The sequence below is a fragment of the Eumetopias jubatus genome, unplaced genomic scaffold (assembly GCF_037043125.1).
Source record: "Eumetopias jubatus isolate StellerSeaLion01/CBP00866 unplaced genomic scaffold, mEumJub1_p1.0 scaffold_9, whole genome shotgun sequence".
Classification (NCBI taxonomy): domain Eukaryota; kingdom Metazoa; phylum Chordata; class Mammalia; order Carnivora; family Otariidae; genus Eumetopias; species Eumetopias jubatus.
The window spans coordinates 8,667,623-8,955,980 of record NW_028274815.1 but is presented as its reverse complement, the minus strand read 5'-3'; the positions used below and the strand labels follow the sequence as shown (position 1 = coordinate 8,955,980).

Genomic DNA, 288,358 nt, shown 5'->3' with positions numbered 1-288,358 from the left:
CCTCTTCACCCACATGTTGGCATGGATTGTTGTCCCACCACCCAACTTTCTGATTGAACCGACCTTGACCAACTCTCTCAAAAAGTGTATACCCTACCGGTCATTCCAATCTTTTAGCCTGCTTTATTTTCCTTTATTGCACCACCTCCCCATGAAATCATATTATACATTTGCTCATGTGCTTGTTTATTATGTGTCTTACCCCCTGGTACTTAAGCCCCCTGAACATAGGACTTTAGTCTCTCTTGGTCTTTTCTTTTTCCAGGGTGCCTAAAACAAGATCTATCACGTATCAGTCACGTATCACAATGCCTACCACAATATTTGTTGAATGAATGAATGAATAAAAAACTAACATATAAAATTTGGGACAATCCAAAATTTTTTGAGAAACAATGTGTAGAATTCACACACCACGAGCATGCATGTCATTTCTTAGCACATGGTTCTTATGGAGGGAATTTTATCTGTAATAAATCTACCAAAAGGCCATGGTGCTTACAAAGGAGAGAGAGAATAGAGTATTAAGAAATTCATGTTGTGCAAGGAACCCACTAACCGGGCCCCGGAATTCCTGTTTGGCTCTGTGTTTTCCTGCGGCATTTTATGTACTTGTAAGATCAGACCTAGGTGCTTTCCCAGAACATGCATCTCCCAGCAGAAAGGTGGGTCGATTATCAGCAACTGAAGCGTGAGACCATCTGTGAGACCCGATGTGGATTCTTTCCAGAGTCCATTTTCATGGTGGACCTCCAGGAATTTCCTGGCAAGAAGGACTCAGACCTGTAGGGGGAGCTGATGGCACGTGTCCATTCTGGGAAGCCTTGAAAAACTGAGGTCCAGAAATTTAACTATTCCTTCAAGTGGAATGAATTAAAGAGGTCACTGAATTTTAGAAACACCCAAGATGTTCTGTTCCTGCCAGAGTCTAAGAAATTGAAAGATTCTTTAGACTCAAAATGTCAAGTGGTCAGATTGGGTTCATGCAGCCCATATAGTGGAGGATTTTATCTCAACCCTGGGACCGCTTCTTCTTCATGTATAGATTTGGATGTCCCCACAAAATGGCCAAGGTGGTGGCTCTAAAAGTGATGGCTAAGAATGCCCAAGAAACACACTATTGGAAATTCTGCCTGGAAAAGCCCAAAAAGCTAGCTCTCGTCATCACATGGTAACCGCTTTGGGTTTATGGAGAGAACCCCAGAACTTTGCTTCATGCAACTGGAGAGCAAAACAATGTGACCTTTCTGTTCAGAGATATAAAGTTACTGAACAAAATGGAAGTCATGCTATTAATAGTTTATTTATGACTGTACCACTAGGTCAGAACTAATTCTCAAATCTTGCGTCTAATTTCACAATGGAACCCCACTTTCATCAAGCTGGTTCTTCTTGAGATTCAAAAGACCCTGCGTACTTTCAGACTCCAGTCCCTCGGGCCAACCCCTGAAGGTGGAAATAAGTCATATTCCCCATCCAACCCATTCTAGTCAGAAAGAAAGGGGCAACAGCTCACCTTGGTCTCTGCTGTGTTGGGTCTTGGAAATGGTGCTCTCTCTCCCCCGCATCAAAGGGCAGGAGGAGATTTTTGCTCAAGAGTGATGGGAGTGTGCAGTCCTCCAAAAGCAAGTCTGTACAGTGGGGCTTCATCATTTTCTTTTCAGTTTTGTGATTTCCTAGACTTTCTACTCAGGATCTTAAAAACCAACAACACACTCGGTAGAAAAATGCATTGAAAAACTGTTCATCCCTCAGCCCCACGATACATATAATGTCACTCGATCTGACATGTCCTCAGTTCCAAGCAAGCTGTAGCCACAGACTAAGGACATACCTCAAAGGTAATGACTCAGCACCCCCACCTGCCCAAATTGCAGAAAACCCAAGCTCCTTCCCTTGACTCCTTCAAGTTCCATATTTCCCTAATATTTTCTTACATAATTTACAACCCTGAGAGGATGCACCTTGCAAGTAACGCCAAAAGTGAAAACACAATCGTTGGAATATCCGGGCCCAGGTGGTGGTTACTAGTGGCCTGACGGTCTCCACCTGCCTGTGTGCACGTTCAGTCCTTCCCGGGATGTATTTCCGTAGCCCGTCATCTGCAGCTGAGTTCTCTGTGTTGGCCCCATCTCACACCGCAGAGTCTTCAGTGTGGATCCCGAAGTCTCATCGAACATGTCTCTGGGGCAACAAACCATAAGAGACTCTTAATCACAGGAAACAAACTGAGGGTTGCTGCAGGGGAGGGGCTGGGGGGCTGGGGTCACTGGGGGATGGGCGTTAAGGAGGGCACGTGATGGGACGAGCAGTGGGCGTTATATAAGCCTGATGAGTCACTGACCTCTACCTCTGAAACTAATAACACACTATATGTTAATTAATTGAATTTAAATTTAAAAAAATGTCTTTGGAATGTTACACTGCCCTGCGGTGTGGAGACAGAAACTATTTATATGCCAAAGACTACCTGTCATATACCAATGCAGTAAAATGCAACCGAAATCACAGAAAATCTCTGGATGTATTGGATTTTTCTAAGTTGGTTTTTTTTTTTTTAGCTAACCTTGCTTAGCTTAAGAAGATAACTTCTTCTCAGATTCTAGAACAACCATCTACCATAAGCTTCTGACTGATCTCCAAGAAAATTGTTTTAATTCCAGTAATAGGTCATTCCATTGAGAGGAAAAGTTAAACTAGGAGTTTAACCTAAGAGGAAATGCAAGATGTATAATCTCGATACACTGGTCAGTCTGAAGGTTGTCATCAAGTTCAGGTTATGAAGGTCGTATGTCATCTGGGTGCTGTGAATCCCTGCCAACAGCAGTTCATAAAAATCTCCAGAGTCGGGATATGCTTAAATAAAAACTTTTACTGTACACAGAAAATAAGATGTTAACTCTACAATAAAAAAGGCAGTAGCATGTAATTAACTGGACAGAGAAATGTTTGCTACTATCCATTAAGTTTTCTTAAATTGTGGACATGAGCATATACTGGTTTGGGCCCCACAAAAGCTGTGATGAAATCAACGGTGCACGGGGCCTGGGTGGCTCCGTCAGTTGAGCACCCTGCTCTTGATTTCAGCTCAGGTCATGATCTTGGGTTCGTGGGATTGAGCCCCGAGTCATGGGGCCCCGGGCTCGGTGGGGAGTCTGCGTGAGATTCTCTCTCTCTCCCTCTCCTCTGACCCTCCCCACCCTTGTGCTCTCTTGCATGCGCTCGCTCTCTCTCTTTCAAATAAAAAATTAATCTTAAAAAAAAAAAAGTCGACAGTGCATTTTACCACCTCCACCACACGAGAATAGAAGAGCCATACCTCCTAGGCCCTGCCTTCTCCCCGAGGATCTCCGGCTTCCCAGACAGGTGAGCAGGGACACTCGGGTGCTGACCCTGAAGAGCATTGCCAACTGGACCCGACCCGTCCCTGCGACCGGGGGGCTTCCTGGCCTCTACTGACTGTCCCCAGTGCCCATCCTGGTGCCCCCATGTCCATAGCAAGCCAATGAGTTCCAGCCTTAACTGCTGAAATAGCAGGCCAGCTCTGGAGAATTCATTTGGAGAAAGGTATCCATAGCTAAAGTTTTTTAGAAAAGCCACTAGACTATTTTATCTCTAATGTCATTTTGCTTCGAACGTTTTCTGCTTCACCAACTCCATGCTGCTTTTCATTTGAATTGAAATGTCATTATTTCCTTTACTTCCCTTCAAGGAGCTGAATCAGAGGATAAAAGGCTCAACCAGGAAAAGGGTGAGCCTAGCTCTTGTCCAGTTGTTCGCCACTGAGGTTAAAAATAAAGAAAAAAAAAATGAGCTCTATCCGAGGCCTTTTACATCAGAATCTCTGGGGGAAAGCCAGGCATAGGTATTTTTTTAAAAAGCCCTCCGGTTGATTCTAATATGAATCCATGCTGAGAACCACTGATTTAGGGGGAAAAAACCATTTAGTGGGACTCGGGGACCCTGAGATTCTAGACTCTGCTGTGTTACTCTCCTAGGCAAGACACTTAGTTCTTTGGGCCCAATTTCCATTTCTGCAAAATACAGGGTATGGGCTGGAGACTCACTCATCCTTTGATCTGACGCTCATGCTGAGGGAAGTCTCTGTCGCTGCGTGTGTGGATATTTCAGTATATAATGCTGATTCAACTGCACTTTATTTATTTTTTTTAAAGATTTTATTTATTTATTTGAGAGAGAGAGAGAGAATGAGAGAGAAAGCACATGAGATGGGGGGAGGGTCAGAGGGAGAAGCAGACCCCCCGCCGAGCAGGGAGCCCGATGCGGGACTCGATCCCGGGACTCCAGGATCATGACCTGAGCCGAAGGCAGTCGCCCAACCAACTGAGCCACCCAGGCGCCCTCAACTGCACTTTAGACTAAAACTACCAAAGTAGATCACAACCAAAAAAAGTGGCCTCTTATTGCCGATTATATCGACCTTTCCCAGACATTCTTCTCTGCAGCTTTGATACTGTGGTCCCATCTTCTGGATCCCTCATCCCTAAAGGATCTAGGACATTGTATTCACTAGCAGGAACGAGCCAAGTTGGTTGTTTTGTTTTGTTTTAAAGATTTTATTTATTTATTTGGGGAGGGAGGCGGAGCAGAAGGAGAGGACTAAGCAGACTGTGCCAAGCGCAGAGCCCAACATAGGGCTTCATCCCACCACCCCGAGATCATGACCTGAGCCAAAATCCAGAGTCAACGCTTCACCAACTGAGCGCCCAGGCGCCCCAGGAACGAGCCCAGCTGTAGGTAAAGGATCAAAGGACCCGTGACCAGAGGTGAGGAACGGAAATGGACAGGGACAGAGGAGCGATCAGAGAGAAGAATGTCTGGCATAACCGGTGGTGGGAGGCAAGCGTGGGGCAGATTCTCAGCATCCCCCAGATCCTCAGCAGCGTCGCTGCATGTGTTGCCAACAGACAACATGGGCGTGTAAGGAGGACAGGCTGTCTTGGCTGTGGATGTGATACAGTTAGCGTTTGGGATCTGCTGAGTTTGAGGCATCAAAGTTTGCATAGCTGCATCCTGAAGGACATGACCCTGGAGGACCTCTGCGATTCTTTCAGACCTTCCGCTCGTGCCAAAAGCGAACTCTAGGATGTTCTATGCTGCTGTTTGATGACAAGGGAAAACTGGGGGTGCGCTTGGGGAGGGGTCTCTCAGGCTCATGGGATGTACTCTGTCACCGTCCTCTGGCTCTTTTGCCCTTCGTAGTTAATTCCTTCACACTCATCCGTTCTTTGTGTCTTCCTCCCCTCTCCTTCAGTTCCCAAAACCCTGTATCTGGAGTCTTGCTTGGCATTCATTTCCCACTTTGTATTTTGTCCCCAGTGGATGTTAATGAATGAATGGAATGAGGAAGTGCGAGGAAGGCGGCTGGGGACAAGCATCCTCAGCAGGGAGAGGTCTGGCAGGGAGTAAGTAATCAGATCACCTCGCTGCTGCAGGAAAACGGAAAAACAAACAAACAAACAAACAAACAAACAGAAACACAAAGCAGACAGAAAACTCAATGAAAACAACAGTCTTGGCGTAGTCGGCGTAAGGGGCGGTAAGAATAGCTGACTTTTTTTGTGCATCGCTGATAATGCTAATGATAGGAGCGCGTTCTATTTGTCAAGTATGCTCCTAAAAGCTCTTTGTATATTATGTATGTACACAATCTCATTTAATCCCCAGGAGGTGAGAACTATTACTTCCACCCTATGTAAGAGGAAAATGGCTGAGAGTTTAGGTCACTTCTATAAGATAGCACAGCTGGTGGGTGGCACAGCTGGGATTCAAAGCTGGGACAAGCCCGATTAAGAGATGAAACTGTCCGCTACGCTGTCCTGCTGCATCGCTGTACGTTGCAGAATGAGAAGTGACATTCCTACTAGTGACCCCGAGTTATCCTCTCATTGCCTTGTCTGAGAAGGTGCCAGGATGTGCGCTACCATTTGGGAAAGCGTCCTCCCCAAAGGGTGACAATTCAAATGTTTTCGTTCTCAACGGGTTAATCTTCAATTACCTGGAAAATTCATTCATATGGAGATTGTATCCCCTATCAGTTAAACAAATGAAGAATTACAATAGTTTTCTTGACATCAGACCACCAGAAATGCGCACAACGTCAGGTGCAAATGCACAGGAGAAGGACAATATATTTGGGTTTGTTTGCAAAACCCTAAGAAATCATGTCCCAGTTGGCTTAGCCTTTTGAGCCACAAAACCACTTTAGCCTATTGGATTCAGAGAACAGTCTATAATGACTCCATCCAAAGTCCCTCTCCTGAGTCCCTGCCAAAAGTTGAGTCGCTAATTTTTTTTATATTTAGAAATTGAATGAGGCCCCCCCCCAAAAAAAGTCTTTCCTGTTCACTGCCCCCACTACTGTTAGGCTATGGATCAGCCTAGAAACAAAATGTCCCGACAGCATCAGATCCATCTCCTGGGGGCTTGCGCCTCCCAGCACAATGCCACTAAATGTACTTGACGGTAAAAATTTGTCAATTCAGAGAGGGAGCTCAGGGTTTCAAATACCCTGCTCAGTGGCTTTCCCTTTCTCTCCCTTGACTGGACCATCAGGATAGCAAGGTAGTTCACTAAACTTTCCTGCCATCTTTTATTTTTGTCCTGAGCCAAGAAAGTAGTAAAAGAGGTTACAAACACGAGTTTGGAGTTAGAGGGAGTGTCCTTGCAGCCTGGCACTGTCCCTTCCCCACTGAGCAAGTCACTTTGCTTATTTGAGCCGCATCTGTACAGTGGGCTTATAAGGCCTTCCTGCCAAGCCCCTCCTTTGTTGTTATTTTCCTCACTCGTACTTGTTGTACTTGTCAAGTACCACCTTGCCCTGTCAGGAGCCAACAGGAGTACCTACACTCGAAGAGGAAGCTTTTAGTGTTGTAATCTTACATCGTGAGTTCTCAGTAAATTCTTCTAATTATGAAGGGGGCACACCTGGGCGGGCTCACAGGAGGCCTGAGGGTCCAGCGATGTGCACCATTGGCCCCAGCACAGCCATCAGGACGGGGACCCGTGGTTTAAGTGGCATAAATGATGGAGCATAAATTGGCTTCGGGTTTTGGTCAGTGTGGTGGGTTGAGTGGTGTCCCCCCCAATTCGTGCCAGCTGGACCCTCAGAATGAGACCTTGTTTGGAAATAGGGTCTTTATAGAGGTAATTAGTTAAATATCTCAAGATGAAATTATCCTGGATTTCGGGTGGGCTCTAAATCCAATGACTGGTGCCCTTAGAAGAAGAGGAGAGGACAGAGAGATGGCAGGAAGAAGGCCGTGTGAAGACAGAAGCAGAGACTGGAGTAAAACTGCCACAACAGGTGCTCTCCGGGCCACCGGAAGCTGGAGGAGGCAAGGAAGGGTCCTCCCCTAGAGCCTTCTGAGGGAGTGTGACGCTGTGCACATCTTGATTTTGGACTTCCAGCTTCTAGCCTGTGAGAGAATTCAACTGTTGTTGTTTTAAGCTTCCCAGTTTGTGATAATTTGTTATGACCGCCCTAGAAAACTAATACAGTCTTTGATTTTTCACTGGAACATTCTCTGTTTTGCCTTACATTTGCTATAAAATTTGACCCTCAGTCCTCCGACTGAGGAGGATAATATAATATATATAATATAATATAAGATAATTAATATAATATAATATAATATAATATAATATAATATAATATAATATAATGAACGAACTTCGGGTACCTGGGAAGGGTTACAGGGAACGACCTCCCATCGCACCCACACAAACACTGCCGACCACATTAAGAGGAAATTCCTTAGTGTGTCCTTCACTACTCATCATGACCTGAGCCAGCCCAATTTTCCAGGGTCAGCTTAGTTGGAACAGGGCTCATCCTTCAGCCACACGCAACATTTCAGCCGCTGGGAACATCCCTGTCCTCTCCCACCTCGCTGCTCCCAGTCCTACTCATCTCCCAGGTTTTAGGTTATTATGTGCCACCCCCTCACAAAGCACATCCTAATTCATCCTATATTAGTTAAGGATCTTTTAACTGGAAGTGCAAAACCACCCAGCTCCTCAAACTGACGTTAACAATGGGAGGAATTTATCGCCTCCTGTGACTAAACAATCAAGAATAAAAATGGTGTTAGGTAAACAATATTCTGGTGATTCAGGGACTAGTTTATTTTCGTCTCTTCCTTCACCTTCTGCAGTCAACCCCGTCTGAAGACTGACTCACCTCACGGGTACAAAACAGCTTTCAGCAGCACCTGGGAACTTCTTCGTACAAATCCAACAAGAAGAGGGGAGTCTTTCTAGTCGCTTTCCCAGCAAGTCTTGATCTTCACTCTGATCGGTCCAGCTTAGAGAGCACCCTCGCTCCCGAGCCAATCACTGTGCCCACGGGGATGGAGAACTCTGATTGGCCCAGCCAGGTCATGTGTGCCACATCGGCCATACTTGCCGGGAACCGTGTGTCTCCCTAAAGGGAGCAGAAGGAATGGTTGCTGGGAGACATCCACTGCTCATTACATTCACTCCCTCTTCTCTGTGCCCAGTATCTTTGTCCACGGTTCCGTGAAGGCACCAATCATCCTTTGAATGGATTTTATTTATTCCAGTATCTGTACCTCCGCAGAAAATTCCTTGGGACTAGAGACTGTGCCCTTCCTTATATGCAGGTCTCAAGTTAGCCGTTCGCATGGTTGGCGTGCAATCAAGTTTTGTGGAAGTCAATTATATTTTTAAAAGGGAAATAAAGCAAAAGTTGTTTTCATACTTTCAAATTCCCAAAGGATCCTGTTTCGTTGTTTTCTGCACATTGATTAATCCTTCCCCAGTAAGTAAGGCTAATCATAGGCCATGCCAAAAGTTCTCACGTGCTGTAATCTGATACATTTAGAGCATTTTAGTCATCTAGAAACGAAGTCAAATGTCCACTGCATTTTTTGTGTGTGAATGTGTGGATAGTTATAAATAGACATGGAAAAACACCCAGGCTGGGTGAACTCAGTTGGCGGGGCCCCTGGATTTGGACCCCCAAATATAGCCTGCTAACAATTTGCCACAGGCACTTTTTTTTTTTTTCCACACAGTTCATCATTTCAAACATTCTGAGCAACCATCCTGAATATTTGTTCAAGAGTACATTTTTTCCATTTTGCCTTTTAGCCAAATGTGTGGCTTTTTCTTTAAAAAGAGATGAGAACCTCAGGCACGGATAAATATATACCCTGGCACTTGGCTATAATACAATTCTCGATAGGCAATTCTGTCGCATGTCTGTGGGATTGGTTTAAATCTGGAAGCCTCCGGAAGGCCTCAGTCTCACACCCCCCTGCCCCCAGAGCTGCTTCTGAGGAGAAGGCCCAGGGAGTGGGCCACAGACAATGTTTTCCACCAAATAGAGCCAGAGAAAGGGATGCTCAGTGAGGAGTCTCTTGACAGACATGAGCTCGGGAAGCCTTCACTTCTGAGCTGTCTGGTGACAGGGACAGCATGTAGCCACGCGTGCTGCAGCCCCCGCCTTTGCCCAGTGTCGTCATACCGCGGTGCCGCCTACGTTTCTCTCCCTTCCTGTCCCTCTCCCACCCCACACCCTCCAGCTTTCCAAGCCCAGCCTCATTGCCGGATTTGACACATCTGATTACAGTTGACCCGGGCATTTCCCAGTGTAACTTTGGTCCATGTCCAACAGCTCAACTGGAGCACAGCGTTGGAGATCAGAACAGACTTTCTCATGGGCGCCGTGTAATTAATGACGCTTCGATTCCCAGGCTAGACCCTAGAAGCCCATGTAACCCACATGTGCTAGGGATGTCCTGGCTGAGAGTTTGGGGTCAAATTTTGAGAAGTAGACCAGATGGGATCTTCATTCAGCTCTTTGTCCTTGGCCCTGCCCTCATCTTTCTGTCTCAGATGCAAATGGGGTGGCTACCTGGAGGGGAGCTGCCATCAGAACACCAAATAATATATATATATATATATATTTTTTGAGAGCGAGAGAGCGCACAAGCAGAGGGGGAGGGGCAGAGGGAGAGGAAGAAGCAGACTCCCCAGTGAGCAGGAAGCCCGAGGCCCGGCTCTATCCTCGGACTCCAGGATCATGACCTGAGCCAAAGGCAGATGCTTAACCGACTGAGCCACCCAGGCACCCCAAGAATACCTTCTTGAGTAGCTGCAACAGTCCAGGGCTACCTGCCCCTAGATCTCTTTACAAGTAGAAAAAGCAGAAAGAAAAAATAAACCTCTTTGAATCAATCCACTCTCGGCAGGTTTCTGCTTAATGCAGCAGAACACAGTCCTAAACTGCTTCGCGATTGTTCTCTCTATAGCTCCAGAGTTCAGATTCTCAACTTCTGATTCTAAACAACTTGGGTCTGAGATCTCTTGATCACACAGAGGCCACCATCGGCCTTGTTGATCCTGGTGTCCCTGCCTGGTCAGGCTGGGTAAAGGGGATGAGCTCCGTAGAGAAGGACAGTGCAAACACCGGACGGAGAAGAGCCTGGAGGGAAGGGCGGGAGAAGCCAAAGAATATGCTCTTGTTTTGAAATGGGCACAGGACATGGAGAGTGTCCCCAGCAGGCCCGGCACTCAGCTCTGGGGCCCTTGCAGCCCGCCTGGTCGTGAAGACGCCGTCGGCAATTCTCTTTCTGACCGAGGGAGCGCGGAGCAGTCTGAATTCCCCCCGGCTCTCACTGCCTCCCGCCCGGCCCGCTCTGCTCCCACGGGAGGGACCCTGGTGCCCATGGGGCTTCAGCGAGGGGGGGCTGCTGGACCAGCTCCCAGCGAACACAGCCGGGGGAGGCGAGGGCAGGGGCCGGAGCTCAGAGGGGGCACAGAGCCCGGGGCCCACCGCGGTCATTCATCGACACGCGGTGGCAGTGGCTCTGAGAGTGGTGGCTGGATCTGGTCACAAAGTGTCACCTTTCCACAGGCACAGGACTTCACAACAAAGGACAGCCGCTTTGCCGGCACCCAAGACGGAATCACTGCTTTGCTGCTGGAGAGAAGAGACGGACCAGGGGAGAGCTACGGGCAGGAACCTTACTACTTCTATTGCTTTTTTTTATTAGTTTTTTAAAGATTTATTTTATTTATTGGAAAGAGAGAGAGGTGGGAGGGGCAGAGGGAGAGAATCTCAAGCAGACTCCCCGCTGAGCGTGGAGCCTGACTCGGGGCTCGATCCCACGACCCCTGAGATCATGACCTGAGCCCAAACCAAGAGTCGGACACTCCACCGACTGAGCCACCCAGGCGATCCCCTATTATCACTTTTAATCATTCTATTAATAGTTACTATCTTATCTTTCCCTGAGTATTTTCACCTATATTCTCATTTCTCACAATATCCTTGGAAGGAGGAAAGGCTGGGGTATTATATTCTTATTTAACAGATGAAGGAACCAAGGCTCAGAAAGGATTGCTCACTCCATCGGATCGCACGGGAGTACCGGACCTGATTCTCAAACTGAAAGTGATTCTAACAGGAGTTGCAGCATTCAGGGCTCCGGCAGGAAACAGCACTCTCCAAAGAGGTGGTTCACAGGAGCAGAAGGAAGGGACTGTTTACAAAGATGTACACAAGGTTGAAGGAAAGCAGAGTGGGAGAGTGAAGCATCCCAGGGCCAGCAAGAGTGGGGAAGCCCTTGCCACCCACAGGCCTGCAGGGGCGAAGATAGGGAGCACTTACTGGAACTTTGGTGAGAGCCGTGCCCCCGGGAGAGGGCCACCAGGCAGGAGCCCTTGCCAAAGCCGGGGAATGAATACCCCCATGTTCTTTCCTCCCATTTCCTGTTGGCGCCTCCCTTGGGCCAAACCCAACTGGAAGCCAGAGGGCAAATACGTCCCGTGTTGTGTTGCAGCCCATGAGGTCAGCTTCCCATAGCCGAGAGCCAGTGGAGAAGTGCAGAGCAAATCTGGGGGGCGGGGGGAGGGGAGCAGGAAACCTCCTGCCATGATCTGCTGTGCCCTGAGTATGTGGCAGAAACTGTACCAGGGGACGTCTATGACGGGCTCATGTCATCCTTGCTCTGATCCTGTGTGCTGGTTATGAAACCTCAGGTCGCCCACCCATGTGCATAAAAGTCAAAATTTTGTCTTTCTCTAATTCAGTTTCTATGTGGAGCTTCTGCTCTTCTGATGGGTGGCAGAAACCTTATCTCAGGCAGTTCGTGGTGTCTCCAGCCAGTTCGGGACCCCAGCACAGTCTAGCCCCTGAGACACCTTCCCCAGGGGCTCCGTGTCCATCCCCGTGACTCCCAGAGCACCCAGCCAATAGTTGCTGCCCTCGCTGCTTCCCTACGGACTTAGGCACCCTTGTTCCCATCCGGTCTCTTATAATTCGGTCAGATGCACAAGGCCCTGTCCCAACTATGAGATCTCTCTAGGTCCTATTCTCATTCACCCCTTCTGGAAAGAGCTTCTGGAAAGCTCTGAAACATTCGGCTGTTGTCCTGTGGTTCTGCTGGTGGTGGTGGTGGGGGGGGTGCCTAGGGGCTGTCAACGTCCTGCCAGCATGCAGCTTTCTCTATCCTACCTCTGTCACCTGGACCCGTGGAGAAACCCTCGGAGACTCACCACCTCAGGGCTCCTCTCTGGAAGCACGGCTACAGTCCTCTTTGGAGCCAAATCCCCAAATGGATCTGGAGTTTCTGTTGTGCCCCTTTCCCCTAGGGGTCTGGTCTAGGATCCTTTTCTTGGAATCACATGGCAGTATCTACCCAGCCCTCCTGCTTCTCCCTCTCTCCTCCCTTCGGCTGACATCCTCCCCCTCCCCCACTGGCTCCAGGCTGTGGCATTTTTAAGCAACAAATACTTCAAGGTGCTGGAAAATGGCTCTGTGTATCCAGGTATGTTTCTGTTTCCAACTATACAGGCATAAACTTTATCCTCTAAATCGTTCAAGGATTAGGACTTTAAAGCTCAAAAGCCGAGATTTTGGCCACCCCAAAGCCTTTTCTCTTAAAAAAAATTTTTTTTTCCCCCATCTCTACCATGGCCGTAATTAAAAACTCAAAACCAAGAATCGTCACATTGGTTGTCTGCCTTCACCTGTGGCATCTCTTCCCTGGGGCAGGAAGCCTCGGCTGCCATCTTGAAAAAGAAGAACCTCAGGTTACCAGGACTTTCCGGCATGGAAATGACAGTAGTTAAGGCAGGGATGGATTTACCATGAAGCTAATGAGGTTTACTCTTCAGGGTCCCTTGCTCTTAAGGACCCCTTCCAAGACTTTGGTAGGGACTCAAGCCATGATTTCATGGATTCATGTGTTTTTATAAAACATGCAAATTTTAAAATGTTTTAAAACTTCCATCGGTTAAGACCACTGTGTCCTTCCGCGCAGACTTCCTTTCCGCCACATTCCATCCACTTCGGGTGGTGCTCTCACAGCTGTGGATGCCTGGGAGCTTTAGCCAAGGAGAAGTTCCGCTGCATCCACACAGTGACATCCTTAGTCCAGGGCAAGAGCAGTGTAACCTGGCACTTTCGGGGGTCCCACTGGCTTCATTCCTACCCTAAGGGGAAGGAGTCCACGGGGCCAAAGAGACAAGTGCACCTGGAGCTTCAGCCTCTTCTAGACTCCACTCCAGGTGTGGCAACCATGGAGGTCGCCTCTCAGAAGCCCCTTCATGAAGAGCATGCCAGTCCACTGCGGGGAGTCCAGTTACTGAGATCCCCTCACCATTGAGCCTTCAGAATCTGCTCTTGTTTGAGCCAAGGCCATGCTCCTCCTGGGCAGCCTTCAGCTAATGAAGAAGCGTACCAGGGTCTTAGCAGCTGGACACTGCCGCCCCAGTGGGGTCTTCTAATGGGCCATCCTTATGCCACAGCTTCCGATAGGGTCGGATAAGACTTCAGGTAGGCATTTCAATCTGTGTTTCTATCTGCCTATTCCCCTTTCCTGTGTCTTTCTGCAGGTTTCAGATTTGTACTGTGGGGTGGAGTCTTTCCCTGCCCATTCCTGCTTCCTCCCCTGGTAGTTTCAGCAGGTATTACCCTCAATAAACCTCCAGTACTCCCACCTCCACCCCAGCGACTGCTTACTCGAGGACCAACCTGACACGGTGGTACTGGGAGTGGCCCAGGAAAGCAGGCAAGAAGATGTGGTCTGGGGACCTGATCAGTGATCGATGCGGGGGGGTGGTGTTCCATCCCAGAGGGTACGTACATGGAGCACAGAGGGTCCCTACAGTAAGGGGGCGACCCAGTGGCTATAATTTTCACTGACGTTCACTTGGGAGAATGTTCTGATGTTGGGGAAGCCCAAGCTGCAATGCTTTGGGCTTTGAAACAGCAGTGGGGCATGCAGGTAGAGGGGTACAGAGCCTATGTATATAAAGACAATGGGATCCAGTGGTTGCCTTAGGTTGCATTGACCTTCTACAGAGAGAGAATGAAAAACCGAGTGCAATTAACAAATAATAGAAATCTAAACATGAAGGCCAGAGAGACACTTTGGTAGCTCCCAAAAGGCCACGTCTCCTGCAAAGGGAGAGGAGGAAAGTCGCAAAATGAAACTCAGAACTAAAAGGTGGAGTTGCCAAGCATCACTGATGATGGAGTACTCAACCACAGCGTGTTTGTTAAGGCCCTGATGCAGGCGATGGGGTCATGTGGGCGGGTGCCCCTGATGGTCTTGGTTCCTGAGACTCCTCTGAACACTCTGAACCACTTCTCTTACTGTGATATTGGGCTCTAGAATTACAAATATATTATTCGGGGGGCGCCTTGTTGGTTCAGTCAGTTGAGCAGCCGACTCTTGGTGTCAGTTCAGGTCATGATCTCAGGGTCATGAGATCGAGCCCCGTGTAGGGCTCTGCACTTACAGCAAATCTGCTTAAGATTCTCTCTCTCCCTCTCCCTGTGCCCCACCCCTCACTCTCTCTCTCTCTCTCTCAAATAAATATATAGTATATATATATAAAATTTGGTTTTTGTCCCAATTCTGGCACAGAGCTTCTTGGAATTTCCTAAGTGATGAGAGCAGTAAAGGTGTCTTTTGTTATGCAACCCAGGCATCATGGCAGAACATTGTAGAACTAAAAACCACGTTGTGAAATGAATGTGTTCTGGCTGCAAAAGTATGGGGCTGTGGAGGAGAAGCAAGTCAGAATAAGTCCATTGAAAATTCTTCACCATATTGCAACGTAAAATTGCAAACGGAGCATTTGTTTCTTTTTGACATCTACTCCAAACGACCAGTCATAAAACACAAGCTTTGATCAACCATGCTGGGGAAGAGACTGAAACAGCTTTATACTCTCTCTACAGAAAATGCTATTACAAAATCATTGTCACACGGAAAGTCTGTCAAAGTATACACAGCCCCCACCCCCCTGCAAAATGTAGAAACAAGTATTATAAAAGCATATAAGTTAATTAGTAAAAATGTGTTACTTTTCTGTTTTTTTTTTTTGTGGTGTTTATACTATTTGTCCAATTTTTTTAAATTGTAATTTAGTGTGACTTCTTTCTCCTAAGTAACTATTCCCTTTCATATTTCATTTGTCTTTGTAAGTTTCCGTTCTTCTTTAAAAGGCTCCTCCAAACTGAATAAGCCTCGGCCTCCACAAAACCCGGAGCCCCTCCGGAACGAATATTATTATCGTGAGCCCATGCGTTATTTCATCATTGCGGTAAGGTGAACAAGATTGCCCCTGTTTTTATAGAAAAGAAAAATGAAGGCCCAGAGATGAACTTGCTTACTCATTCTGGCCCCGAATGCTTTTTCCTCTAGGTTCTGGTATCTTCCTCCTTCTTCCTGCTTCTTGGCTCTCAGTCTGTGGATCCTCCTACTGCTTCTCCCACCCAAGTCCCAGTAGGGAGAGGCAGAGGGAGACTAAGTGGGAAGAAGAGGCCTCCCTAGATAAGCCTCTGCAGGAGGGCCCGAGCTGTCAGGCTCAGCGGTGGCCCTGGGTGGGGACACAGGGAGGGGGCGGGATGCCCGGGCACTTCCAGGCGCTGGGTCCATACGAGGACCCTGCAGCGACAGTGAATGCTGGTGTGGCTTAAGCCTGATGTCACAAACAGACACAGGGAGGGCGGGTGGCGAAGGATTGCACATCTGTGCTTCCTCATTGCCTGAAACCGCCCGGCCCAGCACAGAGAGGTCTGCTGTGTAGAGCCAGAATCTAACCCAGGCTCAGGATGGCCACTAAAGGCACCGGATTTTTCACTCCTCCTTGGCCGAGGGCCCCTGGACAGTCCTTTGGCTAATCAGGCTGTGAAGAATTACAAAAGCATTGCCTCTTAGGGCAGAGAGAACCTACGTATCACTGAATCCAGTAATTCTCAGGTCCACCCTGGAGGAATAGAGAATCAGTGAAGACGATGGAGTGACTTGTTCCAAAAGCCGATTGTATTCGATTTAAACCCTGTCATTTTGGCTTAGCTGGGGTCCTGTCATTTTTTTTTTTTTTAAACTTCATTTGGCATTCAAGTACCCCTTAGGAAATAATGGTGGTGCTGATAATATTTGCTAGTGCGTGTAGTGCGCTGCCGCGTGCTGGGCATTGTGCTGAAGACTTTGCATTTTGTCTCATTTCATCGACACAAGAAACTGACAAGGTGAATGCTCTTATTAATCCAATTTTACTTCCAAAGAAACTGAGACATCGAGATCCAGGAGGTAGATGTCCTGCCCGGACGGGTGGCAGACTCAAGACCTGAGTTCGGGCCCGCTGACTTCCCTGCACACACTCAGCCATCCCTCCGTCCTGCCTCTGGAGATTAAATGTGGTTGTATGTCGTTCTGTTAAAATGAAAGTCTGGCAAACTTGCTGGAGCCTCGTGCTTTCTTAAAGAGCAGACACTCGTCTAGAAATCTGGAATCCCAGGAGCAATTGAGATAGCCCATCCAGTGCATTCGACAGATACCCAGGAGGACGGATTGGGTTACGCAGTGTCACTGGGCAGGTTGGGAGCACAGTTAGACCAAGGAGAGACCAGGCCTGGCAGATTTTCAGCATTTGTGAGACATGAGCAGAGGGGATTTCCTTTGATCTGGACAATGGCTGACTAAAGGAAAGGCAGCTTCTAGAAATAAATTCAGACAACAATTCTTCTAACCTATGTTTCCCCGGGGACATCCTGGCTTTGCCATTGTATTTCAGGGGTAGCTCCAGGAATGTCTCCGCATTCCTCAACGGAGGGGGAATTTCCAGGCCTTGGGCTCCTACTGGATGTTGCCTCTCTAGCCACAAAGGAGAATCCGGAGGCCCCTTCTCTAACCCTCTCCCCTTGTGGTACCTCCGCCCACTCCGGGAGCGCTTCCCCCCCCCCCCCCCCGTTGGCTGTCTCCATGGTGAAGGTGAGAGAAAGAGAGAGTTCAGATGGTTTCCCTGGCAACAAGGGAGAGCTTGTTGCCTTGGTGATGGTGAGGAAAGGGAGGCAGTGAGTCTCAGAGTATCTGCCCCCCACCCACCCCAAGCTCCCACCCAGCACAGGTCCCGCCCTGGGCTTCCTGGGTTAGGGGCTCGCCAGGCAAGGATGACGGTCTCTATCCAGGCCACTGGACCAGAGTCTCTCGCTGGGTGCAGGTGCACTTGGTTTGGGGCATGGTAGTTCACCTTTTGGGTTCTCAGCTGCCTCGTCTGTAAAATGGGGCTAATATTAGGATCAACCTCTTATAGCCATAAGGAAAAGTAAACATACTTTCCACAAGGAAAGTAAGCCTACATGCCAGTAAATTTTACCCATTATTATTACACAGTAACTATTTTTTTTTAAGGATTTATTTATTTATTCTGGAGAGGGAGAGAGGGAGAGAGAGTATGAGTGCAGGGGGAGGGGCAGAAGGAGAGGGAAAGGGAGAATCCCAAGCTGACTCCACGCTGAGCGCAGAGCCCAATGTGAGGCTCGATCCCACGACCCTGAGATCATGAACTGGGCCGAAATCAAGAGTGGGACGCCCAACCAGCTGAGCCACCCAGGCGCCTCTATTACATAGTAACTATTATCACACACTAATAACCACTGTTTCTAAAATGCAGAGAGGGAGGAAGTGGGAGTTAATTTTAGAGAAGGAAGCTGGAGTCTAGGGACAGCGAGTGACTGCCTGAGTTCCAGCAGAGGTAAGCTCTACTACAGTGGGAAGCCAGATATCTAGACTCGAAATCCAGGGTTGTTTTCACCACCCCTTCCCCTCTTGCACGGTAGACACGCCGACTGCTGGCGGGGGCTGCCCTTGTCCTCCCCCATCAATCAGTGATGCCAGAAGCAAGGCGTCTAGTCCCTCCCCTCCCCATGTCTCCCACGGTTTGCACCGTAAGCCTGGACTGAGTCAACAAGAGGATCTGGATGGTTGTCAGAACAATTAATAAGCACAAGATGGAAATAGTGAATTAATTTAGCCAAGTCTTCCCATCTCATAAATTACTGAAATCATTCCAGACGCAAGTCTGATGGAATGCTTCACTGTTTCATTGAACGGTTTTGGCACCACAGAGCCTCTAATGGCATTCCTGAATCATACAACTTATGAATTATTAAGGTTTTACTTGTGTGATCTATTAGTTATTTAGAAAGCGATGCATCATTCTGGGAAGACTACTGGCTTTAGAACTGACCAGACTTGAAATCAAATCCTAAATCCCACTATATACTGGCAATGTGACTCTGGATGAGTGCGCTCACCAACCTGAGCATCAGTTTTCTGATCTGTAAAACAGGCGTATAATAATAAAGCCTCCTGGCAAACTTGTTGTGAAGTTTAGAGATAATATAAATAAAACACCTGGCACATAAAAGTCGTTCAACAACTGATTGCCTTTCTCATTAAACACAGGGGATCTTGTCACATTTCATAGCATGTTCTATCTCCACCACTCTTGTCAGTCCTCTTTGTGGGTGTGCCAGGAAGGAAAAACAGTGCCTTACACGGTTCTGCACCTGCTCCTGCGTAGGAGAACTCGGGAAAGGTTTACTGATGTCAGCAGAGGCTCTTGGTTGCTTTGCATGCAATGCTGGGGAGCAGAGGGGCTTGATGATTCTAGCCTGCAGCCAGCCATCTCCATCCAGGTCAGATAGCACAGGGAGGTGCTTAGCTAAAACCTAGCGCAGTGTGCTCTGCAAGGCTGGCTGGGAGCACCCACTTTGGGGGCTGTTGGTCACATTGATAGGGCTGGGTCCTGGCAGCAGGTTTGGACTGCATGGTTCCCCTTGGCAGGCATTCATGCCTAATTGCCTCAGAAGTTAATATTGGTCCGAAGCCCACCAATAAAATCGTATCTCCCAAGAATTTAGGATTGGGTCCAAGAAAGGGTTCAGTTAGTTTCTTGATATTGTTAAAGTACTTTTATAGGGCCCCTGGGTGGTTCAGTTGGTTAAGCGTCTGCCTTAGGCTCAGGTTGGGATCGAGCCCCGCCTCGCATCTCGCTTCCCGCTCAGGGGGGTCTGCTTCCCCCTCTCCCTCTGCCCCTCCATGCAGCTTGTGCTCTTGCTCTCGCTCCCTCTCTATCTTAAATAAATAAATAAAACCTTTAAAAAAATGCTTTTATAGAAAGCCTGGAATGGATGATTAGCCATTTGCCACCATGAGGCACTTGATCTGGGGAAAGGCAGACACGCACATGCACATGCATGAAGAAGCATGCATGCACAGGCACACACGTGTACACATGTGCACACACATGCACACACATGCACACACTCACACCACTGGGCAGATGCAGCATTCAGGCACAGAGGTCCCAGATCATGGACCTGATCCTTTTCTGGGTCCTGGCAGCATTTCTGAACTTAGGCTTGGTGAAACACCTTAAAATAAAACCCCCTCTGGCTCTGCTGTCGTTGTTACAGGTCAAGTTTATTTCTGTTACTTACAACCCAAGAATCTGAGTCATGCACTCCCCTACAGCAGGGAGGCACAGTATGGAGCGCAGGGAGAATCCTCGGATGCCCTTGAAGGAATTCAGTTCACCAAAGGTTCTACTCCTCAGACTTTTATTAATAATAACGTAACTCCCAACGCTGAGCAAAAAGGTCCTGAACTTTTTGCATCTCAGATTCTCCTCAATATCCTCCTTGGTCCGATATTAACTGAAGACCCAGCAGGGGTAGGCACTCACCACTGTTTTAGGAGCCTCAGCTACTGCATTTCCTTACTGATTTTCACAGATGCCTGATAAGCTCCCTCCCTTCTGGGGACAGGAGGGACTTGGAAAGTTCATGACCAAATGCAGCCAGGTGCTGCCTGCGTGGTTAGGTTTTCTGACTAAATTAGTTCCTGTGGAAGTAAATGCTTCCCTCTGTGCTGGGAGCCAGCTGGTGACAGCACCACAGTCAATGAGAAGGTCCCAGGGTCTCGGGTTTGCTTCCCGAAAACCAGCCATCCCCTGGCCCACGGGACTGTGAGTTCAGAAGCACCTGCGAGACCCCCAAGATGGCGGCGTGCCCAGACGCCAGAGCCAGGCCAAAGGTTGTGTGGTCATGTAGCTCAGAGAAGAGCCCCCGGGTGCAGGCTGCTCGGCCAGTCTCTGGAGGGCTGTCATGAGGAAGAAGGGGGAGGTGAGTGCTGGTACAGGATGGGCCTCCCAGGAAGCAGACTCTGAGAAGAGTTTAGGGACAAGATGTTGGTTGCGGAGGGTCCCTGGAACCATCCCCTGAGCGGGGGAGAGGAAGGAAACAGGACAGGGCAGAGGAAAAAGGGAGGCCCAATGATAGACCCCACGGGAAGCACAGGAACCACAGTGACCTTCACGGTTGCCTCCCTTCGGACTGAGCTGAGCCAGCCTTTACACCTTCCCCAGTGGATGCAGCACTTCATACCCACGGGAAGGGTATGACCTTGGGCCACCCAGCTCTCTGCCACTGAGGCCAACCCTGAAGAAGATGGCAGCTGAGCATGTCTGCTGGCAGCATTCCCAGCAGCTGGAGAGGCAAGTCCTCCAGGGAAAGGGGCGTCTGGTGGCACAGCCCAGTGTCCACCAAAGCTACCTCCCCAGCAGAAGGCGGAATAGAAACCCAAGCCTGTAAGCCAGCAATTAGAACACAGAAGCAGTATCTTCCCGTGTGAGAGGCATCAGCCCACAGAGGTGTAGGAGTTCAGGGTTTCACAGAGACCTACCATTTTAACAAGAAGAACTGTCACCAAAACTGGCTAGCTAACATTGAAGAAAGAAAAGAAAAAAGCATGCTGGTCTAGGAATCAGAAAACCTGGATTTGAACCGGGGTCTGCAGGCTCTTTGAGCTTGGTAAAGTCTCTAAGCCTCTCTGAGATGAATCTGAAAATGGCCATCATAATACCTAGTTCATAGGGTTGATTTGAGATTAAAAAGCTAACACATGTGGCTGGCACCACCCATGACGCGCAGCAGGAATGCGGAGAAAGTTACATGCTTTCTCTGATAACCACCATGGATATTGTAAAAATTATTGACTCCAACCAGAAGGGCCATAAACTCTGTTTTTTTATGGCCCAATGAAGCCAGATGCCAGGCAGGGAACCACAAAACTGACATTCATTCCTGAAACCTTTGGAACACACCAGTTGTTGGGCATCTGATGATCTCCATTACCCTTGGGCTGGGGAGAGGAAAGATTTACCTATGTAATTTGGGGCTCACATCCAAATCTGGACAAAATCTCTGGGACTTGGTCATCCTGAGTGACACTGGCCAGGCAACACCCTTGTGAGGTTGGATGGGCAGTTACTACAAGAAGTCCCAGTACCACACACACTGCACACATGCAAACACACACACACACACACACACACACACAGAGTCTTAGGATAGACAGATTTTCACAGATAACCATCTGTAAAACCAGCAGAGGCTCAGATAAAAACAAAACAAAACAAAAAACCCCACAACTCCTTTTGAGGATGAGAACAGAACCATCCACGGCTCAGATAATTAGGAGAATTGAAATCATATTTGCCACTCCAGTTTGCAGAGAGTAGGAGGCAGCAGAATATTTTTATTCCTGGTGACCTAAAATGCTATGTCATAAACAGAACAGTTGGAGGGTCCCAAGCCTAGAAGCCTTCTTTTAGCCCCAATTGTTTTTTTATTGTGGTAAAATCCATACACCATAAAATTTACCATAAAATAACCATTTGTGAGTGTACAGCTCAGTGATGTTAAATGCTTTCATAATGTATAACTATCACCACCCTCCAACCCCTTGAACTCTTTCATCTTGTAAAACTAAAACTCTCCACCCCTTAGACAATAACTCTCTGTTCTCCCCTTCCCCCCAACCCCTGGCAACCACTGTCTAACACCCTTATTTACAGCTGAGGGAACAGCCCAGGGAGGGCCAGCCACTTGTCACAGACACACAGGCCATCTGTGGCTGGTTGAAGACCCAAGCCAGGTCCTGGGGGTCCTGGTCCATTGTGTTGTTCTGACTTATCTCTTAATCGTGGGGCCAGAAGTACGGGGTGTCGTTGGCCAGGCTCCCGAGCAACACCAGTCCTGACTGGACCCGCAGGTAATAACTCACCATCCTATGTCACTTCTGGCTTTGCAGGCAGTGAACAGCGATAGGCGTGGGGAACCAGAAGCGAAAAGCAGAATGGACGCTACCTTAGTTTCCTAGAAGCTACCGTGACAAAGTACCACAGACTGGGGGTCTTACACAACAGAAACATATTCTCTCACGGTTCTGGAGGCTGGAAGTCCAAAATCAGGATATTGGCGGGGCTGGCTCCTTCCGAGGGTTGTGAGGGAGAGTCTGTTTCCAGGTCTTTCTCCTGGGCTTGTAGATGGCCATCCTCATGTTCACACGGTGTCCTCCCTGTGTGTGTGTCTGTGTGTGTGTGTCCAAATATTCCCCTTTTAGAAGGACACCAGGCGTATTGATCCGTGGCCCACTTTGCCCCCAGGCTGACCTCATCTTAATTAATTACATCTGCGATGACCCTATTTCCAAATAAGGTCACATTCTGAGGTAGTGAGGGGTTAGGATTTCAGCAGATGAATTTGGTGGTGGGGGGCAAACAATTCAGCTTACAGCAGAGGCCCTCTCCTTTATTCACTGGTCCAAAGAGACAGAGGGACCCACCCACAAGCTGGTGAACTCAGGCCCTCTCACGTATGTTTGGCAACGTGACACATAACATCGTGAGTCAACAAGAAGAGGGTGGTCTAGTCAATAAACAACCCAAATAGCTCAGCAATTCCACTCCAAGGCATGTACACTGAGCTCCAGTCCATAGATGCGACAAGCTTTGTATGAGGATTTTCGCCGAAACATTGTTTATAATACCAGGAAGTCTATCCACAGGAGGAGTGTGTAGATGGTTGTTGTGGGCTGTGTGTCCCCCAAATTCATATGCTGACGTCCTAACACCCAGTACCTCAGAGCGTGACTGTATTTGGAGATAGAGTCTCTAAAGAGGTGATGAAAGTAGGATGAGGTCATGAGGGTGGGTCCTGGTATCTTTAGAAGAAGAGGAGATTTGGACAAAGACAAACACAGGAAGAAGACCATTGATCTGACCGATGTCCTTATAAGAAGGGGAAATTTGGACAAACAAAGAGACACCAGGGGTGGTCATGCCCAGAGAAAAGAGGACACGGGGAGAAAGACAGTCACCTACAAACCAAGGAGAGAGCCTTCGACGGATACCAACCTTGCCGACATCCTGATCTCAAAAGTTCGGCCTCCAGACCTGTAAGAGAGTACGTTTGTGTTGTTCAAGCCACCCAGTCTGTGGTACTTTGTTGTTGCAGCTTTAGCAAACTAATGTAGCAGCGTAAGTTTAAAAACACGTAGGGGCGCCTGGGTAGCACAGTCGGTTAAGTGTCCAACTCTGGACCTCCACTCAGGTCTTGATCTCAGGGTTGTGAGTTCAAGCCCCGGGTAGGGCTCCCTGCTGGGCATCAAGCCTACTTAAAAAAACAAAAACCAACATGTATAGAAGTGGGGTGCCTGGCTGGCTCGGTCGGTCATGAGTTCGAGCCCTACATTGGGCATAGAGAGTTCTTTAAACAAATTAGTTAAAAAAAACCAAACATGTATAGTAGTAATAAGCACCGAATTCAGGACGGTGAGTACCTCTATGAGGAAGGAAGTGGGATGTGACCAAGAAGGGATACTCAGAAGGCTTGGTCTATATTATTAAAATATTGCAATATTTTACTTTATTATTATTATTATTATTATTATTTTTTAGAGAGAGTGTGTGAGAGCATGACCAAGGGGAAAGAGGGGCAAAGGGAGAGAGAGAACCTTAAGCAGGCTCCACGCCCGCCACGGAGCCTGACCCAGGGCTTGATCTCATGACTCTGAGATCATGACTTGAGCCGAAATCAAGAGTGGGACGCTTAACCGACTGAGCCACCCAGGCTCCCCAAGCAGTATTTTACTTTAAAGCTATGTGGTTGGTACCTGGATGTTTGTTATATTATACCCTCTATTTTTTATTTAAACCCAGAATAAGTGAGCGTGACTGCTGGCTGAGTATTCCCACATTTCAAGGCAGCCTAGCACACAAGGCCTTTAACCATAACTCACTGTGTGATCCTTGGCTAGTCATTTCTCCTCGTTGGCCTCAGTTTCTCTAGCTGTAAAAACAGAAGAATGAACTAATTCAATACTTTCCAATATGCACTCCTCAGGACACTGATTCTGTGAGACTTTGAACATATACTATTCTACATCCGGAAAGGGTTACCTGGTCAAATAACTTTTAGATATGCTGGATTACCAAAGATATAATCACGTTTTTTCACTGCAGAAATTTCAAAGGCTTTTTCATCATGAAAAGCCAGCAGGGGGCTACGGCATGCGCACAACAGAGCGCTCTTTTCAAAGAATAGCTATCAACTTCTTTTCCTGTTCACTCAAATAAAAGCTCATGTCCCTGATGGTTCTAAAGGAGCATCAGTAACTTTTTGCATGGGGTGCTTTGTGTAAATAAACACGTTTTAAAAGTTTAGATGCTTAGAAAGGCAAACCCTATAGCTGCCCTTGTATGCAGCAGACTTTACTGAGTATGGCGTGGGGTCTCCTAAGAAACAAGAGGAAAGACTTTACTGAAAATAATTTTGTTCTAATGATTAGAAAGATCAGTTATTTTATTGTTAAAACACTAAGCTAAAAAATAAGTTAAATAAAAACTAAACCGTCATGAAATAACCGTGAGCTAAAATAATCTGTACCTTTTTAAGAAATCCACCCAGGTTTCCTTTTTAAATTTTTATTGTGAAGTATAACATACACACAGAAAAGGGCACAGAGTAGGGGCGCCTGGGTGGTTCAGTCTGTTAAGCATCTGCCTTTGGCTCAGGTCATGATCCCGGGGTCCCTGCTCATGGGGAGTCTGCTTCTCCCTCTGCCCCTCCCCCTGCCGGTTTGGGTTCTCTCTCTCTCTCTCCCCCTCTTTCTCTCTCTCTCATCCTCAAATAAATAAATAGATAAAATCTTAAAGAAAAGAAAAGAGCACAGAGTAACTGTCTAGCTTGGTCACTACCCATTGCCCAGGTTAAGAAATGGCGCATTGCCAGACCCCAAGATGGCCCTCACGGCCTCCTTCCCAGTCACGACGGCCTTCCTCCTCCCCAAAGATAAACACTTACTCCATCATTCATTCCCTCTTAGTTGTGTCTGTGATTGTAAACCTTTTCATCAATAGAATGCAAAGTATGTGGGGGTTTTTGTGTCTACTTTCTTCTGCCACACATAGTGTTTGTAAGAATCCATTTGCTGTTGATTAGCGGTGGCCCTTCTGTTGTCCTAGCTGCATAGTATTTCACTGCTGGGCATCGCATTTCTCTTTTTACCCGTTCTATGGCTGTTGGAATTTGAGGTTGCTTCCAGTTTGGGAGTACTTATGAATAATGCTGCCATGAATATTCTGCACATGTCTCTTGGTGAGCACACATTTCTGGTGGAGAGATGCTTAAGGGTAAAATTATAGGATGTTGGGAATGCCCGTCTTCAATTTTGGTTGGTGAAGCCAAACTGTTCCCCAGAGCAGCATCTTTGGGGGTCATTAGTCTGTCTACCACACCTGGTAAACAAAGCAAACAACAAGATTTAAAAAAATCAAGATGTCACTTTTCACCTTTCAAGTTGAGATTTTTAAAAAAACAGTGGTGGGACCCACTGCTGGTGAAAACTATGACTTGTTGGGCTCTTTCACTACTCTTTAGTAAATTAATACAATCTCCTTGCAGGGCAATTTGTCAATATGTATTAAAGATCTTAAAAAGGTTTATTCCTTTTAACCCCCTGATTCCACTTCTAGGACATTAGAATAGTCACACATTCGTAAAGTATGCAGTCATTAAAAATCATACACTTGAAAGACATTTAATGGCTAACACTTATTACAAGATATAACATACGTTAGGTGCCATTTACCTAAGTACGTAGAACAGTAGTTCTATATAATGTCTGCAAGCAAAATGTTCCAGAGTTAAATATCACACCCATACCCTTGCTTTGGAAATGTATGATAATATTAAAACATCGAAGGCTCCAACAAGCCCTAGAAGAAGAAAAAAGTAACTGTTTAGCCCAACATTTCCCAGAGTGGACCATAATTCTCTCTCTTCACGGAATACTTACTACAATCCTGCAAAAACTACTATTGTACATAACGTGCTTAACAAAAATACTGTTAAATAAAAAATCTTGCGAGAGGAAAACAAGACCCAGAGAATGACGCTCGGGTCACATTCAGATTATATGTACAGATACATCACATGTACATGCGTGACTTGAGGCACACATCTCTTTCTGAATTGCTGTTACTGGCATTTTCTCTGTCTCGTGCTTTCCTGCATTTTAAATTTGTCTACAATGAACACTAGCACTATTTTTATAATCATAAAAAAATATAATGTATAAGTGCATGCATTCGTGTCTATTTACATGTTTGTTTTCTTAAAATAAAATGTCAGCCATCCACGGGCCTGAAATGGAGACACCAGGTCCTCGCAAGAAAGCCACGCTGAGGGCCTCTAAGCTGCAGGTGAAGTAATGTCATCAAGTTCTTCCTGTTCTTGTCCTTCGAGTGCAGGAACATCAAAGGCAGACATGCCTTCCTTGAGTGACGATGCTCCCTGTGACCTCTGCCTTTATGGAAATGCCCTAGAAGCATCATCTGGTTTTTTTTCATTTTTTAATTATCTTGAAGATTTTATTTCCTTTTAGGTAATCTCTGCACCCAATGTGGGGCCCAAACTCATAACCCTGAGATCAAGAGTTGCACGCTCCACTGACTGAGCCAGCCAGGCTCCCCAAGCATCATCTGTTTGAACAGTGTCTGTGGGTCTTGTGTAATACTGTGGTGGAAGCCGTAACCCAGGGTCTCTTTACAGGGACACTTAGAAGAAGTTTTGGCAAGAGCTGTATTCCAGGAAAATGTCCGGCTCTTGCAAATCAATTTGTATGCATTCTTTTGTCAGAAAAACTAAACTGTGTAACCCAGTATGTTCCTCCCTTCATTTTGGCTGCCAGGAGATTTAGACCCAAACTCAGGACCCCTTTAGAGTAATAAGGTTTTAGGATTGCTGGGCTCCAAAATGTCAGAACCAGAAGACCCCAAAGAACACGTGGTCTCATGCACACATATGGGGAAACTGAGGCCTCTAGTCTGTCCTAGGCTTCTCTCATGTGACCAATCACCCTGCTTTCTTGATATAGCTTCTTCTCAAGTGTGTCTTTTTGCATCATTCATATTGGAAAGCATCTTCGTATCCGGCTGAAAAGTATAGGGTTAACACAGATCAGGAGCACAGAGGAGGTCTCCCAGAACCCCAGGGTGTAGCTGAGCCTTGGCGGGAAGGCAACTAAGGTTAACTTCCACTAACTAAAGAGATGGAGTCTAGGGGGGTATTGGACACATTTAAAGAGATGAGCCCTGATTTAGGGAGGGACTTGGGTGTCAGAGGGGAGGATCTGGCCTTGCCTCTTGATCCTTTGAATCAAGGACCTGGTTTAGCTCAGGGAGATGGTTTGACAGAGAAATAAGGCGTATTTCAACAAGTTTAGTTGCTAGGGCTTTCATTTTGTGTCAACCCTGAAGCTTGCAAGCCATTATCTAGTCAGACTCTACCCTTTATTTTCTGAAATGATGGTGCTGAAAATTGTTTTATTGCTCTTTCAGGGCAAAACAAAATGTCAACCTCATGTCAGACCCTCCAGTTTCTCTTTTAAAAATCATTTTTGGTGATTTTTAAATCACAAGTGGGGCGCCTGGTGGCTCAGTCTGACTCTTGATTTCAGCTCAGGTCGTGATCTCAGGGTCATGAGATCGAGCCGCACGTCAGGCTCTGCACTGGGCATGGAGCCTGCTTAAGATTCTCTCTCTCCCCCTTTCCCTCTGCCTCACTCTAGCTCTCACTCTCGCTCTAAAACGACAACAACAAAAACCCCACAAGCCTGTGTGCCCGTGTTCTCCTGGACCCTGACCATTTCCACGGCCAGCATGCACCCAGAGAGGGAAGCCAGGTGCCCCCGGAGGTCCTTGTGTCTGAAGCAGCAAGTGAGCCACGTCTGGAGCGTGGCCCCAAGGCCCATTGCATTCGGCTCTTTCCCACTTCACCTTTCACTCTCCCCACTAAACTCCCCGTAGAAATCTCGCTACGTGGGATTACTGGCCATTCCTCAAACACTTACAGCTTTGGGACCCTCCATGCCTTTGAGACGGGGTTCTTCCTGCCCACAATCTCATTCTTCCTTCTGTCTCTGAGGCCCAGCTTGCCCACTTGGCAAGATGAAATGAGCTATAAATGTTTGCAAACCCCTGTACGGGGAACCCCGACCTCTTCTGGGGAGCTTAACCTCAAGGTTTTCCTCAGATGAAGCCTTTCCAGACGCTTCTGATGGATGCTCTCTTTCTCCAGCCCGTGGAATCTTGTATTCACATTGTACACGAATGTCACAGGGTAACACGTGTCTTTAAAGATCTGTGTGCTTGAGGGCAGGAACCATGTCTGACTGGTGTTGATATTCCCTGGGGCCTCACGGTCTATACCCATTTCATGGTTATGGAACAAAGGAGTGAGTGAGGAATGAGTGAGCGACTCAGTGGCCCAGCTCCGGAAGTAGGCACAGGGCAGTACATGGGACCGGTGGCCTACCTCCCTGAACCTTCAGCCCCACGTTTAGCCCTGAGAGCAGTGGAAGGCGGCCCTTGTGGGTGACAGGGGACTGGCTGTGGGAACGGCCCAGAGCCACATCTTTCCCTGCCTGGGCAAGGAGGCCAGTAATGATTATCACGGATGAAAGTTCTGATCAGAGCCAAGCACCTTGTGTATATTACCTCATTTGTTCCTCACCTCAACCAAATAGAGTTAGAAACTGGGGGCTCAGAGAGGTGAGATGACTTGCCCAGGGTTGTATGGTTAATAAGTGGCTTTACAGGTGCTGTAGACTGAATATCTGCATCCCCCTGCCATTCATATATTGAAAATCTAGTTCCCAGTGTGATGATGTTGGGAAGTGGGGCCTTTACAAGGTGCTGAGGTCATGAGGGTGGAACCTTCACCAAGGGGATCAGTGTCCTCATAAAAGAGACCCCAGCGAGCCCCCTCACCCCTTCCACCATGGAAGACAGTGAGAGCATGGCCGTCTATGAACCAGCAAGGGGGTTCTCTCCACACCCCGAACCTGCCGGCACCTTGATCTCAGGCTTCCCTGCCTCCAGAAGTGTGAGAAATGAGTGTTTGTCGTGGAAGCCCTTCAGGCTATGGTATTTTGTTTATAGCAGCTCGGATGAACTAAGTCACAGGGCTCAGTGTGACTCTAAATCCTGTTCCCATTCCACTTTTAAGGAGAAGGAGCATGCCATGCTACCCAGGCCCAGGGCCCACAGGCCCGCCCCAGACTCTCCCTTGTCAGAGCAGAGAGCCAGGTTCCCTGCATCAAAGGCGTGGTGACCATTCGAGGGAAGGGACCCTTCATCGCATCTCACAGTGTCACCATGTGCTGCTACAACAAGTAGTTATTTCAGATGCCACAAGGCTTGCAAAAGCCAAGGGAGGAAGGGAAGCTTAGTTTAGCCTGTATTTATCTTTGTGACTAGGACAGCGAAGGCAATAGAGATACGGCGAGTTCAGAAAGGGAAATATTTGTGCTTTATCACTGGACCCAGAAACTCCGGCAGAGTGCTAATCTTTGATGGATTCTGTCTGCTTAAGAGGCAAACTAATGATAAAAACGAGGGGGGGGCGGGGAACGTTTCAACACGTGACACGTCAGAATCGGCCCCTGAGATGGTGCCCACGCCTGCATCAGCCCTCTCTGGGTGGCTTCGAATGCCGAACACGGTGAAGTGGGTCGTCAGTGTTTGGAGCCCAGCAGCAGAGGAGGGGAACATACTGTCCTCTGGGGAAGTTGGCGGCCAACCTTCCCCCCAGTCAGAATGTGAGCTTGGCTTTCAATAGACCAAGGTTTCGTGCCTTCCCAAATGTTCTCGTTTTCTTGAATGTTCTTTCTCTAACAACACTAAACTTGGGCAACAGTCGTGCATTTAATAAATATTACTGAGCTTCTGCCAGGGGAGTCCGGGGACGGAAGTCAACCTGGCAGGAGGGGAGGGGGTCGGTCAGAGGAGGCCTCTGGACGAGGCGACCCCCGAACTGGGGTCTGAAGGCCAGGAATTCCCCAAGATGCACGCCAGCCCTTGGTGTCTAGGGCCTCAGTGACTAGACCTTCATTTTTCTAAAGGTTGTTTTTTTTTTAATACTCTTTTAAAGCAAATATTCTGCAACATTTAGCTAGCTGTCACTGGCATTGCAAAGAAAAGCAAGATTAATGTACTTCTCCCCAAATGACCTGGTTGCCTAAAGGAAGTTGTGTGGAGATTAGAGGCAAGACGCAGGGCTCGGGGTGGGGGGGTCCGAGAGGCAGGGAGGCATTTCTGACGGCAGCTGTGAGAGTTGCTGTTCACTAGCATCCCCTGCTCTAGGCTCTCACTTGTTCCTTTGCAAGTCACTTCCCAGCCCCCGCACCCTCTGAGCTACGTACGTAGCTGCTCTGAAGAGAAACCATAAGACACCCGACAGGGATGAAGGCCTTCTGCACAGACGTCACCGGTCTTGGGAGAAAATTGGACCTAATTTGATTGAGGTTTATTGTTTCTCTTTCTCAACTTCTGCACCCTTAAAAAAATAATAATTTCATTGGGGTATAATTCACATACCATACATTGTACCCTTTTAAAGTGTATGACTTAGCAGCCTTTTGTCAGACTTGTGAAGCCGCCACCACCGACGAATCCCAGAGTACTTCCATGACCCCAGCAAGAAATGCCATGTCTGTTAGTAGTCCCTGCTCATCGCCTGTGCCCTGGACCATCTTGTCGAAGGAAGGAAACAGTTGATGCCTCCACAGGTCAGAATCAGCAGCGCCCTCTGTTTTATAAAGATGTACAGAGCCCTAAGGGGACAAGCACTTGGCTGGGGTCCTTTGAGAAGCTAGTGGCAGATGGGCCAGCACTGCAGGGATGGGAGGGCAGCGATCCTGAGCGGAGCTTCCTGAAGGAGTTAGGGAACCAGCTGAAATGAGACTCTGATTCTGTAGGTCTGGGGCAGGGGGCGATTCTCCATTTCTACCAAGTTCCCAGCAGATACCTTTACTGTGCCCCCTGTGAGAATGGGGGGCCCGAACCACTGAGCAGCTCTGACGGGCTTTCTGTGGAAGGCCACCAGAAAGGAGGGGGGTGCAGGGGGGAAGTCCTTGAATCTGAGTCCGTCAGACCTGGACATAGGTCCGGTACCCCCACCCCCATTGGTTGTGACTTGCGCAAGGTTCTTTTGATCACGGGGACAAAGTGCCACCCAAACTAGTTTAAGCAAGAAAGGTGACATTATGGGAAGCGGAACAGGGGTCCACTTCAGAGTTGAAAGCCAATTCTCGGACAGCCATGCTGACTGGATGAAGCCAGGGGGTTCCTCTTCTACGTCCAGATGACCCTGTGCGCCAGCAGCGTGGAGAGAGGGAGGCCGGAGGGACTGCAGAGCCCAGGCTCATGACCTTAACCCGGACGGAGAAGCTGGCTACTCAGAGGAACCCGGATGCTCTTAGCAATCAGGAGGGAAGCAGGCCAGCCTGCTCCGGCTCAGCCTCGCTGGCCTTCTCTGACACTTGCTTTCCCTGGGACATCTCCGATCACCTCAGAGGGCCCCATCTCCAAATATCAGGAAGAAGGAGCTTCCCCTTTGCCGAAATTTCCCACGTCACCCTACAACCTGATCCCGCCCTTCCGGGAGCTCTGCCGACCTTGTGGGGCTGGCCTGGCCACCTCGGAGCTCGCCTGCAGAAGTGAGGTTACTCAGGACCTGCCCCGTAGTGACCTTTTGTTTTTGTCTCTCCAGATAGCAGCTGGTAGATTTTTCCATTAAAAAAAAAAAATTTTTTTTTTTTTTAAATTCTAATAGATCATCGTGTTACATAAGTCTAAGCCCTGATAGAACATTCTGTTACAAAAAGATAGAGGGGTATTTCAGAAAACCAAAGGGCCTCGAGAGTGACTGGAACTACACACAGGGAAGCTGTCAGAACCGTCTCGTGGGGGCCTTGGGGTCACTGTGGGACAGTCTCATCATCCGCTCTGTGGCCGAGCTCCCATGGCGCCTGTTTGCACATGGCAGGCACGGCCACCCCGAGCCCGGCAGTACTGGCCCTTTCCCACTGAGGGGCCTAACAGGGGCCGAGAAGCATTTAATCTGGAATACCCGACTGACCTTGCTTGGGACATTTGACCATCTCTAGTGGAATTAACTAAAGTTGGCGCGACACAAGGTCACACTGCTTGAGCGTGGTGGTGGGCGGGGTCCTTTCTCAAATTACAGGGAGTATGATGGGAGGCAGGCACCCCAAGGCTTATCTAGAACAGTCTGAGAGCATCTACAAAACGGATGTGCCGGAGCTGGTGCTCTGTTTTAAAATATGGGTGGTAACACGTACCTCTCTGAGTTGCATGGACAAGCACCGTGTCAACTCTAAGCGGCTGTCCGGAGGCTGGTGACCATTCTCACTAGGGAAGTCACCCTTGCCAGCCTGCTGCTGACCCTGCAAAGTGGACTGTGGGCGCCTAGTGCCCTAAGTTGAGGGGAAGAGAAGGAGGGGGCCCTGTAGCACAGGGAGGCACCCCTGGCTGGAGGAGTCAAGTTCAAGGTGCTGCCAACTCCATACCCACTCCCTTGGAGAGGCGCCAGGCAATTCACAGGTTGTCTCTGAAACACTAACTGTCTCAAATACTCAGCATTGAGATGTGCTCCGCAGAAGCCCAGACCAGTATAAATAGGCCTCTTTATTTCTCTTCCTTCACGCTAAGGAGAAAGAACAGCAGAACTGGGGAAGAAGGACATTCCAGAAATGCCACAGAGAGACCTCAAAAGAACACTGCGCTGTGTCTGCTAAAGGAAGCGCTTCATGAGAAAGGAGCCACAGGAAGTGCCCGTGGGCTCCCGGGCCAGCCTCGAGGAGCACAGTGATCCCCCCGCCACCCCGGCTCATGGAGAGCCCTGGGAGCAAGGGCAGGGGGCCGCAGACCCATCCCAGGCCGGCTCGCTGCCCCCTGCGTCAGGTTCTGTCTCGCCGAAGGTGGTGGAATTTGGCCATCGTGTGTCACTCAAAGAGGATTCCCAAGATATCTGATGGCCCCGAGATCCTGGGGGGAGGGGTGGCTCGTATCCATTTTGCCCAGAACCATTCTCAAACAAAGAGAGTGGCTATTTGGTTATAGAAAGAATAACGTTCTGCTTCTAACTGTACACTTATTTACTCTATGGAAAACATAGCGCTTTTTCAGTCCTCCAGCCATGGAGGTGTGCTCTAGGGACACCAAGTTGTAATAGAGAAAAGAGGAGTCCCTCCTCCCACCCTCGAATGGGTCTCACCCTTGAGTGGGTGGCTGTCAGGTCCTCCCAAGTGACTGGCATCTCCATGTGATCTCTTCTGGTTTGAGAAAGTAAACGTGAAGCTTCTGCAGAGAATTTTTTCCCCAATATGGACAAACGAAACACACACACACACACACACACACACTACACAGGCCTGCCACTTACTAAGTCTTAATGAGTTGTACTTTTCCAGCTTGTTTCTCACTGAGCGGGCATGTGAATTTGCACCTGTTGGCATAATTTGGGTATGGGGTTTAGGTTGGGCACAGCTGTTCCCAGGGCCACCGCTTTGCTTTTTTTCAATCACAGAAAGCAGGGGCGGAAGTTTGGGGTTACTGTGATGAGGTCAAAGAAGGGGACCACAGCCTGTGTGGCCTGGTGTCGCCTATTTCCGGACTGGGACTTCTGAGTCACGACCTGAATTAGACACAGGTGTCCTCGGCAGCCCAGACAGCTGAGCGGTGTTGCTGAAGGCCCGTCCTGCCAGCTCTCCTGCTTGAGGGCCCAAGAGAGGAGAACTCGAGACAGTCAGGACTGGGAGAAGAAGCACACAGGTGCTCCTGGGATTGGATGCCTGAAGTGGCGTCCTGGTAAGGAGTAAGTTATGGTCATTCCTTGGCAAGGTCTGGTTTCAAATCTTAGTCCCAAAAGCTTTTACTCTCTGGCATATAGGGCAGCTGACTTATCTCAGCTTCACAGCCTGTCAAATGGTCCTAAGTCACAAATTGCAAGGTCATTACAAATGAAAGATGGTGCCTGTTATGTGCCCCCCACCCCCCCGCAGTAGGTGCTTAGCAAATGGAACGTACTAGTGCTGGTGTTCATTCTTGAATTTTCCTTTGTGTTCATTCTATCCTCCACCCCCACACCCTCAGGCTAAGCTCTTGGAGGACAAGGCCTGATTTATTCATCTTTGAAATCCCCCAAAGGACAGGAAGTTGTATAGATGGCCAGCAGCAAATCCTCGTGGAATCCTCGTGGATTCACCCACCAGTGGCTGGGACTCCCTCCGCCTCCCTAACCCTATCTTGGCTGGGACTCCCTCCGCCTCCCTAACCCTATCTTGGCATGCGCACCTGTGGACTATACTTCCAAATGCTCCCTCACACATCCTGATGTTGACCAGCAGAGCGAGAGACAGACAGGAAGCAAGAGGTAGAATGTGAGGAAAGCACAGCGAATTTCTGTTTGTGACAAAGGCATCAATGAAGAGGACAACCCCAGGGGCAGTAGGATTCCCAGGGAGGGGTCAAAGGTGAGCCTATGGAAGCTCTGATTCTGATGGGGGAAGACCCTGGTGCCAGGTCGGCGGGGGCTGTGGATTTCTGGTGCAATGTGGCTGAGGGTGTGGGAGGTAAGATCACTCTCATTCATTCATTAAGAGCTGTGAGGACCTACTCTGTGGGCTAGGCACTGCAGGTGCCATCAGAACGAGACATGGTCCAATGGGGAGGTAGAGAAAGGAGAGCAAATGACCAAAGTCTCTGGGGCACCAGGAGTAGGTGCAGAATACTCAGAGTGCACAGGAGGTAGGGAAGTGTGCTGGGGAAGGAATAACCCCTGCAGGGATCAGAAGGTCCTTTGGGATAGGACTGGCCAGAGGAGGAAGGGCATTCCCAACACAGAGAACAGCACTCAAAAGACGCTGAGATCCTGAGCTTGCAGGTGGGAGTGGCTGCTTACAGAAGCCTGTGGTCCCAGGGGTCAGCGTTGGGGCTGACCTGCCGGATCCAGCGGTGGGTACCTGGAGGGAGTCTCCTGGGAGCATCCTTCCTGGGGGTTACAGACACTCAGCCGGCAGCCAGGACCGGGACACAACTTCACCCATGACAGGTGTGGTGACAGCTGGATTTCTCCTCTTGTTCTGGTACTTTGGGCTAATGAAGGAGGAAGTTGAGCCTTTTCATTGGCTGTCCCCTTGGTAGACCTGGACAAAGACACCCCAGACAGCGGCAGATCAGATTACACTCCAAAGGTTAACTGCATTAGGACAGGGCTGGCCCTCTGTTCAGATCAGAGGACACTCAGATCGAGTCAGTCTCCAGCAGTGGCTGGAAACACCCCGATTCCTGTGACAAAAACACGGCCATCAAAGAGGCCGATGCCTCCACGGCCGAGCTCAGTGCCAGACCGAAGGCAACATTGCAGTAGGTGTTTGCACTTGAACATGAAAGAGGAACAGAGTCCAAGCACACACCCCTCCACTCATGTCCTCTCCCCAGGGCCCACTCCTGGCCAGCAGTGCAGCATGCCATGGTGGAAGGAGAGCTGGAGTGGCAGCGGGAGACCCAGGCCTGGGCCACCGCTCCTCTGTGTGACCCTGGGCACGTCACTGCCCGCCCCCCCCACCCCCGCCGGAGTCGTTTTTGTCCATGAGTAGCATGGTTAGGGATCTGCCTGGCTGGCTCACAGACTTACACGCGGTGGTCAGTGGAGAAACGACGGATGTGTACGTACTTTGTGGCTGGACCACAGTAAAGAGATGATTTCCGAATATCTGTCTCTAGTTCAGTATGACGGTTACCGCCACTTAGCATGGCCGAGTGGACAGAGCTGACAGTTTTCTTCCCAGGGAGAAGCAGAGCGTGCCCTTCCTGCTGACCCGGGGTGGGGGCACCGAGTCCGGAGCCCAGCGAGCCCAGCGAGCCCAGTGAGCATCATCACAAGGAAGTCACGGTCGGGGAGCCAGGAAGCTCCAGGCTCCTGGCTCTGGCTCTTCTCTGCTTGTGCAGGTAGCCAAAGAGGCCACAGCAGGCTTCTGCAGCAAGGGTGGGGCTCCCTGGGGTCAAAGTCAGAGAGAAACTCAGAGCCCTGGAGTGCAGGACTGGGGAGGACTTTGCACCAGATTCAGCAAACCTTTGTTTGGTGCCTCCAGGATGCACCAGGCACCGGGGAGGTGCCTTCTGTGCATTAAACAAGCTTCGTGACAAGCGGGGCTGAGACATCAGCATTGTCCCCATGCTGCAAGGTCAGATGGGCCACATCGCCTACCCCGGGGCCCATGGCTTGAACCCCACTCTGTCCACTCGGAACCTCCCACTGCTTAGGTGTCATTGAAATGTCACCTCCTCAGGGAGGCCTTCCATGTTCCTTCTCCCGCACAGCACAATTGGCGATTGCAGACATCTTTGTGTTGCCTTTTCTAATGTCCACCACCCCCGCTAGACTGTAAGCACAGGGACCTGGTCTGTCTTGTCGCCACCACCTTGCGGGTGTGTCAGGGGCATTCAAGAAAACACTGTTGAACACAGTGTGGGAGTAAATACAGGGATTAGGGACTTAAACACATACTGTCTGAGTTCCTTACTTTTGTCTGGGTCCTTGTCACCTCTCTCCATTCTAGATAATGACACGAGAAATGATGTTGTGGATGGGAATTTTCAGTACGACCCCAAAGTTCCCATAATCATTCCCATCTCTCTTTTTATAAGATTTATTTATTTATTTATTTATTTTTGGGAGGGAGAGAGAGAGAGAGCAAGCATGAGCAAGGTAGAGGGTCAGAGGGAGTAGCAGACTTCCCGCCAAACAGGGAGCCGGATACGGGTCCTGAGCTGAAGGCAGACGCTTAACCAACTGAGCCACCCAGGCGCCCTCCTTCCCATCTTGAAACCACCAAGCACCTGGCTGCGAAGTGAGGCAAAGGCCTCAGCAACTCCCAGGATCCCCAATCATCTCTCCCCATCACGTAACTTAAAACCATCCCCAAAGCCTTGCAGGTACTCCAAGAATTGGTCCTGGCTGTGGAGTAAGCCAGCTAAGCTTGCTTCTTACCTGCGTAACGCGTGCAGATAGTGGCTGCCCCTGCCCTCCAGAGAAGCCTGTCTGGTCTATACAAACATCCGACTTGAACGGCGTCGGCCAGAGCGCAGAGCACGCTGTTATTAACATCATTAATGTGCATCAGTGATAACTGTACCATTTCCCTGCTGGAAACCCAGTCCTGGGAGTTACCAGAGATAACCAGCCAAAGCTCTTACCCTACTGTGGGCACATAGTAGGTGCTTCATAATTACTACCTCCCTTCCTTGGCCCACGTCCTCCCCACGCAGGCCCCAGGTACGTCCCCTCCTCTGAATCCCACACCACTTACTCCTTCCCCCAGCAATTGGCCAGTGACTCCGCCAACTTGGGACAGGGATATTTCTCCTCTGAGCCAGTTGGACTGCAAAGCTAGTCTGTGAGCTCCTTGAAGACAGGGACTCAGCCTAACACATCATAGTCTCTCCGTTCTTGTCCCCCAACAGCACTGATTTCAGTCCTGGCCTTGCACACGGTAGATGCTCCATGAATAAGGACCAGGCCTCAGAGCATTTGAAGACCAAGGCATAATGGATGTAAAACAGGCTAGGAAAGCAAATTGGCATTAAGTGTGAGTCAGCTCTCCCTTCTTCCGGTTCTGAATTGGGTTCTGTGACCCTGTCGCTCTAATGTCCAATCCCCCTTCCCAGGCGCAGCCTAGCCTGTTCCTGGCAGGATGCATAGAGCGTTAGCACTGGACTTGGACTGCAGTGGGAAAATCTATAGCAGGCAGACAAAAGCTGAATGAGAAGGTGATGAGGATCCCACCAGAGGAGCACAGTTCCGTCTAATTTGGAGTCAAAACACATGTCCAAGCCAGAAAGCCAGAAGTCAGGCACTCACTGAGGTGTAGACCGGACAGACCAGGAGAGGCCAGCAGGAGCAGAGGCAGTGGCCGGAGAGACCAGTGAGCCTCCAGCACCTCATTCCTGGTGGGGCCCTGGGGCTTGGGGCTCAGCCCAGGTGGATGGCTCAGAATCTGAGGACACCCACACAGGCCTCGCTGGCTTCCCTTGGCTCACTGGTATCCAGACAAAAAGGGAACAAAGTAGTGGACGAACGAGGTTCCTGTTTCCCATTTCATTAAAACCGTGTGAGTGCCTTTTCACTCGCAGAATCCCTGTCACATTCTGGGCTCAGGCTGTGTCCAGGGCCCAGCCCCTGGCCCTTGGCCAACTTGCAAGATTCCGTTTCAGTTTGGAGGTTGAAATCTGCCATGCGTTGACATTTTGGCCCAATGGCTTCGGAGCGCCGCTGTCCTGAACCACCGAGCTTGCATTTTGTGCAACTGCCCTCCGCCCCGCCCCTCCCCCGCCTCCCTTCGCAAGGTGCAGCCTCTATTTTCATGGAGAATCTTCAAGCCAGAAATTGCCTGAATTCTCCGGGAGATCTTCTGCCCCGGGAGGGCAGGGTGAGGCTGCAGACACTGAAACTTATTCATTTACCTCAAAGGCTACAAGTTGGTTCTTTATTAGCAACAGGGAAAACCGCTTAATGAGCCCCCCTTTTTTTTTCAAATGAGATAGACAAGCTGACCACAATTTTAAAAAATATATTAAAGCAGGACTCACTCATTATGGAAGCACAGCCTTGAGCTTCAGAGTTCCTGGCTCACTGAGGAAGTGGATTGAAATGCAAGGAGGAAATGAGGAGGTCATGTCTATTTTAGATTTCCAGTGAGGTCTTATTTCCTTTTGATTTTGTATAAACAAAGAAGGGACAGTTGTTGGTTGGTTATTTCAGATAACCCATGTCTTTAAAGTAAACTGTAGTTGATCTAAATGGAGATCTAATAAATGACTAAGCTTTTCCAAAATTAAGTCCTCAGCTAATAATGAGAACAGGGCCAGATACCATACCATTTTATTGAGCAAGACCGTGTATTGGGCACTTTTTAAACAATTAGCATACATTAGAAATACTGTTGACTGGCTATAGCCACTTCACCCAGAAATTCCATTCCCGAAAATCTATCGCAAAGAAATAAAAACATCTGTGCAGCAAAGGGGTGTGTGTGTGCGTGCGTGCGTGCGTGCGTGTGTGTGTTGCAGCGTTGTTCACTGTCGCAAAACCAGATACGGGGTCAATATTGATAAATAGGGGAATAGATGAATAAAGAATGTTATTTCCAAATCATGAAATATGATGCCACCACTAAGGTCAGAGATTTCCCGAATGATCAGAATGGATTTCCAGAGCGTGTTGTTGAGTAAGTGAAGTAAAATGCATAAAATTGTGTGTAATAGGATCTCTTCTTCACAAAGAAAGATTACATACATTCACTGAAGTGTGTATATCGATAGGCTTTTGGTGCAGTAGTATCATGGAGGAAATTACCAATGGTAGGTTCTAGGGGGCCCCGGGGCTGTGTGGGATAGGGCAGTTGGCCTGGGTTTGGCAAGAACTGTGATATGAAGAGAGCAGCCTGGAGGGGAAAGGAGGAGTCCAACCAAGGAAAGGGGGTACAGGATTTCACCTTGAGGAAATCCACCAGGATATCTCATCTAATTGTGTTTATGTGTTTATGTAAAATCATCGATTGCCAGTTAAAAGTAATACAAATATTAGAAAAAATAAAAATAGCGTTGAATTTTTCTCAACCTTACGAAACATTATTTTTCCCATTTTAGAGAGGAAACAGGTGATCTGATCTGAAGGGCATCTGATTCCATTCCTAAATTCAGTTCCCAAAACAATGATGCATTGTGATTGTGAAAAAAAATTCAAATGCTAAAGTATAGTAAAGATTGTAAAAATCACCCGGAGACACGGCTACTGTAATGTGGGAAAACAGCCCTGCAGACATCTCTGTGTGCACACACACCTTCTCAGCATATCTCGACAAACGCGCAGACGTCAGTCCCTGTCGAGGTTATGGGGAGTCCCCGAAGGAAACTCATTCTGAAAAGCAGGTAATCCTGGCAGGAAGAGAGGCCGGTCTTAGGACTGAGAGGGGAGGGCACAGGGCCAGGACCTGCCTTGGAGGCCTCTGAGTGACTCCTGCAGGAGCATCAAGTGGCCCGGACTACCTGCAGGTAGCCAGCCCACCGAAGTAGGTGGTGAATGAGTGGTGTTTACAGCGACCTCTATCCTCCCAAAGATCTCTTCCCCCCTGGATAGCAGTGAAAGACATTAGGCATGGCCCTGGGACAGGAGGAAGATTGTGTCCCCACCCTGAGGTCAGACAAGACCGCTGGCTGGGCAGAGCATGCAGTTGACCTCAGAGCCGCTCCTGACACAGCCCCGCCATGTCTTTTGGTAAGTGGCCATCTGCTTATGTGCATAGAAGGGGCTGGTCCAGGGCGCCTGGGTGGCTCCATCGGTTAAGCAGCTGCCTTTGGCTCAGGTCATGATCCTGGGTCCTGGGATCGAGTCCTACCTGGGGCTCCCTTCTCTGCGGGGGAGCCTGCTTCTCCCTCTCCCTCTGCCTGATGCTCCCCCTGCTTGTGTTCTCTCTCCCTCTCTCCGAGATAAATAAATAAAATCTTAAAAAAAAAAAAAAAAGGAAGGGGCTGGTCCACAAGGGCTGGCACAGTTGTGGCATAGTTGCTATGGGAAGCCTCTTCTGAAAGTAACACGGGCTGGCGGGGCCTTTTTTTTTTTAACAAATGCTCAACCCGTGCCAAGACAGGATGAATCTTTATTATTATTTTTTAATTAAAGGATTTTTAAAAATTTATTTGACAGAGAGAGAGAGCACAAACAGGGTGAGCAGGAGAGGGAGAAGAAGACTTCCCACTGAGCAGCGACCCCAACGTGGGACTCGGTCCCAGGACCCTGGGATCATGATCTGAGCCGAAGGTAGATGCTTAACGACTGAGCCACCCAGGTGCCCCTGGCAGGTCCTTTCTTTCCACTGAGGTGAAGCAGTGGGCCAGCACGGGCCACCACACAGGCAGAGAGTAGGGTCCTAAAGAGAGGCTCCTGTGGCCACAGAAGGGACCCCGGGATTTCTTCTGACTGTCTGGGTGGTCACCACTCAAGGATGACGCAGAGACCCTGCAGTGAGGCTACCCTGGAGGATGCCGGCAGAAGCTGGTCATCCACAGATGGGGACAGCCTCAGAGGACACAGCCAAGTTCACACTCTCTGGAAGGTGGCAGCAAGGATATGCCTGTGAGGACAGATTGACAGGCATGTGTTTAGAAATGTTTGGGGAAGAGAATTTCAGAGATAGACTTTCTTCTAATCTGGGTGGGTAGGGGCTCCTGGCATTAAGATGTGACCCTTAAGGAAGGGTGACTTTATTTTGTATACCAAGCTGGTGAAGTGGGCAATGTCAATTACACGGAGAGTGATGCACACGTTCAAACTACAAATCTTATTGTGTCACTCCCCTGCTTAAAATCCACCTATGCTTCCTTTAGGGTGAAGCCCAAATGCTTTACATAGACCCTGGTGGATCTAGAGCGCCCAGCCACATCCCTCCTGGGGACCCAGCCGCAGCCACACTGACATCTTCGGGTCTCCAGACCTTGGCACTTGCTTCTGCTTCTGTTTGGAACACTTCCTGTTCCAGTCTTCTAGAAAATTCTTGTTCATCCTTCAGGATTCAGCTTGAAATGTCACCTCCCCTGGGAAGTCTTCCTTTGCCCATTCATTCTCCTAGATTAGATGAAGCCCTCCTGCCCAGGGCTTGGGCAATCCCATTGTTCATGCCCTTTAGGGATGTGCTCTTCTCAGGTAAGGATTCTGAGAAAGTTGGAACTCCATCCCCAGTGTCTTGTATGTAGTTAGCACATTGATGCGTATTGAACGTCTAGATGGTGAAGATACATAATTTACACAAAGGGATCATGTCTATACTCCTATTTGCATTCAATAATGCTGTGAGCATTGAGCATGACATTTAAGCACCTCACGGTCTAACCCTCATCAGCTCCATCCTATCTGCTTTCTAGCCCCTGATTATGCTTTCCTTTGCATTGAAGGTGCCTAACTCACAACAGGTATACCACAAGCGTTTATTAAACCGCCCAAGTGAAATGCCCCAAGGTCTTCTTTCCCTGCTTGATGGTATGCCTTTCTTCCACCCCTGCCTGGCTAATTCCCACCAACCCTCTAAGGTCCCTCTGACACATATCTCTTTACGAAGTGGTCTCCATCTCCCCCAGGCAGAGTAAGTCTGCCTCTCCGTGGAGGTCCCCCGCACGTTGCTCCTGTCTCCTCATGGCTCCTACTGTGTACAACTATGATGTGTTTACAAAGATGGCTCTATGACTCAGCTTGGATCGTTGAGGGTACTGGCACTGTGCTTCCTTCCATTTCTTGTCTCCAGCATCTAGCACAGCCTCTGCCACATAACTGTTGTTCAGCATGTATTTGTTGAAGGAAGGAATGAGTGAATAGATGCAAGAGTAATGCAGGAAGGAAGGAAGGAAGGAAGGACGGACGGAAGGGAGGAAGGAAGGAAGGAAGGAAGGAAGTTTGCAGTTTTGCTCATAGAGAACTACCTGGAAGGCTGTAAAATCGACTGGACACCATCCCGATTTACTGCTGCAGACCTCCAGACCCTGTCAGTTGCGATCAGAATCAGAGAAATCATCCCAGCATGCCGGAATGAGGTAGAATCCTTCTTTGTAGCCGATGGAATTGATGGCCTAAATGGGAAGGTTACACAGCAAATTACATAATAATGAAATTGGTCAAGATATCAAGATTGATACCCATGCATTGCAAGGACCATGAGTCATCAGGATCTGATGTCATCTCTGATTCAGGTGACATGTAATGCACTTTTCATTTCTTAACTAGATAATAATGATTCCTGATAATTGTAGAGCACGTCATTGTTTACAAAGTCCTGCACAAAACAACAGCAAACTTCTGAACTGAGTATCTGTGGTTAAGTAACTTGCCAAGATCATTCAGCTCTTAAACGATGGACCCAGGGCTAGCACTCAAGTTTTCTAGCTCTACAGTCAGGGCACTTTCCAGGATACAGTATCTGCCTCCAACATCACAATAAATGGTGGCTAAATATTGATTCTAAGCTCCCTCATGGGAATCGCTGGCATTTCTAATCGATATCATCATTTCCTACCTCTAAGAATTTTCTGAAGGAGACATAAACTAGACTTGTCAAACCTTAGCTGATAAGATCTAAGGTAAGTGGCAGGAAGAACCAGAAGTAAGTGTGTGTGTGTGTGTGTGTGTGTGTGTGTGTGTGTGTGTGTGTGTGTGTGAAACATGTCAATGACTCTACATGTGGAATACCTGGTGCTTTAGAACACTCAAAAGTGTGCATGTGAACAAAATAAGTAAACCCCCAATGCATAGTGTCTGCACAGAGTATGACCTTTATGAATTCTTACCAATGAATTAATGTGCCTTATGTTTAAAAAGTTCTCATATAGGTTTTCTGGATCTAGCCAGTATTTCTGTAAATTGACTTCATACTTTCATTCAATAAAGAATGAATGCCTATGGTGTCAGATGCATAGTTCCCCCACCATACAGCAGTGAACAAAGTGGACAGACAAACCCCTGACCTCGTGGAGTTGGGAGAGGAGAGAAGGGTAACTAAGTTATGTAGTCTATTAGATGATAACTGCCATGAAGAAAAATACGGTAAGAAAAGGAGCAAAGGGGGGGCGCCTGGGTGGCTCAGTTGGTTAAGCGACTGCCTTCGGCTCAGGTCATGATCCTGGAGTCCCGGGATCGAGTCCCACATCGGGCTCCCTGCTGAGCAGGGAGTCTGCTTCTCCCTCTGACTCTCCCCCCTCTCATGTGCTCTCTCTCTCTCTCTCATTCTCTCTCTTTCAAATAAATAAATAAATCTTTAAAAAAAAAAGAAAGAAAAAGAAAAGGAGCAAAGGGATGCCAGGGGTGAGTGGGGCTGCAGTTAGAATCAAGGTATTCGGGAAGGTGACATTTCCACAAGCCCCTGAGAGTAAGAAGCATGAACTGTGACGCTACCTTGGGAGAAATCTTCACCTTTGGAATGAATATTCATAATTTAAGAAATAAATTCATCCCTCCCCCCCAAAAAATAAAAATAAACTTTTCCCCAATAGCTTAAATACGCTTCGTTGCCTTCTGAGGGAGGGTGCGGCAGGTGCTGTGTTGGTCTCTTGGACATCCGGGCATCTCTGTGACTCTGGTGCTCTACTGAGTATAGTGTAGTGATGTGCGCCCAGGCTGAGACGGCGGAAGTTCAGGGGACTATTTGCCCTCCCCCACGCCACGGCCCCAGATCGGTCTTTGTTTCGTTGTTGAATCTGCCACGCAGTCAGCAACTGCAGGCTGCTGACTCAGGCAGCGTCTGTGTATTGCCACCCGGCACTTCTCATCTGCTGTGCCTAACGTGTCCTGGGTTTGGGAGGATTGGGTCCACGAGAAGACACGCCGAGCAAAAGCCTGAACTTGACTGCCGCCCGCACTAAGGCACCTGCTCTGCCCCCTCAGAGAAGACCGGTCATTCTTCTCCTTTCTGACTGGCTGAATGCCAAATAACTGAACCTCTGAATTTGGGAAATATTGCGAATGAATCCTTCATTTTTTTTTTTCCTTTCAGGGCTCAGACCCATTCTCTTTCTGATTTCAACAGATGATCTCAGTAGAGGCAAGTTACTGTCTAAGTCCCACCACGGTGGCCGAGACAGACTCCGATGGAGCAGTGTGTGGGGAGATTTCCAGCCTGTGATCCAAGAGCTCCAAGATGAGGAGGGGGACCCCAGGAACAGAGGTCAGGGACTGCTTTTATTTTTCTCAGCAGTACACCTCTGCCACACAACCCAGTACCAGCAAGGGGCACTATGATAGCTCTTATATGTTAACTGTCAGGGGGAGTGGATGAAAAGTACTCCTTTCTTTTTAAAGATTTATTTATTTGAGAGAGAGAGCGTGTGGGAGGGGGAGGGGGCAAAGGGAGAAGCAGAGAATCTCAAGCAGACTTCCCGCAGAGTACAGAGCCTGTCACAGGGGCTCCATCCCAGGACCCTGAGATCATGACCTGAGTTGAAATCAAGAGTCAGACGTTCAGCCGACTGAGCCCCCCAGGGACCCCAGCATGGAAAGATCTTTAACAGAAGTTCATGAAAAGTGCTGGGGAACACGTTCATAAATAATAAATTCTTAGAAATTTGGGGAAGTTCCGCAGAAGACATAGTGTTTGAGTAAAGCTTTGCGAGATGAATAGGCTCTTCATAGGTAAATAAAGGGCAAGCTTTTGCGGAAGCAGGGAACAACCTGAACAAAGGCCTGGGGGGGGGGTGCGTGAAATGCATAGTTTATTGACAAAAAAGTGAGAGAATAAGTAGTAGAACTTAACTTTTCAGCACCTTTGACCTGAAACCTAGGACCCTTTGGGTAATATTCTTGCCCAGGACCCTGCTTTTTTTTTCTTTTCTTTCTCCAAGTTTACATTTCTGCAACATTGGCACGCACAAAAATCATCAACTGTCAACTAATAATTCCATGGCCTTGGCCTTGCGGGTGTACAGAGGAGAAGCGAGGAGAGGGGCTGTGAGTTAGCAGGGGCCAGACAGAGGTGAGCCTTATCCAAACACCAGAAAGTTTCGATTTTCACCCACAGGGCAGTGTTTCCCAAAGCAGACTGTTTGCAGTTGCAGGTCTGAGGGCCATTGCTTGAAGTTACTAAAGAAAAGTCCATTGGTCAAATATATTTTAGAAATATGCTGGGCTTGATGAGCCTGCACAGGTCTCTTTTTTCTCTGGAATCTTAGGGCGCTGGGACTCTGCAAGGGGTGGGGAGCAAGGCATTCTCCAAACTCAAGTGACACAGCCTGGGTTTCTGCATCTCGCAGGATGGGAGCCGCCTGGGGACACGCTTCCGTAGCTCAACAAGGTGTCGTGCACATTTTTGAGCTGGAGAAGAACATCAGTAGCACAGGGGCATTTTGGAATGACCACTGTGTGAGCCCTGTGGGGTGTGGGCAAGTGGTCAGGGGGTCACCCCAGGGAGCATCCATTAGAGGCAAGGAGCTTTGCCCCTGGCAGGACGGTGAGGCTGGCTCATGTCTAGACGACCACCTCTCAGAGGCCCAGCTTGACTGCAGGCTGGTGCGGACACTCCTTTTCATGTCTGGCTAAAGCCACACAGCGTGCCAGAGCTGAGCGGCTGCCTCAGGTCTCTGGCTCCTGCGCTTGGAGAGGCCACGCCCTGGGCAGAGGTCAGGCAAGCTGAAACCAAAGTAGGGTAAGTTGTCTCGTGCCCTCTGAGGAATGCTGTTTTCACCAGAGTTGAAAGAGAGAGCAGTGGCGTGGGAGCTGTAGGCCCTAGCTGGCCAGGAGAGACTTCTAGAGCCCACCGTTGAGTCTGCGCCCTCTATATAACATATGGGGAAACTGAGGCCAGAGATGAAGGGACGTGCCTAAACTCACACAGCTAGCGACGTTATCAAATCACACTATGGAGTTATTAGCTCCACAACAGTTATGCATTATTATTCTTCATGTTCATTTTTATCATTTGTTTCAAGTGTTATGACTTTATGTCCAGGATCCTTCAGGGTGATATTCTTGTTTAAGCCCCATTAAAAAATTTTTTTTTCTGAATTTATATTTTCGCAACAGTTTTTAAAAATCACTTTTTTAAAAAAAGATTTTATTTATTTATTTGACAGAGAGAGACACTGCGAGAAGGGGAACACAAGCAGGGGGAGTGGGAGAGGGAGAAGCAGCCTTCCCGCGGAGCAGGGAGCTGAATGCGGGGCTCGATCCCAGGACCCTGGGACCATGACCTGAGCCAAAGGCAGACGCTTAATGACTGAGCCACCCAGGCGCCCCTAAAAATCACTTTCTTTTGATTATCTTGCCTTTGACTTTCCTTCGAACAAACAGATTTTAAAATGCAAGGAGGCTCATGACGGGAACGGGTCCCTTGCCAAGGTTTGAACAGTGCCAAAAAGATCCCTTATCAAATGATTTCCTCACGCAGTAAATTTTCCCTCATCCTTCATTTGACAAGTGACCTTCGGAGAAAGGACTCACAGAAGAGAGAAGGCAGCTGCCATCAGGAGAGGAAGACGGGGACCCTGGTGGCATTTGAGAGAGCTGAGCAGAGGAAACTCGAATCCGAGTTCTCCGTTGGCTTCCGGCACCTTGCGGAAGTCAGATTCCTTCCTTTTTGCAGTGTTGGTCCCTCAGCCTGATGCTCAAGGCCCCTTGAGTTCCCACAGGCAACTTCTGCGCTGGCCAGATGTTTATTCTTGGTCATCCCCATTGACCAACCTTTCCCCGCTTAATCCCCTCAAGTCTCTGCTCATCGGAGTGTCCTGCTGTTCTGGTTCTTACTATGCTCTTCAATGAAGTCCCTGTCTCTGCCCTGACTGCGTCCCCCACTTTTCCAATTCAAGCTGTTTCTCTGGAATGCTTAGCACTTGATAGGCTGTCCAAACTAGATGGCTCCTTTGGGGTTATAACTCTAATTTTTTTTGTTGTTGTTGTTCTAGAGGAGTGGAAATAGAGGCACAGAATGAGAAAATAATTTGCCTGAGATCACACAATTAACAAATGGAAATTTGTTTTCCTGATTCTTGACCAACGCCCATTTTTTGATATCAAGAGAGTTTATGCTATTACATTCACTTACCACTTAATAAGAACTATAATAACCAGTATTTTCATACCTAATGCATTAACATCTTGTCACTAAGCTTATAAGTATTCTTCCATCCAGCCATCCATCTGTCCATTCATTCATTTATTCAACCAATCAGTGTTTATTGAGGGCCCATGTTCAAGCATGGTGCTAGATACTAAGTATTATTATTTCCATTTCATTGTGGCAAAACTTGACACTCTGAGAAGTTCCATGACTTGCTCGAATTTACTGAATAAATGGGGTCTCAATAGGAAGCAGAATTGATTCACGTGATTTCCACGAAGGAGCTCTTCCTGGAGGTGTAGACAGGATTGAAGGAAGACAAGGTATATTGAGGCCCCAGACATCAGTAGTAGTGAGAAGCTAGGGCCACAAGGATGAGGACCCAGTGTTCCCGGAGCCCGGGGAGAATGGGATGCAACGAGTGGGGGCTGTAGCTGTTGGATCCTGAGCCGCTATTAGAGGATGGGCCAAGGTGGAGGGGAGGACACCCTGTCCCCACCCCCAATCTCTTTCCAGAGACCCCCTTTGTCTGAGCCCAGCCAGAAAACATACGGCACGGGAGCCCAGGGGAGGTGGTTCACAGAGGTCAGCCCCGGGGGGCACCGAGCAGGGTAGACAATGAATTTGGAACAAGCAGAAGTACCCAGCCTAATGCTGCGATGGAGAGTGGGGGAGCTGGAATGTCAGCTCTGCCTTCAGACGCCAAATCCTGTGCTTTCTTCTGACGCAGGGCTCGCTTGCATTTATGGCCTTACGTTCATTCAGTCAGTCAACTCCTCATTCAGGCAATAAATAGACTGAGCACTTACTCCCTTGCCACGGCCTGTGTCTACGACTCCTTTCCCTCCCCAGGGAATGAGGTCCGTGACCTTGTCTCACTTGTCTCTGAGTTCCTCAGTCCCAGTCCTTGGTGCCTGGTGGCATTCCAGCGGTTGTGATGATGAAGAGCTCACAAGGAGCGCTAGGAGCTTCGTCGGAGGAAGCCTCGAGAGCAAGCCCGGAGAGCCTGCTCCCCACCCTTCGAGGCACGAGGCACAGGGAGGAGCACTGGTGCCTCAGTCACCTTTGTCTTGTCTGGGAAGCAGAGTGTGCATTATATTTGAGGGCTGGGGCCTCAGAGGCTCTGAGAATTCGCACCACTTCCAACAACAGAGCGGTGTTGCCTGTGTCTCGCTTCTAGAACATCTCTGCTCCTCTGCGCTCTCCCTGATGCTCTCCGCTCTGGCTGCAAAGTCTCAGACCACTTCTGAGACTGGGGGCTCACGCCTTCCCTTCGTCATGGTGATGGAGTGATATATGTCAAGGTTTGGATGGTTTTATCCTACAGGTTCTACTGGGCGACAGCAAACAATGATTGTGTGTCAACCACACGGGCCTGTTCAAACACTATCAGTGAGAATGTCAACAAGAAATGGAAAGATTTGAAGACTGTGCTCATTGGCATTCAGCCTCTGGTGGTTGCCACAGTGTATTTCTTTATTTTTCTTTCTTCTGCCCAAACCCCCCCACCCCATGCGGAAAAGTGCAAAAGAATCACAAAGGACTATCCTATCACTTGCTTCTGTTTTTCTTTTTTTTTAACTCATTTTTTTAAATCTATGTTAAAATAAACTTACAGCATTTAGATGCAGTAGTTGATCTTTGTTACTTCACTGATGAGTCCTAGTGAAACCTGGAGGTCATGCTTGACATCTCCTTTCTGTCCTCTTCAAGACCCAGGATGCGAGCTGGGGACTACAGCAGGATTTAAGAGAAAGGACTCTGAGTGTGCCCCAGGAGTCCTATTTCTGTAGCCCCCTCACCTACGTGTCCTTGTTTTAACACTGAAATCAATTCTGCAGAGATTTCACAGATGGAGTAGTGGAGTTCAGCTAGGTTAAGTGACTCTCCCGAGGTCACACAGCCCATAAGTGGTGGCGCTGAAGCCCCCGTCTCATGTGTCCAACTTCTATTTCCCCCACTGGGTTTTGCTGCTTTAAATAAAGGAGAAAAATGGGCCCTCTCTCCAGTGGTGATCAGAACAAGGATCTATCTGACAGTGCTTCCAGAGACACCTGCTTCCAAGAATGACTACAGAAAGTACTTAGAGAAATGGCCACAAAGACTCCTGCAGATTCGAGGGGTTGGGGACAGGTAGGCTAAAACCTGACCAGGCTGAACTGTGGTGCTTTGGAAGAACAAGTGTTTTCTCTCTACTAGTCATGGCCCTGTCGTTTCCGTGGTATGGTGTCACTCTTAGCAAACCACATTCGCAAGTGGCCTATGAGCCTGTCTGTTATGAAATGCCCAGATTTGTTTAAAAAAAAAAAAAAAGGTTTTTTTTCCCTTGATCTAAGCCAGGCCTGCCTGCTTCTCCCTGGCCCCCAGGTTTTCTGCATCCTTTTAGACCTCTTCAGGATTATTACTTTCTCATGAACTTTCCCTGATCCCCATCTGGACGAGGCCCCCTGTGCTAATTCTCTTCGCATCTTGTAGTTTTCCCTTGTAGCTCTTATCACATCGCTAATGACTTATTTATTTGTATGATTATTTATGTCATAGTCGTCCCCCTCCATCATCTCAGAAGCCTAAAAAGGGTCCACAGAGATCGTTTCTCTGCTGTTTACTGCTGCGTGACCAGCACATAAATATCTTTGTTGACCCTCCAAATAAAGACATTGAATGAATAAATGAATAAATGAATAAATGAAAGAAACGATGCTTGGGATCCTGTCCGCTTCTGATGGGTGAAAAGGAACCAGCTTCTACGGACCACCTCTTCAACAGGTCGGACGCTGTATGAGACTTCTCTTAACTTGTTCTCACGAAAACCCTAAGAGAGGAACTGAAGCTCCGAGAGGGGAGCTGATCTGCACACAGCTCAGAAAGGACGGAGCTGGGTGGAATGGGGTTTTCTGTGACTCGATTGCAGGCACGCTCCCCTCAGCCTCACTGCCTGTCCAAAGATGTGGACCAGCCCGCGCTTGTGACCCCACAGCTCTGACTCCCAGCGGCCCAACTCCTCTGCCTTCACTTGACGAAGGCCCGACTTCATTTAGGGGTCCAAGCAGCAGCTGGAATATTACAAGAGCAGCCTTAGCAATCAAAGGGCCACTCTAAAGGCCAGGAAGTGAAAAGTGGTTTCTCATTTCACAATAAGCCAGGAAACTAAGTGTTATCCCTGTCTTCTAACGACCAACCACTTTACAGTCTTCTTCTTTGTATGCTTTGTAAGTTTTTAATTACTCACAATCATAAACCACCTAATTACAAACAGTCCTGTGGATTGCGAAAATGTCTTCCAAACTGGCCTCCTTCCACTTTGCTTCACCATACTGCTGCTGAGTCCCAAGTGCCACCCCCATCGTGCCCATAATTGCTGAGGAGTTCCCCAGTGCCCACTACAGGGGGTGACAGAATCGGAGGATGGTGGCCTCTGCCAGTATCTTCAATTACAGCGAGTCCCAGAGGACAGCACTGGCTTAGTGACGTCAGCCAGCCTGTTAGTACAGACTCTACGCCTTCCCTGTCCTGGCGTCAACTTACCTCCTCTGCGGTCCTCACCACGCATGGGCCTGCTCTCATCATTACTTATTTTTACTTTTAGTTACTTCATAGTTTCCCACACCTGTCCTTGTTTTGCTTGGAAGCCTGCTCTCTCTCTCTGTTTCCGAACCCTGCTGAATCCTAAGGCCCCGGGTCGCATGCCCCCTCCTTTTCCTGATCCCCTTTCTAGAAGCTATCGCTTGCTCCAGGATCCTTTGAGTTCTCTTAGCATATTATTTGTGAGTTTCCTCAGGCACTTACCTTCAGGCACTAACCTACTTATTTGTGGGGTTTTTTGGTATATACATTGATTCAACCATTTGGTCATTAAACAAACACTGAGTACCTATTCCATTACCATTTCTTCATTGCAAACTCTATGTAGGAAGAATCTATACACAGTTCCTTTCTGTATCTGCTGAAGAACCAGCACAATGCTCAAGCTGAATTTAGAAGAAAAGCAGGACATAGGGAACTGGATTGGAAGAAGTGTGACTTCCGAGGTGGTTGGTGCTGGGCGGACCGGGAGGGAGAGGTGGGTGGTGGGCGGTGGAATGGCACCAGCAGACCTCAGGGCGGTGGAATGGCACCAGCAAACCTCAGAGGTGGGGATGGCACCAGCAGACCTCAGGGAGGTGGAATGGCACCAGCAGACCTCAGAGGTGGGGATGGCATGGTTTTTCTGGGAACAGTGTATCCTATACGGATTCAAGTTTGTTGGACCAAAGTGTTTTGAAGAATGGAACGGTAGGAAAGGACACTTCACATGGTGGATGGTAAATGATGGGAACTCACTAATTTACTCTAGACACACAACAGACCCATTTGGGGGGATGTTAAGAACACCAAGAGAAAAATATATTGTTTTCTTCATGTAGGTGAGGCAAGCACCTCGCTAAATATTTTGTTAAAAGCTACAAGGGATCCAGAGCTCAGAAGAGTCAAGCCCTTCATTCAAGAACAGAAGGAGGATGGTTAGAAGCTTGGTGGGTGGAGAAGGGAAGATGGCATTCCACATGGATGGAAATTTGCTTAACCAAAGAGTGAAGAAGAGAAGAGCCAAGTGTGCTCAGTTTGAGAAAAAGTAAGGAGAAGCAGTGGAAGGAAAGCCTGGAAATGGAGGTCATGGACACCTTGTAGAAAGCCCCAGATTCCAGGCTGAGGATCCCATGCATAATCACAGAAAATCCAGTGAGATTTTTGAGCAGGGAAATCACATAAAGCATACCTGAGGCCATCTCTAGCTCACTCATGGGGAAAAGAAAATTGCCACATATGACATCAAGGTCTCTTGCCAAACTGGCAGGACCAGGGTCGAAGGTGAGCTTTCCAGGGAGCAGGTGAGCTTTCCATTTCTTGGGACGACTCTTCTCAAACATACATATGTAGATATTTTACCTTTTACCTCCAAGTATGCTTTTGAGCCGTGACCAGCTCTATTCTCCTCTATCTTCCATAGTATACTGGTGAATAATTTGTCTTGGACGCATCCAGTATCTTTCATCTGGAGATCTTAGGGAGACTTAATGACAACCAAGCTTCATTATTTCTGTTTTGTGTATGAGGAAACTGACTCACAGAGGGTCCAGCAATTTTCTCATTCATGCTGTGAGTTATTACCAGAACCATGAATGAAACTTAGGATGAAACCCTATTTCATAAACCATTAAACCTTGTATCCTTTATAGGAGTGGAGTTTACTATAATAATGACACCTTTGTGTTGAGAGTTCATTCCTTTATTCTGTGATTAAGTCTTGGCTTATGTGGGGCAGAAGCATCCCACTACAATGCGAGCTTGAGTTGTTCTGCAATGCAAAGCAAGATGGGAAAAGTTGTGTGTTTTGGTGATGCCCAGACCGTTCACAGCTTATTGTTTTCATCCATCCCTCCATTTATTAATTTATTCATTCCATTATCATATATCTGAGTCCCCATTTCATCATCTGGAAAATGGGCAGAGTAATATTACTATTAGCAAAAGGCTGTTTTGAGAAGGTAATTTCTATAATGCACATTGTCTAGCACATAGTAAGCCCTTATTCATAATAATTATTTTCATTAAACAAGCAATTCCAAGTGCCACATGGGAAGACAAAAAAAAAAATGGTTCTTTTATAGCCCTACTTAGGGGTGGAGAGGGCAAGGTTACTTCTGAAGGGTGGATTAATTCCTGGGGGAAGAGGTAGATCCCTCAGATTAAAAACTGGTACAGAGCAGATGGCTCTCAGGTAGACCAGAGAGGGGTTCTCCGACTTTGGACTATGAAGTATCAGGAGAGCTAGGAAGGTATTGCTGGGTAGTTGATATTAAATTGACACGAACCAGTTAGGAATGGGCTGGAGATGAAGAGACAGAGAAAAGAAACACAAACAAACTTCAGATGAAATGTGGTGCAGCTTCTAAGTCCTACACATCTATCTAGTTATGGCAGAATCAAGGCCTTCTACACTGAGAGGCCAGCCTGTTTAAATTCCTTATATTTACTTCCAGGTTACTCTTCCTTCATATTGAACACAATTTTTGTCCAAGTTCGCACCTGTCCCGTCAGCACTCAGGATACATCAGAGACAGTGTTAAAAAGGAAGCAGCCAACCTTGGATGGAGCCACAGAGCAGAAGGAATCCCTCCAAGAAGTGCAAACACAGGGAGACCCTCTTTCTATGGCTCACTGGGGATGAGATGAGTTTGATATTATTAGGAAACTCTCATTTCATAGAGCTGCTTGCAGTTTCAGTCCTCTGTGTGCCCTAAACACTGGGTTTAAAATCTTTCCCAATGCAGACACAAAATCCAGAAGCTGTTAAGGAAAATGTTGATAGATTGGTTTCATAAAAGGTGTAAAAACTTGGTGTGACAAAAACCACCAAAACCAAAACTGAATGACAAGAAACAGACTGGAAGAAAATATTTGCGAACAGCAACACATATCTTAACATTACATTATAAGAAGAAGGAATATCCATAATGCTTAAGGAGCTCCTCTAGGACAAATCCAGTGGACAAAAGATATAAACAGGTAATTTCAGAAGAAATAGAAGCACAAAATGCTCATCTTTAGTAGTAATGATGGTACTACAAATGAAAACAAGCTGCCATTTTGTTTGCCCATCAGATTTTGGCAAAAATCAAAAAGTCTTAGAATAGCGAATACTGGCAAATATAAAGGGATATTGGGAGTTTCTTCTGATCATGAGAATGTAAACTGTGTAGCCTTTTTAAAGGAGAGTTTGACAGTATCTATAAGTACTTATGGTATGCCTACCTATTCATACAACAATTTCATGTCTAGGAACCTATGCTATTTAAGTATGTCCACATGAGGGCAAAAATACAAGAATGTCAACTGCAACAATGTTTGAGACACTGAGAAAATACTACTAACATCTAACATTTATGAGGGCCAGCACTCTTCTAAGCACTTTATAACAGACGATATAAGGAAACTGAGATGCCCACAGCTAGGGTGCGGAAACGGCAGGACTTTAGCCCAATTTGTCTCCAGAGTCTGGTATGATGCTCTAAGAGAGAGAAAATGAGTCTGGTACATCCATACCATGGAATATAGTACAGCAGTTCAAAAGAATGAGGTAGATCTCTGTTTACAGACAGGGAGATCCAAGACATATTATTAAGGGAAAAAAAAAATCAAGTTGCAAAAGTCCATAAGGCCAGATGTGTGGGAAAAAGATACATTTGTGTATATATACAAATAGTATGTATGAGAATAAGGTAAAGGCCTTCACTGACAAGAGAAATGTGTGGTGTGTAGGGAGATTTGGGAGAGTAATTTTTGAGGCATGTTTTACACGTCTGGTTTCTTTTAACTTTTACAAGAATGCATTTGTGCATTACTTTGGTAAAAAAGAATTGTTCTGTTGACCAAAAAATACAAAAAACAACAACAAAAATAAAACGGTTTAACTCATATCAAGAGATCAGTCTTCTTTTCCATGTAGACAATGGTGCAGGTCTTGGTTAACAATCTTCTATGGTATGGCTTTTTCTAGCGTATGTAGAAGGTGCCCATTATCCATATCTTGCTGATCACTACCTATTCTTTTCAAATAAGGTTTTCATGTCCAGTTATTTGGGACCATGACTTCCTGTTAGCCATAAAAACATACAGCCAGTTATGGAAAAATTAATTTGGAACCTGAGAACCACATGGTGCTCCTTTTGCTTTGCGTTATTTTGTTGGCTTCAGGGAAAAGGATCCATGATCATGGATTATATCTTATTTTGCTCCAGTGCATAAGCACAAATCTTTGGCTCATTTTGTTTTCCTGGTGTGATTGCGGAGGTATGAATGAGTCACTCAACATACAGATTTAAAGGACTTACCTTTTGACCAGAAGTCAGTGTTATTATCTGGGAGGAAAAGGCTATACTGGATCGTTCAGGGCCTCCTCCTAAGTCCAAGTGATGGTGGCTTTGACACAAAGCAAAAGATGACGCTGCTGGAACATTTATTGATTAAATTGCTACGTTTACAAGGTTACTTGTACAGCTTTAGAACTCAGCTGCAGATCTTTGTGAGCTTATCTCTGACATGCCAGTGAGAAATGTTCTTAAGATTCTTATTACTTAATGGAGAGTAGATGATAGCTTTTTTTGGAGTGGTCCAGCTAAGAACAATTTTTCAATTCTTGAAATTTTAATGTTCTCTTAAGCATCTTTACAGAAAAACGAATTCCCATTCACTTAAAAACAACCATCTTCTCTTGTTCTTGCAGCTGCTCATTTTACATAGTTGTAAGTAGTGTATACAAACTATTTTGTATCTGTTGTTCATTTAACCTTATCTCCAATACATCTTTTCATGTACTTGCCAAAGTCTCATGCTTCTGACATAAATCCAACATACCTGCCAGGATTCTGTTACTGTGACAGAGTTTGCTTGGATTATTCCCCAACTGTTGGACAACTGGGGCCCTTCCCCGGTTTTGGTCATTATGAACATTCTGAATAGCCTTGCTATAAACATCTTTATGCAAGCCCCCCCCGCGCCCGGATTATTTCCTTAGACATGTACTTCCTTAAATGGGTTTACTGGATCAAAGGGGCTCAATGAACAGTTTTATAGCTCCTGGCACATATTTTTCAGATTGCGCCCTGGGTGGATCTGGCCAATGGCACGGGCCGCGAGAGGGCAGGAATGCGGAGGAGCGGCCCCTATAACCACCCTTCTTCCGTCCCCCAAAAGGCAAGGACCCGGAGAAGCCTGCGGCTGGAAGCCTTTTTCTATCGTTCTCTTATCCTCTTCCTGATTAGTGTTTAAGTCCAGGCTGGGAGAAGACCGCTGGGGGCCGGCACAAAGGTTTTCGGATTCCAGGACATCTGCCCTGGGGGCTGAAGCAACTCCTTCAGGCCCTCCATACCCGGACTAGGAGTCCAGTTTCCGACTCCCATTGCACACTCCCCCGGCCTTTCCACTAAAATCTTCCCGGCCCAGGCAGGCCCCTCGCCAGCGCAGAGCCCTGCAGGCGACGGCAGCGACTGGCGGTCGTTATTATTTTGGCGCGGGTGATGCAAGGCCCGCATAGCTGCGCGCTGAGTCAGTGGGGGCGGGCCGACCCATTCCCCGCCGCCCAACCTTCCCGACCACCCCCCCCACCCCTCCCCGGGCCCGGCGGCGGCGGGACCGGGCGGTGGGGGTGGGCGGCCGGCCTCTGAATCCGCGGGGTCGCCCTCCCGGGCAGGGTCAGGCGGGAGCTGGGGCCGCGGAAAGACCCCAGCCCCGGGCGCGCTCTCCCCTCCCCCAGCTGGAGCTCGGCGGGTCAAGCGAGGAGGTCACCGCGCGCCCGGCCGTTTACCCTGGGAGAACTCGAAGAGGGGGAGGAGGAAGCGGGGAAGGAAGGAGGATCCAAAAGGAGAAACACGAAGCGGGACCGACAGGAAGAAGCGAAAAATGGAGGCGAAGGGGCGACAGGAGGCGGAGGCCGGCGGGCGGGGGCGGCGGCGCGCGCGGGGCGGGGCGGAGCGAGCGGGGGCGCGCGCCGGCGGCCGCGGCCCGAGGGGCTTGTGGGTAGCGGCTGCGCGCGGCCGGAGACGGGATCCGCGCGGGAGTGTGTGAGGGGAGCGGGCTTGTGGGACCGAAGCTGCCCCGGCGAGCATGGGGGCGGGCTGGCGGCGGCCGTAGTTGTCTGAGCCCGGGCTTCAGCTTCCCGGAGCGCCAGAGGGCGGGGCGGCCCAGCCCGGCGGTGGCCGCGCCGCTTCCCCGCTCCCGCCCTCGGAGTCCTGAGGGAGCTCGCGGCGGGCGAGCGGACCGGGCGGCGCGAATCTGACTGAGGGGCGGGGACGCCGTCTGCTTTTCGCCGCTCCCGGCCGGGCCGGGCGGCCCCCTGGACAACCCGAGGCCCCGGACTCGGCGCTGAGAGCCGAAGCCGGAGCTAGAGGCGGGCGGTGGGCCCTGGCGGAGCCCCGCCCGGAGCCGGCGGTTCGGGGGCGGCGCTAGGCCCCGAGGCGCCCGGGCCAGAGCGCGGGGAGCGGGAGTGCGGGGCCGGGCGGCGGCGGCATGAGCCGGCCCCCGGCTACGGGGAAAATGCCCGGCGCCCCCGAGGCCGTGCCGGGGGACGGGGCGGGCGCGAGCCGCCAGAGGAAGCTGGAGGCGCTGATCCGAGACCCTCGCTCACCCATCAACGTGGAGAGCTTGCTGGTAGGTGGCCGGGGCCCGGGCGCCCTCCCCGCTCTAGTAGCGCCTTCCTCAGATCCCCCTCTGTGCCCACCCATCCGTGGGAGGGAGGTCTCGCCCCACCCCGCCCCGCTTCCGGCAGCCGGGCCCGGGTCGGAGGCCAGAGACTTCTGCGACCAGGTTCCAGCAGTAGAGACCCACGTTTGATTCTTCTTCCCCTTCTGCCTCCTGGAGCCGGTGTCGTCCCCGACTGCCTCTTTCTTGGAGCCCTGGGAGGAAACACCCCTCTTCTCCTTCCCGCCTCTCCTCTCGCTTTGGGGAGCTAGGGAGCAGGGTTTGCTGTCTTATGTTCATCAGGCTAGCCAGTTTGGAAGAGTGGCATGCTGCGTGGGGACGTGGGTCGGAGCAGGGAAACCTGATGCTCTCCCTGTTGGGAGTACCCACTTGGGGTAGATGACAAAGAGCCGGAGCCAAAGAATCAGTCCGAGTTGTCGAGTCGAATAAATCTCTCTTTTTCATTGTACCTCTTTCCTAAGGCAGTCTGCAGTACAAATTAATAACCACGGAAAGGCTGCTAGTTGGCTCTTGATTAAGAAGTATGTTTTACAAGTTAGAAATGCGCCGTAGAATGCTTGCTTATTTCTTATTTTTGTTAGGCGATTGTATTTCACAGTTTGATTAGTGTGTAGTAGAGAGGCATTTTATGGGAAAAGGGGGTGCGGATTTTTCCCCCGGGAGAAGAAGAAAGTGAAAAAGATGCTCTGGATATTAAATTAACTCGGGAGGACGAGAATTTGTGTGGGTGATCCTTGGACCCTTTAGATAGCAGAACTCCTGTTCAGTTCTACTCCCTGCTGGGAGAAACCTAGTGACTGTATGCTGAGAAAAACTGTGTTTCCTCCCTTTCCAGTGATTAACTGACTTTTCTTCAGAAATCATTGGTTATCCTTTGAGGTTTCTGGAATCATTTGCAGAGTGACTCAGTGCTGTTTGGCCAAAGTGCAGGAACCGACTGAAGAGTGTGTCTTCTGTACAGTGAGCAGAATGTGGTGATGTACTGTATTCTGTCAGATGTCTTTGACGTTGTCTTTCACTGATTTTCGCATTAGTGTGTTGTTTGTGTATTTTCATGGCATCGTGACACCCTGGTCCCTCTTTAGCGGTCTTCAGTTGGGTGTAGGACTGGTTGCATTAAGGGCATAACTTTTCCTAGGCCAGAGCAGAGACTCTGGGCTTCACTCCCAGCATTTTCACTTTGGTATTTTGCTAGCAAAACTTTGACCCAAGGCCAGAAAGTTCATTTAAAAATAGTACCGCAAGTATTCATCAGGTTCACATTCAAACCCAGATAGAAATTTTTTACTGCACTTTCATCTCTTGGGTCTTTACTGATGTTCATTACAATTCCGGTTATTCTATTCAGGATATCGGAATATCCTAAGCTAATTATACCTGTAATATGTTCATACATTCTGTTTTGTTATTTTCTAAATTTTTAAAATGAAGGCTGTTTTTAACAGTGAAACATTATACGTTTTAGTAAACAGTTTGGTCCATTCATTTATTGAGTGCTCAATACAGCCGAGACACCTTATGCTTTTGTTAAGGCGATGTATTGTTGGTATGAGAGTTGACATTAGATGCTGCTGACTGGACAGATTTTGCTGTTGCTGTTTTTAGTTGATTAAATATTATGATTCTGAGTTGAAGTCAATCTTACCAGGCCAAAAATTGTCCCTTACTCTTTTCTTTTCACCAAGGTTGCCGTGCTTCTCTTGCAAATTGATAAGCTGAAAAAAATTTTAGAACTGTGTTACCGTAAGTTAGTTTTAAACTATGTGTATTGTACTAAATAGTAGAATGAGTCTGCTTTTTTTGTGGTAACATTTATGTAAAGTTTACCATTTTAACCATGTTTTAAGTGTACAGTTCAGTGGCATTAATTACATTCATGTTGTTGTGTAACCATCACCACTGTCCATTTCCAGAAATTTTTTTATCTTTCCAAACAGAAACTCCATGAATTAGTCTTTACAAGAATATTATAAAAACATTTCCTGAAATACTAATGAAATAATGGCTGGTATCACCTTAAAGATTTGATTCCTTACGATTTAACCTGCACATCACAGTGATTGATTATTGTTTTATTGCATATGGCATTTTTGGTTTTACTATAGAAAATAATATTTTTTCGTTAACAGAGAAAACTTAATATAGTCAAATAAAAACACAGCCATGAGTCTTAGTTACTTCACTTAGGAGCTCAGAAAGTACCATTTAAAATTGTATACTAAAATGACAAAAGTATGAAGATGAAATATACCAGAAGTTACTGTATAATTATTAGAAGATAAAACTCTCTTTGTAGGAAAAAATGTTAGGTGAGATTACATGCAAAGGGCTTAGCTCAGTGCTTGGTACATAGTAGGGCTCATTACATTTAGCTCACTTCTGTGTACAGTTAGCATAGTTAATTGCTTTAAGTTTCCTTTGAAAAGGAAAATGATTTTATTAGCAACCATTTCTTGCTCTATAATTTTGAAATATGTAACATTATAATTTGAATTTGCCATCATAAAAGTGCTAGCAGTCATCAAGCATAGGTAAAGCTGGATTCTAAGACTGGGTTAGTGTTAAAACACTAAATTATCTTTTTTCCTGTGCAGATGCTCCCTGCTTCACATAGGTCCTTAAATTAATCTGGAGAGAGTGTATCCCTTTTGTGGTTACAGATTGTGGGCTGCTTGGTATTATTTAAAAATAGAGGTGTTTTTTTTTTTTTTTAAAGATTTATTAGAGAGAGAGAGAGAGAGCGTATGGTTGGAGCAGGGGGGAGCGGGTGGCAGGAGAGGGACAAAGGGAGAGGAGAGAGAATCTGAAGCCGACTCTCATGGAGCCCAGAGTCTGACTGGGACTCTATCTCGAGACCCTGAGATCACAACCCGAGCCAAAACCAAGAGCGGGATGCTTAATCGACTCTGCCACCCAGGCTCCCCAAAAATAGAGTTTTGAGGGAGGTTTGTTTCTGTAATACTTTTTTTTGGAGGGCAGGGACTTCAATAGTATGCTTTTGCAGTGCTTGAAACTTTTTGGTAAACACCCATGTTTTGTTGTCAAGACTCCACTTCTCATACTGCTTTCCCAAATAATATGGTAAAAAGAATTGTGCTGGAGAGATGTCTTTTTCTTTTTCTTTCTTTCTTTTTTTTTTTTAAGATTTTACTTTTTAAGTAATATCTACACCCAACATGGGGTTTGAACCCATAATCTCGGGATCAAGAGTTGCATGCTTTACTGACTGAATCAGCCAGGTGCCCCGAACCTTTCTAAGTATCTTTCTAAAGATGTGTGCTTTTGGGTTTTGATATGTTTTACTAAAAGAGTAAATGGTTATAATAACCTGGCATTCAGGCTTAGGTAAACTGTTATTTAAGACTGGTGTTGATGGGGAAAGGTGATTAAAATTTTATTTATGAATGTCAGTGACTTAGAATACAAAATGCTTCATTTGATTGATTTCATTATACCGGTAAACTGTATGAAAATATTTCTTATCACAGTGCTTAGATTTCAGCTTGGCACTGGTTATCTGCCTAATTAAAGTAAACTTTTATGTGTATTTTTTTCCCCACTGTGTAATAAGTGTGAATATTATAAAGATATAAAAATGAAATGGAATAAAAGTTGAAAAATTGTTTTCTACATGTTTTTCTTTTGTGAAATAAAAGTTGGGCATTTATGGTATAAGTGGGATTACTTTACTTTAAAACTTGCATTTTGATGATCATTAAAGACAATGAATTAGCTAGAGAGGTTTAAAAAAGTGTAATGTATGGAATTTACAGTTTAGGTGAAGCTGAACCTCTTTGAAAGTACAGGTCCACAGCCCCTAACCCACAATTTTGCTACGTAAAGAACTCAGAAAACCAAGTTTTTGGTAAAACTTACTTGATCGTAACATCTGACCTGATTTGATGTTAGAATATTTATAATCAATTTGTCCTTCCTGGTATAATTGGAATAGCTTTCCTTGGAGAAATATTAATGGGTTTGATTTCAGGGTGCTACAGCAGACTTGCAAGAAGGTTTTCAGGAATGTACTGTATATGGTGTATGTACTTTATTACCGTTCTAAAATCCAGAAAATTCTGAATTCGGAAACATCTTGTCCTAACGTAACACCAGTGTAGACTTACATACATCTCAAATGCTGTAGTTATAAAAAAAATAGTGAATGATTATCTTTTTTTTCTTTTTTTAATTTAATTTTATTATGTTATGTTAATCACCATACATTACATCATTAGTTTTTGATGTAGTGTTCCATGATTCATTGTTTGCATATAACACCCAGTGCTCCATTCAGTACGTGCCCTCTTTAATACCCATCACCAGGCTAACCCATCCCCCCACCCCCCTCATGTCTAGCACCCTCAGTTTGTTTCTCAGAGTCCATAGTCTCTCATGGTTCGTCTGTGAATAATTATCTTGAAACCTAAGTTGTTGTTTTGGTTGAGTCCTGATCCAGTAGTCTTCTTTTCTCATTTTGAATTCTGAAATATTCTAAACATTAAGAGAATATAGCATGCAAATATGAATTATGAAGCATAAAAAACATTCATGAAATCACTGCCCAGTTTAATGAACAGAACACTAGCCTGTTGAAGTTACTATGTGTTGCTGCTGCTTGATCAGTCTTAATGCATTTTCTCCTGTTACCCTGAAATTTTTTTTAGAGATTAATTTACTTTGAGAGAGAGTGAGCATGTGTGAGCAGGGGGAGGGGCGGAGGGAGAGGGAGAGAGAGTCCTCAAGCAGATTCCCTGCTGAGCACAGAGCCCAATGTGGGCCTTGATATCATGACCCTGAGATCATGATCCAAGCTGAAATCAAGATTCGGACACTCAACTGCCTGAGCCACCCTGGTGCACGCCCTGAAATTTTTTTTTTATTATTCCCTTGCTTTATTTTATAGATTACCACATTTGTATCCCTAAACAGTACTGTTTAGTTTTACTTACTTTTTTAACTTTAAAAAAAGGTTAAAATTTGTATTGTATACTATATTCTTTTGTGACTTGCTTTTTTCAGTCAAAGTTAAATTTCTAAGATGCACCTACATTGTGGTTTCGTTTTCACTGCTGCCATAAACGTAGTATATTGCTCCAATCTATTTAATGGATATTTAGATTGTTTTTCTTTTCTGCTATTATGGATAGAATTGCTGTGAACATTACTGGAGCCCATGTGAAGTATCTATAGGCTAGGGTATATATTTAGGAGTGGAATTGTTGGGTTTTAAGATAGCTGTGTTCAACTTAGCAAGGTAATGGTTAGAGTTTAAATTTCCCCCCAGCATTTTTTTTAAGATTTATTTATTTGAGAGAGCGTGAGAGCAAGCGATCAAGTGAGCAAGTGCAGGGGGGAGGGGCAGGGGGAGAGGGAGAAAGAATCTCAAGCAGACTCCCTGCTGAGCACAGGACCCTCAGCTGAAACCAAGAATTGGACGCTTAACCCACTGAGCCACCCAGGTGCCCCTTTCCCCAACATTTTATTATGGAAAATTTCAAAGTACAGTGAAGTTGAAAGAATTGATGCTGAACATCTGTATACTCACCATCTAATTAATAGTTTGCTGTATTTGCTTTATTACATTTATCCCTCCCTTTATCTATCTATCACTACATCTTTTTTTTTTTGATTCATTTAAAGTAAGTTGTAGCTATTGGTATGCTTTGCCTTTAAACACTTCATGCATTTCGTTAAGTAGAGTTCAGTATTTGTTTAGGCTTTTTATTTTATTTTATTTTTTTATTTAGGCTTTTTAAAGATTAAATTTACATATAATGAGATGCACAAATCTTAAGTGTACTATTGATGAGTTTTGACAAATGCACACAAACCTGTGTAATGCAAATCCTTATCAAGATACAGAACATTATTACTAACCCAGAAATCTTCCTTATATGTCTTTTCAGCTAATTCCACACCCCATTCCCTTAGATTCTGTCACTCTTCTGGTTTTTTTTTTTTTTTTTTTTGGTACTAAAGATTACTTTAGCTTCTTCTAGAACGTCATATAAATGAAATCCTATATAGTGTGTACTCTTTTATATCTGGCTTATTTAGCTCAGCATAGTTTTTGAGATTCATCCATGTTTTTGTGTGTATCAGCAGCTTGTTCCTTTCTTATGACTGAGCAGTATTCTGATATATGTGAAACCATAGTCTGTTAGCCATCTCCTGTTAATGGATACCTGGTCTGTTTTGAGTTTTTGGCTGTTATATATTACATACTTTGGCTTTTAATAAAGCTTGCTAAGAACAGTCTTGTATTAAGTCTTTGTGAGGACATGTTTTCATTTCTTTTTGGGAGTAGATGCCTAGTAGTGGAATTGCTAGGTCATAAGATAGAAGTATGTTTAATTTTTAAGAAACTGCCAGATTGGGGCACCTGGCTGACTCTCAGTGGAGCATGTGACTCTTGCTCTTGGGGTTGTGAGTTCAGGCCCCATGTTGGGTGTAGAGATTACTTAAAAATAAAATCTTAAGAGAGAGAGGGAGAGAGAGAGAGAGAGGCTACCAGATCTTTTTCCAAAGTGGTCATATAGTTTTACACTCCCACAGTGGTGAATGAGAGTTCCAGTTCCTCTTCAACACTGAGTCTTTTAAATTTTAGCCACTCTGTGGGTGGTAGTGGTATCTCGTTGTGAATTTAATTTGCGTTTTTTTGATAACCAATGATAATAACTTTTTCAGGCACTTACTGGCCATTTGTGTATCTTCTTTGTGAAACATTTGTTCACATTTTTGCTCATTTAAAAAAAATTGGGTTCTTTTTTGCTTTATTTTTATTATTGACTTACACAAGTTCTTTATCCTATATACAGTTTTTTGTCAAATATATGTTTTGCAAATGTCTTCCAGTCTGTGGCATGTTTTTTTTTTAATCAAAAATTTTTTATGGTTATTGCTTTTTCTGCCTAAGAGACTTGCCTTTCCCCATGTTACCAAGATAATTCTGTGCTTTTTTCTAGAAATTTTATGGTTTAACTTTTATGTTTAGGTCTAGGATAGATGTGAAGCCAGTTTTAGTGTGTGGTGTGAGTTAGGGGTCAAGGTTCATATCCCCACCCCCGTATTTCCCATATCCAGACTATCCACCATTTTTTTCCAGCTTTACACATAACTGACACATAACATTATATAAGTTTAAGGTATACAGTTGATACATGTATATATTGCCAGTTGCTTACCACAGTAACCATTAGTTAACACATCCTTCACCTCACATAATTACCGTGTGGTTTGTTGCTATTGTTCTTAGTGTGAGAATATTTAAGATTTACTCTTTTAGCAGCTTTCTATATACAGTACAGTATTGTTAACTATAATCACCAGCACCAATTTTTTAAAAATACTTTTCTTTTCTCATTGGATTGCTTTGGTGCCTTTGTTAAAAATGAATTTTCTGATAGGTGGATTTTTTATTTGTCTGTCTACCACCTAGTAACTACATTTAATTGTTAGTTATGGTTCTGTTGTTTAACCATGTTCTATTCAAAATTTATTGATTTATTTTATACTTTTATCTTTTTACCTGAAGGAAATGGGCAAGCAAGTATGGTTGAAAAACCTAGATTTCGTTTTTGAAGGGAAGAAAGCTATACATTTTTGTAATTATAAAAATAGTGTTCTTATTGTAGAAAACTTAGGAAATAAAGGTATAAATGCAAGTGACATACATAGTCTCCCTACGTTGAATTAAATTAACATTTTGGTATAAATATCTGTCTGAAAAATTAAAATAGAAAAAAGTAGAACTACATTGTACATGTGCTTTGTCATTTTCTTTTACACTTAATAATAGAAGCTTTTGTATAGTCATATTTATCAGCCTTCTTACTGTAGAGTGATTTCTGGCTTAGACGTCATGCTTAGGACATTGTCCATTACCAAAATTATGATATCATATACCTGAATTTTGTTTTAGTACTCTAATGTTTTTATTTTTAATGTTACCTTTAATGTTACTTTTATTCCATTTGGAATTCTGATGGAAACTATGAAGTAGAGGTACAAAGATTTTATCAGGAAGTTTGTCATAAATATTAGAGTACCCAAAATAATAATTGGAAGCCTTTGTTTATATCTCTGTATTCTTACAACTTCCTGTTTGGAGAGTGGTACTTGTGGGAGGAAAGAGGGTAATGATTATAGATTTGATCTTCATTTGGGTGTCTTGAGTTTTTTTTATGGAAATGCTATTCTACAACGATACAGCCCTTCTGAGGATGCCTGGGTCGCTCAATCAGTTAAGTGTTAAGGCTCTTGATCTCAGCTCAGGTCTTGATCTCAGGGTCATGAGTTCGAGCCTTGTGTTGGCTCCATGCTGGGTGTGTAGCCTACTTAAAAATAAAATCCTATTCTGTGCTAACATTCAAATACACACACACACACACACACACAAAGCCGTTAGTGATCAGGGTTACTGGTAAAGAGAATGTTGGTGACTCAGGGCAACTTACGGCTTTTGAGAAAAAAAAAGCAGTGATATTTTCTATTGGCAGCTTAGTCTATTATATAGAACTTAATATTTAAATTAATGTGAAATCATGGTAGTATTGGGGTCTCTACTAAAGCTGTCTCTTCTTTATCCTTGATTGTAGTTATTATTTACTCTCATCTGTACTTTTTTTCTTTAAAATATGATTGAATTATGGAGAGATATACTTGTAAATTCTGCAACTGGCAGTCCCAGATGACCCTCACTCATCTTTTTAGAAAGCATTTGGATCACAATAGTTAGCATTTCTTGCTTACTCTCTTGCACCCTTGCTCTGTTTCTTTCATTCCTTCTTATTCTCCCCCTCTTTCATTTTCTCTCTCGCTCTCCCCCTCCCTCCCTCCTTCTCTCTCTCTCCTCTGTGTGTATCTGTGAGTATGAGAAAAAGGAAATTTTGAGATTCATTTTTGGTTCATCTTTGATAATACTTTGGGGGAGTGTTTCTGTAATTCCAAGAATGATCTTATGGTTTGTTGCTTCATTTTGGTAAGGTATGAATTGTTTGTTGAGCTATGTAAAATGCTTTATAAATTTCTTTTGTTATAGTTAATTGATTACTGATTATTCAATATCTGATTTCACTTATTCTCTAAGAGTTTAGACTTTTTAGCTATAAAGCAACTGATAGCAATTTTCTTTTTTTCTTTTTTTAAAGGTTTATTTATTTGAGAGAGAGAGAGATGGAGACAGCATGTGGGGAGGGGCAGAAGGAGAGGTAGAGAAGCAGACTCTGCTAAGCACAGAGCCCAACATGGGGCTCGATCTCACGACCCTTAGATCATGACCTGAGCTGAAATGAAGAGTTGGATGCTCCACCGACTAAAACACCCAGGCGCCCCAAACTTTTCTTTATTTTCAAGAGATTATGGACTTGGAACTAATTTCTAACACTTTGTTATTAGGGTTTTATATGCCATGGAAATGAGTATCAGAACCTCCTCCAGTAATACTTTAGATGGAAACAGAGCAGAATAGGGTTGGCATTATCTTAATTACTTGTATGATTATGATGAGGAATGCTTAATACACTAAGTGTTGTCTTCTTATGTACTTCTTGGTTTTTGAGTTTATTTAATGAACAGAATATAAGCTCTTTTAGGACATGTGTCTTTTTTTGTCTTCTGTTGTGTCCTGTAAATATTTGTTGAATGAACTAACAAGTAATTCTTTCTTAAGTAACAGGAGTAATAACCTGTAGAAATATATCCCTGCTTAAAGAGATATTAAAGTATTCCCCAAATAAACATTTTGGTATATGTTCCTATCACTTATTTGTTTATAGGAAGGAAGATAAGTAAACATCTATATATGCAAAGAGGATAGGTTTGAGTGATAGAATTAATTGGAGGTCAAGTAGGAAAAGTGAGTAATGATTTGGACATTTTCTGGATTGTGGTGAAACAATTTGTTTTGGAAAGGATTTAAGCTTATTTTATTCAGTGTTTCAGGTGAAATAAAGACACTTTGTGTGGGCTGCACAGCCTTTATCATTTATTGAGTTTCATCTGTTCCCCTTACCCCCTAATTATTCTTCTGGTTAAATATAATCCAGTTCCTTCTTATATACCTAGGTGATGCCTGCGTTGAAACAGTGCTTCATGAATAAGGGCAGATGAAATGCTGGTGGGTGTGTTCACAGGGTGAAATTCTTTAAAACAGTATATTGGCTGTTATTAATAGTAAGGCAGTATTGCTTAACAAAATTAAAAGAAAGCCAAAGGGCATGAGAAATTTTGGTCAGGGATCAAAATGTTATTATAAATCACTGTGAATGACTGTTTTTGAAAAATTTTCAGATATTACCAAGTATTCTGATTATGAGCATTTTCATTTAGCTTTAAAATGTTTGTTTGTAATAATCTGTTCTTTCTCTAATAAACCCAAATACTTGATTTTTCTTGTTCCCTTTGCATTTTATTTAAAATAGCTATAGAAAGAAGAGAATTTAGAGTATGGTTTTTCTTCTGTATGTAATGGTGGCTGTCAGTTAGCAAAGGAGAACAATACACAGTATCTTGCTTGTAGTAAGTCCTTGATAATTGTTGGTTGAATGATAAATACAGGCTGCAGATGTAGTGCAGTTGAGAAGACAGTGTTGGTCTCTTATTTGCTCTTAGAATAAGCTCCGAAATAAAAGTCTGGCAGTTGAGAGTGGTCAGCAGGTGTTGAACATAGGTATCATTGTTTACTAGATTTATTAGTTCTCTTTATTATTTTTATTTTATTCTATAATTTCCATACCATAGGATTCACCCATTTGTAAGTATACAATGTACTGATTTTCAGTAAATTTACAGAGTTGTACAACCAACATTATCACAATCCATTTTCATTAATCCCCCAAAATTTCGTTGAGCATGTTTGCAGTCAGTCCTTACTCCCAGGGAAGCCAACCACTGTTATGTTTTCTGTGTAAGTTTTTCTGCTTTGGAAATTTCAGACATGTGGAATCATACAGTATTCAGTTATTTGTTCTGCCTTCTTCCACTTACCATAATTTTTTGAGGTTCACCTGTGTTGTAGCATATATCAGTATTTTGTTCTTTTTTATTGCTGACTAATACTCCATTGTACAGATATATCATATTATGTTTGTGAATTCACCGTGTGTATGGACATGTGTTTTTATTTCTTTTAGCTAGATTTTAAGGAGGTGGGTTGCTGAGTCATATGGTATGCTTCTGCTTAACTTTTTTTTTTCCTCTTATGCTTAACTTTTAAGAAACTGTTTTCCAAAATGTCTGTATCATTTTCCATTCCCACCAGCAATGTATGAGGGTTCCATTTTTTCCACGTTCAAAGAACACTTGACATTGTGTTTGTGATGATAACCATGATAGTACCTTTTACTAATGATAAATGATGCTGAGCACTGCTTCATGTGCTTAATTTTGTTTTTCAAATTTTTACTAAGGTACCATGAGTGTGGTCTAGTAAAAGGAGTTTCATTTTGTATACTACAAGCCAATTCCAATGTTTAAAAATAGAATTCAGATACATATAGATTAAAGCCCTTTATAGGTGAAATTATCCTACTGACTAGTGTCTCCACCTGAAAGGCCTAATTAATACTAAGCATTATTATTTTTTTAAACCTTGTTGTGGTACCTTTTGCTTCCAAGTAATGAATGCGCCTTGCTGAGCTGTGTAGGCCCTAGTAATGACAGTGAAGTCTCTACTAGTTGAGTTACTTCTAAGCTACAGATCAAGTTGAAGTACTTCTGACATAAATTATGGTCTTTGATTGTTTCTCCATTCTGTTTTGTGCTGATCTTTATTATTATTATTTTGAATATCTTGAGTAAACTTATAAACTGATTTCTCTCATCTTGACCAAACATTTATCTTTATAAAACTTTTCTGTTCTACATAAAAACTAAAAAAACAGTTCTTACTATTAATATTGTAACTTGGTTCCTGTGAGTGGGTAGCTACTGGTGTTTTAAAAGTGTGCTACACTTGCACACGTACACATATGTGGATGTGCTCATCCTTATCGTCCAGTGTGTTTTCTAAATGTTTGCCTATATAACCTGTACATACTTGTGTGGGGGGCTGACGGGAGTTGTGTGTGTGTTTTCACTGGGCCTGCTTTTCAGGCTCCTTGAAGATGCAAGGTATCGAGTTTTCTGTCATTGTATTGTTTCTTCTAAGACCGATTTGTTGCAGTTCTTTTAGTGTTCATTCTCATAAATAGTGAACTTGTATTAAAATAGGGCATTTTTTTCTAATAAAAAATCACTTGTTTTCTGTAAAAAAAAAGTGTGCTACACTTGGCTTTTGGCTTATACTTTGAGTACTCATCTGAATTTAATGTACAGATACAGATGTTACTTCTTGTTTATAGGTGGCATGGATATTGATTTGTGGGATTAAATTATGAGCAGAGTTTTGGAACTTAACCAGGACCATGTTCTTTTCAGATAAAAAAGTAGCTGCCCAATTTGTCCATTCTGTATCAATATGGTAATATCCCTATTGTTTTACCTTGTGTTTCAGTATGATTCTTTTAGAAGTCATACTAAAAGGGTGCCTGGGTGGCTCAGTTGGTTAAGCGACTGCCTTCGGCTCAGGTCATGATCCTGGAGTCCCGGGATCGAGTCCCGCTTCGGGCTCCCTGCTCAGCAGGGAGTCTGCTTCTCCCTCTGACCCTCCCCCCTCTCGTGTACTCTCTCTCTCTCTCTCATTCTCACTCTCTCAAAATAAATAATAAATAAATCTTAAAAAAAAAAAGTCATACTAAAAATATGCTTGTTGAAATTGAAGTTTTCTGTTTAGCTTTAGTTTATATTGTATTTTTTGAGTTTTTATTAAAGATAACCACAAATGGGACTTTTTTGAACAGAAAGGAACATTTAGGAAATAATTCTTTCAGTACTTAAGATGCTTTAATTAATTTATTAAGGGTGAATTTTAGAAATTTTGGTTGTAGTGATATTTATTCTTCTAAAAGGAAAGTGCACTAGGGGTGCCTGGGTGGCTCAGTTGGTTAAGCATCCGACTCTTGATTTTGGCTCAGGTCATGATCTCAGGGTTGTGAGATTGAGCTCCGTGTGGGGTTCCATGCTGGGTGTGGAGCCTGCTTAATATTCTCTCTCTCCCTCTCCCCCCTCCTCCTCGAAAAAAAAAAATAAAAGGAAAGTGCAATAGCCCAACTGCCATGAAGTTTGAGTCCTGCAAGATCTAGTGAAATGAGTTTTTGTATATTGAAACCCTTGCAAAAATATTTCAAGTACTAAATGTGTAAATGTTGGTATGATTTTGAAAAATGTTTTACCTTTTTGGGTTAACTTATAGAGTTATAGTTTGTGGTACTTGAGGCTTTTATTTAAATACATATGGCCATATTTTATTGTATTACATAGTGGAGAAAGTTCAAGTCGAAGTTGAATGGTTAAAAATGATGTGTTGTGTTTGACCAGTGTGCCTGTGTTGAAAGAAACAAAATTAAACATTTTTTTTTTCTGTATGAATCACTAGATTTCTCCAAGGGCCTCTAACAGGTCATATAATCAGCATCTTTTGTAATTAGTAAAGATTAGAGGAAAATATGTCAAAATTAATATTTTCTTTCAGAGAAGTTAGATATCAAGTCAGAATTGGAGAGTTAATGCAAAATTTAAACCATATTGTAAAATTTAACCAGATTGTAGCTATTCTAAATTCAGCAAAATTTCTCTGGAATTAACAGAATATTTGGATTTGCTTTTAAAAAATATCTAAAACATGAACTTTGAACTTTTGTATTGGCTTCTCAATGATTATATTTCTCAAAATTTAATCACTGAAATTAGTGTGCAAATGAAATGATGACCTTTTTCGAACTTTAGATGCAAGGCACAATCTTAGTTGTGTTCAATGTGAAGCAGTTTTTTTGTCTTACATTCTTTCAAAAAATGCCATCTTAAGGAAGCTTTAATAAATGAATTGACAAAAATTTTCCTACTGGATTAAAATAAAAAGTAAATGTATAGAGAAAGATATATCTGGAAATTTGAAAACTTAATACCGATATAGTTTATGTCCTGGCCCTTAGAGGCCATTGTATTTATTTATTTATTTACTTATTTATTTGTAAGATTTATTTATTTGAGAGAGAGTGGGAGTGAGTCAGCGGGAGCAGGGATGTATTGGGGCAGAGGGAGAGAAACACAGGCAGATTCTGTGCTGAGCAGGGATCCTGACTCTGGGCTTGATCCCACCACTCTGAGATCATGACCTGAGACGAAATCAAGATTCGAGGCTTGGGGCGCCTGGGTGGCTCAGTCGTTAAGTGTCTGCCTTTGGCTCAGGTCGTGATCCCAGGGTCCTGGGATCGAGCCCCGCATCGGGCTCCCTGCTCCGTGGGAACCCTGCTTCTCCCTCTCCCACTGTCCCTGCTTGTGTTCCTCTCTTGCTGTCTCTCTCTTTGTCAAATAAATAAAATCTTAAAAAAAAAAAAAAAAAAGATTCAGGGCTTAACTGATTGAGCTACCCAGGCTCCCCTTATAGGTCATTTTAAGTACAGATGTTCTAATCTGTATCTGCTAAATCCAATAGCTAAGACAGTGGTTTAAAAATCTTAGAGGTCTTTAGAAATACTGATGCCTGGCTTCCTTCCCCCAGACATTTAAGGTAATAGGTATGTGATGTGGCCTGGAGATCAGGAGTTTTAAAAGTTCCACAGGTGGTTCTCAAGTGCGGGAAAGTGTGGGAACCACTGAGCTGAGAGGTGCAATATTGTAATTTAAAGGTTGGCAGAGAGGACATTGGGTCGAAAATGTATCTGAGGAAAGGAGAGTACTTATTTTTTTTTCTTTATTTATTTTTTGTGGTTCACCAAGGCTTGGATGAAGCCAGAAAGTCAGAATTACCTGTTGGAAGCCAGAATCATACCCAGGGTACTTGGTAGAAATGATGTCAGATCCTCTGATTTAGATGTCTGTAGTGGGGGCAGTAATTTGCATTTAATCAAGCATCTCAGGTGATTCTGATGCAAGTTAACATGCAGATCAAAGTTTGAGAAATTTGTAGGTGTTGCTTCTTGTACTGACTGACAAAACTGAAACCAAATAGTCGAGATCTCCTTGGCACACAAAATTGTATATGTGGAAAAGGCTGGCGATTTTGGAGAAGTGCCAGATTTTCTGAAATATCAAGGGTCATCACATTTTCTTTTTTTAGAGCTCCATAGGAATTAGACCAAGGTTTTTCTTTTTCTTATTTTAGAAGGAAATTTAATTTGCTGAGCTTTTCTGAAGGAAGAATCAGACAAGATAGACCAAATTTCTGAAGTGAAAAACAATTTTTATCGTGATAAAATATACACAGTATAGAATTATGATATAGAAATGTTATTACATCTTACCCTTTCATAAGAAATGAAACTGGCCTGGAAGATACATAATTTTGATGTTTCACATTTAATAAGTGGTGACAGGGAAATAGTGACAGCCTGTTTAATCACTGACAATTTAATTCAGAAAGAAAAATTTCACTAGAAATGTGTGGTCCTTCAGAGCATAGCAGCTAACACAGCCCAGTGTATGTATATCTGTGAAAGTGCCTATGTTTAAAAAATAATAAAATCACTCAAAAATTATTTTGTGGTGTCTTTAAAAGCAAGCAAAAAATAAAATTATAAAATATTCAAAATCTTTATATTAAAGTATTTTGAAATTTTATTTTCAGAGCAGCCTTCAAGTTATTGGTTATATAACAGTCATCTTATTAATATGGTACTGTTTAGTTTTTTTTAAATGCACATTCCTTGCAGTTATGTCTCTGCACTTCATTGGAAATTAGAGAAAACCAGACAATATATACATAGTGGATAAGTTGTCCTTATTTTTCATTTTCTCAAGTATTTTTATATTAGACTTACTCTTGTGTGGCCATTTTAATTTTGGTGGTTAAGGGGTATGTAGGTATTTTAGAAATTTGAGAAAGTCTTCATTTATTGATTCTTGTGATAATAGTTACAGCTATTGGGGAATAGCAGTTGTGAGTTGTATCTTTTTTGGTTTTTTTTTAGTATTTGAAATCTTTAGCAACTCACTTTTTGTAGATTTTGTCTTGTGGTTAATAAAATTGGAAACACTTGTAACCAAGGCAATATATATATATATATATATATATATATATATATTTTAAAGATTTTATTTATTTATTTGACAGAGAGAGACACAGCAAGAGAGGGAACACAAGCAGGGGGAGTGGGAGAGGGAGAAGCAGGCTTCCCGCCTAGCAGAGAGCCCGATGCGGGGCCCTATCCCAGGACGGTGGGATCATGATCTGAGTGGAAGGCAGACGCTTAAACGACTGAGCCACCCAGGCGCCCCAAGCCAAGGCAATATTAATATTTGTGAGACTTCAGAGTGACACATAGTATCTTTAAAACCCTAAAGATTTGTCACAGTTTATCATTTAAAATGTACCCATTCTTCCCAAGTTATTGCTGAATAGATAACTAAAATGTGAAACAAATCCAAAACTGGGTGGTCCTTCTTTGACTGCTATACTTCTGCGGTTATCTTTAGAAATTTGTTACATCTGATATATTAACATTTCACTGGAAGTGTTTTTTCAAGTTAGAAACATTTTACATTCTGGTTATTAGGATCCCTATTCCGTAATACCTCAGCATTGCACAGGATGTTCCAACATTTCTAAATATTTACCAAAATGCACTTTAATTTGAGACTTCATCATTTGTATGTCCATGCTAAAGCAGCTCTGAGGCATTATTTCTGACTGTAACTTTGGGATATATAATTCATGATTGCAACATTTAAAATTAGAGTATGAATATGTTTTGTTTTGTTTTGTTTTTTTCTTAAAGATTTTATTTACTTGACGAGAGAGAGACAGCGAGAGCAGGAACACAAGCACGGAGAGTGGGAGAGGGAGAAGCAGGCTTCCCGCTGAGCTGGGAGCCCGACGCGGGGCTTGATCCCAGGACCCCGGGATCATGACCTGAGCCGAAGGCAGATGCCCAACGACTGAGCCACCCAGGCGCTAATGTTGTTATATTCTGGCTAAAGAAGAATTTAGTCATAAAAGCAAGATGTTACAGTGTAAGAAAGTGCAAAAGCCAACCTAAAGGATTTTGCTGGTAGTTCTGAGAGACAGTTTTCTGAAACAAAAACAAAAAACACAAAACAAAACTGTAAAAGCATATATTTTTGTAAAAAGGGGGAAGCTATAAAATTAAAATTTTGGAGGCATTACAGAAGACAGATTTGTTTTCCATATTTAAGACATTCCCAGAATAGGAGAACAACGGATGATACAAATAAAACTAAATTTAGAACTAATGAAAGGAAACTCTAGTAAAAATTGGCTTATGAAATTTCCTTCAGAGGGAAGTCATAAAGTAAAACACTGAATACATTTTTAAAGAAGTTAATTACTCAGTTTTTGGGGGAGAGTTGGTAAGAGGGGATTTTTATAAGTTTTAGGATAGGGAAGTTTATCTTTTAAGATAGTATGGAGAATGTAAGTCTCTGGCATAATATTTTATTGTGCTGCTTTTTATCCTCTTGTGAACAGAATTGTTCAGTTTAGTTCAAGTTACAACAAATCTGTGAAATGGAAGTGTAAGAATCTGGAAAATAGCATACTTATTCCAAATCATTCTCTGTAAGTAAAATTCCATTAAAATAAGTTCATAAAATGGATCTTGTTTAATCTCTATTAATATGTGAAAAAAACAAATGAATTTCCGTAAGAATTTTTTAGTTTTTGTTTAAGGTAGTAAAGGTGGAAAAAAATGAAGGACTTGATAATTTTTTTGGAAGATTTATCCATTTATTTGAGAGCGCGCGCACGTACACACACACACACACACACACACACACACACACACACACTCTCTCTCTCTCTCTCTCTCTCTCTCTCTCTCTCTCTCTCTCTCTCTCTCTCTCTCTCGAGTTGGGGGAGGGGCAGACGGAGAGGGAGAGAGATTCCCAGGCAGGCTCCCTGGTGAGTGCAGAGCATGGGGCTCAATCTGGTAAGCTGGAGATCACTCTCACGACCTGGATGGAGATCACGACCTGAGCTGAAACCAAGAATTGCATGCTTGACCAACTGAGCCACCAGGCATCCCATGACTTGATAATTTTCAAGTGTATTTTTAAAAGAGAAGCAGAGTAGTATAATGGCAAGAACACTGGATTTGGAGTCAGAAGAGCTATGACTGGTATTAGTTAGGATGTTTTATTAATTGTCTTCTTGACTATGATTTGTAAGACTGTATCTGTCTACCTCAAGGAGATGTGAAGATTAAATCTATTGGGAAGCTAACCCTATGTATTAGTGTTTTGTAAACTGTACAGAACTTAAACTTGTTTACAGACAGTTGAAGAACTATCTGTAAAATATCCTAAGTTATATATGTCTGTAAGTGTATTCAAAAAGGTATCTGCATACAGAATCAGTCTCCTGGTGTTAGCCTGTTTTTCCCAAAAATGGTAGCACATTATTTGGGACATATTAGGTTGTTTAAATTACTAAATCACTGAATAAAAAATTAGTTGGCATATTTATGTTTTAATTCACTGAGGATAATTAGTTTCATTCGGTAAATATTTGTTTTTATTCATTTTTGGGCTTGCTTAAATATTCCAGGCGTCAATTTTTCTCAGCTAAGGTATATTATTTTATTTATTTATTTTTTTAAGGTATATTTTTTTAGAGTTGGTATGGTATTGAACTATGAAAACAGAGTCTGATGTTCTTATGTGATGTTAAATTTCAGAAATCCTGATATATAACTATTAGGAAAACTCATGACAAAATTTTTAAGCCTTTGTGTTATTCACTTGCAAAAATGTTAATCATGCTTTATATAAAGTTTTAAAAGAGCATTTGGGTTTTACCAGCAGTTTTTATCTGTGGCTTCAATTTAGCAACTCTTGGCCTACTGTTAGTAACAAAAGTGAACTGAGGAACAACTTCAAAGAATGGTTTGGGAGATGTAAACTGCAGGTATTATGCTGTATTACCTCTGGTCTTTAGGCATACCAGGGTAATTATAATTTAATCATGTAGAAAAATATTTGAAAGTAATAGTATATGTTGTGATCATTCTATATTGATGACTACTGTAACCAGTAACTAATTTCCTTGGATCATGTAATTTCCAAATTTCCTGATTTAGGGGTTTAGGATCTGGCTAACAGAGTAGGCTAGTGTAAGTCTTGACAACTCTTTAACAACCTCATGGAATAAGATTTTGTATTTCTGTAGACCAGGAAAAACTGAATTAGTATTCAGGCATAATTAAAATGAATATGGGGAGAAGTTTGTATGGGAATAGCCACTGTTATGGTGATACATTATATTTTCCCTGTTGTGGCATTTATGAATTCGGAAATGAATTTTATCTACTTCTATTTTTTTTTTTAAATATCTCAGTGGTTTTTCTTAGGATAGAGAGACTTCAGCATACACTGTTTTCTATCCTGTGGTTGCTCTCTTGTGCTCAGGTGCCTATCCCTCTCTCTCAAAAAGAAAAGGAAGTAAAGGGAAGGGGTTTTTGAAGGGCCCTGTAATCAGGGGCCAATAGCAGGGAAAAGTCTTCTTTTAATTTTTTTTAAGTAATCTCTATACCTAGTGTGGGGCTCTATCTCACAACCCTGAGATCAAGAGTCACATGCTTCACTAGCCAGGACCACTAGCAGGAAAAAGTCTTGACAGGATATATGACTCACAGATGATGGGCTTTAGGGAAACAGACTTCAGAGAAGTGAAAAGGAGGAGAGTGAGCAGGACCAGGGATAGAGGCAATCATCCTTTCACCAATAACTGAATAAATATACCATATTCTTTTTTTTTTTAAAGATTTTATTTGAGAGAGCGAGAATGAGAGAGAGAGCACATGAGAGGGGGGAGGGTCAGAGGGAGAAGCACACTCCCTGCTGAGCAGCAGGGAGCCCGATGCGGGACTCGATCCCGGGCCTCCAGGATCATGACCTGAGCCGAAGGCAGTCGCTTAACCAACTGAGCCACCCAGGCGCCCTATACCATATTCTTTTATTTGTACTCTCTGTCTCTGTCTCTTAACGGGAACTCTCCCTCTTATTCTCTGCTTTGTCAACTTAAAAAAAACAAACAAAACAAACTTCATTTTGAAGATTACAAAAGTAATACATGCCTATTTAAAAAGTTAAAAATTACATAAGTGAATATAAAATAAAAGTTCTCTCTTAACCCTTTCTCCTTGATCTCAGTCTTCTGAAACAACCACTTTACAACACATCAGTGTATCACTTTCCTTGTGTGCATTAATAGTGTATACATACAACAATGGTGTATCATTTTCCTTTTTTCCTTGCACAAAGCACGAATGCTTACAGGGTTTTTTTTTTTTGATAACCAGAATGCATCTATATCATATCTATTGTTTTGTATTTGCTTTTTTAATTTATTTGGAGGCCATCCAGTCAGAATTTTTTTTTTTAAGATTTTATTTATTTGAGAAAGAGAATTAGATAGAGAGCATGAGAGGGGGAGGGTCCGAGGGAGAAGCAGACTCCCTACTGAGCAGCAGGGAGCCCGAGGCGGGACTCGATCCCGGGACTCCAGGATCATGACCTGAGCCGAAGGCAGTCGCTTAACCAACTGAGTCACCCAGGCGCCCCATCCATCTGGTTCTTTTAGGGAGTATTCCATTATCTGGATTGACCATAATTATTTTACTATTTCAGTATTGCTAGACATTTAGGTTGTTTTCTTCTGTTATAAACATTGCTGCAGTGAACATTACTAATTTTGTGCATATGTGTGAATATTTCTGTAGATTTCTAGAAATGGGATGGTTAAAGCATTGCACATTTAAAATTCCAAAATAACCCCAGTAGTGATGAGAATACACATATTCCCCTATTTTTGCTAGGTAAATATCATCAGCCTTTTACATTATTTACCATTCTCATAGGTGAAAAAAAGCCGGTATCTGATTCCTTTTGTTTTTTATATGCATTTCAATATTTGATTACTAATGAGATTGAGCACTTGTTGTTAGTCATAGTTTTAATTCTTTTTAAAGATCCACCTCAAATTTATTTTCTCCGTAATTCCTACTTTATCCTATTCCCTACCTCCAGGCAATGACTCTTTTCTCTGCTTTCATAGTACTCTCTGTTGTAAGTGATTAGAGTCATTATGTATTATGATTATTTACTTATTATATACCAGACCAGGAGCTCCCCTGTGGTTGTGACCATGTAGTAGTCATTATTTTTCTAACTTTTATATCATGGTTTATTGGAAATTTGGGAACTAAAACCTAGTTTTTAGGGTAATAGGGCATACATGCTTTAAAGATACTTCTTTTTTTTCTTTTAGTTTGAGATATAATTGATGTACAGCACTGTGTAAGTTTAAGGTATACAACATAATGGCTGGACTTAAGTAGATTGCAAAATAATTACCACAATAAGTTTAGTTAACATTCATCACCTCATATAGTTATGTAGTATTCGTTTTTATGTCTCTGCCCAGTGACTAGCACAGAGCCTTTTGCATTTAGTGTTTGTTCAGGAAGTTTTATCAAATGGTTAGTCTGATTCCCAGCTGTGTAAGGTTTGCTGCCTTCTTTTTTGGAGGAGGGGGAGGGTTGGCTCTTAATGGTAATGGTTCTAGTAGACCCCTTTATTTTACAAATGAAGAATTAAGTCTGAGGGAGGAATGTCTTACTTGGCTAATGAGATATTTTTATTCTTTATCATACGCTACTAGGTATTGTGAAACAGCGCAGCTCCAGACAGTTATGGTCAAGGATGAATATTGATTTCTCCTATCTAAGATAGATGGCGAGCTTTTCTCAGTTTTTACAGACCAAGCCTAACCAATGGGGCTTTTGCGTAATAGTCTTAGCATGTAGCCTTAAACCAATATAAATTATCCAAACTTCATTTGGCTCCTTCCAAAGAGTTACGACTCTTATGACACATTAGACGTAGACTTTTCTAATTGCAGGCACCGGCTAACTCCTGAGAGATGCGGTGTCTTTTCTTTTAGAGAACTCTTGAACCCTGTCCTCTTAACCATCTTCCCATGAAGTGAGTCCGCCAGATTTAATCACATGATTGCCTTTTCCTGCCCAAGATACAAGTCATTATACACATCTCTTTTCATTCTTGTTCCCTCACCTATTCTTCCCCTCCTTTTCAGACATTTTTTACCCTTGTTCTAAGGTTAAACGTAATCACTTGCATCTTCAAATTCTTTACTGAATGTTGCTTTTATCTTCAAGTAACACCACCTGTCTTCCTCCTAAGGGAAAGCCCTATCTAGTGGAACTTGTACCTTCCTTTATTCTCTACAGATCCCAGTTGTAGGAAAATATAGGAAGTGGTTTCCTTCTTACTTTGCACTACAGTGCTTATAAAAACCTTCCTGTTAAAATTCCCGTTGCTGAGTCTCACGTAGTTGGGGTATACATCTCTGCTTGCTCATTGAAGACATAGACTTCTGACTCATAGACTTCCTTTCCGTGCAAGGTTGTGCCATAGTTCTAGGTGAATTCAGTGTTTATATGAACAGAGTACCCAGGACCCTGGCTTCACAGTTTCCTCATCTCTAGTGGAGATCTTCACTTAACTCAATTACTTACTCCCATGAAACTACTTTGGACCTTACCATTACCTGAAATCAGCTTTACCTTTGAGATCATTTATTCAAACATCCTGTTCCTGAGCTCTTATCCTTTTATTAAACCTATTCGTTGATGCTTTTGAGATCTGCAGTTCCTTGACACCTCTCTTCACCAAATGCTTCTTGTATAAGCAGGCAAGAATCCATTGTCCATTCAGACCTCTTGCCAGAATTCTGTTTCCTTGCCCTATTGAATATCTATCCTGTGCATTTGCACCTAAATTTTGGATCAGTTTGTCTCTCTGGCCTATACAAAAGGTCTTCATTGAACACTGATGGAGAAAAAAATTACTACCCAGATTAGTGGTACTGTGAATTCCTGGTCTGTTTCTTGTAAGAGCTTTCAGGGTGGCAGAGCAAATCTGTCATTTTCCATAGGGTCTGTTTTAAACATTCTTTTCTTTCTTTGAGCAAAGTATGCTCCACAGATGGTCTTCTTACTTCATGAGAAAATAGAAGCCATCAAAAGGAGATCCCTTAAATTTCCTGTTACTTGACTCACCATTTTATCTCTTCTGTACCATTTGTTCTTTTCCTTCTGTTTCAGTGGATGAGGTGTCCATCATTCTGTCTCAGGCTGATTCTCCAGCTGTGCTTTGGATCTCATTTTCTCCTTCTGTTGGTTAATTCTTTTTGTCTTTCATCTTTCTCTTAATTTGCATTCTTTCTCATTTGGCTAAACTTGTTCAAATGTATCACCTAAAACAAATAACCAAATGACCCCTAGAAAGAAATCTCAGTTCTTTCTACCTTTTGCCCCTCCCCTCACCAGCAACACAAACTCTGCTGTCTCACTTTCTGTTCACTCCTCAGTACACTATAATCTCCCTCCCATCCTGTCCCATCACTGACATGCTTACTTCAAAATCATGCTGATTTCCTTGCTGGTAAAACTATCATTTTATCGAATGTTCAGAAGTACTTGACACTTCTCAAATTGCTCTCTTGGCTTCTATGACAGTACTCAGAGCATCTCTAGCTGTTTCTCTCAGGCTCCTTTGTTTTCTCTTTCTCTGCTAAATGGGATTCTTATTATTTTTATTCATTCTTTGCCTTCTTAAGCTTGTGTCTATTTCTAGGACTTTCTTTATCATCTGTATGTTGATGATTTCCATTTTTCCACCTGAAAGCTTGCCTCTGAGCCTTAGGCTCATACATCAGCTAGCTACGTACTAGGCATCTCCACTCAGATATACCACAGATACTTCAAGATCAGCATATTTACAACAACATTATTTTTTCCCCCTTTGCTTTCAGATCTCCTTCATTTCCCATGATTAATGATTCCGCTATCCATCTGGCTTGGATTGAGCCAGATACCTGGCTATTTGGGTATCTGTCATCTTTGACTTCACATTCAGTATCACTATATTCTGTCAGTGTTACCTCCAACATATGAATTTCTCTCTCATCTGACTGCTACTTTCCTGCTTCAAGTGACTATCACATTTTTCTTAGGTTCTTGCAGTATTCTCTTGCCCATTGTTCTTTCCTAGCCTCCTATCCATTTTCTACTCTCCAACCAAACTACTTATTATAAGATGCAGATCTAATCCTATTATTCCCAAACTTAAAGTATTCAAATGACTAATTTCCCATTTACTCAGGGAAAATTTCAAAATGATAATTTCTTACAAGATTGTTAATGACCTGACTTCTGACTTTTCCAGCTCTATCTCTTGTAACTTCTCTTCTTCCTCCCAAATTCTACCCATTTCTTCCCATTTCCAGGCCTTTTTTTTTTTTTTTTTTTACTTGTATGTTTCCCTGCCTGGAATGAAAATGCTAACTCCCCAAATATTACTAATATGCAGTATATGGAAATACTTTTGCCTCATTGTACTTAGTTTGGTTTGAGTTCAGATTTTGGATGGAGAAGACAAATATGTATTTACAGTGATGTTTTTTAGAAACTGACCTGGTTATGTATTTAATTATGATGGACGGATGGTTTATAGAACTCAAAAGAGGATTTCCTTAGAGGAGTGTTTCAAGGAGGGGTTGCCACTGTGAACTCATGCTTCCTGTGAGATTTCTGTTGTGAGAAGTGTGTATAAAATATGGTTAATGGAAAATGGTGATATAAATGCTGTATGTAAAACTTTAAACTGTAAAAGATATGTATATTTTTTTATAGATTTTATTTATTTATTTGACAGAGACACAGCGAAAGAGGGAACACAAGCAGGGGGAGTGGGAGAGGGAGAAGTAGGCTTCCTGCTGAGCAGGGAGCCCAATGCGGGGCTGGATCCCAGGACCCTGGGATCATGACCTGAGCCAAAGGCAGACGCTTAACGACTGAGCCACGCAGGCGCCCCGATATTTTAAATTCTTTTAAATTCTTAATGCTTAATTCTAAATGCTTAATGCTTAATGCGTACTTGAAGCTTAGCATATTGAATACAGTGTTTTTCTATATCATTAAAGTTAATTGTCAATAGCAATAATAGTAATATTGTTAGTAAGACATAGTTCTCGTGCTCGCTCCGGCAGCACGTGTACTAAAATTGGAACAATATAGAGATGATTTAGCATGGCCCCTGCTCAGGGATGACATGCAAATTTGTGAAGCACTCCGTATTTTTGTCACTATATTGTACACCTGAAACTAATGTAACACTGTATGTTAACTGTACTGGAATTAAAAAAAAAAAAGACATGTAGTAGTTCTTACTGTGTACCAGGCACTGTTCTGAAGTGCTTTATTAATTTGTTAGATTTTTGTTTCATTTTCTAGTCACATCAAAATGACATGTTCTTTAAAAATATTCTTTAGAAATACTTAGTTTCAAACATTTAAAAAATATTATGACCACTTCTAAGTAGAACAGTTAGTTGCCCATTTTTTGCATACATGATGAAAAATGTTACCTGTCTGTGTTAAAGTCATATTAAAGAAAAGTCTGAGAAGCCTGTATCTATCAGTAAAATCTAACAAATTCTTTCAGTAAAGGTTTTATTTTATAGTGAAAAGATTTAGTACCTTAGCATTTTTGTGTGTTTTCTCATATGATAGAGCGATCTGTAAAATATATGGGGTGGATATTCTTCTTAGTTTCCTGAATGAAGACACTGAGGTTTGGAAAGGTTAAATAATTTGCTCAAAGAAATGCAGCCAATAAATGGCAGAACTATAAAAGGATCTATACCTTTGGAGTCCTAAGGTAGTGTTCTTTTCTCATTTTTTTTTTTTTTTAAGTATGCCCCACACCCAGCACGGAGCTCAACGTGGGCTTGAACTCAAAACCTTGAGATCAAGACCTGAGCTGGGTCAAGAGTCAGATGCTTGACCGACTGAGCCATCCAGGCGCTCTCTTTTCTCATTATTATGCTTATTTCCTAAAGCAAAAACTGGAAGCTCTGTATAAGAAATTGGTAACCATTATTTTTGGACAAGCTGAATAGATAATTTAGAAAAGTAATTAATATGAAATGTTCTAAACATTAAAAGGATTTCAGATTTTAGAATATCTTTTAAATCTGATTTTTCAACTTATTCTCCCCAAAATCTTCTTAAGTTCAGGTTGAGCTTCTCCAAAAGAGAGTTGTGGGGTTTTAATCTTTCTTAATTTTTTTAAATGTCTCCAAGTGGAGAGAATAATTAACTATATGATCTACCCTTAGATAAATAAAATAAATAAATAAAATCTTAAAAAAATAAATTGTGGTATCTTCAGTTCTTCTCTCGTATGTCTGGGTGGATACAAAGGAAATTAGTAATTAAGTCTTTTAAAATAAAGGAGATGATGGAGGCTTCTATCTTTTATTTACATTGGGATAGCAGAATTAGGGCGAGGTTGGTGATGATTAAGAAATTACAGTATCTTTATTTGTAAATATTTTTTAAAGATTTTATTTATTTGTCAGAGAGAGAGAGAGCACAAACGGGGAGGGGTGGAGGGAGAAGCAGACTCCCTGCTGAGCAGGGAGCCCAATGTGGGGCTCAATCCCAGCACCCTGGGATCATGACCTGAGCCAAAGGCAGACACTTAACTGACTGAGCCACCCAGGTGTCCCTACAGTATCTTTATTTTTTAAAAATTTTTAAAGAAGATATTATTGAAGAAAGAGCATGTACGTGGGCGTGCACAGTGGGGAAGTGCCTAGGGAGAGAGAGAATCCTCAAGCAGACTCCTCACAGAGCTCAGAACCCAGGATGGGCCTCTATCTCACCATCCTGAGATCATGACCTGAGCCAAAATCAAGAGTTGGACATGCAGGTACCCCAAGAAAAGGTAGTATCTTTTTTTTTTATTATTTTATTTATTTATGAGAGAGCAAGAGAGAGCACGAGCTGGGGGCGGGGTTGGTGCAGAAGGAGAGGGAGAAGCAGACAGTCTGTTGAGCAGGGAGCCCAGTGTGGGGTTCGATCCCAGGACCCTGAGAGCATGACCTGAGCTGAAGGCAGATGCTTAACCATCTGAGCCACCCAAGTACCCCAAAAGTACAATATCTTTAAAGACCATTAGTGTTAGTGTAGATATTGTTTGCTGATCATTGGACTAAGCTAGGGAGGAAATGGAATGTATAACCCAGGAAAGGGGGAAAGAACTCCACAATTTTTGGTATCCCATAATGAGAAAACTGTCATTTTTTTTTAAACTTTCTACCATGTATAAGATAACGTTTGAAACATAGTTCAGGTACTTGTAAGGAGTCATAGTTTATTTGGGAAGATAAAGTTTACTGTCAAGTGGAAAGTTAAATGATGAATTGAAGAGCAATAAATACAGTAATATAAAAGAGTGCCTTACTTGCTATTTTTAGAGCAGTAGGTTGTGAATACCATGAATTAAGAAAAGGTAGAAGTCACAGGACTTTGGAAATAGTAGAAAAGCATTATGAAGGACCAGGGACTTGATTTGCATGTTGGAAGATGGTAATGATGACAACAAAGATGACAATAAGGATAGCAGCAAACATACCTGTTGTCTCTGGTGGTTGTATATATATTAATCCATCTGCTTCTTCCTAAAGCCCTTTGAGATAGCTACTGTTCTTTTCTTGATCTTACTGATGAGGAAACTGGGATTCTGCCTTATGTCTCCACATTCTTTGGGTAGGCTACACTGCATCTCATCAGTAGGGTTGTTAATAGATGGTGACGGATAGGGAGGATAGTTTTCTTTTGCCTTAATTGGTAGTGTGGAATTTGTGTAGGCCTTTAGAATGGCCTATTTCATTATATCTCTGAATGAAAAATAAGCTCTTATATCCACCTAATAGATTTTTTTAAATAAAAAAGAGAACACCTGTTTTAACCTTTTTGAGTAGAATTTTTTTTTTTAACCTGTGTCATTTTCATCATATTGTTTTAGGACATTTGAGTAAAACTGTCGAATGAGAAGAATGTATAACTGACTTTTGCATTTAACAATTTTTGGTACTGGGTGTAATTGTTTAGAAAATTAAATGGAAAATTTAAAGAAGGGATTGTTGAAAATTGTTAAAAACAGTGACATTGGGTTAAAACAAATAACCTTGTATATTTTATAGGACCACCAAAAAAAATACTCTAAATAGATGATTGTAAAGTATTGATGGTATGTGTTAATGGAGGTATTGTTGCAGAACAAACAGCATATAATGAAATACTTAAAATTGTTTGGAATATAAACATGGAATTGTTTCATTATATATGGAATCTTGAAAAGTACCATGCTCTATCGTCGAAACACATCAACTGCTTTAGCTGGGAAACTCGTCCCCCATATGTATTATGAACATTTTTTTTTTTTTTTTGGAAAAAAAAGATTTTATTTGTCAGCGAGCGAGAGAAATAGCATAAGCAGGGAGAGCTGCAGGCAGAGGGAGAAGCAGGCTCCCTGCTGAGCAAGGAGCCCAATGCAGGACTCCATCCCAGGACCCTGGGATCATGACTGGAGCTGAAGGCAGACACCTAACCAGCTGAGCCACCCAGGCATCCCTATGAATATTTCTTTTGATAACATTTCTTCCTTCATAAAAGTAATAACCATTTAACAAAGACAGTATAGAGACAATATAACAAGTTGTTTAAGGATGCAGGCTCTGGAGTCATATTTGCGTTTATTTTCTTGTCCTGTGTCACCTTAGGAGTTGCTTAACGTTTGAACCTATCAGTAAAATGGAGGATAATAATAATACTTCCTTTATAAAGTTGTTAAGTTTAAGTGACGTAATCTGAAGCACATAGTGACAGACATGTGAGCCTTCAACAAATGTCAGGTTTGTTTGTTATTGTGGTAAAAAAATGCATAATATATGATTTACCATCTTAACCAACTAAGCCACCCAGGCGCCCCTATATGATTTACCATCTTAACCTTTTCTGAGTGTACAGTTTAGTAGTGTTAAGCACATTACATTGTTTTACAACCAAGATCCAGAACTCTCTTCATGTTGTGAAACTCTAAACTCCATACCCATTATGGGGCACCTGGCTGGCTCAGTCGGTGGAGTATGGGACTCTTGATCTGAGGGTTGTGAGTTCGAGCCCCACATTGGGGATAGAGATTATTTAAAATCTCAAAAAAATAAAACTCCGTACCCATTAAAGAACAATTCTTCATTTCCTCTTCCCCCATCCCCTGGCAACCACCCTTCTACTTTCTGTCTCTATGAATTTGAGTACTCTAGGTACCTTATATATGTAGAATTGTATAGTATTTGTCTTATGGTATTTGTCAAAAGGCTTATTTCACTTAGCCTAATTCCCTCAAGGTTCATCCATCCATATTGCAGGATATGTTAGAATTTCCTTCTTTTTCAAGGCTAGGAAATATTCCATTGTGTTTATATATGAAATTTTGTTTATCCATTTATTTGTAGATGGACACGGGTTGCTTCCACCTTTTGGCTGTCATGAATGATGCTGCTATGAACACAAGTGTACAAATATTGGAGACCCTGCTTTCACTTATTTTCAGGGTATATCCAGAAGTAGAATTGCTGGATCATATGATAATTCTATTTTTAATATTTTGAGGAACTACTAGACTGTTTGCCATAGTGGCTGCACCATTTTACATTCCCATCAGCAGTGCACAGGATTTCAGTCTCCCTGCATCCTTGCCAGTACTTGTTATTTTAAGGTTTTATTATTTTTTTCATAGTGGCCATCGTAATAAGTATGAGGTTCTTCTCATTTTTATTTTTCTTCTGCTTATAGGCTTAAATTGTTATGCTTTCTCAGGTTTTTCCTCAGGAAGCTTAAATTATTGAATTTAGATTTTTTCCCCTAAGTTTGCATTTTTTTGTTACAAATTTCTCTTTACTGCTTTTGCTGCCACCCACAAATTTTGATAAATTGTAAATTCATTTTTATTTAGTGGCACCTTAATTTTTGAAAGGTATTTTTGCTGTATATAGTATTCTAGATTGATTTTGTTTTACTTTTGATACTTCAAATATGTTGCTTCACTATCTTCTGACTTGCATTATTCCTCTGTTCATAGTGTGTTTATTATTTTTTTTCCTGAGTTTCTTTCTCTGACTGGCTTTAATCAGTTTGATATGCCTGTTGTTGTTTTCTTCATGCTTCTTGTTTTTAGCTTTGGTTGAGCCTCTTGATCTGTATAGTTTTAGTTTTTATCAGGTGTAGAGAATTTCTAGCCCTTATTTCTTCACATGTTTTTTTCTTTTATTTTCTTTTTCCTTCTCTGGTGACTTCTAATTATATGTACATTAGTTTCCTTCATGTGGGCCCACAACCTACTGAGAGTCTATCTACTTTTTTTGGTTTTCTTTTCCCCTCTGTGTTTCATTATGGATAATTTCTATTGCTGTGTCTTCAAGTTCTGTTGTCTTTTCTTTTGCAATTTCTAGTCTCCTATTGGTCCCATACAATGTATTTTTCATCTCACACATGATATTTTTTTATCTCTAGATTTTTAGTTTGTGTCCTTTTTTATGTATCACATCTCTACTTAGCATTTTCAGTGTTTTCTAAATCTCCTATTTGTCGTGGTAAAATATATATAACCTGAAGTTTACCATTCTAACCACTTCAGTGACAGAGTACATTCACAGTATTGTATAACCATCACCACAGTCTATTCTTTATTGCAGTTTTTGCGCTGTATGTGATTCACTGCATGAGTAGTTTTGGCTTATGGAATGTGAACGAAAGGGGTTTATGAGTAGCATTGAGGAAGAGTCCTTATGGGGAGCTTATGTATCCTTTTTTTTTTTTTTTTTTGTCATTTCTTTTTAATGACTGGTGTTGGTGCTTGCTGTCCCACATCATGAAGTGGGCTCAGTGTATTCGGGTTGATGGCAACAAAGCTGAAGAGCCTGGATCTCTGATGATTGAGGGAGCTGTTGTAACCACACTTAACTTTTGTTTTTGTTTTTTTTTTAAGTGGTACAAATGGCCTTTATTGTTTGAATGGGAAGTGAAAGAGAGGAGGGGATATGACAGCTCCAGCTCCTGGGACAGCAACAGATTACATCACTGTCCTTCAAAAGGATCCTTAACTGTTTTAAGGCAGACATAAAGGCACTAAGGGGCATTTTCTGTCACTTGCAGCTGAACCCAAGTCAAGTTGATACTTAAAAATTACCATCGCTTCTTTAATATTGTCAAAGAAATAAGGTTTTGATTTATTTTTATTTTTTAAGATTTTCTTTATTTGAGAGAGAAAAGAGAGTGTGTGAGAGAGAAAGCACAAGCAGGGGGAGCTGCAGAGGGAGAGGGAGAAGCAGGCTCCCCGCTGAGCAGGGAGCCCTATGCAGGGCTCCATCCCAGGACCCTGAGATCATGACCTGAGCCGAAGGCAGATGCTTAACTGACTGAGCCACCCAGGTGCCCCAGAAATACGGTTTTTAGAAATGTGTAGCAAAGGGCAACTTGTTTTTTTAATAGCTTTTAAAAATTAATAGTTATCCTTCATTAGTATAGACATTTTATTTTCTTCATGTATTTTTCACAACATTTCTGCAATGTTGTATTATTGTCTCTGTTGATTGATGTTAATGAGGTTTAGAGAAGGAAGTTATATAACTTGGTAGTAGTGATGGAATTCATATTCTATTTTAAGTCTATCTGACTCCAAATCACGCACTTTTTTCACTAAGTCATGCCTTTTCTAAGGCCCTTTATATTTTATTTCTGAGACAGTTCTGGTTGGCAAATGAATCTCCTAGGAGGTACTCTGTACCAGTGACTAAATTAATTGTTTCAGGTAACTTATTTCTTTTGCTTATTAGTGAAGAAGTTAAAACAAACTTTTCTGAATCTGTAAAGTTGAAAACCACCATAAACCCTGGACTAGTAGTAATTCAATCTTAAGGTTTATATCGTAGATGATAGTTATTCTGAAGGCTTCAACCTAGCCTTTGTTTAAGTCTTTGAACTATGCTAATGTCCTTCATCAGTTAAAGGTTTAGTTTTAGGTATGGTTGGCTTTAAATTACTGTACTTATGATCTGAGGAAAACAGCTTGAATCTTATAGTCTATTCTAAGTTTCTTAATCCACTGAGAAATCTTGATGCATTTTTGGTTTTCATTCTCGTCATTTTGTTTTAGCCTACTCTTCTTGGTCTGTAATGACATAATAGCATTCACAGGACAAACACATTACACCCTAGGAGCATAAGAGTGCCAAGACCTACTTGAAATTTATGATCATATAAAACATTTACTTCTTAAAGAAATTTAATTTTTGTAATCTGTTATGGCAAAATATTTTTAAAGCCTGGGTGTTCCAGAACCTGTTTAACCTGTTATCTTTTAAGTGAGACCAAGACTGACTGCATACCTGAAGAAGAAATTCACTGTGGAAGAGACAGATGCCAGAACTATTGAGAATAAGTCCTTGTTTGTGTAACCTTTTAGTTTGTTGAGTCTGTCCTTTTTTGGAGTACAGGAAATAAAATGCTATGGAATAATTTGCCATTCCCAGCTGGTCACATGTTCACTGTGTTAGAGAATTTTTCTTTCTTTTTTAAAGATTTATTTATTTACTTTTTGAGAGAGAGAGAAAGAGATGTGTGTGTGAGGGGCAGAGGGAGAGGAGAGAGAGAATTTCAAGCAAACTCCTTGCTGAGCATGGAGCTCATGTGGGGCTCGATCTCAGAATACTGAGATAATGACCTGGGCCAAAACCAAGAGTTGGACACTTAACTGAGCCACACAGGCGCCCCGCTGTAGAATTTCTTAATGCTACATTTATTATTTTGTAAATCCAGCATGATTTTTCTCTTTAGTGATTGACAAAGTGTAGATTTAAATTTAACAAAGAAAATAATTAAAACTGCTAATACTGTATATACAAATGTATAAATTCTGAATTTTCTTCAGCTCTAAGATCTACTACCCATTTTGTCCCCTTCCATTAACCTCTGTTAATTGGATACATGTTGGAATTTTTTTTCTTCTTTTGCTTTCATAGTACTTACCTACTTTTCCAATTCCTCAAGTTTAAGTACTGCCAAATGAGGGTAGTTTTATTGAGTAGTTCTTTTGTTGTTAAAGTATAGTTGACCTACGATGTCATATTAGTTTCGGGTGTACAACATAGTGATTCAGCAATCCATTCCATACATTATGCAGTGCTCACCATGGTGAGTATAGCTACTATCTGTCACCAAACATAGTTATTACAGTATTATTGACTATATTTTTCCTATGCTATACTTTTTGTTCCTGTGACATTTATTTTATAACGAAGTTTGCACCTCTTCATCCCTTTCAAGAGAGCTGTCTTAGAATGTATCTAAAAACACCTCTGGCCAGTGTGGTAGCCATTATCTACATGTGGCTAAATTAATTAAACTAATTAAAATAAAATAAGTCCAGTTCCTCAGTTGCACTAGCCTTATTTCAAGTGTTGGGTAGTCACACGTGGCTAGGGGCTACCATGTGGGATAGCACAGATGGAGAACATCTGTTGAGGATAAAATGCAGCTAATGAGATTGTGACCTGAAGAAAGTACCCAGTGTGATTTTTATTACTTTAGTTATGTCATTTAACTCTAAAATTTTTTGTAAAGATTTATTTATTTTAGAGCAAGAGATAGAGTGTTAGTGGAGGGAGGGGCATGAGGAGGAATCTTCAAGCAGACTCCCCGCTGAGCCTGATCCGGGGCTCAATCTAACAACCCATGAGATTATGACCTGAGCTGAAACCAAGAGTCAACCACCCATGTGCCCCAGTTATGTCATTTAGTAATGTAATTATTGGTCTTAATTTCTAGCAGAGGTTGTTTAGAAAAGTGAGGTCTTTCATTTCTCTCAATCTTTTCTTACCAGTCTACATTTTTAAAAAAGATTTTCTTAGAGAGAGAGAGAGAAAGAGAAGGAACACGGGGAGGGACAAGAGGGAGAGGGAGAAGCATACTCCCCGCTGAGCAGGGAGCCCGATGCGGGGCTCAATCCCAGGACCCTGGGATCGTGACCTGAGCTGAAGGCAGATGCTAAACCAACTGAACCACCCAGATGCCCCATCAGTCTACGTTTTGATGAAACTTTTTTTGCTATATTTTCAGAGGTCCTTATACCGTGTTGTTCATTTAATAGATAATAGGATTTGCTTCTTGTTTAAATGGCTTGCCAGAAAATATTATGGATATCTTTGTAGATGTTTATTACATTCCTGATTATAGGAATGATATATGGTTACTATAGAAAATTGGAAAATGTAAAGAGTTAAAAATAAAAACTTAGAACCACCCAAAGATAATTACTCCTACTTTTTTTTTGCTATTTTTGTAATTTTGCTAATTTAATTTTAATTTTTCAAATAATTGGTAGTGTACCTCATATTCAATTTTGTCTTTAACATAATAGCATAAGGATTTTCTTATGATACTAACTTTTTTCTTAAACTTTTAAACAAATGTACCACAATATTGAATTAAGTGATCTCCATCATAATTTGCTTAACCATGCCCCTGTTGTTGGACATTGTGTTCTGTGTAATAGTGGTCTCTGTTTTGTAGCACTGATTAAAGGGTATGTTGTGTAACTTCTATAACTTGAATATAATTCTTAAAATTTTTTTTAACCTTTATAGTATATATTTGATTTAAGTTTATGTCTTCTAGAGTATAAGCCACTTGAGTTTAAGGATCATGCCTTGATTACCTTAGTTTTTTTGCAATGAGACAGGATATAAATAAAGTTATTTTAGTTATATTTATATTTCCAATTTATAGCACTGTGCGTGGTATATAGTTACTCATTTATGTTTAACAAATTGAATTTATTTATTACTATTTTTTAAAATATTTGTTTATTTAAGTAATCTCTACACCCAGTGTGGGGCTCGAACTCCTGACCCCAAGATGAAGAGTCACATGGTCTTCTGATTGAGCCAGCCAGGTCCCCCTGACAAATTGAATTTAGATAAGTGGCTTGTCCCTTTTCATAGATTTTCCTGTAGATGAGAATATGCATGAAATTTTAATAATAAAAGAATAATTCAGTTTTTTGGACACATTCCTTGCTGTTAGGGACAATAGTCTCATTTGTAATTACATTTCCCCCCCTTTTTCTGCAGCTCTTTTCTTGGAAGAAAGTTTTTGGCTATGCCATTTAAGGAGATTGAATAATTTTTCAGGGAATTCATATTTAAGCATATTTGCCTGGCTTTATCACAGGCCACAATATGGTTTAGCTATTTGAAGAACATCTTTAGCGGCAAACACTAAACAGTGAGTCATGGGTACTGGGTTACTAGCCAAATTTAATCATGATATAGCTTCCTAACTTTTATAAGTTGATTTCGATGATGTGATAAAAGGAACCATGAAAAGCGAAACTAATGATACGTATAGTTACTATTTTGTTATCTAAACTGACTGGATTTGATGACATAAAATGTCGAAGATATGAGACCTATTTTATGCATGAAATATAGCATGGTATATGTTGAACATTATTTTGGTGCCAGCAAATGTAGCCCTTAACCATTCATATGATATTTTAAATATGCTTAACAGTACTGTGTTTCAGTGAATAATAGTAACTAAAAAGCCAGTATATGCAAAGTCTGAATCAGTTCCTTTATAGAACATGTAGCCAAAACACATAAGTCAAAATTGGTATAAAGAGAGCAGCAAATCCAAAGGCATTTGTTGTAATGTTTTTAATTGCTACACTGAACTATGAGGAGAGCATCATATTTATTCTGAAGTGCAAATTATTGACTAGTTTTTCCAGTCCATTTTTAAGGTCATAATTTGTTTTAGTCTTTCAACAATATACCCTTTTCATATTTCTATATTAATACATTCTACTTCATTCTTCTCAATAGCTCTACGGTATTCCATTGGGTGTATTTTAAATTATCCAATACCTGTAATCAAGGATTTTTGAGTCATTTTAATTACTTACATCTGGGTATCAAAGGATATTCATACAAATACATATTTATATATTTTTTGCAGGTAGTAGGACAAAGTTAAAATTTATTTTTGTTATTTTCTCCATTTCAATTAGCGTTACATATATTTACAATAAGAACAAAATACAAATTTATGATTATAATGAAAAACTTACTTTAAAGAGTTGGTTAACTACTTGAGGGAAAAAATGAGAGGTTATTTTCTCATGCACTAAAATAAACTCCAAATAGTCAAAGGGGACAAAGGCAAAATGAAAAACCAAAGACAATGGGGCGCTTCGCTGGTTCAGTCAGTAGCATATGCAACTCCTCGTCTCAGGGTCATTCAAACCCCATGTTGGATGTAAAGCTTACTTTATGAATAAAAAATAAAAATTAATAAGAGTTGTTATCTTAAAAAGACATAAAATGAAGCTGCACACATGCCCATTTGAACTAAACATAATCAATACAAAAGCATCCATAAAGAAAAAAATCATAGTTTTTATTTGCTGAAAGTGAATAAAACTAAGAGAAAGTTACAAGAAAACTGAGAAAAACCAAATGCCCAAAAAGGTAGAAGATGCACTAATATTCTTAATTAAAGAGCTTACATAAATTGACCATACAACCTTAAATATCAGTAGAAAAATGTTTTAAAGGATTTAGTTTACTAAAGGGCATAGTTGTATCTAATCTGTCTATTGAATTTTTTTTTTTTAATTGTAGTTGACATGTAGTGCTACATTAGTTTCAGGGGTACAGCATAGTGATTTGACAAATTTACATGGTATACTATGCTCACCATAAGTGTAGCTACCATCTGTGATCATACAAGGCTCTTACAGTACCATTAGCTATATTCCTCATGCTGTACCTTTCATCCATGTGAATTACTGATTCCATAACTGGAAGTGTACACTTCCCACTCCCCTTTACTCCTTTCTGTTGAATTCTTAATTTTTACTCATTTTGTTTTTAAGTTTTAGAATTTTCATTTGATTATTTGATAAAATTTCAGGTTCTCTGCTGAAATTCTCCCATCTTATCTTGAACATATTAACAGCAGTGATCTGGAAGTTTGCGTTAAATTTCTGAATTTCCTGTGGGTCTGATTTTTAATAAAAACTTTCTGGTGGGCACATTGGTGGTTCAGTGGGTTAAGCTTCTGACTCTAGATTTCAACTCAGGTCATGATCTCAGGGTCATGGGATTGAGCCCTGAGGCGGGCTCCATATTGAGCATAGAGTCTGCTTGTTCCTTTCCCTCTGTTCCTCTCCCGGCTTGCACTCTCTCTCTCAAATAAAATCTTTAAAAAAATTTTCTCTTGGTTTTATGGTATTTTGGTTTTATCTTCTCATATGACTGCTAATGTTTGGTGGACATTGTATATGCGAAAATGCTTAGATATTTAGGTAATGTTATCTTCAGAGAGGATTTATGTTTTCTGTTACTTAGGGTTGAGACAGACCACCTTAATCTATTTAATCAGATTGAAGAGAGTTGAGGCAGATTTTCAGTCTTTTGAGGGTTGGTCTGTTTCTGCCTTGTTTTTGTTTTTGTTTTTTTATTTCTGGTGTGTAGCACTTTAGTGCACTCAGTTAAAAGCCTGGACTTTTTCTTCGTGAGTCCAAAACTCTAATTTTTGTCTTCCCAATTTCGTGAGAGTTCTGGAAGCTTTCTTCAGTTTCTCAACTTCTGAGCTGCAGCATTGTAGTCTACTTTAGATTCACATCCTTGACCCCCCTCCCCATCCCCTTTTGATCTCGGTGGTAGGATTGGCTTGTAACAAAGTAGTCTATCATTGGTGGAGGTAGAAATCTCCCTGTTATATTGTCCACACATTACTTGTTTCTTTTTAAAGTGTTTCATTACTTGGATGGGAGGGGTCTGATATATAACAGTTACTCCCATTCTGTATTCAGACCCAGTTGAAAATTGGAGGAATACATTAGATAGAGATCTGAATGTCTTATGTATTATTGGTAAAATCTAGGATACAGGCTGAGATATGGGCAGAATGGGCTCATTGTCCTGAATAGATTTGGACTCTTCCAACAGATAGGTCTCTCTCACAGAGGTGGAGTCTTCCTTGTGTTTATCAAAAGAATGAGAGTAGATGAGAATTAGTGTTTATAATTTGTGGGGATCAAGATTCTAGAAAATTAATTTAGTGTAACTTAAAATAATTGTAAGTAGGAGTTGTGATCACTAAGTGTCTGTTACATACAACCTATGATTCTTCCTTCAGTAGATCTTATATTTTTATAAATTACGGCTTTAGAGTATGGATTTATAGTTAAGTTGTAATGTTGTGCATGCCAGGATAGAAAATATTGGTTTGTAGTCTCAAGAATAATTATAAAATAGAATATTTTGTGGTGATCATACTTTCAATATGATGACCTTTATATGATCTGGTTGTCTTTTAAATTTGGAATTTTTCTGAGTCAGTAACTTGTTGCCCTCAGAATTCTCTTAGTATTGCATATACCACAATGATGTTGGCAGTATCTTTTATGAAGTCTGAACCATATGACTAAGCAAGCACAGTAAGTACAGGAATCTCTCACAACTGCTTGACTTTTAATCCCCAACTCCCACTTTTAACCTTTTGGAAAAAATTGTAAGTTAAAACTTTATAGTAACAGCTAAACTCATATGTAGGATTTCCTGAGGGTTGCAGTAACACTAATAACACTAGCATAGTCAAGCCACTTCCTTCCCTTGAAAAAACAAATTCACCGAATTTTGGGATCAGATTACTGTAACATGGACTAAGTAAGAAGGAGCAATAAAAGATACCAATACTTGTTACAGGGAGATTTGCCAGGAAAAGAAAGTATAGGTCATCTTAGTCTAACTTATTTTGCATTAGTTCAGCCCATTCATAAAATATCTCAAAGAAAAAGTTTTGACAAAGCTTTTCTATTAAATGATTGGTTTTTGTATTTAGGAATGTTAAACTAAATTTAGTGTTTTATATTCTTTTATTTTTGTGATTTTAGTTTTTGGTGGGTTGCGGGGCAGATAACCGAAATAGGTTTCCAGATCTAGAACTCTAATTTGTAATACTGTTTCTGTTGGAAATTAGAATTTGTTTTATAAATTTGGATTTCATTGACCATCAAAGAACCAGTTTGGTTATGAGATAGATGGGGGTCATGTGTGTAACTCAATTAATGATTATCAAACCATGCCTTATGATACATGTATATGTGTGTATACACAGATGCACATACATAGTTTTTTTGTGTTTCATTTTTCGCAGTATTGGGTTAAATTCAGATATGTTTGTTATTTAGGAGTTTCGTTAAGATAATGGCTGTCTTTGGTGATTGGTATGCAAGAAAGGAAGGTCATCTGTATTACTTGGTGGCATAGGAGAAAACATTTATAAAATGAGATATTAGTGATTTGACCACTTCTGTGTAAAAAAAAAGATCATTTTGCATATTTTTGGATTATACTTTTTTTTTCCTAAATACAAACCATTTGACACATTTCATAATACTGTAAACTAATTGAGATCATTGTGGTTAGTTTAATTATAGTCTTGGACGTTTTTCAAGGAAATGTGGTAATAAAATCAGAGACCTCAGTTATGTCCCTTGGTTTGCACCACTGATTTTATTTGACTATGAGTTTACTGTCTCCCCGCACCCCCCCCCCCCGGGAAAAACTTGCTTTGTTTGTGTATTTATCTATAGTTTCTGTCAAGTTTGATACAGTTAATTCTTGTCTGTCAGCATTTAGAGTGTTTATACTGTATTTTCCATACGCAGTTGGTAAATACTGTTGTCTTAGCTGTCTGCAGTAGTATAGTTTTGCTTTCTGATGGAAATAGGTTTACTCACTGAGCTCCTTAGAGCAGGGACATTAGCTCATTCATATATGCTGCAGACATATTTGTTGAAATGATACCCCAGAGCTATCAAATTAACACTAGAGGTCTTTTTACCTGCTTCTGTATTCCCTTGCTGTGATTGAGAAAGTGAATTTGTTTTGTAATTGTGTTTTAAGTTCCTTGTGTTCCAAGGACTTTGTGTACGTTCAGTCTAATAAATATATATTTAACCACTACCATGTGCCATGTCCTGGATTAGGCCCTGGGAATGTTCCAGTGAACAAAACAAAAGTTCTCTGCTATCAGTTTACATTTTAATGGGGAGCCAGATGATAATAAATAATTAATTGTATATAAGATAGTGATTTATCGCAAGGAGAAAAAAAGTAAAACAAGGAGGAAGGTATGAATATATAGGGTGTTGATAGTTTAGATACTAAAATTTCTCTGAAAACTTAAGACCTGGTGGAAGTAGGAGAGTTAGCCATGTAGATACATGGATGTGATCGTTTTAGACAGAAATAGCAAATCCAAAGGCCTTGAATCAGGAACATGGCTTGGTGTGACTTTTTAAAAAAACTCAATTTGGAAACAATTTGGAAACAATTTCCACCTTAAGAAAACGTTTTCGAAACTTCTGTATATACTTTGCTGAGAGCCCTCATTCAGGTTTTGTTAATTGCCCAAATAATGTTCTTTAGACCAAAAGGGTCTAATCCGGGATCATGCATTTCATCCAGCTCTCATGTTTCTCTAATCTTCAGTTTGGAACAGTTTCTCAGTCTTTCTTGATTTTCATGCTGTTTACAGTTTTGAAGGTTATAAGCCACTCATTTTGTAGAATATCCCTCAATTTGGGTGTGTCTAATGTTTTCTGATGATTAGACCCCAGATACGTATTTTTGGCTGCAATTTCACAGAAGTGATGTTGTGGTTCCTAATGAATCCTATTTTGTGGCATGCAGTTTATCCTATTAGGTAGTGTTGTTAACTTAGATTACTTGAGTAAAGATGATGTCTACCAAGTTTCTAGTTACTTCCCCCTCCCTTTGTAATTAGTAAATAGTTGTGGGGAGATACTCCAGGACTGTGAAAATCATCTTTCTGTTCCTACTTTCACCCATTACTTTTAGTATCCATTGATGTTTTTCACCTAAATTTTTACTGTGAAGATTGCCAAATAGTGATATTCTGACTTAATATTTCTTCTACATTTTTTAGTTGGCATTTTAAGAGAAGAAGGAGAATTACTTCATATAAATTTATTTATATCAGGAATTCTTTTTTATTCAATGGGTTATATGCCATTACTATCATTATTTATTTTAATACTCATTGTTCTACATTTACCGCTGGGAGCCCTTTCAGACTGGCTTGTTAGGTCCTTTTGATGTGTTCTCATCAATCTTTGTGTACTTTACATTTTTAAAACTTTTATCTTGAAATAATTATAAATTTACAGGAAGTTACAAAAATAACACAGAAGGGTCCTTTGTGCCCTTTACCCAAATTCCCCCAATGTTTATATCTTACATAACTACAGTACATTATCAAAATTAGGTTATTGGCATTGATTTGATGCATATGTATAATTTTATATCATTTTATCACCTGTACATCTCCCTACTTTTGCCACAAGATGCTACAGGCTCATGTTATAAAATTTTCCTGCTGTAGTCCCGGAATCAGCCATTTCTCTAAGGAGCCTTAATTCCTTTTAGAGGAGAGTAGTATTTCAAAACCATGTTCTCATTGCTGTTGGAGTATCTCTGTACTCAGACTCTTTCAGTGGACATATGAAGGAAGCATAGGTATGTGTGTGTCCACTTACATCTACATCTATATTTCTTTATATCTTTTTTGAAAACTATGTATTTACCTTGATAGCTCCAGTTCCATCCCAACACCAGGTGTTCATTCTAGTTTTCTTTTTTTCTCATACTTGTATCTCTTCTCCCAGTAGCAAAAGCTGGTTCCTGTTACCGTATAGTTCATAATTTGCCCAGTTCCTCCATATGTTGCCAGCTCCCCATCCCAGAAGACTTTGTTACTGCTCAGATGTTCCTTCTTGTGAAGGCCCTGGCTGCTCCAGACCTACCTTCCTATCCCATTCCCACTTCTTGTGTAGGGCCTCTGTTGTGATTTTAAAACCTTAAGAAGGGCAATGTGGCTGGAGCAGATAATGAGGGAACAAGACATACAGATTTAAACTACGAGAAGATTGACCACTCAGGAGTAGAATGGAGATGGAGTAGAGTAGAGGGTGATTAGAGGCAGGGAAGCTAGTTAGTAGATAAGAAGTGAGAATCTGAGCAAACATAGGGAAAGGAGTGAAGGAACAACTGTGAGACAAGAATAGTTGCAGTACTGATGGAGCGACATTGTGTAAGGGACAAAGGAAAAGGTTTCTGAACCTGACTTTCCTAGGATGGCGCTGCTTACCAGATAAAGAGTAGTAGGTAAGGTATGAATGAGAAAATGACTAAGTTTTGGACATGTTGCTACTAAGATGCTAGCTAAATATTTATTTACACAACAGTTTGGGGGGAATATATTCTGTGCTTGGAATGTAAAAAACAAAAATTTTTACCCTTAAGGAAGGTAGTGAGAAATTCTTACAGTTAAGGAGTTTGTGATCTCCAAACTTAATTTTGTATCCCATCAGTAAAAGATATATTCTCAAATAGATGTATCTTTATAATTTGTACATATGTATCATTATATTAAAATATAACATACATTATAAAATACACATAAAAGTCTACAAATAGTATTTTTTGAGGTGTTCATTTTATAATGGTAGAACTTTTCTTACACAAAAATGCTTAATCGCTTTTTAAAGTTTTGGCTTAACATTGTGTTACAGTGATTTAAAGATCAGATGGGACGTTCAGTTTATTTTGCTACTGGTTTTAAGGACTTTCCTAATTTTGGGGGTTTTGTTTGTTTTGTTTTTTTTTTTTAATTTCACACAGATGCATGGATACAAGTGGACATATCAGTGGCTACAGTTACTAAATTATAATACTCATTTTCCAGTTCTGTGGAAGACAAATAAAATCTAAAAAAAGAAAAAAAGTTCATTGTGATAGGATAGCCAGAAAACTTTTGTTTGAAACTTTTTATGAAATTTTATGTGGTCGTTCTTCATCTCACTACAAAGAATTGAAAAAATTCTATTATACTTTAACAGTCTTACTTTTATAAATTTTACAGGGTTGATGACATGTTGTACTACTTTGCCCTCATGAGGCTTTAATTTCTTAGTTGTAAAAACCTGTTCTGTGAATGATACAGTGAATGAGTTTCATTTGTAGTATGACACGTGTAGTTCCAGAGGCAGTTTTATATTTCAGTTAAAGTTAACAGTGGTTACTATTACAAAGGTTTTTTTTTAATATTGTTTTCATTAAAGAAGTAATTTACTATTGAGAATATATTTTATTTTCTTCAGTTTTTTTTTCTTTTTCTTCTTTTTTTTTTTTTTAAGATTTTATTTATTTGACAGAGAGAGAGACAGCCAGAGAGGGGCCACAAGCAGGGGAGTGGGAGAGGGAGAAGTAGGCCTCCCGGAGAGCAGGGAGCCCGATGTGGGGCTCTATCCCGGGACCCTGGGATCATGACCTGAGCTGAAGGCAGACGCTTAACGACTGATCCACCTAGGTGCCCTTTATTTCTTCATTGTAACAGTATCCAACCATTTTTGAACTGATCAGATTAGAAAAAGTATGTACTTTCTTCCAACTCTGTAGTAACCCCCCCTACTGTATAATTTATTTGTTATTCATTTCTTCAGCTTTTCAATTATTTTTTTCTGTGTGTCTTCTGAAGGTAGCGGCCATTAAGACGCTTTAGTTTTTTGCCATATTATTTTTCATATATTTTAGCCATTTAAAAAAACCTTAGTGAGAAGAACCAGTGTTTCCCAGTGGCCTCAGAATGTTTAAAAATATACGTATCTCTCTTTTTTTATATTAAAGAACCGTTAGCAAAACAAACAAACACAAAAGAGGCTTCCAAAAATTTTCTTTGAGTTTAATGAAAATTAGTAAACTGTTGGATAGAACTCAGGCTTGAAACATTATGCAAAGAATTATAGAGACTTGTTTTCATATTCCTGTTGTTTAGGTTTTAAATATCTTTCTAATTGTGGTGGCTTTGGCTTTGTTCAGTCACAGACATGAAATACGAATTCCTGAAAAGCTTTGTGTTCTGGAAAAATCATGTACCATAACTAACAAGGCTTAGGAGAAAAAATAGGGTAGGATCGGACTGTGCAGAACCTATACAGCTTGCAACCAGAACACTAACAAAAGCGGTAACAGCTCAAATAAAAATATCAACACAGTTAAATCTTGGCATTTGTACTCAGCATTACAGACATCTGAATTTCTGCAGCTTTAAATTTTGAGGCTTGTGCTGTTTTCTTTGAGATTTAGGCCCACAAAGGCCTTTACTTCCACAACCTTCTTTATCAGTTTTTTTTTTTTTTTTAAACAAAGGAAAATGTCTTCTCAGCTTTTTCATCTGCACTTGTAGATAGCTTAATGTCATAAACAGTGTAGGGATTTTGAAGCTACTATTCATACTGTAGGAAGGCATTTTGGCATGATTTTTGGCTTTTTTCTTAATGTTGTCTTATATTTTGAAGGCTTTCTTTTTAATTTGAAAAAACTTGCCCATCATTTAAAAATATTAACAAGTGGGGCGCATGGATGGCTCAGTGGGTTAAGCAGGCCGCTCTTGATTTCAGCTCAGGTGATGATCTCAGGGTCCTGCGATCCAGCCCTGGGTCAGGCTCCACACTCAGAGAGGAGTCTTCTTCAGGATTCTTTCTCTCCCACTGCTGGTCCCCCTGCTTGCTTGTGCTCTCTCTAGCTCTCTAAAAAATAAATCTTTAAAAAAATATTAAGCTGGAAAAAATAATGTATTTTAATTAATATTCTAATCATTCCCTTCTATCCCAGTTGTATATGAGATAATTATTATAGAAATTAAGATTATAGCAGAAATTTGCACATTATTAATGATTAATGATTAATTATTAATTAAATTAATAATGGGCTTCATGTAATTTTTAATTTTAGGGGGAGATATGATTAGCCATTGTTTTTAGCCTTTAATAATTTGGTCCATAAGAGCTTATATAAGGAGTAGGCGAAGGGTTAACACTGCCATTTTCTTTTTGTTTGTACTATTTGCATTTTAGTATTGTCTTAAATCTGTGAATATATATATTATACTCATTTTTCAGATAGCTTTATTGAGGTATAATAATAAATTGTACAAATTAAAATATTACAGTTTGGTAAACTGACATATGTCTGTACCCCAAAATGGAATGTCTTAAATCTCCTTGGTAATCTTTCTACTAGAGAATTTTTAAAAAAATTTAGTAGGTAATATTTACCCATGATAAGGTAAGGTACATGGAAACTTAGTATGTCACATGTCAGTGAAAGCTAACAAGAATGGGATGTTATTGAAAACTCCTATATTAAACAAAATTTTTTAAGGTTAAATGAGCAGAATTGTAATATTTTCTTCCTGCACCTTAGTGGATCATCTTATATACTCCCATTGAGAACATACACCCAAGTTGGGAGATTTCTGAGGTCTGTTAGGTATCTGGTGGATACTTGGAAATATGGTACTGGGTCCCAGTGTAGAAGTAGATTGTATTATCAACCGTAGAAGTTGATTCTCAAAATAAAGTTCAGATATGTGTGTGTTTCATTACCTTTTCCCTTTGAGTACAGGAGAAATTATGGTGATTTGTTGAGTTCTACTTAAGGATGATTTAGGTTCAGTGTTTCAGGTAATTTTTTTTTAAACCAGAGTTATTAATGTGTATCTAAATTGAATGACAAGAAATTCTTACTCCTACCTGAGGTGCTGTTATTGCCAGAAATTGAGCATTATGCAGAGGAGTGATATATGAAATGATAGTTGATAATGAGCCTTTAGAAACTCTAGATTTACCTATGTTGTTTTCACTTTGTTTTAGCAATGAGACCGTCTCTCTGCCAAATAATAATACATGGACTACCAAAAGGTAAAACAGACCAAAAAATAGTGTAGTAGATTTTCTTATGAAGACTTGCTCATCTTCTTTTATTTACAGGGAGGTGTAGATACAATGGACAAAAGAGTTATGGGACAGATACTTAATATTAAAGGTTTAAACATTTTTTCTAATATTAAATTTCCGATTATTAAAATTTTTTTCTAGTTACTAAAAAATCCCCTGAGATGTGGAGAAGAAACATTGCTTCCTAGGTGAGGATGAAATATACCTTTCTTCTGTAGTTTCTATTGAGAAGAATATTTTAGTTTTTCAGTAAAAGTAGGTGGGCACCGAGTCTGCAAAGTTACAGATATAGTTAGAAGGGAAAAAGAGCGTGTACCTTAAAAATGAACAACCACCAACTTTTTTTGCTGAAGCTTTCTTTCACTGTTTTCTAGTAGTAGTTGCATGGGTAGCAGCCATAACTGCTTCTGGTTAGGACTTCTGTATCTCTAATGTTACCTAAGTGGCTCTGTCCAAAAACATTTTTCCATTATCTACATTCCTTTTTCAGTTTGATTTTTATGAGGATTAAATGAGAAAGTGACTTTCCTTGGCACAAATTAGGTGCCTGGTATATGTTGATTTCCTAATGTGATTTACGGGTATATATTTTTGCCCTCTGATTTTTAGGAGAGCTTGGTACTTGGTTGTGTCTTCAGAAGTTCATTGTTTAGATTGGATTAATAATTGACTAGAAAACTGAGGATATTATGTCTCGGTATAAATGTGATACTGGAATATTTCCAGTGATTGCTTTTTTGTGGGATGTAAAAGGAAAGATTTAAATGTTTATAGTTTTAAAAAATACTAATAGGAACTATAGTGACATGTCAAAATCTAATAAGAGGCAAGGATAGTTTTGTGTTTTATTTAAATTCCTTTAACTTCATCTCATTCACTCGGCAGTTCAGTTGTCTACTTCTTATCTATAATTGCTGAGATGGTTTTCAGAGTTATAAGAAACATAATTTTTTTCACCTGGAAGATGTGATATAGAGTATAACATTTTATGACTCCACGTTAGGCCTCCTGTCCCAGCACTTCAGACACAAATAAGGATTTAAAAGTGGAGGATAAGTCTCTATAATAGAAAGCCTTGATTGAAATTTTGCAAACTTGAGGAGTTTCTTACTCATTTTTATCTAATGATGTAAACAGCACCTGGGTCAGGATGGAGGGGGGTTCGGAGTATAGGTAAAGTTCATCAGCCCCATACCCCTCATTCATGTTTTTCATGATGTTTCTACTACTTTTCTGTACAAAGTTTTGAACAGAGTTTTAAGGAAATCACATTTGCTTTTTAATTACCTAATTTATATTTGAACATCATTAATTAGTAAGAAATGGGGTATATCAAATATGTTTCTGTTGGGAACTTTAGTTAAGTTTTGTTCTCAAAGGAGCTCAGTGTCCTTCACATGGCCAACCTAGTTAAAGGTGATAATAGCCACAAAAATGTAAAATACTTAGCAGTAGATTTAGCAAGAAATATAAATAAAATATATACAAATAACACTTTACTGGAGGAAATAGAGAATTTAAGTTGATGGAGAGACCTACCTCGCTTTCTGGATGGGAAGTCAGTTCTTCCCAAATTAATCTGTTAATCCCTATAAAAAATCCCAATTCAAGTTTTGGGCAGAAGCAACATTTCTTTGAATTCCAGAGAGCTTTCAGGGAGAAAAAGACCATATGATTTGTAGGAGGCAGAGAACAGTAAAAAGTTTTCGAATTTAAAATAGGATGTGTTTTCAGTAGAGATACGGAGAGCTATAGATAATAAATATTTTTTTGAAGTCTGAATTTATTAAAGTGTGTTCTGTAGTACCTTGTATCTTGAACATTTAGTGAACATTTAGATTTTACTATGTTTTATTATGAGTTACAAAATGTACTACAGAAAATGTTAGAATTTAGGGGAAGAAAAAAATAAAACCCATAACTCTATCATGATATCACATTTTCTGTATTCACTTTGATTTCCATTCAAAATTTTTCATATGCATAGTCCTGTAAATAGAATTATCATAATTCATTTTTCTATTTTGTGCTTTTCTTTTAACATTAATATATGTTTTTAAAGATTTTATTCATTCGTCAGAGAGAGAGAGAGAGAGAGCGCACAAGCAGCAGGAGTGGCAGGCAGAGGGAGAAGCAGACTGCCTGCTGAGCAAGGAGCCTGATGCGGGACTCGATCCCAGCATCCTGGGATCCTGACCTGAGCCAAAGGCAGACACTTAACCAGCTGAGCCACCCAGGCGCCCCTTAACATTAATATTTTGTATTACTTTCTATGTAGTCTTTATAACCATCATATTTTTAAAATTTTTTTATTGTTATATTAATCATCATATATTACATCATTAGTTTTTGATGTAGTGTTCCATGATTCATTGTTTGTGCATAACACCCAGTGCTCCACGCAGAATGTGCCCTCTTTAATACCCATCAACAGGCTAACCCATCCCCCTACCCTCCTCCCCTCTAGAACCCTCAGTTTGTTTTTCAGAGTCCATTGTCTCTCATGGTTCATCTCCCCCTCCGATTTACTCCCCTTCATTCTTCCCCTCCTGCTATCTTTTTTTTTTCTTTTTTCTTAACATATGTTGCATTATTTGTTTCAGAAGTACAGATCTGTGATTCAACAGTCTTGCACAATTCACAGCGCTCACCACAGCACATACCCTCCCCAATGTCTATCACCCAGCCACCCCCCACCACTCCAGCAACACTCAGTTTGTTTCCTGAGATTAAGAATTCCTCATATCAGTGAGGTCATATGATACATGTCTTTCTCTGATTGACTTACTTCACTCAGCATAACACCCTCCAGTTCCATCCATGTCGTTGCAGATGGCAAGATCTCATTCCTTTTGATGGCTGCATAATATTCCATTGTGTATATATACCACCTCTTCTTGATCCATTCATCTGTTGATGGACATCTTGGCTCTTTCCACAGTTTGGCTATTGTGGACATTGCTGCTATAAACATTGGGGTGCACGTACCCCTTCGGATCCCTACATTTGTATCTTTGTGGTAAATACCCAGTAGTGCAATTGCTGGATCGTAGGGTAGCTCTATTTTCAACTGTTTGAGGAACCTCCATACTGTTTTCCAGAGTGGTTGCACTAGCTTGCATTCCCACCAACAGTGTAGGAGGGTTCCCCTTTCTCCACATCCCCGCCAACATCTGTCGTTTCCTGACTTGTTAATTTTAGCCATTCTGACGGGTGTGAGGTGGTATCTCATTGAGATTTTGATTTGGATTTCCTGATGCCGGGCGATGTGGAGCACTTTTTCATGTGTCTGTTGGCCATTTGGATGTCTTCTTTGGAAAAATGTCTGTTCATGTCTTCTGCCCATTTCTTGATTGGATTATTCTTTGTATAACCATCATTTTTAATGATTGCTTAATATAGCTGTAACAAGCCTTATTAAATCTTAGTTTTTCTTTTCCAGATTTTAGGTTGCTTTGAATTTCTCGCTATTATAAATAATGTTGCTGCTAACACTTATGTGTTGTAGTAATCTTTCCCAGATTTTAATTGGCTGAAATAAAATTTCAAGCTGTGTAAAGTTGAAATAAGATTGAAAACTACTTGGGGATAAAAAGAGTTTGTTAAATTGATTACCATATAAGTGCATTCATAACAAAAATAGGTATAGTGACTAGTACTTTTCAGACTTAACCTTTGTTTCATTTGGCTTCATAAACTATACTTGATTAGTTGTCCGACTAGCCCTGTGAATTAGATACTGTATTATACAGATGGTGAAAATGAAATTTAAAGAAATAAAAGAGTTATGCATTAAATTAGTAAATGGAACTGTTTTTGGTTCTGTTGGAATCAAAGATGTGCTGATAGGTTTAGATATTAAAGTCAAATACAAAACACTTCTAAGTCTACATCTTTTGAATTATGTAATCTCTAAATGCAAAGTATATATTTATGTGGTATTGAAAATGATGGAAATAATAATAACTAACATTCATTGAGTGATTGCTCGATCTTATGGATAGGATCTGTTTGGAGATGAAGTTTTAACTTCAGAACTTGTGGGAATGATCTTCTATATTTAGGTGCTTGGTGGGTGGAAATCATATGGGCAAACTTCTAGTTATAAAATGAAAGAGATGGTTCTGTTGGTTTAATTAACTAAACAATTGACTGGAAACAGAGGTTTGGAGGACCGTTCTTTGTTTCTGAGTGAAATGTGACCAAGTTGTTTTACCTTCTACTAAAGTATTAGTTAACAAAACTTTATATTTTACTTTCAAAATTTGAAAAATGCTGGACTAGCTCTGTTGTTAGAGTGACTTGTCTCTCTCTCGACATAAATCCACAGATATAATAAATGTTGCTTTGTGTTGTTGGCCACTATCATATCCAACATCCCTATTTACTGTTACTATTATTGCTACTATTGGTAGTAATGTCAGTATTTTCTTTGTATAATTGTTACCTTGAATGAGCAGGGGTGGGGGAGGAGAGTCCCAAAGTCTATATATGATACTTAATTTTGTGAGTTACAGATATGTAAAATATTTTTTAAGTCTGATTTGTTTACAGTCAGTATTAGAATAGCAACTCTGATTTTTTAAAAATTTTATTATGTTAATCACCATACATTACATCATTAGTTTTTGATGTAGTGTTCCATGATTGTTTGTGCATAACACCCAGTGCTCCACGCAGAACGTGCCCTCTTTAATACCCATCACCAGGCTAACCCATCCTCCACCCACCTCCCCTCTAGAACCCTCAGTTTGTTTCTCAGAGTCCATAGTCTCTCATGGTTCGTCTCCCCCTCCGATTCCCCCGTCTTCATTTTTCCCTTCCTACTATCTTCTTCTTCTTTTTTTTTAAACATATAAGGTATTATTTGTTTCAGAGGTAGAGATCTGTGATTGATCAGTCTTATACAATTCACAGCGCTCACCATAGCACATACCCTCCCCAATGGCTATCACCCAGCCACTCCATCCCTCCCACTCCCCACCACTCCAGCAACCCTCAGTTTGTTTCCTGAGATCATATGATACATGTCTTTCTCTGATTGACTTATTTTGCTTGGCATTAATACCCTCTAGTTCCATCCACATCCATTGCAAATGGCAAGATTTCGTGGGGTTTTTTGATGGCTGCGTAATATTCCTGTGTGTGTGTGTGTGTGTGTGTGTGTGTGTGTGTGTGTGTGTGTGTGTGTGTGTGTATACACCACATCTTCTTTATCCATTCATCTGTTGATGGACATCTTGGCTTTTTCCATAGTTTGGCTGTTGTGGACATTGCTGCTAGCAACTCTGATTTTATCTGCTAGTAGTTTTTCAACTGCATACCAGTGTTAGGTTAGGAATAGGATTCAGCCAGATGACATATTAACTGTTCTGATAATTTTATGATGGGGAGGTAAGTTAACTGATTTTCTGTTTTATTCTACAGGGAGCAGTAAAATATTGTATATGCCTTGAGGAGGAGAACCTGGTTTTTAGAAGAAAAGATACAATTGTTGTTTTATAAACCAAAGTATAGTTATACAAATACAATTTGATGTTAATTTTATTCATGTGTTTCTGAACAACGTACTACATTATAAATAGTACTTTGATTCATATCTTCCCATTGACAATATTTTTAGAAGAAAAAATTTAGAACCTAGGTAAAATATTAAAAATACTAATAATTACTTGAAGCTGCATTAAGCCCAATCCCAACCCTGCTATTTTCTAACTGAAATTCTGAGAAATTAAGTTCTCCAAGGTTAAATTCTTCAATTAAAAAAATGATGTTAATACACCTACTTCTACAACTTGGAAAATTCAGTGAATTACATGAGGTGATATCACAGAAAGTGTTTGACACAGCGTCTGTTGTGCACGCTGTCTGTATATAGCAGCTGCTTTATTATCAACATATGGGCACTCTCACCACTGGTATTATTATTAACTCTACACTTAAATTTTGAGTAATTCTTTTTTTAAAACTTAAATCAATTTTGTGATTCTTTGCACATTCTTTTAAAATTAAAATACGCCATGGTTCATGAGTGTCTCTCAGAGATTTCAGTCTTTTAGCACTGTGACTGGGGCCAGTCTAAGGCCTGTGAGGCAGTTACCATGGGCACAAAATTTAGGGGGGTGCCAAAACCCCACCATAATCAAGATAAATAATATTTTATCATAATACTTAGTGAAATGCAAAAAAACCATGAGGAACAAAATATAGAAATCAAAATACTAAAGGCAGGAACTGGGAGAATGCTGTGCTAAACCACACTGGTGTGTAAGGCAAAAAGGGCGCTAGAAATCAGGAGCCTGTTCAAATACAGACACTTCAGAAAGGCTTAAGATCAGTGGAAACTGTATTCTTTGTTCAAGGAGCTTCTCCTTCCACTACAATTCAGAATTCAGGTTCTAAGCAAGTTTTTGATATAATTACCCTGTTTTAAGTGTTCGAAATATGAATGGGACTCTGTTAGAAACATAGTACTTCATTAATGTACCATCTATATTGTTTTAAGGCAGTAGGGAGCTTTAAGAACTCATTTTACTGTAACTATAGGTAGCTGAAGATTTATATAAGCAAACGGGAAAACTGCTCTTATGCTTCATTAAGTTAGCTACTCAAGTTTATATAGTGAAGTTGATTTATATGATGCAAAATATGTGTGAGACACTTTCACCCAATACTTTTTTTTTTTTCAAAGATTTTATTTATTTGACAGAGAGAGACACAGCAAGAGAGGGAACACAAGCAGGGGGAGTGGGAGAGGGAGAAGCAGGCTTCCCGCTGAGCAGGGAGCCCGATGTGGGGCTCGATCCCAGGACCCTGGGACCATGACCTGAGCCAAAGGCAGATGCTTAACAACTGAGCCACCCAGGTGCCCCACCCAATGCTCTTTTGTTTTCTTATTTTCCTCAGTAACTTTTTTTCTTCAAATAAAAAATATTTTTTGTTAGGTGACAGGATACATTTAGTTTGTTTAATTTGGCCTACAGATCTTAGACTAATGTACTTTTGAAGCTGTATTGTAAAATAAGCATTAAGGATTTTAGTCATCTGATATTGATAAATGATAAATAAGTTAATATGACTTAGATTGTGCTAGGTGAAATTGACAGTGTACTATAAAAATAATATGGGGTATATTTAAGATTCAGAAGTTTCTCTGTGTGCATATAGGGTGGCTTAAAAGTTTATATTTTATTTGCTAAGTTGGATTTGTTTGGTCCCACTTTTTTTTTTTTTTTTAATTTAAGTAGGCTCCACACCCCATGCGGAGCCCAGTGTGGGGCCCAAACTCACGATCCTGAGACTGAGAAGTGAGCTGAGTCCAGTCGGACACCTAACCGACTGAGCCACCCAGATGCCTCTGGTCCCACTATTTTTAGTTTTGTATCTGTATTTGGAGTTGTGGTAACACAAGGAGGAAATGTATTAAAAATTCATTTAAATAACATTTCCTGGTTACTTATCTATATGGCAGATACACAGAAATATGTTTCCTATTCTTTTGTTGTCTTAACTTTAAAACCTGGATGTTGTTGTGTTCTGTTAGAGGAATAACTTTATTAACTTTAAGTTCAGTAACGTTTAAAGTATAAATGTATCATAAAATTGTAATCCTGTCACTTATAAACTGTTGATTTGGGCAAGTTTTGTAACCTACCTTATAAGTACCGTTTCTATGCCTACTGGTGTGGGTATAACTATAGTACCTAGTTCATATATTGTTGTGAGGATTAAAATGTTGACTGCATGTAAAATGTTTTGCACAGTAGATGGCACAAAGAAGCCAAAAAAAGTTCCTGTTATTAACAACAAATACTGTATTGACCTATTACATAATTTATGGCCAAGTTGAGTGCTAGGTATTATTTAAGGTCTGTGAGTGTGAACCCAAAATAACATCTTTAAGAAGGTTTTTGTTTTGTTTTTTAAATACAAGTAAGTACAGCAATTTAGCAAAACAGAAGTTCTAAGAAGGTGTAAAATAAAAAAAATTTTTTTTTTTAAAGATTTTATTTATTTATTCATGAGAGACAGACAGAGAGAGAGAGAGAGAGGCAGAGGGAGAAGCAGGCTCCCAAGGAGCAGGGAGCCCGATGCGGGACTCGATCCCAGGACCCTGGGATCATGACCTGAGCCGAAGGCAGACGCTTAACCATCTGAGCCACCCAGGCGCCCCCGTAAAATAAAAAATTTATAATTTATAATTTAAGTAGCTCTGATGAAAGTCACTGATGACCTCCACATTGCTAAATTCTCAGCCTTGAGTAACTGTACTTACCAGTCACATTGACTATGGATCACTCTCTCGCTCTTGCTATACTCTGCCTGGCTTCCAGGATAACACAAGTCTTGATTTTCTTCTTTCTTTACTGATTCCTTTTTAGTCCCCTCTTATTCTCAATCTCTTAATATTGGTGTATCGCAGGACTCAGTCCCTTGGTCCTTTTTTACTTGTCTATACTCCTTTAGTAATTTTACCCAGTTTTATAGCTTCAAATATTACCCATTTGCTGACAACTCATTAATTTTATACAATTTTCAGCTATGGGGTAACTTGTGCTGCATTTAACAATTGAAATTCCTAGAATAGTGTCTCCATCATTCTGCTTATCACTTCAGACGTTCCAGGTTGGTGAAGTCTTTCCAAACTTTTTCCTTTTTTGGGAGGTGAAGGAGAGGAATGCATTTTTTTTTAAAGATTTTATTTATTTATTTAATTGACACAGAGAGAGAGACAGCGAGAGAGGTAACACAAGCAGGGGGAGTGGGAGAGGGAGAAGTAGGCTTCCCACCGAGCAGGGAGCCCGATGCGGGGCCCGATCCCAGGACCCTGGGATCATGACCTGAGCTGAAGGCAGTCGCTTAACCAACTGAGCCACCCAGGCGCCGCGAGGAATGCATTTTATTTAGATATTTTAAAAACAGATATTTAGAAGTGGTTTATACTGAAAGTGAAAACAAGTCTCGTACTTCATTCTTGACAATTAAAATTTAAAAGGCGCTTCATTCAGTAAAAGTTAGGAAAATAGGAAATTACGTATGTATTTTCCACCATGATAATTATAATGGGAGAAGTTGGGTGTTGGCTTGTACCTCTTTATTCCAGAAGACAGTACTATAATGCACTGTTTACCTTCCTCTGATGCTAACTTTTCACATATAGACGACCACAGTCCAGTATTGGAGCTGATTCACGTTTCTCAGCCAGTAACATTAGCAATGTGGCTGATTTAGTAACTGGGTAAGCTTTGGGAGCTTAGCTTAAGACTTGATTGAAAGCTATATCTGACCTACCTAGTTATGCAGTTTTGTATAAAACTTGGGCAGTAACACTTTTTCAGTGTCTCTTTTAGGGGCTGGGATTTTCATTCCAGCTACTCTTCTCCCCGTAATCAGTCTGGTTTTGGCCCTTTACCACATTTAGGCCCTTTGAAATTTTCAGTCATTGGTTTTACTGTTCCCTGCCCTCAAATCCTCTAGATCTTTGTGCCTTTGGTTCCTATTCATTATTTGGCATTTTTCTCTCTGGTCTTTGAGTATTTTGTGGTGGTGGTGTTTTGTTTTGTTTTAGCATTTTTATTTTTTATTTTTATTTTTTTTAAGATTTTATTTATTAATTTGACAGAGAGAGACACAGCGAGAGAGGGAACACAAACAGGGGGAGTGGGAGAGGGAGAAGCAGGCTTCCCGCGGAGCAGGGAGCCCGATGCGGGGCTCGATCCCAGGACCCCGGGATCATGACCTGAGCCGAAGGCAGACGCTTAACGACTGAGCCACCCAGGCGCCCCTGTTTTAGCATTTTTAAATGTTCTTTTAAAAGAACTTTTAGGGGCACCTGGTGGCGTAGTCGGTTAAGCATCCGACTCTTGATTTCAGCTTAGGTCATGATCTTAGGGTTGTGCGATTGAGCCCTGTGTTGGGCTCCATGCTGGGCATGGACCTGCTTAGGATTCTCTCTCTCCCTTGCCTTCTGTCCCTCCTCGTAGCTCATGCCCCCCCCCCTTTAAAAAAACCAAAGCAAAACTTTAAATGTTATCCTATCATTTCTATGCATTTGGAGGTGATGAAAGGGACAAATAGTGTTAATTTTCTTCATTGCTTTAAAGTTTTTGTAGTTTTGGTAGTTTGGAATTCTTTTTAAAATTTCTTTATCTTAGCTTAGTATCACTTTCTAAGAAGAGAATCAGAGTTGAAATCACAGACACTGAAAAAAAAAATCTCACTACCTAAGGTTTATATAAAACTACATAACAAAGAAGGTCATAGACATAGGCTTTCAGTTAAGTCCTGAGCTAACGCAGCCACTGGATCTCAGTATTAATTTCATGTACTGAAAATACTGGTATCTTAAAAAAATTCATAATTTGTTTCTTAATAAATGATGCTAAGTAGAATACATTTCAAATGTGAAAATTTATAAATATAAAACCTCACGTATATATGTAAATTTGTAAGTATATATTACCCCCTACATTTTCTTCAAATATAAATTATTAGCAGATCAAAGTGTTCAAAAATACTGTATAAAAATAAAACTAAATGCACAAATGAGGTAGTATTTGATCTTTAAAAAAATGGCTTAAAAAAACAAAATGGTATTGATGAGTTGAATATTTGCTCTAGAACTGCTGAAAAAGCTCTCTGACTCTACACTGGTGGGGGATGTTATGGGAAAAATTTATAAACTATTTTGAGATTTTCTTCTTGACTATGTAATCTTTACATAATCCCGTCTTGTTGTGATAGCTTGTGGGGAGGATGTGGGGGTAAGCAAGGATTCAGTCATTTTACTAATGTGAAGCTGTAGTTCTTTTTTTCCAAAGGATTTTTTCTTCATAATATGTAGATGGAAATTTTAATGTAATTACTTTTATCATATCTGTATGAAGTGTTCATATGCCGTTTGTTTGAAAAGTCTCTGAACTAGAGGAAGATATTTATTCTTGTAATAGAAGCTTTTGCCTTGTCAATTAAAATTTTTTCTTCTTGTGGAGGTTAATGGAGGTACAGAAGAAGGCTTTCCAAATAAATGTACCTTTCTTTGATTTAAAGTCAATGATTATGGATATATCTAAAAATATAAGTGATTCAGATTTTACAATTTAAACTTACCAAATAGCAAAATTATACCAAAAAGATATAGCAATAATTTGGTACTTAAAAATAGCCTACTATGCTAAAATGCTGGAATCTTTAAAAAGCAGTTCAACTGTCCTGGAGAGGGGAATTGTGGGTATGTGTGGGATCTCAAAGTGTGAATTTAACAATCTCAACTTCACTGGAAGTTGGATATTTATTATTTTTTTAGTGTTGTTTTTTTTTTCTTTCAGTTTGGGAGAATTAAGATTGTTTTATATGGGGGGCCGCCTGGGTACCTTAGTCTTTAAGCTTCTACCTTTGGCTCAGGTCATGGTCCCAGGGTCCTGGGATCGAGCCCCACATCGGGTTCTCCGCTCGGTGGGAAGCCTGCTTCTCTCTCTCCCACTCCCCTGCTTGTGTTCCCTCTCTCGCTGTGTCTCTCTCTGTCAAATAAATAAAATCTTTTTTTTTTTAAAAAAGACTGCTTTATATGTCTGTTTTATATATAGTGGGCTATAAAGAATTTTAATTGTGATAAAACATATATGTAGTTTACTCTTAACACCTCTGCCCTTTCTGTTTTTTTTAAAAAGATTTTATTTATTTGAGCGAGAGAATGAGAGAGAGAGCACAAGCAGGGGGAGCAGCAGAGGAAGAGGGAGAAGCAGGTTCCCTGCTGAGCAGAGAATTCCATGTGGGGCTCCATCCCAGGACCCTGCGATCATGACCCAAACTGAAGGCAAATGCTTAACCAATGAGCCACCCAGGCGCCCCTGCCCTTTCTATGAATAAAGAATATTTTCAGAAAATGTGGACAAAATTTTTAAAGAATGAAAAATAAAAATATGAAGTATAACTGGTAAACATAGTATGTATAATTCCTCTGTAATTCGTAAATTAAAAAACTCAAATTGCTCTGATTTTCCCCTTACTCAGATCCCTAAAAGGCGTCTTTATTGCTGTTTTATTTTTTGCAATCCTTCAGCTCTTTCAGCTTCTTATTTACTCTTCCAGGCTCTGGTCAGTGTTAGTCTGGTCGTTGAGACTAGGGTGGTAAGTTAAGTATATTGGACCTTTAAGTTTTAGGTAGTATTTACTATGTCATTTCCTAGTAGCATGACCTTGGACAAGTCAAAGTCACTTAATCTCTCTAAGCCTTAGTTTATTTTTAAAATGAAGAATATTTTTTCAGGCCCTCTTTAGAGTTACTTGGAGATGAAACCGTATATGCCGTAGTCTTTTAGAAATACCGTTACCTTCACAAGCATATCCATTGAGTAGACTTTGTTTCTTACTATTTTTTTCACCCCCAACAAGTTATATGTAGGTACTTTTTCTTATTTTGATTATAAATTTAATGTGTGCTTGTTGTAGAAAGTATGAAAAATATAGAAAACTTAAAAAAATAGAAATCTGAACAATGCCTCATCTTATTTTTATGTTTTTAGAGGAAATTTAGTTTTGAGGCTGAGTTCCCTGAGGGGAAGGATAGTTGGTGTCATATTTATTGTTGGATTTTTCTGTTCTTTGTATGCATTAGGCAAAAAAAATAATGCTTTTTGAGGGAATGGGAACTTTCTTAGTCTGGGTGTATTTCTTTTTTTTTTTAAATGATGTAAATTTTAGATGTACAGCTTTATAATTTGACATCTGAATACACTCCAAAGTGATTACCACCACAAGTCTAGTTACCATCCATCACCATAGAGTTGACCCCTTTACCAATTGTGCTCACCTCCTGAACCCCTTCTCTTCTGGTAACCACTAGTCTGCTGTCTGTATCTGTGAGTTAGTTTTTGATTTGTTTTTAGATTCCATACATAAGTGGAATCATAGGTTATTTGTCTTTGACTTATTTCACTTATCATAATATCCTCAAAGTCCATCCATGTCATTGCAAATGGCAAAATTTCATTCATTTTTATGACTGAGTAGTATTCCATTTTGTATACACTATCTTCTTTATCCATGCATCTATTGATGGACACTTAGGTTGTTTCCATATCTTGGCTGTTGCAAATAATGATGCAGTTAGTTTAGGGGTGCATATATCTTTTCAAATAGGTGTTTTCATATTCTTCAGATCAATACCCAGAAGTGGAATATCTGTCTCACATTGTACTTCTATTCTTTATTTTTTGAGGAATCTCCATATTGTTTTATGTTGTGGCTGCACCAATTTACAATTCCATCAATAGTGTGTGAGAGGGTTCCTTTTTCTCCACATCCTCTCTGACATGTTATCTCTTGTCTTTGATAATAGCTATTCTAATAAGTTTTAGGTGATGTCTCATTATGGCTTTGATTTGCATTTCCCTAGTTATTAGTGACATTCAGCATCTTTTCATTGTACCTGTTGGCCGTGTGTATGTCTTCTTTGGAGAAATGTTTCTTCAGATCCTCTGCCCATTTTTTAAATCAAGTTTTTGGTTTTTTTGTTGTTGAGATGTATGATTTCTTTATATATTTTGGATAACAACCCCTTATTAGATATGTGGTTTGCTGATCCCCCATTCAGTAGGTTTTCTTTGCTGTGTAGAAGCTTTTTGGTTTGAAATAATCCCATTTGTTTATTTTTGTTTTTCATTCCTTGCCTTTGGAGTCAGATACATGAAGATGTCACTAAGACCTGTGTGTAGAAGCTTACCACCTGTGTTTTCTTCTAGGAATTTTATGGTTTCAGGTCTTATATTCAAGTCTTTAATCTATTTTGAGGTAATTTTTGTGTATGGTGTAAGGTAGTGGTCTAGTTTCGTTACTTTGCAGGTAGCTACCTAGTTTTCCCAACACCACTTATTGAAGAGACTGTCCTTTCTCCATTATATGTTCTTCCTCCTTTGTCAGAGATTAATTGTCCATATATGTGTTAGTTTATTTCTGGGCTTTCAATCTGTTCTGTTGCTCTGTGTGTCTGTTTTTGTAGCAATACCATACTGTTTTGATTACTGTAGCTTTGTAGTATAGTTTGAAATCTGGGAGCATGATGTCTCCAGCTTTGTTCTTCTTTCTCAAGATTGCTTTGGCTCTTTGGTAACTTTTGTGGTTCCGTATGAATTTTACAATTATTTGTTACAGTATTATGAAGTATGTCATTGGAATTTTGATGGGTATTGCTTTGAATCTGCAGATTGCTTGGGTGGTATGGACATTTTAATAATATTAACTCTTCTAATCCATAAGTAGTGAATATCTTTCCATTTATTTGTTTCTTCTTCAGTTTCTTTCAGGAGTGTCTTATAGTTTCCAGTGTGCAGGTTTTTCACCTTGGTTAAATTTATTCCTAGGTATTTCATTCTTTTTGATGCAATTGTAAATGGGATTATTTTCTTAATTTCTTTATAGTCTGTGTTTGTTAAAGTCAAAAGCTTGGTGAAATTTTACTGGACATTTGAAGAGAGAAAGGAAGACATCTGACTAGCAAAAATAATAGTGGGTGCATATTTTCTTTTTAAGATTTTATTTTTAAGTAATTTCTACACCCAATGTGGGGCTCAAACCCATAATCCTGAGATTGAGTCACGTATTCTACCGGCTGAGCCAGCCAGGCACCCCAGGGGATGCATATTTTAAAATGACATTTTTCTAGGGGCATGTCAGTGGCTCAGTTGGTTAAGCATTCAGCTCTTGATTTTGGCTCAGGTCATGATCTCAGGTTGTGAGATTGAGCCCATCCTAGGGCTCTGTGTTGGGTGTGAAGCCAGCTTAAGATTCTCTGTTGCTCTTCCTCTGCCCCTCCCCACCTCTCCAAATAAATAAATAAAGACCTACATACATAAATGACATTTTTCTAATGGCTAAAATAACAAAGGAAAACATGATAGGATCCTTCATAATATTTTCTGTCAGAAGTTAGCAAACAAGTTAGGGCTGTTAGATATGGAGCCACTGGACAATATCATATCAAAGTGGATTGATACTTAGCAAGAACAACATATAATAAAATTTAAAGACTTTTTGAATACTTGGAAATTGTAACAACTTTCTTCTTCCTTTTTTATTTTTTGTTAAACAGGATGGCTTAAATTCCTTGGTCCTTGATTTGGATTTTCCTGCTTTGAGAAAAAACAAGAATATAGATAATTTTTTAAATAGATGTGAGTAAACTTTATATTTGATCCTATCACTATACTTTTGATGAGGTTTATATGACAGTCTATACATTATTAACCTTAAGTATTTTTTAGCTTGCTATTTGAATACTAGCATTCTTTATTTTCAAAGCAAAACCGCAGAACTAGTTGCAGTTTGTAAAGTAGGTAGAGTTCAAGATTTTGTATAAATTATTAAGACTAATGATTTCAGGATAGGTTATTTATGGCAGCTCAAAGAGTACTTTTAAATTCATATTAACAATATTAAGAGTTAGGTTTACATTACCCAGGAGACTTAATGAGCTTTATGTTTATATAAACATAGACATTTCAATCTAGCTAATGAAAGATAATGTGATAACAACTATTGTCATATATGCAGTAACTTAATGTTTGCCAGTATTGATGTTGCAGTGAAGGTGTAAATGAGGTTGAAGTCTAAGGATAAATTCTCAAAATAATTCAATATATAGTTTATATCAACACAGTAAGCTTTTTAAGTTGGAATTGTCAGAGACTGGGCTATTTTCATAATTAAACAATCTTGTCTATAGTTATCATACCTATAATATGTGATTACTACTTTTCAAAGTAGGCTACTAAAATTTATTACTAAGATTAGCCTTGCAAGTAATGTCATAGCAGCTCTCTGTCATGATTCAGAATATACTCTAGGACTGCGTGGGTCATCACTGTTTTAGCTGTCATCTTGTCAAGCAACAGAGTCAGAAATGGAATAGCTTAACTGCTCCTTTTTGGTAGTCAGTATTGTTTGTCTTATGTGTTAATAAACCATAGAGTTTTGGTTCTTTGATGTAAAGTTAGTATGTGTCTTGGATTTTTAAATAGTAACCTTTGAAAACTGACAGATTTAGCTAAAAACTAAACCCAGTTTCTTGAAATAAAAATCTGTTTACAAATATAGTGATTATTTAAAAGTATTGCTTATAAGTATGACCTTTTTATTGCAGATGAGAAAATTGTGAAAAAAATCAGAGGTCTACAGATGAAGGCAGAAGACTATGATGTTGTTAAAGTTATTGGAAGAGGTGCTTTTGGTGAAGTGCAGCTGGTAAGAAAGTGTTGTTTTATTCTGTTATTTTATTTTTGAAGACAGGGTTTTATGAAATATTATCAGTAGCCTCTGAGTAGATCTTATTTTTATGCCCAGCCATGTCAGAGTTAGTTTTGTGAGCTTGGTCAAGTCATTCCATCTCAGAGAACCTGAGTGTCTTCATCTATAAAAAGAGGTACTTGTAAACGATAAACACCAGATCTCTTCCAGCTCTGAAACACTGAGATTTAGAATATATTAGGCCAACTTTATTTCACACATGACCTGTCTAGCAGCTAATATTCCAAGAACTATTGTTTTTATTTAATGTGTTAAGATTAATATTTTGTTTAATTAACTGAGATTTATTTAGATATATACCCAACAAAGACATTTTAATATGAAATTTATTTTTGCAGACAAAAGTGGTACCAACTGGAAATATTATAAATGTTTGTAATAAATATTTCATTTCTATATTAATTAGGAACTGTAATAATATTCCTGTTTTCATCACTTGAGTATGAAACTCCACTGTTTTGTGCTTACAGATTATTGTCTTTGGTCAAATTATGGGGTCACTTAACAATGTTTTTCACTTAACAGTGTTCTACTTTTTTTGATGGAGCTTGAGAAAAGCACTGCTCACTGTGTATCAGCATGGCTTCTTTGGGAACAAGTCATGACAGACTAACTTTTGTCTGTCATCTCTTTCATTTCTTCTTTCTTTGAAGGTCTATTGAACTTGTAGATCAGGGTGGTGTAATAGGTGTCATACACATCTATTAGATATTTCAGAAAGTCTGATATACTTGAAGAGGATATGGAAAAATGTCAGTGAATAAGGATATCAGTCTGCAGCTTTGCATAGCCAATGAAGTTTATCTGAGGCGTGATTATTGCTAATTGTAACTAATAGATGTATTCTAAGAAGGCTGATGAAGGCATAAGTGGTACCTGGGACAGAGATCCCCAGGGACAGGTTTGTTCTCCTCCTATTCATGGTTTTATTAATGAGGCATTTATTGTATGGAGGCAGTGGTAACATGTTGAATAATTTTACAAATGAGTTAAAACTGAAGTATGAGGATGTTTTCAAATGATAAGCCAAAATCCAGAAATAATCAGTTGGGAAGGTCATTGGCCAGACAGAAGAAGTGAAATTTAACCAGAGTAAAGACCTGTACTTACATGTGAAGAACTCAAGAAGTTGATTCCTTAACAGTAATTATGAATTAAAGAACAAATTTCCTTGAATGTAAACCAAAGCAAGAATCGTTGGTGATGTGGCTGCCCAAAACAGTAAAGAAAGTTTGGATTGCTTTGATATTTATTCCTTCTAGATGCTCTCTTGCCCTGTTTTAAAGGGCACATTAATAGAGAGTACTCGAGGGATGAAATGCTCAGGGACTTGAAACAATGCCCTCTGAGGTGTGGTGGAAGGAATTGAGAAGTTAACATGGAGTAGATTTGAGGAGTGGGCTGCCTTTGAAACTAATGTGATTTTTGTTTTGTTCTGAGTCAGTGAAAGTGGTGAAGCTTTGGCTAGTAGAATGCCCATGGGACGAGGGTCAGAGATTAGATTTTGTGACAGTTGAGTTATGGAAGGTTCTGTAAGATAGGGAAAATATAAAGTAGTTGAATCCTTCTTCTGCCATGGTCTAACTCAAAGATCATGGTGAGTATAGACAAGCTTTGCAATCTCCTGGAGTTCCAAACTATAGAATACAGATGATAATACCTATGTAATGGGGTTCTTGTAGGGGATTATGTGAATTAAAAATAAGTAAGCCTAGCTATAGTGTTCCTTAAGTGTTAGCCACTGTTACTATTGCCTATTTGATACATAGATTAATACTACAAGTATGTAAAATAAATACATGTTTCTTCATACTCAGGATTTAGTGTAGATAAAGAGGAGAGACTAGAATTTGGAGTTCTGTTTTTTGAAGGAAATATGACAGATCCTGACTTGTCATGTTTTTATGGCAATGTAGTCATTGTTCTGCGTTAGGGGAATTTGATCATTCAATTTCAGTACATTCAAGAAAGGAAAAGAAAAGGCTTTTACTTTTGTTAATTTTGCATTCCAAATTTTATTTTGTCCACAAAACGTGCAGAAAGAAAGTCACATGTTTTTAAAAATGAAAAATATTTTAACATTCCATTAATCTGATGACCTGACCCAAGAACTTGGAGCATGTTTGTTTTGGCTTTAGCTCTTGGTTCTGTTACCTTTGGCGTGGACTTTTTTAAAAGAAGGATGAGATTGAAAAGGAAAAGTCCAAGTGCTTCTTTCATAGTCTTTTAAAGTTGCTTTGTATGTTGTAGATAAATTGGTTTGACAGATCTGTAGGCAGTGTTCCACATTTGGCACATCTTTATGATTATGTTTTTCTAGTCATCTGAAGAAAGTTTTACAATAGTAGGTGCAAATTTCTTTCCTTGTGAAATACTTTTTTAGCCAAGTTAAAAATACCACAAAGGGCCCAACCAGTCAGTTTCTAAAAGAAAATTCTTGTTGTAAAAGTAACTTTGTTGTGTCACAGCAGCCATACCATAGTATTTAAGAGCTAGAATCAGACTACTTAAAGTTGAATTCTAACTCTGACTAGCTGTCAGTGCAGACAAGTTACTTAATCACTTTGCACCTCAGTTTCTTATCTGTTAAATGAAGATAACAATGACACTTTTACCCCATAGGGTTACTGGGAGAATTAAATGTAATTAAATTTGGAACAGTTCTTGGAATATATATAGTAAGTGCTTAGTAAATGTTAGCAGTTCATTGTCACACAGAAAATGGTTCATTTATCCATCCATCAATGAATAATCAGTATCTGTTACATTTCAGGAGCTGTGCTAGCCTCTTAAAGATACAATAGAATAGCTTCAATCTTTCTGGAAGTGGTAGTTTTGTGGAGGAGAAAAGAATTTTACTTTAAACAAGTAAAGTATTTTCAAATTATGATAAATACTTGAAGGAAAAGATCTGATGTTATGAGAGAGAAAAATGGAGGGTTGTGCTTAATTCAGGTGTGGGTGTTAGGAAAGGCCTCACTATGAGAAAATGACAATGGAGATATGATGTAAAGGAGGTAGTCACATGAAAAAGAGGGAGTGGGGCGGGAGTCAAAAAACAGAGGGAATAGCATGTGAAAATGTCATGAGTCAGGAAAGTGCCAAGTCATTTAGTTTATTTGGGCATAGGTTTCCTCACCTAAAGAAGGCATTTTCTGATAGATTGAAAAGTTTCATAATTCGAGGAGGGCAAAATTGGTTTAGTTTATTGTCTTTTTTTTCCTACCTATAGAGGTGATGTACATTTATGTTTTTATATCATGAAAAGTCTGGGACATGGATGATTTTTATCTGTTATCACTATTGTCTTTGGATTCTACTCTTTTTGGATTGTTTTTCTCATCTCATTTTTATGGACAATAATATTATTCAGTATAGTATATTGATTAAGAGCAGTAGTTTGGCAGAATAGTCAACTACTTTTGTTTCCATTCTACAGTATATAGATTTCCTGTCATCAAAGGTTTAATTTCCTGATCTTGGAATAGCACTAATAATAGAACCTAACAAGATTTTTTGTGAGGATTAAATTAGGCTATGCATGTGTGGTACTTACCGGGATCTGGCACATTGTAGGTATTAAGTAAATATTATCTGTTGTCACTTTCGTCAGTTTCTATGCATTTATGAATTTAAATGTTTTAATTTTAAATAATCAGAAGTCTTGCTCTAACTTTTATATGTATTTATATGTGTTGGTTCCCTAGAGCCACCATAACAAAATACCACTAACTGTGGCTTAACCAACAGAAATTTATTTTCTCATAGTTCTGGAGGCTACAAGTTCAACATCAAGGTGTTGGCAGATTTGGTTTCTCCTGAGGCCTCTCTCCTTGGCTTGTGGATGGCCACCTTCTGTTGTGTCCTGACATGGTCTTTCCTCTGTGCTTGCATGTGGCTGGTGTGTCACTCTGTATGTCCTAATTGCCTGTTCTTAGAAGGACACCAGTCACCTAATAGCCTCATGTTAACTTAATCACCTCTTTGATGTCCCTGTCTCCAAATAGTCACATTCTGAGGTACTAAAGGTCAGGGTTTTAAAATATAACAGGGGTGGGGGCAGCATGCAGCACACAGTTCATCCCGTAATAGTGTGTATGTATGTTGGGATGAACTTTTCAGTGAGATTACTTTTTTGAACAGATATGCATGCTTACTTCGTTTATGGTTATTCACATACCTTGCACATAATCTTCTTTTCTTTGAAAAAGAAACTTAAAAATTCTAGCCTTGCAAATGTGTTCTTAAGATATTTAGTCTTGATCTCTATTAATAGAATTATACATTGTTCTTCAATATTCCCTTGGTTAATTGATTAGCAAATGTTTATGTAATGTCTGGTACCATTATAAGCATTGACAATACATTGTATAGGTAAACTACTCAGACAAGGTACCTGCATTCATGGAGGTTTTATTTTGAGCTAGCTGCTATTAAAGTTTCAAAAAGAAATTGTGGTCTAGGTTCTAAAAATAGAGTTCTAAGTTAACTTAAACGTAGTGCATATTTGTTGGAAATTACCTAATTATGATTCTTTATTTGGAGGAGATGTATAAAAACAAGACTTCATGGTTAATAGTGGAAATATTTTTAGCATTTTTGTTTTTGAAGTATTGTCTTCTTATTTTAGAGTTTGGGGACATTATCTTTCGTTGGTTTCGTGATGTTGCCTACTCATTTTTCTTAAGAAGAGTGTTCATTAGGGGCACCTCGGTGGCTCAGTCATTTAGTTGTCTGACTCTTAATCTCAGCTCAGGTCTTGATGTCAGGGTCAGGAGTTCAAGCCCTGCATTGAGTTTCATGCTGGGCGTGGAGCCTACTTAAAGAAAAAGAAAGAAAGAAAAGAAAAGTGCTCATTACATTTTTCCTGGTGGTTGTTTTATGTAAAACTACACAAATTAATATATGAATGCATTCTCACTCTCAAAGGTCTAAGTTGCTTAGAATTGGGTAGAATAAAATGTGAAAATCTCCTTTTATCATGTCTTCTCTTTATTTCATTTTCAAACATAAAGGTTATTAGCCTTTTGATATCCTTTTAGTGATTTGATAATTGGAAATATTTGGGAACTGTTAACAAAACTAAGGCCAAATTATTTTCAGTGGATATTTATATTTTATTGTAATTATTTTCTTTTTAGGAAAGTTAAAATCTTTCTCTATTGAGTTATAAAAATTGCATCAATGCCAATTATTCTCCCTTAAACATAAAAATTCTTTTATTTATACAACAGATAGGTTCATAGTAGAATAAGAAAGTAAGCCATCATTATACTTTTTTAAAATCCCTGATTGTCCCACTACTTTTATTACTTTGATGTATAGCTTTCTGACTTCCATTTCTTCTAAAGATATGCAAAACGTATGGGTTGTCTTCTTTGTATTAAGGGATCATATTATATATATGTGGTTTTGTAATTTATGGGTTTTTTATGTAACATTAAATAATAACACACACTTTTATAGCAGTTACAACATTATAGGCAGGCTTTTAAGCAACTTCTATATAGTAACTAGTCTTCATAGCACTCCTTTAGATGTTATTACTATCATGCCCATTTGACAGATGGGGAAGTTCAGGTAGATAGGATGAACAACCTGCCAAAGTTCACATAACTACCAAGTAGTTGAATGGAGACTTGAACGTAGGTAGAGGACTCCATAGTCGATTTTCTTTGTTGTATGGTCATGATCATTTTTCTGTGCCAATAAATACAGACTTTATATGTTACCTTATTGGCTTCATGGTATTTCACTCTCCTCTTACTCATCCTTTTACTAGTATTCAGTTGTTCTCCTTTCTTGAAACACCACTCTTTCCTGTTTACTGGCTCTTCTTTTTTCGTTTCCTTAGTGGTTCATTCTCCACCTGACTTCTACTAAATATCATAGTTCCAAAGGCTCAGCTCTTTGATCTGCATTCTCTCCTAAGGTGCACTCTACTATTCCTGTGACTTTAAATATAATCTATATGATGTCAAGGCTCAGGTGCTGCTCAAAATTTTCTTGTTTGCTCTCTAAACTCATATCCATGATGGCTTATTTGACATCTCCATTAAGATGTGTCACATCTAAAACATGTGAAATTAGAATGCTTGATTCCCTCTCTAACTTATCCACAAATTTGTAACACATCTTAATAAATGGCTCCTCTATCAACCCTGTTGCTCAAGCCAAAAAATTAGAAATCATTATTGATTTCTCTTTTGTTCATTTCTTAAATTTAATTTTTCAGTAAATCCTGCTCATAACAGTTCTCTAGTCTCTTTTTGTGTGTGTGTGTGTTCACTGTCACCACTGTCATCCAAGATACCCTTTTCTTCCCGGTCAGGTATTGAGCATCTCCTTTATATTTTACTTTGCTTTCCACTTCTGCTAACAATGTTTCACCATTGGACTATTGATTTTGGTTTGGCAGGTGCTGATGGAGAAATTATCAAGACTGTGCTTATTAAATCTGTAATTTATGCTATCCAGGCTCAGGTGGACCCACATTACTGTTTTCCGCATACTTCATATTCTTGTATTTTCATGTATCAATCCTGTCCCATTTTGGGTGTGGGTATATAATAGAACCAATTAGGAACTTTTCTAACATGTTTTCTGTTTTCCTTATTTCCCCATCTGTCTATATCTCAATATATAAAGGATGGGAAGTACAGATCTATCTGCCTAATATAAACTGCTGCCGATTTGAACTTTTTAAAATACATTCATTGTATTTCGTTTGCAATTCATGGCTCTCTTAACTACTAAATGAAGCACAAAGTCTTCATCCTGGCCTTCTAGGACCTTTTTAAAAGATGTCACCAATTTTATCTTTTACCCCTTATTTTCCTTTATGCTATTCATTCTGGGCAGGCTACTCATTCTGAGACTGCTCTTTGTTTTCTTGACTGTTTCTTCAGTCATGTTTCACTTTCTCTCTGTGTTCATTTTAAAGGAAAACTTTTTCCTATTACTCTCCTTTCTACCCTTTATCTGAGAGTGATCTTTCCTCTGCATGTTTTAATTTAATAATTTTGTGTAACTTCCAGTATTATTTCTTGTACTGTAGTTTATATGTATATTTCTTTGAATCCTTTTATATTGTAAATTTTTTGAGAGTAGGAACCATGTCTTTAGAATACTTTTGGCATTCCCATCAGGGGTCATAGCTGCTTATCTGAAAATAGTTTGCCAAATCTGGGGAGATTATCTTTAGTTAAGTACACAGTTTAGGAGGAATATCTGTAGAGCTGCAAGCCCTCACTATGTAGACATTTGTCAGTGCCAACTGTAGACATTGGTAAGTGATGTGTGTGTGCAGCCAGATCATATCCGTGATTGGATTTTTCTTGTCTTTTTATATCCTGTACAACACAGAACCTGAAACATAGAAAGCTTTTATTGAAGTGAATTGGTTGTGATTCCTCGTAATCCCTGGGCTAAGATGCTTCCTGGGATCGAATGTGCAAAAAAGATACAGGCTCTGTGACAGACTCAAGTCAGATATGAGATGAGGATCTTGTTTGTTTTTCTCCTTTCCCACTGGCTTGCTTTTAATTTAATTGGTTTAAACCAAGCTTTTAAAGTAGAATCAACCAGAAGGAAAGAGTATAGGGGAAATGATTTTCTAACACTTGTCATGTCAACTCAAATTTTTAATTCCTTTTTTGGAGTAAAACAGGCTCTTCACTGGTTACAGAGTTATTTCTGAGTTGCAAGAATTATCTCCTTCCCTCCATGCTTTTGTAATTCCTGTATTTCCTCATTCAGTCTTGGCTGCCACAACCAGACATTTTTAGTGAAAACCTTAGCAGCACACACTAACTGCTTCAGTCTGTCAAACTGGATCTTATAAAAATAATCTATTGTAATTTTTGATACTAGAAGACAATTTGAAAATCTCAAATGGGGCATTTTGGTTAGAGTAATTTTTGAAAATTTTTTGTCCATAAATGTTCAATGAGATCTAGGTCCATTTTAGGATTTTCCAAGCATGTCTTGTCTCTAGCTACACTTAGGGAAGTTTCATCTGCTTAAAAAATTTTTTTAAGAAGTACATATTTGCTATAGAAAATACAAGTAAGCAAATATAAGAACATAGAAATCACCCAGAATTCTGTCATTTCAGATAAAGCCATTGTTATCCCTTAGACCCTTTTTTTGTGTTATATATATATATATGCTGGGGGTAGAATATCATTTAGAGATTAGGAGCAACTTTTTTTGTCTGTCACATACTCAGTCTAGTGACATAAGGGAAACACATGTAAAGGTTCATGATAGAATGAACTAAGTTCCATTTGTCTATGGTGGTGTTAGCTAACATTTTCATCGAGTATATTCTATGTGCAAAGTATTTATAGTCATAGTCTCATTTTATCTTTGCAACAGTTCTGTGAGATTCTTACATAGATGAAGTCCTGAAACTTAGAAGGGTTAAGTAAGTTGGCCCCATAGTTCATAAACGGCTAGAATTTTTGCAAAGGTTTATTGACATTTAAATCCATGCTTTTAAGCGGTACTCTGTACAGTATGGTAATGAATAGCTCCTATATCTGACTGTTTATCCATCCATATTGAATAGAGGAGGAACAAAGGGGAGTGTACAGAGATGCTGAGGGAGATTATAATAGAATCATTCAGAAAGATACATCCTCAGAACGAAGATCAGTGGAAACCAGCTTTTCTAAAGTAACAGCGCTTTATTGTAGTACTTTGTAATACTACTGCTAATGAATTTTAAAAGTATGAGGTAGATGTTTGGCATGACTACAACTATTGCCTCTTAATGTTTGTTCTATAGATCAAGTCAAAGATTACAAGCTGGGAGTTCCTGACTCTTGTGTTATGAGCCAGTTAAATGTCCTATCCCAATAATTTAAATGAAATTCAGTCCTCATTAAATAGAGCATTTAGGCAAAATAGTCTTTATTTATTAAAAATTTTATAGTTCTCATATAGACATAGCCATAATTTTGTTGAATTTGTTGAATTGGATACTCAGCATTTTGCCAACCACAAGGCAGCCCCACAAATGAAAATTTATACTCTGCCTAAAGGAGCTTATGAAGCAGAAATGTATACAACTAATTATAATATTAGATTGTTGTAAGTGCTATGGAAGTGCAGAGAGAGAAGTAATGTTGCATAAAGAATCAGCAAAAGTAAAGTGAATAAGCATGTTTCTCATGTTCAGAGAATTATACTTATGCTATATGACTTTTTGTGTATTTGAATGGTCTTTTTGTTCTAGGTTTGTTTTTGTTTAGTTATAATTCAGATATAAAAGATTAAAAATAGAGGCACCTGGGTAACTCATTGATTAAGTATCCAACTCTTGATTTCAGCTCAGGTCATGATCTCAGGGATGTGAGATCGAGCCCCATGTCAGGCTCCGTGCTAGGTGTGGAGCCTACTTAAGATTCTCTCTCTCTCCCTCTCACCCCCCTTACTCCCCCACTCGCGCTTGCGCTCTCTCTCAAAAAAATAATTAAAAAAAATAAATATTTAACTATTTTCTATCAGCTGGCAAACATCTTTTAGTTTTTGTTCATAGCTGTGATTTACACAATTTTTAAAACTGTTGTCATGACATGAGTCAAGGATAAGTAATATTACAGTATAAAGTAATTGACCCTTAATGTTTTATGGATTGCTTTTGTAATGAAATAAGGAAACATTCAAAATCTGATTCGTTCTTAGAATAAATGTAAATTTGAAGAGTGGCAAAAATATAGAAGAAATAGTACCTTAGCAACCTCTTTCTAATAATGTTTTAAACATTTTTTTATAACATTTAACAGCATTGCTGGAATGAGCATTTGCTTTGAGCTAATTTGCTAATTCGATACAAATCAGTTAAAAATCTGGTCTGTCTGATGTGGAAGGGATTTCTGGTTTTCAGATGAGGATCTTTTATCTCCTAATTCCATGCCCACCACCAATGTTTTCATATTGCTTTCACATGTGTTTATTTTCAGCATTCTATAAATGTCTACAAATAAAAGGAATTGTTATTCTAGTTTTGTAATTTAATATAAAAGATAGATATAATCTGTGACCCTTATCATAACTTTGACCCTTTGCATATAGATCTTTTTATGTAAAATTAAAGCATATCAAAACACTTCAAATTTTAAATTTAAAATATTTTAAAATGAGAAGTTATGTAACTTATTGATATATTAACTTTTGTAATTGTTACTTGATCAGGCAGTTTTTCTTCTGGGCTGTATTTTCTTTATGTCCATAGTGATATTTTGTTATTATATCAAATACTGAGAGGGGATGTTAAAATTTCCAACTAAAACTATGGATTTGTCTGTTTCTATCTTTAGTTCTGTCATTTTTTGTTTCATGAATTTTAAAGCTCATTTATTAGATGCATACATATTTAGAATTTTTATGCCTTACTGGTGAATTTTACTCCTTTTATCTGCATTTACCCCCCCTTTTTTCTTTGCTTTGAAGTCTACTTTATCTGTTACTAATATTGCTCTGTCAGTTTTCTTACCCTTGCTGTTTGTGTGGTACATCTTTTTCTGTCCTTTTATTTTTAATCTATTTGATCTTAATATTTAAAATATATGAGATTAGGTTTTGCTTTTTTAATCAATTCTGATAATTTCTGTTTATGAATTGGAGTGTTTAGTCTATTTATATTTCCCCATATTTTATACTGTTTAATTGCTTTTCAGGCCCCGGGGTCACTGTTTCATTTTCATTATTTGTTTTTCTCCTTATTCTTCAGATTGATTTGTCTTCAGCTTCACAGACTTCTGTCTCCATTCTTTATTAAGCCCTTCTAATGAATTTTTCATTTTTGTTATTTTTCAGTTAAAGAAATTCTAGTTTCTTTTTTACAGTTTGTATTTCTCTGTTGGTATTTTCCTGTATTCACTCATTGTGACTACTTTTTCCTTTTTTTCTTTAACATATTTTCCTTTAGTTATTCCAACATATTTGTAAGAGATATTTAAAGTATTTGTTAGCTAAGGTCAGTGTTTCGGGGGTTGTTTTCTATTGACTGCTTTTTTTCTTGATGATGAGTCACACTTTCCTTTTGTGCCTAATAAGTAATTTTTATTTACTTATTTATTTTTTAAATGCCTAGATTATTTTTTAAGCATTTATTTATTTATTTGACACAGAGAGAGAGCACTAACAGGGGCAGTGGCAGGGGGAGAGGGAGAAGCAGGCTCCTCGCTGAGCAGGGAGCCTGATGTGGGACTCCATCCCGGGACCCTGGGATCATGACCCGAGCCGAAGGCAGACACTTAACTGACTGAGCCACCCAGGTGCCCCAATAAGTAATTTTTAAAATATATACTGATCCTTACGATATATGATAGAGATTTTTTGTTAGTTTGTTACTTTTCCTTGATGTGTTGATTTTCATTCTAATAATCTGTCCAATTGCCTGATGATCACCCTTAACTTGTGCACACTGAATTTTATACTTTGTGCAAAAAGACCAAGTTGTTTTCCAAGTCCTTTTAACTGGTAGGACTGAACCTCCAAACTCTGCTCCCCTTTTGATCTTTTAGGGATTGGCATTACTAGACTTTGTTAGATAGTACTAGAACCTCTTGCTTTAGCGCATGGTTCTTTCTCCTAAGCTGTCTCACCTGAATGCTCAGGAAATAGCAAGGTTTCTCCATTCTTGTTTGGCTGGAAGTTGATTGTTGTTCTAATGTTATTTAACCTCCAGTGTCTCTCTTTTGTTATCAAGCCCAGAGCAGTTGATCCCTGGTAAACTTTGGGTACTTTCTCTTTGGATAGTCCAGCCCTTGGCAAAGGACTCATATGGTACTTCTACAGACCTTTTGCATAGCTCTTTAAGTTCCTGTTTCCTGCCCAGCATAATCCAGCTACCTCATTTTTCTTGAACTCTGATCTCTGCCTTTTCAATTCAGCAGGACCACTGTACTTAGCTTAGATGATCACTTGTATGCTGGTTGGGATATTGCCTTCAAGCAGAGTGTCTGGGTAGTTATGGGGGTTGACTTGGTGAGTTTTTCTCCTCTCAGGCATTATAGTCTTGTACTGCCTAATTTACCAAGCCTGAAAACTGTTGCTTCATATATTTTGCCATTTTGATTGTTGTTTACAGTGTGAGGGCTAGTTGGTATCAGTTTCTGTATCATAGCCAAAGATGCATGATTTGGAGTATGTATCTTTATTGTTTAATGCTAAGACCTTTTTCTGTGAGTGATTTGCTCAAGTCCATACAACAAATAAAATTCTTTCTGGGAATTGTTAGAGGAAAAATCTCTCTATTAAAAAAGTACAGCATTGTATGATTTTTCTAAAATTTTGTTTCATTTTATACAATATCTGATCTGTAAAGTATGATGGTTCTTACATATCTTCTCTGGGGAGGACATGAGCATTCCTTTGGTTTACCTTATTTTCATCAATATAAGTACTGATTCTAAATGTGCACAGTACTTGATGAGAGATAACTAGAAATATTACCTGTTGGATTTTTCTTAAAACTGCAAATTAATAGCAAATTAATAGAAAAATTTTTTTTTCACAGACATTAATTCATTCATCAAATATTTAGTATCTGTTTTAATTGCTAGTGCTGGCATTGTATTTGACACTGAGGATATAATAGAGAATAAAATGGGCATGGGTAATCCCTCACTTTGTTGAACTTATATTCTAATGTGGGAGATAGACAAATACAAGGAAACAACATAAAAAAAAAATCACAAGTTATGGTATCTGCTAGGAAAACAAATGGAGTTCTGAGGTAGAGAACAATGAGTTCCTACTTTGGATAGAGTGGTCACTCCTTTGAGAAGTTTATATTTCAGCTGAATGAAGGAGCTAGTCTCTCTGCAGAAGAGGTGAAGTCAGGGACTGTGATGGATTTTCTGTTACATTCCCAGTACTTGTAACGATCTTGAGGAAAGGTATATTAGAGGAACTGAAAGAAGGTGGTAAGTATGGTTGAAGTATGAACAAAGGAAAGAAAATGACAAGATTTAAATTGGGAAGATGGTTATAGGCTAGATCATTTAGGTCTCTGTAGATTTTTGTCAGGAACTCAATTGCCTCTTCTTTCATCCAACCCTCAGTAGGATGACCATATAATTTGTTGTACAAATAATGGCATACTTCTGAGTGAAACAGAGCAGTAACTGAATGGAAGACTGTGCTGACCAGTGCAATCTGGCCCTGTTCTGGGGAAATCATCCTAATAGTGGCTGTACATATGTAGAAATGGCATAGATAAGTGGTTACTAGCATGAATTCTGGATGCAGACTACTGTACCTTCATTTTTAATTTTTTTAAAAAAGATTTTATCTATTTGAGAGCGAGAGAGAAAGAGCAAGTGCACAGGAAGGGGTGGGGGGGGAGGGAGGAGAGAGAATCTCAAGCACAATCTATGCAGAGCACAGACCTTGACACGGCTCTGTCTCACGACCGAGAAATCATGACCTGAGCTGAAACCAAGAGTCTGACACAACCAACTGGCCACCCAAGTGCCCCAGACTACTGTATCTTTAAATCTTGATTTCTACTCATTGTATAACCCTCAGCAAGTTAATTTCTCTGTGCCTCAAATTTCTCATTTGTAACATGGGGAAGTAATACCTCATTGGGATTGTTACGAAGATTAAATAATACAATTATGAAAATACACTGTGCCTGGTATACAGTAAGCACCCACTCAGTAAATTCATTCTTTTAGCAAATATTTATTCAGAGGTTATTATGTGCCAGGCATTTTACTAGGCACCGTGTATTAAGCAGTGAATAAAACACAAAAATCCTTGCCTTCATTGGGCTTAATTTCTAGTGCAAGACATAATAAAATAAAAGTAAAAAATAAGGTATAAGATGGTAATAAGTGCAATGGAGCAAAAGCAAGGAAGAAGGAATGGAATAGGGAATATGTGGGCAGCCAACGGTGGCTGTAAATTGAAAAATTGAAGTAGCTTGATCAGAGTAGGCCTTGCTTAGAAGGTAACGTCTGAGCAGGGATCTGAAGGAAGTGAGGAATTGGGTCCTGCTTTAAGGGCTGATTCCAGGCAGAGAGAATAACACATGCAGAGATGAAATGAGAAACTGTTGGGGTTTTAAAACAGGAGTGACAGGAAATGGTTTATGTTTTTGAAGGATCACCAGACTGTGGGTAGGTGAGAGTGACAGCAGGGAAAGCAGTTTAGGTTATTGTAGGTAATGGACATAAAAGATTTAGATCAGGGTGTTGTTATCAGTGGAGGTAGTTGTAGATGATTGGATTCTGAAACTATTTGAAGGTAGGAATGACATGATTTGCTGGTGAGTTTGATGAGCTGTGTGAGAGAAAAAGAGGAGCCAAAGATTTTTAGCTAGAGCAACTAACTGGAAGGATGAAGATGCCATTTACTAAAATGGGGAAGGCTGTAGGAGGAATAAATTCAGGGGTGATGATTTGGAGTTCAGTTTTGGACATCCTGTTAGATATACAAGTATAAATGCTAGCAGTCAGTATTTATTATTAATTATTCAGTAAATGTTAACAGTTATAATCATTAGGTATTTATTGGCTCTGTGGTAGAATTTGCTGTGGTATATTTAGGATTAAAATGATGGTCAAAAAAAGGTACTGTTTTTGCCCTTGTGGAAGTTATACTCTAACAAGGAAGATAAGAATTGATCAAATAGGGATGCTTGGGTGGCTCAGTTGGTTAAACATCTGCCTTTGCCTTAGGTCATTATCCCAGGGTCCTGGGATTGAGTCCCGCCTTGGGCTCCTTGCTCAGCGGGGAGCCTGCTTCTCCCTCAGCCTGCCACTCCCCCTGCGTGTACGGGCTCTCTGTCTCTCTCTGACAAATAAATAAATAAAATCTTTAAAAAAAAAAAAAAAAAGGAATTGCTCAAATAATCATGTTGGTGGTAGTTTTTTTTTTCTTAACATAAAACCTTTTAAGTAGGATACTTTGAAAGAAATAAAGATGACTTAACAAAATCACAAATATCCCTTGATATCTAAATTTATTAGGTTCTGTTCAGATAGCAATACATGTACATACCTTGAAAATTTCTCATTTAACAATATCTTGTTCTTAAAATTGGTTAGCTTAATTAACATGGAGGAATGAAGCTTTATGAATTTATGGAACCTAGCATTTAAAGGTATTGTGTATTTCATGAAATATTTGGGAATTTTCTCTTCTTTTTTTCCATTAAAAATGTTATGCTTTTACTTTTTATTAGTTAGCTAAAGATCATTTTGTTTTATAACTGAAGTCTTTAGTGATAGAATTATAGTATATATTGTTCACCTTTCTCTCACAAAATTATTTTTGTGTTTTAATAAATCTACAGGTTCGTCATAAGGCATCACAGAAGGTTTATGCTATGAAGCTTCTTAGTAAGTTTGAAATGATAAAAAGATCTGATTCTGCTTTTTTCTGGGAAGAGAGAGATATTATGGCCTTTGCCAACAGTCCCTGGGTGGTTCAGGTAAGCATACAGACTTTTATAAGTTTATTTCCCCTTTTTGTAAGTGCTTATTATTCATAAGATAGGATTTTATATGCTAAAAATCCTATATCTCACTCACATAATAACAGTGCCGTCATTTTTAATAAGGTCGGATTCAATATGCTTGTTTAATATTCCTAAATAGTATGTCATATACACGTGACATGTAATACTTGAATTGGTGTATGAAAGCAAGTATTTGCAACTTTTAAAAATTCCTTTATGAACAATTAGATTGGTTACCAGAATGCCATTAATTCCCTGCCTGCACTCTCGTGATTTATATAGTAGGAATAATCAGCCTGTCTCAAAAAAACCCCAAAACTTCCTACAATAAAAGTTTTGAAAATTCTCCTGTAATCCTTTATATATTACCTATAATATAAGATAGTATTGTGCTTCCTAATTGAGCCTCTTACTTGACTGTAAAGTAAGGAATTTATGGTTGTATTTTGCCTCCTTTCAATTATATCCCTCATTAACTTTGCTTCTCTAAAGATGTTTTTATACTAATATCTAATTCTGCAAACATTTTTGAACAAGTATCATGAGTAAGATTAGGTATGTACCAGTGCGTGTTCAGAATGCTTACTTAAATTATTTGGGAGTTTGATACCTTGCTTGTGGAAGGCAATTTGCAGGTAAAAAATTTGCCACATGGATGATTATGTAATTTAAAAGCTCATTATTATTGCTTTGTTAATGATGTTGAGCCCCAATGCTCTTTCTCTCTACTTAATTTTTTATTGTAGCTACTGAATAGAAATTCTGATATGTGTAGCTAAAACTAAAATTTTTGTAGCAAATTATATATTATGATAATTAAGGAATGATGGTAATAAATTATTCCACTTTTAGCTTTAAATTGCTTTCATAGCAACAGAATCATTGCCATTTCTAGTTTATCAGTTCATCCACTGGTGTCTTTGATCTTTAATTCTGCTTAATGGACCTTTTTTAAAGTGTTCATTGAGATAAAGAGTTAATGGATCTGTGGAAACCAGTCAACGGTGAAACATTGTAAATTGAAAAAGTAACATTATAATTCTGGCTTTCATTTGTTTATCTCTGGTAAAGAACATTCCATGCACCATTATATTTATATGTTTGAAAGGTATAACTTTGTGGGGAAACCTGTCAAAATGCCTGACTTAATTCTATTTATTGATTTAATTCATTGATTTTCAATATATTTATAGAGTTTCACTACATATTAGTATATTTATAGAGTTTCAGTATATTTATAGAACATTTTTGTGCCTCAAAAAAGAAACCCTGAGCCACTCCTCCCTGACTTGAGCTCCTGGCCACCACTGATCTGCTCTCTGTGTCTGTGGATTTGCCTGTTATGGATATTTCATGGAAATGGGATCGTAAAATATATGCTCTTTTGTGATCTCTTCTTTCCTTTAGCATAATGTTTTCACTGTTCATTTGTGGTATAGCATGTATTAGCCCTTCATTTCTTTTTATGGCTGAATAATCGTCTGTTGTATGGATATCCCACATTTTCTTTGTTCATCAGTTAATGGACAAATAAGTTGTTTCTATCTTTTGGCTAATATGAATGATGCTGCTGTGACTTCTTTCATATGGATTTTGGTACATATGTTTACATGTTTTTGTTAGGGATCTACCTTGGAGTGAAATTAATGGGTCATAAGATAATGCTTGTAATCAATTTCAATAGGTTATTTCTAACAGTTTGCCAAATCTCAGTGCTTATTTTTTTCATGATTGTTGAATATTTAATTGTATGAAGGCCCCCATACTTTGTTACTGTACTCTTGTTGGAGATGGCTCTTTTTATTTTTCTTATATAAATTCTGATACAACATAAATCTTTGATCTATCCGTATTTCTTAGAGATATATTCTTAGTGTGATTTGAATTTGATAGATGAATATTAGCACATTTAAAAACTTATTCCTTTGCTGATAGAGAAGACTTTTTTTAAAGAGCCATCTATTATATTCGGTTTGCTGTGTTCTTTGCCTATTTTTCTAATGTCCATACTTTTATGGTGAACACTTCCTTACTTTTCTGTATAGTTTCATACACCCAAGTAGGTGTACACCCTTTAATACTTCAGTTTACTTTTGGCTTTTTTTAAGATTTAAGTTTAGGTATCCCTTTTAAGTCTCAATCTAGTTTCCTTCCTCTTTTTCTTTTTCTTTTGTCTCATCAGTTTATTTGTTGAAGAAACGGGGCTTTTGTTAATTTCATCCTTGTGTAGTTTAACATGTTCCTCTCTCCTTTGTATTTTTTGAGTTGCTAATTGGATATAGTGGATCAGAATCAGGTGTGTTTTTTGGGAGAGTGGCAGAACAACTTCATGGGTGGTGTTTTGTTCTGTTAGGAGGCTAATGTCTGGTTATTTCTCTGTTGTTTTACCAGCTATTTGTGCTTAATGCCTAGGTCTATTAATTTATTAAGGATTTCAAAATGGTGATATTCCAGTTCAGTAATTCCTCCCCCCCACCCACTCCCCAGTCATTCCTTTTTTTATTATAGTGACTGGAATAGTTTTGTAAAGAAAATATTCCCCCATTTACCATTTGGTGACCCAGTAGTATAATTCACAGAGGAAAGACAGGGTAAATACTTTATTCTTTCCTTATATTTACCAGTTTTCAAAGTAAGGGATTAGTTTCCTTTTATCCTCTAAAAGTGAGCAATTTTGGGGTAGTTACCAGTTTGAACTCATGGACTTAAAACCTATTTGATGTTTTAGTCCTTCGAGTATCTTATTGATGCTCATATTGTGACACCTTTGGCAAATGACATCCTGTTCAGGTTGATTCCTGAGTCCTTTGGACATAGCTGTAGCAGCCTTTGATAGCTTGCTATCTGATATAATGGGATGTTCCAGACCAGTCTTGTACATTTTCTGTCCCTGACATGGAATTAACTGTGCTTATAGGTCCATCTTTTGTACACATGTGAATATTTCCTTAGAATAGATTCCTAGCATTGGGTTTGTTTCTAGGTCATATGGTGCGCACATTTGACATTTTGATAGATAGTGCCAAATTGCTTTGTAAAAAAAGATTTTTACAAGTTTTATTACTCTATTTAATATTTTTATTTTACTACATTTTTAGCCAATACTGGATATTGTAGTTTTTTAAATTTTTATTAGTTGCATCCTCAAGAAAAAAAGATGTTATTGTGCTAAGGTACATTTCCTTGGTTTTAATTATGAGGTTCAGGATATTTCATGTGTTCATTAGTAATTTGTATTCCTTCATTGCTTATCCCATTTTTCTATATGCCGTTTTGCTTTTTTTTAATAATTTTTTATTGTTATGTTAATCACCATACATTACATCATTACTTTTTGATGTAGTGTTCCATGATTCATTGTTTGTGCATGACACCCAGTGCTCCACGCAGAATGTGCCGTCTTTAATACCCATCACCAGGCTAACCCATCCCCCTACCCCCCTCCCCTCTAGAACCCTCAGTTTGTTTTTCAGAGTCCATCATCTCTCATGGTTCATCTCCCCCTCCGACTTACTCACCTTCATTCTTCCCCTCCTGCTATCTTCTTCTTCTTTTATTTTTTCTTAACATATATTGCATTATTTGTTTCAGAAGTACAGATCCGTGAATCATCAGTCTTGTACAATTCACAGTGCTCACCATAGCACATACCCTCCTCAATGTCTATCACCCAGCCACCCCATCCCTCCCACCCCCCACCACTCCAGCAACCCTCAGTTTGTTTCCTAAGGTTAGGAATTCCTCATATCAGTGAGGTCATATGATACATGTCTTTCTCTGATTGGCTTATTTCACTCAGCAGAACACCCTCCAGTTCCATCCACATCGTTGCAAATGGCAAGATCTCATTCCTTTTGATGGCTGCATAATATTCCATTGTGTATATATACCACCTCTTCTTGATCCATTCATCTGTTGATGGACATCTTGGCTCTTTCCACAGTTTGGCTATTGTGGACATTGCTGCTATAAACATTGGGGTGCACGTACCCCTTCGGATCCCTACATTTGTATCTTTGTGGTAAATACCCAGTAGTGCAATTGCTGGATCATAGGGTAGCTCTAATTTCAACTGTTTGAGGAACCTCCATACTGTTTTCCAGAGTGGTTGCACCAGCTTGCATTCCCACCAGCAGTGTAGGAGGGTTCCCCTTTCTCCACATCCCCGCCAACATCTGTCGTTTCCTGACTTGTTAATTTTAGCCATTCTGACGGGTGTGAGGTGGTAACTCATTGAGGTTTTGATTTGGATTTCCCTGATGCCGAGCGATGTGGAGCACTTTTTCATGTGTCTGTTGGCCATTTGGATGTCTTCTTTGGAAAAATGTCTGTTCATGTCTTCTGCCCATTTCTTGATTGGATTATTTGTTGTTGGGTGACATTTGGGTGTTGAGTTTGATAAGTTCTTTATAGATTTTGGATACTAGCCCTTTATCTGATATGTCATTTGCAAATATTTTCTCCCATTCTGTCGGTTGTCTTTTGGTTTTGTGGACTGTTTCTTTTGCTGTGCAAAAGCTTTTTATCTTGATGAAATTCCAATAGTTCATTTTTGCCCTGGCTTCCCTTGCCTTTGGCGATGTTTCTAGGAAGAAGTTGCTGTGGCTGAGGTGGAAGAGGTTGCTGCCTGTGTTCTCCTTTAGGATTTTGATGGACTCCTGTCTCACGTTTAGGTCTTTCAGCCATTTGGAGTCTATTTTTGTGTGTGGTGTAAGGAAGTGGTCCAGTTTCATTCTTCTGCATGTGGCTGTCCAATTTTCCCAACACCATTTGTTGAAGACACTGTCTTTTTTCCATTGGACATTCTTTCCTGCTTTGTCAAAGATGAGTTGACCATAGAGTTGAGGGTCCATTTCTGGGCTCTCGATTCTGTTCCATTGATCTATGTGTCTGTTTTTGTGCCAGTACCATACTGTCTTGATGATGACAGCTTTGTAATAGAGCTGGAAGTCCGGAATTGTGATGCTGCCAGCTTTGCTTTTCTTTTTCAATATTCCTCTGGCTATTCGGGGTCTCTTCTGGTTCCATACAAATTTTAGGATTATTTGTTCCATTTCTTTGAAAAAGGTGGATGGTATTTTGATGGGGATTGCATTGAATGTGTAGATTGCTCTAGGTAGCATTGACATCTTCACAATGTTTGTTCTTCCAATCCATGAGCATGGAACATTTTTCCATTTCTTTATGTCTTCTTCAATTTCTTTCATGAGTATTTTATAGTTTTCTGAGTACTGATCCTTTGCCTCTTTGGTTAAATTTATTGCTAGGTATCTTATGGTTTTGGGTGCAGTTGTAAATGGGATCGACTCCTTGATTTGTCTCTCTTCTGTCTTGTTGGTGTATAGGAATGCCACTGATTTCTGTGCATTGATTTTATATCCTGCTACTTGACTGAATTCCTGTATGAGTTCTAGCAGTTTTGGGGTGGAGTCTTTTGGGTTTTCCACATACAGTATCATATCATCTGCAAAGAGTGAGAGTTTGACTTCCTCTTTGCCGATTTGGATGCCTTTGATTTCTTTTTGTTGTCTGATTGCTGTGGCTAGGACTTCTAATACTATGTTGAATAGCAGCGGTGAGAGTGGACATCCCTGCTGCGTTGCTGACCTTAGGGGAAAAGAGAGCTTTTCCCCATTGAGAATGATATTGGCTGTAGGTTTTTCATAGATGGCTTTTATGATATTGAGGTATGTACCCTCTATCCCTATACTCTGAAGAGTTTTGATCAAGGAAGGATGCTGTACTTTGTCAAATGCTTTCTCTGCATCTATTGAGAGGATCCTATGATTCTTGTTCTTTCTTTTGTTAATGTATTGTATCACATTGATTGATTTGCGGATGTTGAACCAGCCTTGTAGCCCAGGGATAAATCCCACTTGGTCATGGTGAATAATCCTTTTAATGTATGTTGGATCCTATTGGCTAGTATTTTGGTGAGAATTTTTGCATCCATGTTCATCAAGGATATTGGTCTGTAATTCTCCTTTTTGATGGGGTCTTTGTCTGGTTTTGGGATCAAGGTAATGGTGGCCTCATAAAATGAGTTTGGAAGTTTTCCTTCCATTTCTATTTTTTGGAACAGTTTCAGGAGAATAGGTATTAATTCTTCTTTAAATGTCTGATAGAATTCCCCTGGGAAGCCATCTGGCCCTGGGCTTTTGTTTCTTGGGAGATTTTTGATGACTGCTTCAATTTCCTTAGTGGTTATAGGTCTCTTCAGGTTTTCTATTTCTTCTGGTTCAATTTTGGTAGTTGATACATCTCTAGGAATGCACCCATTTCTTCCAGGTTATCTAATTTGCTGGCATAGAGTTGCTCATAATATGTTCTTATAATTGTTTGTATTTCTTTGGTGTTGGTTGTGATCTCTCCTCTTTCATTCATGATTTTGTTGATTTGGGTCATTTCTCTTTTCTTTTTGATAAGTCTGGCCAGGGGTTTATCAATCTTGTTAATTCTTTCAAAGAACCAGCTTCTAGTTTCATTGATCTGTTCTACTGTTCTTTTGGTTTCTATTTCATTGATTTCTGCTCTGATCTTTATTATTTCTCTTCTCCTGCTGGGTTTAGGCTTTATTTGCTGTTCTTCCTCCATCTCCTTTAGGTGTAGGGTTAGGTTGTGTATTTGAGACCTTTCTTGTTTCTTGAGAAAGGCTTGTATTGGTATATACTTTCCTCTCAGGACTGCCTTTGCTGTATCCCAAAGATTTTGGACAGTTGTGTTTTCATTTTCATTGGTTTCCATGAATTTTTTTAATTCTTCTTTAATTTCCTGGTTGACCCATTCATTCTTTAGTAGGATGCTCTTGAGCCTCCATGTATTTGAGTTCTTTCCGACTTTCCTCTTGTGATTGAGTTGTAGTTTCAAAGCATTGTGGTCTGAAAATATGCAGGGAATAATCCCAGTCTTTTGGTACTGGTTGAGACCTGATTGTGACCTAGGATGTGATCAATTCTGGAGAATGTTCTATGGGCACTCGAGAAGAATGTGTATTCCGTTGCTTTGGGATGAAATGTTCTGAATATGTCTGTGAAGTCCATTTGGTCCAGTGTTTCATTTAAAGTCTTTATTTCCTTGTTGATCTTTTGCTTAGATGATCTGTCCATTTCAGTTAGGGGGGTGTTAAAGTCCCCCACTATTATTGTATTGTTGTCAATGTGTTTCTTTGCTTTTGTTATTAATTGCCTTATATAATTGTCTGCTCCCATGTTCGGGGCATAGATATTTACAATTGTTAGATCTTCTTGTTGGATAGACCCTTTAAGTAGGATATAGTGTCCTTCTTCATCTCTTATTACAGTCTTTGTTTTAAAATCTAATTTGTCTGATATAAGGATTGCCACCCGAGCTTTCTTTTGGTGTCCATTAACATGGTAAATGGTTTTCCACCCCCTCACTTTTAATCTGGGGGTGTCTTTGGGTCTAAAATGAGTCTCTTGCAGACAGCATATTGCTGGGTCTTGTTTTTTAATCCAATCCGATAGCCTGTGTCTTTTGATTGGGGCATTGAGCCCCTTTACATTCAGGGTAACTATTGAAAGGTATGAATTTAGTGCCATTGTATTGCCTGTAAGGTGACTGTTACTGTATGTTGTCTCTGTTCCTTTCTGATCTGTGCTGCTTTTAGGCTCTCTTTTTGCTTAGAGGACCTCTTTCAATATTTCTTGTAGGGCTGGTTTTGTGTTTGCAAATTCCTTTAGGTTTTGTTTGTCCTGGAAGCTTTTTATCTCTCCTTCTGTTTTCAATGATAGCCTAGCTGGATATAGTATTCTTGGCTGCATATTTTTCTATTTAGTGCTCTGAAGATCTCATGCCAGTCCTTTCTGGCCTGCCAGGTCTCTGTGGATAGGTCTGTTGCCAATCTAATGTTTCTACCATTGTAGGTTACATATCTCTTCTCCCGAGCTGCTTTCAGGATTTTCTCTTTGTCTCTGAGACTCGTAAGTTTTACTATTAGATGTCGGGGTGTTGACCTATTTTTATTGATTTTGAGAGGGGTTCTCTGTGCCTTCTGGATTTTGATGCCTGTTTCCTTCCCCACATTAGGGAAGTTCTCTGCTATTATTTGCTCCAATATACCTTCTGCCCCTCTCTCTCTTTCTTCTTCTTCTGGGATCCCAATTATTCTAATGTTGTTTCGTCTTATCGTATTGCTTATCTCTCAAATTCTGCCCTCGTGATCCTTAGTTGTTTCTCTCTCTTTTTCTCAGCCTCTTTATTTTCCATCATTTGGTCTTCTATATCGCTGATTCTTTCTTCTGCCTCATTTATCCTAGCAGTTAGTGCCCCCATTTTTTATTGCACCTCATTAATAGCCTTTTTGATTTCGACTTGGTTAGATTTTAGTTCTTTTATTTCTCCAGAAAGGGTTTCTCTAATAACTTCCACACTTTTTTCAAGCCCAGCTAGTATCTTTAAAGTCATGATTCTGAACTCTAGGTCCGACATCGTTCTATGTCGTTTTTCTTTTTTAAAATTGATTTATTAGCATGCTGATAGACCCTGTATATTAACATATATATGTTGGAAATACATTCTGTGTTACATATGTTGGAAATACATTCTCTTGGACTGTTACTTTTCTGTTGCTTACTGAATTTTTAAAAGTAGATGTAGTCAAATCTATGTATTCTGTATTTTGATTCTTGCTGGGGAATACCTTCCCCAGCCCAATATTATGACAATATTCTCTTATACTTTAACTTTTTAACTTTTTTATATTTTAATTTTGGGAGGGGCAGGAGTCTATTTCTGAGTCACCAGGAATTTATTTTTTTATATGAAGTCAGATTTGTTTATCCCAAATGGGCAGCCACTTTTCCCAGTGCCGTTTGTAGAAAAGCCTGTCTTTTTCCCATGAAGTAAATGAAATGTCCTTTATATCATAGACTAAATTACCATATACACGTGAATTTCTTTTGACTCTGTTCTATTTAATTTGTTATTTCTCCTGCACTAAAATCACCCCCGTTGTTTTAATCTCTGTAGTTTTTCATGTATTTGGTAGGGCAAGTCTTCTCATTGTTCTCCTTTTATAATATTTTTGTGGCAATTCTTAACATTTTTTTCTGTGAAGTTAGAATTAGCCTTTCGTTCTGTTAAAAAATACAGTTAAAATTTTTTCTTGCATTGCTTTAAATTGGTAGATATTTTGGGTTGTTTTGATTATTTTGAAATATTAAGCCCTCCCATAACAATATAGTATATCTCTGTGTATAGAACTTGATTTTCAGTAAAGCCATGTTACTTTTTCCCATCAGATATGTTCAGAAGAAATTTATGCATAAGAAAACTAGTTTTTAAATATATAGATATTACAAGATGCAGAAAAACAGCATTGGTTCAGTCTTTCAGTACAGTGTTGAGTTAGTAGAAGTTTTTTATCCTTATCTTTTTTATTATGTTAAACTTCATTGAGTAGTCCTCTAGTATTTAACGATTAAACCTGATGTTTGCTGAAGCTTTCTGATTAAGGCAGAGAGGCCTGTCCATCTTTGTTGAGCTTACCAAGAATTTTTTTAATCAGGAATAATGTTGAAGTATTGTGTGTTCTTCAGCTGCTTTTAAGATGGTTTTCTTGTTTAATCTGTTATTATAGTACACTAAAAAAAATAAGTTTCAAGGTAGTATAAGATAAAAGGTAAATACTATTTGCTATAAATTTATATTCTCTATAAAGTACTGAATTTGATTTACTAATATTTTAGGTAATTGTCCATCTGTTTGCCTAAGTGACATTTGACCTTTGATTTAATTCAGTTTTTTTTAATGGGCTTTTTTGGTTTGTTTTCATTCTTGTGAGACTACCCTAATAAACATAGTTGGGAAGCTCACCACTTTTTTCTGAGCTTTGGTACAGTTTATATAATATAGAAAATATTCATTCCGTGAGGCTGGATTGAACTTGCTTGCATATCTTTCAAGAAAAATTTTTCAATATATTTGATGATAAGTTTTTTACCACTAATATTTATTATGATAAATTCTAAACATCCCAAAGTAGAAAGAAGGTATATTGAATCCCCATGTACTGTTCTGTCAGCTTCAATAATTACCAACCATGGCCAGTCTTATTTCAGTCACACCAGAAATTGGCAGACTTTTTTGTAAAGAGGCAGATAGTACCTACTTTAGGTTTTGTGGCCCAAGAGGTAGATAGAATGTTGATAACTTATATAACAAGAAAACAAATTTCTATAAATTTTTTATTGATGAAATTTAAAATGTGATAATAAGTACAACTTAAAAAAATACAAGTCTATTAAGGAGAATAATTAACTTATTTTCTGGGGGCAATAGCATTTTGTTTAATTGGGGTTCACAATCAGTGTTTCCTATCAAAATTGTAGATGTTCTGTTAATGTTAATGTGTAATAAGGTTTTTTTTACACATTCATCTTATTAGAAAATGTCTTTTCACATAGGTTAGGTACTGCCAAATACTGTTATCCACCGGCATATGATTTATTTTTTATTAATAGACTTAATTTTTAAACAGTTTTACATTTGGGGTGCCTGGGTGGCTCAGTTGTTAAGCATCTGCCTTCGGCTCAGGTCATGATCCCAGGGTCCTGTGATCGAGCCCCGCATCAGGCTCCCTGCTCCACGGGAAGCCTGCTTCTCCTACTCCCCCTGCTTGTGTTCCCTCTCTTGCTGTGTCTCTCTCTGTCAAATAAATAAATAAAATTAAAAAAAATAAAGAGTTTTACATTTATAGAAAAATTGAGCAGATCGTGGAAAGCCCCAACCCCAGGCAGTCTTCCTCTATTAACATCGTACTTTAGTAAGGTACATTTGTTATAATGAATGAACCAATATTGATACATTATATTAACTGAAGTCTATAATTTATTCAGATTTTCTTTGTTTTTACCTAATGCTCTTTTTTCTGTTCTAGGATCCCATCCAGGATAGTATGTTGCATTTAGTTTTCCTATCTTCTTTGGCTCCTCTTGGCTGTGGCAGTTTCTCAGACTTTTTCATGTTTTTAATGACCTTTACAGCTTTTAGAATTACTTGTCAGTTATATTTAGGATGTGTATAGTTTTCTATTAGAATTTGTCTGATGTTTTTCTCATTATTTAGACTAGGGTTATGAGTTTTTAGAGAAAGACTATAGAGGGAAAGTGCCATTTTCATCATGTACCCAGGGTATATACCAGTACTTTATCTATAACTGTTGATGCTGACCTTGAGCATATGATTCTGATTAAGCATATTTATCACTTGGAAGACGTATATAGAATCCTGTTAAATTCTTGTCTCGATATTTACCTTTTAGAAAAGTCATTACATTGCAGGTTGGTCACTTCCACCTGAAGGTTGGGCAGAAGCTTCTCAGTTGCAGAGTTTGTTTATTCATTTAAATGATTTTATTTATTTGAGAGAGAGAGCACAAGCAAGGGTAGCAGTGGAGGGAGAAAGAGAAGCAGGCTTTCCACTGAGCAGGGAGCCCGATGTGGGGCTTGATCCCAGGACCCTGGGATCATGACCTGAGCCAAAGGCAGACACTTAACCTACTGAGCCACCCAGGTGGCCCTCAGTTGAAGAGTTTAAATGGATTTTGAAACATGGATATTTGCTTTGCATTTACATTCAGGTCAAAAAAACGCTGTTGGAACTGTGAGACTGTCATTTGAGCTCAGAAAATACATCCATTGCCAATTTGTGTAGGAGTGGAGATCTCACTTCTTGTTTTGATTTTAATAGCGTGGGAAGCATAAAAAGTAGCTTGATGTTAGTTGTTATTAAAAGCTTAAGTTTTGTGGGGCACCTTGGTGGCTCATTTGGTTAAGCATCTGACTCTAGATTTTGGCTGGGGTCATGATCTCAGGATGATGGGATCGAGCCCCACCTCTGGCTCCAAGCTCTGTAGGGAGTCTACTTGGGCTTCTTTCTCCCTCTCTCTCTTCCCCTGTGCATGCGCTCTCTTGTGAGTACTCTCTCTCTAAAATAAATAAATAAAATCTTTCTAAAAAGCACTATTTTACCTCGTCATTTTAGGTTGTATTAATTAAGAAACGTTACCAAGTCTGCGGCTAAAGCTAATTTAGAAAGCTATTCAGTGTTCCATAATAGTAGTTGAGGGTGGTCTTGATCAGACACATTTCAGTCTCAACTCTCAGCTCAAGTAATTGCAATAAAACTTTACCAGTGCTAAGCCATTGAACTGCTGTATGGTAGCGTGAGGATGTTCAGCATCTATTTCTGACAAAAATTCACAGAACAGATGATGATGGTTAAGTCCATAAGAGCAAATAACATCCATTAATACTACTCATGTATTTATTATATGAGGGATTCAAATGTATTTTCCTGTGAGTACTTACTGATCAGTATTACAGAGACTAACTATAGATTTTAAATATCACACATTTTCACAAGCTTTGTAAATTTGTCCAATGAAGCCTTCTTCTGTTCCACATGTATTTTTACCCCCATCTTTTGTTAAAACACCTTACCAGATTCTACTTCAGGTTGTACTGAATTAGTGTTTTCTCAACTTCTTTGAAAATATTTTTGCCTGAGTTCATCTATGCAGACTATAGAGGCTTATTTTTTACTCACATCAAACTTGGCACTTACTCCTCCAGTAACTGGTAATGACTGCATACCAGTAACATCTGTTGACTCATTAAGAGCCGAGGAAAACCACTCGAAATCATTTGCCTTGTTTTTAAATTGACTACTGATATTGCCACCAGTGTCCTCAACTCTTTGAGCAGCTGTCGTTGAAAGACTGAGAGTCTTGCGTTGATTTTCTCTAGACACATTTCTTCAGCTGATGCAATCAAACACAACTTAATTAATTCACCATTGGTGAATGGCTTTTCTTGCTTGCCTAATAAATAAGCCATCTGGAAACGTTCTTTGGTTTCAACCTTACATACATTTAGCAAATTTTAACATTTTTCCATCGTTAATTTTAAGCTTTTAATTTTGAAAACATTGCAAGAATTCTTGAAATACTTTTTGTTCTCCTACCCAGTCTTTTCTCCCTTTTTTCCTTCTGAGAGATAGCTGCTGTCCTAAAACTCGTATGTTTTTTCTGTGCTCAATCCCTCCATTCCTCCTTCCCAATTAGATCTTCTGTCAACCTCTTATTTTCTCATGTGATTTTTGACTAATTCAGGTTTTTCTCTCGAGTCAGTTTCTATTTTCTGCGACCATATCTGTCTTCTCTTTGACTTTTCTATTGAATGGAGTATATGTAAATTTTTTAGTTAACATTTTTTTGTTTTATTTAAAAAATACTTTTTTTTCTTTTCTTTTTAATTATTTTCTGCTTTTAAAAAAATTCCCTATCTCCTGTTTTCTTTGGGTTTATATTTTTCTTTTCTAGTTTCTTTATCTGAGTTTCTTTATCTACCTAATTTTTATTGTCAGTCTTTATTTTCCAATGCAGATATCTGTTTGAATATTGGGTAGTGAAAGGTTAAGGAGAGATACCTACAAATGCGTTTGTAGTTATAAATTTCCTGTTGAGTTCTGCTTTAATTTTATCATGCTTTTTTTTTAAAAAAATGATTTTATTTGTGATATACACAGAGAAATACATAAAACAAGCAGCAGAAAGATTTATTACAAAGTAAACACCCATGTATTTACTTCCCAGGTCAGAAAATAAACATTGCCAGATTCCAGAAGTTCTCTTGTGCTCTTTCCCAATCACTGCCTCCATGTGTTCCTCCCAAAGTAACCACTCCTCTGACTTTATTAGTAATCATTTTCTTGTTTTTCTTTCTAGTGTACCACCTAAACAAGCACTCAGAACTATAGCTTTCCTGTTTATTGAATTTTATATAAGTGATGTCACTGATTCAGTATCTCTTCTTTTGTATCTCGCTTTTTTGTTCAACATTATGTTGGCATGAGTTACCTACATTGCTACAGTTTATTAGTTTCATTGCTGTGTTTTATTCCATTGCATGTATATACCACAATTTGTTGGTATATTTCAAAATTTTATTTGTTACAAGTAGTGTAAATGTTTTTTATTCTGTTGGGTTTATTCCTAGGAGTAGCATTTTTGGGTACTTATAATCAATCTCAGTAGGTGGTGACAGCTTGTTTTTCAGTGTGGTTATAGAAGTTTAGTTTGTAAGTTTCCTTTGTCCCTGCCAGCACTTGGTATTATCAGTTTTAAAAGTTTTGGTCATTTTTGGTCATTTTTGTGCATGCAAAGTGGTGTCTCACAGAGGTTTAAATTCATCTTTCTCTAATGAGATTTCATACCTTTTCATCTTTGAATATCTTCCTTTGTGAAATGCCTGCTTTAATTCTTCTTCATTTTCCTATTAGGTTGTCTGTTGGTTTAAAAGAATTGATTTGTAGGAATTCTTTTTATTTATTTTGAGTCTGAGTTCTTGGTTTTGTTCTATGTTTTCCCTATTTGTTTGTGGAAACCTTTTCTGTTTGCATTGCTTGCTTCTGGGGGGTGGGTTGGGACATGTTGGGTGGACTGTACAAATAACTTTTCTTCTGAATTTGTGGTTCCCATGCCTCTGGGGAGTCATTAGCAACCTCGCTTGGTGTGATTTCTCTGGTCCCAGTGCCGCTGCTCTAGTCTGCGTGCCACTAGCTGCTTATGAGCAAGATGATGGGGAACAGGAGAGAGGAGAAGGCCCTGTTCAAAGTGTGGCTACCCGCAGCACACTCTTTTCCACTCGTGGTGCTTACTCCCTCTTCTCGTATCTATTGAATGTGGTATCTTTGAGGTTTTTCGCAACTGCTCCTACCCCCTCAGCTTTCTTTTTTGTGAATTATGTGCAGTAGCTTGTTTTGTTTTCAGAAAGCTGTTTTTTTAAATTATGAATTCTTCTGTCATTCTTTCACCGTTTACGTCCCTCCTTCTGTTTCTCTTTCAAAATATCTCTATTTAAATAGATTCTCATATTCTCTAAGAGGGAAAATGATTCATTTATGTATATTTTTCAGCATGAAGAAGTTAACTATATAAAAAGCTTTGTCTGATACCTGTTTTTCCATTAGGGATGTCCAAATATAAAATCAAAGGTTTCATAAAATTCAGCTCTTTTGGTTGTAAAATTATTTGTCTTTTTCAGTAGTAATAATTGTTTTGGGTTTTGTTCCATTTAAGCTTTGGGTTTTTTTTTTTCCTTAAATTTTTTTTTTCCTTTCTCATTTTGTTTTACAGCTCTTTTGTGCTTTTCAAGATGATAAGTATCTGTACATGGTAATGGAGTACATGCCTGGTGGAGATCTTGTAAACCTTATGAGTAACTATGATGTACCTGAAAAATGGGCCAAATTTTATACTGCTGAAGTTGTTCTTGCTCTGGATGCCATACACTCCATGGGCTTAATTCACAGAGATGTAAAGCCTGACAACATGCTCTTGGATAAACATGGACATCTAAAGTTGGCAGATTTTGGCACATGTATGAAGATGGATGAAGTAAGTAATAAGCAAGTAAAAAAAAAAATGCTAGTTTTTAAAAAAAAATGAAAGAAGCTTCAAATCTTGACTTTATAGTTTTAAACAAAGATAAGTTTAGTTTTGCTATGTAGTGACTTAAAATAAAACTTTTTTTTAATACTGATCATTCATCTAGCTACAGAGTGCTTTATTTCCTATATAGTACTAGATTTGGTAAATACAAGAGAAGAATACAGATAACTTAGGTATCTCCCTGTAGAATGGTGACAAGCAATTGCTAGCAATTAAAAGTAGTTCATGTGCAAAATGATCCAGGTGAAGAATAGGACACAAAATATAAATTAAGGTACATGGGTATTATTTCCATCACCATTATTTCTGTATTTTTCCTTTAAAAAGAAAAAAGCTAAGGTAAGAAGTTTATGTTACTGTCTCCTACCAACCCTGTCTGCACCAATCATATTGAATAAATTTAGGAATATCATCTATTGTGTACTTTACCTGTTGAACAATTCACATTATAATTAATAGATTCAGTAGTTTTAACCTCATAGCTAATTATGATGTTGATTTATTTTTGTTGCAAAATTTATATCTCTTCTCTTTTTCTCTTTAAGTATATATATAATTCCTGGCAGTAGTTCCTAATGGGGAGGAACCATGGTTTTTTTTGCTGTTTTTGTTTTTTGTTTGTTTGTATTTCTCTTTTGGATCTAGGGGGTGATTTATATGTATCAGACTCTTTAATGTTAGTGTGTGTTGACAACAAACTAGATACTATCTTTTGTATAGTTTTTATAACCTTCCAGTATGCTTATATAGCTAATCGTATTTCTTAACAAAAATATCTTATCAAGATGTTTATTTTTAATTAAGCTGATTTTTTTTTCTCTTTGCTTCTTATTCATTACACCTATGTGACATTCACTTTTATAGATCATACTACCTTCATCAGCATTCTTTATTCTTCCAAGCTCAGCTCAGATTTTATCTCATTTACAAAGTTCTTCCTGATAATCCTAATCTGACTGATCAGTCTTCTAATGTTCTTATTTATTTAGAATTTGTGCTGTATTTCATAGGCCATTTTCATGTATCTAGGTTTGTATGCCCTGTCTACTCAACTAAAACTTAACATTCCTTTCTTCTTTGGTCTTATTCATAGATATGTATATCATTGTGTCCATCTTTTGCATACATCAGTGTTTAGTAGATGGAACATTTGTCCCAAAGCTCCCTCTTGTGGTGTTTATCATAATACAGTGTGAAATGGTTAATAGTAAAAATTATCTTTAAGGAAAATAAAGTATAAGATAATTTTCTAATAGAATACTAAACTTTTTTATGTCTGTTCTACATAATGAGTGATGTTTATGTGCTGTGCTTCCATGGGTGTATTCTGATTTTAATTAAACCAAAACTTTTGGGAGGGTATAGAGATATAAGTCACACCACATATTTTTAGGGTAGGAAATGATGGTTAAGGAAAAAAGGGTATAGAGTGTGGGGGACAGGACAGAATATGGTTTTTATAGAATATGAGCATGTAAGTCAGTACATTGTCTCTTTAAAAGGCAAAATAAAATGTGGCTTATATAATTTTATTTACTATTTTTTAATTCAGGTACATATAGCTGAGCTAATTATACTCTTTGGTTCATCACCTGTTGTCATTAGGAGTCAACAGAAAGGCTTCATCTGGTTTTTATTTTATGATGTTTTCCCCCTTTCCATTTTAGTCTTATTCTCTCTGTCCCTAATAAACAGCCACTGTCATGTGTTTACTATAAGCTCTTGCAGACTGTTAATATAGTGTACATGTGTATAAGTAGTATAATGGTATGGATGTCATTTTTTTTTTTTTTTTTTACTTTTTTTCACTCAATCTTGTTTTATATCTATTCTGATATATGTAAATTAGCTCATTCCTTCTTAGCGTTCCATAGTATCTGTCTATTAATTTTACTTATCCCCACTTGTGTTGGATTCCTAGGCCACATCAGCTCCCTGCTACTAACAGGACTATGTTGAACCTAAACACTGATGTTGGACATCTTCACACATGTCCCATGTGTATTCTGACTAGGGTTTCCTCTATATACACACTTAGAAGAAGCGGGACTACTGACTCAGAGCATACATATATAAAGTATTCCCTGACCTCCAGAATGGCTATAAATGTTATAACCTCTTACTAGTGGTGCATTAGAGAGCATGTCTCTCTGTGTTCTTACTCACCCTTCCTATTACTCACTCTCTAAATCTTACCAATTCCATTGGTGTAAGGTAGTAAGTTTTAAAAATTATATTTATTTTATAACTAATGATGTCAAACTTTTCTTCATATAATTGTCAGTCATTTATCTCATGAATTACTTGTGTATCTTTTAACCTTTTTAAAATCAACTTCTTGTTGATGTTCAGGAATTCCTTATATAATCTCAGTAGTGATTCCACAGATATTGCTCATATCTTCTAGTCAGCTACGCATTTGTGTCTGTTTGGACAGGAATTCTTAATTTTGATGTAGTGAAATATATATTTTTTAAATACTGAAGTTTAAAAATGTTGTTTGTTGTACCCCAGAACTCCATTCCTCAAGTAATACTAATGATGAGAACAACTATATATGTTGAAGAATAAAGGAGTTTTTTATTAAAAGCTGTCGTACATAGAATTTGTAATTTTGTTATTTAGCTGTTAATACGAATAAGTGTTATTGCAAGTTTCAGGTTCATCACTTTATTGGCCTCTGTTTGATTATCATGGTCTCAAGGCCGTTAGAATTGTTCCTAGTTTCGTTCTCATTCATCTGCACGTCTATAGAAGGGATTGGCAAACTGGAGTACAAGGCCAGATCTGGCCTGTGGTTTGGTTTTGTACAGCTCCTTTACTAAAGATGGTTTGTCCGTTTTTAAAAGATGGTTAAAAAACAAAAAAAGATATGAGGTAGAGATCCTGTGTGCCCACAAATCCTAAAATATTTACTGGCCTTTTACAGAAAACTTTGCCAACCCTTTATCTACAATATAGACAGAGATTCTCAAATTATTTTTTAGCTCCTCTGGCCATGGATAAATGGAAAAATAAAATACAACTAAATATTAGAACCTACAAAGACTAAAATAATTGGTTACTATTGCAATTAAGAGTATTGGCATATGTCAGTAAGTTCTCTCATTAATAAATTGTGGTTTACACAGTTTCCTGGATACTGTTACTCTTTTTCTCTCTGAAAAAAAATATGTAGATGTGAGTGAATGTCTCAGTGTAGTATATTTACGTCTAGATGTGTCTCAGTTGATAGCCGAGAAGTACTGCTATTTAAAATTGCTTGTTTAGTTAGGTAAATGGAGTTCCCTCTTCGCTTGTCATTATGCATTTCATAGCCACCTTTACCATCTTTATGGCACATTTTATGTTAGTGTTTTAGGTTACCTGAAAATAATATAAAATTATATCCCTTATTATTCTAGTGTGTACTATTTGATTAAATGAGGCTATACTTCTTTAAAAGCTAATCAGTAAATTGTTAATGTTCTTAACCCTTCTACAAGTGACATCCGTTTTTAAAATGGAGGTATTTCTATTCGTGTTTCTGAAAAAACCCTATTTTCTGCAAAATTATACATAGAAGTGAATAGGTTTATGGGAGTAGTAGGGACAGACCATTCAAAAGCTATGCAACTTTGTAACCAGAGCCCTAATAAAAGTTAATAATTGGTACCCCCAGGAGATAACTAGAATAACAGGCAGCCTTTTGTGCCTTGGGCACTGCACAGTGCAAATGGACATGGGCTTCTAAACCACTTGGGCTGTTTTTTAGATAGAACAAAGAAGAAGCAAGACTTTGCACTAGCCGAGAATTTTATAAGGTGAGGGATATGCCTGTTTGAGAAAGGAGCCCCTGCTGCAAGTACTCATTTTTCATCATTAAAATGGACCAAGTAGGCTCCTGCCTTTGTAGCAGTCAAGCTGAGGCTCTTAATGCTTTTCTGATAATTAAGAATTCCATTTACAATTTTTTTCCACTTTCACAGGAAGCATTTAGAATAATTTCTTTGGCCAACTGAGGATTTATGACTGACCAGTTTTGTGTTTTCAGTAAATCTCTCCAATTATGATATTTTGTCCATTATAAAACACAAGCTATATTTTAGCAAATAAACATGTAATCTTACCCATTTAAAGTACTCATGAGGAAGCTTTTGAAAATGCATACCTGTTTATGTTGCTCTCCTACTTAAAACCGTTCTGTAGATTCCTGTCATCTACTGAGTAAAGTTCAAACTCGTTAGCTATATGAAGCTTCTTATGATATCCCTTCCACGTTTCACCCTCATTCTCTATCACTTGACCTTTTGTGCCGTATAGTTCACTGGTCTTAAATTACATATAGTTGTTTTTATGCCATGAAATCAATGATTTCATGATTCCTGGCCTTCATATATGATGTTGCATACAGTTTACTTGGCAGATTCCTACTCATACCTTGAAACTCAGTTCAAAATTTTCTTATTTGGCTTCATAGGTTGACTCCTATGTCTTAGCCATGCCCCCCTTTTGGAGCATTTTCTTATTTTTTGGCACTGTAAGTCACTGAAGACTTGTATTTTCTCTGTCCCAGCTCTGGAATCAGCCACTTTTCCAGAAAGCTCAGATTTCTTTTATTTAAGAATGGTATTTAGAAATCAGTATTTGGGCACTAGATATGCTTATTCCTCCTCGAGTGCCATTATTTCTAGGCCTTGTCAGCAGACACATGTAGACTGAATATACTATATGTGCCAATCCATATGCACACACATGTTCATATTTAATTCTGTACTTAGCTATCCGTATATCTAGGCTACTAAAAATCATGAGTTCATACTGATACTTCTGATTCTTTTCCTACACCACAGGGCTCATTGTAGTCTTCTTCCTTTCTTTTTTATAATTTCTACTTCAGTCACTGAGAAACCTGGCTCTTTTGGGGCACCTGGGTGGCTCAGTCAGTTAAGGATCTGCCTTTGGCTCAGGTCATGATCGCCGAGTCCTGGGATCTAGCCCTACATAGGCTCCCTGCTCAGCGGGGAGCCTGTTTCTCCTTCTCCCCCTGCCACTGCTCCTGCTTTTGCTCTCTGTCTGGTAAATAAATAAAATCTTAGAAAAAGAAAGAAAGAAAGAAAGAAACCTGGCTCTCATTATCTATAGTATATTTACTTGTTCAACTCTGGGAGACACATAAAATTATTTCAAAATTACTAATTCCTACCTCTGTGACAAACAACAGATTTACTAATTAAATTAGAATGTATTATTTTTGTGCAGTTCCTTTTGAGGTTAGCCTTATAGTATCTGTTACAGATATTGTTTTCCAAAGTTATTTAGGTTAATTTTTTTCATCCCTACCCCATTTGGTGTGGTTATGTTATTAATTTATAAAACAGGTTCATTTCTTACTGTTTGTATTCCATTTGGAGTATCCTCCCCACCTCCACCACATCCTGGTTAATTTTAATTGCTTATTTACAGTCTTTGTGATGTGTGGAGCATTCCTCTGGCTTTAAGAGTTAAAACGGTACCAACTGTACACTCAGAAGGATCCTTTCCTCCTACTGCCCCATTCCCATGCTCCCTTCTTTCCACCCTTTTCCCATCCACACCCGCCGTGGGCAAATCAGATCTTTTTAGTTTCTGGTTTATTCTTTCTGTATTTCTTTAGAATAGGAGAAGAGACTTGTCATAAATGTAGATTATGTATTCAGGCAATTTGGGAACTTCTCCATGAGACAGTTTTAAAATGTCTTTTCCAAATGTTTATTTAAAAAGATTTTAACCTCCAGTATGCTAGTCAAAAATTGTGGTTGAAATATTTATTTTCCCAAAAGCAGAGTGTTGTTCACATAGTTTACCTACTAGAAATTCTTTAGTCCCGCCAAAGTATTTATTCTGCAAGTGGTTATTCAAATTGATCTCCATCTTACCTCTCCCACCTTCATCATTGTGAAACTTTACTTTTAGCTGATTTGGACTTTACTGCCTTTTCTTTTTTCTTTTTTCTTTTCTTTTCTTTCTCTTCTTTTGTTTTCTTTCTTTCTTTCTCTTTCTTTCTTTCTTTCTTTCTTTCTTTCTTTCTTTCTTTCTTTCTTTCTTTCTTTCTTTCTCTTTCTCTCTTTCTCTCTTTCTCTCTCTCTCTTTCTCTCTTCTTTCTTTCTTTCTTTCTCTTTCTTTCTTTCTGTCTTTCTTTCTTTCTTTCTCTTTCTTTCTTTCCTTCTTTCTTTCTTTCTTTCTTTCTTTCTTTCTTTCTTTCTTTCTTTTATTTATTTATTTATTTAGAGAGAGAACATGAGCAGGGGGAGGGGCAGAGAGAGAGAGGATCCCCGGCAGACTCTGTGCTGTGTGTGGAACCCAACAGGGCTCAATCTCAGGAACCTGAGACCATGACCTGAGCCAAAATCAAGAGTAAGAGGCTTTAACTGACTGAGCCACCCAGATGCCCCTTCACTGCATTTCCTGATTATGCTTTATATAAGTCATTCTTGTTCCTTTATTTTTGCTTTTTTTTCTTTCTAAACTGTGATACTTCTTTCTCTCTCTTAAAGCCTAACTTGTCCCATCCTTTACAGCCTAACTTTATGCTAGTTATTTTTTTATCTTACCCTTTCCTCTCCCTCTAAACCTTAATGCTAAATAAATTTTTCTTCTAATGGCATTTTTTTTGGTGTGTGACCAGTTAGGTTTTAGCTGTTGAGTCTCACAGGATTCATTTTTTTAAAGTCTAATTTCTGTGGATACATGTGAAATGAGTTTTGTTTACTCTAACAAGTCTCTTAATGTTTCCTCTAACAGAAGTGTATAGAGTCCATGATAAAAATATACTCTGCCTTTTAAAGTTAGGCACTGTTGTTTTTCATCTTTTATCCTAAGTACTAATCCATACAAATTATTGCCCTCGTAATTTGCTCAATTATATTCAGAACTTTTATCTTATTAATTTATATTCAAACTAAAATGACTTCTCTATTTGCTATAAACTTGGGAAAGTAAAATCATTGAGTTATTGTTGCTAATTTGAAGAATGAAAAGATTGTTTTCGAAATTAATTTCCCATGATTAACATATATTTTATTGCACTTAAATACGTCTCCATAAATCATATTTACAAAATACATGGAACTTCCTTTTTCCAAGGTGTTCATAATACTTAGTATTTTGGGAATTTATATTAGCTTACTTATGAGGAATGTGGATGACATACTCTTTACCTGGCAGGTAAAGGAAATGGAGGGCATTTAAATTAATCTATAGACTTTGCAAGTTTGCACAGAGCTGGAGGTCAACGAATATTATTTAGCATTATACTATTATGGTGACTTAATTTTACAGCACACACACATACATGCTACAAAACACACATGCATACATGTATTTACAGTGGTTCTTGTCCTTGTCAAAAGACATCAGATAGAGATTGTCTTATTACCCACCGAAACTAAACACAGATAAAGGTGTTTTTTATCATTTTGCCAAATACCTTGATGCCACAGCTCCATATTTCTAAATATGTAGCTTTCAAATTGTTAAGGTCTTTTAATTTAAACATTTGATTTCCTCCATTTTTTCTTAATACAATAAGAACTGTTTCTTTATCCAGCCTCCAAACTAGGCTCTTTGTAATCTTAATTATTACAGTTTCTTTTGAAAACACCAAAGTTTCCTTTCTCTCTCATTCTTTTCCCCAGGTCACTGCCTTAAGATCACATTTTGTACTTCCCTTGTAACTACTTAGTAGTGTAAGAAAGAGAAACAAAAGATGTTGATTTGCTTGGGATTCCCGTGGAGTTTACTACTTTTTCCTTCTTCCACTGATGGAGCCTCCTGTGTTTTAGAGTTGAAAAGTTATCCTTGATTTCCTGTAATCTGGACACTTGTAGGCATTTCCTAATACTTTTATCTCCTGTCCTCCCAAAGCTGTATCAGCAATGAAGTTCTGTTGGTAGCAATTTGTAGCTACTATATATATATACACACACACACACACACACACACACGTATATATATATATATATATATACGTATATATATACACATACATACATATATGGATATATATAGTAATAAATGAATTAGTTGCATTTATGTGTGTATGTTTTTACATGCGACTGTTTTTCTTTATCTCTGCTCTTTACCAGACAGGCATGGTGCACTGTGATACAGCGGTTGGAACACCTGATTATATTTCACCTGAGGTTCTCAAATCACAAGGGGGTGATGGTTACTATGGGCGAGAATGTGATTGGTGGTCTGTGGGTGTTTTCCTTTTTGAGATGCTGGTGGGTAAGTAAATATTTTAACTTGTCTTTTTTTCAAAACCAATCTCATAACACTAGTTTTAAGTCAAGAATTTGAGAATCTAAGGAAATTAATTATGTCCTATGGAAGAAGTGGGATTTTTAAAAACTATGAATTAGTTGTATCAGATAATGACAGATTATTAATTGGAAAATTAAAACCGAATTGTACTGGCACAGTGATTTAGTGGAATGTAAAAGGAATCGAAAGTATATTGCGGGGAAATAATCCTTCAGTGGGCCTTTTTGTGTGAAGAAAATGTTAGAACAAGAAACAAGTTTACAGCTGCCGTGGTCTTCTCATCTTAAGATTTTCTTGATCAGTAGTATTTGTTGTGAATATTTTAAGTATAAGGCTGTTAATATTTGTTCCAATAATAGAGAACTAAAAGTATTCTTTAGTTTGTTTACATAATTATGTAATTATTTTTGTTAACTATGTTTCTTCTGTTTATTACTTGTATTTACATATGGTTTTAATTCTAGTAAAATAAATCATAAATAGTTATTGACCATTTGATTATTGATAAAAATATTTTATAATATTTCATTCTCAGAAAACTCAGAGGCAAATCTAATAATTTCTTTCACTTTGACCAAGTCAAAATTTGAAAGGCTCAGGTGTTTCAAAACTTTTCTTTACGTCATAGATTTCATTCTTAAGATTTCCCATTCCTAAGTACTGGGGTCACAAAAATATCTTCTGGCTATGGAAGCCAATGACTAAATCATCTGGCTTGGGGATAAGGGCAGATACAGCTAAATCTATTTTCTGAGGCAAGTGGGATAAGGCTAATAACATTATATGAAACAACTTTAAAGTTGAAAATATATTTTTAGAAATTGGAGAATTTATTTTCTAGAGGATGACCCTAAAAAAAATTAGTAGTGGAAAATCTGTAAAATCTGTATAATTATTATGATTATTACTTAAAAAAATCAGAACATTTTGGCAAATCTCAAATTTAAATAATAGTCATGGAATGTTTTTGTGGCATAAATTGTCTTCTCTTGATGACCATTTTGTGTATGTAGTATTGATCTTGCTATGCTTTAAACTCATGTCATAGTATGACCTAAGTTGTTTAGGGCCTTTGTTTTTGTAATGCATCTCTTTACATGCAGGGTATGTTCCCAGGTAGCTGTCCATTCTCCCCACCTCTGGCCCAATCTGATGATACATTAGGTGCATCTCGCAATCTTTTTAAAGTGGAATTATTGTATCATTTGCCTAGACTCTCCTAGGGATTTGGAAAATAACAATTTGGAGAAAGTCATATAGCTCCTTTGAAGGGACCATTTAAATACCTGCTACTATTTTCAACCCATGAGTTGAATTTAATGACTTTGAATGACATTGATTTACAGTATTCTGGGCTTACTCTGGTGCTTGCCTAGGTTGGTTAGCTCTGGACTTCATTTAAAGGACTCTACTGTCATTAAAAATGGCACTAGAAAAATCTCGAGTTCAAAGCACCCCTTTGCCCTCTTTGAAAACAAACAAAAACTACCTGAATACCCCCTTTTGAAATTTTGGATTGTCTGATTTGGGAAAGTCTGGTTTGTACTAAGGTGACTTACAGTTGAGTCATAGTGGCAGGGCCTTTAATTCTTGTGGCTTTAGATGAGTACTGGCCAAAATGGTGCCTTCAACTTTTTCTGTCTTTACACTCCATTGCCTCTTTAGCATAGCCACTAGTCTGCAAGAACACTGCATTGGGAGACCATTTCTGCCATTTTCAATTCTAGCTATGTGTCATCTTAAGCAAATTGCATGTGAAATAATAGGGCTGGTCTAACTCTTAGAGCTGCACTGTCCAGTTTATCATGATGAAAATGGTTTATGTCTGCACAGTCCAGTATGGTGAGCACTGGCCACATTGAGCTCTTGAAATGTGGGTAGTGTGACTAGGGAACTGAAATTTTTATTTTATTTAATTTTAATTAGTTTAGCTTTAAGTTTAATTAAACTTTAAATTTTAATTGAACTTAAATGTGGCTAGTGGCTACGGTATTGCATAACACAGCTCTAGAGAGTAATCTCAAAAAAGACTGATCCAGCTCAAGCATTAGAGGACTCTGATCGATCTGACCCTACTTAGTAATCTTCCCCATTGTAAAAACAATAACAAATTCTAGAGTCAGCATTGATTTTATTTTGCTTTTAAGAGTTGATGGTACTTTGGTGTGGTTAAAATTTAAATACGTCCTTGGTATGTGCTGGTGTGTTTCGACTGAGACACATAGATCACTTGTTCTTCCATGCATGTGACTCATTTAAACTTAACATATTTAAATAATAGATGAAAAGTGTTTAATTTGTATTCTCTGTTACACTCAGTGTCTTCTTTCTTGGAATTTTAGGGGATACTCCATTTTATGCAGATTCACTTGTAGGAACGTATAGCAAAATTATGGATCATAAAAACTCACTATGTTTCCCTGAAGATGCAGAAATTTCTAAACATGCGAAGAATCTCATTTGTGCCTTCTTAACAGATAGGTAATATACATTGAATTTCTTTGTAGAGAGCCCTTAACTTTTAAATTTGTAGAAATGAAAGCATAGCTTTTATTTACATATGAAATCGCTCATTCTCTTTGTCCAAATTGCTTTTAATTCTAGGTTAGCCTTTTCCTACTGCTAGGCCTGGTATTGGGTTACTCTTGTCATTATGTGTGTGCAACCCCATTGTAATCTAACTCTAACCTTACCTTCATGTCTAAAAAGAAAAAATAGAACTTGGTAAGATAATGCATTTGAGAGAAATAAGACTTGTATTATTCACATTTTATCCTTTGAAGTGATTAAGCCATCTGACTCTTACTGTACAACTTTTGAGAGAAGAGTGTTTTGTGCAGATACTTGACAGGTTATAATCTCAAAAACTATTTGTATTTGACTTGGGAGCACCTCCTTCCCAGCCCTTTTTTATTTGCATTTGAAAAGAGTAAGTATGCCCTGGAAATTCTATGTTTCTTAAAACAAAGTAGGTGAACAACGCTGTGAAACCTGTCTCAAAAAGGGAAAGAATACTCTTTGGAGTTTCTTCCTTGGCCTTTCTATTCAGTTCTTTTAGATTTGTGGTAAGAGTCAGCCTGTCAAAGGACCAACCTTTATAGAGGAGTGCATGCACCATAGTCCAAACTTTACTCACCAGCATTATGATCTTAGGGAAATAACTTTACTTTTTGGGGAAATTTTACTTATGCATAAACAGTGGGATCAGATCAGATTGATAACTGAGGGCATTTCTAGCTCAAAAGTGCTATGATTCCTCAGCAAACCATATTGTTTGTTAGCCAGTTGCTGTTACGAACAGTACTACAGTGACTGTCCTCATACATTTTTATCTTGCATACATTCTGTAGGATAAAGTTTTAAAGGTGGAATTCTAGGATACACACTTTAAAATTGATTTGGTGTTACAAAATTGACCCCCAGAATAGTCACAGCAGCGTATATTTCCATTGATGATAGTTACTTTCCTCATTCTCATCAAACTGAATATCATGAATTTTTTTTCCATCTGAAGCAAGAAAAGTTGCTGCTATTTTTTCTCATTAGAGAGCTTAATCATTTTATTATGTTTATCAATTATAAGATTTATTAATTATCAGATTAACAGACAATCCATGCTGATAAACTTAGAATAAATCCTGTATGTTTGATTTGGGACTAGATGGGTTGATGAGGATGACCATAATTTGTGCTGAAAGATAAAATACAAAACAGGACATAGCACAAGTTAATGAAAGATTTGCCTTAGCAATTTATTGGGGGGGTGTGGTCTAAGGAATGATTGCAGGTAGAGAAAAGAGATTTGGAAAAGAATTTAATGCCATCATTGTGGCTAGCAGTACTTCCCTCTAAAGTTTACAGGGTTTTCTGTTTATATTAAACATGGCTCCAAGGGACATATAAAAAAACATGTTTTTTATTTCCATAAAATCTTCATTGAAAACTCAAAGGGTCAGAGAATGGAATTGTTAATATTGTTTTTCTTGTATTCAGAATGATTATTTTAATATAAATGTAGAGATATAATTTATCAGACTAAAGAGTGATAGTTTCTAACAATATGTGAGTTCTTTTTAAGAAGAGATTTTTTAAAAATTTTGATTAAATTTTTATTTTTTTAAAGATTTTTAAAAATTTATTTATTAGAGAGCTAGAACACATGAGCGGGAAGGGGGAAGGACTGAGGCAGAAGGAGAGGGAGATAATCTCAAGCAGACTCTGTGCTACATTTTTATTAGAGAGACTCCGAATAACTCTTCTGTGTCTGAAGTTAAACCTGTCCATTTTACATCCTGGAGTTGGTCATGCAGTTTTGGCACACACAGGTGAATGTTTTTATTTGAAAGTCTCATGTGTACTTTTGTTTGATACAAGCTACAGATGGAAATACATTTCCCTTTCCATGGCATTTACTATACTTTACAGTCCTTTTAATCTAGAGAGATCATATATTGTAAAATTGGCATTGCCTGTTTTTGAAAAACATTTAAGGCAAAACTTCTAATAAAGATATCTCAGAGTCATTTGTGATCCTTATTTTGATCCTAGGCAAGATAAGAATTAATTTTTTTGTAATCTTTTTATAATACAATCTTTAACTGCATTGTTTAGGGAGGTACGACTTGGGAGAAATGGGGTAGAAGAAATCAAACAGCATCCTTTCTTTAAGAATGATCAATGGAATTGGGATAACATAAGAGAGAGTAAGTCAGTAAATTTAAATATTTCCATTCCATCACATTTTAAATCTCAGAAATCGATTCCTCTTTTGAATTAGTACATGTTTGATACACTTAATGCTAACTAATTTTAAATTGAGAGGTTTCATTTCAAATTTGTTCTGTGGCAATATCTATAACTAAATGTTCCTCAATACCTTAAACTAATTTGTATTCATTAACAATATTTCTTAATACTTTTATAATAAACAGATTTCTTATTTTGTCAAGTTTTTTTATGGATCTCAAAAATTTTCAGAATGGGGGAAATAGCCCTTAATTTGAATGTGTTTGAATTAATAAATCAGTAATTAGTTATGTAGACTGTACTTTGGTGAATACTAGAATAAGCCTAGTAATTCATTTTAACTTTATGTGTATTTGACAATTAATCCATTTTAAGAGTAAGAAATGTTTTACTTAAAGAATGTAAAAAGCCACAGACTAAAGAATGTGTGTGCAAGTTACTGCTGCTTGCAGTTTTAATACCTAGAATAATATCATATTGTTTTCCTTGTTTAATTGATTTGTCTGTACTTAAACCTGCTCTAATGTAGTAATAAAATACTTAGTAAAATTTTAATTTTTTGAAATGATAGAATGTAAAACATGTTACCAAAATTTTCTATAGTAAATCATGTTACTGAATATATATTATTAATGTATAATGTATTGGTATTAATATATATTACTAATATGTAATTGATATAAAACAAAATCTGGGTGGTTAATGTATATTTTGATTATGAAGAAAATAATCCATTTCTTTTCTTTTAACAGCGGCAGCTCCTGTAGTACCTGAGCTCAGCAGTGACATAGACAGCAGCAATTTTGATGACATCGAAGATGATAAAGGAGATGTAGAAACCTTCCCGATTCCTAAAGCTTTTGTGGGAAATCAGCTACCTTTTATAGGATTTACCTACTATAGAGAAAATTTGTATGTGATTTGTTTGTTAGATTTTTATTGCTTTCAGGATTTAGCTGTAAAGAGTTATCTTACTGTGAGATTCTGGATTACAGAAGATAAAGTGTTAATTTGTTTGAAACTTCTGAGTTTTTTAAAAAGGACTATTGAAAGTTATTTTTCATTTAGTTCCATTATTTCTGAATGTTATTCATGTACAAATGTATGCAAGGTACTGTTCTGTATTCTTTGGGGGATAGAGAGTAAGACTACGTTTGAAGGAGCTTATCAACTAATAAGGGATATAAGAGAATACTATAGTCATAGTAAAGGATAGAAATGTGATATTTGCCTTAAGAAAGGTACCAAAATATCTGAGATGGTTCAGGAGAAAAATAAAAGTCACATCTCTGGGGGTGACATAAGAAGTCAGGTAAGACCTCAGGGAGGGGAAGCATTTGTGAAGCTAAGAAAAGGTTTTGAGTGGCCAAGATGTAGGGAGGTTAGGTGAGAGTTGTGGGGAGATGAACAGTGAAAGCGAAAGTATGGCATGTTAGGACACATTGGGAGCAGAGTAGTGTGGTCCGGTAGGGCTCAAACACAAGGTGCATATTACTGTATTATATTCATTTGGAGGACCTAATGAGACTTTGAATTTCTTGCCTGTAAACCCTCCATGTAGCATAGAGTCTGGCACAAGGCCAATAAATACTGGTTGACTACAGTGAGTATTGGGTATAAAGATTAAAAATTATATTGGAGTTGAAGTTCACAGGAAGAATAAAGCAGCTGATGATTGTTGTGTGCTATACTGAGGGACTTTTGACTTTGACAGGCAGTGAGGAGTGAGGCATTATAGACATTTGAGAAACATATGTGTGAGAAACTTTGGATACTTCCATACATGTAATGGTAGGGGTGACCAGCCGTTTTGGTTTGCTCAGGATTGAGGGACTTCCTAGGATATGGCCAGGGACTTCGATGCTGAAACTAAGAAAATCCCCAGCAAACTAGGATGAGTTGACCACCCTGCCAACGATAGTATCCTAAAAACTATTGTAATGCTCACTAAAATGAGCATATGAGAGCCTGGATAAACCCAAGCGTATTTATAGGCAGTGGGAGAGGACCCAGTTAAACAGAGAAATTGACAGTTAAGTAGAAGTGATGATTTATGTATTAAGACCTGGGAATCAAGAGATGTCATCTTTGAGAAGGAGGAGAGATGTCTCTTTCTCAAAGATTTCTAGATAAAATAGTTACAGGAACTCAAAATGAGATGAAGAGGGGCAACTGTACATGTAACACATGTAGTGACTCCAGTCTCAACAACATTAAAAACTGGAACATCCAGTAAGGGGGGGGGCGGGGAACAAAAAGTGCAGCATTTTAAATTATTGAAAATGATAAATATCTAGATGGGAAAATGTTGCTTCATTTAAAATATGTTGAGGTGATCAAAAAAATTTTTGTGGCTGGAGTTTAATTCTGATAATAATTTGGGGGTATTAGAAAATGGATTAAAATGACATGCAAAGGATTTATTTCCTGCCTTTCCTTCTAGGTTATTAAGTGACTCTTCATCTTGTAGAGAAAATGGTTCATTACAATCAAGGAAAAATGAAGTATGTATAGATTTTTACTACTCTGTTTTAGTCACATGTTCAACTAATTTAGTAATATCCATGTGTTTAAAGAGTTCGTATGATGCTACTTTTTGAATCGTTAGATGGCATTCTCTGTTGTAATACAGTTCAAAGAACATTGAAATGATTCATTTATTTGACAGATAAAATACAGTGGCTAGTAAAAAGGTGAATTATACATGGCTTTAGGCTTAGTTGTAGTAGCAAAAGTGATAGAATAGGTTTATAAGCAACTATAATATCAGAAAATTTTTATAATAGTACTATAAAAGAGTATAGATAATAAGGTATAAGGGTACAGAAATAGTGGAGGAAGTAATATTTTGAGTGTTTAGGAATGATTTGGATAAAGGGTGATTTTATCAAACTTATAGTATTTTGTGGCCTCTAATTTCTGTGTACAAAAGTAAATCATATACACACATACACATTAATGAGGATGCTAAACATTTTTCTCCTTAAAACTTATAGAAAGTAAAAAAGTTGGTTAGATAATTCTGGTATGATTTATCTTAGGAATTTTATAAAGCCTACAAGCATTGTAAATTTCTGTGTTTTCTGTTTTGTTTTAAATAGGAAAGCCAAGAGGTACGTTGATGTCACATAGGTTGAAAAACCGAAAAAGTGCATCGCTCTAGCAATGTTTTGATATAGCCATTTTCCACCTAGCATTTGGAGTAGTACATCTGCCTGAGAAAGAAGTTCCCAACCTTTTTTTACAAAGTATTTCTTTCCTTATTACCCTTAACGGATCTATTGTTTAAATATGTATTAATGTAATTTTCTTAGTTTTATTTATCAAGAATATATAACTGATTAACATTATACTTTTATTTATACAAGAATATATAACTGATCAAATTATACAATAGCAGCCAAAAGCAGCTAAACTTGACTCGTTCATTGGCCTGTATATTCTTATTAGGGAAGAATAATAGTTTTGCTTAAGATTTATATTTAAGAAACCATGGGGAACCTAATCACTAGAAAGAATAATGGAAAGAACATTGGCCTTGGAATCTAATAGATTTGGATTGATTTTTGGCACAGCCACTTATTAGCTAAGCCATCTTGGCCCAGTTATTCACCTTTTTTGAATTTCAGTTTCTTTATTGAGTAGACACAACACTACTGTATTCTTAGGGTTGTTAGGATTAATGAAACAACATTTGTAAAGTGCTGCTGCTGTACTTACGGCACAAAAGGAACTCAAAAAGTTAAATCCTTAATGAAGAAGGTGATGCTCCAAAAATGGATTATTTAATACTTTCTGTGATTTTAGTTTCTTTAAAGACCAACATATCTGGCCTAGAAGAAGATGTAAAGAATGGCAAGGAAATGACTTATAATCAATTAACTATCATTCATTGAAGAGTTATTGACTATAACTCTTTATAGTACTGTTCCTGGCACAGTGTAGGAAGATATAAAGAAGAGCTTAAATTCTTATTTTTTAGAGCAGTAATACATTTTTGAGCAAGTTCAAATATTCCAAGTATTTGTTTCAGATATAGACCTTTTCATCTTACAAGTACACACTGTGGAAGAACAGTGGAGGATATCAGAGGATATCCTTTATTCATAGTGAACGAGAGACTTGGTGTCATAGAAGAATTCTGCCAACTTTAGAGCTTCTCACTCATATGTTTCCATGGTGTGGACATGTACATGTTTGCATACATGTGTAGTGGGATAGCAAGAGTTGGAGAATTTTTTTCCTCTGTCAGTAAAAGTCACATTAAGAAGGTACAGAAACTTTATGTACCATTATAGATGAGGTTATATTCAGCTCAGAAAACAGCTTGTCATTGTTTTCTTTAAGCCTTTTATATTTTAAGTGTGACCAAACTTTATAATTATAGTTTCTTGTTTCCTGACAGATTCAGAAAAAATTATACACATTAGAAGAACACCTTAGCACTGAAATACAAGCCAAAGAGGAGCTAGAGCAAAAGTACAAGTATGTTTTGTGGATAGTTAAATGTTGTGTTTTAAAATTTAAGTTTAAACATGTTATTAAAAATGAAGAGTTACAAAGTAATTATTTGATTATTTTTAAATCTATTTTTATTATGAATTAGAGATTTTACTTACTGTTTCTTTTGAAATTCTTTAGATCTGTTAATACTCGCCTTGAGAAAGTAACAAAGGAACTAGAAGAAGAGGTAAAGTTGCTCTATGCTTTTATTAACATTTTTGTCCACTAAAAGTTTTGATGCCTGACTTATCTGCAGACTTCTCTTAGAACTGTATTAATACATATCTTGATTTGTAGTCAGACCTACCTTCTAGCATTGGTGAACAGAACTAAAAGTACAGGATAACCATGATGATAGACTTTATTTTGTTATGTTTTTGCAAATTTGAGTTAATTTAGTATGTGTAGATATTGCAAGTAAAAAAAATTTGCATTTGTATTAATTACTTGGCTTAACAACAGAAAGTAACCATTATTTCTTCCTTTAAGTTTCTGTTCATAACATTTTAGATCCATAGTTTATATCAAGTGAAGATGGTTCAGTGGTAATGGCATGTTTCAGGAAGTTTGACTTTCAGTAGTGAATAATGAATACTGTGGTCTTGATAGTTTAAGAGAGGTGTGCTATTTTGAAAATAATGGAAAATATTATTGTGAGTTTTAACAAAACAGTTATAGCTTATTTTTCAAGGTGTCTTTTATCTGCTTGAAATACTGAAATATTCTTTTCTTTGATTTTTATGCATACTTTTCTTTGGTAATAACTTTAAGCATTATTTCAGATTACTTTAAGGAAAAATGTGGAATCAGCATTAAGACAATTAGAAAGAGAAAAGGCACTTCTTCAACACAAAAATGCAGAATATCAGCGGAAAGCTGATCACGAAGCAGACAAGAAACGAAATTTGGAAAATGATGGTTTGTGGTGTAGAATATTAAATACTTACCAAGAAAAAAATTAAGTGTGTATGTATGTATGTGTTGTGTTGAAGCTTGCCACTGAAATGCTTTTTATCATAGTTAACAGTTTAAAGGATCAACTTGAAGATTTGAAAAAAAGAAATCAGAACTCTCAAATATCCACTGAGAAAGTGAATCAGCTCCAGAGACAAGTAGGTTGATCTCAGTTGTAGTAAGGATATTGAAATTTCAGTTGTAGTAAGGATATTGAAATTTCTTAATGATAATAATACTTTTAGTTGGCAATGTTACAAAAAGGCCTTCTTTGCCTCTGATTTTAAAGGGAGATTTTAAAGGGAAATCATTAGGAAAATATTCTTAGTTTTTTTCTTATTTTAAATAGTTTGTAATGGGGTACTAAATGGAAGTATTTTCATTATATATGCCTGTGTTTGTTGTTGTTTGATTTTGAATGGAATAACAGCTGGATGAAACCAATGCTTTGCTGAGAACAGAATCTGATACTGCGGCCCGGTTAAGAAAAACCCAGGCAGAAAGTTCAAAACAGATTCAGCAGCTGGAATCTAACAATAGAGATCTTCAAGATAAAAATTGCCTGCTGGAGACTGCTAAGTTAAAACTTGAAAAGGAATTTATCAATCTTCAGTCAGTTCTAGAATCTGAAAGGAGGGACCGAACTCACGGATCCGAGATAATTAATGACTTACAAGGTATTAAAAGTAGAGATTACACTTGAATTCATCTTGGTGATTTGTACTTTGGCAGTAACTTTAGATGATGGATAATGTGTTCGAGTAGCACATTTCTGAATATACTACTCTGTTATGTGAAGTTAGGGTGTTGGAAATGCATTGATACAAACTTTTATGAATAGAAGGTTTACTTTAAATTAGTGTGAAATATTTTAGGTTGTCAAACCACCTCTCAAGGTGGTAGTTTGGTTTTCAGTTGACTTCACTATAAGGCACTCTACCAACAGTTATAAAACTACTCATAAATAATAGCTCCAAACTATGAGGTGAATTCTAAAATTTTTTACTCTTAATTTAATATGTGGGCTTACTGTTTTTAAAATTTTGCAATTTTAGGTAGAATATCTGGCCTAGAAGAAGATTTAAAGAATGGCAAAATCTTATTAGCAAAAGCAGAGATGGAGAAGAGACAACTACAGGAGAGACTTACTGATTTGGAAAAGGTAAAACATATTCGGCTTTATATTTTCTAAGAAAATGACTATAGAATTTCAGATTGGAAAACTTCAAAATAAGGGAAATCAGGGGCACCTGGGTAGCTCAGTTGCTTAAGTAGCTGCCTTTGGCTCAGGTCATGATCCCACGGGTCCTGGGATTGAGCCCCACATCGGGGGAGTCTGCTTTTCCCTCTCCCTTTGCCCCTGCTCGTGTGCTCTCTCTCTCTCTCTCAAATAAATAAATAAAATCTTAAAAAAAAATAAAATAAGAGAAATCAGTATGCTTTCAGTGGATGTTTCTCCTTAGGGATCCAAGGAAAACTCAAATTTTGACTTATGTCTTAAAAATGATAGAAAGTTATCATGGCTTTGGCATTTAGAAGTTTTTCTTTAAAAATACTATAAGCCAGGGATAATTTCTAGACTGTGCAGTTAATGTGGTATTTTTGTTCACTTATTTATTCATTCGTTTAAGTATTTAAATGTGTCATCTGGGTTGAAATATCAGGATGCAGTCCTTGCTTGCCTTTAACAGTCTCACAGTTGGGTGCCTGGCTGGCTCAAATGGTAGAGCAGGTGACTCTTGATCTCAAGATCATGAGTTCAAGTTCCATGTTGGGCATGGGACCTACTTAAAAAAAAATTGAATAAAGTAAGTCTCACAATCTAATGAGTAGCTTCTGAAGTAATAATAAGGTACACAGATAATTCTAATGCAGCATGGGTAAATAGAATGGTAGAAGAATGAATAGGGTATATTGGATGCACAGAATAAAGCCCCAGTCTGACAGGGCAGGATTGGTTGGCAAGGTAAAGGCACATTCTGAGTTGGGGAAGACAGCATGAGCAAAGGTACAGAGGATGGAAAATAGAAAAGGGATAGTTGGTGTATTTAATGCAAACTGTTCAGTATTTCTGGAGTACAGAGCAGGGGTCAACAAATTTTAATCTTTTAAGGGAGAGATGATAAATATTTCAGGCTTTGAAGGCCATATGGTCTCTGTTGCATCTCAGCTCTGCTGCAGTACATAAAGGAATGGGTGTGGCTATATTCCAGTGAAATTTTACAAAAATAGACATCAGACCAAAATTGGCCTGAAGACAGCGGTATGGTCCTAATGTTAAGTGTGAGGAATTCAGTGACCAGAATGAGGCTACAGAGCTAGGCATGAGCTAGATCATGAAAGATTTTGAATACTCTCTTAAACTTAGTTTCTTTAGGTAATGGACTAGCCACTGAAGGACTTTAAATTGGATGCTCTTACTAGAGGTACATTTAAGATAGATCATTGTGTACCATGAAGAGAATAAATTTGACGGGGACAAGATAAGAGGTAGGGAGACTAGTCAGAGGCTTTTTCAGTAATTCAGATAATGGAGAATTAACTAGTACAGTGGTTAAAAGGATGGAAAATAAGGATGAATCTGAGAAATATTTGGAGGAAGACTATTTGGCAGCACTTAGCGATTAATTAGATGAGGCATGTGTGTGGTACTTATTTAAGGATGAGTTCTAGGTTCCTACTTTGTGACAAGATATATAGTGGTACCGCTAAATAAAAAAGAAAAAAGGAAAACAGCTCTTTGAGAAGAGACAATGACAAATCCACTTTAGTCCTAAGTTTGAGGTGCCTGTGAGTCAGCCAAATTAGGATGTTTACAAAGCAGTAAACTGTTTGTTGAAGCTAGAAATATTTGAGAGTCATTGGTACAGAAGTAGCTGAAGCCCTATGAGTGAAAAACCTATTTGCGAAGAGATCGTTTAGAACAGTGGTTTTTCAGGGCAGAGTAGATTACTCTGTTGGTAGATTGAAAAAACCATTTTCAATATTAAAGATTTATTTGAAAAACAGAAGCAATATCTACATTTATGATACAAACTGTAGAGAACAAAAAATTATAAAATCTTTTTGAGAATAAATAGGAAATTGACATCTATTGTTAAAGATTCCCAACTTAGGGCGCCTGGGTGGCTCAGATGGTTAAGCATCTGCCTTCGGCTCAGGTCATGATCCCAGGGTCCTGGGATCGAGTCCCGCATCGGGCTCCCTGCTCCTTGGGAGCCTGCTTCTCCCTCTGCCTCTCTCTCTCTCTCTCTCTCTGTCTCTCATGAATAAATAAATAAAAAGTTTAAAAAAAAAAAAAAAAAAGATTCCCAACTTAAAACAAGTCCCCTATGTAGAATATGAGAGGGTAAATGGTAGAGGGTCCTGGAAATTTATCTTTAGATACAGCAAAGGGAAATAATAGATATGTTTTAAAAATGAGAAATAATGATACACGAAGGGGGAGAAGCTTTGTGGCTGAAGAACACTACCTTCAGAGAACACCAACATTCAAGGAGCAGCTGGGGGAAAACTTCATAAGTGACAGAAAAGATGAGAACAGAAAGCGGGGAACTAAGTGAGTTCAGTGTCAGGTATGTCAAGGAAATAGTTTCAAGGGCAACAGTGAGTCTAAATGAGATAAAGACTGAAAATTGTTTGTTGAATCTGATGTTGAGAATATCATTGGTTACTCTCTTGAGGTCAAAGGCCCTCAGTGCAGATCTCCAAACAGTAGAGTGGAGGGATGGGACATGGGTGCCATGGGAGGGTGGATTCCATGGATCACTTTTATAAGAAGTTCGAGTGAAGAGAGGAGGAAAGGTATTGAACATTCTTAGCCTGTAAAAAACAACTTTATAAGTTTTTGAAATTGTGAGCCAGTCTTTTTTGTTGATAGTTGCTATTTTAAATCTTTAATAGGAAAAGAACAACATGGAAATAGATATGACATACCAACTAAAAGTTATACAGCAGAGCTTAGAACAAGAAGAAGCTGAGCATAAGGCTACAAAAGCACGGCTGGCAGATAAAAATAAGATTTATGAATCCATTGAAGAAGCAAAATCAGAAGCCATGAAAGGTATGCTTTTTTCCTAAGAGTTTTCCCACAGCATTATACTAAGAATTGATTCTGTAGTCAACTTTGATTTTGAAAAATAATTTTTTACATTTTATTGTCAAATATTGGGAACTGGAGAGAAAAAAACATTAGGGAAGCTTTATATACATATCACTTTTTTCCTTTATGGCAACAGTTATTTCTAAGATAGTAAGGCCCAAACACAAAATTACTCAACCAAATTTAAGGATCAGAGAGAAATTAATATTTCAGTGGTATCAGTAGTAACAAGCATACAGAGCATGAAGTTCTAGATATATTCAGATTTGGGGGGATACCTCTTTTTGTAATATTTGGTTTGACATTTCACCAGTTTTTATAATAAAATTGTTGCCAGTTTATGTAAGATAAATGTTTTAAAAATAGTGGCTGACCTAACTAGAATATAAGCTCATTGAATATTTTGAACTCTGGCATGATGAAGATCCTAGCTAGATTTGGTCAAAGTCATCCACTACTAAGGAGTATAGGGTAAGATAACAGAGTTAACTTTTCCACAAACCAGCATGTATCTTGGAATTGTCTTAGGATAATTTCTTGTTTTCCTAACTGACTGCTTATAATTATGATGGATTTGAAGTTCCAAAGGAAATTAATAAAATACTCTTGTGAAAGATTCATAGAACTCTTAAGCAGAAGTTTTATTTCATACTGAAACACAACAGTTATGAATAACTTAGCAAAGAAATAGCTTTTCAATTATTGAATGTAATTAAAATTGGAGATTTTTTGGTTAAAATCAGTTTAGTTTAAGGCACTAATTAAGGATGTTAAGAGATTAAATGAGTGCTTTAGTTAGAAAAATCTAATTAGAAGAGAGGAAGTTATTGGGTCGTGTTTCCTGTCAGTGGCTTAGAAGATAGAGTTGAATTTCTTTTGAGGTATAATTTAGGTGCGATAAAATGCAGGCACTTTTCACATTGTAATACACACATGTAACCACCATTCAAAACAAGTTGTGGAATCTGTGTTTTCATCACCTCAGTAAGTTCACTTGTGCCCCTTTCTATTCTCTGTGCCCACATTAGGGTGATTTTTTTAAGTGAGTACATCTGTCCATGTCTGGGTCTAAAAGCCTTTGCTCTTTCTACTGCATGTCATGGCTTCCTTTGATTAAGAATATGGCTTACTAATGAATTACTAGTTATGCGACCTTGTCCACAGTTACCCTTTTTTTTTTCTTTCGTTCATTGTTTCCTCTGAAGAGACAATTAGAGTATTAGATTGTTGTGAAAACCAAGTGCAACGATGGGGGAAAGTACTTAGAAATATTAGTTGTTACTAATAGAATGGGAAGAATAGTTTCATTTTTTTCACACTTTTGAAGACAGTTCATTAAAAATTGAAAATTCATAGGTTTATATAACTAATCAATGATAATCAGGTATCAAGCATTAGGTATGAAAGAGCAGAGGAGCCCAATTGAATTTGAACAGATTTTCTAATCAGTACATCAAAAGGTAATTCTGTAATGGTAATAACTGGCATTTAATATGAAATCACTTGCTTAGAGATAGACTTTGCCTGCTCTTCACTTCAAGATTTAAAAAGGCTTTTAAGGGGCGCCTGGGTGGCTCAGTCGGTTAAGTGTCTGCCTTCAGCCCCGCTCATAATCCTGGGGTCGTGGGATCAAGCCCTGTGTCCGGCTCCCTGCTCAGCAGGGAGTCTGCTTCTTCCTCTGCCCCTCCCCCTGCTCATGTTCTCACTCTCTCTCAAATAAATAAATAAAATCTTAAAAAAAAAGCTTTTAAAAGCCTTTTCTGATTAATACATTAAAAATTTATTACAAATCATTTAGAAAAGACAGGAAAGTATAAGGAAATAAAGATTAACCACAGTCTTACTAATCAGGAGGATATTTTGTATTTTCTCTGAAATATTTTATACTGTTTTGCATTTTTTCTTTTAAAATAATACTGTGAACATTCTCCTCAGGTCATTAAACGTTCTCCTTGAATAGTGAGCACTTATCAAATGCTTGTCATTTGCCAGGCAGCATTTAAGTGCCACACAAATATTAACTCAGAATCTTTTCGTAACATCCCTATGAGGGAGGATAGGTACTGTCATCACCATTCTAGAGATGAGGAAATTGAACCTCAGAGAGGTTAATTAACTTGCCGAGGCACATAGTTAGGACATGTTAGAGTTAGGGTTTAACCTCAGGAAGTTTGGCCCCAGAGTTTTGTCCTTTATCATTTCCCCAAAATATAATTGTCTTCCTCTGCATAGTAATATGCTAATATGGAAAGAGCCATAGACATCATAAAAAATCTACCTGGAATGTTTAGGGTAAGAAGAGGAACACCGAGAGGCACAGAGTAGCAGGAAAATAAAATAAATATTTATTAAAAAGATGTAAGACTCTTTTAGAACCATCAGTGAAGGCAGAATTATTTTACTTCCATTGGAATAGATGTAATATTGCAGTGTGGTAGATTTTTCCACACTGCAAATGAAATAAATACCTGAATTCCAAGCATGAAACTGTTGACATTTCAAACTCATTAAGAAGGGTGATGAAAATATTAAATTGGAAATTTAAAAAATGTTTTTAAGCTATCATCATTTACTGTGATTTTTATAGCACTGTGTCATGCATGTATTTGATACGCATATTTTGTTTGTGAATTCATGATTGTGTCCATTTTTGTGGCAATAGAAATGGAGAAAAAGCTCTCAGAGGAAAGGATGTTAAAGCAGAAAGTGGAGAACCTATTGCTGGAAGCTGAGAAGAGATGCTCTATATTTGACTGTGACCTCAAACAGTCACAGCAGAAAATCAATGAACTCCTTAAACAGAAAGATGTGCTAAATGAGGATGTGAGTATGAAGTTTACTAATAAGTAATAATAAACTATGTAATAAATTCATAGTCAGGTTTCTCTGTGATGATGTGTAATGATAGTTTCATAATTTAAAATTTTTTCTTATAAAATAATATTCTGCAGCCTTTAATTTTACTGAATTTGGCTGATAATGCTAAATAATGACACATAACTTAAAAATTTTTAAGTTATTTTTACCTTAAAGACCATATTTTATTTAAATAGGACATCAGAAATATGTAAAAATATATTCCCATGGAATGAATTAACTGCCTAAGGGCAAAGTCTGTTTTGCATGATCATATTTGCTGCAAGCTTCATTGATAAGAAAAATCAAATCATTACTTATATTTTACCAAGTAGACAATTTATTTTTTAGGTTAGAAATTTGACATTAAAAATAGAGCAGGAAACTCAGAAGCGCTGCCTTACACAAAATGACTTGAAGATGCAAACACAGCAAGTTAACACACTAAAAATGTCAGAAAAGCAGTTAAAACAAGAGAATAATCATCTCATGGAAATGAAAATGAGCTTGGAAAAGCAGAATGCTGAACTTCGAAAGTAAGTAAATTGAGACAAAGTTTTATTAATATGTACAACTATCCACATGTAAATTATCTTAATTTTGACTTACCTGGTGATTTTCTTTTGATCATTTCATAGTCTTGACCACATTTGCCCTTTTTTTTCTGTATAAGTAATGTGTTGAGTGCCACTGTTGTCCTTCAGGAAGATTATATTTGCTTCCCCAATGATTTCTTACTACTTCTACCTTATTATGATAGAATGATAGAATGTTGCTGTTGGACTAGAAGAAACTCTCTGGGATTTTCACTTCATGCTCTTAAGATTCCTTCTCAGCACTGTTCTTCAAGCTTACTGTCCATGTACTTTTTGTTTGTTCCTTCAGTTTCTGGGACTTGGACATGTTTGATTATTAAGCAAATATCATATAAATTTTTAAATCATTTTTATGATACACTTTAGTATTCTTTTTAATTTGCTTAGAAAATAGAAAACATAGTGTTTAGAATCCTTTAAGGTGTACAGTAAATATACCATTAAAGTTTGTCCCATTCAGTCATTAATAGTATAAATCCTTCTTCTGAATCATGATCAAAGGTCATATTGGATCCCAGTTATTTGGAAAGAACATAGGCTTTGGATACAGATTGAGGTATGAATTCCAATCCCGTTACTTACTAGCTGACCAGCATCAGGCAAAATATTTAACCTCTCTGAGCCTTTTTTTTTTTTTTAAGTTTTATTTATTTATTTTTGAGAGAGAGTGAGAGAGCACGAGCAGGGTGGGGGCAGAGGGAGAGAATCCTCAAGCAGACTCCCCACTAAGCGCAGAGCCCAATGTGGGGCTCAGTCCCAGGACCCTGAGTTCATAACCTGAACTGAAATCAAGAGTAGGACACTTAACTGACTGAGCCATCCAGGTGCCCCCTTTTTGAGCCTTTTATCATAAAACCTACAAAAAGGGGCAGTAAGAGCTTCCTTGTTAGGCATTCTGTAAGGATAACAATGATACATTTATAGCATTTAGCACACAGTAAATGGTAGGGGCCATTACTAGTGCGGCTGTTACTGTTAATGCTACTATACTAGGGACGCCCCAGTGGCTCCGTCGTTAAGCGTCTGCCTTCGGCTCAGGTCATGATCCCGGGGTCCTGGGATCGAGCCCCTCATCGGGCTCCCTGAACAGCAGGGAGCCTGCTTCTCCCTCTGCCTGCCACACCCCCTGCTTATGCACATGCTCGCTCTCTCTTTCTCATTCTGACAAATAAATAAATAAAATCTAAAAAGAAAAAACAACCCCAAAACTACTATACTACTGCAACGATTCCTCTCTTCTTATCATCACTGCTAATTGCTTGGTTTTTACAGACCTGTGACAGGTCAAGAAGATTGACACTATTTAGGAAAGGATGACCAAGCATTCTTATATTGACACTGTCTAGGAGAGGATGATTTAAAAGATTTTGTTCTTTTTGCTGATCTGTTGCCTGCGTAGGCCTAGACTCTTAAACTTGATGAGATTTCAACTTTTGAAAATTACAACTAGAAACTTGAACAATATTTAGGTATCTTCATCTTTGTTTTTTCCCTATATATTAGCTTTATTCTTCTCTCTCATTTTAGACCTAGTTTTTTCCATTTAACAGAAAACTTGGTCTTTAAAGAAGGACAAGCTCTAGAGATATATCTTATAGCTTCATTTATTTGGAGAGACTCTGATTTGACTTTTCGGGACCCCAATTTCAGAAAGTACCCTAAGTTCTGGGATGGAATTCATTGGCCCAGTTTTGGTCAAGAGTGCAAGCTGTGGACCCTTAAAACAACTTGACTAAATAGATATTCTCCATAGTATCTGCTCTAACCATAGTGGTTATATGAATGTAAGAGCTGATTAAACATCTAGATTGTGTTTCCTCTCTTGATCTAATTACATTTTGTTTATACCAAATTTATAGTACTTACTGTATATGCCCCTCGTTTTCTTTGTCAGTACACATGGATCTGTTGTTTCTTAATCCTTCAGTTCCTAACCCCCTTTCCCCCAAAGAACTCACATTTGTTGTCTTAACCACCTTAGTACATTATAAGTTCACTGAATGGCAACCATCTCTTTTTTTGTTTTGTTCTCTCCAGCCGCTAATTAATGTCTTGCACATAGTACATTCTCAAATGTTGCATGAATGAATGCTTACCTGTAATGTGTAAGGCACTCATAGTCACTGTGGGAGATTCAAAGATGAATCAGGTACATTTCCTACCTTTAAGAATCTTAATAGCATTTTATCAGAAGTTACTCCTTAGGGAGAGGTAAGATGGTATGTAAGTAATTGGAATACCAGGATAAAATGATACATACATGCAATGGGAATTTACATATGAAGTGCTATATGTAGGCTTGCATTTGAAAATGGTCAACATACATATCTTTTCTTCCTTCCAAGATTCCAATAAAACTTTAGTAAAGGAATTTTTTAAATGCATAAATCCGTATCAAGAATTACGAGGGATTGGAAGACAAGAAGTTTCTTTAGTAAATGAGGTAGTGGCAAGTAGAAACCTCACTAATGATGTACAGGGCAGAGGAAGCAGCAGCCAGGAGTATGTATGAAGTGAGGTATTAGTGAAGAAGAAAATGTTTCAGGGGCGCCTGGGGGGCTCAGTCGTTAAGCGTCTGCCTTCGGCTCAGGTCCTGATCCTGGGGTCCTGGGATCGAGCCCCTCATCGGGCTCCCTGCTCCGCGGGAAGCCTGCTTCTCCCTCGCCCATTCCCCCTGCTTGTGTTCCCTCTCTCGCTGTGTCTCTCTCTGTCAAATAAATAAATCTTAAGAAAGAAAGAAATTGGGCATACCCTTTGCAGATAATTAGAGCTGCTAGTATGGAGTGAGTTCTCATTTTGCCTTTTAGGGGTCCCCTGCTTATGTGGCTTTTTAAGCCTCTCATCTTAAACTGAAGTTTGCCAGGTAGAAAACCCCTTCCACATGCATAGAGATTAAAATTTCTGTCATCTCCTTTGTAAGTGAACAACCAAGTATCACTAGGCATTTGAGGATAGTGTGCAGTATGAAAGAGAAAGACTATGATAAAGAAAAAGGAAACGTATCCCCAGATGAAAAATATATCAAGGAAAGAAGAGAAATTAACAAAAAGAAGCACAAACCCAAAAAAAGCCTGTTGGTAATAATTAGAATTGATCAAAAACTTGTAGGAGATACTGTTTCCGTTAAACAAGAACCTGGCATAATCCAAAAAGGGCAGCCAGAATAGGAAGAGCTGTCAAAGGTTAAGAATGACTCATATACATGTATTAGGATGGTTCAAAGAAAAATTCAAAGAAATTTCATCAGACATAGAACAAGAGGGAATGACATGGAAGATATGAGAGAAATAGGTAAGACACAGAGACTGTCCCGGGAGTTCCAGCACCAAAAAAGTCTGGAGAAACCAAGTGGAGGAAGTTATTAAGTAATAGGGGCATCTGGGTGGCTCAGTCAGTTGTCTGCCTTCAGCTCGGGTCATGATCTTGGGGTCCTGGGATTGAGCCCCAGGTCAGGCTTCCTGCTCAGCGGGGGGTTTGCTTCTCCTTTTCCCTTTGACCTCCCCCTGCTTATGCTCTCGCTCTCTCTTGCACTTTCTCTCTCAAATAAATAAAATCTTTAAAATATATATATATAACAGTTTCCTATAGCTGAAAGAGAAGTCTTTATATTGAAAGGACTCAGCAGGAAATAGAAAAGACCCACATTTAGACGTGTTCTCATGCAATTTCAAAAACAAGATAAAGGATGGGAGTGTTGCAGTTCCTCATCACAAACTGGGGTGGGCCTTGTGGTTTGTGGTCGATGCAGTAGGAAGTGAGGCGTGGTTATGTGGCTGAGGCCAGTGATACACCTGTATTATAGGGGTTGGGGAGAGGTTAGGGATGCTAAGAGCTCAGTTCCTATTTTGGCAGTGGAGAGTTGGTAAATAATATTTTAAATTTGTGTCCAGATTTAAATAGGCTGAGATGTGGAGGTAATTGTCAGAAGGACAGAACACAGAAGTGAAACAAAGTAAATTCCTCTAGGGGAGTAGGGTTAGGGTGTGGATAAGGAGACTGTTACCTTTCATTGTAATTTTTTCTGTGGTATTCTGTAGTATTTAATTGCAACCATGTGCATATTATGTGGTTTTTTTGGGAAAAATACTTTTCTTAAATACCTGATAAATATTGGGTTTTTAAAGTTAGATGTAAACGAATGCGAGCAGCTTGTCAAGATCACAATAGTAAAAGTATACTGAGGTTTGCTGCAAGTGAGCTTAGCTGGTAATGATGAGATCATCTTAAAAATTGACCTTTTATATATTATTATTAGCATCTTTCACATTTTTGATTCAGGAAAATAAGAATCATCATTTTTAATAGTACACACCTTAATAAAATACAGATACAACACAGACAAGTGATATTGAATGATAACTTCCTTTATATTGAGGTTTTAAGAACCAATAAGTAAACAAAGTGACCAAATTATGTTAAATAAGAATAAGAGTAAAAGCCTTAAGTAATACACAGATTGAAAATAATATGATTAAATCATTTGATCTGAGTCTTTCTTCCTGTATATATATATATATTTTTTAAAGATTTTATTTATTTGACAGAGAGAGACAGTGAGAGAGGGAACACAAGCAGAGGAAGTGTGAGAGGGAGAAGCAGGCTTCCTGCGGAGCAGGGAGCCCGATGTGGGTCTCGATCCCAGGACCCTGGGATCATGACCTGAGCCGAAGGCAGACGCTTAACGACTGAGCCACCCAGGCGCCCCCTTCCTGTGTGTGTATATATATATATATATATATATATATATTTTTTTTTTTTTTAAGATTTTATTTATTTATTTGAGAGAGAATGAGAGCACGAAAGGGAAGAGGGTCAGAGGGAGAAGCAGACTCCCTGCTGAGCAGGGAGCCCGATGCGGGACTCGATCCCAGGACTCCAGGATCATGACCTGAGCCGAAGGCAGTCGCTTAACCAACTGAGCCACCCAGGTGCCTGAGATCATGACGTTTAACCAACTGAGCCACCCAGGCGCCCCCTGTATATATTTTTAAATATCCAAGTGGCATTCAAATGTTTTCTCCCTATAAAATTCTCAGAACTATAATTAAAAAGAAAAACAGTATATGTTCCTCTTTATTTTTTATTTTTATTTTTTTAAAGATTTATTTATTTAAAGATTTTATTTATTTGAGAGAGAGAGAGAGGGTGAGAGAACACAAGCAGGGAGAGTGGCAGAAAGAGAGGGAAGCAGGCTCCCCGCTGAGCAGGGAGCCCGACCCAGGGCTCTAGCCCAGGTCCCTGAGATCATGACCTGAACCGAAGGCAGATGCTTAACCCGACTGTGCTACCCAGGCACCCCTTATTTATTTATTTTAGGGAGAAAGAGAGCACATGTTGGGGTGGGGAGGGAGAAGGAGAGATAGAATCTCAAAAATCTCCGTGCTGAGCATGGAGCCTGATACTGGGCTCAGTCCCACAACCCTGAGATCATGACCTCAGCAGAAATCAAGAGTTGGATGCCTAACCGATTGAGCCACCTAGGCACCCGCATTTCCCCTTTATGAATGCAGACGTAGTTCATCTTTCCAGAGAGAACAGTAGCAGTTTGTTAGTTACCCTTCCATACCTTCTTACTTGTCTCTCCTATATACATCTGTATAAGTATATATAGGGTTGAGGTTTTTGTAGATTTGGGGTTTTTTTTTGTTTTTTTGTTTGTTAATTGTATCATATATGTTGTGTTGTTCTCCCAACTTGATTTTTCCCCCTTAGCTTTGAGTTGGAATAATTGTAATTTTTATGTTTGTTTTTTTTTTTTTTTTATAACCCAAACGTTTAACTTACTTCAACCCAACCTCTTAAATGGGTTGTTAGGCTTGCTTTTTTTTTTTTTTTACTTATTTTTTATTTACCTTTATTTCTTTATTGAAGAGTAATATACATACAGAAAAAAATACACAAATATGTAGCGCTCAGTGAATTTTTATAATATGTACAGATCCGTGCACATTTAACATCCACATTTAAACATAAAAATGAGCACTCCTTTCCTCCCCTCCCTGTCATTTTTTTTAGTCATCCTAAGATAACCAATTTTCAGGTGCTCTTTTAATTCTACTTGGTTGGCAGAAATGGCTGATTACAGTGAATGTTTGAGAATATGTAATTTAGTATTACTGCTTTAATCACTACTTGATTTCAGGACCCCTTTATACTCTTAAAAATTATCTTAAAATTTTTTATTTATGTGAGTTATATCTAATGATATTTTTTATGTTAGAAATTAAAACAGAAAATTTTAAAACACAAGAGCATACAAACACACATTCATTAGCTGTTGGAATGATGAATCATTATGTTATATAACTTCAAGAAAAGTCTATACGCACTCGTGAGAGGATGAGAATTAAAACAACAATGCAGTGATGATTAGTATTAGGAAAATAACTTGACCTCTTGGGGTTTTTTTTAAGGGTCTGGGGATGCCCAGTGGTTCCCTAGACCACATTTCAAGAGTTGCTAGTTTATTATGTGTGTAGCTTTTTTGAACCTTTGCTTCAATGTCCCCACAGAGAACGTCAAGATGCAGATGGGCAAATGAAAGAACTTCAGGATCAACTTGAAGCAGAGCAGTATTTCTCAGTAAGTTCCAGATACATTAATTTGAAAATTATCGCATTTGTAGAATTTAAAAAATTTTTTTGCTGCAGAACTAGGAGAATGATTCTTGTCTTTAGAACAGATTCTTATAGGGAATACCAGACAGGGATTTGGATAGGATGTTTTGTACTACACAATTCATATAAAAAGAACAGCTGGGCAAATGACTGTTGATAGCTTAACAGAGATCTGTTATCATTGCTAGAATGATAGTTCTAATGCACAATACCCTATGAAATTGATTTAAAAAAGGATGGCTTTTTGAGGTAGAATTTTCATAGTGAAAGATATAAAATTGTCATTTTAATGTTTGTACTTTTTTAGATCGGTTTTAAAATATGACGTAGTAATGTCACCTGTGTTTCATTTAAGCCAACAAAATTTTCTTGTCTAAATTAGTAATATTTTGGGGCACCTGGGTGGCTCAGTCGTTAAGTGTCATTAAGTGTCTGCCTCTGGCTCAGGTCATGATCCCAGGGTTCTGGGATTGAGCCCCGCATCAGGCTCCCTGCTTGGCAGGAAGTCGGCTTCTCCCTCTCCCACTCTCCCTAATTGTGTTCCTGCTCTCGCTCTCTCTCTCTGTCAAATAAATAAATTTAAAAAAACTTTAAAAAAATAAACAAATTAGTAATTTTTCTTTGCCTCTTTATTCTGCCAGTCGGGGTCATTTAATGAGAAACCTCAGTCTGATATCCAGTTGAAAATCTAACTTCTAAATTACTAGTGGAACTTTTATTAGTTGATTTGCTTTGTAAAAAAAAATTGATGATGATGGTGGTGATGGTGGTGGTGGCAATGACATGTTTCTGTTCTGTTTTGCTATTTAGACCCTCTATAAAACACAGGTGAGGGAACTTAAAGAAGAATGTGAAGAAAAGACCAAACTTTGTAAAGAGTTACAACAGAAGAAACAGGACTTACAGGAAGAAAGGTAAAAATAAGATCCTTGTCTCTTTTGTTCATAGTCATGTACTCTTCTAGAACAGTGCCTACTATACTCCAAGTAAGAATTTGTTGATGACGTGCATTACACAAACACTTTGACCTCCTAGTGAAAATTGGACATTAAAATAATGTATCATTAAAATGTAGGGACTCCTTGGCTGCTCAACTGGAGATCACCTTGACCAAAGCAGATTCAGAGCAGCTGGCTCGTTCCATTGCTGAAGAGCAATATTCTGATTTGGAAAAAGAGAAAATCATGAAGGAGCTTGAGATCAAAGAGATGATGGCTAGACACAAACAGGAACTCACTGAAAAAGATGCTACAATTGCATCTGTAAGTAAAATTTTCAGTTCTTTTTTGATTTTAATTAAATTACTATATCATCAGTCTTCCATAAAAGCACTAGGGAAGTACTACAGATGGAAATGAAAAATCTTATGTGCTGGCTATAGGATTTTGGGTCCAGTGAACATTAGCTTCTCAGTGTTTGGCAGACAGAGGCTCAAAAAAGAACTACTTCCAGTGGCGCGCTACCTTTTGGTAAATTCAGAGTGAAAGAACTAAAGTGAAAGGAAAATACCAGATGCAGAAACAGTATAAGCCTTTTTTTTTTTTCCTTGTCAAACAAAGTTTAGTTGAAAAGAATCTTGAAACTACCATGAAGGTACTCCTATGGCATGTTGAAAAAAATTGTAATGAGAATTTCAAAGAGGAGTAAAATATTAAGTAGTTGAATTTGTCCTTTGCTACAGTGGTTAGAAAGTGTGGTATTGGAACAAGGATTTTTAATCCTGTTCAGTGGAAGTGAATAGGGAGGCCAGAACCAGATTCATGCACGTATAGGAATGTGGTATATGGTTGTAGTGGTAATAGACACATCGGTGGAAAAGGATTCAGATGTAATAAATGGTTTGGGATGACTCTTTTTATAGGGAAAGGAATCAAGTTAGATCCTTTTACAACATAACAAAAATAAATTCTAGCTATCTTAAAGACCTAAATGTGAAAAAGAAAAATTTTAAACAATTAGAACGAAATCCAAAACTTACTGTAGCAGAAGAGAACAAACAAATTAGAGGGAGAAGATATTGCAATGTATTCATTAATCAAGGGACCAGTATCAGGAACACATGTGGTAGTCCTCCGAGCTCACTAAGAAAAAGTTAAACAATCCAGAAGAAAAATAGGCCAAAAGAGAAAACTCTAAAAACATAAGCAGATGCTTAACATAACTACTTTTCAGGAAAGGCTAGATAAAATAACTTTGAAATACCATTTCATACTCATTACAGTGGCAAAATTCAGTATCTGACTAATTTCAGGTGTTTGAAAGACGTGGGGAATGACATTCTCGTTTACAACTATGGAGAGTGTAAATGTAGATGGCATAGTATAGTAAGTGGTATGGCAATTTTAAATATTTATTATTTATTTTAAGTATTTTAAATATTCAAAATGTGAAAGTTTAAATATTCACATAATCCAAAGAAAGTCTATATTAAGATAAATACGCTGAAGAAATTTAGGCAGTTTTCATAGCAGCATAAAATGTTTGTAAAAAAAAAAATAAATGTTTGTAATAGCAAAAATTCAAATGTCTTTTTTTTAATAGATTTTATTTATTTATTTGACAGAGAGCGAGAGAGCGCAATCAGGGGGAGCGGCAGAGGGAGAGGGAGAAGCAGGCTCCCCACTGAGCAGGGAGCCCAGTGCGGGGCTCGATTCCAGGACCCTGGGATCATGAACTGAGCCAAAGGCACACACTTAAACAGTCTGAGCCACCCAGATGCCCCAAAGCAAAATTTATTGAACGATAGTAAAGTGATAATACAAAGCTTCCAAAGAGGGCGCCTGGGTGGCTCAGTCATTAAGTGTCTGCCTTTGGCTCAGGTCTTGATCTCCGGGTCCTGGGATCGAGTCCCACATCGGGCTCCCTGCTCCGCAGGAAGCCTGCTTCTCCCTCTCCCACTCCCCCTGCTTGTGTTCCCTCTCTCGCTTTACTTGTTTAAAGTAAAACAAAACAAAACAAAACAAAGCTCCCAAAGAGGGAGGGGGCCCGAGAGAGTCCTAAAATATGTGGAAGTTGATTATTTTATTTTATTTTTTAAAAAGATTTTATTTATTTATATATGTGAGAGAGAGAAGGGAGAGAGTGAGAGAGCCCAAGGAGGGGGAGCGGCAGAGGGAGAGGGAGAAGCAGGCTCCCTGTCGAGCAAGGAGCCCAACGTGGGGCTTGATCCCAGGACCCTGAGATCATGACCTGAGCTGAAGGCAGACGCTTAACTGACTGCGCCACCCAGACACCCCCAAAATTCAAATGTCTTATCAATAGACGAATGAATGGATAAATGAAATGAGGTAGAAGATGGAACTACTGTATCAGTTAAATTAATTAAGATCTTTATATGCCAGGGGGAGCCTGGGTGGCTCAGTCGTTAAGCGTCTGCCTTCGGCTCAGGTCATGATCCTGGGGTCGTGGGATCAAGCCCCGCATCCGTCTCCCTGCCCTCCGGGAAGCCTGCTTCTCCCTCTGTCCCTCCCCCTGCTTGTGTTCCCTCTCTCGCTGTGTCTCTGTCTGTCAAATAAATAAAATCTTAAAAAAAAAAAAGATCTTTATATGCCAACAGTTTAATTCTTAATATAATGTCCAGTGAAAGCAATTACAGAAAGATACAGTGTGATGCTGTTTATGGACAATTCAAAATCACATAAAACCACACTATTTACTGTTGTACGTGTTTGTAACAGAAGTGTATAGTCATGGGTGGGAAGGATGAACACGTAATTCACAATACAATTTCTTTCGGATGGGAAGGAAGAGTAGGAGTAGGGTTTGGAGAGAATAATAAACAAGGATGTCAGCTTTAGTAGAATTTTGTTTTAAAATGTTCTGAAAGAAATACTACCGTTTTAAAATTTGTTTATTCTACATGATGAAATGCAGAGCTTTGTTGTAGTATTTGTTTTTAGTTTATTAAATGTTTTTCTCATTAAAAATGCTGCTAAGGATTTTTGAGAGAAGGAGCAGGTTTTGGCTTTCTGGGGTGCACACAAAGTCTGTGACAGCGCAATGTTCATCAAGGGTGAAGTTCCGTAAGGTTCCACAAAGCCACAAAATGTAGAGATAGATGTACCTAGAAAAATAAGAGTTTTAGCAGCATTCTAGTCTATTTTTATTTTGAATAAGTGCTTTATAACTTATATTTTGTAAATGGGGATATGATTTTTTTTCCCACTTCATATTTTAGCTTGAAGAAACAAATAGGACACTAACTAGTGATGTTGCCAATCTTGCAAATGAGAAAGAAGAATTAAATAACAAATTGAAAGATGCCCAAGAACGTATGTATTAACAAAGAATAAAATTTGTTTTAAATATGGCTAATGTTTTGTCACTGCTGTAGTTGTTAATATAATCTTGACATTTCTCCGTGTTTCAGAGCTGTCACGGTTGAAAGATGAGGAGATCAGCGCAGCTGCTATTAAAGCACAGTTTGAAAAGCAGCTGCTTACAGAGAGAACACTTAAAACTCAAGTGAGTGTGATAAAGTATAAAGAGGATTTTGAAAATTTTTTAGTCTCCCTCTGCAGATTGACTGTAGCGGTCATTGAGTATATCGGTATTTGTGAACCATCACAATTCCCTGGTTTTTGCCCAGTTGCGAGCAGCTAGATTTGGCTAACATTGTCCAGTTCAGTGTTTAAGTTTCCTTGATTTTTCCATATTGAAATCACATTCCCTCCTAAATTTTTATTGTCATCTGGTAAATTTTTTTGCTTTTAAGAAATTAGAGTGAACATTTGCTGACAGCCTGAGAAAGGGTTAGTCTGAAAAAGGCACCTTTGGCTCTTGAACCATCTTTCTGCCAACTCTGTGGTTGTGTATTTACAGCATGAATCTTTGTGGGTCCCAGATGCTCAGTTCTCTGGTTGGACATACTGTATTTTACTACTGTGATGCCGCCAATGCAAAATTTTCTTCCTCCAGGATAAAAGTGGATCTGCCCAGTAAAAGTCTCTCTTGAAACTAAAAACTCAAAGTGGTAGAAAGTGACATCAGATCCAACCTATAAACATTTTAAATTACCTTCCTCAGAAAACATGAGAGTGAAAAACTAAGAAGAAGGAGAAGGATAATGAATAATGAAGGACTGTATTATTTAATATAGACCGTGTTTCTCTGTTACTGTGTGTGTAAAGGGAAGATTATTATTGGTCACATAACTTGCTATTGGTGAAATATCAGGAACCATCAATATGATTTATTTGATTACATACTTATTTTTATATTTTGAAGGCTGTGAATAAGTTGGCTGAGATAATGAATCGAAAAGAACCTGTCAAGCGTGGTAGTGACACTGATGTGCGGAGAAAAGAGAAAGAGAACAGAAAGCTACATATGGAGCTTAAATCTGAACGTGAAAAATTGACCCAGCAGATGATCAAGTATCAGAAAGAACTGAATGAAATGCAGGCTGTAAGAATACTTTTTGAACTCTAGATTGAAGACTTCTTTTTAAGAAGTAGAAGTATTTTTATGTCTATATATATTTTATTGGTTATAGAACATTTCTATTACTTCAGAATTGTTACTGAATTAAGCAAAATTATGAGGTATGTGACATCCAATTAATTTAATGTAATCTCTTGTAGCAAATAGCCGAAGAGAGCCAGATTCGAATTGAACTGCAGATGACACTGGACAGTAAAGATAGTGACATTGAGCAGCTGCGGTCACAGCTCCAGGCGTTGCATATCGGTCTGGATAGTTCCAGTATAGGCAGCGGACCAGGGGATGCTGAGGCAGATGATGGATTTCCCGGTACAGATTTATTTTCGGCTTTTATGTTATTTTTATTGAAAGCCTTTGTCTTAAATATAAAGCTGTTGATTGTGTTAAGCCCTGAGATTGACTGCTCCTGAGAAAAATGTTTGTCATTTCTTTAAGAAAAAACATACTCCTTGGAGTGGGGATTCACACAACTGTTTAAACTTTATTTATTGATTTTTGACAAAAATTCTTGTGAAAAAAATGCAAAAGAAAATTCCACATACTCAGTTACTTAAATTAGCTCTTTATATATTATAGGTAGCTCTTTTTTCAAATGTTCACTTTATTTTCTTAACTTCTTTCTGCATTCTTACTTCCTTTTATGTTGGGTGTTTAGTTCATATCACTCAATCACGCACTATGGAATCCATGTCATTCACCTACCAGCGTTCTTCTACTTCTCTCAATATTGCCACTAAGCCTTCCAGTTCTCATATGCTTCTTGACTCTGATTCTGACTCAGAAGAAGAATCTTTGCCTTACTTACCTATTTCATCGGAACCTAATGGTACAGGTGATATCCTGAAAATCTTTCACCTTTGGGGTTTTCCCCACTACCCTTAATTTCAGTCCTTTTACAAAATTTTTATAACATTAACTAATATTCACTAACTCTAACAAATTGTGCTGGTCTCAGTTAAAAAGAAAATGCTGCATGAACAAAGAATTTTTAAAGGTATTGTCATATGGCATTGCTATTACATCTGATAGACTTATTTTGTCAACTTTATATCATTTAAGAGCATATGGTTTTACTGCCTGTGTCATCCGTTTTCAGCCAACGAGAAATTCTTCCTGAAGTTTCATATTAAGAGTGACAGTACAAAAAAACCCACCTAGACTGTTTGAGAAGATGTATGTAGGTTTTCATTGAGTGTTTAGTTAGTCAATGTTGTGTTAGGCCATAAAAGAGAGTTTAAGACAATTTGGCCCATTCTTTGCCCTGAAAGGACTTAAGAGTTTAAGTGAAGAAACTAGATGGAAAACATATAAAATCTCTTTTAACACAAAGTTCGTATAAGTACAAACCATGTTTAATGTAAATGCCATAGGAAATTAGTGTATAAGCAGTTGAATATAAGGTAGAATTTAGTCTCTTACCTAATTGAATGCAAAGTGAAATAGCTATAGTTATTTACATTGTTGTCACATTGCCCAGCTATATAACCATATATAACATAAGTCACAAGCAATTGTATTGGAGTTTTAGATTTTAGCAATAAAATTCAGTGTACTCATTGTTAGAGATGATCTGATTTAGTATAGGGCCACATCAACACAGTTATGTTATGTAGGTTGTTTTTAATGACAGCATTTCTGTTCATAGAGTCTAGAAGGTTGTTGATGTGAGAGTAAGAGTATAGGTTCTGGAGTCAGAGGTGCATCCCTTTGTAACCTTTCTGTGGGGTTGTAAGGATTAAAGAAAATTGATGTTAAGCATGTAGCACAGTTCAATAAGTGACTATTAAGAATAACCTCCACAAATACTTGTTGCACCTAATTATTTCATTAAATGGTACTGATCAGATGCCATTGGAACAAATTCTGAGGATTCGGGCAGTTTCCTTTGTTGAACTAGAATTTTACTGATTTTGCTATTTTGGAATTTAGAAATGTTTTAGTTATATTGCTCTTCATTAACCAAATTTGATCTGTAATATACACAATTTTATTTCATTTTATTTTAGCCATTTAAAAAATCCATTTTCTCTGAACATGTAATTACTCACTTAAAATGTGTTCTCTTTGAAGAAGATGCATATGCACTATATCCATAAATAGGCCTCCAAAGGAAAAATAAAGAATTCTAATACAGGTGCACTAGTGAGAATAGAGAACTGCTTCTCTTTCTTGTACCTTTTCTGCTGAACTTTGCAGATGCATGAATTTAATCAGCAGGGAGCATTTGACTTTATAAGCTATAGAGTATGTATTTTCAATGTACTGTAACCTGGATTTTGTTTGGCATTCCATAACTTGCTTATACTGATCCTGCTTAATTGTTATAGCCTAGATAATGTGTAATGATAAATTCTGAAGGGCATATTTGATATGTTCTGTGATTTTTATATTAAAATTTTACTGAATTCCTCATTTTCTTAGGAGAATTGGTAAATTTATCCTCATATCTTCTGCTTATTTATAGAATCAAGACTAGAAGGATGGCTTTCATTGCCTGTACGAAACAACACTAAAAAGTTTGGATGGGTTAAAAAGGTAATTGATACTTGTGAATATGGTTCTTTTATTTGCTTTTGGTTTAGCTCTAGCCGTTTTACATTTGTAATTGTAAGATATATATAACTAGAACTTTTAGACACATAAAACTTTGCACTTCCTGACTTGGAATGATGTGATAAAATGTGTCTTTGTGAAGGGAAAAAAAAACCTTTCATCATCATCATAATAAAACAGGTTTTGGTGTTAGGAAAACATAAGTCTGTTGGCCTTGGTGTTTTGCTGTTTCAGTGGGAAAACAACTCTGGGTATGATAGAAAGACCTATTAATTTCTTTTCCTCTGTTACTATGATTTATTGATATTATGTTCATTTTTGGTAAATGTCTCAGTGTATTCAGGCTGCTATAACAAAACAGACTGGGTAGTGTATGAACAGTAGAAATTTATTTCTCACAGTTCTGGGGCCTGGAAGTTAAGATCAGGATGCCAAATGGTTGGGTTCTGGTGAAGGCCCTCTTTCAGTTTGCAGACTTCTTGCTGTGTCCTCACATGGGGGAAGGGGCTAGGGATCTCTGGAGCCCCTTTTATAAGGGCACTAATCCCATTAAGGAGGTTTCTCCTCTCATGACCTATTCATTCACCTCCAAAGGCGCCCCTCCCGCTACCACCATCTCAGGTGTTAGGGTTTTACATAAAAATTTGGGCGGAACACAGACATTCAAACCATAGCAATAAGGTTACTTGTGTTACTGGATTTTGAAGCTAAGTCAACCCCAAAAATACTTGTATTTATTTCCTCTCCAATTTGCTTATTTAAAATGTATGCAAACTAAATTTATTGTTATTTTAAGGAAGACTTCTCTAAGGATATATTGAGAACTTCTTAGTTATTTAAGTATTTTATAAGATTTTTATTGCTGTAGAATTTATTTTCAAAGAAAATAAATAAGATATATATTAACTTTAGTCATTAATTCCTTCCCTCCCTCTCTTTAACAGTATGTGATTGTAAGCAGTAAGAAGATTCTTTTCTATGACAGTGAACAAGATAAAGAACAATCTAATCCTTACATGGTTTTAGATATAGAGTAAGTGTTTTTATTAGAATATTTAGAAACTTTCTCTTTTAAAGAGAGTAATGTGACCTTTTTTGTCAAATTAGTGCTATTTATTACTCATATAGTATGTAAATAGATAGGCTCATATAGTATAGCTTGTACTATACTGTTTTACATTTTCTTGTATTTGCTTCATAGAGATGAAAGTCTGGGATATAGAGTTAGCTAAAATATCTTTATTTCATGGGTCTTTAATATGTTGTTCTCTGAAACTAATTAGAAAATTTCTGAGTTCCTGGAAATACTCAAAATCTCAAGGAGTGATTGAATTAATAGAACCAAGAAGGTATCCTCTGACCTTCTAACATGGGTCGAAAGTCAGTTTTAACTTCTGACATAAATATAGGATAACTAATGTAATTTGATCCTTTGGTAATATTTTATTACTTTATTAAAAATCTTTTATAGCAAATTATTTCATGTCCGACCAGTTACACAGACAGATGTATATAGAGCAGATGCTAAAGAAATTCCAAGGATATTTCAGGTAAATAGCTTTATTGTTTTTGGTTGGTTGAATTTATTTTGTTTTTTTTTCACCTTTAGACTAAGGTTCTCAGTATGACAAGACATAGCAGATTTCTTTATTCTTGGGCCTTCTTTATATTACCTTTCAATTTTAGTCCCATTTAAAGGTCATTTGTTTTTTCTGTCTTTCATGCTTATTCTGTTTGGATACATCTTCATTCCTCTCTCCATTGCACTTGTTAAAGTTTAGTGAGTTTATATCATGTTTCTAACCTTTGCTGTCCTTGTTTTCAAGGTGTGTTATGACATTTTAATTTTATTTTATTTGCTTTTTTTTTTTAAGTTTTTTTTATTTTTAAGTAATCTCTACACCCAACGTGGAGCTCGAACTCACAACCCCAAGATCAAGAGTTACATACTTTACTGACTGAGCCAGCCAGGCACCCTTGTTAGGATGTTTATTTCTCTTCTGTTTCTGGTTTTATGCTTAGCTCTCTAGAAAATTTAAAAAGTTGCTTATGAAGTTAAATTCTGCACCCAGTAACCGTTTTGCTTCCAATTTAAAGTGAAACCAAATTCTTCCCTCTCTACTTCCATTTTTTAAAATTAGTCAAACCAATAATTAGTAATTGAGTTCCTTCTATATAAAAGCGGTTGTGCTTGGTGTACTGTGGGAGAGTTGGCGACTTATTTTCTGTATGGTTATGATGTTTATTTGGAGTGTATTATACATCCTTTCCTCTTTTCTTCCTCAGCTCTCCAAATACAAATTTTTCCGTTAAAGCTGTGTTTGCAGTTATCACGCGCCTGTTTTTGAGAATCGTAGAGTATCAATCTGTATAATTGCCACATCTCTTTGAGGGATTCTTTTGAACACTCCCTCCCAGGAAAACGTTCTAACACCCATCAAGGGAAAATTTACCTTTTGGCCTATTCAGATTAAATTGCTAAAACATAGTAAGATATCGTGGAGAAAATAAGTAGGCATGTTTGAACAAGATAGGTATTTTCTGAAATGTGAGCCAAGTGACGGTCCCAGTGACTTTTCTCATAGAAGCTCTTGATTAGACAGAACCTACTAATGTTTGAACATCAAATGCATTTCTCATTGAATGATTTAGGCTAATATTATTTTATTTACACTGTAAGAATTACTACGTAAAAAATAATTTCTGTTGAAAATCACTCATTATTCTTTTTGCTATTTATAGATTCTGTATGCCAATGAAGGAGAAAGTAAGAAGGAACAAGAATTTCCAGTGGAGCCAGTGGGAGAAAAATCAAATTATATTTGCCATAAAGGACATGAATTTATTCCTACTCTCTATCATTTCCCAACCAACTGTGAGGCTTGTATGAAGCCACTGTGGCATATGTTTAAACCTCCTCCTGCTTTAGAGTGCCGGCGCTGCCATATTAAATGTCATAAAGATCACATGGACAAAAAGGAGGAGATTATAGCACCTTGCAAAGGTAAATAGTAAATTACTTGCTTCATCAATATTATTTATTTTCAGATGAATTTAGACATTAATTTTTTTCAAATATTTCTTTACAGTTTACTATGATATTTCGACGGCAAAGAATCTATTGTTGTTAGCAAATTCTACAGAAGAGCAGCAGAAGTGGGTTAGTCGGTTGGTGAAAAAGATCCCTAAAAAGCCTCCAGCTCCAGACCCTTTTGCACGGTCATCTCCTAGAACTTCGATGAAGATACAACAAAACCAGTCTATTAGACGGCCAAGTCGACAGCTTGCCCCAAACAAACCAAGGTAATAAATCAAAATGTGATTAAAAATTTGTATCTTTTATATTTTCCTATTTATGTTCAGCTACAGACTTTTCCTAATTGTAGTGTCCCTTTGCTTGGTATGTCATTGAACCGTGGAATACCAAATGTTTGAAACTGTTTTAGTGTATATGGCTCATTCATTGATTTAGTTAAATGTAGTGCAAATTTGTTTACTAGATCACACACATACATTAAATTCAACCAAAAATATGTAAAGGGCTCATTTTTGTCATGTTTATGTATGTAATCATAATATTTTAAGATTTTATAAGCACACTGACAAATTTAAAATATGATTTAGTAGACAACGTACACACAGACCTGTGTCAGGTGCACACATTATGTTTAGTATTTCAAACCTCTTAAGCCTCTTTTATGTTGGATGACTTGGGAAGCAGGACTGAAATCTTCTTAATTCACATCTATAAGTTTAGAATAATGACTTGTTTCTGATTTAAAGAGCAATAGATCAGTCTTAAAAATGCAAATATTAACTAATGGGTAAAGTGGGCATTCCTTGTATTTGAGGCGGAGTTGGGACTAGGGAATAAATTCCCAGATAATGATGAATGCACAAAACATTTTGATGGAACTATTTTCATATGGCTATAATAATCATTTCATTCTTGATTCAGAATAACCATTTCTTGGCTTACTAGCTATGGCATCTGTAGATATTGCTATTCATTGAAATGACCATGAAGGTTTGGTTCGTTAGCTAAAGGATAAAACACGTAAGATCAGGTATCTGATTTCAGGTACCCTTTTTGTTCCCTAACACAGGACCTTCAGTATATGAATAATGGTGTGCACTGGCTGTGTTACCAGAAATCTTTTCATTGTAACCACAAACATCTTATATGAAACTTTTCTTGAAACTGTTATCTCAAGGAAGTAATTTAGAATGACAAAGGTAGAATTGGTGTTTCAGCAGTGAAAATGTTGAATTTTTCTGTGAGGTATGAGAAAACTAAATACTATAAAATTAGTGATTATATGATAGTAATTAAGCTGAAGAAACTCAAAGAATTCAAAGACACTGAAGGTCATTCCATGTGCCATATGCAGAACATCTAAAAATTAAATTTCTGTTATTAATATTGTAGAACTATTAGTGCATAGATGCTATGCTATTGTAATAGCTTACACTATCTCGTGCTTCACAGCTTCCAAAGTGCTTCCATAATCTGTTCTCTCATTCAGCTTTCTGCATATTCTGTCATTTGATCATGAAAATACTCCTGTGGAGTAGAATAGATAGGTATTATTATCTTTCTTTTTGATTGAGACTCTAGAAGGGCAAATAATTTCAGATTCAGGACTGTAAGAACTCTACTCCCTTAATACATTTTACTCTTTGGTACTATTTCATAAATTAATGATTTCACTACTTGTGATAACACATAGAATTCATTTATGGAAGCGGATTTCAGACTAAGTGAGGCATGTTTTCAATTACATAACAATTTTCATGTTCACTGACTTATAAATACTTTGTCATCCCCTTCTTCCCCACTTTAGCACTTTGGTCTTTTGGAGGCACATTTACTTTTTATTTTTGTTGCTTTTTGTTTTGTTTTAGTTCTGGCCCTGCCCTTCGAATCATTCTTCATTGATTTTTTAATACATTTTACATAGCAACAGTAAGTAATAGGGATTTCTTTCTCTCACAACTATGCATGTAGATAAAGCTAATATCAAAACTGACTCTAAGATGTATAGGGTATTTTTGTGAACACTTTTTGTCTAATATACTCTTTGAAATTTTAAGCATAAAGATGGGCACATTTTACAGTTTTGTATTTTATTATGTGTCTGCAGCATTATTTCCATTGTCTTTAACATCTGTGACTCCATTGCTTCATTAATTCATAAAATTGTATCTGTGTCTGTCTTATATGAATCACCCTAAAGTTTGCATTTCATTTTGGGTGTCACATTTTAAGAGTAGTATACACAAATTGGAGGGTATACAGAAGAGAATAACAGAGGGGAGTAAATAGATCATTTGAAAGTGTTACATGTGCAGCAAGTGAAGGAACTAAGGATATTTAGCCTTCTGAAGAAATTATTTGGAAGGATGGGAGATGGTAAACAGCAGTAAAGATTTAGAGGACTTTTCTCTAGATGATGTATTAGAACAAGAACCAAGCAGAGAGGCGCATTTGTAACTCAGCAAGGGAAAAGTATCAGGCAGTCAGAGATTTCCAAAATTGGAAGTCTTTGCTTGCTCTAGAATAGTGAATGCCCTGCACCAACAGTGTTAGTACCTGGGCACCTGGGTGGCTCAGTTGGTTAAGCGACTGCCTTCGGCTCAGGTCATGATCCTGGAGTCCCGGGATCGAGTCCCACATCGGGCTCCCTGCTCAGCAGGGAGTCTGCTTCTCCCTCTGACCCTCTTTCCTCTCGTGCTATCTATCTCTCATTCTCTCTCTCTCTCTCTCTCAAATAAATAAATAAATCTTTAAAAAAAAAAAAAAACAGTGTTAGTACCTGATTCAGGTGACTGCTTGGTGACATTGGGAAAGAGCACCCTCCTCAATTTGTCATGTGTATGTAGTCTGACAGAACAGCATGGCTCTAGAAGGGGAGTCAAGCATTGGACTTGATGGCCTTTAACATTCCACTAACTTATAACATTCCAATAGACAAATTGGTAGAGCTGTGAAAGGATCATCCAGGAACACCGAGGAACAGCATTTCTGGTCGATATCAGCAGTAATTTAATATCTAGCTCTTTGTGTAGTCTAGCTTTAGTTGAACTAACTCGCATGGTGTCTTTCTTAAGACAAATGTTTGGCTTTGTTAGACGTTTATCAAAATCATCACATGTATTTATATGTATTTATATATGCACTAAAACATAATACCTATAAATAATCATCTGATTTTTTTTTTTTTAACTTTTCCTTGGTGTTTGTCTTTGTTAACGACCACACCATTAAATTTTTTTTTCCTTTGGCTTTTGTGACATTCCTGGTTCTGATTCTCCTTTTAACTCTTGGCAGCACTTCCCTTTTTCTGTAGGGAAGTGATAGTTAAACAAGTGTTAGTTACTATTGTAGAAGACAACATTTTTGAGGGCATATTATATGCCAGGCACTCTTCTGTGAGCTTTAAGTGTACTAAATTATTTATCCTCGTAACCACCCTGTGATTTAGCTCTTAATGTCTCCAATTAACAAACATGGAGGCTAAGGCACAGAAGCTCTGTGTATCTGAGATCACACACCAAATAAGCAACAAAGCCATGAGTTCAGATCCAGGTAGTCTAGTTCCAGATCCTGCACTCTCAGCTGTAATACTGCACTGCCTCACAGTGATACGAGTGGAAATGAATTAATTGACAGCTTATAAAACATAATGTGTAGAAATGCTATCCAGAGGAATGTTTTCTTGGTAATTTTGAATTAAAAAAAAAAACAATGCTGGAAAAGTAGAAAATTTGTGAATATAATGTTGATTTGTGATAAAGATAGTTTGGAGAGATCCTTAGTTTGTTCCAAAGTAGGACACAGAATGCTGGTCTTTGCTGAGGGCATTTCTCTTTAATTATTTTTCTTTTAAAGGTCTTCTTTAAAATGCAATATTTAAGCCACACAGAAAAGTATAAAGCAAAAATGCAACAAATGCTCATTTACCCAGTTTTAAGAAATAAAGCATTGCCAACACAGTTACAACCTAAGGGTGGGGGGGAGCTATTGTGTTATCATTATTTTATTTATTTATTGGGGGGGAGGGGCAGAGGGAGAGACTCTTAAGCAGGCCTCATGCCCAGTGCAGAGCCCGACACAGGGCTCCATCTCATGACCCTGAGATCATGACCTGAGCTGAAATCAAGAGTTGGATGCTCAACCAACTGAGCCACCCAGGTGCCCCATGTTATCATTATTTTAGTTTTGATCTTTTCCATTTATAAATTTTAGAAAGTTAACAGACTGATTATTTGGATAAAAATGAAAAAGCTGTACACAACTTGAAATGTCAAATATAAATCCATTAAATGACACAGAAGAAAATATGTGAATATGTATCTGATCTTGGATTGAAGAACTTCCTAAGAGTAAAAGCAAAGAAAGAAAGTTAATGATTGAGTAACCAAAAATTAAAGCCTTGTAATTTTAAAAACACCATATATATATTTGCAATGTGAATGAGAAAGATGGATTATATCTCTCTATACAGAGTTCTTATTTAAGTCATTAAGAAAAAGAAGATTGCCTCTTCCCAATATAAAAATCAGTGAGGAACACACAGGCATTACTATAAATATGAAAAAGTGATCAACTTGAATATTAAGTAAAGAAGTTAAAATTAAGTTAAAAGTAAAATGTAAAACCTGCCCAACTGTTAAGGATTAAGAAACGTGCTATTGGCAGCATGTGAAGAAACAGGCAGTGTCACGTACTTCTAGCAGAACTCAAAGTTCTAATGCTCCTTTCCAAAGCAGTCTTTGGCAGTAAGTTTCACAGGCCTGCAGTTTGTACCCACTGATCAATTAAATGGAGGAGATAGAAAATCAAACAGGTAGTTACGGTACTTTTTTGAATGTTATTTGTAATAGAGGCGTGAGTGAGTGTTACAGGGAAGCATGGAGAATTCTGCCTGAGGGCATCAAGAAAGATCTTCAGAAAGGGAGATTCAGTAATTTTCCAGACAAAGAAATAAGGGAAAAGACAATGGTAGGCAGAATGTTAGGTGCAGAGGTACCGAGTTGTCAGAATTACTTCCGTGTTATGTGTTTGTAACATTGTATTGGGTTAGAGTGGGGAGAGGGTAATGACAGGGAGTGGCAGAAGATGTCACTGGAGAGAAAGCATTGAACCAGATTGAAAAGGACCCAGTGCGTTATACTGTGGGAGTTTTTATTTTGTTCTTCAGATAGAAGTCTTTCAGCAAGAGATTGGTGTGTGTTAACTTAATGAGCTCCTTCACTAGAGTACTGACAGTGAATATGAAGGGAAGAAACCAAGTTAGAAAAAGTTTCTCATGTTGAAATGTCAAGCATTAGATGGCTGACTGGCAGGGGCTGATGGGGCTTTAAGGGAAGTTTCACCAGGCATTGTGCTAACAACCTAGTAACCAAACTTTTAAAAATTTGAAAACTGTGACATGGGTGCGCACTTCACACACACTTCAAAGGTTTTGGAAGGGTATGAAACGCAGATTTTTTCAAAATTGGGGCTTGAACACCCAGGACGGCCCACTGAACTCAATCTCCCAAACAGTGCCTTAGCTACAAGTTACTGTCTATGTAATGTAAGCCTAGAAAAATGTGATATATTCTACATTTAGCACATTTTGAAATAGAGTAATTTGAGTTGGTTTATTTCCTTTCAGTTAAGGTAACCATCTGTCAACATACTCTTGTCAGTGATTACCAAAGTCAACCAGATGCATTAGAATTCACTTCAGATTTTTTATTTAAAAATGCAGATACTCAGGGCACCACGGTGGCTCGACTATATTAAGTGTCTGCCTTCGGCTCAGGTCATGATCCCAGGGTCCTGGGATCAAGCTCTGCATCGGGCTCCCTGCTGAGCAGCAAGCCTGCTTCTCCCTCTCCCTCTGCCTCTCCCCCCTGCCTGTGCTCTCTCTCTCAAATAAATAAATAAAAATCTTTTTGAAAAAATGCAGATGCTTGCGCCGCACTCCCCCTTCAGCCCAGTTATATCAGAATCTCCTGGTATAACACCTGCAAATATGCATTATAAACAGCATTGAGTAAACCATATAAATTCAAGTTTAAAAAGTAGCGTGATTTTTTTTAAAATTTTTATTTATTTGAGAGGGAGAGAAGGAGCAAGGGGAGGGGCAGAGGGAGAGGGAGAAGCAGACTCCCCGATGACCAGGGAGCCTGATGCAGAGCTCACTCCCAGAACTCCAGGGTCATGCGCTGAGCCGAAGGCAGACGCTTAGCCGACTGAGCTACCCAGGTGCCCCAAGAACCAACTTTAAAGTTGAGGTCACAAATGAGATTTTGGGGACTAAATGAGTTCTTGGCATAAGTTGATTCATGAACCTCACAGTTAAAACAATGAAAGTTACACCTATTTTTAAAAATAAAGATGATAGCGATATTAGATGGTTGGATTGGATTGGAAAGAAAAGACCACATATAACCCTGTTCTAAGTCCAGTTTATTTAGCCAAGATAAGTTGCTAATGATTCTTACATACCTGTAGTTTTTCTCTTAATCATGGCTTTTCATGGAGAGCATCACTGTTGGTGACCCATTGAGCATACTGTGTCCAGCTAGAATTGAGAAAGCTGCATTCTTAGTATTACTCTCTCTTTAAACTGGGACTTGTGGTACTGGTTCTAGAAAAACGTGAGCTGACAATCTGGGTCCATTTTTGAAGGGAGTGTTGACAGATGTTGAGCTTTCGTACAAATCAAACTGGGCATCAGGATGGTTACATCTTCTTCTGAGCCCAGTGGGGAGAAGCTCATATCTTATCCCTAAATATTACCTGTCTTCAGGTCTCTGGTATTCTAGAAATCAGACCTGGCTAATTTTATATGCACTTACATATAAAGAGAAAGAAGATCTCCCTGTGTGCTACCATCTTACTTTTGACTCTGTTGTTATTGATGAAGGGAGAGTTAAAATCTTCACAGCACAAAGTGTGATTTCTAGATAATTATCATATTAAGTTGCCATTTCGAAAGAGTGCTAGAATGTGAATTTGCAAACCTCCTATTGCAGATTGCTTGATTTGGCATTTAAAGACTGGGATTGGTCATTTGATGATGTTGATGGTGGTGATGATGATGACGATGTTTTTGATTTCTGAAGAAATAAATGGGGTAAATCAAAAAATGAAAAATGAGTTATTTTAGTATTTCCAAGTAGTGCATGTGATTTGCACTTGGGTTTTCATTGTTTTTGACTCGTTTTGAAAGTTTATTAAGTTGTTTTTAATAGTATGTATTTGAAAAGTAGTTTTCAGAAAAGTTTCTAACTGAAATTCCCATGTTAAGTTATAAAAGTGAAGTGCTATGTTCAGAATCTTTATTGGCTATATATTTTCAACATAGTTGGAATTACAATTTTTTATCTTAGGAATGAAACATGTACAAATAACAAAAGAAGCTAATTCTGGTACTTTTTGTTCATTCCAAAGAAGCCATATTCAGAGAAGTAAAATTTACAATGTTTTCAACAACTGTATTAGTTTGTGAACATAGCATGGGATTCCTTCCTCCCTCCATCCCCCTCTCCTTCCCTCCTTCCTTCTCTCTAACGTGCAAGAATTGAAGCTGTAAATAGTTTGTAAGTCTAGTAAGTGCTGTGAAATACTGTTTCTGATTTCGCTTTTCTTTGTCATGCTGTGAGATGTTTGCTTTCTGTGAAAAGTTAATGTTCCTCTTGCTGAAGAATGCTTATTGATATGCTGTGAAAGTTCTTGTGCTTGTAGAACACATAAATAGTTTGGTTAACCGTGGCTCAAGGAGATTTGAGTGAAAATTGAACCTCATGGTCAAACCTTTTACACAGAATGGATTTAAAAGAAGTAATGTCTGTCTTAACCTAAATAAGCATATTGCAAAAATAGACTTACATCATATATTATTGGGAGGTATTTATAACCAAGATATACAGAGTACTTTTTACATATATTTACTACTACAACGTGTTTGTTCCCATTTTATAGATTTAAAAAATGTGGCTAAGAGTCCAACAGTCAAGTAGAACCTGGTCCATAAGCCCTCTGTTCTTTTCAGCTACATGAGGCAGCTAGCGGTTAATCTCCAAGTCAGACTTACATTCACTTGGGTCACTCAGTGGTGTATTATCTAACTCTAATAGCCAGTTAACCGTATTAAAACTTGTGTGTCATGTTTGTAGAAAATATAGGAATATGTAAGAATATAATTGCATGTACCTAAAAATAAGAAAAGTAATATAGTAAATATGTTTTATGCATGATTTAGGTGTTAAGAGTATAGGAGTTGGAAGACTACATAGTTTAATTATATAAATGGAATGCTTTTTCAAAGAATTTAACAATCTCTTAAACTACTTTACTCTATCAACTAACTTTGTTTTTCCTTTTTTTCCAGCTAGCTGCCTTCTATGAATGCAGTCATTATTCAAGGTGATCATATTCTTCCAGTTAAAACAAGACTGAAATATGATGGCCCAAAATTTCTTAAAAAGCTGTATTTTCCTGAGAGACTGATACTCAAACACACACACACACACACACACACATACACACATATATATATATATGAACCAACAATGATTGGTTAATAGAGCAAGAATAGCATATGCAGCTCTTCGAAACTTGTTCCATAAAGCTCTCTTGGCAGTCACTCACACTACATTGCACAAAAGGACTGAGAAGAGTTAAAGTTTAAAGAAATCATCTTTTCAGCATCAACAGAGAGATTTCACCAGCACATTTACCAGAAGAGTCTGGGAATGGATTCCACTACAGTGATAGAGACTGCATCTTTAAGAAGTGACCATTAGACTGTGTGTGTGCATGTATATGTGTGTGTCTCTCTCTATGCACACACACACACACAATATACATAGTACTGTAATAACTGCAAGAGGGTTCTTCAAATGCCCCATTTTATTTTTTTATTCACATTAATCAGATATCATAACTTACTGCAGTTGCAACTATGCACTTGTATAAAGCCATAATGTTGGAGTTTATATCACTCATTTGTGTATACCCCATGGAAGCCGTGTGTTTGTGTTTAAGCAGTTACTGTAACAGGAAGTTTGACGTTAATTATATCAATTTCCTAATGCTTCATGATAGGCAACTTTTCCCATGTGAATGCCTTAATTTAATTTTTTTGTCTCACCCTTTTCTGTATTTTGAAAAAAAGTGTTTACCAGCTCTTAGGATGCAAATTCGCTTTGCAAAAGAAAAATAGTGCACTATTTTTACATGTAATACTTATCAATGTCAGCCTATTTTGATTGTATAACAATTTTTTTTAAGTATTGGTGATAGAAACAATAATGGATACTATTGGAACTAATATATCTTTTATGTGTATCTATTATTCACCCCACTCTTCTTACAGACCTCAGTATTGGTGTGACTATGAGATGTTTTCTTGGCTTTGAATTTGCTGGCTACCCTAGATGTGTTTTTATTTCTGGTAGAGACATTTGTGACTGTTTTTACATTTTCACACTCAAGATTCTAAGATTATCTCAAATATAAAGAAAACTAAGACATACTGTAGATATATTTTAAATATTTAAATGTGATCCCTCAAACACATAACTGTGTATGGCAATATTTCAGGATTGGGCTAAGAAAACTGGTAACTGGGAAGAAGTAGCCTCAGAGGCTCCTGATTATTTTTTAAAATTATGTTAAAAGTTATAGGTTATGCAGGACCATTTCTGCTAGTTTTCTCATTATCCCAGAAAAATGTGTTTTATATTGCTACATTATGCATTAATGATAAGCATCAAGTTTAAAAAAATTAGTCTTTTATCAGTCTCTTTATGTACATACACATACACAGGGTTTGGTGTGATATTGAAATACATCATCTAATATTTTGATGAAGGAAGTAGACATTTTTCATTGATTCCCTCTGGGGTCAGTGTAGAAATGTTTAAAGAGTTAGACCCCCAAAATACAGATACTGTTGTGAAACTGAAGAGTGGCCTCTGGCCTACTGATGTACTAAAACTGAATCTTGTTATTCTTTCATTACCACGCCTGCGCTCTTCCATGCTGTCTGTGCTAAGACCAGAGACGCATGCCATTTCCCTCACAGGGATATTCTGCAGTTCTGGTTTGAGGGCACAGCGTTTTTTTTTTTGTTTTGTTTTGTTTTTGTTTTTAAGTAAGATTTTAAAATGAAAAATATATAAAATTTATATAGAATAAATATTTCCATTCATTAGACTTGTTAAAAGGAGACTGAATTAATATTTTATATGAAGATTTTGTTACACTATGGGAGGTTCTATCATATTATTCTGAATTGGAGAGTATATATATATATATATATATTTTTAATAAACTTTATTAAGGTGAAATAATTTGAAGTTTACACATGAGTAATTGAAATATTTGAGTAAAAATGGCAAAAGTTAAATTTTGAATGCTGTATATATTAGAGAATACGGAGAATCATGGTGTGGTGCAACTCTACAAGGAAAATTAATGTGAGGTTTTTTGGGGAAAAAAAGGTATTCTAGGGGGTGAAAAAAATCTCTCCCATGGAGATTCTTCACATTATATGGCTTAACGTAAGGGTTTCTAAGGTGGTTTCTCCCGCTAATGGAAATGCGCTTAATAAAAATTCTGACCCTGGGTAAGAATTTGCTTTTTACCCTGTTGCTGGTTTCATGTACATACATGAATACATACACCCAACCAAATGTTCTCTTCCCAACACTCCCAACACTTGACTTGGTTTAACAACCTGATTTTGTGCCAGCTTCTCTTTTTCTTGAGGCTTCAAAGGTTCCCAGATAAAAGACCAAAAGTTGCTTTATTTCTTCACACCTGATTTCTCCTAGCGCCATAAATACCTCCTATTGAGAACTAAGAAGTAGTGAATACTGGGATTTTCTTAGTTGGATTTTTTACTTTTGTTTAGTGGGGATAGCGAGACAGAAGTAGAAGGAAAACTAGTGCCGGTATTACTGTTAAAAATTAATGTATAGTGAATTTTTGAAAAGTATTAAAATATGCTATCTAGAAGCAAGATTTAAAAAAAAAAATCTATCTGAAAAATTTTAAATGCCTTTAGCTAACTAAAGGATACCAAGAAATCTAAAATAAGGTTAGTGTTTTTAAAACTAACGTAGGCTAGAGTCACAAATCTGGCTCTGAAGGATGTCTTTTGTATCAATTTATCTGTAGTTCCTCAAAAAGAAGTACTCTGGGTTGCCAAACCATAGTTTAAGAAGTTTTGCTGCTGTTGTTAATCTATTCTTACAGGATTCTCGTGGTAAAATAGAGAAGCTTAGACACTATATTACCTTCCTGAAACATGCTTTAAATAACATGTTTAATATTCTATGAGAGCAAGTCACTTCTGAGTTTCTCGGTCTGCTACTGACTCACGTCTCCTCCCCTGGAAGAAGGCTGCAGTTTCCATCTGGCGTGAAGATAAGCATAGTTGACTCATAAAGCACTTTGAAAAGAGGCACTGTATGACAGTGCTGGGTATTATGCTTGGGGGACTGTCCTCGATTCCCTTCCCCATAATAATGAGTTTTGTTTGGAATTGTAATAAGTTATGAACTGCATGGTTTAGATAATCATAAATATTTGATCAGCTCTCCCCTTTGAACAGAAATCGTACCCCCTGATTTTTAAAAAATTTTTGTTGCATCTTTGTAGTAATGTAATTGTATTTTATGCCTGCTTTTTATATTAAAAAATTAAATAAAAGAAATTAAGACATAAGCATTTTCATACTCTTCCTGTGAATAGTCTTGGAATGCTGAACCATCTAAAATTTATCCCCCCAGGGCGCCTGGGTGGCTCAGTTGGTTAAGCAACTGCCTTCAGCTCAGGTCATGATCCTGGAGTCCCGGGATCGAGTCCCACATCAGGCTCCCTGCTCTGCGGGGAGTCTGCTTCTCCCTCTGACCCTCTTCCCTCTCGTGCTCTCTATCTCTCATTCTCTCTCTCTCAAATAAATAATAAAATAAAATCTTTAAAAAAAATAATAAAATAAAATTTATCCCCCCAAATTTTGCCTTCCTTTTATGATGGGTATAGCAAAACAATCATAAGCAAGGTTACAGACTTGTGAATGCTCCGCCCTGTCATTTAGTCCACGGAGAAATACAAAAAAGAATTTCAGCAAGGAGTCTGTCGCTGATTTGATTTAGGTATTTTAAGGGACATGCAAATCTAACAATCTTATTTGAGTGTCCAGGATAAGGAAAGGACACAGGGTGCCTGTTTTGTCAGGAACAGTGTGCTGAGAGGTGGTTTTCGAGAAGGCATTTCTTTGGTAATCCGTGGGTTCTTATTTAGGATACTTACTGGCTGTCAGATCTGGGACAGGTTATTCCCTCTGAGCTTCAGTGTTTTCATCTTTTGTAAAGTTGAGACTGTTTTGTTACAGGATTGTTGTAGGATTAAATATGGTAATGTGTGTCGGATATCTGGAATAGTTCAAATATTTGTTCCCTTTTCTCCTGAAAAGGAAAAATGGGGAACTCTTCACCTAAGATAGTATGTTCTTAAGAGAGAAGCTTTAAGCAGTGATAAAGTTCTAATTAAAAAGTGTATTTAAACTAAATATTTGTTGGACTCAAAAAACATAATTTGTATTTATACCAATGGTTAGATTATAATTGCATATGAAAAAAATCACTTGGATTGTTCTGAAAATGACAACTATGAGGGAGCCTGGCTGGCTCAGTTAGTAGAGCATGTGACTCGATCTTGGGATCATGAGTTCGAGCCCCATGTTGGGCATACAGCTTACTTTGAAATAGGGGTACCTGGGTGGCTCAGTGGATTGAGCCTCCGACTCTTGATTTTGGCTCAGGTCATGATCTCAGGGTCATGAGGTCAAGCCCTGAGTCAGGCTCCATGTTCAGCAGGGAATCTGCTGGAGATTTCTCTCCCTCTACCCCTCCATCTGCTTGCGCATGCTCTCTCTCAAATAAATCTTTAAAAAAAATAAAATAAAATGACAACTATGATTGTAAAAGCTACAGAATGAATGATTTGTTATTTATCTTTATATACCAAAAAGACGTTTCTCTTCCTGCTGGTTCCAAGCAATAGTTCTAAAACATTAACCACAGTTTATATTTTTAAAACAGCATTTTACATAACTTAAAACTAATCACATTAAAGCAACTGACAGTTCTAAGACTCAGCAGAGTTCAGAATATGAAAGTTTTATTTGACGTAGGAAACTAAAACATTTTCTAACAAACACTACTGACATATAACAGAATAATGCCATTCAATTATAAAGGGAAAGTTTTTAAATTTTAGGGTTTATAAACTTTTATAGTAAAATGCACTATCCAATAATCTTATGTTTAGAATATGATACAATGAATGAAATCTGTAAGAACTCGGCGGAACCCAGCAGTACCATTTACTGTATTAATGGACAAGATGTGTTTTGTGTTTTTTTTTTTTAAAGGTGTGACCCTTTTAAAAATGGCAGCATTATGCTTAAATCAGAAAGTTCATCGGGACTGCCTCATCCTAAGTAGAGACTGCAGCTGATAGTACCTTTCCTTAGGAATTACTTAAAGGCATTACATGAGGTTAAAGGACTAACTTTGGTATATGAACTCAAGCCAGTTTTTGCTTGTCTCCATGTCCTTACTACAGCATAAGGAGGTACTATATTGTATTATGATACAGTAAGGCCAGCCTGTTAAATCTGTGTTACAGTTAAACAGTCCCAGAAAGTGAACCCTAGTAATTTACCACAGTTCCACTTCTGACTTTGGGAAAAATCCCACTCCATTCATAATCGTTTGTGCCATGGAGAGGATTTATTTCTTACAAGATTCTGAAAGCTGAAAACCAGATGTAGTTAGCTCTTTGGAGAGAACTTCATCATGATGCTCAACCTGCAGGTGTCTGAGCCCTGCCCCCACCTCCTGAGGCCAAGGAGAGGGAGGGAATCAACATTTCTAAACAAGTGTCTAAGTGCCTCATGTCTAAAATAGCTCTGGCTTCAAAGTTTCTGAAACAGTTGACTAAATTTATAGAAGACCTTGATTTAGCAGTGAGCTTATTTTCCCCTTTGGTTCAGTTATTAGGAAACCGCTTTGTGTGTTGGAGCAATGCACCATCATTCAGCCTTTACAACTGTAGTCCTGTAGTGACGTACTGTGGCTGTTACCCACAGGTTCAAAGCAAGCATGATCACAAATCGCACAAGAACTGAAATTAATCAAAAAGAAAAAGTATGTATTAACAAGTACTGTTCTCCCGTCCTAAAACAAAATCACCTCCTGCTCTAAGTAGAAACCTACTTAGCTGCCCCTCAGCCTGCCAACGAAACTTGGAACTCCACATCACGAGAGGTTTTGAACAACTTTGGTTCTGAATATTTCTGGGGGGGAAAACTTGACCATAAGTGACCTGATGAACACTCTTCTGATAAGATTTATCAGATTTAATGTATCTCTGTGGTTGTAAAACACGCAAGGTATCAGCTGAACTGTCTTTAAAAGATCCACAGATACACTGATCACTTTCAGAACAGGTGTCACTTTAAATACAAAGCAAATTGCAACTAGAACATTCTCAATCTTTCCAACTTTTAAATATGTGGGTTTGTTTTGTTGGTTAATTACAGTTTGACTCTTCTTCCCATACAGAGAGTCCTTCGGATCCTGTGGAGAAGACTGAGACCTGTCTCTCCCTTTCCCCACCTGACCCAAGTCCAGGCTTTGACCAGAATAGTTTTAATGCTTCTCTCGGAGCCCTGGGAGGTGTTTGACCCTAAGATAAGCCTCTGCAAAGGGACCAGCATATGCACCCACTGCTCTGTAGCAGTATTTCTCAAATAACAATTCGCTTACTTAGAGGGTCTATGTGCCAGGGACATGTTCCTAGTCTTCACAGAATAGGTGACACGATTAGTTTTGATCATTTTCCCCAAAAATATATATGCTCAACTTGGGAGTGGAAAACAGCCTAAGGAATTAGCTAAATTCTTCTTAGGTCCATCCAAGTATTTTCCCCCTTTAAAAAAAAAAAAACAAGGATGTGGGGGTCAAATGATTGTCAGCTCAGGAGACCCCGTCCTCACACTCACACTCACTCAGCTCCCATTCGCTGTCTGTGGCTAAGCCATGTGTCCCCTGCACAGACCTGCACACGGGCCGCCCCGTCACTGACTCTTCCCCTTCTCCCCATCTCACCCTTCAAGTCTGCCGCCCTGGGCCCCTCCAGCTCGGTCAGATTCCCCCTTTCCTACTCTTCCAAAACACATTCCCCAGCATTCCTCAGTGGTTGCGTGATGTCCATCTCCATCCACTGTGAGATCGGAGGCTCCACGAAGATAGGACTCTACTACCTTGTGCTGCACGTTCTATCCCAGAAACTACAAGACACAGATGCTTAGTCCCGTAAGTGGGGCTGATGTCCAGGAAGAGACTTGCTGGCCTCTCACCGTACAGTGGAGCAGGCTGATCCGTGAAACCATAAGACAATTGACACATGAAGGAGGCACAAAGGGCACGCAATTCAAAAAAGGGGGTACTTACTTGTAAGGTCACTCGTGGTCATTAAAGTTGTTATTATTCTTGCTGTAAAAGAAAACAGCAATATCAACTTGCTTCTCAAGGCATTTTGGTATTTAGCTAACGTCTTTCCATTTTTAAATACAGGACTACATGCTAACTGATCTTGGTTAAAAAAGATTTTGGTAGTGCAGAATACTAAATCTATATTTTATAAAACCGCTCAAATCCAGCCATGCGTCCCAGCCCACTGGTTTTGAGGCTGCTCATAAGAGCAGACACGGTGTCTAGAAGGTAATTCAGTGCTGCCCAAGGGAGGCAGGGAGAAGCTGAGCCCATCTTGTGTGCCAACCTACAGCTCCCCCACCCCAAAGAGCAAGTTTTGAAAATCTCATTTACACAGGGGGCTTCTGGTAAGACTTCATTTAAAGAAAGGCTCCCACTAGCGAAAAACAATGTTTTTAAGTGACCGAACTCTACACCCTTCTTTTCTAGATAATGTTCTAGGTAAAGGAAATTCAGGCCCAGCAAAGGGCATGATTTTCCTCAGGGTCTAACTACAACAGTTCAGTTCAATTCATTTTTCCAGTACAGCACTTGACTTCGTGAACACAGGAAACTGGAGTATGGGTGTGAGTGGACGCACGCGGGATATGTGAGCTGGGAGTTGGAGAATGCTACCTGCTTTTCCTAACCCGAACCAACCCACACAAAGCTCTCCCTCCCCCTCACATGTCGCGCATCTAGGAAATTAGGTTTAAAACCAGTTCGTTTCTTCCCATAAAGTTATCATCCCCAGGTCATGTGTCGTTTATTCAATGTGTATTTAAGTACTTGTTAAGCACAGACTGCCATGCAAAACAGATGGAAATGTACTACAGGGTCTCTGAAGATTTCCTACAAGAAAATCGAATAAGCAGCATTTCAAGATAATTCCTGAAGGTAAAATTAGGGTGCTAATGAGTAATGTACCTAATTAGCAATTCCAAAAACCATACATATACTTCAACATTTCATAACACTTCCACATTTTAAAGCTGAAAATAAAACCCAAGAAGCCTTAATTTTAAATAACTTGGGACACAAAGACCCCTTCCATCAACCCTTAATGGAGAAATCGGTCCTTTAGGACACAGAAGAAATATGAAGTAGAATTCAAATACCTCAAAGTAGTAAACCTAATTAATGTGAGAGCTCTGAATTAAAAAAACTTTTCTACCTAAAATAGCATATATGTATTTTAGGTAGTTCCTGCAAGAATCCACATGAACGGTGGAAATTCTGAACTTGAGACCAAGCAATAAGGCTCCAGAAAAACTCCACTGGGGCAAATTATATTCATTCTCAAAAGTCAGTGTATGACTTTCATCTCTGTAACCTGTTACATCATAAAGATTCAAATATTTAAAACAAGTTAGTGAATTCCACATAATCAACCTCTTGATGCTTTTCAAAGAAGAAGAGAGGATGGCTGATATTAGGCCAGATTTTTGGAGAAAGGTGTGCTTTTACTTTTTTTTTCTTTAGCAACTGGAATATGGATCTTGCAGAGAAGGGAAAGTAGTCTGCATGATATCAGAGTCGTAACTATGGAGGGTCTACGTGAATAGCTACGTGCAAAGGATTAAAGCTTGTGGGCCTGTGACAGGTGGGCACCAAGGTGATAAACTCTTCTGGGTCGCCGCCTGCGATGCCCCCAAATCCGCCCCGCCCCTGGCGTCTTGCCCTTACTCGCACAGGTGTACGAAGCGAGGCTCCAGGTCAGGGCGCTCACGGCTCCCGAGTCCCTGGTCTTCCACAGGTACTGGAGCTGAGCAAACTTGCTGGCCGTGCTGATGAAAGTACTTAGATTCTGTTTGCAGGGAAAACATGAGCAAGTCAGGAGTCCCTCGGTTAAAAAAGCAAGAGCACCGGATACTGAAAGTGCTTTTGAAGCCACATCACCAGGGCAAGCGATAACCAATTTGTACAAGGACAAAACCCGGGGTTAGAGTGAAAAAGAAGGCAGAGCGAGGCGCTTGTTTAAAACGCGCCCAGTTCCGCTGCTCCATGGGCCACGGATGGGCCGCAGCTGGTGTGGAGGTCGGGGGGCGGGGGGATCACTGCGTGGCCACAGTGGCTTCTCTAACCACCTGCCAATGAAATTAGATAGATGACAGACACACAGACACACAGACACGGTGCTGTAGAGCCGGGGGGAAACCCTACTGCTTCGCACTGACTCGTAAACTCCAAACAGCAGGCTGAGGCACATGGGCGCTGCGTCTCTGGCTGTTCCAACGAGTCCACGCGCTCCTGCGCTGACTCAGGCCCTCTGCGGCCCCGCGACGTAAGACAGCGCCCTCCACGGCGAGCGGGCCCGAGCCTGTGGTCTGCCCGCCTCCACCTCAGCCCAGAGACCCGCTGCAGCTGCCAGGCCCACGGGCCCCAAGAGAGCGAGGTGGAAGGCGGCATGGCGGTCTGCACGCGGGCGGGGCGCACAGAGGCACCTGCGGTGACGGTGGGGCTGACCGGATTTGCCGACGGGCTGTGGGCTGCCCACAGAGAGCCGAGGAGGAACAGGCAGAAATGGCTGGAAGAAGCAGGGAGAGCGGTCACCCCGGGCGCAGACGTCTGCGAGGACTGACCCCCCGGTGGGAAGACTGCACCGGAGAGCCGGCCAGGGCACAGGGCCGCGCCCGCCGGAGAGGGGGGGTCTGCTCAGGACGGAGCGCCGGGGGCCAGGCGGGAGAACAACTAGGTAGGGCCCCCCCCCCCCCGGTCACTCATGTCACAGATATTCTACCAGCGTCTGCTGGATACTCCACCATCCGTCCTCCAGGAGAAAACGCCATCTCTAGAAATCATGAAGTAGTTCTCTTGGGGAGCATCACCAAGGCCCGGACAGATTTAGCAAATAAAACTCCAGGACACCCAGGTAAATTTGAATTTCAAATCAACAACAAATAATTTTTAGCAGGAGTATGTCCTGTGCAATATTCAGGACACACTTATACTAAAAAATTCTTCGTTGTTAATACGTCAACCCTATCTAATTGCTCTCCAGGTGTCACAAGGTTGAAATGTAACATGGAGTCAAGTGCGCTTTCCGAGCAAGGGTCACAGACAAGATGCGGGGGAAGGGGGTACAGTTCACGAATCTGGGTGTGGCAGGCAGCGACTGGTGACCACCAATTCTTCTCCTTCTCCTGTTGGGTGGAGAAGTACACTCCAGTGTCTTCGGAGAGAAGATCTGGGGCCAAATGGTTCCTGACCCACCCTCAGAATCCTATTCTCACACGATGGGAATTTTTGGCCCTTAACCAAGGAAGGAAAAAAGTACAGAACTAACCCTTTCCCAAGGAGGATGAAAATGTTGCTGGGGGTGGAGGGGTGGGGGGGCAGGGTTAGAAAAATAATGAGTTTGTGGCCAATATGCAATCATCAAGCTGATCAGAAGCTGTTTAACTTACATCCAGTTCTTCATCTACTACTGTTAAGTACCTCCCCAGCCCGGTTCTCTATGCAACCCACGCAACCCCCCCCGCCCCCCCCCCCCGGCAAAAGAAAGTAAAAAATGTTGCCAAACATCTCAGGGAGAATAAGGTCTTTTAACATTTGGACAAGACTGTGCTTTCCTTCCTTTGGTACAGCTGACAAATTTGCAGGTTAAACATTCGACCTACGCAGTTCTCTGCGGAACCGGCGGCCTGGAGGGACGGACTACGTCACACACTCTGTCCTCAAGGCGCGATCCACTTACCATGGCCAGGTCTATGATCCACTTCTGCAGGGGGAGGACGAACCACGAGGCCACGAATCTACCCAGTGCTAAGGGAGACAGCAGTGGCTTGACTGGTGGCCCCGCCAGCCCCCACCCCGGGCCCGTGCCTCCACGCCAAGTCTGCACCTAAGCCGACCTGGGAACGACAGAAGCAGATTGTGGAAGAGAACTGCCAAGAGCCCCCCCGTGTTTGTGGACTGTTGCTGGGGGTCCAAACGATTCTAAGCGCCCGCTTAAGCCCTGAACATGCAGACATGTGCAATGCCACGTCAAGCATTAAGCATTCGAAAAGAAGCTCGACATTATGGGGTAGCCGCGTTCTGCAGGTGTCACGTGAAACTCTCTTCACTGACTTCCCCCTTCCCGGCTAACTCCAGCGTCAATCCAGTTGGCGTCAGCAACGCTGGGAGACAGGAGAAATGACAGCGGATTTCCGCCAAGCTCAGTGAGGCTGCAGGCACAGAAAGCCCAGCTGGACAAGCTGAAGCAAACACATGAGATAATGGCCGGGAGCCTCAGCTGTGACCTTGGGCAAGTCCCATTCCTTCTGACCTCAGTTTGCTTATCTGCAAAATGGACTTAACACTCCTTGTCCTCTCTACCTCCTCAATGCCTGGTGGCACGTCACAGGGACCCGACCAGGTTGCCATGATTATAATTAATAACATTATTTAAATGAAGGGATCGACAGTGCCCTGGCTGAAAAGTCGGGAGAACTAATTCCGGGCAACCTGGGCAACACCAGAAGAGGTAGCTGGAATCTAGGCAGATGAAATCCTGTTTTTAAAACACACTCTAATTCAATTTCTTACACGAATTTTGCCCAGTTTTATGCTCTTCATTCCAAACCAGGAGCAGCAACTCCTGAGTTCCTCAAGATGACCTTTTTGTCGGGTTGCCTGATTTCGCAAGTAAACATACAGTGCACCCGGTTAAACCTGAATTTCAGATCAACAAAAATAGTCTTTGAGTACAAGTATGTCCTGTGCAATATTTGGGACGTACTTTTGCTAGGAGAAAGTTCCCTGTTCATATGGCAACCCTACCTACCGTCCATCACGACTGACAGGAGGAGGTTATACACAGGAGCTTGTCCCGTGCCCCTCCTCCTGTGAGTCTCCCAGTCGGGACACACAGCAGCTTAGTTACGCTCAGCAAGGGAGGAACCGGGTTTTTACAGAGAGTTGCAATGAAAGCGGGCCCTGCCTGGTTCACAGAAGATGCCGCGTGAGTGAGCCCACGTCTGCGTCATGACCGGATCCCCACCATGACCCTTCTCACATCTTGGGCATCATTTTCACTTCGAACAAACGTTTGAGAACCCCCCCCCACCCCCGCTCGCAGGCTGGCAGACAGTAGCCAGCCTGCTGACCAGGTGCATTAGACATTCCCGTTATTATCACTTCAAATACTTTGGGGACATTTTCAGGGAAGAAGGAACGTCTCCCTTCCCCTAAAGAATAAACGTGGATGAGGGGGCTCTGAGCAGGGTGCTTCCATCACGTGGCACGCCAGCAGGGAGGTACTGAGTCCACGAGCCACTGGGCTCGCGGGCGCACCGTGGGCACCCTGGCCTCAGAAGGGAGGCCACGGGGCAGGACTGCACTGGATTATCTCTGGGTTGGGTAGGTATATTCACTCACATGGAGTCTTGCATTTGGGATCTTTTTTAACCAAAAAGAACGTATATCTGGTAAAGGACTCTGCTTAACACACACTGCAGGCAGGTAACACCCTGTCCCATCTGATTCCTGGATGCAGACAGAAGGATACACAGCGAGGTAGGGTGCTGCCCCTTTCACGTTCCCATTGAAATGGAAGACGCACAGCAGGAGGAGGGCATCTGAAAGACAAAGGCCAGAGTGAGGCAGGAGGGGGTCCGAGGGTGGAGGGGGGGGACGGAGGGGTCGAGGGGTCCCTTACCTTGTGCAATGAGAACGGGGTACTCCAGGTAGGTGAGCAGTGGGTACTCATAGTAACACTGGTACCGGAGAAACACCAGGAAACTGCGGACAGAGAGGGTGCGCCTGAGCTCGGACGGACCCAGCGCCCAGCAGGGAGGCCCAGCCAGCCCCCCAGGAGCCCAGGTTCGCTCACAAAACCCTGGAACTGGAGGTTGGAGCCTGCGAATGTCAAGGGGGGAGATTTCGAACACAAAGGATGGACTGGTGGTGTAATAATGGCCACGGCTTTGCTCAGGGCCTGTGCCCAGGGCTGACGGGGCGCCGGGCATGATGTGCACAGTCTCTGTCAAGTCCCTTTCACAGGGGGCAAGCTGTGCACCAGGATTAGCAGAGATGGGGCTCCTGGCAGCTGCCTGGCACCGGGCAGCCCCCTCAGAAGGCCACACAGGCCAAGACAGACGGCCCAGGCGGTGGCAGGCAGAGCTCGTGAGGGGCTGGGCAGGTTTGGACGCAGCCCTGAGCGGAGAGAGGACTTTTGAAGAGGACCAACTACCTGGATGGCCCCTGTGGCCTCCCAGAGTGCCGCCCAGCCCAGGAGGAGCAGTGGGGGAGAGTCATGAAGAACAGCCATCCGTTCCTTAAGAAAATTCTAGCTCTGAGAGGCTGAGGATGTAGGGAAGGGAGGTAAAGACCCCGGGACCCGACCCTTCTCAGGAGAAAAGGCCTGGGCTTCCTGTCCTTCTGGGGCCCACCCCAGCCAGTCAGTTCCCTAAGAACCTCAATGCCCCCAGCTTTCCCCTCAGGCTCTCCTGCCCGATCACCCAGGCTGTGTCCTCAGGTGAACCAGACCTCCCTCCCTCATCCCGATGTGACCCCTCTCATTTCCTCAGCTAGGAAGGGGGCTGGCATGTGTCCCCGGCCCCAATCCTGTTTCCAACCTAGCGAACAGTTCTTGGCTGAGCTGGGGGTGAGGGGACAGGGGCACAAGGTGGGGGGTGGGCGGCCAGCATCACCACGAGCTGGTGGTCTCCCCAGGCCTGGGCCTCCCTAGTTGTCCCCATCACGAAGGCCAGCAGCCCTTCCCGGGGGGTCAGGCTGGCTTTGCAGGTGGCCCCGCCCGCGCTTCAGGGGAAAAGCAGGTGCTCTTCTGAGCCTCTGCCGTGCTGCGTGGCTTCCCCTCCTGTCGAACAGGCCTCTAGAGCAGCACTGTTCTGAGGGGTACCTTGGGGTGCAGCTGCACCCCACCACCTCTGCACAGCAGCTCTGCAGCCAGCCAGGCCCGGGCACGGCAAGCTTGGAGTGGACCCCGCTGAACGGATGACCTGTAGGGTCACGGGCGGCACCCACTTCATGCAGGGCATACCTCCCATACGCACAGCGGCCTTCAGGGCAGGCGGCAGACCCTGAGATGTCACAGCTGAGGTCGCTGTCTGGGGTCATCCACACTGCCCTCCACATTTTACAGACCACCTGGCAAAACTGAGGCCCAAGAAACCAAGGTCCTATGACAACTCAGGGAAAAGACAAAGACCAGAGCCTGAATTTCCCGACACCGATGGGGTGCTTCCCACCACCCCCCACCCAGGCTGTGGCGCTCCCAGGGAGGCCCGGCTGCCAGGCTGCGATGTTCTCACTCTGCGTGACCCAAAAGTTCAAGGTCAACCATCTGTTACTCCTGTGGCCTGGTGGCAGTCAGTGTCCTTCCTTTATTTTTAATATTTCTTTTTTTTAAGATTTTATTTATTTAATTAACAGAGAGAGACACAGCGAGAGAGGGAACACAAGCAGGGGGAGTGGGAGAGGGAGAAGCAGGCTTCCCGCCGAGCAGGGAGCCCGATGCGGGGCTCGATGTGGGCTTGATCCCAGGATCCTGGGATCATGACCCGAGCTGAAGGTAGACACTTAAGGACTGAGCCACCCAGAGGCGCCCCCATTTTTAATTAAAAAGTAATACATTAGAATGCTCATGACAATAAAATCAAACCGAATGGTGTCTGCCCCCAGCCCCACAAATCTGTTGAAATTCCCGGTCTGCTCCATGGAGTGACTTGAGTTTCCTTCCTCAATGCATAAGCTAGAGGTCTGAAAAAAACTACACATGTACCCACAGAGGCAGGAACTCAGGAGTCAGGCGCGGAACCGTATTTGGACTGCAGACTTTTCCAGAGCAATCTTACCCAGAGGCCAGTGCATCCAATAGCCTAGAAGTCAGCCTGCTGGGCCTGGGGAGAGGAAGCAGGGTCACCCACCTGGGCTGCCCTGTCTGAAAGTCCATCCGTGGAAGGTTCCAGTGCAGGTGCAGAGGGAACTGAGGCTGGATCCCAGGAGTGCACAAGGGGGCAGAGCAGGAGGGATGCCTGGAAGGCCCGGAACGGGGGTGGGGGGGGTGGAGGAGCTGAGGCACGAGCGCCCCCAGCAGGTGAAGAACACCGTCCCCGGCGGAAGTGGGGGCGCACCTGGGCTGGGAGGTGCCCACCACACACTTCCGCCGGCCCCCAGCCCACTTCTTCCCTACGCGGGAACCTGTCTGGGACACCTGTTCCAGTAACAGTGACAATGAGCAGCCTCTTGGCACGGAGCACTCCCCATGGTCGGCCTGGGGTCCCATCCGTGCTGCCTTCTGCACCAGACCCCGCGTGACCCCAGCCAGTGCTCCCCCCGCTGCCCACCTGCTGAGCCTCTGCCCAGCAGTCGGGCCCCTTGCTAAAGGCGGAGCCTCTCATCCAGTGCGGGTTAAGAACTGAGTACTCTTGGAGCAAGGCTGCTGGGCTCACAATCCCCAGCATCAGGTACTTCACCTCTCCGGCCCTGGCTTCCGCACCTGTGAAACACGGGTAACAGCGGTCCCTAAGCACCATCTTCAACAAATAATACTTTGCTATGTTCACCTACATCCCACCCCCCTTCTTTTTCTTTGCTGAAGTGCGCTTGTGATTTTCATCCTGCAGGCTTCAGGAGGTATTTCTAAAATGCAGGCATTTTCTTGGTACTTCACACCAACCCACGTTACAAGTCATTTTCTGGTATCATTAAGATATGGCTTATGTCCCCTAAAAAATGGGTTTTTAGAGTTAATTTGCTAAGATCAGGATCCAAGGAGGGCATATGTCCTCCAAGAGGCTGTTACGGCTTCTACTTCCCAGGGGCTAAAGGGTCCCTATGATGGTGATGCCTACGGGGTTCTTTCTGCCGGAATTCTGGCGGCTATGCCTCCCGCTAGCAGGCCGGCAGGCAGGCACTGCCCCCAGCGCCCAGCCCTAGCTGGCCCCCACCAGCGAAGGAAAGGAGGAAGAGGGCAGGGTGCTGCCAACTCCCCCACCCACAACATGGCGGAGGAGCCTAGAAAGCAGCAAAACCCAGTGAGTGTGGAGAGCGGGGGAGGGCAGGCATCAGAAAGGAGGGAGCCAGGACGGGTGAACCCTTGGACCCTGCTGCTGCCAGTGAACTGGGGCATGGTGCTTCACCTTCTCGGCCTCAGGTTCCTACTGTCTAGGGATGAAAACAAGGCTTACTCCCTCGGGCGTCCTGAGGACTGAATACGATAATGCCTTTAAAGCACAGTCAGCACACAGACCCGGCTCTGGAAATGGTACCACTAAGATGAAGTGTGGCCTGAGGTGGAGATAAAACCGAGGGATCCAGCGGAGGGAGCCCCCGATCACCTCCCGCTGGGCTTGGAGGAGAACGTAGCAGCCGGGTGGGCCTGGACACTGCCACGGCCATTTACAGCGTCCGGGTGCCGGGCCCCGGCCGTCCCCGAAGCCCACCACCCGCGCCTCCACCTGCGCCGCGATCCCCGCAGGCCCCGCACACCCGCCTCCTCCCACGCCGCCTCCAGCTCTCCCGCCCACGTGAGCCGCACTGCACCGCCCCGGGGCCGGTTTTGCCGACGGGCGCGGTTAGTTAGACAAAGCGATAGCCCAACGCTGCGGGCAGCGCCTGGCGACGTTGCAGGGTGTGGGCAGTCTCCTGACCCCACTTCGAGAGGCATCGGGCAGTCTTCGCCTCACCTTCCTAGGCTCAGGGACCTACGAGAAACCGACGCCCTGTCCCGGGCCGTCCACCCCCACCCGAACGGGCGCTGCGGCGCAGGACTCTGCCATCCCCGCTCGCCAGCCGGGGGCCCCCAGCGCTGTGGGGTCGTTCACACACCCGCCAGTGGCCGATTCTTTCTGGACGAAGCCTCTTCCCAGATGGGCGCACCTGGGGTTAGGACCCCCATCTCTCCCACCCCCGGAGGTCTGTTTCTCCCTCCCTGGCCCCTGGCTTCTTTCCGACACCGGACCCCCGGGGTCAACCAGCCGGCTGCCAGTCCAGGGCGTGCTTCCCCCGAGGCCCGTTCCGCACTGTCGCTGGGTGATAATGGGGAGACGCGGACCGGCGAGGAGCGAGGTGCGGAGGCCCCGGCCTTGCCAGGGCCGCGCGGCCAGACTGCCGGGTTTCATGTGCCTACTTTCCCACCAATTCGAATCTTCCCAACCGAGTTTTACAACTCTGCTTTTCGCGTTTATATCCTTAAATAGGGAGTCAGGGCAGCCACTCCGGATTTCTGACGGATGAGCGCTCTCGGGGAGACCCTGGCTCCTCTCTGGCCGGCTGTGGCCGGATTCAAGTCCTCCTTTTCTCCCTCCAAAGAGCTCCCCATTCTCTGAATCCCCCTCCCCCGACGTGTAACTCTTAAAAGCCAGAGGATCCTTAGAATTTATAGTTCAACCCCTCATTTTACACGCGAGGAAACCGAGACCCGAGAAAAGGGGTGATGGAGGGGGGAGGATGTGTATGACAGAGCCTCCAGGTGCAAATGGCTCGCTCAAAGCCGCTCAGTTGGTCTGTGGCTTGCCGGCGAGGTGAAGGTTTCGCCGGGTGTCGGTTTCCGCATCTGTAAAATGGGCGTGCGCCGTCCGCGCGGTGAGCCGCAACTAATCAGGGGAGGTGAGCGGCCGCGAGAAGTGCCTCCCCAGAGGCCGGGCGCTTTCGGCTCCACTCTCCGGTTCTACTCAGTTAGACCCGCGGCGCTCCAGGGCTCCCGGCCCTTCCAGGCCGCAGAGACGGTGGGGAGAGGGCAACCAACCCGGCCTTACCCCGCCAGCTCCAGAAGTAAACTTGGGAGGCTGATGCCCCGCGCGCTGCGCGCCGCCAGCACCGCGGCGATCTGCGGCAGCTTGAGCGCGGCGCACACGCCCAGCGTGCTCCAGTTGCAAAACAACAGCAGCTGCTCCCGCATGGCGCCCGCGGGGCTGGGGGCTCCGGCTCGGGACTTGGGGGCTCGGCGGGGGCGCCGCTGCGCGAGGGAAGGAAACCGCTTTGCGCCGGGGCGGCCGGCGAGCCGAGTCCTTCCGCCTCTCGCTGGGCGCCCCGCCCACGCCCGGGGGCCGCCCAGTTGGGCACCGCGCCTCCGCCCCGATCTCCGCGCCCCGCCCTGCCCGGGTCCGGTCCTCACCCCTCCCCCGCGCCCGTCCGTCCCGCCCCGCGCCTTGCCCCGACCTTTACCCGGGGCCGCCCCGGGGCCGCCCAGTCCCGGGCCCGCTCCTCCGCCCACTTCTCCGCTCCCCGCCCGCCCCGGGTCGCTCCTCACCAGCACCCCCACCCCGCCTTCCACCTTGGGCCGGGCTCGCCCAGACCCCTCCCCCCATCCCGCCCCCGGTCCGCCCCGTCCGGTGGCGCTCCGCCCCCATCCGTCCGCTCCGCCCCCGGCCCCGCCCCGGGTGCGCCCTGTCCCGGGGCGGCGGCTCAGCCGCGCGGAACCCGGGCGGTGCCCGCTGCTGATTCACTTTTCCTTATTGGGCTCGCGCGGTGCCGAGCTGCCCGGGGGACCCCAGACAGTTCCGTTTTCCCATGGGTTGGGTGGGTATAGGCTGAATCCCGGGCGGGCAAACGGGCACCCCCTCGCGGGAGGATGGACCGTTTTGTTGGGATTTTTCAGCCCCCAAGTGCTTTTCTTTCTTTGTTTTTCTCACTAAGCATTTCAGAGATGAAAACTTGTAACGACGTTAACGATCCAACTTCGTATACGTGCGTCCTCCTCGTTTTCCTTGGGGACACAGGCTTTGCCCGTCAGTGAGGGGCCAGAACCTCCGGCGGTCGTCTCATTTCCTGCCCTCTCCTGTCGCTGAGGGTGGGGGCCCTCCTCCCCGTCCCCTAGTAAGTCGGGCACGTCACCACTTCAGAGGGAACGTTCTTCTTAAGGAGCTAAAATAGATTCTGTGATAAAGGAAGGTAAGGTAGTCGCGGCACAAAATGAAGGGGTGGAGGGTGTTCTCCAAGCTCTCGGAATCGCAGGGGCAGTCCAGGTTCTGAAGCAGAAAAAAAAAAAAAAAAATCACACAAATGCAATGCTAGAATCCCCGGTGGCTGGTTTTGTACCGTGAACCTCAGCGAGGCTTCGAGGCTTTCCTCCAGTCGGCCCCACCCCCACCCCCACCCCCCACCCCCCCCGCCCCGGGCCATCAAAACCCTTCCTCTGGAAAAAACCAAAGTATTGGGTCCTCCTTCCCAAGCTAGGGGGGAACAGGATGTTCAGAAGGAAAGTTTTAAGAGGAAAATAAAGAGTGTGCGTGTTTAATTCTTATCTTCTAGGGATCCTGAGATACAGATGCAATATGTCTGGAATTTGCCTCAAAATATTGGGGGCTGGGGGGGAGGGTGGGGATGTAGAGGAAACAAGATTAGCTGTGAGTTGATCATTCTTGGCGTTGGTTGTGGGTCTAAGGGGGATTACTGTTCTATAATAAAAGTTTAAAAATTAGAGAGAAGGTGGGCACGAAGTGCTTGTTACCCTCAAGGGGAAGATTCTGTGCTCCAAGAAGGTGAGGCACCCTGCCTCCTGTCCCACAGCCAGCCCAGCTGGAGTCCGTGTCTGTTCCCGCCCCCCGGGGACGCAGTGGCCTTTCTCCTTGCTGCAGGCACACTTCTGCCGAGTCTGGGGGAAGTAGCAGCGCTGGGATGGCTTGGTGGCTCCAGCTCTGACACTTATGAGCTGCCTCACTCTAGGTCATTCATCCAACCTCCTGGTGCCTCAGTTTTCTCCTCTGCAGGATGGGCACAGCAGAAGCTTCCCGGTGCTCATCAGAACGTTGCCTCTCATGGGATTGGCACCACCAACCGTGTGTTGTTGCAGTTCTCTCACTGAGCCCTGCCCTGTTACTTAAGGCTCCTGGGCTTCCCTGGGAATCAGCCGTTTGCCAAAGGAGCCTGACACCCTTTTAATAAATAGAGCATGGCATTTAGAAACAAAGACCTGGGATGAGATGTGCTTAGTACTTTTGAGGTGTTCAGTTGCATCTGCCCACTTAGGAGACAGAGCTAGGGTGTGTGCGTGTGTGTTGTATGAATCTGCTTGGGCTGCTTTAACAAAATACCGCAGTCTGGGTGGCATAAACAACAGAAATTTGTTTTCCCATAGTTCTGGAGGCTGGAAATGGAAGGTGCTGGCAAGGTTGGTTCCTGGTGAGAACTTCTCGCCCGCTGTCTTCTCCCTATGTCCTCACGCGGCCCTTTCTCTGGGGGCACACACCCCTGGTCTCTCTCTTCCTCTAGGGACACCAGTCCTATTGGACGAGGGCTCCACCCTTGTGACCTCAATTACCTCTTTAAAGGTCCTACCTCCAAATACAGTCACACTGGGTTTGGTGCTTCCGCATGTGAATTTGGGGTCCAGGGACATAATTTAGTCCATAATATATATATATATGTATATATACACTCGTAATTCTTTGTATATATCCAAATACATTATATATATATAACATATATATATCACACATACACATGCTGACCCAGAATCTTCCTTTTAACAAAATCCCCCGGTTTGAAGGCACACTAAGCTTGAGAAGCACGGGCTGCAGGACCTGAGGAGGATAAATGCACTCCCTGTGGGACACCTTCATAAATATTGATTCTCTTGGCCAAACGTTTGCTACGTGCATAATGGACCGCAGCGAGGTTAAATGCCATTCCCTGACATCGTTTTAAAATGCAGCTAATCTGCTCTTTGCCACATCTACCGCGAGAAGGAAGACCATTCTCAGCAATCAGACTGTCGACATTCCAGAAAATGTCGACATCGCTCTGAAGGGACGCACTGCGAGCGTGAAGGGCCCCCGGAGGAACCCTCTGGAGGGACTTCAACCACATCAAGGTAGAAGTCAGTCTCCTTGGAAAGGAAAAGAAGAGACTCTGAGTTGACAAATGGGGGGAACTAGAAAAGAATGGCTGTTGGCCGCACTATTTGTAGTCGTGCACAGAACATGGCCAAGGGCGTTAACACGAGGCTTCCGTTACAAGACGAGGTCTGTGTATGCTCCCTTCCCCATCAACATTGTTACCCAGGAGAATGGTTCGCTTGTCGAAATCTGAAATTTCTTGGATTAAAAATACTTCGGCAGGGTTTGGGTGAGGCCAGGTGTTGCTTGTTCTTTCTGTATCTCAAGCCCAGAACGATGAGTTAATTATTGAAAGAAATGATATTGAACTTGTATCAAACTCAGCTGCTTTGATTCAGCAAGCCACAACCGTTAAAAACAAGGATATCAGAAAATTTGGGGGGAGGTGGTATCTATGTTTCTGAAAAAGGAGCAGTTCAGCAGGCTGATGCATAAGATCTAAGTGGTCCAGCTATAGAAACAGCAAGATGCTGGATGATTTTTCAGACTTATTTGTGATATTTTTAAAGATGCAATAAAAGCTGTATTGATTTTAGGACTTTTTCTTAAAAAAAAAAGGCAGCTAATTTTTGAAGCGGCAACTGCAAGGAGAGTCTTTACTGTTAGCCGCACTGAAGATCCTGTTGCATCGTCTTACAAAAAATTGAGTGGCCTCGGTAGCAGGCCACCCTCACTACCACCCCAGCCTTCAGGAACAAAAAGGTCAACATAACTTTCCTTTGTGTCACAGATTTGCATGCTTGTGAGGTTGCTCGCTATGGTAAATTCAAAATGAGTCCAGGCGAGCCTCCAGGACAGGGTCCCAGGAGACGACCGAATGTTCTGGAACTTTGAGGGGTCTGGAAGTTCTCTGCCAAGAAGAATGTGTCAGTGAAGGTCCAGTGACAGACCACTCACTCAATCGTCCCCTGTACTTAGTTATGATCACCCAGTGTTGAGCCGTGTAAGGACGAGGAAGCAGATACGGGGAAGAGTCTGTAAGTGCCAGAAGGCTCACTGAAGAACTGTCCTGGGAGGGGGCATGTCCACCACCACAGGAAGCTGCCCCCGCGGCTCCCCAGTGCTCTTGAAGCCGGGGCCTGCCACAAGGCATCAAGACCCAGCTGTCCCAGAAGGACCCGCATTCCTACGTGTCTGTACTTCCGGAAGGGTCCTGAGGTGGTGCTTTCTGCCTTCTGAACCTCCTGGGCGTGCTCCTGCTTGGCAGCAATCGGTCCCGTGAGAGGGTGGACTGCCGGGGCGTCTGCTACCCCCAGCTTCATTGTTGGGCTCTCACCGCCAGTGACTTCACGTGACCATGCCCTCCGCATGTGGCACTAGGAGGATGCTCCCAGGCTCTGGGGTGCTTTGGACAGAAGACACGATTTCCGTTTATTATGCCTTACTGGATGGCGGGAATTCTGCAGGGCGAATCTCGTCTAAGCTGTTGGCTCTCTGATGTGTTTGGGTGTGGAAGCTGGAGGTGGAGGGCTGAGGCCCCCGCGGGGGCAGTGGGGAGATTTCCGTCTGAAGTCTGCGCGGCTCAGCCCTGGTTTCCCATCTCACGCCGCTCAGCGCAGTGAGGGTTCTGTCACTCAGACTGATTGCAGGGCTCCCAGTGCTCGGTGGGGGGGGGGGGGGCAGGGGTGGGGGGAGGAGACAGGGGGAGCTGGAGACGGCCCGGACACCAGCCATGGGGAAAAGAGAGTATCTGAGTTGCAGGGCCAAGGGCTGGCTCCGAGGACCAAGGCTGCAGGAAGTCTGGCAGAGACTGCCAAGAAGCAGCGGGCCATGGCCACGGCTGTGTCTGGGATCGTCTCAGCGCAAAGAGCGCGCCCCGACCTCCGTGTCCTGTCTCCCCGAGCCTTCCAAAACCCTCTGCTGCTCTGAATACAACAAGCACGCCGCTGGCTGTGGCCGTGGACCTGCGTTGTGAGTTCTGCGTTCTGTCCTGTGAGCGGCCGAGGTTGGCGAGGGAAGAGGGCACGAGTGTGCGCGGCATCAGGCAGGGAGCAGGACACCCCGGGAAGAGGGGGAGGCGGCCCTCGGGAGCACTAAGGGGGAGCACGTCTGCTCTCCCCGGATTTGGGATCGAGTCTCAGGTATGTCGAGGCGTCATTTCAGGTGTTATGTGCAGAGGGGATCTACACAGTGGACTAAGCGTCCCCCATGGTTTCGGTAAACTCCGCTAATGGTCAGATGACACAATTTGGGTGTCCTGCTTCTGCACGTGCCGGGGGGATCCTGCGGGCCTCAGCTCTGGTTAGATTGCTCAGCAGCGGACAGTTACTGCTCGCAGGAAGTAAAATAGGGACGTAAAGAGCTTTCTTACAAACATCAAAGACTTATCCACCATGGCAGTGACAACGGTAGAAGCATCTAGAAATGGAGCGCCTGCCACGTACCTGGTGTTTCGCTTTCGTTAAGGCGTTCCACTTACCTGCTGAAGCAAGAAGCCTTTTTCCATTTTGCGGTGGTTCCACGTTGGAAGTTCCTGGCCCTGCCAAGTGGCTGTGGTCCCCTCCTCTCCCTCCCCAGCTGCTCTCCCTCTCTTCATCCTGGGCCCACAGGAGCAGTGACAGCAGAGAGAGGCTCCAGCCCGGGGCCCAGCCTGTCCCTACTCTTCTGGGAGTGCTCCCTGCCTGCGGGACCTGTGTAAGACAGAGCTGTCCTTCTCCAGTGTGGGACAAACGAAACCCCCAGGCCAAAGACAGAAGCTGCCCGCTCTGGGGGTCAGCCGGCTGAAGCAGGGTTGTGGGAAGGGGATTTCTCCCTGGCCGTAAGCGTCTCCCTGAACTGGCGGCTTTGCACGGGGCCCCGCATGTGGCTGATGTGGGCGTGGGACCCAGGCGTCTTGCCAGCCTCTGCTGTCTTCCCAGCGTGGCCCTTACAGGCTGTGTGAGATGGGCAAGCTCTTAACTTCCCTAGGCCTCAATTTCTTCAATTTAAAATAGGGATCATCATACCCACCTCATAAATGTTCTGAGAGGCACACAGTAGGCATATAATATATGGTAGCTCCTTACCGAGTGCAAACTAGTGGAGTGTTTTGGGTATTTGTGGGTACTGGCCTTGCTCCTGAAGCTGTGGGGAGTGGGTTACCCCGGGCGGAGTCAGGTATGGGCCCCTCAGGAAGATGGGGAATGCCAGCCCCCATGTCCCAGCAGGGACATCCCGTAGCACGTTGGCCCATCTGACTGGGTGGCTGAGCTTTGGCGCTCCTCTGTATCCTCAGGAGGGTGGGGAGCTGCCAGGATGGGGGCTCTGCAGTGCAAGTGAGTCTTAGACATGATGACACTTTACCCCAACCGCTGCACATACATCTCTTAAGAACAGGGGCGTTCTCCGACATCACCTTGCTGGAACGATCATGCTGTGCAAACTTAACATTGGTGCAATGCTATTACCTACTATTTAGTTTCTATCATCTGATGCCTAGTCTGCAAAGTGTCCCTTAGAGCTGCTTTTGCTTTGTCGTGGGAGCTGGTCCTGAATATTTTCTGCACTGCCTTTAATATGGATCACATCCTCAGCCGTCCCATGTCTCTTATGATATTGTCGTTTTGAAGAGTCAAGGCCAGCCGTTTGGCAGAGTGCCCTCTACTGGGGTGCGCCCGGTGTCTCTTCATGATGTGGCTCAGGTTATGTGGGGCAAGCGGGAGTGCTCCCAGGGCGGGCACTCCTCCCCAGCGGGTCCCATCAGGAGGCACCTGCTGTCCGCTGTCCTCTGGTTGGCAAGGTTAAGTTTAATAATGTGTTGTTGGGCGCCTGGGTGGCTCAGTTGGTTAAGCGACTGCCTTCGGCTCAGGTCATGATCCTGGAGTCCCGGGATCGAGTCCCGCATCGGGCTCCCTGCTCAGCAGAGAGTCTGCTTCTCCCTCTGACCCTCTTCCCTCTCGTGCTCGCTCTCTCTCCATCTCATTCTCTCTCTCAAATAAATAAAAATAAAATCTTAAACAGAAAGCTGTGTTGTTAAGGGGAGTCTCCCAGACCTCACCATTTATCACTCCCTAAGAATCTTTCCCATAGTGCTTTTAGTGTCTTTTACTGATTCTTACCTAAATCAGTGACAAAATGGTGATTTTCTGTTTTTATCATTTATTCTACGTTCTTCAGTAGAGAAGAGCTTTCCTTCCTGTACTTAAAAATTTTTAAACTTATTGATATGAACTCATGGCTTTGTTACTGTTGTTGTTGTTGTTGTTACACTTTGATGGGATTTGTGGGCACTGGTTTTGCTCAGAAGCTGGAAGCGGTGGGTGGCCACAGGTGAAGTCAGGTATGGGCATCATTTTGCTGCTCATCTTGTCCCAAATTTGGCCCCTGGGAGCCCCTTCAGGCTGGTTCTGACATCCATCCCTTTGAGGCTCCCCATCCCGTCTTGAACACTTCCTTACTTACTGGCATAGGAAGAAACTCTGGGCTCACCTCGTATGTTCCCTGGACAGTGGTCTTATTTTTTGTTTTGTTTTGTTTTGTTTTGTTTTGTTTTGTTGTGCGTGACAGCAGAGATGCTGCCACAGAGAGGAGAATCAGGCAGAGGGACTCAGAGAAGCGGTTATAAAAGGCAAAGAAAGAATCCCTCAGCCTTACTCTGGCTTGTTAGCCCCTAATTCCAGCCCTTCCCGGCCTTGGGCGGCGAGATGCCTCGTCTGCTTGTTTCTAATGCTCCTCTTGCCTTTGCTGGTGCCGACACACAGGCTTGGTGCCACTTCTCCCGGCCCAGCCCACTGCTCTGGTCCCAAGGAGACATGAGGCAGACCCCCCCCTCCGCCCCAATGTCCTTGGCTCCCAGCAGGTGTGGCGGGGAAGGGAAGGTATGGCCGGCTGGTAGTGAGGAGGGGTCTCCCGGGATGATGCCATGCGCAGGTGGGCTGCAGAGTGCAGACGGAGGCTATTTTCAAGGGCTCTCTGCTCAGGGCTAGTCTCCTGGCTGCTCTCCAGTCTTGGAGCCCTTCCTGGCAGTGTCTGTCCCATGCAGCAGAAAGCCCCTCCCCTCTCCACCTCCCTGGCTTCTCCCCCCCCCCGCCCCCCAGGACCAGCTAGGTGGCTCCTTCTACAGGAGGACTTCCTCCCTGAGCCCCCTAGCTGAGGGATCTGCCCTCTCAACTCCCACAGACGAGCCTTCTGTCTCTCAGGCTGAGAGCTCCTGATCCGCAGTCCCACGGTGGGGTCAGGCACAAGCTGGGGCAGGAACTTGTCCAAGGAGCTTGTCCAAGTCTGGATAGGACCAGTCTGGGACCCGTGCAGTCAAGGACTTGATCCGCATGCAGCTGGAGACCCAGAGCTCTATGCCAGGTGTTATTTTAAGCCATGTACAGAAAACTATTGCCCAAAGCTACTCATGCCATTAGTCAGATCCTCTGCATCATAGTTGGGATTATTACTCAGCCAACATTTGCCTTCTGACCCTCCTGCTGTGGGCAAGGTATGCTTTCCTGCCCTAGGGAGGCTGGGGATGGCCACGCGACTTGTTCGGCCAATAAAAGGCTAGCGGATGTGCCCTTGCAGAAGCTTTGCATGGTTTGGTTTGGCTCTTGGGCTCTGGTGATGTGCCACGAGAACATGCCCCAGAAAGCTGTTGGTCCAGGGTAGTGAGAGACATATGGACAGACTTGGACTCAACCTGAAGCTTGGGGCCAAGTCCGTGCAGACCTGTGAGCAAGAAATGGCATGTGGTGTGTCACACAGAGTGACAACAGCCCGCTAATGCGCTCGGTAAACCGGCATGGTTCAGTACTCACTGCATGCTTGCCCGCCCACAGATAGAGCACTGAGCTGGTGACATCCAGGGAATCAGTCTCTCTGCCCCCATTTTACAGCTGTGAAGACTGAGGCCCGGAGAGAAGAATTCGGTATGGTGAGTCAGGCGTGAGTCTGGCTCTTCACTAGCTGTGGGACCCCGGCCAGATCAAATGACGTCTTCAGCTTAGTTTCCAAATCTCTCAGATGGTGGCAATAACCCTTACAAGAGACCATTCAGGTAATGTGCCAAGTACAGAGTCTGTGCTCGATAGTCACATTGTCTGTAGGTGGCTCTGCTCCCGGGGAGTGGCAGAACCCACATCTGTCCCTGGGCTCCCTACCCTCCCGCCAGACACAGGCAGAGAAGCTCTGGATGATTCCCTCTGGCCGGCATGGGCTCCGCCACCAGCATCTGCATTTAACCTCGACTTTTCCTAAATCCTGGGAGTTCCTAGAATATCGCTTGCTTCCACCCTCTCTCTCTCAAATGGAAATAAGACCCCATCTGGATCCCACGCCCTTGCTCCCCTTTCTTGCTGCGGCTGAGCCCAGGCCCAGCGTCCCCATGGCCTCCCCAGAGCACAGAGGGCGTGGAGTGGGTCTGGGCCCCAGGGGTGGCCGGCAGGACCTCAGCTCGGGCTCCGCAGGTGGGCTCCTCCCGGCTTGGCTCCAGCCTCACCGTCACCACCCAGACCATCACACAGTAACGAAGGAGGTGGAGAGACTGACCCGAGGGCTGACCTCCCAGCAGCCCCTGTGTAAGGACCCATATCTTCCCTGCATCGCTCACCAGGATGCTACTCTCCCTCCCAGGAGAAGGGTGTCCTCGGCAACCACACCCTCATAACCATGGTCCAGGCACTGCTCTGAACAGTTACACATGGTAGCCCATGTCATCTCCATGACAACCTTCTAGAATCAGTACTTTTATTATTTCTGTACGTGGTGGGCAGAAAAATGGCCCACCAAAGACGCCCCTGTCCTAATTCTTGGAGCTTGGGAATATGTTACCTTACACGCAAAAGGGGTTTTGCATCCTGGTTAAATTGAGAACTGTGAGATGGAGAGATTATCCTGGATGTCTTAAAAGATGGAGGGGAGGAGGCAGAGAGAGAGAGAGAGAGAGGTTTGGAGATTGGAGATGCTACCATTCTGCTTTCAGAGAGGAGGGAGCCACGGGCCAAGGAATGTGGGCAACCTCTCCCTAGAAGCTGGAAAAGGCGAGGAGTCCGATGCCTTTGTCCTCCAGAAAGAAACGCAGCCCTCACACACCTTGATTTCAGTCCGGTGACACCCACTTTGGATTTCTGACCTCCAGCGCTGTAAGATAGGACGTACGTGCTGTTTGCAGCCCCTTGGTGAGTGGCCACTGTGATGGCGGCAATAGGAAACCGGTACACCATGTCCGGGGTGAGGGGGATGGAGGCACAGAGATCGAACAACCTGCCCAACGTCACACAGCCGCTCAGAGTCGGGAGCAGGATTTGAACCCAGACCGTCAGCTTGTGACCACAGACGCAGGGCTGCCTCTCACGGGTCCCGAGAGGGAGTCCCCAGCCCTGCCGGGTCCAAGACCAGGGGCAAGCTCCTGGAGTCCTTCTAATCTCATGAGTGAAAACGGGCCAGTGGAGCCCTCGGAAAGGCCGTGTGGGGGCCCGGAGAGAAGGAAAGACCGGCTGACGCGTGTGGGCCCTTGACTGGGGCCGAGGGACCGGCTCAGCCCACAGCCTCCCCGCGTCACCCCTACACCCACCTCCGCCTCCTACACGGGCTGCAGCTCGTCTTCCAGCTTCTTCTTCCGGACTCCATCCACAAAGAAGAAGTCCATGCCGATGAGGGTTTGCCCCAGGGGCGTGTCCACCCTGCTGCCCACCACCTGGTTCGTGGAGCTGGGGACTGTGTCGGAAAAGAGAGGCACGTACTCCGGCAACTGCACAGGCTCCTTCTTGTCGCCCTGAAGAGAGGGGACAGGTGGTGTGACAAGCTGCAGGGAACGGGGGAGGGGCGTGCACGCAGCCAGGCCCTCAGCAGGGAAGGGAGGGGGAGGGGGCAGGTGGACTCTGCAGGCACCATCCTCCAGCTGCCTCCACCCCAGTTCCGCCCCGGGGAAGCCAGTCACACATACACACAGAAATGTCCCCACATCATAACCGTCCGGCCCCACGAGCCTCCACGCCGTGAGCAAGTCTGTGCAACCCCACCCGGGTAGGGAAATGCCACACGACCCGGACCCAGCGGCTCAGACCCTGCAGTCACTGTCCCCACCCCCGAGGCAGCCCGGGCTCCCTCTCTAACTCCTGGTTTTGCACTTTATCTTAGTAAGACCGTGGCTCCTTTCTCTCAGGAACGTGTTTTCGAGGTTCGTGCACGTTTTTGTGTGTGGCTACAACGCCTTTGTTGTCCTTGCTACATGGTGCGCCCCCTCGTGTGGCTTGGGTGAACGTTCCACGTTATTTACCCACCTGGCCACGGATGGCATTTGGGTCTGCTCCCCGCCTGGGGCTCTGAACATTTGCGCACATGGCTGGAAGGTGAATGAGTGAGTTACTGCATGAGCTGAGAATAATCTGATGAGCCCTCCCGCGGGGTGCACTCAGAGCCACCCTGGGGCAAATCGGGGTGAGAGGACCAGCAAAGGAACAGAAGGAACGGGACCTGCACTTTCCCTGGGAAATTCCAGGCCGAGGGGGCCCCACACCTTTGGGTGTGATGCAGGTGGCGATGGTCAGGTTGCTAATCCCTAGCCCTTGGCAGGGGGACTCTGTAGGCTAGAAGCCCAGGTCAGGAGCTCAGGGTAGGATTTCAGGTCTCATGAACGACATCTTCTATCCCAGGGCTTCTACCCCAAGCCCACAGGCTGGGAAGGCAGATGTTAAACCTTCCCCTAAAGCTGGCAAGGCATGGCCACTGCCTGGGATGACTGGGCGCGCTGCTCATTTACCAGGTTGGTTCTTTGACCGTTCTTAAAGATTTTTTTTTTTTATTTGACAGAGAGAGACACAGCGAGAGCGGGAACACAAGCAGGGGGAGTGGGAGAGGGAGAAGCAGGCTTCCCACGGAGCAGGGAGCCCGATGTGGGGCTCGATCCCAGGACCCCGGGATCATGACCTGAGCCGGAGGCAGACGCTTAACGACTGAGCCACCCAGGCGCCCCTCTGTGACCGTTCTTACAGCCAGATTCATCCAACATTCGGTCATTTATGCAATATGAACTGAGTACTAAATATTTGCTAGGTGCTGGGGGGTAGGGCATGGCTGGTAAGTGGGGTACAGGATGAAGCTGGCTTTGTCCTTTCTCTTGGGGAGCCCACAGCCTGCCGAAGTGGATCACTGGAACATGACAGGCTGTATCAAAGCAGTGGGTTGGATATGCTGGCGAGTAAAGAACAGAGGGATCGGACCAAGCCTGCTCAGGAAGGCGAGATTTCTAGAAGGAGGCACGTGAGTGATGGATAAGAGTCACCGGACTGTCAAGGTGGGGAGGGCATTTCAGGCAGGGGGAGAGCATGCTCAAAGGCGTGGCTAAAAGAGCGTGTAGGTCAGCGTGGGGAGGCAGGCAAGCTTAGATCATGGGAAGCGTTGTGAGCCACCCTGAAAAATGCAGATGTATTGAAGGATTTTAAGCGGGGGAGAGATAGGGTCAGTTTTGTGGCTTAGGAAAGTTATCCTGGTAGCAATGTGGAGTCGGATTGGAGGTGGTGATATTAGAAGCAGGGAATTCGTTTCCAACGTATGTTCCCCCAAGCTCATCTCCACATGGGGCACCCCCCACACATCACTTGGGACACATTGCTGACATCCTCATACGGGGGAAAACGTTACCCGAAGCAGACACCTATCATTTCCAGTTGGTTCATCTTAATAAAATCTAGAAACATTGGGGAAAACTAATATCTAAATGCTCTAAGCATTTTCTTTCCCCCAGACTCTGAGTTTCTTGACACAGACAATATACATATATTTTTTTTTGTCTCTGTCCATTCCAGCGTCCAGCACCCAGTAGGTCCTCCATAAACGTTAGATGAATGAGCAGACATGCCCGGTGCAAGTGTGCATGTCAGGAACGTCGTTGGCCTTACCAGGGGGTCATAGTCTTTCAGGAAACTCCAGTGCTGAGCCCTGAAAAGGAAAACACGTGGGCAGTGACATATCATCCCGTGACTTTTTTTTAACAAATGGCTTTCACTGTGTCAGGTGAACGAGTCGAAGCCGCCCGATGCATTTATTATGTCACGGGGGAACTAAAATAATCCAGTGAAGCAAACACCCCAAACCAACCAAGTATTTATGGCGTGGCCTCCACACCGAGCAAATATCTCAAGGATTCGTGACATTTCCCGGAGTGGGATGTGTGTACCAGAGGAGGTGGCCCGTGATGGGGAACGCAGAGCTGCAAGCCCACTGTGTGCCTCTGCATTTTCAGAGCCATGTGGGAGCCCTCAAGTGTTTCATGAAGAAAAACCTCATTTTTTTTGGTAGCCTCCCAGTGTGCACAGCAGAGGACGGTGGGGCAGGGCAGCAGACCGGGACAGTGACAACGAGAAGGGCCTTTGACCTGTGCTGCTAATTTAATTTTTATTTTAATCTGTTTTTAAGAAGTTGAACAATTCTGTGAGACTTAAAATAAAAACAGGCTTCTCTGCCCCAATCCTCACCGCCCCCGAGCCCCACAGCCTCTGGTCACGTTTCCAGCCCTTTTGCTGTTTCTTTGGGCCCATCACGGTCATATTCTGGAATGGTAGATCCAGGTTGCCATTTCTTGGGTTTTTAAAACTAAACATATCTGTAGACTGTCTATTATGGGAGATTAGGAGTTAGCTTTCTTGCCCCTTTTCCCTTACCCTCATTTCTTCCAAAACTATTATATTATGGATTTTGGCTGAGCTGATATATATCGTGTATATCTTTAGGATTCTGTAAATACTGTTCACTGAGCAACTATCTAGGATCATGGGATCCCCTTTCCTTCCTTGGACAACTTGGAATTTTTTTCTAGGGTTTGTAATCCCTCTGGTTTTCTTAGCTTTCTGTGTACAGATCACTGATTCCAAACTCTCCAACAAAATTGTAACCCCCCCCCCGCCCCGTATGATCTTCCACACAGTCAGATGCAAGAGGTAATCCACTGGCTCATTCGCGTTTGTTCTCTAGAGGCCACTGTCTGGGAGACTGGGTCGCCCTGCTCCCCCGAGGGTTGTTGCCCAGGACCCGCTCTGGCCATCCTGACCTCCCCTCGGGGGTCCCCTCTTTCGGGGTCCCAGGCCTTCCTTTCTTGGGTACTCTCCTGTTGTGGAGCACATCCTCCAGTGTCTGTGCATGTGTGCATTTCTTTGGTTCTAGAAAATTCTCGAACACTTTCCCCCTCTAATATTTCATCTCTCCCCGCCTCCCCTTGGGGAGCTCTGTTGAAAGGTATCTTGGATCTGCCTGCTCTGTTCTCTAGGGTTCTAATTCTTCTTCCATGTGTTTCCCCTCCCTGTCTTTCCGAGGAATTGTGATGAATCTGAGTTTATGGATGCTCACTTCAGTTGTGTTTTGTATTTCAACGTTACAGATTTTTTTTCTAGAGGTTGTTTTTGGTTCTTTTCCAAGTTGCCTCACTGTTCCATGCTCAGACTGAGCCGAGCTCTCTGTCTTTAGCCTACCCTCCTGAGACGTTGGGAACCTCCCACCTGACCCTTCCTGGGGGCCCTGTTCCCTCATCTGCTTCCCCTCTGCAGTTGACCCTCGCGTCCCGCCCCCCCCCCCGCCCGTTCATCTCCTCCCATCCTCCCCAAGCGTCCGACCCTCCCACGAACCAGCACCCCCTCTTCTGTCATGCGGGAGCCATGGTTCAATAGCTTTGGTTTTGAATTGACAGAAGGCAGGGACCTTGACCTCAGAGCCACACTAAGACTTAGCGAGAGCCAGTGAGGTAGGAGGTGGGAACACGGGGTCCCTGTCCTCGCTCTGCCTGCTGCCTGCGCCGGCTATGTGGCTCCGAACGAGGGCACTGTGTTCTTGTGCCCTCAGTTTCTCTATCCAGAAAAACCTCAGGAGGGGGGTTTATGGAGCACAATCTCAGGTGCTGTGAGACCTGATTTCAAAGACTTGGTACAAAGAAGAATGTCAAATTATCTCCTTAATACTTTTAAAAATATTGACTACATGCCCCAAAGATAATATTTTGGATAAGATACACCATTAAAATGGATTTTACTAGTTTCCTGTTATATATATATATATATATTATTTTTTAAGGCTGCTTCTAGAATATGGAAGATTTTAGGTGTGGCTCATACTGTATTTCTGTGGGGAGCGCGGCTCTGGATTTCCCTAAACTCTTCCTCTTGGGGTCTGGAACCCCTTTCTTCTCTGGCAGCCTCTCTTGGTCTCCTGGCTACTTGCCGTCGGTGACTGCTGCTGGCTGTGTGCTGCCACCTCATCTCTGGGGACACATGACGCCCTTCCCGGGGGAGCATGTCATGCCTGCGGCACCAACGTTCTGTGGGTTCTTCCTCGCTCGAGAGCAGATCCACGTGTCATAAGGTTCACCCTTGCAGAGGGTCTGGTCCAGTGGTTTCCAGTATATTCAGAGTCCTGCACCATCACCGCTCTTTTTGTCACCCCAAGGAGAAACGCCCTGTCCCTCAGTGGTCACGTCCATTCTCCCCTCCATGCCTGGCTGCCTCTCTGCTTTTCGTCCCTGTGGGGCCAGTGCCCAGCTCCTGATTCCTGCCACTCCGCGGCCTCCTGGGCGGCCACCCGGATGTGTCCAGCCTTGAACACCCCATCAGCTCTCGCATCTTCACCCCCGGAGCCGCTCCCCCCACTAACGGTCCAGGCTCGAGGGTACGGCCCCCTGACACCTCCTCCCGGCGCCCACATCCACTCAGCTCCCGGGTCCTCCTGCGCCCTCACAGACCCCGGGGTCTGCTCAGATCGCCCCGCACCAGAGAGCCCTGTCCTTGTGAACGTCCCCCCGCGCACCCCACATACACCCCTCACTGCACGCACCCCACACATAGCCCGCACCCAGCACACATGCACGCACCCCATATGTGCAGCCCCCACACTGCATGCACCCTACTCATAACCTGCACCCAGCGCACACGCACACACCAACACCACACACACCACACACACCCCATATATACCCCCCAGACCCACACCCCACATACCACACGTGTACACACACACCCACACCCCCTATGCCCCCATCCCCCACACACACCACACACACCACACACACCAACACACCATATATACACACACCCCCATACACTGACACACCACATACACACCACACACATTCTCACTCCAATCCATCAACAGTTGTTGGAATTCTACCATAAAAACCTTCCTTGAATTTTTCCACAGGTCTTTGGCTAGATCACATCATGCTCTTCCTTAAAACCTTTGATGGTGTCTCATTACATTTAAAACTACGATCTTTTACAGTATATGAGGTGTTCCTCCTACTGCTTCTCTTGAGGCTCCTGTCCCCTCACTGACGGCCTCGGACACATGGACAGTCTTTGTTTTGTTTGGTTTTGTTTCGTTTTTAAATACACCAAACTCTCCTTGGCCCCTTCTCAGATTTCAGGTCTCCGCCTCAATGCCATCTCCTCGGAGAGGCCTCTGTAAAAAGAAGGCGCCCACCCTCCCTTCACTCCCTGACACTCATCACACTGTACTTCTTCGTCTCTCTGCTTGCTTTTTGGCTGCCCCGTCCTGAGAATGGAGGCCCCAAGGAGCCAGGTCTAGGGCTGTCTTGTCCCTCATTACAGCCTGACTGGGGCGCTCTCCTAGGAATGTCTGGATTGAGTGAATGCATGAAGGGATGTCTCTCTCCTGGGTCAGAGGGCCAGGCCGTCCCAAACCCCCAGTGCTGTCATGACTTCCTGGCCGGCCCACAGTGCTATCCCAGGAGCTCCAGCTGGAGAGATTGTTCCAAAGGCAGATGGGACCCCCAGAGTGAAGGAGGTGGGTCACCTGGCCCCTACCCACCTCTCCCTCCCACCCTCTAGGCTCCGGTCTGGCCCAGAGCACTTTTCCATCAACACCATTTGCCTGGCTTACTCCTTCTCATGGGTCTCCCTGCTTCCAGAAGCTTCCTAGACCCTGAATTAGCTGGGGTTCAGGCAGGGCACTCACCAGTGCTGTTGGCCCCTCCTCTCAGCCTCCAAGAGCTCCCTCCACAGCTGGTCCTGCTGCACACCATTTGTTTCCAGTGCCAAGTGCTCTGCTTTTGGGGCCTGGGGGGTTTGGCGATTGCCGGCGAGACCCCCACCCACCACAGGGCAACCCCGGGCCGTGGAGGAGTCTAAGGCTGTCAGCCTGGTTGAGGGCAGCTGGTACCCAGCTGATGTGCTTCTCCGGAACCCAGGGGTGGGGTGGCTCCCCATGGGTGTGTGTGTGTGTGTGTGTGTGTGTGTGTGCGTGTGTGTGTGTCTCTGTGTGTCAGAGACACAGAGAAATAGAGAAATTGAGAGAGACAGAGGGAGAGAGAGAGAGAGAGGCTCCTGTCTGAGCTCAGACTTCTCCTGGGACCCCCTCCACTCTTAACTCCAGGAAAGCCTGTGCAGGGGTCCCCCTCACTGGCCCTCTAGACCCCAAGCTCAGAGTGGCTGATGCCGGCTGGGGAGAGCACTTGAGCCTAGCTGTGTTTCGAGAGCTTCTGCCTGTGTTGACTGTTGCCCGGGGGACAGGGCAGCTCCCAAGTGTGTGTGTGACATCTGAACCCCGAGGCTGGGCTTGGAGAGAGTTTCTGCGTCTGTGCCAGGCCCAGCTCAGCTGCCCCTCAGCTCTGACCCCTGGCTCCCTGGCTGGAGACCTCAAAACAGCATGGGGGAGGAGGAGCGACCAAAGCCCTGACTTCTGGGGCAGTAAGAAAAGACAGGATGCAGGGGGTGTGTGTGGGGGTTGGGGGTTGGGGCCCATCCTCCAATTGCCACATGACCTTGAGTAGCCCCTGTCCCTCCTGGGGCCGGTGAACTGACAATAGTCATCCTTTCAGCTCCCCAGCAGACGCGCGGATGCGGGGCTCCCACGAGAAGGCGGATGGAAGTGCTTTGTGAGCTCCAGAGCGGGTGCCGGCCCGACGCTCGGCTGCCGGAGGGGTTCTGAGCAGTGGCCCGCAAGGGAAAATCAGTGACACTGCGCAGTTACTACCCGTTCTACCCGCATCAGCCTGGAATGGCTTACAAAGCACCATCCTTCATCTCGCTGAACCCGGGTCCTCCAAGACAGGCATTTCCAGCCCCATTCTACCTCAGAGGGAACTGAGGCTCTCACCACAGGGATTAAGGGAGTGTCCAAGGTCCCTTGGTTACTCGCTGAGGCTTGGCCTTGACTTTATTTTTTTTTAAAGATTTTATTTACTTATTCATGAGAGACAGAGGGGGAGAGAGAGAGAGAGAGAGAGAGAGAGAGAGAAGCAGGCTCCCAAGGAGCAGGGAGCCTGATGCGGGACTCAATCCCAGGACCCTGGGATCATGACCTGAGCCCAAGGCAGACGCTTAACCATCTGAACCACCCAGGCGCCCTGGCCTTGACATTAGATCCTCTGAAGGAAACAAGGAGAACCTGGGGGCGGGGGGGGGGGGGGGGAGTCGTGTTCTGAGCCTTTGGCCGTGATTCTGCTCTGACCCAGTGCGGCCCACATCACTCTGTGGCTCCAGGCCCCCCTCCCTCATGGCTTCTGCCCCCAGCACCCCGCGCTTCCGGCTCTCCTAGCTTCTGACTGCCGCCTGTATGTGTGGGCAGATGCATGGCCCTTTCCTTGAAACTTCCTGTGGGGCGATCCGCTGGGCGTGGTGCTCCCTTCTCTGCGCAGCTGGGAAATAGACCCCCCTGGACAACACAGCGCTGACAAAGCCCTACTACCCGGAGGTACGCCCGCCCGCCCCCCGCCCCCCGCCCCCCGCCGTGTGGGGACAAGTTCAGCCAACGACCTGAGCTCGCACTGGGGATTCTGCTTTCAAGCAAGAGGTGCCCCAAGGAGTGAAGAGGGGAAGAGGATTTGCCAGGTGGAAAAATTGGGGCGAGTAGGAAAAGCATGGACGCAGGAGGGAGCACTGGTATTGGGGGACTATGGGGGGAGAGTGAGGTCTGAGGCTGGCAGACAGGGCCCCGGCCACAGGACTGGCCCGATCTGTGCCTGCAGTTAGTGTAAAGAACGAGAAGCACAGGAAAGGGCAAGAGGCAGGGGAGTACCACTGCTATGGCCCAGGTGAGCGGTGGGGAAGCCCGGAGTGGAGATGGGGTGATGGCCATCAGCGCTTGCCTGAGGAGGGGGCCGAGTGATGTGACCTTCTGGGACATCAGTCCAAAAGCAGAGGTGGTGGGGCCGGTGGGGGCTGTCTCTCCTCTCTCCTGGGTTCTTCCTCCAGAGCTGGGCCAGGCAGGCTGGCATTCCATGACCTTGACGTTTTCCCGGTAAAGACGGGCTGGGTGAATGCCCAGAGCCCAGAAGCAGGCTGCCCCGGTGGTTGTTTTCTCTTCGGTGGCTGTGCCCCCAGCACAGCCAGGACAGGTCTCTACCTTGCCGAGGGTTGGCGGCTCTGGCCTCCTCGAACATCTAGAAAGAGGTCCCATGAGTGTGTGTACAGAGGGCAGTGACTGGTGCATGGGACGCCTCTTGTAAGGTCAACTGCAGGCTGAGGCTTGGAGCAGCCTGCAACAGCCTGGAACAGCCATGGTGTTTGCCCAGATACCTTGGCCCAGGTCCCCTGGCCACATGGTCCAGAGACAAGGAAGAAGACCAAAAAGGCGCACTGGGGCATCCGGGATGACCAAGTGCTTGATGTATGTAGAGGCTGAATACTTCTGTGGGGGTTGGTCTTTAATTTAGAAGCCATTTCAGACTGGCAGATGGTAGAGGGATAGATAGAAATGTGACAAAGCAAATACAACAAAATGTTAATTGTAGAATCTAGGTCATGGGTATATGGGTGTTCACTGAACCCTTTTTTCACCGTTTCTGTATGTTTGAAATTTTTCAAAATAAAATGTGGGGAGAAAGACTTCACCTGCCAGTCCAGCTGAACACATTCTGTTTCCTCAGTCACTAAGCTGGAAAAAGTGTCCAGATCCACTCTGGGTGGGTCTCCCTAAGCCCAGCCTGGGGGACCGCCCCCCTCCACAAAGGGAATCGGGACACTGGGTTCCAGTCCCAGCTCTGCCAGTGACTTGCTGGGTGTCCTTGAGCAAGTCATTGCCTCTTCCACACCCCACACCTTGTGATGTAACTTTATACACAACCCTCCAGGACAGGACAAAAATCCCTGGATTTGGGGGTTGCTGGAGCTGTATTTTAATGGATTGCTCCCAACCCCAAGAACGGTTCTGGTAGAACCTAACAGCCTGGGCTCTGGCGTGCAGCGACTCGCGGGGCCCCGGTGGGCCAGGTGGCAGCAACTTCGGAGAATTCGCCAAGCTGAGTGAGGCTCCGCCCCGCGGGGCGGGTGTGGGTGGGGTTTGCTCGAGGAGCCACGCCCACCGCCTGTAGACCCTGCCCCTTCCCGCGTTGGCCGGCGGAGGGCGGGTCCCTCGCTGTAGCTCCCCCTGCAGGGCAGGGCCGAGGAGCCCGCTGGGAGCCGGCGCAGCAGGTGTGATGTTGCTGAGCAGAGTCGGGAGGAAGCAGAAATGGGGGTCAGAAGATGAGAGGCAGGGATGGGGTGCAGGGAGAGGCGGGGCTCCGGGAAGGCCGGGGCTGCGGTGGGGCAAGTATTTGCCCGTCTACTTTAGGCTTCCTTCCTGTCCCCTAGATCTCCCCCTTCCCAGATGAAAAATTTGGCTTAACACCAACCTCCATTCCCCACATGCACACACCCTAAAGGCTTTATAAAAGGTGGTGAAAGCCCAAGGATTCAGGGCCACCGTTCACACCTTTCCAGCTGCTCCTGCCGAGTCCCCAGAAAGTTCTGAGATGATGAAAACAGTAGCATTCAAGGTAATTCATCCACACCCCCTTGTCATCCCAGCCGTTTACACTTTAACAGTCACTTTTGATCCTACCGTTTGTTAGTTCTTTGCTGTCAGTTTGCCCACCATTTTGTACTCAGCCTTAAAAAATTTAACACCAGAAACATCTTTTCATGTCTTTCTTCATAATCTTTGTACTTCTCACTTAGATCAGTTTCTTAGAATCGGTGCGTTGTAATATACTTAGCCATTTTCCCTGTTCTTGGGCATTTAGTTTATTTCCGGATTTAGCATTAGCTCTGATGGATATCTTTGTGCCTCTTTCTGTTGCCTTGTTTCAACAGGACGTGTTCCCAGAATGGGATGACCGAGTCAAAGGACATGGACAATTTCATGACACGCAGCACACAGAGCATGCCTCTCCAGCCAGGCACGAGTGTGTCGGCTGTGCTGGTCGCCACCACAACCGGAAGCTGTGCGTCGGGGTCTCTGAGACCACCCCCCAAGGTAGACGATTTGCTAGGGGGACTCCCAGGACTCAGCCGACGGTAATGCTCAGGGCCCTGATTTATTTTGGCCAAAGGAAATGAACCAAAAGCAGGAAAGAAAAAAGGCATCTGAGACAAAGCCCAGAAAAACCAGGCACAAGCTTCTAAACCGTCCCCAGAGGAGTCACACAGGACACGTGGGCTCCCCAGCAGTGGGTTGTGACAACACCTGTGAAACGTTGTTGACCAGGTTGCTCTTTATTTTATTTTTTTTAAAGATTTATTCATTTATTTGAGAGACAGAGACCTAGAGCAAGCACTCGAGCAGGGGGAGGGGCAGAGGGAGAGAGAGAGAGAATCTCAAGCAGACTCCCTGCTGAGCGCGGAGCCCCATGCAGGGCTTGATCTTATGACTCCAGATCATGACCTGAGCTGAGACCAGGAGTCAGAGGCTCAACCAACTGAGCCACCCAGGTGCCCTGACCGGGTAGGCTCTTTAGAGAATCAGTGCCCAGGGCTTTCGTGGGGGGCAAGTCATGTTGCTACCTCTGTGCAGCATGTCCCCAAGTCCTGGAGTCCCAGAAGGAAAGCCCGTGCTCAGCGTGAACCATACTGTAGCACAGTTTATGCATAGGGAGCCATTTTTATCAGGGAATGGAGGGAACCCTCTGGACATCTAGGTTCCCAGAGCCCGGTGAAGGGCCAGTCTTACAAGCAGGCCTCGCTGAGTATAGTGGTCTCAGGCGCACTCTCTTAACTACTTTTCTCTTGTGTGATTGCGTTCGCCAGCACTTAACTAGTCCCCATTGCCCCCACGGGTATCCTTGATAATTTTCAGCAATTAGGCACTCCACATTTTTGATACCAGTCTAGGCTCTGGGAGATCATTTAAATATTCCCTGATAGATAATTGCATTAAAAATAATAATTGTATAGCACTTTCAAGTTTGAGAGTGTGCTTGCGTTTCTCACTGAAGTATGACAGCCTCGGAGGGGATGGTTGATGCTATCTGGATTTGGTGCAGAGCCTGGGTACTCACTGGTTCCATGGGCAGGAAATGGGGTGCCAGGACCAGAACCCCTGCTGACCGCCATTTCTGGTCTCTGCCTAAATTATTATTTGCAGAGGAAAAGCTTCCCGCATAAACAGTTTGGCCTTGGCTCTCCAAAATATAAACTCAGTGGCTTATATTCTGAAGACCCCAGATCCCTGGGAATTGGGGGCATTTTCAGCACTGGAAAAAATATTCCGGGGTCATCATCTTTATTTTCTTTATTCTGGAACTTCCCCCTAATGGGCAGCTGAATGCTATTTAGGAGAAAGTTGAATTGGGGATGATTGCAATGCACATGTGGGGCAGCAGGGGGCAGCCTGTAGCTGTGCATCCTCCACCAGCTCTAAACTCTGTGATTCCCTCTCCTTCTGTCATCCCAGGGCACTGAGAGAAGCCAGGCGTCCTGAAGGTTTGAGGCACTCTGGAAATGAGTGTCATGTCCAGAGGTGTCCATGAAGGAATTCAGCAGTGGGCCTGGGGAAAACCGGGGCTTGACAAAGAGCCCTCAGTTAACAGTGGCTCTGGCAGGGGTGATACCCCAAATGGTTAGCAACAGGTAGGGCCCAGGCACCAGCCAGCCAGGAGGAGACTGGAGGCCACCTGCCGCAACACAAGAGTGCAGGAGTGAGAGGTGGGAAGTGGGGAGTGAGCGGGGGGTTGGGGGCAGCTGTTTACCAGGTGGTATGAAGGGATCTCGATATTTAAAAACTGAACCAGGGCTTACAGGCTGATTATTAGCCCGGATGAGGTCTGGGGTGCCTGAAGCAGGGGTGTCAAGATCCCCTCAGCCCAAGTGCTGTGGGTTCAATGATTCATAGGGTGGGTAATTATGAGAACATGAGCTTTTCACCAACCAAGGGGATATAGTACACTCTCACAGCAGATCGGGCCGCCTTGCCCTTGGCTTTCGGAGCCCCCATTATTTGCCCACCCCTGCTGAGCCACGCAGGTCTCTGCCCCGGGAGCCTGGTCTGGCAGACCTCACTCCTGCTCTGGGCTCCCCCGGGCTCCTCCAGCTGCTCGGTGTAGCGGTGGTCTCCCAGGTGAGAGGCTGGGGGCCGGGCTGGAGCTGGGGACAGCTGGGCAGGCTGGGGGTGTGGAGGAGAGCACCTGGCCGGGTACAGAGCGTGGGATTTGTGTCGGGCAGACCTCCGTCCCAGCTCTAGCTCCGCCCCTTGGGTGACCCTGGGGAGACACTTCACCTGTCTTCCACTCTGACCCGGCCCTGCTGGTGAGAACAGGCTGGGAAGGTGGATGTGAGCGGCCCTCCAACTCAGGAGTGCAGTGCACGTCGGTGCTGAGTGTGTTCGCGCTCATTTAGGTTCTTCCAGGGAGAATCGGGTCTAGAATGTGGGAGTGCCCACGGATTAAAGTCCAGCAAAGTACAGTGACCCCCAGCAACTTGTCTCCCAAGAGCGAATTCACTGGAATCTGTAGACTGAGTAAAGTGGATCGCCCTTCCCGTGTGCCTCGTCCAGTAACTGGAAGGCCTGCATAGAGCAAGAAGTCCGAGCAAGAAGAATTCTTCCGGCCTGACTGCCTCGCTGGTGCATTGGTCTTCTCTTGCCTTTGGTCTTAAGCTGGGAAATCAGCTCTTCTTGGGTCTGAGCCTGCCAGACTCGAACTTTACACCATCGGCTCTCGTGGGCCTCCAGCTTGCCTACTGCACTTCCGGGGACCTGTCGGCCTCTGTGGTCCTGTGGGCCAACCCCTTCTAACAGAGCGATCTCTGTCCGTCCATCCACCTATCTATCCAACTTCCCATATCTGTATCTGTACATTCTTCTTCTTTAGAGAACCTCAGGATTACAGATGGGCCTTATTTTCTCTATTTTACATTTGAGGAAATTAAGTCCAGAGAGTTTAGATGGGAGGTGGGAACTCAGGGTCAGATGAACCACAGATTCTACCATCTGAAGCCGGCACCCGTCTTGTCAGGTCATATCTTCCCTGGGCACACCTGGACCAGCAAGGAACATACAGGCCCAGGCTCAGGAGGTAGGGATGCCTGCTTCTTCTTCACAGGAACCTATAGGACAAATAGTTAATCAACACTACCCTAAAGATATGGTCACCCGATGTACCTAATGAAATCCCGAACATAAAGAATAAAGACACACACCCCAATGTTTATAGCAGCAATGTCCACAACAGCCAAACTGTGGAAAGAGCCCAGATGTCCATGGACAGATGAATGGATAAGGAAAATGTGATACACACACACAATGGAATATTACTCAGCCATCGAAAGGAATGAAATCTTGTTATTTACAATGACATGGATGGAACTAGAGGGTATTATGCTAAGTGAAATACGTCAATCAGAGAAAGACAAATACCATATGATCTCACTCATATGTGGAATTCAAGAAAAAAAAACAGATGCACATAGGAGAAGGAAAGGAAAAATGAAATAAGATGAAAACAAAGAGGGAGGCAAACCATAAGAGACTCTTAATCATAGGAAACAAACTGAGGGTTGCTGGAAGGGAGGTGGGGGGGGACGGGGTGACTGGATGATGGGCATGAAGGAGGCACATGATGGAATGAGCACTGGGTGTTGTATACAACTGAAGAATCACTAAATTCTACCCCTGAAACTAGTAATACAGTATATGTTAACTAAAATTGAATTTAAATAAAGAATTAAAAAAAAGAATAAAGACATTTTTCACATTGCAAGCCTCTTGAGATGGAATCACCTCTGGGGACCCAGGTGAAGCAGCAACAGAAGTTTTTCTAACATGACCTCATGGGTCTGCAGTCAACGGCACCCACTTTCTCAGGAAACACTTGCCCCAAATTTTGCCCTTAAAAACCCTCACTTGCTAGCCATCCTGGAGTTCAGGACTTCAGAGCATTAGCTCCCATTCTCCTGGGTGGGGCCGTACCGATACGTAGCCCATCATTCCTCACTGCAAAAGCTCAGTGTCAGGTTTTGTGGGCTTGCTGCACATCGGATGAATGGACTCTGTTTCAACTCAGTTATATACCTACGTGTTGGCCACTGTGCTCCGGCAGTTGGCCAGGTTCTGGGTCTGCCTCTGTGTCCTCCCAGTGAAATGCTTACGACTTGGAAGCATGAGGAGCAGATGCCCAAGGGCCACAGTGAGCTGTCACCCGCCCCCAGGACTAGAGCTGGGGGCTGGGGAAGAGGACCGGACTCACAGGTATCCCCATTCTGCATTTTTAAAGCGGAAGAGAAATAGATAGGAGCACAGATGTCCGTATCTCAGACCCAGTGGGGGTGGGGGGGTGACTGAGACAGATGCAGCCTGCTTGACAGGTGAAGGGACATGGCCCTTCTGGACCTTGGTGTTAACTCTGAGCTGGGTGATTTCAGGCTCTTGTCTCACTTGTGTTCACCCCACATTGTGGATGAGGAGGCAGAGGCTCAGAGGCTTACCTACTATCTCAAAACTGGAAGGTTCAGCAGCTCGAAACGAATCCGACATCAAATCCTCCTAGGGCTCGAGTTCTTCCTGCCACTCCCTGTCCAAGGGAAATCTTCTGTTCTTTCTGAACAAGCGAGGCACAGAAGCCTTGTTGAAGGAGAATATTGGACAGTGGATTTGGAGAGGAAGTAATATTTGGTGGGGGGGGAGTGATGCAAGAGTTAGCTTTAGAGCTGCAAAACCAAAGTGGGCAGAAGAATATTTTATCTACGGATGGAACTTTCACAATTTCCCGCTTGTGATTTTGCCAAGATCAGCCTTGTTTTGATTCCTGTAAAGGCCAACAGCTGTCTCGGACACACTGGTTCTACAAACTGGTGTGGAATCTGTAAGTCAGGAGGGGTCCTCGGGAGACCACAAACTCAGCCGGGACCTGGGGATGCCCCTTAAAGTGTCACAGTTTTGCGGTGGAAAAAAGATGTTTTCTCTGGGTTCCCAACACTATAGTGGCATGTTTGAATTATGGGCCCCTCTCTGTTAGAGGGCTTAGTGCCTCCTGGGAATGAGAATGTATTTGCATTTGCATCTTGTAAATTTCCTGAGCTCAAGTGCACTAGACCGGGATGCCGCTTACATTTTGCATTAAGGCTGAAATTCACTTACTGGATTTCTACGCAGAAAGGTGGCAAAATATGGTGGTTAAGAGCAAGCACTTAGGGGTCAGACCTGGATCGGAGTACTAGCTCTTGCCCTCACCAGCACTCAAATGCTGAGAGTAGCTTTGTTTATGTGTAGCTGTGGGAACCCAACTCCTTTGTGGGGTGGGCTGGGTCTAAATCCTCTTTTTGGCTGCTTTATAGTTTCCTTGCTAAGCCTTGTCCCACTCCCTGGGAAGAAGGTGGTAAAAATAGCAGTCACCCCAGAGGGTTATGGCAACACAAAATGTCACAAACTCTGCGTAAATTCTTAGCAAACTGCCTGGGGGCTGGAAAGAATAATACTGGCCAGTATGCTTATGATTGTGTTGCAGCCCACCAGGTAGAGCTACCCACCAGGAACATTCCCGTTGTCCGGTGCTGAGTTTATGTGGCTTGCTGCAGCAAGGGAGTGTGCCCCCCGAGGAACTCAAGGCCATCTTGGAAAGGAGCCTTGTGCCGGGCGATTCTAGGAAGAGTGTTAGTCATTTTTTGCAGCTGCAGCGTGGCCTTGCCTGGCTTTCTTTGTTTCCTTTGTTCTGGTGGGTTCATCTGTGTCCCGTTGGAAAACTTGTTTATCTCTGATTGCCTGCCAGCAGGGCTAATTTTCACTTGCTTAGTAGATTATGCGGATCTCAGCTATCAAAGACTTGTGTTTCATTTAAGCCAACTCGTGATCGCTCTTCCCAAGTCGACACCAAAACAAGACTTTCCCACAGCCGCGTGACTGACTGCACCTGTGTCCCACCTGCGTGCTTGCGACACCAGGCTAGCCCCACCTGACGTCTGCGCGCCACTCTACCCAGGAACACACTCATCGGTGCATGGCTCGCTCCTGTCATTCAGTCTCAGCTCAAAAATCATCCCTTTCATGAGCTCCATAACGAGCTCCCGCCCAGCTCTCTGGCAGTCTGTCTCCACTCTGTCATCTTTCATTTATCACTCTCAAGTTGTTTGGTTCATTGTTGTTTCCCTCGCTAGAGGCAGGACACCACGGACGCATCTCCAGCTACAACGGTGCCTGGTGTGTACTAGGTGCTCAGTAAACAGTTGTGGAAGGAAGCCAGGAGGCAGGAGTATCCCCACACATGATCCTTGCCTGTTTGGTCCATAGGATTCTAAGGGGTTGAAAGGGAGCTTGACGTCACAGGTTCCAGCATCCCTCTGGAGGCAGCGGCTCCTTCTGCGACATCCTCACCTTGCCTCTGTTGGGCCATTTCCATTACAGAGAACTCCATAGCGTATGACATGCCTTGGGCATTTCTCAGAAATGCCTTTCTTAGAGAGGGACTGAACTTCACTCACAGGTCTCAGTTCTGCCGCCTAGAACTGCTGAGAGCAAGACTCACCATGGTCCTCTGAGTAATGGAGGAGGGCTCTCAGACCTCTTCTCTAAGATGAGCCCCCAGTCTCTGGACATTCCTTCCACGACATGGTTTCTAGGTGCTCCAATTTTCTCTTTTTATATCAAAGACCTGAAAAATTTCAGGAGTGTCCTTCAGCACCCCTGGTATTAAGTGTGATGTTTTCTGCAGGTGTGCAGTTTTGGGGTACAGAGGGGTATCTGTAGGTTTCATCAGCTTCTCAAAGGACCCACGACCTCAGAGTGGTCCAGTAGCTTCCAGAAACCTTGCTGTATCTACCCTGTCTCTCTATAGTGCACGGTGGGTGTGTTTCTCCTTGATAATGGCCACCCATTCTAGGCAGCACTTTCGTTCAAATGACTCCCTTTTGCTAGTTCCTGGAGTCCTCACAACCCTGTTTCTCCAGCGTGTCTGGTTCTGTTTCTGTGAGTGAAGAAAGAGGGCCCCCAAAGGTCAGGCTTTTATCTATTTTGAGGCTGTGTTGTTAGATGTGTCACGTTCAAGACTGTTAGACCTTTCTGGTGTGCTTTTCATCATTAGATAGTAAGTTTGCTGTCTTAGGAAGGACAAGGTCTTTTTTTCCCCTCCTGTTAATATAACTGCACTCATTTTCTTTTGATAAATATTTGCCTGCAATTTCTTTCTCCATCCGTTTATTTTAAATGTGAGTACTTATGTTTTAGGTGTCCTATAAATAGCATAAGGCTGTCGTAAAGAAAAAAATCCAGTCTGACAGATTCCACCTTTTAACAACCAAGTTTAGTTCATTTTTATTGTAATTATTGATATTTTGATTTTTTTTGACAATCTTAATTCCTACTTTCTGTTTACCCTGCTTTTTAAAAGTTCTGTTACTTCTCTTATTTTGAAATAAACTCTACTCTTCTTTAGCTCTTTGAAAATTGTCTATTTTTTTTAGTGATTGTCCTTAACATATGTATTTGACCCAGTTTATAAAGGTCTGCCATTTTTCTATCCTTCACCCAAACATTTGGTATAAAATACACAAATTTTAGAATGTTTTCACTATAATCACTTACCAAATTTTACATGTTATTTTTGTGTGATACTTGAGTTCCACCTTGTTTTTATTACCCCTCAAATTAATTATAACTGTTTTATTTAGTCAGTACTGGTTTTGCTTTTCTGGCATATATATTACCTTCTTTGCTCATTTCCGTCCTTCTTCTGGGTTCAATTTTCTTCTTTTTGAAATAGTTCCCTTTGGTGTTTCCTTTAGTGAAGATCTATTGGTAAATTCGTTAGTTTCTATTTGTCTGTAAACATCTGAATTCTTTTCATCACTCTTAAATGATGGTTTCACAAGTATACAGTACTATTTTGACCATGAAATGTCTTCTTAGCACTTTGAGAATAACCTTCCATTGTGTTCTGGTTTCTGCTGGCTGTCCGCGAACACTGTCCACGAACATCCAGTGCCCTGAAGGGATCTGCCCCTTCCTTCTCGCTGCTTTCCAGATCTTCTCTTTGTCCTTGATCTTTTGTCATGTTGTCCAGATGTGAGATCCTGCTGGATCCTTTATTATCCCTTTGCCTATTGGCTATCCTTCATGTCCTCTGGGTTTTCTCTTCCAGAACCAATCAGATGTATGGATATTGGCCCTTTGCATCTTATTTTTTTTGTCTCGGCTTTTCTTTCATATTGTCCCTCACTCTGCCTCCCTTATGGTCAGTCGGAGACACTACTTCCCGTCTGTCATCATTCAGCTTGAGACCCTGCTGCTGCTGCTGCTTCTTTTTTTTTTTTTTTTTTTTACAAAGAATTGTGGAAAGATGTAGACAGTTTTCTTGCTAAAATAAAGATGATTTGGCCTCATGCCTGTCCCAGGGCTGCTTTTTTGGATCTTATCAAAGTGTAATGAGATCAGTCCCGGTGACTGTCGACCTGTTCCCAGTAATGAGCTGTTTTCTTCTTGCTGGTTATTTAAACATTCCTGCAGACTGGAATTTTGCTCAAAAGGGGTCAGTCTTGCCACTCTGTTTCTAGAATTCACCTTTTCCCGTTCTTGAAAACTCGATGGCACTTTCTTGTTCCTTCAGCCTATTGGCCTCTTTCTTCCTCTCCTGGTTTCTTGCGTGCTCTTGCATTTGACCTGGGATGAGGCCTTACAGGTTCTCACTTCCCTGGGCCACAAGCTGCCTAGCTCCAAAAATGTGACATTAGTTAACACGACCAGAAACCTTTTTACCCTCTCTCTTCTCTGGAAGTTGTGCGTCCTGTGCTGTGAGCAGGCTGGTAATAGAATGTGGGGATCAGAGTTGAAGTTCTATCAGTAGATTGGTCAGAGCATCTGGCAAAGCTGAAGGACAGAGTTAATTTAAAAAATAAAACCCCCCTGCGGAATGAATAGGATTCAGGGGAGACCTCCAGACCAGGAAAGGGAAGGGCAGGGGACCCATAGTGACTTAACTCCTTCCTTTCCCCAGGCCACGTGCCAGACACCTTACCCAATCCCACAGCCACCGGAAGCACCGGACGCCATGGCGTGGCCTGAGCAGGCCTGGGAGAGCTGCCTCCAGCTGGCTTTACAACCTGTGGGACTGCATTATTTATTCAACTGACACTCATCAATGCACTCATCAATCTTTTAGAAATATTTTATTTTATTTTCCTTTTATAGCTTGCTGTATACAAAGTCCCTGCCCCTTTTGGTTGAGTTCTCTCATCCGTAAACCAGGTGAAGGGTTGAACTCCGTGGTAACCCCGAGCCACATGGTGGCCATGTGGCAAACTAGAACCCCACAGAAGGGGGCCTGGCCGGCCAGAGGTCTGACTCCTGTCCTCGCGTCAGGGTTCTTGGTGGAGGTCGGCAGGCGCCGTTAGCTCAGTGTTGGGCTCACGTGCACTTTTTCTTTTCAACCAGAAAGGCGATTTGACAAGGGCAGAGGTGTGGGGACAAGAGGCAGCCCCAGATCCGAAGCACAGCACGTCGGGCGTGCAAGTGAGCGATGCTGTTCCGGTCCCTTCCTAGGCTCTCCTTCTGGGCGTTGTCCCTCCTTTCCAGGGAGCCCAGAAAATGGTGGCAAATGCACAATGAGCCATTCTGTCACACAAAAATATTTCTTTGAGGATTTTAGTGGGGATAGCGGACCCCCGTTAGAGGCTCTGAGGCTGAATTCCAAAAAGAAGGCAGAGCGCCCGACAACCTGCGGCACAGTTTTGACGTGGAATCTCCCTGTGTGGTTCGCAGAGGAGAGTTGCTTTGGCTCAGGGTGCGTGGTGGGGACTGAAACACTGCTGTGCAGCAGAAGGTGCCCATAAAGCAGTGTGGTCCTCCTAGGAGCTCACCTCCCCGGCTGCTTCTGACGGCGCCCTCACCGGGAGGGACACCAAGGGCTGCTTCTGGGGACCATCTTCAGGGCCTGGGCCAGGTCTGAGCGCGCCACTTCTGCCCTGTATCTTCACCACTGTCTGCAGCGTTCGCCCACCCTGCACACTGCACCCAGCGAACCTTCTAGATGCCAACCTGAGCAGTGGCGCTGGCCCTGTGCCCTGGCCGCCTGCTCCCTGCCTTGCACCTCGCACCCTTTCATCGCTTGGCACCTGCCCTACTTTGCTCCAGCCACATGAAAGCCCTCGAAACTCCCAGGACAGGTCAGCTGTGCCTGCAGAGTTGTCTCCCCAGAACGAGCACTATCCTTCAGGATGCATCCTGCCCCTGTCACTGAGGAGTCCTTGGTCCCCCCACCCCATCTGGGGCTGGTCCCCTCCTCTCTGGACCCCCACCCACTGCAACCTGGGAATTCCTCTGTCACATTGTCACTCTGTATTAAACAGGCATTTGCTTGTCTCTCTCCCCTCCTGAGTTGGGGCTGCTTGAGGGCAGGGAGCTGGGATCCAGAGTTCCTGCGTGTCCTGGTCCCATGGCAGGAGCCTGGCATATAGCAGAGGCCCCACAGATGTCTCTTGGGTGAAGACATGAGTAAGTAACTGAATGTAGCTAGAAGTCACCCAGGCTGAGGCTTATACACCAGAAGATCAGCCAACCAGGAAGGGCTACGTCAGCAGGAAGAGTTCCCACATCTGCTCGTAAATGGAATCTGGAGGTGGCTACCCCAGGGGCAGTTTCTGGAGTATTCTGGGCAAGGGCATCATCAACAGAACAAGCCTGTCCTTTTATTACGTATTATGCATCTGTGAGGAGAGACCCTCCTTTGGCTGCCGTGCGTGTTGTGTTGGGGGCCCATCTCCCCACACAGGGTGGGTCCCCAAGGAAGCTCACCCCAAGGCAGAGAATAGAGTTCGGGACATTTAGTGGGGGCAGTGCAGGCCAGTGCCTGTGGGAGGAGAGAAGGCAGTCAGGCTCGGTAGGGGGAGGAAGGGAGCGATGCTGGACCAGTGGGCTCAGCTCATCCCAGGGGAGCTCTGCACCCAGAACAGCCCTTCAGGGGCATCCCTAGTCAGAGAAGGGGCCAGGCCTTTACACCCCCGTGTTGACTGTCACAGGAGGCAGGCTGTCCCCAAGGAGGGGTCATGTTATGGGTTCATTTGTGTCCCTCCAAAAAGATACGTTGAAGTCTTAACACATGTGAATAGGAAAGAATCTGTGGCAAACAAATAGCCTTTAGATCTCATCTCTGCAGAGCTGGCCATTCCTTTCAGGAGCAGTGGCCTCCATGTTGATTTGGAAGGACAGATTGTGGGGTTACGCCACCATTTCTTGTCTGCGCACAAATACTCCATTCAAACCCATGAGAGCATGTCCACACTCTTCGAAGTTCTTTTAAGTGCTAGAGGTTAAACCAGGGCCGCAGAGATTGTTGATGCCGGAAGGGACATCACGAGCAGATGCTCACTAACTGGAGCGTGGACCACGAGAGGACAGTACGGGGGACACCGATACCTGTGGGTCAAGGCACGGCTGACTGTACTGCGGCCCCACTAGCTGGCCGGGCCGGGAACGGGCTGAGAGCCTCCCCTCGGCCCCTGGGCTCAACCCCTCCTCTCCCAAAGGCCTGGTCTCCCCTCGTCACTGACCCCTCCCCCTCGGGGAGTGGTGCTATGTGTCCCTCGCCCACCCCTTGCCAGGAATGTTGCCTGTTGGTGCCTGGCCACTAAGAAACCGTAGGACAGAGCTGCCTGGCCCAGGCCCGTGCCCTCCTGGGGGCCGGCCGCTTCACGGATGGCTGGGCCATCCCCTAGAGGTCTGGCCACCTGCCTCCGCTGAGGACGACTTGCAGGCCACCCCCGCCTCCCTCTAATTGTGGCAGTGGCCTTCCCGGGCAGTTCCACCCCATCTGCCGAGTCCTGCCGTCCTTGCCCCCGGCAGGAGGCGATCCGCCGGGCACTCCCGATCACCGACCTGCACACCAGTCTCGGCCTCAGGGTGCGTTCCCGCGCCGGTCCTGCGGGCAGAGGTGTCCGCGCACAAGCTGGGGGAAGTAGCCGGCTCACAGAGAGCAGGCCGAGCGGCCGCCGTTCCCCTCCACGCTGGCTCTGTGCCTGGGAGGAGCACGGAAGCGCTCTGCTCCGTTCCCCTCTCTGGGTGCCTGGCCCTGGGAGCAGGACTGGGTGGCCCTGTGACTCACTGTGATCCGTGCCTCTAAGATCCCCTCCCTGCAAAGGGCCTTAGGGAGAAGATTCTCTGGCCTTCCTTTCTTCCTTTTGTAGACCCTCCTGCTGGGGCTCAGAGACTCACGATAACCCGAGGGGTGGTGTAATGAGCCAATGGTGCTAATTACATCAGTCCTGAATCCCAGTTGGGCTTCTACTCATAGTGAGGTTATGGACTTACACAGAACACCCAGCTAGGAATGGAACCCCATCTCCTGTGTCTCCTGGTTTGAATAGGCTCTTCTGGGGGATACGGTCTCTTGATGGGTACCTGGTCAGCCCACAGACCTTCTCTTCCCCCATCCCGAGTGTAGACAGTGGGAGAGGGTGGGCGTGAGGGAACCCCTGGTCTGCCCTTGAGTGGGTAAAGGCTGAGGGGCAGGTCTGGTCCCGCCCCTGGGCGGCCCAGTGCATTTGTGGCAGAAGTCGTGGCTGTTGTCATCTGTGGTCTGGGAAGCTCAGCTGTCCCGTGCATGGGAGCTGAGCATGGCCTGGGGGTGCTGAGTCAGCTCCTGCTGGGGAGGCATCCCGGCACGTCTGCATTTACCAGGCCCCTGTGGCCCAGGCAGGGACGGGGGCCAGGACAGGCGGTCTTCTCTGAGAATCGCCTCTAGGAATCAGGGTGAGAGGTCCCTGCCTCTGCTTCTGACTTTTCCCCAGGCGGCTCCAGTGAGCCACCTGGCTGGCAGACCTTGGCCTTGGGAGGGGATGGGACACTGAGGGTCCCTGCCCACACACCCGCCTCCATCCCTTCTTCTTACATCCACCTTGCTGGAACATTCATACCAGAAGCTGAGGTTTTCTCTATCCCACACCTTTCTCTTCCCTGAAGTGGGAACTTCCCTGGCCCAGGCAGAGACGGCCGCTCGAGAACAGGATCCGAGGAGAGAAAGAAATGAGAACACTTCTCCCTTACCCCGCCTGAGTACCGAGCCTACACCCTAGCCTGGAAGCTCCCCTTGTCCCTGTGGCCCTGACATCAGGGTCCGGTCTGTGCGCAGTGTGCAGTGAGGAAGTCGGAAGGTGTGCGTGAACTAGCAGCCGTCCTCGGGTGTGAGGGCTTAGCTGGGTGACCCAGAGTTTCCACACCCTGATGTTTTCCGATCAGCCTCAAATGAAAACACAAACTGAAACGCGCCCCTAGGGAAGTCCCCCTACCCCAGTAAGGTATCTCCAGAGCCCATGGGAGCCAGGAGGAACACTGAGAAACATTGTTCTGTACTTTCCTGTGAAGCCCCAAACGACATTTCTTTCACACAACGCTGTTATTTGGATTATAGTAATACACCAGATGACTGGGTTGTAAAACTTGGCATGCTCGAATGGAGATCAAATTTGGGACTCAATCCAGAAATGCTCTTTATGAACAGGAAGTGGTGTTTTCCTTGTAGCATGTTGGAGTTTACGGCTAATACAAGGCCGTCTTTGGGAGAATCCTGTGCGTGTCTGGAGTTAATGTGGAAAAGAAGAGATGTGAGGGTGGATGGCTGATCTAGGCTGGTCCTCACCCCGCCTGTGTTTCTAGAACAGCGTGGCAGGGCAGTCAGCCCCACGGCCACAAGGGAGCTCTCTCCCTCAGTGCGGTGGCCCAGGGAATGCTGACCAATGGCGCTCTCCTTTTTTTTAAGATTTTATTTATTTGACAGAGAGAGACACAGCGAGAGAGGGAACACAAGCAGGGGGAGTGGGAGAGGGAGCAGCAGGCTTCCTGCTGAGCAGGGAGCCCGATGCGGGGCTCGATCCCAGGACCCCGGGATGATGACCTGAGCCGAAGGCAGATGCTTAACGACTGAGCCACCCAGGCGCCCCCAGCCAACGGCGCTCTCCTTATAGGGCAGTGTCAAAGCCTAAAAACAGAGCACCATGAACATTCTCTAGCAGAAAGAAGTCCTCATGAAGACCCACAGGCTTGATGTCGTATCCCTCGGAAGAGAGAAGTGCCTGATTTTCCCTCAGCCTTATTGAAAAATAGTTGACCCACAATGTAGTGTAAGTTGGAGGTGTGCAGCATGATGATTTGCTATGCACCTGTATCCGCGGCGTTTACCCCGATAAGGGCAGTTAGCACATCTTCCACCTGACGGAACTGCCACGTTGTCGCCGTGGTGAGAACATGAAAACTCCTCTCAGAGCAGGTGTATGGCCAGTGTTGCCACCTCTAGTCACCATGCTGGACATTCGGTCCCCAGATTTTAGTCATCTTAAAACGGAAAGTGTGTACCCTTTGACCAACACCCCCCCTTTCCCCTCATCCCCGGTAACCACCATTCCACTCCATGTCTGTGTATTAGACCGTTTTCTGTTTGTTTGGGGTTTTTTTAGATCCCACCAAAAAAAGAGACGGGGCAGTATTTGTCTTTCCCTGGCTTATTTCCCTGAGCACGATGCCCTCAAGGGCCGTCTGTGTTGTAGCAAGTGGCAGGATTTCCTTCTTTTTCCCCAGGGTAGAATACTCCGTTGGACGTATGCATATACTGTGTCTTACCTGTCCCTCCTTCTGTGGGCCCTTGGGTTGTTTCCGTGTCTTGGCTACTGTGAGTGACGCTGCAAGAAGTCCTTGATTTTGAGCAGAGCCAGGACTTCCTAGAACCAGGAGAGTGTCTCCTGAGCCTCACGTGAGAGCTTTCTGGTTTCTTACTCAAAACCCTGCTGCGGAGAGCAGGTTGCCACCGAGCAGGGCAGGGACCGGATGTGGGGGACAAGATACAAGGCTGCCACCGTGGGGCCCGGGGCCAGTGAGAGCCACTGTTCCTGGCTGAGCCCTGCCTAGGAGATCAGGGACATCTGTGAAGAAGAAACAAGGACAGTTGTGTGACTAGAACATCAGGCCCTCAGTGTGACGGGAGCTGAGTCCACCCGGCCAGGCTCATTGTTGCCCTCTGGTGGCTTTGCGTGGACTCTGCAGCCGATTGCACAGCTCGGTTGGGGAGGGCACCAGACAGAGCGGGAGAACCACCGTCTGTTGAGCATCTAATGACACCCTATGCCTTACGTACATCACCTCACTTCCTCTTCCCAACAGCTGTGTGAGGTAACTGTTTTTACATCCCACGTGGCAGGTCGGCCAAGTGAAGCTCCGAGAGACTCAGTGATTTGCCTGGGACCGTGCAGCAGACCCTGAAGGCAGCCGGCTTTGAATCTCGTGCCTCTGTAGCAGGAAATCTCTCACTGTGGGGCAGTGTCAGAAGAGACATGCTGTCAGAAGTGAACCTCCAAAGTGGGGCTGAGTGCTTTTCATGAATTATTTCATGTATCCCCACATTTCCTTCATTTTACAAATATTTATTGAGCACCTGCTGTGGGCTATCCTGGCAGGTGAGAGAAGTGAGCCCCTCTGAGGCTTCTCTGACACCCCCAGGGGGCAGTTCGGGCAGGGGGAGGACCAGAACTGGGGGCACCCAGCTCCCACAGATGAACCTGCATGCTTTCCCCACGGGAGCCAGACTCTCGGGTTCTCTCCCTGTGTGTGTGTCTGGTCCTGGGCACGCATATTAGATGTCATGTGAGGGCATAATTATAGGAATAGATAACACCCCAAGCTTCCCTAACCACCCTGCTCTAATCACATACAGCCGCCCCAGAACACAGCGTAACAACGTGTCATCCATCTTCCAAGGTGGAATGCGCTAACTCTTAATTATAAGCCAGGACTAGAGATGAGTAAATAAATATGCATGCCAGTCTGAATGCTATAATTAGAACTACCATTGGCTAAAGAAAAGTAGAGACGTTTTAATTCCAGGCCTCTGCTTGAATGTTGAGTTGCTGCTAGGGAACAATCCATGTGCATTAACACATTAAGTTCTGAGCAAGCGGTCGCCGATAAGAAGACAGGTTTTTTTTGTAAGCGGGGCTGGAATGTACTCCGCATGCCACTTGATATTTCCATTCTGTCTGTATTCCCCAAAGCCAAAGACGATTAGTATTTTTCAGACATTTATGACAGCTACTTTGAACGATCATTTCACTTAAAATGTCTAACTTGATTTGTGTAACAAGTTGGCATCATTTCTTGGCAATAATGGGTCAGGTGATGACAGAATGGACACACATACAATCTCTTCACACACTTAATATTTTTTTCTCGAGTACCCAACCTATGCCGGGCACTGTTAGATACAGTGAATGACATGGATGGCTTGCTTTCATGGAGCTTATTTTTTAGCGAATGAAGATAAACAGAGACGAATAAATGGTTATAGAGCTAAGAACCCAGTGCACACAAAATGTCAGGTGGTGGGAAGTGCTGTAAAGAAATATGTCAGGACGAAGGGACAGAGAATGAAGGAGGGGGCTGTCTTAGGTGGGGTCCCTGGGGATGATTCTGATGAAGGACATCGAGGCACAGACCTGATGGGCAGGTGTTGAGAAAAAACATCCAAACAGAGGAAACAAGAAGTGCACAGGCCCCGAGGCAAGAGTCTGCCTGAAGTGTCCAGTGATCGGCAAGAAGGCCAAGTGTAAGGAAATAAGATCAGAGAGGAAGCCAGGGCCACATCGGACAGCCTTGAGGGCCACAGTAAGAATGCGGATATTACTCTGAGGAAGATGGGAGCCATTGCAGGGTTTTGAGTGGAGAAGTGATGTGATTTAACTTCAGTTTTAAAAAAGAATTATTCTGGGGCGCCTGGGTGGCTCAGTTGTTAAGCGTCTGCCTTCGGCTCAGGTCATGATCTTGGGGTCCTGGGATCGAGCCCCGCGTCGGGCTGCCTGCTCTGCGGGAAGCCTGCCTCTCCCTCCCCCGCTCCCCCTGCTTGTGTTCCCTCTCTCGCTGTCTCTCTGTCAAATAAATAAATAAAATCTTTAAAAAATAAAAATAAAAAAATAAAAAAGAATTATTCTGGGGGTGCCTGGGTGGAGCAGGGGGTTGAGCATCCATCCGATTCTTGGTTTCGGTTCAGGTCACGATCTCAGGGTCTTAGGATGGAGGCTGCGTTGGGCTCCATGCTCAGCATGGAGTCTGCTTGAGATTCTCTCTCCCTCTGCCCCTCCCGCTCATGCTTGCTCGCTCTCACTCTCTCTCTCTCTCTCAAATAAACAAATCTTTACAAAAAATAAAATTGAAAAAAAATAAAAGAATGATTCTGGCTTTGTGTGCAGAACGGATTTAAGCGAGCGAGCATGTAAGGAAGCAGCCCACCAGGGGTGGTCACCGTCCCTTTTCCAGTAAAGGGCTCTCTTTGGGGTGGCCTAGCAGGCTGGCTCAGGAGCAGGCCTGGGGCCAGGCTGCCGGGTCCCAGTCACGGTTGCAGTTGCATGGTCCTGGAGAAGTTGTTGAACCTCTTTGTGCCTCATTCTACTCACCTGTACAATGGGGATAATCACCTTACCTTCCTCCGCGTCTCTCCAAGTGCTGCCCTCAGGCCAGCAATATCAGGGTCACCTGAGGAGTTCTTGAAGATGCATATTCTCAAGCCCCACCCCGACCCACGGATCCAGAAACCCCGGGGGTGAGGTTGCCAGATAAATTTCAAGGCATCCAGGGAAATTTGCATTTCAGACAGACGATGAATACTACCCATCCGATATTTGGGGCGTAAGTACATTGAAAAATGTTTGCTGCTTATCTGTAATTCACATGTAACTGGATAGCCTGTATTTTCATTCGCTAAGTCTGGCAGCCATGTCGGGGCGGGGCCCTGTGTTATATGAGAGGTCCTCCAGGGGATTCTGATGGACTCGCTAAGAACACGGACGGTCCTCATGGGGGTTCTGGAGGCTTACAAGCTTAGTACGGTGCTTGGCAAGGGGCTGGCCCTTGGTAGCTGTCACTATGATCACTGAGCACGGGCTCTTGCCGGGGGACTTCAGAGCCACCAGATGGAGTGAGTTGGCTGAGGGTGCACAGCAGGTGCAGTGTCTTCTCCCAGATGACTCTGCAGGGCTCAGGTGCTGGAATGCTTGGAGATGTCCAACGTGCCCTCATCCAGTTGCCCGTGATCATTCCCCTCTCTCCCTCTGTGGGGTTCATGATGGGATGGGAAGGGAGTGCATACCTTCTCCCTTGGCTCCGGGATTGGGATCTCGTGCCTCTGTGTGGGTTCTCCTCATTCAGTGATGATGATCTCTAACTCAATAACCAAGGTTCGCAATCTACAACATGGCTGCAGAGAATAGGTTTCTGTTTCTGGATTATTCTGAGCAGCTTTGCCCAGCTCTTGGACTGAGGAGGCACTGTGTGGGGACCGGAGAGAGTTACCCTTGTAAGTGTTAACTTAGTGGGTCATAAAATGAGGCTGAGGTGTATTCACAAAGACAGTGAGGAAAACTCACTTTCTTGGTCTCATTGGAGAAAGCAGACACGCATATCCTAATTATGTTCTGGAAGAAAAGTGCGGTCAATGTGTCCAACTGCAATATGCAGTTGACAAATTCCAATTAGGTGAGTTTTAAAAGGGATAGTTCAATTGAGAAGGATAGTCATCTGTGCGTTTAATTGAATTTTCTTTTCTCCCAGCCCCTCCGTTGGTAAGGGCGGCTTTAGACCCAGTAAGTGCTACTTGTTTGTTCACGGACTTGCAACCACCTGGAAATCTGGTGTAATAGCAGTCCGCTTGGAGCGCTTATATGGGGATTAAGGAAGATCATGCGTGTGAAAGCTCCTACCCAGAACCTGGCACTTAATAGGTATTCAATAAGTGTTAAATCTTCACAAATCATTCATCTGAACTTCTTTTCTCTGTAGTGGCCAAAGCCTATGGTGTTCATCTGTGTCGTGTGCGTGCGCATGCGTCTTTTACTCAGAAGCATCGCTTCTGGTAATACCACACTGTGTGTTAGAATAAATGGGAAATGAAACCCCCCCTTCTTCTTCTTCTTTTTTTTTTAACCCTAGGAAGCTAACAGCTTAGGCCAATGCTTCTCGAGTGTTCACGTCTATAGGAATCACCTGGGGGATCTTGTTAAATAGATTCTGACTCAGCAGGTCTCCGGTGGGGCTTGAGTGCTTGCACTTCTAACAGGACTCCCAGCGACGCCGATGTTCGGGTCTGGGACGATACTTGGAGATGCGGAGATGGCTGGCTACCCGCATAGTTGGAGCATGACTGGAGTGTGCCATTCCCACGTGTTGGTTATTCAGGTACAGGGGTGAGCTCTGGAAGGGCTGGGCCTGTCTGAAGAGTGTGTGCCACTAGGGTGATGGATATTGAGTGAATGAATGACCAGGCCCGGTGTCTGGCACTCAGTATGCAACTAACGACTGTTCACTGCTTCAAAGGACTAAAGCAGGAGGAGCGGGTATACCAGAAACCCTATAATAAAAATTTAGATTTATCCAACAGAAAGATCATTGGGTGACTCTGACTTATAATACATCTGCCCCACTATAGGATTCCCTTTAAGTACTCTGCTTTCTAAACACATTCCAAGCAGGATTTAATTGATTTTTCAGATTGTAGAAATCCACTTCCTGCCCAGTGTGCACCTCCATGGGCTCGGGACGGTCTCCTGGTATCCTCCAGGTGTGGCCTTGGCAGCTGTGCTGGTGTCGGGGCTGGTGCCATGTGGGGTACCTTGTTCCACCTCCCCCCACCCCAAGTTCTGCTTGCATGTTCTCCCTCACTGCCTGGTCTGCCTCTGGTGCCCTCGTCTGCTTGGGCCCCTCCCATGTCTTGATCCTTTCTCCCAGAGACTCAGATGTGTTTGTCTGCCTGCAGTTGACGCCCGTCACATTCCCTATCCTCCTCTCCCTGGGCTCCGCTCCCTGCAGGAGGGCTCTTCCCAGCAGGTGCAGGTTGAAAGGGCACTGACACCCTTTTCCAACTGAGCTGGAATCTACATGCCGTAAGGCTCGCCCATTTCAAGTGGACAAGTCAGTGGTTTTGAGTAAGCTCACCAAGCTGGGCAACCATGCCCACCACTGAATTTCAAAAACACTTTTTTCACCCTGGACCTATGAGCCCTCGTCCTCCACACCCCCCCACCCCCTAAATCTCCAGCAATCACTAATATTCCTGTCTCTGTGCATTTGTCTAGTGTGAACATTTCATGTAAGTGGGAGCATAACACTTTGTGGCTTTTTGTTTCTGCCTTCTTTCTCTTAGAACGTTCTCGAGATTCATCCATGTGGTAGCATGCCTCGGTACTTCATTCCTTTTTGTGGGTGAAAATTTCCCATCATGTGGATATACACCCACGTTCACAGCACCGTTCGTCACCATAGCTATAACACGGAAGCAATCCTTGGGTCCAATGACAGAGGAATGGTTGAACAAAATGTGGTCTATACCTACAACGGGATGTTACTCAGCCTTTCCAAGGAAGGAAATTCTGCCATCTACCGCAATGTGAATGAGTCTTGAGGATATTGTGCTAAGGGCTGAAATAAGCCAGTCACAAAAAGGCAGATCCTGGGTGATTCCACTTACGGAGGTACTTAGAATTGTCAGAATCGTGGACAGAACATGGAATGATGGGTTCCAGCGGCTGTGTAGGGAGAGGGAACTTGTTTAATAGGGACAGAGTTTCAGTGTTACGAGACAAGAAAATCCCAGAGATGGATGATGATGGTTGCACATTATGAATATATTTAATACCATCAAACTGTACATTCAAAATGGTGAAGACGGTAAATTTTGTTATGTGTATTTTACCACAATAAAAAAAATTTTTCTTAAAAACTAAGTTGAGGGAAGTTGGCAGAGTTTCCATCAGTCAAGCAGGGAAAAGGCACGATAATATTGAACTTGCTGGAATTTGCAGTATTACTTATTTTGTGTTATTGTGGCCAAATTACAGACAACGCAGGTTTCAGGGGGAGGGGGATGGGGAAGCATGGCAAAATCTTGTTTTCTGGGTAATTCCTGTTCTGAAAATAAAAATGTGTCTGTAGAACTTATCAGTTACAAGCACGATTTTGCAATCTTTTCCTAAGGGAGAGGTTCACACCATAGTTACATGGGGGAAAATGTGCTTTAAAATTCATTATTATTAAGCCTTTGAAATTCTATCTTGTGCCCGTCTCCAAGCCAGCATTCTATTGGCTTTGCATTGCCCAGTGCTTTTTACCAGGGACTCTGGGCCCCGTGAAACACAGCAGCTGTCTCTTTCCTATGTATCCAGTTCCAAAGAATGCAGTGGTAAATTGGATTCATTTCTTTGGTAATTGTTGAAGCGATGCCTGGGAATGTTGAATTCATTACCGGGCTGCCTTACCCTTCTACAGATCTGAAAAACCATTACTGAAAAAAACACAAGCTTGTAATTTCCTTAATTACCCATCTGAGAGATTCTTCCGTGCCGGGACAATTTTAAAAAATACTGCTAGGGTAATGGTGAGAGATGTGTCAGATGCACTTACTAAGGTAAATTATAGTGACGCAGACATGAGTGGGAGAAGGGGACAAAGCAGAAGTAAAATGAATATGGTGGAACCATCCGTCTAATAGCGAACATTTGCTCCATTTGGGGGCTCCGTTGTGTAGTAAGATATATTTTTAAGATTGTAGAATCCACAAATTTTTATAGAGCAATGGAAAAGAAAAAAGAAACCAGAGAGGAAACTTTGGGGTTTGTCAACAGCAAAATGCTTTTCCATTTATTGTACATTTCAAAGAGTTGCACAAAGATAATCCAGTTTGATATTTGTACCCTTTTTGTAAACATGGAGCACTGCTTCTTGCCCAAAGTTCTGGATTTTAAGCAGGCTAACTGAAATTGATGTTAACATTTTTGCAATTTCATTAGTAAGTTTTGAAAAGGGTCTCGTGGAATTGAAGCTGCAGGGGATAAATTCAGACAATGCTCTTTGTCTAGGCATGTCAGGACAGATCTCTGATACCTTGGGGAACTTTTTAGGGGTTAAGAGAAGATCCCATTAGAATTAATCACTTAGCAAAAATGATCCAAAAGCCCAGGGGCATTAATCAGTGCTATAGACTGAATGTTTGCATTGCCTCCCACCCCTGAATTCTTATGTTGAAATCCTAAGCCCAGTGTGGTGGTATCAGGAGGTGGGGTCTTTGGGAGGTGACTAGGTCATGGGGGGGGGAGGGGGGAGAAGACTTTATTAATAGGATTAATGCCCTTACAACAGAGGGTCCAGAGAGCTCCCTTCCTCCTTCTACCATGCTCCTCACAGAAGGAAAAGATTGCCTACGAATCAGAAAATGGGCCTTGATCTTGGACTTTCCAGCATCCATAACTGTGAGAAACACATTTCTGTTGTTTCTAAGCCACCTGGGCTATAGTATTTGATGACAGCCCAAATGGGCTAGGAGGATCAGTTCAAAAGGGTCAACCCCAGGTAGAAGAAACCCAAGGCAAACATAGAAAGCAAATCCAAGATAAAAATCTAGGGAATTGTGCAATAGCTTAAATACAATGAAAACCGCAAACCCCATAGAATGAGAAAATCCGGGCTTGGACAATGTCTAGTTTTCCCTCCAAGACACCTGGCCATCACTTTGGTCTGTTTCAAAGGTTTTCACATAAGAGTTCTATCTGTCAAATCTAGAAGATGGGCTCCAATCTTTCTCTTAGCCTGAGAGCCAGGATGATTTTTGTCACTTCCCAGGCTGCTTTGTGACTTATCTTTCCGTAGCTCTCAGCTCCCAGCTTCCAAGGAAACAGGTCTGCTGTCGATTCCTCTTTTGCACTCAGCGTGTGAGTCTTCTAAGCAGGGGCTGTAAATCATTTGCGAGGGACAGTTCTTCCTTGCTCCTTGAGGGGGAAGACGTTTTTGAATTAAAGATGGATTTCTGCTAGGCTTCGCGTTCTCTCTCGGGTGTTTTTTTTTTTGTTTTTTTTGTTTTTTTGGTAACAGATCAATTATTTCAATTTCTAGCATTTTCAAGTAATTACCCAGGCCAGCAATTTCCAAATTCTTGCTTGCTATGATTCTGAATCATAGATTTAGTTTTGCAAGAACTTCCAACCTTATGTCCACACCAGCAGCTAATATGAGTTATGAGTCACATATATCTTGCAAGTGGCTTAAATTCAGACCTCGATTCTTGGCAGACCTCCCTCGTGGTGATTAGAGGCCCCTTCACAGAGCCCCCGCAGGGCAGAGATCGGCGGCAAGTGAGGACCAAATAATCTGGCCAGAGCTCCGGGATCAAAATCATTCTCGCGGCCTCTGACTCCATTATCCAGACCCTCCTGTTTTTTCCCCTCCACTTTCCAGATAAACCGATATTCTTCCCTGCGAGTTTCAGTTCCACAAAGATCAGGGAGCGCCTGCCTTGTGACAGGCCAGGTGCCAGGTGTTTATCTAGGTGGTGACCCAGGGGAGCATCGTTCCTGCTCTCTTGAAACTTCCATTTGTTATAAAAAAACATTACGCAAGAAGTTATATACCTCGGGATGACTTGGTGTTTGAAGAAGAGACAGAGGTTTCCTTTGGAGCACAGAGGCGGTGTGCTGAGGGCTCGGTGGGAGCTGTGGGAATGGGGGAGAGGCTAGGCAGGCGATTCCAAAAAGGCAGATCGGAGAGGCTGCAGACAGGGTGAGGACGGGGCTTTGCCTGTGGAACACAGTGGGGGTGGACAGGATGGACGGAGGGAGGCAGAGAGGAAGTAGAGTTGACAGGATCTGTATAGCCTTTTTCCACGAAATTCCATAATTTACCTTCAGCAAACATGCTGGCTGTCCTGTGTGTTTTTCTGGAAAGGATTGTATGGGTGTGGAGGAAACTATGGATGGGTATATGCTCAGCTTGGATTTGCGGCTATATTAGTGTGGGTTCTCAAGTCTGTCCCAGGCTGAGTTTTCCAGAGCAACAAAACTGACAGGTACTGTTGCGGGGCGGGGAGGGCAAGCCAAAAATGAAAGAGAAAGAAAGGAAGAAAGAAAGAGGGAAAGAGGGAAAGAGAAAGAAAGGAAGAACACCAATAAAACAGTACGATTGGTTGGCATGACTGACATGTTCCCACTAAAGCATTTTTGTTAAAATTACATGTGTATATATAAAGGAGAAAGTTTTAAAAAAAGAAAAACAGGTTTAAAAGGATATTGGAATCATTCATCTCGTCTCGAAGTTAATTGGTGGCATTGCTTGGACAAATGGGTGGTGGTCTGCTGAAGACTGGAAACGGCTGACTGGATGTATAGGGTGAGAATCGGACTCTCTGACAGGAGGAGTTCAAGGGTGCTATGATCGTCTTCCTGTACCCGCTCCCTCATGCCGGGCTTGCTTTCGCAAACGCCATTCCTATGAGGGACTGCGTGTTTGTGCGCCCTCCTGTTCACATGTCGAAGACCTGACCCCCAAAGTGGTGGTATTTGGAGGTGAGGCCTTCGGGAGGTGGTTAGGTTTAGGTGAGATCGCCAGGGTGAGGCCTCGCGATGGGACGCGTGCCTTCACAAGAAGAAGAAGTGGCCAGAGTGCCCTCCTCCTCGGTCATGTGAGGGTTTAGCGAGAAGGCCGTCATCTACAAGCCAGGATGAGGTCTCACCGGAGCCTGACCATACTGGCCTCCTGATCTTGGACTTCTCACCTCCATAACTGATAAATACATGTTTGTGGTTTGTGCCACCCAGTCTGTGGTATTTTGTTCCAGGAGACCAAGCTAAGACAATTCGCATTACGGTGGAGCTGCAACGTGCAAATTACTCTTGGGACAAGAAGCACAGGGACTTAAATTCACACTAAAGTGTAAATGACTACTACTAGATCCGTGACCTGACCTTGGGTAGAGGAGTGGAGGGAGCACCGAGTCTATCACTCCGGGCTGAAGGATTAGGTGGATGTTGTCGAGTTCTGCTGGCTGTTCTGGCTCTGCTAAGGAAAAAAAAAAGTACAGATCTGGGTTCAAGTCCCAACTGTGTCACTTATTGGCTGTGTCACCTTAGGCAGGGGACTTAACCTCTCTGGGGGTAAAGGCGCCTACCTCACGTGGCTGTCTCGGAGAGAAATGGGATAACATGTGGATGTCTTGCTCTGGGCTAGGCAGGGAAACAATGCTGCTTTCTCAAGGCGGTGTCTGCCAGGGACCCAAGAAAGGTGGCTTCCTGTCTTTATAATAAAGGACTGGCAGTCTGGTGTCAAAACTCCCCCAAAGCATGTGCCCATGGTTGGAGAGGATGGTGGTAGCTGATGTGACCCGAACGTATGCTTTCATCTGATTTGAAGGAAGAAGGGCGGGCGGTGAGGGGGGCGTGATGCCGCCACTCGCTCTGCATCAGCTCACGGGCCGCCAGGCTATGCTTGCACACAGTGGTTAATTTGCTATTTTCAATATTTATTGCCTAATGAAATGACAAATTGCATCGGATGCAGCTGTCTTGTCAACGAAGAAGCAAAGTAATTAAGTGTTAAAATTATATTGCCTCAGTCCCTGCTTGCTTTGTGTAAGTTGAATGGCTATAAAAGATCCCAGGGCAGGCTTGCTAAATGGCCTGTTGCTTCCCGTAGGAAGGGAACTCCATGGTCAATGAGACCTTCTGGACGTCTCATGTCAAAAATGACAAATGGATCATGCTTTCCTCCTTAATAGTGATCATTTGTCATCCGCTGGTGGCAGAGGAACAGGCTGGGCTGCTCATTTGCCTAATCTGCTGAGGATGACTCTGTCAGGGTGAGCAGTAAGTTCCTGAGCGGTGCTGGGGGCACCCGGAGGCCAAGTTTGGTAGACGGCAAAGCCCCAGGTACAGCTTCTCTAGGTACCCCAAAACCCCGGCCCTGCCACATTTCTGCGCCCTCCTGCGTGGTGAGCCCAGACTTGGCCTTCCCACACCGGCACCCCGAGCCCGGCACCCTGCTCTTCCCAGCTACCCCTCCCCATTTCTGATGCTGAGACCCAGGGCCCACTCCCAGCCCACGGGGTTTTTTGTTTTGTTTTGTTTTTCTTTTTTCATTTGTGGTAAAATATACATAACATGATATTTCTCAACTGAACCATTCATAAGTGGTTACATTCGGTGGCGTTCCAAACATTCCCGTTACTGCGTGATCATCATCCTCCTTACCCCAAACTTTCTTACCGTCTCAAACTCCATCCCCATTAAACAATAGCTCTCCCTTCCTCTGCCCCCAGCCCCATGGCAACCTCTGCTCTATCTTCTGTGTCTATGAATTTGCCTGCTCCAAGTACTTCAGTGAAGTAGAATCCCACAGTATTTGTCTTTCTGTGTCTGGCTTATTTCCCTTCCCGCGTCTCCAAGGTCCAACCACGTTGTAGCATCCATCAGAATTCCACTCCTTTTGACAGCTGTATGGTATATCCCACCGTGTTCTGTGTCTGCCACCAGGCGGGTTTGGGGAAGGGTCCGAGCAGCCCTGCTTGGCTGCCTGGGTCCCTCCCAGACCCGGGCCCTGCCCGGCCTCGGGTACGGCCATCGCTGTGGGTCGTGAGGCCAGGCCCCTCCGCCGCCTTCATGCTGAGGATGCGGTGGACTCCTCCATCCCTCCTCTTTGACTCTGGGTTCCCGAGCTCCAGGGGTGCTGAGGGGGTCGAGGGGGAAATATGCAAGGAGCCAAGAGTGAGTTATTTCTTGGATTTTGTGAAATGCTAACATGCTAACAAACACTGAGCAGAAGATCTGTTTGCTTTTAGACAGCCAGTCCTGCAGAGTCACCCTCTGTGTCTGCTGCCATGGGGAGAGGGGAAAGGTGACAGTGCATCTCAGGGCCTGTGGAGCCGAGAACCGTTGGCTTCACTGGTTAGTCGGTGCTGGGTTGGTTAGTGAGATGTAGGGTCGCTCCACGGGGCACCCCTTCGCTCTGTGCATGTCTCTCCACTCAGAATGCCCCGGGAGCATGAAAACGTGATCTGCGTCCTGGCCCCCGTGTGGCTATTATGTGATCATGAAGTCCCTGAGCATTCTTCTCAGGATGGGCCAAGGCTCCCTCTCTCTACAGGCGAGGAAACTGAGGCCCCGGGGAGCAATGGGAGGTGCCAAGTCCACTCAGCTGTGACCCGATCGTCGTTCCCCTGACTCCTCCAATATCCCCTCCCCATGGGACGGCAGGTGTAACTTCCAAACTGACAAGTGGGCAGTGGGTCTGGGGGAGGCCGTGCGATCGGCGGCAGGGGGACAGTCAGTCCCAGATGCGACCAGACTGGTGCTCAGTTCCACTTGACACTTAGCATCATCACTATTTGGGTCAGAAAGACTCTTTTTACTCCTGAGATATTTAACTTTCTGAAGATGGTGTTGGCTGATAACGTTCTTAAAGAATCCCTCATGTTTTATCGCTTCTAAAGGAGAAAAAGAACCACGTCCAATAAAACATTGTGTAAGTCATTACTAGATGCTGAGGAAGTCACATTAAATATGAAAACACAGAACAAAAGAGTACAAATGGACTCTCTTTATGAGCAGAACAGTCAGGGAATGGCCAAGACCGTGTCAGTTAGGATGAGGTTCACTGCGAGTGAATCAGCCCAATCACGGAGGCTTAGCCACACAAAGGTTTATTAGTTCACGTAACAGTTCAGAAGTAGCTGCTATAGACTGACTGTTTATGTCCCCCAAAAGTTCGTACGTTGAAACTGAATCTCCAATGTGACAGTATGAGGAGGTGGGGGGTCTTTGCAAGGTGCTGAGGTCATGAGGGTGGAGTGCTCATGAATGGATGGGATCAGTGCTTATAAAAGAGACCCAGAGAGCTCCCTCACCCCTTCGCCCTGTGAGGACATGGGGAAAAGCAGCCATCTATGAACCAGAGAGCAGGCTCTCATCAGACACCAAATCTGTGGGCACCTTGGTCCCGGACTTCCCAGCCTTCAGAACCGGGAGAGAGAAATTTCTGTTGTCTGTAAGTCTCTTTGTCTATGGTAGTCTGTTATAGCAGCTCAAACAGGCTAAGACATTAGGTGACCCAGAGCTGGTGTGGTGACTCCATGATGTCTTCAAGGACCCGGGTTCCTTCTGTCTTCTGTTTTGCTGTGCATCACCCCCAATCTCAAAGCAACCTCATAGTCTAAAATAGTTGCTGCGGCTCAGCCATGATGTTCATAGTCAAAGCAGCAGAAAGGAGAAAAGAGAGGAAGAAGGGCTCTCTCAACTGTTTAGGAAGCACTCTGGTCTTTTTGCCCCCATATAAGTCAGTCATCGGTGAAGGGGTGTCTGGGGAGGGGAGGGGAGAGAGGGGAAGCTCATAGGCATTTCTGGGCAAGGTGACTCCCACAGGCCAAGGGCAAGTCTGCTTATGCCAGGACTGTGCCCCAGAGCAGCCTCGCTCAGGCTGTGGGGTAGGGGAGGCTGGCCCGGTGAAGGGGGGCTAGCAAGGGGTGGCCCTGCGGCCTTGGTTTTTGCCTTTGGCCAGTTGACGCACGCAGCTAGCTCTGGGTACACCAGCCCACAGTGTTGGCTTCCCTCTTGCTCTTCATGGGCCTACCTGTTCCAGCTTTCGCTGTAATCCTCTCCCTTTCTCTGTCTTCCTTCCATTTTGGCCCAAGACTTGCCTGCCCCATTCTGTTGCCCTGGAGCTCCTCACTGGCCTCCTCGGATGCCATATCTCACCAACCCTCAGGTCCTCCCCGCTTCTGGCGATGTCTCCCCGTCCTGCTCTCTTTGGCTCAGGCCCGTGGAGAAGGGAGATGGAGACCCACAAGGACGTGATCCTGAGTCACCCTCTGAGCAACCCTGCCAGGCCCCCCGAGTCGGATCAGGTGAGAAGCCTGAGGCCCCGAGGGGGCAAGTGACCTGACAGGGCCTGGTGGCGCCAGCTCCAGGCAGAGCAGGGCCACCACCCCTCTCCTCTTAGATGTGACATCTGGAGATCTTTCCACTGCTCTCTGTTGCCCCCTTCAAAACTACCCTTCCGGGGGCACGATTGCCCATTAGCCGTGCCATCTGCAATTTGACACTGGGTCAGAGTGAGACAAATGGGAAGGGAAACAGCTGGGCTCTTTGTTCGAAGAGAACTGCCAGCCCCAGACAATGGCAGAGAGAGGCTCCTTTGAATAAAACAAGCTGCAGGCGCACAGCGGGGGGACGTAATTACACCTGCGTGCGTCCGAGCCGCGCGTGGCCCGGGTTTCTTCTGCATTTGTCCCTACCGAGAAGGGGTGCTGGTGCGGGGGGCCGAGCACAGCTGAATGCCAATATTCCCTCACCAGGGCTGATCCGCAAGTCCAGCTGGGGGCTTGTACTTTGCAGCTGAAAATAGCAGGAGCTTTGGCCCGAGCTTTTCCTTCGGGCTACAGGCACAGCTAATTCCTGACACAGAAACTGTCAGGGGTTTCAGACCCTCAAGTGGTTCTTCCTTAAGGATAGAAAATACTTCCTCACAGGGCCCATCTTCCGACCAGAGTTCTTTTGGGTCTCCTGAACTCTCCCTCTCTCTTTTTTTTCCAAAGTAAAATGACGTTGATTGTGTTTATAGTGAGAAACCAGAAGTCCCGAAGAACCCTTCAGCGTGGGGTGTTTGAACGAATGGTGTTGCATGCGGGCTAGGAGATGCTGCACCTCTCGTGGGAAGAGTTGAGAAGGGTTTCTGTTGACCTGGATGGTCGGCCTCCAAGATTTTCTAAAGTGGAAAAAGCTGGTTGTAAACAAGATTACATGGTATTATCCAGTTTTTAGAAGAAACAACATGCACACTCAGAACATACCGATGTGCCTGAGCTAGTCTGGACGCAGAGCAGGAAGCAGAAGCAGAGTCTAACCACATTGTGCCATCGACAGGGGCTGGGGGTAGTGGTGCCAATGAGGAGTTAGGGAGACCTTATTCCTTATTCTCTGTTATTTAATATGTTACAGTAATGAAATACCATTAAATGGATTGCTTTAAAACTTCAAGGGCAAGGGCCCTGGTAATGCTGCAATGTCAGTGGTCAGCACGATCTTCAGCTGATCAGTTACAGTGAACCATGAATCCCTTCAGAGTGGGGGCTGCTGGCTGTTTTTGTATGTTCTCTGTCCCAGCCCTACAGTCAATTGTCTCTCCAAGGAATGTGGGTTTCTTTCCACGGAGAATGAAATGTAAAAGCCAAATTCAAGTGCTGGGTGTGCTCATTGCTTTAAGGGTGTCACTGATCCCAGACTCATTCAGTGGGCAGAACTAGGGAATGTACATCAGTCTATTTATCATCTGTCTAGCTATCTATCTATCATCTATCATCTATTATCTATCTATCTATCTATCTATCTATCTATCTATCTATCTATCTATCTATCATCTATCTCCAAACCCCAAGTTCACACAGATATTTTCTAATCCAATTCAACCCTTTAGGGCTTGCTCTAGGTTTCTCTCTTTCCAAATTTGTAAACTCTTTCTTCTGTGACAGTGAGAAACTTATCTCCCATTATCCTTATATGTTTACTTAGTAGATCAATGTTCCTATATGTAACTAATCTCTCCTCACTGGCACTGCCTCCTCCCCTAAGCAGATGCTTCTCTCTCTCTGACCCCATGCTGGGCCAGGTGTCCTCACCTGGCAGATCTTCTCACCCTGCTGGACACCCTGCCTAGGCTGTCCCCCACATGGATGTCCTCCCCTTGCTTGGGTTCCATCCCACTGAGCTGGGCTGCCTCCTTCTCCTCCCTCCATGTGGATGCCTCCTGCCCTCACTTGGGTTCTGATTCCTCATGCCAGCCCCATTATGTGGGCATCCCCTTATTCTGCTCTGTATCGGGCCACCTCCTTGCCTGAATGCCTTCTTCACCCTCTTGGGCTCTGACACCCATGCAGTCTGCTCCCCCCAGGTTTCAAAGACCCCCCTTTTCTCTGTGATTTGACTCTGACATCTTACCCTGGCCAGCAGCTCCTTCTGGCCCCTGGAGGGACACCTGCCTTGCAGCGCCCCCTGTGAGTTTTAGACTGAAGTGTTCAGGAAGGGGAGCGGAGAAGAACAGGAGCTGTAGGTTCTTCTTTACCTAAAGGGTTCTCAGCTATTTCCTACTTCCGTCCTATCCATCCAAACATCTGTGATGACTCCTGCCATAGTTCCTGGTGTTGCCAAACCCCTCCACCTGGAGCTGCTCAGCACTGTTTTCATCATTCCGAATAACTCGAGGAATCTACACAGTAGATGTTGTTGAAAGGCAGAAAACCGAATGAAGACAAATAGCCACTGACCAAGGGGAGACAACACTATCATTGTTTACTGCTGGATGCAGACACACAAAATCCTCAAGAGAATCAGCTAAAAAAAAAAAAAAATCTATTGCACTCGTAAGGGAATTCGTTAGGATGTCCATATAAAGAAAAACCACACATATCCCTAGCTTTCTTATAAACAAACAGAAACCATTAGAAGATAAAACAGGAGAAGATTTCTTTTGCAATTGCCCTCACACTCGGGCTTCCAGAAAGGCTGGTTGTCTAGAATGTTGGAGGGCTTGTCCCAGGTGGGGCTGGGGTGGGGACCCCCTCTGTAGGAGAAGGTACCCCCACACGTGACACTCCTTTCATGACTTACTTGCTTTCTCCATCTGGGAAGCAAAATGGAGTGCTTTCTGCTGTCATCAAGGGACATTAAGATTTGTGTGCCCCTTTCTAGAAGATAAATTATACATTTTCAGAGCTAGAACATGTACTACTTACAAAACCCCTCTGAGAAATCACTCTGCCCAGAATTTGTCTGAGTGTTTTTCAATGTTCTTATTAAAGAATAGAGAGAGAGTGACCCATGGAACTTGCTTCAAATGAGGACGTTCTGCTTAGGAAGCTGCGTCCAGAAAGTGTTCTGGGACAGTCTCTGTGGGCAAACTGCCCACCCGGTCTGCCCCAGGAAGGCGACTCCTGAATAGGCCGGGCATTGGAAAAGGAAAAGTCCCATTGCAGGGGTTCGAAGCCACATGGACACTGTCCGAATGTCGGTCAGTGTCACCTTGGATCGAGAAACAGCCACTGGCAAAGTCTCCTCTCTCTGAGATGAACAGCTGTGCAGAGTCTCAGAGAGGATCGACTAGGTGTATGTTGACTCAAGCTTTCACTTGTCTCTGCCTTGCTTATCAACGGGAAGCAAAGCAGGTCTGACCCTGAGGGCCATCCCTGGTTTGGGAAAGATTCTGCAGGATGTGTTGGCTATATTGGCTCAGTGTCCCTCTTGGGATTTGAGGACAGACCTGGATGCCCAGGTGCCATCGCATGCTGGCTTCGGTGACGAGCTGGACGGTGGTCTCCTCGGATAGGAATCCACGAGAAGCAGGTGTTGAGGACAGATGGTGAGTTTGGGTCATGGTCAGTTGGGGCACCTGAGGGGAATTCCAGGGGAGACCTGCTCCAGCTGCCAAGTGCATCAGTTCCAAGGATACACCTGCAGCCTGTGGGCACGCCTGCAGGGAGGGCATGTGGACCCGGGGGGGGGGGGGCTCTGTGAGCTGGACTGGCGTCAGAACCCCATCTGTTACTAGGCTCTCACAGGCCCCTACTCTAACAGGGGGTCATGCTGGGTCTTTTGGGATCGGCGTCAACTCAGGCCCCATGTCCAGTTGCCCTCAAAATGTCTGGCTACTCTCTCTTCCCAGTGTATGGTCACCTGAGTGAATGGCCTCAGATCCCTTTGGGGAAGGACTCGGGACCGTCACAGTACATACTTGTCATGACGTCATGGGGTCCTTCCCCTAGGGGACTGGCCACTTCCTTAGTAGGTTTTGTACCTGAAAATGGGTTCAGGTCTGGGAACAGAGCAAAGGATCATGATTTTTAAAACTGGGGTGGCCGCCCTCAGCCCCTGGCTCCCTCGTTCTTGTATTTGCTTGGATATAAAGGTTCGGCAGTGCCCTGTTGGCTGCCTGCTGATCTTGCCCCTGGGGCACGAAGCTCTGTGAACCATCCCCATGACCCCCGGCTGGGACCCCCAGACCCAGGCAGTTCAGGACCCGGAAGCTTCAGGGAAGGCGTAGGGGCTTGTTGGTCAGGGGTAGGTCTGGCTATCCCCTCTGAGGTAGAGGTAAACTCTTGTCCCATTTCTCTCCTACAGAGAAGGAAGCAGGGTGGCTGGTGGCCTGTCCTTTGGGCCTTGCTGGTTATGAGACTTGCGGCCTCCTGGCTTCTGGTGGTTAAGCGCCACCATTTGGCCCCATGACTCTGGGTCCCCTCATCCCTGTGGATATGAAGGGGTCAGCTCTGTGCTGCCTCTCCAAGGAGAGTCGTCGAGAAACAACTGAGGATGTGGGTGCCCCTCCTGACCGCACATTCTGGATAGTCGTGGTGAGGTGTGTGCTCTGGTCCTGCTCGTGGAACAGCATCTTCGGGCCTGACATAGAATACCCATTCCAGAAGGCCTCCTCCCTCAGCCTTCCCCCCCATCTCCCAGGGAAGCCCCTGCATGTCCACTCGCTGAGAGCCAGCCTTTTTCTCTTCCTGGCTTCTCGGAGCTACCCCCCTCCCCACAGTGAGCTTGCCCCACGCCCTGGGGTCCTGGCTAGGGTGTTAAATCCCACATTTCAAGACAGTGTCCCAGTCAATGAATTCTTGCTTACCAGTCTTCACATCCTGCCCTTCGAATACAACCCGAGGAGGAACCCTCCCCCACCTCTCACAGGCTCCTGTTGGCAATGCCAGTTCATTTGTGCAAACTTGAAGTGTGTAGTCTCCTCCCTTACCAGGCCCAGGGCAAAGCAGGACAACGTATGCTGGGATCTAACGCTAACTATCCGCTAGCAGCCAGGAGAGGAGGGGGGCCTTTCCCGAAGCATCTGCTAGCATAGCAGACATGTTAGCTCTCATCAGGGAAGGGTGGGGGTACCTCTGCAAGCCCCGGGACCCATCGGGGTGCTGCAGAGGCATCCAGAGGGGAGCCAGCCTTGTTCTGGGGTTCCAGAATCTCCAACCTAAGGTCCAACCTTTGTGTAACAGGACCGGCTTGGCTGACCACCCAGATGTCCCTGGAGCTCTGCCCCTGTTCAGCCTGCCCTGGCCCCCGCCCTGATATGTGTGAGCTCCTGGGGAGGCCCTAGGGCTCTCACATCAGCTCCCTCGCTGGGTCATTTCCCCGGGTCACCACCCGTGAAACTGTTGGTGTCCCACCTTCAGCCAGGATGGCGTCCTCTTCATTCCCCCAGCAGTGGCGAGTCAGCCCCCAGTTCTCAGCTGCCTGTAATTTGGACCAGCCTTCATACCACTTGTGTTAGTTTGGGAACACCAGGAAGCAGACACCAGCACCAGATTAAAGACCGAAGGAGCTTGTTTATCAAGGGAGAGCCCGTGGGAGAACTCAGGGCGGAGCATGAGAGGCCCTGCCAGCTGTGTGACCCAGGGCAGGCCTGACCTTGAGGGAAGTTCGAGGTGGGGGTGGTGACGTGGCCATCAGGGAGTCCTTGAGCCATGTCACCTGTCAGAGGAGACCCATCTCCCAGGAATGGGCCGGCCTCGGTGTCCCTACCATGCTCATTCACGATTTGAGAGTGCAGCTGCGCAGGTGCCGGGGGTCAGCTGTGTTCCCTGCAGACGGATCTGAAAGGTGCATTCTCGTGACAACCATGCTAACATTGACTTTTAGAGTCTGCTTACACATTGCCTGAGCTTCCTTATAGCCCCGTCTTGCTAGAACCAGAACAATTTTGACCCTGCTTTCTCTCTCTATTTCAGTCCCATGCCTGCAGCCAGAATTTGCTCTTCCTTCTGTTAATGTCACAGCTGATGCAAGCTGGAGCCTCCTGGCCAGCCCCCTGGTTAATGCGCATCCTTCTGTCTTCTGAAACAGGCAGTCCAGATGGGCCTTGTCCTGTTTCTGTCCCTGTGAGGTGGTGGGGCTGGTGTCCTCGGAAAGCTTTCTGAAAAGCACGTCCCTCCCCAGCAGGACCTTTTCAGCACTCTCAGAGGAAATGTCCGCCCCTCTTGGGGTCTTGGTGATCATAGCCTCCCCAGGGGAGTGTCGCCGCAGAGGCTGGGGCTTCAGAGAGAAGACATGACTTCATATCATTTATCCACGTTTCTCAGCACCTAAGCTACAGATGCACACCAAGTACGGAAGAACCTCAAATGCATGACGCTAAGTGAAAGAAGCTAGTCTTCAAAGGGGGCATGCTGCATGATGCCGTTTATATGACATTCTGGAAAAGGCAAAACCATGAAGGGGATGTCAGTCATTGTGAGGGGTTGGGGATGGCGGAGTGCTTGACCACAAAGGAGTAGCTGAGGGCGTTCTTTCGGGTAATGGAACTGTTTGTTCTCTATGTGGGTTGTGGTCGTAGTTAAATGAGTCTGTGCTTTCAAAACTCATACAACTATTAAAACAAACAAACAAACAAAACTCACACAACTATCTACTACACTAAAATATGTGAATTTTGCAGCATTTAAATTAAAAATAAAATTTTAAATGTGAAAGAATACATGACATATACATAAATTATTTTATACCTAAAAAAGAGAAAATTCACATTTACAAATGCACGATGAACATTTATAAAAAAGATTTTAGAATAAAAAGAGTGCTTTATTAAAATTTAAAAAGGAGGGGCACCTGGGTGTCTCAGTCGTTAAGCATCTGCCTTCGGCTCCAGTCATGATCCCAGGGTCCTGGGATCGAGCCCCGCATCGGGCTCCCTGCTCCGCGGGAAGCCTGCTTCTCCCTCTCCCAATCCCCCTGCTTGTGTTCCCTCTCTTGCTGTGTCTCTGTCTGTCAAATAAATAAATAAAATCTTAAAAAAAAATTTAAAAGGAAAAAGAGTACAAGCAGCATTCTTGATCACAATGCAATAAAAATAGATATAGTTAACATAGCTGGTTCTCCAAATTTTCTACCTTTTTCTTTTCTTTTTTCTTTTTTTAGGCGGGGAGAGGCAGAGGGAAAGGGAGAGATAGAATCTTAAGCAGGCTCCATGACCCTGGGATCACAGCCTGAGCCAAAATCAAGAGTCGGACGCTTAATCGACTGAGCCACCCAGGCACCCGCAAATTTTCTACCTCTTAAAAATCTCTTTGGATCGGAGAGAAAAAAACTGAACTTGCAGACTCTCTGGAATAAAAGATACTGATAATGAAAACACTTGTATCAGATGTATGAGCTAAACCAGTTCAAAACTTTAATACATTATATTAATAAACAGGAGTGAATGAATCAAAAATTAAAGTTCCAACCCAAATGAGTACCAAAATAAAAACAAAATAGTCCTAAAGAAAACAGAAGAAAGGAGTTAATAAAAATAAAAGCAGAAATAAAATGAACCAGAAAACATATAACAATGTAGTTAAATCCAAACACTGATTTTTTGGGTTGAAGAATGAAATAAAAAGGATAAACCATTAGCTAATCTAATCTCTGAAAACAAGGAAAGCACAAATATACAAAATAAGATATGATAACAGAACAGTCAAATAAAACAAAATAATTCGGCTTAAAATTATTAGATGGAGGGGCACCTGGGTGGCTCAGTCAGTTAAGCATCCAACTCTTGATTTTGGCTCAGGTCATGATCTTAGTTAGGGTCGTGCATAGATCGAGCCCTGCACTGGGCTTGTACTGGGTGTGGAGTCTGCTGGAGATTCTCTCTCTGCCTCTCCCTCTGTCTCTCCCTCCCCCCTGCTCTCTCTCTCTCTCAAAAAAAAAATTGGATGGAACGGTATGAAATTAGTGATGGCAACTCATGGTTCAACCTACTTACCATTTGTTCAACTCTCTGCAAATACAGGTGAGCATGAAAATACAAATGACTGAGAATGACCCCAGAGGAGCTAGAAAATCTAAAATAGATCGATTAATGTGGGATGAAATGAAAAAAACTGTCAAAGAGCTACCCTTCCAAAACAAATCATAAAAGGTCCAGATAGCTTCACAGGACAAATGTTGGAAAAAATTAAAGAACAGAAAATCCAAATACGGCTTAGACTGCTCCAACATATAAGAAAATAAAACTTTACACGGAGAGTGGCTGACAAGGTTCTCCATCAAGAATCTTAGGACTCTTGTCATCTAGGGTTGTGCCCTGCTCCCACCACACCCCCACTCTTTGTTATTGTGAAGAAACCCAGTTTTTGGTCCAGTCCGATATCCCATGGTATGGATTTTGCTTACATCTCCATGGTGTCAGTTGACATGTTCCTCTATCCACTCTTTTTCTCGTGAATTGGTAGTTAGGTTTAAAGATTTAATCCGACTTAGATTTAATTTTGGGAGGGGGGAACCTACTTCATAGGGGAGCTATGTATTTCCATCAGGAGGCACATGGTATCTAGTTGTCTGTTTTTGTGATGTTAGCAGCCTTTGATGGTTATTGCCACAGTCTATTAATTCCTTGGAGGTTGCTAAATGGTAATATTCTAATTCTACCATTTCTTCTTAAGCTGGCATCCTTCAATAGAAAGAAAACTCCCCTCATCAACTATTTGGCTATCCCAAGGTACAGTTCATATGGGAATGGTAGGATAAATGCTTTATTCTTTCTCTTAATTTGGTAGTTTTCCAAACAGAGTTGGTTTTCCTAGTATTCCCCAAAGGTGACCAATGAGGAATTTTGTGTTTTGTTTTTCCTATCATTATGAGCTTACTATTTCAGACATATTTGATGTGTTTTGATCTTTTTGAAATGATTAATCTTATTGATGCTCAAATTATCCAGTTTTGGGATGTGAGATTCTCTTTGCTCCTAAATTCATTCACCAAGACTCTAGTAATCTTTGATAACTTCCTTGCCTTCTGGTGTGACAGATGTTCCAGACTCACCTTCACATTGCCCACCCCAGACCTGGGGTCAGTTATTTCTCCAAGGATGCCTGGCTTCCTTTTAGTGAGAAATAGTATTGACCATGACTGGAAGCTGGGGGTGCATCTTATTTCTGGATTAGTCATTGTTTCCAGGTTTGTTCAGTGGCCAGCACTAGCAAATTACAGACCTACACAGTTTTTGTTAAGCATGTTGATTTTATACTATGCTTCCTTCTCCCACTCCAAAAATCCCAGTTTCACTGACTCAAACATAATTGCTTATTTTTTTTAATCCCACAAATACACACACAGTAGTTCCAGAATAATGCTACAGAAACCATGACCAACAATATGAATAGCAAAAATCAGTTTAAACTCTTTCTTGTGTGTGTGGGGGGGGTGTTTCTTTTGTTCAGGGGCTATATCCCACTTGGTAGGTAAAATCAAGATGTGATGCTTTAAAGTCACTTGGAATAGTGCTCTTTATGGGGATAGGTCACACCCCAGAGACAGAGTGAGAGTCATCTGTTTCATTTTGCTCTTATTTTAAGGGATTGCTTTTTAAAGTTTAATGTTGTTTTAAGATACATAAAATATTTACATTAAATCTGTGAAACAGGTATATTAAAGGAAGACTGACCTCTAAACCTGCTCTCTCTGTCCTATTCTCTCCTCCTATAGATAACAAATTTTAAAATGTTACAAATGGCTTGTGTTTTGCTTGCTTGCTTGTTCTCCCAATGAACTTCATCATCAACTTGTTCAGCTCCGGCAAACAAACAAAACCTCTGACGATATTTTTATTGGATTGCGTTTCCCCATCTATAACTTAATTTTATTGGATTGCATTTCCATCTATAACATAACATCTCTATGATGTTGAGTTTCCTTATCAAAGAACATAGGATGTCTTTCTATTTGTTCACATTCTTTTGTTGTCTCAAGAGGGTTTTCTAGGTTTTTTCTCACGTAGGTTTGGGTGTTCTGGAAGACATAGAAACATGCTGCTCTGATGTCTCTTCAGCTGGAGCAGGCGGTCAGCTGACAGCATCCAGCCGGTGCTTTTGTCAGGATTAGATTCTGCACCCAATTCCAACATGTGTGTGGGTTTCCCCCTACCACCAATTCTCACTCACCAGCTGAGTGTCCTGCAATCCACTCAGTTCTAATACTCCCTACCTGGAGATAGTGGCAGCCCCCACAGGTTAAGGGCTCAGTGCCACCCGACTGTGCCCTCCCACCCCCTTCAGACACCGGTAGCAAGTCCAGGTTGTCATCTGGGCTTCTGACCAACCTGCTATAGGTGGGAGGTTCCCATGATCTTCTTTTGGGTTAGATTAATTTGCTAGATTAATTAACAGAACTCAGAGAAACATTTTACTTATTGGAATCCTGGTTTATTATAAAAGGATATAGGTGCACCTGGGTGGTGCAGTTGGTTGAGTGTCCAACTCTTGGTTTTGGCTCAGGTTGTGATCTCAGGGTCGTGAGATTGAGCCCCACGTCAGGCTCTGCACTCAGAATGGGGTCTGCTTAAGATTCTCTCCCTCTCCCTCTCCCACCACCCCCACCCCGTACACTCTCTCTCTCTTTCTAATAAGTAAATAAATCTTTAAAAAAAAGAAATAAAAGGATATACCTCAGGAACAGACAGATGGAAGAGATGCATAGGGCCAGGGTATGGGTAAAGGGTGCAGAGCTTCCACACCTTCTCTAGGGTGCCCCTCTCCCCAAATCTCCATATGTTCCCCAAGCTGAAAGCTCTTTGAACCCCATCCTTTTGGGTTTTCATAGAGGTTTCATTTTCATAGTCGTGACTCGTTAAATCACTGGCCATCAATTCCTCTGATGGTTGGTTACATTTGCAATATCCCCCTCCCCTCCCAGGAGGTCAGGCAGTGGGCCTGAAACCTCCAACCTTCCATTCACGTGGAATGGAACCAGCCTGGCAACCAGCCCTGTCCTTCAGTGTGGCCAAAAGTCACCTCATCAACATTACAAAAGACACTTTATTGCTCTCATCGCTTGGGAAATTCCAAGGGTTTCAGGAGCTCTGCCAGAAACAGGAAGGAGACCAAATATATATTTCTTATTATAAATCACAAAATACCTCAGAGTCCACCTCAGCTTTTGTGCCAGTTATGCTATTCTCAGGGGAGCCTTGGCATTGACTGAGCAAGGCCACCCTAAGAGCCTGGACGTTTGAGCCCAACACAGGACAACTCTAACTCCAGATCTGCCGCTGGGCTGGCAGGGACTGTCACACAGAAGGGGTCTGAGGGCTCCTGCTTTCCCATTCAGCCTCCTCCGCCTTCCACTTTCTGTACTCCCGACTCCATCTTGGCATCCGCTTCCCAGAGAACACAAACTGTGACAGACATTTACTGTCAACTTTACACTTAAGTATTCATAGTTTCTTTCCTTTTTTGCTATATGAATGGAGTATGCTTTAAAGTGGTTTCTGTTTTTACATATGAAAGCTATTGATTTTTCTATGTTCATTTTGTAACTTGCTACTTCACTGAATTATATTGTTTGTAGCGGTTTTTCCATTGGTGTTTCAGGGTTTTCCACAGATAAAATCACATTTGTAGAGAGTGAAAATTTTGCCTCTTCCCTTCTAATTCTTATGCCTCTTGTTTTCTCTTGCCTAATTGCATTGGCTAATACTCCAAGACAGTGTTAAACAGAAATGATAATAAAAGGCGTCCTCGTTCCTGGCTTTAGTGAAAATCTTGAAGTGTTTTCCATTTAATTCCATTCTGGATTATGAATATATATATCATATATGTATAATACATACATATTAAGAAGAGATCTTTTAATTCCTATTTTACTGAGTATTTGACACGAATGAGTTTTGGATTTTGTCAAATGCCTCATCTATGATTAGCTTCTTAGCACTATTAATATTATGGACTATTTTAATGAATTTCCTAATATTGAATCAACTTTGTATTTCAGGGATGAACTGTACTTGATCATGGTGTATCATATTTAAAATAAATGTTGGATTTATTAAATGTTGGATTCTGTCTGCTAATTTTCTAGTTAAGGTTTTTGCATTGATGTTCATAAGTGAGATGGGTCCCTGCCTTTCTTTTGGAGTATACTCCTCAGGTGTATGGCTCAGTATTTGAGACTGTGAAAGCCCATGAAACCACATGGGCCTGGGGCATGGTGGTGGTGGTGTGAATCATCTCCACTTGTGCCAGTTTGATAAACTGTCACTTTTATAGAGTATTCTCCATTTTATCCAGGTTTTCAAATTTATTTGCATAGAATTCTGCATAGTAGCCTCACAATTTTTTTGGAATTGTCTGTTTTGATGGTCATTTCCCACTTGTCATTTCTAACTTTGTGTATTTGTGTTTTCTTTCCCAATTAGGCTAGCTGATGATTTGTTTTTTTCTGTTGAGGATTTTCACCTACTGAACCCTACTGAACCAGATTTGTTATTTTTACTTCTACTGTTTTTCTTTTTTTCTAACTCTTTAAATTGTTTTATCTTTATGAAGTTTTTTCTTCTGTTTTCTTTTAGCTTACTCTGTTATCCAGAGTAATGGTATACTAATCTCTGACATTAATACGATATATTTTCCTCTGATAATTGGCTTTTGCAGATCCTGTCAATTCTGATTATGTTTTCAGACCATTTCATTTTCAAGAAGTTGTGTAAATTCATTCTGTAGTTTCTGTTTGCCCTAAGAATTGTTTAATCGTATATATCTTAATTCCAGAGAGAAGAGATTTTTTTATTTTATTATTACCATCACCACTCTTGTTGTATTATGATCAGGGGGTGTTGGTTGTAAAATTTCCATTCTTCGAAATTTACTAAGATTTTCTTTGTGGCCTACAGTTAACTTTTATGAACGTTCTATGTATCACACTGTCAGTTAATATTGTTAAATAGCTGATGCCAATTAGATGAGAAGGAGAGATGAGGCAAAAAAAAGTAGAAAGGAAAATAAGAATCGTTATTGTCATGTGTTATCATTGCTTAGCTGAAAAATCCAAAAGAACTGACAAAAAAATTTATATAAATATTAGATAATTGAGAAATGTGCTTGTATTAAAAAAGTATATACAAATCAATACCTTTCAAATATAGGCATATATTGTATATTAAATATTATATTCTATATTAATTATGAATATAACATGATATAATAATATATATGGTGTGTAATTATACACATATGTATATATACTTAGAAGCATAGTGCAGGACTAGTTATACAGTCTGTAAACATTTGTGTATAAAACCACATATCTACCCAGAGATGCTTGCTTATCCATGCAAAGATTGTCTCTGGAGGAACGGCCAAGAAGGGGTAACCCTGGACAGAAGTGTGAGACCAAAAGTCATCTTTAGGCTTAGCGCTAAAATTTAGGACGGTGACCCTTCGCTCCACAGAAGTATCATAGTGGCCAGGAAACCAGTGTATCTGGGAAGAAAAGAGGTCCAAGAAAACATTCACATGAAAGAAGAATGGAAAGAGGGGTGCCATGTGCTTGGAATGCAGAACCATGGGCCTTTTGGGGAAGGAGGGGAGACTGGGCTTCTCAATAAGAGGAGGTGATAAGGAGACAAGAAGGAAGGTGGGCAAGTATCGAGTTCCTTCTGCCGGAGAGAAGAAGCCATTTCAGAGATGGACGACAGCAATCCTTAAAAGCAGATTTCATTTCTCAAGTTATCTTTGAACAAACCGTGTGTGTACATCAGTTTTTCGGAAGGAACTGTGGAAATCAAGCAGACGAAGTTTGACTGCAAAATTAATGGCAAGAACTATCCTTTGGGGACCATTCTAAGGGCAGAGCTTTTGTTGGGGAACTTCTTTTAAAAAGGAAAAATTCATGTGTTTGCTCTTAAAGCTTTTAAAGCTTTTTCATGTTCTTGCATTAAACAGTGTTGTTAATGGAATGAGAGCTTTTCCTTCAATAATGGTCTGTTATTGCTTCAGGAACTGACAGCTTTAGACAGGCCAGGGTTTCCCTTTGCTGGCCCTGATTGATGGAGCCACCTGAATTTCTAAGTGCTATTGCTAGGCTTTTTCTTAAATGTAAAGAATGCACAGCCGCTTGGAATTATCCTGACAAACTGATGTCTCTGAAGAGAAAGCTAAACCGTAAGCCTTTCTGCTAACACTGTGAGGGCCTAGCAATTTCTCAAGCCTGCCATTTGCTGGGGCTCCCGTGGAAGGCTGCCGGGCTTAGAGCCAGAAGTCTTTAATTAAGCCCCTAGATTCACCATGAACTTGCTTTGCGATCTCGACAGTCACCCCAGCTTCTCATATCTCAGTTTTCTCATCTTGTTGGAGAAGGAGAGTAAGTCTTCCTATCTCACAGGGTTGCTGGGAAGATGAGAAAAGCCCTCACATATGTGATCACATGGTGCAGTGCCCGGCATGTCACGAGGATCTGCTGAGTTGAAACCTGTGCCCGTTTCTAGTTTGAGGCAATGGCCGCCATACAAAGTCCCTTGGAATCATCTGCAAAGCTAAAATAAAACACAACAAAACCCAAACTCACAAAATCCTGAGCAACGTAGATCCTCGTGCCTGCCCCAGATGGATTTTTGTGGTTCTGTGTGTTCTCTGTGCCTCAGCATTTGGGAGCCCCTGGTCCGGAGTATATGAAGTTACAAATATGTGGCCACCAGACCTGTCTCTAAGCGTGTACGGCCCAGGATGCCCATATTCAGGAGACAGCGGATTCTGTTACGCCGCCATAGCCCTGCAAGAAATCTTCCTTGGAATTTCTCGCGGCAGAATAACTTTCCTCAAAATGAAACATAATCTCAAAAACTGAAGTATAAGTATTACCAGGAGGTAAATTTCAAACAGAAACGATTTATATGAAATACTTGGCTAACACTGTAAGAAGTTCTCAAGGAAAGGCCCCGGGCGGGGGGGGAACGGGGGTTGGCATCCACTGGGGGAAGGCTCCCTGGCTGCTCCACGAGGTAAAGCTCACCTCAGCCAATCCCCCGCAGTCTGGGGGGGGCCACCTGCACTAGCAACACTCCCAGGAGCCAATCATACCAAACATCACTTGAGGGGACCATCCCCACACCTGCCCCTACCGCTCGCAGAGCCGGGCGGAGGTACAGGTGGAACAGCACCCGGAAAGTGTGGGGCCCAGGGCAGCGCTCATGGCAAAGCTGACCTTACCAGAGCAGTGGGTACAATGAGAGGTCATCCAGGGCAAAGAGGAGCCACCAAGTGTCCCAGTACACAGCTGATGGCCGTTGGGGTGGGCATTCAGGATGTGTTCCTGGAGGCTGAGAGGCAGGATGAGTTGAATTAGCCAAGCCAGGAAGGGGGTGGCGATGGGGAGGGTACTTTAGACAGAGGGGAAATCTTATGCCAAGGAGCAGAGGTAGGAGAAAAGATACAGAGTCCAGAGAAGTGACATGTGAGTCTTGTGGACAAGCGTGTGGACAAGTGTGTGGATGGGTGGGGGGACTTAGGAGAGGGCGGGAGCAACCCCTTGATGCCTCACCACAGTGAAGAGTGTTTTTCAGGAAATTAAAGTCAATGCTTTATAAATAGGAGGAGGTGTGAGCGCATCCTTGGGGATGTATTTTCACACACAGAAAGCGCTCTGGGAAAATGGACAGTAGTCACTGTATTTGCATATTCTGTGAAATACCATCTTATGCTGTAGCACGGATACTAAAACCATCTGATGCTTTAGAGATGTCACATTAACTTTATTTGTTAGCTTTTTTAAAGCTGCAGAATAACAAACTCAGTTCCTGTAAGCATTTTGTTTTTAAGAGGTACACTTATTAGATGTCTTTATAGCATGGAGAGTTTTCATAGGCTTGACAAGCTGCAATAATATTCCAAATAAACAAATCCAAGCCTTGCCCTAGGATATCAAGGACAAATAGCACCAAAATCTCTCTTGTTCTCATTTTCATTTATATTATCCGACAGGCTTTTAGGACTCTTACTGGTGGTATGAATCTGAACAGTGGAGGCCCCCAGAGGGGAGGAAAATGTGAGTTTTGAATATGACTTCTCTACTAAACAAAATGAAATGGAATTTAAATCCATTGTAATAAACTCCGCAGGGCATGCCTATTGTCTTGGTGCAACAAAACTCCTTTGTAATGGTTGTGCTATTGGCATTAAAAGTCCTTGCTTAGAGTGACTAAAAATGAAATGGTACACAGGGAAAAAAGGCGCTTGGAAGCCAGTAGGGAAAGTGGGCAGCTGGCTCGGCATTCAAAATCCATCTCTCCCTCACCTTGGCTGATTTTGTCTAGATGTCCACCCATCTACCATGGGATTAGAGGAAGGTCAGTCCAGTCACTGAGGTCTCATTCTCCTTTTCTGTGATTGGTTTCAATGCAGGAATGAGAAACAACTCTGGCTGATAAGAACCTCTGCTAGCCCTTGCGAGATTTGGGTGTGATGCCTAGACTAAAGCTGCAACCATCTTGCAACCATGAGGAGAGTTAGCCTAAAAACAGGTCATCCTGCAGAGTATGTCAAAGGGGGCAGGTGGAAAGAACTGGGGTCTTTGAAGATGTTATGGAATCACTGAGTTAACCAACTATGGATCCATCTTCACTTGGAAAGTTTTATTAGGTAAGATAAAACAATTTTCTTCCTGCTTCTGACAGCATCCTCACCAATAGAGAAGGAAATAAACTTTTTCTAATCCTTCCACATCCTTCTTCTTCCTGGAACTTTATGTGTGTAGGTGAACTTGAAAGTGCAGGTGGGGTCTTCTGGAGACTGTTGGAGATCTTGACTTAGAAAGAATGAAGGGAAATCCAACATTAATGACAACACAGCTTGGATATCGTATTCTCTAACCAGTATGGTCTAGAGTCATACCAGGAGTTAGTGTGGGTAGAGAAGGAGCACTGGACTCTGAGTCCAAAGACTGAGTTCTAGAGTCTGCTTTCCATTACCTCTATGAGTGTGCTTATGAAGGGCATTTTCCTTCTCTGGATCTCACTCTTTTCATTTATAGAAAGAGAAGTGTGAATAACACTACTTTGGGGTCCCTCCCATCTCTCACAGTTGGTGATTCTAGAACCCTTTACTCCACTTGTGTTGAGTGTGACAGCATTGCCTTGCTCCCCTCTCCAGCATGGGAGAAGATCTCTCTCCTTGTTTTTCTGTGCTAATGGAG

At 42.2% G+C, this 288,358-nt stretch overlaps 3 protein-coding genes and 1 non-coding gene across 10 annotated transcripts; 2 read left to right on the top strand and 2 right to left on the bottom strand.

Annotated features, from left to right (window-relative positions):
* Window positions 1-58,168: 58,168 nt before the first annotated feature.
* On the top strand, window positions 58,169-202,322 carry ROCK2 (Rho associated coiled-coil containing protein kinase 2). Its single transcript, XM_088026319.1, has 34 exons — window positions 58,169-58,331; window positions 119,350-119,431; window positions 120,400-120,500; window positions 135,880-136,017; window positions 151,202-151,462; window positions 159,622-159,766; window positions 162,145-162,283; window positions 164,414-164,505; window positions 165,301-165,460; window positions 166,992-167,052; window positions 167,650-167,661; window positions 168,954-169,033; window positions 169,190-169,238; window positions 169,834-169,969; window positions 170,072-170,163; window positions 170,436-170,682; window positions 171,061-171,167; window positions 173,909-174,068; window positions 176,770-176,930; window positions 177,315-177,499; window positions 184,072-184,141; window positions 184,987-185,090; window positions 185,252-185,438; window positions 188,354-188,447; window positions 188,546-188,640; window positions 189,403-189,582; window positions 189,759-189,927; window positions 190,274-190,450; window positions 192,083-192,153; window positions 193,116-193,204; window positions 193,643-193,721; window positions 194,914-195,175; window positions 195,261-195,474; window positions 202,204-202,322. The coding sequence occupies exons 1-34, from the start codon at window positions 58,191-58,193 to the stop codon at window positions 202,289-202,291; spliced, it is 4,428 nt and encodes a 1,475-aa protein (XP_087882445.1). The 5' UTR covers window positions 58,169-58,190; the 3' UTR covers window positions 202,292-202,322.
* Window positions 83,493-83,600, top strand: LOC114206037 (U6 spliceosomal RNA). The gene has a single exon (XR_003608533.1). It is a non-coding gene; the product is annotated as a U6 spliceosomal RNA (small nuclear RNA).
* Window positions 146,352-221,688, bottom strand: SLC66A3 (solute carrier family 66 member 3). 7 transcript variants are annotated; one of them, XR_015768897.1, is made up of 9 exons: window positions 221,427-221,688; window positions 216,365-216,447; window positions 216,215-216,284; window positions 214,421-214,478; window positions 212,410-212,530; window positions 210,703-210,744; window positions 201,674-201,749; window positions 196,642-199,551; window positions 188,149-188,239 (listed from the first exon to the last, which is right to left on the bottom strand). XR_015768897.1 is itself a non-coding variant. In XM_028099317.2 (8 exons), exons 1-7 carry the CDS (start codon window positions 221,567-221,569, stop codon window positions 201,688-201,690), a joined length of 579 nt encoding a protein of 192 aa, XP_027955118.1. In that variant the 5' UTR covers window positions 221,570-221,688; the 3' UTR covers window positions 188,163-188,239; window positions 201,674-201,687. The 7 variants fall into 7 exon arrangements, 6 of the variants coding, with proteins under 6 accessions (XP_087882444.1, XP_027955113.1, XP_027955118.1 ...); XM_028099317.2 differs by lacking the exon at window positions 196,642-199,551 and having other exon boundaries at window positions 188,163-188,239; XM_088026318.1 differs by lacking the exons at window positions 188,149-188,239; window positions 196,642-199,551; window positions 201,674-201,749 and adding an exon at window positions 146,352-146,709.
* Window positions 221,689-231,993: 10,305 nt separating this feature from the next.
* CIMIP5 (ciliary microtubule inner protein 5) lies at window positions 231,994-238,618 on the bottom strand. The gene is made up of 3 exons (XM_028099383.2): window positions 238,368-238,618; window positions 234,311-234,350; window positions 231,994-232,185 (listed from the first exon to the last, which is right to left on the bottom strand). Exons 1-3 carry the CDS (start codon window positions 238,616-238,618, stop codon window positions 231,994-231,996), a joined length of 483 nt encoding a protein of 160 aa, XP_027955184.2.
* Between the last annotated feature and the right edge of the window lie 49,740 nt (window positions 238,619-288,358).

Coding starts and splice junctions, on each gene's coding strand:
- CIMIP5 (XM_028099383.2), bottom strand. CDS start 238,618: ATGGGGAGCCACCCCACCCCTGGGTTCCGGAGAAGCACATCAGCTGGG. Junction 234,351..238,367: donor AGGAGGGGCCAACAGCACTG/GTGAGTGCCCTG, acceptor TTTCCTTTTCAG/GGCTCAGCACTGGAGTTTCC. Junction 232,186..234,310: donor TGAAAGACTATGACCCCCTG/GTAAGGCCAACG, acceptor CCCTCTCTTCAG/GGCGACAAGAAGGAGCCTGT.
- ROCK2 (XM_088026319.1), top strand. CDS start 58,191: ATGAGCCGGCCCCCGGCTACGGGGAAAATGCCCGGCGCCCCCGAGGCC. Junction 58,332..119,349: donor TCAACGTGGAGAGCTTGCTG/GTAGGTGGCCGG, acceptor TTTGTTAAACAG/GATGGCTTAAATTCCTTGGT. Junction 189,928..190,273: donor GGCAGATGATGGATTTCCCG/GTACAGATTTAT, acceptor TTGGGTGTTTAG/TTCATATCACTCAATCACGC.
- SLC66A3 (XM_028099312.2), bottom strand. CDS start 221,569: ATGCGGGAGCAGCTGCTGTTGTTTTGCAACTGGAGCACGCTGGGCGTG. Junction 216,285..216,364: donor CCCCGTTCTCATTGCACAAG/GTAAGGGACCCC, acceptor TTTGTCTTTCAG/ATGCCCTCCTCCTGCTGTGC. Junction 212,531..214,420: donor GGATCATAGACCTGGCCATG/GTAAGTGGATCG, acceptor CCCTGCAAACAG/AATCTAAGTACTTTCATCAG.